The 288358-nt window shown below is 46.8% G+C and overlaps 4 protein-coding genes across 7 annotated transcripts; 1 reads left to right on the plus strand and 3 right to left on the minus strand.

Moving 5' to 3' along the window:
• Window positions 1–2048: 2048 nt before the first annotated feature.
• Window positions 2049–25702, minus strand: SPARC (secreted protein acidic and cysteine rich). Of its 2 annotated transcripts, none has more exons than XM_075009552.1 (10): window positions 25547–25702; window positions 13625–13694; window positions 12272–12319; window positions 10976–11060; window positions 10420–10541; window positions 9996–10116; window positions 6538–6671; window positions 5879–6027; window positions 4667–4815; window positions 2049–3274 (listed from the first exon to the last, which is right to left on the minus strand). In XM_075009552.1, the coding sequence occupies exons 2-10, from the start codon at window positions 13679–13681 to the stop codon at window positions 3246–3248; spliced, it is 894 nt and encodes a 297-aa protein (XP_074865653.1). In that variant the 5' UTR covers window positions 13682–13694; window positions 25547–25702; the 3' UTR covers window positions 2049–3245. The 2 variants fall into 2 exon arrangements, with proteins under 2 accessions (XP_074865653.1, XP_074865652.1); XM_075009551.1 differs by having other exon boundaries at window positions 12272–12322.
• Window positions 25703–58738: 33036 nt separating this feature from the next.
• ATOX1 (antioxidant 1 copper chaperone) lies at window positions 58739–68324 on the minus strand. Its single transcript, XM_075009713.1, has 4 exons — window positions 68140–68324; window positions 65719–65794; window positions 60246–60393; window positions 58739–58970 (listed from the first exon to the last, which is right to left on the minus strand). Exons 1-3 carry the CDS (start codon window positions 68143–68145, stop codon window positions 60269–60271), a joined length of 207 nt encoding a protein of 68 aa, XP_074865814.1. The 5' UTR covers window positions 68146–68324; the 3' UTR covers window positions 58739–58970; window positions 60246–60268.
• Window positions 68325–76676: 8352 nt separating this feature from the next.
• On the plus strand, window positions 76677–123068 carry G3BP1 (G3BP stress granule assembly factor 1). 3 transcript variants are annotated; one of them, XM_075009813.1, is made up of 12 exons: window positions 76677–76800; window positions 105330–105444; window positions 108910–108991; window positions 109776–109949; window positions 114426–114516; window positions 115813–115906; window positions 116263–116467; window positions 117765–117866; window positions 118473–118584; window positions 118960–119085; window positions 119183–119313; window positions 121997–123068. In XM_075009813.1, the coding sequence occupies exons 2-12, from the start codon at window positions 105350–105352 to the stop codon at window positions 122201–122203; spliced, it is 1419 nt and encodes a 472-aa protein (XP_074865914.1). In that variant the 5' UTR covers window positions 76677–76800; window positions 105330–105349; the 3' UTR covers window positions 122204–123068. The 3 variants fall into 3 exon arrangements, with proteins under 3 accessions (XP_074865914.1, XP_074865915.1, XP_074865916.1); XM_075009814.1 differs by having other exon boundaries at window positions 119204–119313; XM_075009815.1 differs by lacking the exon at window positions 76677–76800 and adding an exon at window positions 76998–77024.
• Window positions 123069–143058: 19990 nt separating this feature from the next.
• On the minus strand, window positions 143059–227324 carry GLRA1 (glycine receptor alpha 1). The gene is made up of 9 exons (XM_075009675.1): window positions 227246–227324; window positions 189458–189525; window positions 169480–169703; window positions 157533–157615; window positions 156036–156173; window positions 154653–154867; window positions 153098–153244; window positions 149811–149826; window positions 143059–143339 (listed from the first exon to the last, which is right to left on the minus strand). Exons 1-9 carry the CDS (start codon window positions 227322–227324, stop codon window positions 143059–143061), a joined length of 1251 nt encoding a protein of 416 aa, XP_074865776.1.
• Window positions 227325–288358: the final 61034 nt, after the last annotated feature.

Consider the following 288358-nt stretch of genomic DNA (forward strand, 5'->3'; position numbering starts at 1 on the left):
GATGTCTCCAAGCTTTGAACCGAAAACCTAGAGGGCTGATTCCTTTTTTTTAATATATATGTTTTAAATCCTTGGTTATTTGCAGCTGTGGGTACTCCAGGCTCAGTAATGACCTTGTTTTGATGATCCAGCCCAACAGATCATTGCCCATCCTATGAGACACTAGCTAGTGCAACCAGCAAGTGTGCAGAACAGTTCAGGGCAGCTTTCGGGGGTCAAAAGGAAGAGAGCACCTGGAGGTTTTTGCTTGACCTGTGGGTGCTGTAATGGTTTAGCCAAGGGACTAATACCCCGTTTAGGTTCAGATCTGTGCACAAATGCAGCTGGCCATGTTATCATGAAAATGATAGCCAAGTATACAGGGTGTGTGCGAATGGTAGGGCTGTGCTGTGCATTTACTTTAGGATTACCTAGATCTTGTCCTGTTGACAGATATCGTGCAAACAGTATAGCACGGGGTAGATGCTACTGCCTAATTTTGTTCTCAAGGGACTTTTCTTGCTGGTACACTCAGCAGCTGAACAGGTAGCACCAAAATAATCACCATGTAACTTTCCTGTAGATCTATTAATTTTGCATAGATAATCTTAGCATTAACTGAACAAGTCCTTACTGGCTGATATTGTCAGGGGTTTCCTAGTTCCTATCAGCTCTCTGCAGATGCGCCCTCCCTGCGAACAACACACGCCACTAGAGAAAGCTATCACATCCCATCTTGCTTACTTCCATCTCAACCAATCCAACCCTCATGTTTGGTAGGGCCCAGAATTTGACCTTCTGTGTTGGTTGGTAAAGCCTGTGGTCAAGATTTTCAAGAGAGGTGAGTGGCTATGACTCTAGCAAGAAGTCCTGCAGGACCTTATAGACTAACAGATATTTTGGAGCATAAGCTTTCACGGGCAAAGACCCGCTTTGTCAGATGCTAGTCTATAAGGTGCCACAGGACTTCCTGTTGTTTTTGAAGATACAGACTAACTTGGCTACCCCTCTGATATTTGACTCCAGTGGTAGCCATCCGAACCAGAAAGACACTCAGGACTGATCTCTTGAGAAGAACTTGGCACAGGTCACTCTCCAGGAAAATGTACATGAAAGCTTTCATTGTTCTCTTGTTCTAAAAGTGATTTCTAAAGTGTGGGGTGGGAGGGAGACTAAACCGAATAAGAGGTACTGCCGGATCTCCAGCTCTCTCCTCAAAAGAAATCCTCCAAAGACAAACCAGCCCAAGGCCAACTAATTTATGCACTGGGATCGAGGGTTTCATGAACGCTCTGTGTAGTATTTGAGAGGTGAAAAAGAACCAGTTTCTTCCAACATCAGCTGGTCCTTGCTCTAGATAAATGATGTGGCTGAGATGGCTCAGAACAGCATGGGCAACAGAGCTTTGCAAAAGGAAAGACCACAGAAGATCCTGACTCCCAAGGAGGAAAACTGGGCAGGGGGAGGGGGGGAGATTTTGGAATAAATGACTTGCAATTTAAAAATCAATTAACTCATTCAACGGGGGTTAGCCTTATACCTTCCTAGCATCCTAACAAATGTGCCTGTATGTTCATGTTAACACCTGCCTGGCAATCACTGTACTCTAACATTACAGCTCCGTTGCAGCAAACCCCTGCAGAGCAGCGGTACTAGTGGCGATGATTAATATGGATGACCTAACCAAGACCTAATTCCAAATTTACGGCAAACACCTGTGAACAGCAGAAAGGGGCACAACCTTCCAGTAGCAAAGCGTTGGGGGGAACCACATTGCAGCATTAATGTGTTTGGCACACCCATATCACAAGGAAAGGGGACTGGTGCTGGCAGATCCTGAGTACTTGGGCTGTTCTTTAACAAAGAGCTTTAAATGGGAGCAGACAGTGTTAGTCAGTGAGATTCACTGCACAGTGGGAATCTTAAGGTCCCAGGAATGCAAATGCACTTCATGGGAGAATTAGCTTGTAAGTGGCACTTGGCCTAACTAGTAGAAGTTAAACTGGGGTTCAGTTTTGACCTCCAAATGAAGATGACGAGAAACAGACAGGGAGACCGGAAACACAGTGTCAGGTCGGTTAGTGTCATGGTTTCAAATAACGATCTTTTATTACGAGAGGCTCGTCAGCTTGCTCACACTGTGGCAAGAATTTAACAAGACAAGACACGGGAACATTCAGAGGCAGAGTTATCATCCTGCAAGATCTAACCATCTTTTGTGTGTCTTTGGGGACCCGCTCTATTAAACCACCCCCTACAATGAAGCAAACTTGAAACACCTCAACAGAACAACGCAAACGCTCACTTGTCTATGTCACACTTCTCTCTCCAAGTAGGAGCTTCGCTTCCCCATTGAAGAGCACTTCCCTGGTAGAGCCAGGCTGGAATTTAACAGTGACAGTGGCAGTGATGGGTAGTGATGTGGGAGAACATGAAACATTGCAAAAGCCAGAGGGAGCATTACCTGGACTACAGCAGAATCGCAACAGCGAGGTCACGTAAAAATACAACCATCAAACACATTAGTCCCAAGATCTAACTTTAAAGCATGGAAAACACAAACACCAATACACTGAGGAGTAAGAAAGCATGCAGCATTTTCAAACCTTTATTTTAGAAGGGATTTTACATGATTTTTTTTAATTTGTGCATTTTTTAAAGCATTTGTGCCCAATTATTATTAAATTCAAGCCCTGGGAATTTAAATTTTGCCATTCTGGATCTTCAGTGTCTATCCCACTCCCTTCTCCACCTTTCCTACCAGGAACTAAAATCCAACGCCACAAACTTTCACCACCAATTGCTCTGCTAAATTTCAGAAAGCCCAATCTTCTATCATCCTTCAGATACACCTCCTCTCACTTGCCTTCTGGAAATCAGGGAGTTAACCCTCTGGGATGGCTTTGCTTTATGTTGTAAGATCAGAAGCCCACGTTAGTACAGCATTTGAGAAGAAAATCCAAGAGAGGATAAGAAGAGGGAGTAGCTATTTAGCGCAGGAACAGGGCTGGTTGTTGTAACATTGTTGTCAAAACAGACAGCAGAGAAGAACACACTGAAATTGATGAGTCAGCTGAGTATTCTAGTGGTATTTCATTAGGCTACTAACAGTAAGTTGTCATTTCTTTTAGCACCGTTAATATACGTTTAGATCTATATTAGCACCTTGTCCCCAGGGGAAAAAAACCAAAACAAAAAGATTTAAAAATAAAAGGAAACAGGAGTTTTTTTTAAAAAAGGCAGCAACAGAGAAGGAAGCTGCTGGCTTAGATCACAAGGTCCTTGTCGATGTCCTCTGCAAAAAGAGAGGGGGAAGGGTTACAAAAGTCATCACTGACACTTGGACTGGGCTACATGTAACCCAGGTTAATGCTGGTGGGTCTTTGCCTCTTCTAGTGGTTACACCATACAGAGATATTCATGGCTATCGCAGCTTGAACCTCTCTAATCTGGAACTCTCTCGTCTAGCAAGAGCTGTAATCCGGCATGATTTTAGTTAGCCAGATGACCACTTATCATGGGTGTGGCCAAGTTTCCTGTGGTCCCATAAAGTTTGTTTCCAGCCACCAATCCTGGCTCCCAGTGTTCTGTGCTGTTTAGCTGTAATTTCTCCCTAAGTGTCTTCTCAGAGCCCAGTAAGCAGTGGAAGAGTTGGTAATGCTGCCAGACTATATTGACCTCCTATAATCCGGCAAATAAGTTCATCTGGCACTGGTCATGTCCTGAGGGTGCCAGACTAGAGAGGGTCACCTGCACTGCCTTCAAGCTAACAGACTCATCCCTGTTCTGACTCCTTTCCTGTGGAATACAAAGGCTGGAAAAGCAGAAATGGGCTCTAAAGGAGTGGGGAAGATTCCCTCCAGTGCAGAAACTATGCAAGGAGCCCTATGCAAGCTGTGCAATCCCTGGGAACTTTGGGTCTAAAAGAGGAGCATCTGCCATGTGAGCTAAAGCTCCCATCAAGAGAGCCTTGTGCACACAGAGCTCACAGCTCAGGAGGCAAAGGGTGCAAAAGTGGCTTTAAATTAAGCACATTCTGTCTGCTGCATGATTCAGGAGCTACACATCAACCTCATTAAACAGGACTGGCATGAACGTGAGCTAGATCCCTTTCAGTTCACATCCACAGCATGCAGTTCCAGCGCAGCATCTTAACGGGCTGCAGCTCCGATCCCTGTGCACCGAACTGCAGGCCCAGGCAGACCAAAGCCCTAGTGCTGACTCCAGAGCTGAGCCAATGCTGGGCTCTTTCGAAAATCCCACCCGGGAGGAACCAATAGTTTTTTTTTTCCCTGCCCCCATTGCCTAAGCTCCTCGGATTTTATCCTGCCTGTCTGTGGCCAGGGCAGAAGTCACCTGCAGGGGAGACTGTTCGGACAAGCAAAGGCTTTAATTCTGTTCTTGCTGTTCTTTCTCTAGCGTCCAGAAGTGCCAGGTGCTTTCTGGGCAGACAGGGAAGGGGCTTCCCATCACAGATGAGCACCAGACTTTGTAAATGGTGCACAAATCTCCCCCTGCGGCCCTGGCCTTCATCTGCCTTTACCTGCTGCTGTGCCTCCTTTTCACCATCCTTGCCAGGCTGGGATCTCTGGGAGCTGTCTTCAGTCCTGTCTGACCCTTCCCTGCATGCTGCCCACCCCTTCTGCTGTTCCCTGCTGCCGCCAGGCCAGGGAGACCAGATACTTACTTTCCTTGATGCCGAAGCAGCTGGCCCATTCCTCCAGGGCGATGTACTTGTCCTTGTCCAGGTCGCACTCCTCAAAGAAGCGGGTGGTGCAGTGCTCCATGGGGATGAGAGGAGCTCGCAGCGGGGCCAGCTCAGTGTGGGACAGGTACCTGCCAGGAGAGCCGAGAAGCTGTGAGCCCAGGCCAGAGGCCTCACAACATGGCCTCTCTCTGCCTCTGGGGCAGGGAGTGGCACTGGGCCTGCTTCGCCCCTCTAGCTGGGAGTGGCTTGTGGCACAGAGAGAGCGTGGGAGAGGGGCTGATGGAGGGGCAAGTGGAAGCAGGCAAGCAGCCTGCACAGGAGCCATCCCATGGGGCTGCCATCCTCAGCTCCTGCTACTTCTCTCCCTCCCTGCATCTCCTTCCCTTGTCTCAGCAGCCTCCCACCCATGAAGGCTCTCCGGGCCCACTCCAGCCCAGCTGACAATGAGTCCCTCCCTTGGGTTCCCAGCTCCTGTCTCAGAGCAAGGTCTTCCCTTGGGAACCTATCATCCCGATGCCCATTCCCTGAGTGCTCTCAGGCCCCTGGCACCACCCACTGATATCCAGATAGCCCAACCCGGGGGCGCTTATCCTGTCAGAGCCTGTCCCGCCGGGATACAGCCCTGACTGTGGGCAAAGCAGGCCTGGAGCAGGGCTCAGAGGGTTAACACAGACTGACCAAGCTCCCCCTCTGCTCTGCATGTATATTGCCTGGTCACCCTCATCTTCACGGCAGGGCTGAGCATCCTTTTCCTGGCACAGCCCATTCCTTCCTGCTAGCGTGTCCTGCAGTGATCCACCACTGGCTGGATGGGAGCCAGGCAGAGTACAGACCCCTCCGCAGCAAAGCTCTGCTCATTGGGCCCTGAATGCCTCTGCCACCCAGTCACAGCCCCATGCCTCGGCTGGCTAATTCAGTGCAATCTGCACCTGCTTCACCACCTGCCAGGCCGGTGCTGATCTCCACACTGCTGCTTTGCCAGCACATCACAACCCTACCTATGTTCTTCCCGTTCCCAGGCATCCCCTGCAACCATGGGCAGTGGTGCTGTGCTGTGACCCAGCCCTCGGGGCCGGGACAGGACTCAGAAACTCATTGCACTTGTGGCCTGATCTGGGTGTGAACCCGGCCAGCTGAGAAGGGCCAGGGAGCAGGTCCCTCGCCCCAGTGGGGTGCATGTGTGTGCCGTACCCATCAACGGGGTGCTGGTCCAGCTGGCCAAACTGCCAGTGCACGGGGAATATGTACATGTTGTAGTTCTTCTCAAAGTCACGGGCCAGCAGCTCCACGGTGTGGTCACCAGCTTCCAGGCGTTTCTCGTTCTCATGGATCTTTTTCACCTAGCAAGCCAAAGAGCTTGTTAAACTGTCTGGTGACTGTGGATGGGGGGCGCTCCCTCCCTGGGCAGAGCCACTGGGGGGTCACCGTCAGAGGGGGATAAAGGGGCTGGCTGAGCAGGGGCTTGCCATGGAGAGCTGATGCACAAGGGTATGAGTAGTGACTGGGTGTGTGACCTGTGTGGTGTCGGGTGCAGTGATGGGGTTGGGTTGGTCACTAGGGTGGCCTGTCCGTGCACACCTCTGCCTGTTTTCTCATGAGTTGTCCCAAGGGCTCAGTTGGCCCCTGGCTCCAGCAGCCCCTCACACGAGGCTGGGGTAGGGGCCTTGGCAGTGGCCCAGCCTAGTGGGAGGAGCTACTGGACTTGGGGACTGTCTGGAATCTGCATTGGCACAGGCGTGCACCGAATGGGGCCACGTGTGTGCCGAACGGGACTCCCTGCAGGCCTAGGAGACGTGGGATTGGGTCACTGTGGTTGCCGGGGCCCATGCGTGGCCACAGTCTCCGCTTACCTTGAGCTTCTGCTTCTCGGTCAGCAGGTTGTTGTCCTCGTCACGCTCGTAGAGGGTGACCAGCACGTTCTTGAGCCAGTCACGCATGCGGAGGGGGAATTCGGTCAGCTCGGTGTCCAGGCAGGGAAGGATGTCTGAAACCCAAGTACAGAGCCATCAGCATGGTGGCTGGCCCAGGCCTCTCCCCAGTGGAGACGAACCTTCTCTCATCGATGCAGGAAGGGAGCCACTCCCCACCACCTCTTGGAGCGGGAAGCCCATTCAAGACAACACTTCACCTCCTCTGCCCTTGAAGGGTCAGACTGCAGCTGGAGGATCTTCCCCTCAGCTCGGCTCTTTGCTCCAGCCTGTCCCAACTCAGGGAGCCGGCATTCTTCTGCTGGGTCTGTGGGTGAATTTCTCCCCCCGGAGCAGCACACGGTGTCCTGGAGACGCCTCCCTCCCCCAGGCCTGCTAGGACCAAACGATTCAGCAGTGGTGGTGGTGATGGAAGGGAAAGTCTCCTCAAATTCCACCACAAGCCTCTGGGCAAAAACTGCCGGTGGGAAAGCCCCATGCAAGAGGTCACCCAAGATGATCTTAACAGTCCCCTTCGACCTCAGGAATCTGTGCTGTCCCCTCCTACGGTGTGGGCCTGCATCCTGTCTGATGTCACCAGGTTAAACCCCCTCCCTTTCCCCCCTTGCTTCCTGACCTGACACCAGAACAGTTGCCTAGGGCTTTGGTTTGTTCACAGGAGCTTTCTGCTACCACTACCCTGACAGGCTGCAAGGCAGCGGGCTGCCCACCCGGGATGGGCCCCTGCGAGGAGCGAAGCACGCCATCCCCTGTGGTGACCCAGCTTGTTCTGGAAAGAGCAAACCACCCATTTACTGGCAAGCAGTAGACACCTGGCAGGGGAAAGTAGAGGGATGGGAGAGGTGGCGGGAAAACCCTTTGTATTTAGAAACAATTCTACGGTTCTTCTGGATCAGACTTCCACACGCACAGGGATGCCTTCTGAATATCTTCTCCTGCTTGAGGGGATCTGTCTTCTCCTGCCATCCCGGCTACATCCACACCACAGAGTTATTTTGAAATAAGATATATTGCAAGAGCTATTTTGAAATAGCTTATTTCACAATAATGCTGCTCCACACAAAATGCATTTTGAAATAGCATTCTCAATAGTGCCATTGGTGCCATTATGGATTATTTCAAAATAGATGTTGTTCCTCCTGCAATGAGGTTTACCGATTTCAAAATAACGCACCTGTTTTGAAATAGCCTGTGCATAGCATAGATGCTCGTGACGTGATTTTGAAATAACTCTGTAGCGTTGACCTAGCTCCAGTGTCCAAACCATCAGTCTAGTTCCCTGCCAACAGACTGCTGTGGAAAGGATTCTGTTGCCCACAGAGGATTAAGGCTGATTGAGCGGAGGAAAAGCAGCAAAACAGAGGGTCCACAGATTCTGGTTTCCTGCAGTGGTCCCGCGTGGCGAAAGAACGTGCAGCGCAAGGTAGACAACTGATCATCTGACTCCTGAGTTTGTCCCAAAAGAGATTCAACATCCCTCCACCTGGTGTCAAGGGTCTGAGGTGGTTTACAATGTCCTTAAATGCCTGTGAGTTTAGCACCTGGCTCCTGTGTAAATTGGCAGGTCCCTATGTACAGCCCATGTGGGCTGCTGAAAGGGTGATATGGGGGGTGCACAGGGTGCAGAGCATGCACCCTCCAGCTTCCCTCCCCACACTCACCCAAGGCGGTGGGCAGGGGCAGAGCAGAAGGAGGGGCAGAGCAGGACTGGGAAGAAATGGGGAGCAGAGTTTCCTGTAAGCTGAGTGCTGAGATGCCACCCAGCTGATGAGCAGAACACCCGCAATGGGCAGCCTGTGTTTCTATCGGTGGTGCACATTCAAACATCCCTCGGTGCAGGTAACAAAAACAAGTTAGAGAGCACTGGGTGGGGGCGGGGAGCAGGGAGCAGGGCAGGGCACATGGGCTGGTTTGAAACACCCCCTCTCAGCGGGTGTCTGGTGCTGCCCACCCAATGCAAAGCAAGATGCTTCCCAGCACAGCTGCTACATGAAGGGGCTCTGTATGGCCTGTTGTTTGATGGGCAGCTGCCTGCAAGCCCCTCACCCCACCACCTAATGAACACCAGCTGGGAGACCTTGTGTGGCTTGAGTGAGGAAAGGCACAGTGGCCCCATTGTCACCTGGCATTCTCTGCTGACTCATGCTCCTCTGCTAGGTGCCGTCTAGCTCCAAGACAGCCCGACCACAATAGGGCCATTATGCCAGGGAGGTGGGCAGGTCTGGACACAGCCCGGCTTTGCGTGGGCAATGGGCGTTTTTGGATGAAACAATCTGTTCCTTTCAGGCCTGTCTGAAGTGCTGAGCCGTGGGGCTTGTCATGTTACTGCAGGTCCCTCAGCCCTGGCAGCTCGCAGGAGTCTGCAGGCTGCCTCCCCTTTGCATTGCATACAGTGCGGGAGGCCCTAGAGCTGCAGGCTGGAACTGGGCTTGGTTGGTGGTGCCAAAAGGGAGTCACCAGCACTCAGGGCTTAGCTGGTTAACTCGTGGGTTAGCACCTGTTGCATGTGCTGGGAGGAAGTGGTGCTGCCCCTTTCCAAGGACAGACCAGCGGCAGGAAACACACAAACCATATAGCCGAAGTCTGGTTGTTTCCCCGGGATGAGTAGGGGCCTCACTGAGCAGCCTTGTGCTCTTGTGCTTGTGCTGGATAGGGGCAGGCAGCTAGCTCCAGGGCACCAGTGCAAAGTCACATACTGATGCTTCAGAAATGAGGAGCAGCATCCTGGTCATGACCCCCAGCCTGGCTGCGGCTGCCCCTTGTGTCCAGGGAATGCCCCAGGCTGGCAGTGCTCCACCTGGGCCCAGTTCAGGTGGCTGGAGGACAAAGAGGTGTCCCACACAGGAGCAGCCAGATGGCTGGGCTGTCCCGCTGGCGGACCAGGGTGCAGGTCTCATTCAGCACCTGGAAATGCTGCAGGGATGTATGCGCTCCTGCAATCCCTGTCTGTATTTACACTAAGTGCATGAGTGTGGAGGATTTCCTGACTGCAGTCCATTCTATGGGGCAAGCTCTATGTGACCATGGGGGCCGGGGATGCGCTAGCTTATTAAAATGCAGGATGAGTCCTCTGACACAAACAGACTGACTGTGGGACTGCTCCCCTTAAATGGTTACCTCCTCCCACCATTCCTGTGTCCTAGCTGAGGCTCCTCCTGCAGCACCTTTGTGTTCTCAGGGCTTGATTTAAGGCAGCAGCTGCTTTCTGTCACATCCCCCTTCCCCCAGGACTCAATGCTCCAGCACCATGGAGGAGGGGCAGGGTTGCAAGCCAGCCACTGGGGTTAGCTGGCCGCTGAGCAGCAGGTGGATGCAAAGCCCGCCAGGAGATCTGGTGTGGGCTGGTTCGCTCCGTGGCCACCATGAAGGCACCAACTCACATTTGCAGGGGCCGATGTAGTCCAGGTGGAGCTTGTGTCCCTTCTTGGTGCCCTCCAGGGTGCACTTGGTAGCAAAGAAGTGGCAGGAGGAGTCATAAGTCTTGTTGTCAGTGCCACACACCTGCCAGGAAGGGGACAGAAAGTTAGAGACGCTCACTGGACGATCACTTGGCTCTGACAACTTCCCAACAGGAGCTGGGGCCAGGTAACTAATTTATTTTCAGACAGAGCCATCAGCTTGGGGATCACTGACCCCGGCTACACTCAAACCTGCAACTCAGAGGGAAGATTCCATTGCCTGTGTGCTGCCTCCAAAGCCATTCCAGGCTTCTGTGCTTGGCTGCTCTATGATACAGGCAGCAGCCCCTGTATCTAACTTCTCCCCTACCAATCCTCCTTGATGGTGCATCATTTCTCTGCTCACCTTCTCAAACATGCCAACGCTGGGGGGGCAGGTAGAGGGGTCTTGGCACACGCACATGGGGGTGTTGTTGTCATCCACCTCACAGATTTTGCCGTGCTTGCAGTGGTGGTTCTGGCAGGGATCTGCAAGAGGGCGGGAAAGCAAAGTTCGAGCCCCACCCCATTGTCTCGTGTCCACAGCAGGCTCCGTGAGCTTGGCTGGTGGGATGCGTGCATGTGAGGGAGAGCCCTGGCTGCTTATGGAAAGAAAATGGGAAGCCTTTCAGCGACAGCTGATGCAGCCCCTTTGCTCCAGCCACGTGCGACGGATGTGTCGTGGGCTAAGGCAGCTGCTGGGAAGAGGCCCTGGATGTCCCCAGTGTTTAAAACCCAGGACCACAGTGGGACCTGCTAACTCAGTGTTGTCCTTCCACTGTGCACTGTGTCCCTTCCCGCAAGCAGTCCCCGGCGCCAGGGCTTCCGCGGCATGTGAGCCCCATCAGGAAACAGGGATGGGCGTCTCTGGTCCCTGGGCTGGGAACAGGGTGGGCTGTGGCTGGGGGGTGGCAGTTGCTCACTTTCAGCGACAATCTCCTCCACGTCTTCGGTGGTCTCCTCGAACTCCCCAACCTCCACCTGGACAGGATTGACTCCGACGGGCTCCTGAAAGGCAGGAGAGCAGCTCAGCCACAGCTGTGTTTTGACTGGCCAAAGAGATACAGGGCCTGGGAACGATGGGCGGAACTAGCCCAAGAGCTCCGCCCCCAGGGAGAGGCCAGATTTGCAGTACTGGGTGCGTGCTGGGAGATGGGCATGTCGGGAAATCTGACCATGCACCAGTTAGCAGGTACCACTGAAAGGGGGTGGAGTTGCACACCAAAGCTTGGACAGGGGATTCCTGGCCCATGGTGGGACACTAGATGGAGAAGGCTCTGAGTTGCTCCAGAGAATTGTTCCGCAGGGATGTGGCTGCTGGGTCTTGCCCCCATGCTCAGGGGCTATCTGATCACCAGATTAAGGGTCAGGCAGGAATTTCCCCCCCGTTCCCACTGGTAGAGACACTAAGGAGTTTCCACTTTCCTCTGCAGCCTGGGGCACGGTCGCTTGTTGGTTGAAACTAGTGTAAACATCTTCAAGAACTCAGCCAGAGCTCCACATCTTCAATAACTCAGCCAGAGCTTGGGGTCTATGACAGGAGGGGTGGGTGAGTTTCTGTGTCCTGCAATGGGCAGGAAGTCTGACTAGATGGTCGTGATGTTTCCATCTGACCTTAAAGTCTAAAAGTCCATGAGCAACTGGAGAAGTTCTTTATGTGCTACTTGGGTGCTGCAAACCCAATGGGCACTCAGGGCATATCCCAGCACAAGAGAGGCAGAGCCAGTGCCCAGCACAAATGAAGCAAAAGAGCCAAAACATGGCCTGGGCTAGGTCTGGAATTCATAACCCAGTGCAGCTGCAGGCTCTCAGCAGGCCAGCATGGAAAGGACTGATTTCCTGCTGTCAGGAGATCGGGCTGCTTTGCCTATGCAGCTCAGTGGCCCTTCTGGATCAAGTGTGTCCAGAGGTGGAAAAGGTACCCCAAAAGTTACTTGAGTAAAAGTAAAAGCTTTCACTTCTGGATACTTGCGTGCAATAAAGATGTGACTGCTGTGCAGATGTGCACTTTTACTCAAGTAGATTTCCAGAGGGACCCTGGTGACTTGTACTTAAGTACATTCCCCACAAAGCAGCTGTGCTTTTACTCAAGTACTTCTCCCACCCCTGCTTATGTCCACTGGAATCCCCTCGTGCTCTCCCCACAGCAGTGGGATAGGATAGCAGGACAGCTGGCAGACAGGTTGACAAGAGAGCACGAATGCTGAGTCATTTCCTACCGTGGTTGCAGGATCCTCCACTACTTCAATCTCATCTGGCAGGGCTTCCTGCTGGAAAGGCAGGAGAGGGGGAGAAAGAGCTGTCAGAAACCTGAACACCCTGCCACCTCGCACCTCCTGCCTCACATCCCCCAAACCCAGGTCCTTGTGTGACCAGAGCAGCATCCTCAGGACAGGGGACCGGAGGACGCAGGCTTGTCTCCCTCCCAGTAGCCACCCAAGAGGGAGTGTTGTCCGGCGATCTGACACCTGGCTGTGCTGGGAGTTCAGCTGCCAGGCGTCTGATTCCTGAACTACCTCCCCCATTCTGGGTGGTTAACAGCACCCAAAGCGGCAGAGTTTGGAACAGCTCCTGCTGGAACATGTGTTGATCTCCTTGTTCCCCAACCCCTTCACTGATGTAGGCTTGTGTCTGCACTGCAGACGTCAGGTGGCCTGTCGCTATGCCTGGCTGTAGAGGAGGAGCACTTTCTCCTCCTTTCTCTGTCACAGGTGGTTATTTCAGTCAGCATCAAAGAAGTTAGGGCCTGGGCAGTCCTACTTTGTGGCCTAGGCCCTGGTTGGGGCTTCACCCCATGAACCCTTCTTGTGAACGTTCAGCTTCCGAGGGATTCTGCTGTGTCCTCTCACCAGCTCTGGCTTCCTGCCCTGGGCCAGGGTTTCCTGGGATACTGAGAAACATTTAATCGGAGCAGTAGGTATAGGTCAGGCCGTGACTCTGGCACCGCCAGGCTGTGGGTGACGGGAAGGAGGAGATTGGTGCCCAAAGGGGCTACAAGATTCACATTCGCACCTGCTGTGGGGAAGGGAGTTGAGGTGGGCACGGGCGGTGGGTATCAGAGGCAGGGGAAGGCATCACCTGGCTAGGCCTGCCTATACTCTGCCTCCTCACCCCCATTCTGTGCGACTCCCTCAGTCTCCTGGGGCTGCCCGGGCTTTGCTGGGGTTGGGCTGGGGAAGGCCTGGCCACAGGCCGTCTGTGATCGGGGTTGGAAGGGGGTGGGCCAGGCCGCAGGCTGGCTGTGTTGCCTGTGTTTGGGGAGTGGGGGCAGGATTGCAGCTGTCCCTACAGTGGGGAGGGGTTGGCTCCCCTGGGGGGTCATGGGCAGCAGGGGCAGGGTCTCAGGTGCAAAGGGGCAGCATCAGGGGTCTTGCCTCTCCCAGCTCTCGGTTCACCCCTGCCCACAAAGCTGGGGCAATTAGAGTTCAGGTTAATTCAGTCCTAGGATGCAGGACACAGAAGGGGAGCTATATAATCCCACCCAATTCAGGGTGCAGCCTGGCATTTACTGGGGAGGCCAGCCCATTCTGGCAAGGGAAGATGGTAGGATTTGGGTCAGGTTCAATACTTACAGGTGTCGCCAAGGCCTTGCCAGCCAGGCAGATAAGGAAGAAAATCCAGGCCCGCATCTTCCAAGGGAGCCTGGATAAACAGGAGAAAAAGGGCGAACACTCAGACAAACAAACCCAGCAGACTGATACTCCATTGATCCACAGACTGGTAGAACCGACTGCAGCCTACCTCATGCTGCCTGGACAACGTACCTCAAAACTGACCGAGAGAGACCTCCAGAGAACTCTGTGTTGTGTCCTGAGCAGGGGGGACAGCTGGACACCAGCTTTGCACCCTGCGGCTGCTGGGCTGCTCCAGGAACCAGAGTGGTATAAGTCAAAGCAGCCTGATCTGCTGATGGGCCTCCCCACAGCCTAGGATGTCCATAGTGTGCCAGTCTATGGCCGTCCCACCCTCTCCACTTACCCCTAACCAGTGTTCCCTGTAAGCGGAGCACTTGGGTGGGCACCCAGGAGAGATTCAGATGCCACCCAGCTGATTAGCAGAGCATCCATAGCTGGCAGCAGCCTGTTTTTCTACTCGTGGGGCACATCTGCACGTGCTTTGGTGCACATAACAAAATTTATTCCGCACATGGATGGAAAAATATTAGATCGCACAACCAGCCCATTTCTTCACTGGAACTTGGACTGGGACAAAGTAAGACAGTGGATTGCAATGCTTGCACTAGAGGGTGTCACCCCAGGCTGCTTGCACATGCTTTACAACACCTATCTGCCACTGGAATGGTGCACAGGGGGTGGGGAGAGTAGGCAGCAGAATGCTCACCCTTGTCTGCAGGGCTGAGAGGGGTGATCAGGGTGTCAGACTTGGCTCCTTAGCCTGGCCTGCCCATATGGGAGGAGTTAGTTCCAGCAGCAATGAGTCTTGTGTTTAAATCCATCCGAAGTAAAAGCAGTACTAGGGGAAAGCAATCAGTCCTTGTTTCCCTCATGATTGCAGGGCTTCACCTCCTATCCGTGTGAATGGGAGAGGGTGGAAAGCCTGGGCTGGGTGCTTAACATGCAGGCAGAGTCCCTGCCTCCGACCATGCACGAATGAGAGCAGCTGTTGTTGCTTCCTCCCTTTGTGAAAGCAAAATCCCAGTGTGTGTCTTACTTTCCTCCGGGCTTTCATACCCGCCTGACTCCCTCAGCACATGTGAGGCTGTGGCACTCTGAAGGGGAGCTCTCCCTGGGTAAAGGCCAGAAAGTTCCAGGAATCAATAAGGCCGTCTAACTTTTTCCACCCATGTGCAGAATAAGCTTTGTCATGTGCACTGAGGCATGTGCAGATGTGCACCACCCATAGAAACACAGGCTGCTGGCTGGGGGTACTCTGCTAATCAGCAGGGCAACACCTGAATCTCTCCTGGGTGGCTGCCCAAGCACTCCGCTTACAGGGAGCACAGCCCAGAACACTTCCCAAATGGGTCTGAGCCCTGGTCTACGCTAGAGCCATTAGTGGGTCTGCAATCTCTTTGGCACATTGGCTATTAGCCCCCAGTTCCACCGTGGCAGCCAAATCCAATGCAAATCCTGGCTGACAGGGGCTTTGCCTAATTAAACTGGAGGGAGAGGGGTTTGGGAGTGGAATGTCTACACCAGTGGCTATCAATGGCCATAACTGGAGCTAATCCCCAGGGAACCCAAGAGACAAAGAAGCCCTGGGCTTTACTGTCTGTCTATCTAGCAGCTGAGGGTGATGGTTTCTGCACAGCACCTCTCCACCAGAAACCTGACTGCAAAAGACCTATCTAAGCACGGCTGGCTTAGCTCAGACTCCATTGCTCTTTTCTTGCCCAAAATGGAGTTGGAGCATCGGCCTTCTGCAAGAAGGAGATGGGAACTCTCACAGTTACACTGGACTTTACTTTCCTGCCCACAATGCACTTCCTGCTATGGGTCATCACTTACTCAGTGTCCTGCAGGACTATTTCACTCCCCAGAGCCTTACTCCAGCCGGGATAATGTGACTGTTGCATTGGCCAAAGGATGCTTTATAAAATCCTCACTACACAAAATTATAGCTCCCCTCTCTCCAGACAGGTCTGTTTTCATGCTCTTTAAAATACAACCCAGTTTAGCTAGGAATCTAATCTAATTAATTTAAGCTATTTCCTCTATTTACAAGGGCACAGGGGCCTGTAACTTAAGTGGGAAGACAGACCATGCAAAATTTCGGTTTCCAGACTGTGACATGTTATACGCAGAGGTGAGGGACGTAGATCTCTACCCCCAACATGGGCTCCAGGAGGGCAACGGTGCTGTGGATTTTGGGGGGCTGGACAGTTCACTGCACAGCAGCTGCCACTCAGTTTCAGCGGCACTTGTGCTGAGAAGCAGTGGTTGGGGGCTGAGGGGGAAATATCCTTCCTGTGGCTTGGCTGCGGCTGAGAGCATGCAGGGTCCTCCCTCCACCCCCGTCCGCCTGTTCCGTACACCAAGTCCCTTCCTCTTGCCTTTATTTGCTCTGGAGGCTGCTGAAAGCTCTCCCGTTGTTGCCAAGACCTGAAGTTGAGGTCACTAGTTCTTCCCCCCTTGATGGGCATTTTGGGTGGAAAAGTACAGCCAATTCTGGCAGCTCCCTCTGTCGCCGCCATACCCTAGCCTGCGAGGGCTTCTCCTGTGCCTCCTGACAGAGGTTGTTTGGCTTGGAGGTTGTCTTTTGCATCCTTTCTGGCAGAGGAGTAGAGACCTCACCATGCTGAACAAAAAGGAAGGGGGAGTGGAATGGGGAGATTGGGCTTGGTTTAAAAACTGGAGCCCCCAGACCGATCCACCTTGCACGTAAGATCATCTCCTCATCTCTAAACCCATACAACATCAGGGGATTGTGCTGAGCCAGGGTCTCTGCCTCAGACACTCACTAGAAGCCAGCAGACATTCTGAGGTCTCACCGTTGTGTTTGGAGGAAGTCGGGGGGGAGGGAATTGAATAAACTCTCCAGGCAAACAAGCCCGGCATAGACGTCTCACGCCAGAGACAGGAAAACAAGTTTATTTTAAAAACAGAATTAAAATAACCCATCCCCAGGCCTTCCAGAGGATCTGCGCTGAAACTTTGTATGGAGAACTTTGCAGGCTCTGAAAGACTGGCCCTTCCTAACAGATGCCTGGGAGGGATCACTTGATGATTGCCTCTTCTGTTCATTCCCTCTGAAGCACCGGGCACTGGATCCTGGCTAGATGCACCGTTGGTCTGACCCACTCTGGCTATATTTAAAAGGCGAGATACAGCCCTCAGCAACAGCTCAGCAGCTCAGCACTCCATGGGGCTACTGCTGTCACTGAAGGTTTTCCATCCTGGTGTGAGTCATGGCGGATACTTGCCCGGTGTCTGTACCTAGCACATGGAGGACAGGAGTGGCACAATCTCTGCAGGCTGTCATGGCCTCTCTCATTCCACCACCTCCAGTGCTTGTTCGTGTCTCCCCTCAGTTCTCAGGCAGTGTCTGGGAGTCTGTAGTGGTTTGTGCTGGTTTCCACTGCACACCTAACGCCCTCCCAATCCTATGTCTTGCAAGTTGGTGCAGAGACTGTGACCAGACTCTGAGGGCGGATTAAGGTCAAGAAGACCTGAGAGCCCTCATGAGCTGAGAAAGGACCTTCTGAAGTGACCTGGGCTGTGAGGAGAGACCTAACAGAAACCCCTTGCTTGGAGCCAGCCTGGGCCCAGCATAGGAAGAGAGCCTTGCAGTGCTCAACATTCAGCTCTCTGACATATCTGAAAGTGGCACTGCTGCCCTCCAGACTTGAACTGGACTCTGCTCAGGCATCAGGACCCCGGTGCCAGCAGCAGAGCTGAGGGGATGTGGCCTGTGATACTTTGGATGGGATAAAATGAGGCTGGTGCAGAGATCTAGCATGTAGAAGGCTCTATCCCCTCCCAGCCTATGAGCAACAAGGGAAGAAAATGAAGCTGACCCAGCAGCATCACACCTAGGAACCACCTGGGTCAGACAGACCAGTGTCCTCTCTCTGACAGTGCCCTATACCAGAGCTTCAGGGGAGAACACAGACAGCCAGAGCCCCCAATCCTCTCTCCCCAGCATGGCCACTGAACTCCAGATGGGACTGGATCCAGTAGCAACTCCTGCAGATTTCAGTGGCTGGCCCACACACAAGGCTTGTCCAGGGTCTTGAAGCATCCAATCATCATGAGCAAGGCCAGCTTCCTGCCCACTGTGGGAGAAGGAGTGCAAATGTGATAGCAGCTTTCAGCTGTCTGAATAGGGGGTTCCAAAGAGAATGGAAGGAGGCTGCTCTCAGTGGTGGCAGATGACAGAACGAGGAGCAATGGTCTCTGGAGGAGGTCTGGGTTGGATATTTGGAAAAACTATTCCTCTCAGAGGGTGGGTTACACAGGGAGGTGCTGGAATCACCATCCTTAGAGGCTTCTAAGGCCAGTCTGGACAAATCCTTGACTGGGATGTGTTAGTTGGGGTTGGTCCTGCTGTGAGCAGGAGGCTGGACTCCATGACCTCCTGAGGTCCCTTCCAACCCTCATCTTCTACAAGTTCGTATTCATGACCTGCTGCGGATTGCTCCTCCAGCTGCATTCCCACTGCACCAGCCAGGTTCTGTTTGAATGTCACTGAAGTCTGGGTATAAGCAAGCCTGACTCTCCCTGTGGCTCATTGAGGAGGTGCTGGGGAAGCCAAAGCTCAAAAGGGCAGGAGCCCCGCATTAATTTATCCTCCAAATCTTCTCCCAAACCAGCAGTTTGTTGCTACTGCTTTTTATAGTCATCACGGCAGCAAACTGAGAACAGGGCCACATTGTGCTAGGCACAGTTCAGACCCAGAAAAGCTGAGATTCTGAGAGCCTGATTCTGTGTCCTGCCTCTCAGGAGCTGCAGCAGGGTGGAAGGGTGGGCGGAAGGAGGAGATGGTCACAGTTGCACATGCCTTACACTGGACTCTTTCTGGATCCAGCCGGGGCTGGTTTAATGCACAGCTGCCAAGCACAGCAGTCTAGGATTGTCTCTGCTGCTCTGAACAGCTAAGCTGTGAACATACTCCCACTGTCCTTCACACACTTCCTCTGATTCCTGACCGTGCCCCCATGGGAGCTGCACAGCAGGGCCACCTCTCTTGGCCTTATGCTGCCCCTGTGCTGGGGGAGCTACCCTAGTGTTTAAGTCCCCTGTACACTGCAAGGTGGCAGAAAGACTGAGGGAAGCTGGGATCCCGTTGTCTTTCAGTTTTGTCCGTGAATTTCTGCCCCTTCATGTTAGCGATCTGAAGTGTCGTTTCAGTGTCTGCCTTTCTCATGTGGCTGTTACTAGAAAATGCAGCTGCTCTGTTTTATAATGTGGGGCAGCCCCAGAGAGTCTCCCCCTTTGGCCTGGGTTCACTCTTCTGCTCAGCTGGTGCCACTGGACCATCCCTCGTCTGCACAGATCCTGTGGTTCTCCTGCCTTTATTGCTCTCCCACCCACTTGAACATCACCATCCATCTGCCACAATCCTGCATTTTCCAGACACTCCCCTTTCTTTATTCACAGGAAGGCAGCCTGGTCTAAGATCAGGACTCTGGACTGGACCCAGAGACCTACCTGCTCTTCCCAGCCCTGCCACTGACCTACTGCGTGATCCTGAGTGACTCACTTTACCTCTGTGCCTCAGTTTCCCCTCCCACCCTACTCTCTGTGGGTCAAACTGTTTTATTCTATGTCTGCACAATGCCTAGTAAAATGGTGTCCTGGATCTCACTTAGCATAATGTAAAGGCTGTCATTGTAACCCCAGAGGCTGAGAGCAAAGACTTCACTCTCCCTTGTCAGTGGTCTAAGTGCCTCTGGAGTTACATCATATTTGTACCATTGATAATGGATCATTTTTATTTTACCAGCCAGAACTGGCCATAAACCAGGAGTGTGCTAGTGAAATGTAAGAGTGAAATAATAACACTGTTCAAGCCTGAGTATGACTCCTAGCTCCTGCCCTTGGACACCTTGCACTAGAAAGGAGCTAGGCAGAGATCCCACATGTAACACACTCTTCCAGTTCCCTGGGAATGCTCCTTTAGGAACATGAGGGCATCAGACTCACCCTGCTACACTCAGGGAATGGTGACTGCTCCGTATCCGCTCAACAGAATCTCGCACTCATTGAGACAAGCCATGACCCTATGTCCTCACCTTTCCTAATGCTGAATCTCACACGGGCTCTTAAACACAGCTGCCACATTTCACTTTGCTGGCTGGGAGAGTGATTTCAGTAGACAGAGAGCATAAAATTGGGTAGTTAAATGTATCAAGCACTTTAAGCCAATTTACTCCTCTCTGCAGAGGGCTAGCACAAGGCCTAGACGACACCTGGGCCCCACTTAAAAAACATTTTGAGAATACCCATTTGAATAGGAGTCACCAGGAAAAAGTACAGTCGTTATCTTAGCTCCTGACCCCAGCACCTTTCACCTGGCTGCCATCACTGTTTGAAATATACCCAGACTGCAAATTGACTTACAAGCGCACAAGCATCAGATAGACCAGGCTTCAGCTAAGGCATCTTTGTCTCGGTGTGAGGTCACAGAATTCACAGCCAGATCCGGCAGCTCACTGGAGGCTGGCCTCTACCAGGTTGATGCATTTTTTTTGTTAGCTCATAACAGAGGCAAGAAGGGAAAGTGCCATTTTTAACATCTATTCTGGACCAGCAAAAGAGATTTGGTGATGGAAGGGGCTCCTGGGCAGGAATGGAAATAAATTTCCGAATCAATTCAAATGCTGTTCAAAATGCCAAACCCCCCACTGCTTTGAAGCTGCTCTGGTTCTTAATTCTATTGTAATTCTAATTTCATTGTCTTTTAATTCTATTTTATGCTTTAGTTTCTTGGGGTGGTTAATTTTAAAATAATCAAAAAGCTTTTCCTCCCCCCAGTTATCCCCTGAAATCCTGGGTAGATCCTACACTGCCTTTATGTTATTTTATTTTTTAGAACAAACTAATTTTGCACTGAGATCTCTTCACAAGCAAGTGACTCTGAAAAGAGCAAGCTCAGAAATCGCTGCTCCTCTCCCCTGCCCTCTGGATGTTCCCTGGAGGATGAGCAGGAACATCTGGGTACAGGACTGCTGGACAGCCTTGCCAGAGCAGGGAGTCATTTGGAAGCCAAGACACCGTCCATAGCAGCTACCCTAGACCAAGGTTACATAAGTCACATTGATGCCACGTTTAGTTCTGGGTGAAGGGAGGGAACCCAGCTCAGCCTAAGAGAGGGCTCCCCCTGGAGCTCAGTTCAAGATGTGCAGACATGACAGAAATCCCCGACCCTCCTCGAATCCCCTTCTTGTGGGCCTCCCACAGGTTGGGAAGAGGCAGCCAATTGCTGGGCCAAAAGGTGGGGCTGGACGTAAAAAGTTTGCTCATCCCTGCTCTAGGTCCCCACTTCTGCTCCATGTACAGTCCAGGGGAGCTCTGCCACGGAACGGGCACTTGGTGAGCCTGGAAATGATCATCTGGCTGGGCTTTTTTAGAAAAGATCCTTTGTTGCTTTTCCTTTAGAATCTAATCAGCAAGATGTGGGGCACTCCCTGTTCCTCCACTGACATAAGACAGAGGAGGCTACCTGCAGGCTGGTGTTACAAGAACAGCATTGCCATTCGTGTTCAGCTGGTAGCTCAGGATCCTCAGAGATCTTCCGTCTCACATCAAGCTGCTATGGACTAGGGAAGTTGCTGGTTAATGTATGGTTTGATGATACCCTTTTTTTTTTCCCCAGCTGGATGATCAATACATTTTAGAAGTAATGGCAGCTCATTTCCAAATGCTGAGCCAGCTAAGAAACAGAGGAATGCAAAAATACCTATATATATATATATATATATTTCCACTCTCTGCTACTGATGCCCTTAATACGTTAGACCAGTGGTTCCCAACCTGGGGTCTGTGGACCTCTGGGGGTTTGTGGGGTACTGCAGGGGGTCCATGAAAAAAATAAAAGATAAATTAAAAAGATAATAGAAAATAAGTTTAAAATAAATTGCAAAGTTACAATCAATTATTATTTTTTAAATAAAACAGCTTCCAACAATGTTATCAATTGCTGTCCAAAAATCTCTGTTGTGGTTTCCTTTTTCATGTAACGATGTACACATAGCATCTAGAATTGGCTTTGATGGGGGTCTGTGAATGGTTTTGTGGGGTGGTTGTGGGGTCCATGCTAGTGAAAATGCTGGGAACACTGGTCGAAGCAGAACCTGTTGCTGTTGAAGCTCATATTGCTGTTGCTGAGAGGAGAGCATGGTCCAGTGGTTGGATGTGTGCAGGTTTGTCAGGTGATATGGGTTTCATTTCTGACTGCTCCAGGTTAACATTGCGAATTTGGGCAAAATCACATATTAACGAATCTTTGACTCAGTTTCCCTTCTGCGAAATGGTAATAATAAGACCTCCCTTTCCCATACTTTCTAGGGTCAACCTACAAAAAATGCAGGACATCATTATGTGTTACTAATATTGCTTTAGAATTTATTAGTGATCAAATGCTCTGTGGACTCTAATAAATTGCAGCTCCCCAGAGCAAATAGAAGGGGTGGAGATACCAGCGAAAAAGGCCAATATAGAGAAGTAGAGCTATATACCAAACACTTGAAGACACAGGAGGAAAACTATTACATAAATGGAATGGGAGCAATGTGAACCCATCACAGGTGCCAAGCCTGAACCATGCAAACAAAGCCCTTTTCAATTTGATTTAGCAAGTCAGTTCTGAGATGAAAATCAGGTTTTAGCCTAAGGCTTTGCCTGCACTATTGCTGGCCATCAACCTCTTACGCAACTTCTGCTACACAAACAGTGTATCTGAACCAGACCTACTTAGGTCTGTTCACAGCCGTGGCTTCACGACCGTACATCAAGAGCTGACACTCTCCTGTTGACTCTGCCTACACTTCTCATTTTGGTGGAGTACTGGAGATGATGGGAGAGCACTTGGCAGTCAATTTATCATGTCTGTACAGACAGGATAAATCAACCCCCGATGGATAGACCACTGCCCATTGATCCAGCTGTTAATGGATGAAGCCATGTCCTGCCTCTCTTGTTTGCTTTATTTAATAAATGTGATGTTCCATGTTGAACTGTCTCTTGTTTGATGGTATTTTGATCAGGCACCTTAGTGATTCCAGGCCATCTCTGCCAGCTAACCCTGCACTTATGTGGGCAGGGGAGTGGAGAGAGCTGCCAACACTCAGCATCAAATCTCAAGAGAGAAGAAGCAAGAAATTGGGACTGGATGGACCCCTGGATGGTCCTCAGAACCTGCAGAAACTCCCTTGCACTTACTAACGCACCCCACATACGCTACACGTTAGAGCCTGGTGAAAACACAGCAGCCACTTCCTTAGATGAAGGCTGACAAAAGGCTTGTCCACATGCAACAATTGTACTGCACAGAGACCAGAAGAGTTAAAATGGTACAAACTCTCAAGTTTGGGTGCAGAAATACTGGTATAATGGTGCTTAAAAAGGCCTTGCTTATTTCTCTTTCCTTACAAAAATAAGGTATGAAAGTATTAGGCACCTTTACCTTGATGTAATTTTTGTCCACACTAGAAGTTGTGCAGATTGAATTAGTTCAGTGGAAAATTGCATCCTGTCATAGGAATATTTAAATTGAGCCCCAAACTCTGCAGCCCAGGCCTAGGCTATCAGCCAGACTAAATGAATGCCCCCTTGGTTTAGCCATGGAACTTGGCTTACGTGATAACTGATCGAATAGCCTAGCTGCCACGTGGACTTGTTAATTTCTCTCAGAATGCGATTTGGGAAGACAGTGTGCAAGCAGCCCAGATTAGAGAGAACTTTCCATGGACCTTGGCAGCCAGACAGCAGAGGGCTCTCAGGAGGTTCAGAGTGTCGTGAGCAACCTCTCTGACTTGGCTGCTTCGGGGAAGATGGAGCAATTGTCTATCGAGCTGTGATGCCTCTAGGGCTAGAAAAATGGGTTTAGCTTGGGAGAGGCAGAGCCGACATTGAAGGGAGAAGAAACGCAGAGTGCTGCACTGCAAATATTTATCACAAATCCATTTCTGTGGGCTGGCTTCCTCCACACCCTACTCATCAGGGCTCTGAGCAGGGTTCCCTCTAATTCTGAACATCCCGGGCAGAATAAATTTCATTATGTGTACCAAAGCATGTGGGGGCATGCACCACCAAGAGACAAACACCCTGCCAGCTGTGAGTGTTCTGCTAATCAGTTGTGCGGAACCTGAATCTCTCCTGGGCAGCTGCCCAAGCACTCAGCTTACAGGGAACGCTGTCCCAAGTGCTCCACTGTTCACTTCAGTAGTAAGCTCCATGGGACCACAAGGCCCTTGGAGGGGAATAAGCCAGGGGAAGACTACAAAAGAGGAAACGGGGAGATGAGAGGGCCCGGTGGAGCATTTTGGATGCTGCACAGAGACATTCTTGGACTTTGGTGCCTTTGCAGCCTGTTTGGAAGCAGCAAACATTCCCCCAAGTTCCTTCTGCGCATCCCCTCCCGGCTGGCCGCTTGTCTGAGCTATGCAGGCACTATCTGCCTCCCGGCTGCAAGAGAGGACCCTGCAAGGGTTTCCATGGGAGCCAGCATTCCATTGGGGGTGAGTCATGTCAGAGGAGAAGTTTTGCAGGAGGTGGGGCTTGGAAAAAAGTTTGAAAAGTTGGTCCTCCTCTTCCCCCCCCCATCTCCTGCCTCTGCCTATGTGGCAGACAATGCTTTGTTTTAACTGTTTCACAGAACACTGCAGCCATTTACTTCCATTTAAAGCTATTTCCCTTCCCCCCTCCCACCTCTACCCCCCTTCCAGGCAAATAATCTCGTGCAGTTTCCAGTTTGTTCCTTTAGGTTTGTTATCTTTTTCCCTGGGTATTTTAACTTGATAATAAAATACTCATATTCAGATTCACTTGAAGATCCTGCCTTTGAGCCTGAGTGTGACTTTAGCCACCCTCCAGCTGAACTCTCTTTTCTTTGTGCAAATACTGTGTCCATTCTGAGACAAAGTTTTTCTCCAGGGGGAGAATTTGTGGGGAGACAATTGGACTGCAAGGCAGCTGCTGCATTCAAAGGAATCAAGTGGTTTGTTCTTTTGGACAAACATAAATAATGGGAATGTCAGATCCTAATTTTTAATCCTTTCAACTGGGCTTTAAAAAAATAAACCAAAAATTCTGGTTTTTCTCCTGCAATCCCTACCCCTTAGAGTTTAGCTGAAATTAAACAAAGCAATTAGAGATAAGAAAAACCTCCTAAGGTCTCTTCCAGCCCCAGTATGCTATGATTCTATGAACCTGACATAATTCCAAAACCTGTTTTGGAAGAAAAGGAATGAACAAAATATGTTTCCTTGCAGGAAGAAGACAAGAAAGGAAAAAGAAGGGAATGTGCTAAAAATTGTTCTGGAGAACAAAATCAGCAAAGCTTTTTTGCTCCCATAGCATAGGACACTAACATATTAAATGACAGTATGCTGTTGCAGGACTTAATTAATTATGGATGATTTATAACTAAATTGGATTCACAGTGCAGTCAATGTGAGGTGCCTGCCAGCTGGTACTTCGCCTGTCACTAAAGAAATCAAGAACATATATCAATTTATGGCAACTGAAAAACAAAAGAAAGAACCAAGGATAAACTAAACCCGCTCAGCAAAGATTGTATTTCTGATCACCAAACAGTTACCATTGTTAATCTGCATCTACAACTAATATGATTTTCAGCTCTGCAGGGGAAAATTCACTGAGTTTGATAGATAGATAGGTTAGGGATGGCATTAGTTTTTCAATAAAACAAAGCATGACGCCTCTGCCAGGGAGTACCGGGCAGAATTTTCGGTACAGCTAACAGTTTGGATTGCGGTGTTAGACGCCTTGCAGGAGTTAATCAGGTTAGTAATAATCAAGTGATGAGAAATCATGTAGAGAAAGGAAAGGGAGAAGGGTTTGGTGCCATACCTCGCAGACAGGACAGAAGAGATGAGAAAACTTCAGGGTCTCTGAAAGTCTGAAGGAATCTGAGGATTTTAGAGCCAGGCAACAGGAAACAGTTGGGTGAGCTGGGCTGGGTTTCTGCCGCCCTCTCTCCTCCTCCTCTGTGTTTTCCAAATCTGCCTCTTGCTCTGCCTCACTAGCTCTCTGGTGGGCTGTCCAACTCCCCCTCTCTCCTGCTGCCTCCCAAAACCTATTTGGAGGCCACGACCTCATTCAAGTGATAAGCCCAGAGTGATCAGAGGAATTCCAGAGATGCCCATTTTAACCCCATTTTCAGCTGAGTGATCATAAGAACATAAGAATGGCCATACTGGGTCAGACCAAAGGTCCATCTAGCCCAGTACAGTAGCCAATGCCTGGTGCCCCAGAGGAGGTGAACCGAAGACAATGATCAAGCGATTTGTCTCCTGCCATCCATCTCCCGCCTTCGACAAAAGGCTAGGCACCATACCTTACCCCTTGCTAATAGCCATCTATGGACCTAACCTCCAAATATGTATTGAGCTCTTTTTTAAACTCAGAGTCCTGGCCTTCACACCGTCCTCTGGTAAGGAGTTCCACAGGTTGACGGTCCACTGTGTGAAGAAAAACTTTCTTTTATTAGTTTTGAACCTGCTACCCATTAATTTCATTTGGTGTCCTCTAGTTCTTATATTATGGGAACAAGTAAATAACTTTTCTGTATTCGCTGTGATTGTCCACACTGCTGCAATGAATGTGCCAGTACTCTGCAGCAAGCACTGTGTTTATGCCTGTTTGGGGAGTGCACAGCTAGTGGGGCTCTCATGCCCCTTCCTTCCGGTGCCTACATTCTCCCACCATGCAAATTTTCAGTACTGCTAGTAAAATCAATGCAATTTGGTGTTGTTGGATGGCTTAGTCCAGGGGCAAGCAAACTTTTTATGTCAGGCCCCACGTTTCGTCCCTGCAATTAGCAGCTCATGCCCTAAGTGTCTACTGTAATCCAGACTGATGGAAATTTAGGTTATGTAAGCATACGTAAGAAAATAAGTACGTAGAATGTAAAAACGTTATTAATTAGCACATCAATGTGAATACATGTCTATAAAACCAGTTACGTATTTCAACATTTTCAATGAGATGGAAGAGGCTTAGACTCAGCAGCCAATCGTGCTGTGCCCCTCCCTTTATGATCCCAGCCCTCAATGTTGCACAGCCGTGGCTTAGTCCATCCTTTGGGGGTACCTAACAGGGGTTCTGACCCTAAGGGTTCTGAATAATATAATATGGAGATACACATCTCATAGAGCTGGAAGGGACCTCAGGAGGTCATCAAGTTCAGTCCCCTGCCCTCTTGAATGCTCAGATGGTCTTGTCTTCTGTTGTTGTGAACAGTTCCCTGACATCGCCTCTTCAATTCAGAAATGCTAACTATGTTAGGAACCGCCAGGAAAGGGATAGCGAGCAAGGCCAAAAATATCATAATGCCACTATAGAACTCCTTGGTACGCCCAGCCCAGGAATAGCGTGTGCACTTCTGATCACCCCATCTCAAAAGAGCTATGTTAGAATGGAAAAAGCTCCAGAGAATGGCAGCATTAGGGTGATGAAAAGCCCCCGTAGGCAGAGGGATTAAAAAGACTGGCTGTTCAGCTTGGAAAAGAGGTGGTTGAATAGGAATACGCCAGAAGTCTCTAATGGTGTGGAGAAAGTGACTAAGGGAATGTTATTCACCTCCTCATGTAGCACATGAACCATGGGTCACCCGTGAAATTAACAGTCAGCAGGTTTAAAACAAACCTGAGGACATAGTTCTTCACACAACACACAGTCAGTCTGTGGAACTCCTTGCTGGGGGATGTCATGAAGGCCAAAAATATAACTGGCTTCAAAAAAGAGCTAGATAAGTTTGGGAGGATGGTTCCATCTCAGGCTATTAGCCAGCATGGTCAGGGAGGCAGCGCCAGGCTCTGTGTGTCCTTAAACCTCTGACTGCTAGAAACCAGGATTGGACAACAGGGAATGGATTACAGTACAAGCTTTATTATCTGACTTCCCCACGGATGGCCCCCCTCTGCCACCCACCCCCACCCCGACCAGGCAGTGGGCAGTAGGCTCTGGCTGGGACACAGGCTCATGCCCAGTGGCTTCAGCTAAGTTTGCCAGCAATCCGAATGCCGGAATACCAGGCTTTTACTGTACTTGATAAATTGCCTTATTCTGTTCCCTTTACCTGAAGCAGCTGGCACTGGCCATTGCTGGAAGACAGGACACACTGTACCATTAGATCGATACTTGGTAGGGACCATAGCTAGTGTCCCTGTAAGCTTAGTGCTTGGGCAGATGCCCAGAAGAGATTCAGGTGCCACCCAGACAATTAACAGAGTGCCTGCAGCTGCCCACCCTGGGCAGCATGTGTTTCTACTGGAGGTGTTCTGTCCCTAGATGGAAAAAAATAGAGGGAACATTAACCGTAGCCTGTAACAAGTAAATGCTAATTTCATCTACACTTTCCTTGGCCATGTCCCATGGGACCACCTGAGCCCGTGTTTATTGGACTAACCACACAGGTCTATATCCTCTAAATTACCAGGCCACTGAATTATATGACATCTCCTGGCTCCATCCAGTGTTTTAGCCCTTTAGATGGTAATTCAGCACCATCAATAAACTCACAAGCATGGGTAAACTGACCAAGGAAGAGTCCTTTGCGTCCTGTGTAAAGAGCGGCTTCTGCCTCCCCATGTCAGATTGTTAAGACTGCTGCAGGAGTGGGGTGGGGAGACTCCTTAGGTCAACGCCTGTTTCCCCAAGCATTGGTTCAACTCTGCTTGTGGCAGACCTTGTGGCCTCTTGGGTCAGCTGTGCCACACTGCAGGGAGAAGATAACAGACAAGTGGCACTGCAGTAATGGAGCTCAAGGGAAGTAGACTGGACTCTAATGGTACTGTTACCTTCTAATGGCTTTCCTGGGAGCTTTAGACCAGAAATCCAGGCTGGACATGTGTTTACTCAGCATGATCTCTGGTGCCCAGAAGGAGCCAATTTAACCTTCACAGTCCCACCATACAGGGATTTATGAATGCTAATGGGTGGTGAAGCCCAGCTGAGGGAGAAGCTGCGAAAGGATGGTGAAGTGAGGACATCTGCATCAGGAAGAGGCTGCTGTCACTGTCTGGGCCTGGCGAGGTTGGCAGGAAGAAATCCAAAGGGAGTTGAAGCCCCAGGGATCCTAGCCCTGTAGGAAGGGTTTACCCAGAGGAGTTTCAGGAAAGAAAGCCTGTGAAAGGAGCATAGGAAGATGCCTGGGTAGGGCTGAGGCTGTGCAGGCCTCATTTGATGATGGGAGGGTCCCAAACTGGGACACAGAGTAGCAAGAGAGCCCTTAGCAGCCAATGAGGAAGTGGCGAAGGTCTAGTGAAGGTTACAAACAGTCTGGTGAGATGTTGATTCCCTAGAAAGGGAAATCCACATGATGACTTGGAGGTGGGCTGGGTCATAAAGCAAGAGCACCCCGAGGCCTGGAGACAGAAGGGGCTGCACAGCAGGCCAATGACAGAAAATGGTGCTAGGCCAGAGGAGAGCTAATCCCCAGCCACAAGCAGGTGCCATGCAAAGAATGAACCCCATGGGAACTCAGTTAACAGTCCTCCATGTTAACGACTGGAATGTAAATGTAACCCTTCTGCTGGTAGAAGTCAGCAGCAGCCAGAGCTGGGTTCCATATCTAGGGGTTCCTTTTATACATTTCACACAGAACTGGCTCAAGTCCACACCACTATTCTGGGAAATTCACACACCATTGGGCACCTCAGAGGGCAATGCTTCCCCACTCACATGCACTTTTAATGAAAGAGGCAGAAAAGTCCCATAGCATTAGCTTGAGAAAATACCACGAACAGCATTCATGACCAGCCTGCAAGTAACTGTCCCAGCTCAAATGGATTGAACAATGTCCTTTGCCTCTCAGGCTCACCAGTCCAACAATCTAAGGGTCCCATTCACATACCCAAACTTTCTCCGTACCCAACTTCAAATGTCCCATTTACAGCTCTGTTCAGTCAGTGTAGACCCCGACACATCCCCACGATGCCTTCCCCCGTTGAGCCTGCAGCAAAACCACCTCTATGCTGGTCCTATGGTCTGCTTGCTCCTGCCAGCCACCCTGCTAGCCACCTGTCACTTCCCCTACCAGCCACTCACTGGTTGCTCTTGCCAGCCACCTTGCTGGCTGCCTGTCCACTGTGTTCTGTCAGCCACTTGCCCACTGCATTGTGGGTTTTGGCAAACACAAAAGAGGAAGACCTTGGACAACATACAGAAGGTCTACTGAGATTGAAGGACAACAACTGGAATGCTCCTGGAGCCAGCTAGAAGTTTTGTCCCAAGACAGAGTGAAGTGGAGGAGACATGTAGATGCTCTACTTAGAGTGCAAGGCTTAAGTAGTGGTAATTATTCCAGCTCTCTGTGGCTTCAGCCGCTGGTGATTTCAGCTCTCCAGGGCATCAGCTCTGAGCCTAGACACAAGTGATTTCAGCTCTCAATCTCAGGATCCACTAGGGTGGATTCTCACACAAAAAATACAGATTTGAGCATCCAGCTTTTAGTTCTATCTTTGAACAGTGGGGTGGGGTGGGGGACACTAGTGAAACTAGGCTTATGGCTATCTGATCAAAGGCTCCTAGCCAGCTGGTTCAACCAGTAACCCCTTCCCGCTGCTGCCTCACAATGTTCAGATGAGGGGAACCTTGTGCGATCCATATCTTACACAGCAATGTATCCCCACAACAACTTCAACCATTGGTGAGACTCCTCAATTCTTACACTGGGTGATAGTGTAAATTGTGACTTTACAACAGCATGTTGTTTACAATAGACAAAACTCCATTGCTTCATCTGCTACCAATCAGGCTTTGTTTACAAGGCATTCCATATGCATACCTTTTCACTTTCATACAAATGATTCCTAAAGGACACATTATTCAAATTCCTTCAGCAGGATTATACTCCATCCTTACATAAGCCCCTATAACTCTGTAACACCAAACATCCTCCTGTGAGTCTGAATGGGCTTCCGTCTCTTATGGATACCACACACATCTAGGGAGAGAGAGAACTGCTCTTCAAGGGAGCTTTTAGAATGAATATGGTAATATCAGCCACGGTGGTGACTAGGGTTGGACTTGGTAGAAGTGGCCCACCAGGTCAGTCGACACTAAGAGGGTTACAACAGACAGAGGGAAATGGGAACCTTATCTGGGCAATACAATGCATTATATGCATCCTCCTGGCCAGTCACAGTATCAGTGTAATACCCAATGGGGGACTATATGATCCTTGCATGGGACAGATGCCATGACAGTGGATTCTGATAGTCTTTTGTTATCTATAGTGCCCCTGATTCTGTGATCTGTAATCTTATAGTAGCCTGGTTCCGGTGCCCCATGCAACAAATGAAAGGCACCAACAGTTGAATAAGTGTTAAATGCACAGGCGGAGCGAGAGTGAATGGTGTGCTAGGTCACACCAAAGCTCAATAACATCTCCAAATCAGAAAGTTGAACTAGCTGGGATGAGAAAGGCAACAGCTCCCATGGCATGCCCAGAGGTTTAATAGGTACTGGAACCCATCATGGAGGAGGGGATCCCTGGCTGCAGAACATTTCGTTTGAAATAAAGGGACAAATCCAAGGGGGATGAGGTTCAGCTAGGAAAGGAGAAGGGCCTACAGTTTGAACCTCTCTAATCTAGCACTCGTGGGACCTGACCGGTGCTGGACAAGAGAATTTTCTGGACCATGGAAGATCAATATTATCTAGCAGCATTACCAACACTCCCACGGCTTACAGGGCTCGAAGAAGACATTTAGGGGTAAATTACAGCTAAATAAGACCACAGAACACTGAAAGCCAGGACTGGTGGCTGTAAACAAACCTTATGGGACCATGGGAAACCTGGCCACACCCATGGTAAGTGGTTGTTTGGCTAACTAAAATCATGCTGGATTACAGCTGTTGCCGGAAGAGAGACTTCCGGATTAGAGAGGTTCAATGTATAATGGAATTTTTCAAGCTCTAAGGCATCTAATGCCCACTGAAATCCCCACTAGGTACCACTCTACATCTTTACAGATGTAAGTACCTTTGAAAAATCTAGCTGACTTGCAGGTGATAGCATCAGCCAGCACCACTGGCAAGCAAACCAGACTGCCATTTTAGGATCTGTGAAGAGGAAACATTTCAGATACTTATTACCTGTGGAGGCAAGACTAGCATGGCCACCACCCCCAGAGAGTTGAATGTTTTACCCCAGCTATTACAGGGGGAACTGGGTGTGAGACACCACATGAAGATCTCATGTTGGATGTAGGAGACATTTTTTCTGAACCTGAAAATCATTATCTTGGGCTCTGCAGAGCTAAATCTTCTCTGTGGCAGATTGGTCATGCCTCTCCCTGAGCCCAGCCTTGAAATCCTGCAGCTGTTTGTACTTGTCCTGTTATGATAAAAACCATCTGGAAAAAATTTTACCAAAGAAAAAAGAGAAGGAAGGAAGGTACCACCCCTCTCTTCTTACTGACAACGTGGCAACTGCTCTGTGCTCACTCTGGCCTCAAGCTAAAGTCTACTCTAAGGAGAACCAAATGACAGAGGCAGTGAGATCATTGTAATAGGGATTTCTTCATATACGTGGCAGCTAAGTGCTGATCATGCACAAAAGCAAAAACTTGCTCTGTGCACTTACATCAGACAATATGACATGGGCTCATGGCTATAATAATCACATTGTTTGCAGTCTGAGTCTTAGTGCACATGGCCCGTTACATCTGATTGGGATTGTCTGATGCAGAAAAGAAGCCCCATTCTCTGTGTAAATTGGAAGAGCAGACTCCAGGCTATCTGGCAGCTATAATGCGTGGCTGACATGCGGCTAGCCTTGGATTGATTTTATTTTATTGGGTATGTGGGGAAGAGATTCATTGCTCAGAGCTTGGCAGAACTGACTAAACCCTCCAACCTAACCAGCTTTATGGAGACTTGTGGATAATTCAGAACTAGCAAAGTGTTCTTATGGAAAGTTCTCCTGGGTAGTGTAAGGCTTCCAAAGGCCATGGCATAATATTTTAGGTGCTGGAAGGATGTGTCTGGCTCCTGGCAGATGAATTAGATCTGGCACATGGGAGAAGTTACATCGCATGAGACAGCGGTTGAATGCTCAGAGAGTAAGATGGAAGAAATAGATGAAACTGGGAAGGATTCTTTAATGGCATGGGAAGAAAGGAAGGGATTATATCAATCCTTGGGTCTCTTAACAGCTCTGCCAGAGCAACTTATTCTGCTGTGTAATACCCCTGGCTGCTCCAGGCTCGAGTCCCTACCGACAGCACCGTCAGAGCATTTCACTTAGAACCTCAGCAGCTCTTCTGGGTCCCCACCCAGAGCTTTGAATGCACCATGATTCTGACTTGCATTCTTCTTTACTGTTGTAGACCCAGCTTCTTCTGACCAGAAGCTGTCAGTCATTTTGGGAGATTCATGATAAGCCCACGTCTACTAGGGGCTAAGACAAAAGACTCATTTAAACTCATTTTCACTCATAACCCTAGCTGGGATTTGAACACAGCTCTCCAGGCATGGTAGTAACCTAGGGTAGGCAAATTTCTTACATCAGGCCCCCTGTTTTGCCCCTGTAATTAGCAGGGCTCCCCCAACCCCGCAACCTGTCTAATGCAATCCAAACCAAGGGAAACTTCAGTTATGTTCTTAAGAAAAACAAAACCCTTTCAGTAGGTGGAAGAGAATGAGTCTGTGGAATGTAAAAACTTTATTCATTGGTATATAAATGTGAATACACAGACATAAAAACAGTAACGTGTCAACATTAGTAAGGAGATGGATGACCCTGAGACCCAGCAGCTGATCGAGCTGCACCCCCCCTTAGGAAATTTCATGGCCCCTCTGAGGGAGCCTGCCCCTCCTTTCATGCACACTGAGTTCTCACACCTCCATCTCTACAGCATAATGTTGCTGTCTTTACACGGTGGGTGAGGATAAGTCCTGCGTATGTGATAACACCACTCGCTGTTGCTGGCTGTGCTTTCCCACTGTCCTTCTTTTACCCCCAGATACAGGATTCAAAAATGCAGCGTATGCTATTCTGAAAGTTCCCCATCAGGCTGCGATCCTTCCAGTCTCCGAGGCTGGCTCAGAGCCCTCAGGGAGGCCAGGCACCCCCAGCAATAAATCATCATCTGGAACATGCGAAACAGCCTGTGGTTGTACCACAAAAGTGTTTGCTTTGTTGACAGACTATGTTATTAATTCCCTGGATGCAGAGGAACCTATGTGTGGATTCTTGGCTGGTGTAAAGTGGGTTATCTCCATAGCGACCAATGAAGCTGCGTCTATTCACCCAGCTCACAACCAAATCCTTAGTAAGAGCCCTGAGAGGGCTCCCCGTAGGTGCTAGAACTTGGGGTGCTGGGGGTGTGGCAGCATCCCTCTGCTTGAAGTGATTTCCCACACATAGGCTTAAAGCCACTGGTCTGGGGAACCTACAGCTTGTGGCACAAATCAGACCCATAATTTGCCTTGATCCAGCCTGTGGGCTCTGCCTGGCAGGAGGGAGGAAGAGGCCGTGCTTCCCTCCCAAAGAAATGTGCTGCTCTCGAGAACGGAAGCCACTCTCCATTAGGAGATCCAGCACAGTGGAGTCATGGGCCTTTTCATCGTAGCCCCACATCAGCTCTTCAGAGAGGCAGCCATGTGTCCCAGTGCTAACTAAGCATGAGGCAATTGTGGGAAGGGACACGGGATGGAGAATAACACAGACAGGCTCTCCCATTCCTAAATCCCTCCTTCGGCTTTGGACGGCTTTCCCTAGCACCGCAGTTCTAGAGTGAACAGAATAACTGTTTCAGTCTTAGAACCCTGGGGCTGGAAGGGACCTCAGGAGGTCATCTAGTCCAGTCCCCTGCTTCAAGCAGGATCAACCCCCACTAAGTCATCCCAGCCAGGACCTTGTCAAGCCGGGGCTTAAAAACCTCCAGGGATGGAGAATCCACCACCCAACCAGGTAACGCATTCCAGTGCTTCACCACCTCCTGGTGAAGTAGTTTTTCCCTAAAATCCAACCTACTCCTCTCCTTCCATAAGTTCAGACCATTGCTCCTTGTTCTGCCATCTGACACCACTGAGAACAGTTTCTCACCCTCCTCTTTAGAGCTCCCCTTCAGGAAGTTGAAGGCTGCTATTAAATCACCCCTCAGTCTTCTCTTCTGTAAACTAAACAAGCCCAAATCCCTCAGCCTCTCCTCATCGGTCTTGTGCTCCAGCCCCTTAATTGTCTTTGTTGCCCTCTGCTGAAGCTGCTCCAGCACATCCACATCCTTTTTCTGCTGGGGGCCCAGCAGCGCACAAGAGGGCGGTATGCAAATCAGGGCATACGTAAATAAATCCGATGCATAGGGGCCACTTTAGGAGTGTCACTAGCTCTTCCCACCTCTGAATGTTAAACATCTTGCATATCCCATGCAACTACCCAGAGGTAATTCATCCTGTAACCACCCACAGGCAGACTCCAATGTGGGACCGCTGGAGCTTAATGCAGGAGCTTCTACAGTTTGGTTTAGAAGCTAGCTGTGTCTCTGCTAAGCCTGTAGGGAAGACTCTGTCTCTCTGTGTACGTGGTCTTAGTGCAGCTCCAAGGGACAGTGCACCATACCCAGGAGGTGTGCAGGTTACACTCAGAGGGGCTTCTGCTTGTCTGCAGAGAACCCATTGCCCTGCTTGTAAGAAAGAGAATAGAAATAGTAAATGCAGGCCAGCCAGGGCTCTTGTTTAACCCAGGCAATGTATGCACAGCCCAGGGATCTCTGCACACCAAGAGTGTGTCAGCAGTGCCTGATGGAGGGTTGCTTTCCCCCCCTCATCATTTACAAAAAACTTAGTAGGCTGGGCAAGGGGATGGGCTAGACTCATGCTAAATCAGAGGACTGCCCAATGCACACATCACCAGGCTGTAGGAGCTGTCGTCAAGGGGACGGATAAACCCACGCTGCCCAGGCCATAGATCCTCCTCCAACACATACAGCTGCCGGCTAGTAAGCTCTGTGGCATAACCACAGCATTGAAGCCAGGGGCAGAACCGAGCTACCAGCCCGCTTAGCCCACAATATTTCCTAGTGCGCCTTCCAGTCTAATGTGAGCCCAGGGGAACCCATTGCTCTGCAGATAGCCTTGGGGGTGACACCCAGGGGGTATTAGGTGTTAAATTCTACTCAGACTCAGGGTTTGCCCTAGTCTTTTCCATCCAGGGTGGAATAAATTTTGTTTCATGCACCAAGGCATGTGCAGATGTGCACCACAAATAGAAGCACAAGCTGCCCACTGTGGGTGCTCTGTAAGTCAGCTGGGCAGCTCCTGAAGGTCTCCTGGGCAGCTGCCCAAGCGCTCAGCTTAGAGGGAACACTGGTCGGGGTGTGGCTGGTGAGTGAGCCTGCTGATTAGATAGAGAGAGATGCAGAAATGTGAGCAGATGTTGCCACAGCGCCATAGCTTTCCTGCAGTGTGCCAGAAGTGGGAGGGAGGGAGGAAGAGCTCCAGCTGTGCATGACTGTACGGTGAATCATGGTCTCTGGAGGACTTGTTGCAGCCGCTCAGACCCAGCTCCTCATGACTGTGGGATAGTTCACTTTTTCCACTGAGCGAGAGTCACGGCCCACATCCCGCACTGTGAATTCTACTGAGTGGCAGGTCTCACTCACCCAGCCTCTCCTCCCATGCATGAACGCAGGGGGGTGTTTGAATAAGGGCCAGGCTGTCTCTTCTCTCTCCCACTGTCTGTCTGTCTCTCTCTCTCTGTCGCGCGCACACACACACACACACACACATCCCCACTTCTCCGCCACCTCCTTCCTCTGCACCTCCTCTCCCAGCCAGGAGTTTTATGAAACGGTGGTTGGGGCAATATTTCTGTCCTCTGGCACACAGATCTCATGAGCTGCCCCCAGTGCCCACATGTTCAGCTTTAATTTCCCCTCAGTTTCATCCAGAGCTGGGTCCCAGACATAACCAGCCTCCTGCTGTTGGGTAGATCCTGAGGTATTAGCCTTCCTTCTCAGGCATTGATGGACCTGGTTGTTTGCTGACAGATGTGGCAAAGGGGATGTTAATTGCCTTGAAGGGATTTTAGGGGCTCTGTACCTCGGCATGTGATTTTTACTGCCCTGTTGTAATACTCATGTGCATGCCTCAGTTTCCCCAGGCACTGCACCAAATACCTAGATGGTGGATCCCAAACACTACTACCGGTTGGTGACTGACTGGCTAAGCAGCACGTCTGCAGAAAAGAACCTGGGCATTACAGTGGATGAGAAGCTGGACATGAGTCAACAGTGTGCCCTTTTATCCAAGATGGCTAACGGCACATTGGGCTGCATTAGTAGAGCATTGCCAGGAGATCTAGGGAAGTGATTATTCCCCTTTATTTGATACTGGTGAAGCCACATCTGGCACATTGTGTCCAATTCTGGGCCCCCCATTACAGAAAGGATGTGGACATATTGGAGAGAGTCCAGTGGAGGACAGCAAAATGATTGGGGGCTGGAGCACATGACTTCTGACAAGAGAGTGAGGGCTCTAGGCTTATTTAGTCTATAAAAGAGAAGAGTGAAGGGGGATTTGTTAGTAGCTTTCAACTACCTGAAAGGGGCGCTACAAAGAGGGTGGAGAGAGGCTGTTTTCAGTGGTGACACATGACAGAACAAGGAGCAATGGTCTCAAGTTGCAGAGGGAGAGGAGTAGGTTGGATATTAGGAACAACTAATTTCACCAGAAGGGTGGTGAAGCACTGGAATGTGTTACCTACAGGGGTGGTGGAAACTCCATCCCTGGAATCTTTTAAGTCCTGGCTTGACAAAGCCCTGGCTGGGATGATTTAGTTGGGATTGGTCCTCCTTTGAGCAGGGGTTTGGACTTGATGACTTTCAGAGGTCTCTTCCATCCCTATGCATCCATGATTCTATGACTACATCTGTAAGTTGTATAGCCCGATTCATCTGCACAGGCTAGCCAAATTGCAGACATTTTTGTGGGGTTGGGAGAACGTCCCTGGGAGATTTTCCATCTCTCACCCCTCTGTACCTCAGGCAAGGAATGGGTAATGTCTAGTTCCCACCCCCACCCGAACTGTGCTCATTCACCAACAGATAAGTGCTGTTGAACTCAGACCCTCTCAGAGGTCCAGAGTGGCCCACACCAACTTTCAGCTTTGGAGGCCAACCTTAATAAAGATAAAAAAACAATGACACATGAAACAAAATAAGGCACCAAAAAAGAGTGAGACATAATTTGAATTTTGGAGGATTAATAATCTGGGGTCTTTTTCGGTGCAGATGCACCCATTACTGAGGGATGTACATAAAAACAATTTGTAAACTTATTGAATGCCAAAAATTAACAAGTATCTACATGTGAGGCCCTGTTTGAACTTGAAGCTTGGCCAAATGGCCCTCCTATCCCCATGCTGATTGACCTTGGTTGAGCAGACATAGAGGTTGGGAAAGGAACTGGGTGTCATATTCTTCTTCCCAGCCCACTTCCAGGTGCTAATCTAGTAGTGTTCTCTTACCTCCAAACCCCTGGCCTTTAGTGGGTGGCCAAAGCTCCAAGAGAAGGACGCAACAAACAGGGCAATCCTGGGCAGCCCCCTCCCCTGGCCAGGAATGGCCTGAGAACCCTTCCTGACTTTTCTGTGGACACACGTACCACGCAACCAGCATTTGAAAGCTGGACCAAGGAGGAGATAAACAGGATACACCACTGAATGCCCTTGATATGCCTTCAGTGTGGGACAGTGATAGCTGTCGTGCCTGGATAAATAGGACCTGCCCATCTAAAAGGGAGGGTTATGGACACACCTGGATGGGGGCAGAGCCTCCTTAGAACACTCAGACACTGGCCATCTGTTCTCTGCAGGCCAAAGCAAAACCCTTTGAAACCACAGAGGGATGACATGGTCCCTTGTTCTTGTGCAGGGCGGGCATGTGACTGACCAGCAACTGCTTGTGTTAGAGACAGCAGGTGCACACTGCCCTGTGAACAAGCCTCCCAGGTCAGAAATGGCCCATGCTGTCTGTCTTAAGAGGAGATGCCCTGCAGGATGGGGAGAAAGGCAGGTGAGACTGAAGTAAGAACACAGAGAGAAATGTGTCCAGGAAGAAACAATGCAGTCAACTGCTCTGGGGCCTTGCATATTTTATGTTGGGAAAGGCAAGACTCTGGAAATACCAGCTGGGGAGAGAAGAAGCAGTATGCACCTGCTCCTGAGAAATGCTGCTTCCATGAGGTGTTGAGCTCTCCAGGAGCACTGAAGTCAATGGGCACTGAGGTTGCACAGCACCTTGGAGGACTGGTTCCTAAGGGAACCACAGCGCATAGAATTGTAGCACACTAGAACTGGGAGGGACCTCGGGGGATCATTGAGTCCAGTCCCCTGCCCTCATGGCAGGATCTAGAGTCTCTAGACCATCCCCAATAGGCATCTATCTAACTTGCTCTTAAATACCTCCAGTGATAGAGATTCTACAACCTCCCTAGGCAATTTATTCCATGTGTTGTGACTTCTTGCTGCTTTTCTTTAGGAGTCCAATAACCAGTCATGAGAAGGCAGCCAGAAGTGCCCCATGAGAACTCTCCTGCCTGGAGTGCAGTGTCCCAAAGGGAGAGCTGTAACTGCTTAGGGTAGAGCTGGTGAAAGAGTAGAGATCTCCAGATGAAGGGTGTTGGGCCCATAATGCCAACCCCCTTGATTCACTCAGGTCTCCGTGTGGTGGGTTCCACAGCAACCTTTCTAGCCAGAGGCCAAGATTTTCCAAAGTTTCTGTTGCACTCAGGTGCCTCCATTTTGGAGGTTTCCTACTTAACAGCCCTCAAGGGGGGCCGATTCTCAAAGGGCACATGCTCTGCACCTAGTGAAGATCAATCCCTATGAAAGGCATCTCAGTATGTACCCCTCAAAACAGGCGCAACCCCAAATCCCTAGACTTTTGGAAATCTTGGAAGTTCTGGTTTTCTTGAGGTGTCATTGGGGAAATTTGCTGCTTTGAACCAGAACAGTTTGGAAAAAAAAACCTTGGTTTTGGGCCTCAGAATTGTTGAAGACAAAGGAGGCTCAGAGGGAGAGGGTGAATTTTGGGAGAGTGATTTTATACAAAAATGAAACATGTCTGGAAAAGTAAAAACTCCCTTGTGGCATCTGGAAGATGGGATTTTATTGTCCTTTTACCATCACTCGGCTTCCAGGAATGCTTGTTAAATGCTCTCCCTCTCCTTAACCTCAACTTGCAAGTAGTTTTGTGAGTGGATTGCGTTGTCTCCTGTGTAAATCCCACCCCTACCTCCGCTCCTTCCTGTGTTGTTGCCAGCTGTACAAAATGGCTGCCCTGCAGCTGTGGACTGTACAGGGCCATGTAAATCCTGCCCAGAGGTTTGGTTCTGCAGCTGTGGTTGCATAAGCTGGGAACTATGGATTCAGGGATCCCAGAAGGCCATGTGCTCCCTGGCGTCACTCACAGTCAAGCTGTTTTTAGTGTGCTCGTAAGGGTAAGCAGCCAGTGCCTGAGCAGTACCTCTGAGGCCTCCCCAGATACGGGCGCTGCAGCCTGGCAGCCCAATTTGTGTGTGTGTGTGTTATTACAACAGATATACCACAGACAGACTGGCAGACTGGGTGTTTACATTCCTGCATTATGGAAGTGGCATTTATGTTCCTTTTGTTCACAAGTTGTCAAGGATGTGCTTAACCCTCTCTGTGGCTGAGCAGAATTTCCATCCGCCTGGCTGTCAAACCTACATCTTCTGCCAGTTAAAAGCACTTAAAAATGGCTCCCACCGCAGATGAATGGAACAAAACATCCTGCTTCCCAGCTCAGACAGCTCCATAAGTGGACAGCAATGGATGGATTTGGGTCAAACAAGCTCAGCAAACCTAGGAGGGCCACACATCTCTGTTTGGAAGAAAGAGACTGTACTCTGATAACAGAGCACACACTGATGCAAGGGAATGGTTATAAAGGACCCAGGCATCCTCGGGAATTCACCAACCCCTGGCTGAGTGCTTCCTAGGGTGAAGTTTAATGAGGACAAATGCAAAGTTCTCCTCTTTGAGAAGAAAAATGAGTGTCACACATGCAGAATGGGAAGTGACTGTCTAGGAAGGAGTACTGCAGAAAGGGATCTAGGGGTCATAGCGGACCACAAGCTAAATAGGAGTCAACAGTGTGACGCTGCTGCAAAGAAATCAAACATGATTCTGGGATGTATTAACAAGACTGTCATAAGCAAAACACGAGAAGTCATTCTTCTGCTCTGCTCAGTGCTGATTTAGGCCTCAACTGGAGTACTGTGTCCAGTTCTGGGTACCACATTTCAAGAAAGATGTGACAAAATTGGAGAAGATCCAGAGAAGAGCCACAAGAATGATCAAAGGTCTAGAGAACATGAGCTATGGGGGAAGAGTGAAAGAACTGGGCTTGTTTCGTTTAGAAAAGAGAAGACTTAGAGGGGACGTGATAGCAGTTACAAAGAGGAGGAAGAAAAATTGTTCTCCTTGGCCTCTGAGGATAGGTCAAGAAGCAATGGGTTTAAACTGCAGCAAGGGAGGTTTAGGCTGGACATTAGGAAAAAATTCCCAACTGTCAGGGTGGTTAAACATTGGAGTAAATTGCCTAGGGAAGTTGTAGAATCTCCAGCACTGGATATAAATAAAAGCAGGTTAGTTAGACACCTATCAAGGATGGTCTAGATGGTGCTCCACTGGCAGCTCCAGCCCCAGGGACCTGGCTGGGGTGCGACAGATGGCCGGCTGGACACCTCTCCTTTTATGATAGTAGAGAAGCATCAATATTTCATTCCATGCAGAGACTAATCAGCCAAGAGACTATTTGGTTTTAACCAAGCGGGTTTAATTTGACAGGATTCTTTGTTAGGAAAGAAACCAGAAAGCACAGAAACAAAGTTTGGTTAAAAATATAATAACCCAATTGAATGTATAAACACACATGAAATACTGCAGATCCTTTTTCCTGGAGGCAGCACCATGGGTTTGTGAGTCATTGATGGGGCAGAAAGGAGATTGTGGAGTATTGGGTTACAGCACCTGCTATTCACGGCTGCAGTGAAATGTGGTTGGGTAGGTCTCAGACTAGCTCCTCCAGCAGTTGTGTGCTCACATGGCAACCACCTTAGAGTCTGGGGCAATTTGGCAAGACTGGCGCTCTGTCCCTGGAGCAGCAATAGCAGAGGGTACCACCTGTCTCAGGACAGAGATGCATCGGCAAAGCTGAAAGTTCGTGAGGCCACAAGTGAAATACCAGGGGCGCTGCAGGAGTTGGCCTGGCAGTGCTGTGTGAGTGGCAGTTTGCACGATGACTGGCCAGCTTGTGCCTCTCTATTATCCTTTGCTTTTAAGATTACTAAAAATAACCAGCAAAACAAAGCAGCAGAAACATAGCACTTTAACAACTAACAAAATTATTTATTTGGTGATGAGCTTTCATGGGACAGACCCATTTCTTCAAACGATGATGACCTGTTGAAGTGGGTCTGTCCCAGTAAATCATTTTGTTAGTCTTTAAAGTGCTACATTTCTGTTGCTTTGTTTTGTTGGAGTACAGACTAACACAGCCACCAGGCTGCTGCTAAAATTAACCAGATTATACACTGAAATTAACCCTTTCCCGCTGGCAGTCTCTTCTTGCAGTTTCACTATGACCCATGACTCATGCCCTCTCCTCTGACCCTCCCTGAACTGATCACAGCAGCTGTTTAAATAAAGTGTGTGTGGAAGAAAATCCACTATGAAACCTGCAGATATTCGGCCCCCGTTGATCAGCTGGTTAAGCAGCACGTACCGTGAAGCTGGAATGAGTCAGTAGTGCAGATCTCAGGAGCCTGCCGAATTACCAACAGAAGGAAATGCCCAAAGATTAATAGCAGTGGCTTGCCATTCCCACCAAGAGGGACTGTCGCTGTGGCTTTACCCATCACCAGCTGTAGGTCTAGTGTGGAAAGATCAGAGGTGGGTCTGTACCAACCCACGGTGCCTCCAAAGAGCCCAGAGCTGTGGGGAAGTTTGGAGCTAAATCCAGACTTTGTGGCCCAGGTCCAGCTCACAGGTCACAGGACAAAGATTCCCCATTGTGAGCTCCCTTCCTGGCCCTGCAGGGATGGCTGCTCTCCCAATACGATTCGGTCTGGCAACTGTAAATACTCTGAAGACAAGGGCTGACTCTCCCAGCTGTCCGCCCCCCGGCTCCCCACCATAAGGAGCTGCCAGGTGGGAATACAGCTCTTGGGGACCACTAGCCAATGGTGTTTTTTTTTTCCTTTCTGTTTGAAATCAGATTCAAATGGCATTTTCGAAACACAGATTTAACATTTTGGTTTTGTAGCCTCAGGCTACAAAGCCTGATCTGTACAGGGGAAGTCTTCACTAGCCAGTCAGAATCCTCCCTTCCCAAGGCTTGTTCCTGGTCATTAGCATCAGCTGAAGAATTTGTTTTCTTCACTACAGAGGTAGAACATTTTGGAGGGGATGTAGGCAAAGCACCTTGGTGACGTTTCTCTGCTCACCTGATCCTCCCACCTCCAGCTCCCATAGAGCAGCACCTATGCTGTGCCTCTGGTCCAGCCCAGCCCAGCCCCAAGGAACTGGCCTGATCCTCTACCTTACATTAACCTGCCTGCCCTAGCCATGCTCTGAGCAGTGGAGAGAACCGATAACTGTGATTCAAGTCCCAGATCACTGTCGGTGTGTCACTGGAGAGAAGGCTGCTAGCTAGAGAAGTAAAATAGCATCTCAATCCCAGAGGCTGGACTCCTAACCTGCTGGTTTATGCCACTGTAAAACAGATGTAAGATCAGAATAAGGCCGTAGCTCTACAGAGAGCATGTGCTCAAGTCTTGGCAGCTTGCAACCCTCTTCTGTTATGATGTTTCTCTCTGTCACTTGCACACACACACACACACACACACACACACAAGCACTCACAAACCCATAGACCACTTGCTAGGAGTCCTTTTTCCTCCCATGCGAGCTGCGGGTTGCATAATTGTGGTGGTTGCCTTGCGCGTGCCACAAGCTACCTTGCCTTGGCCATCCTATTCCAAGTGAACTTTGCAGGTAGTGGGTCCCAGCCAGCCCAGCTCTCTGAAGCGAGTCCCTCTTTACTGTCACTTTACTGATCTCCAGGGTCTTGCTGCTCCAGCTTCTCCCCTTTCATAGGAATTAAAAACAGAGGGGGTTAATGATTGATCTAGGAAGGAGCTTGTTTTTCAGCTGGATGGCAAGCAAGCCAGGGAGAGATTAACCCCTTTTCTACTCTTGCCTGCCTTAAATCTCCCCCAGTTTAATGTAGTGCAGGGGCTATAGAAAGCACATCCCCATTTTTCCCCCAGCTCCTCGTTCTGAACGTTACCTTCCTGGCATGCACAGGAGAGGGAGCTTTCCCCTCTCTGTGGGCACCTAATGATTACTTGCATATGGAATGAGAGCAGGTATAGATAGATGTATGCCATAGAGCTGGAAGGGACCTTGAGAGGTCCTTGAGTTCAGTTCCCTGCACTCACAGCAGGACCTATCACCATCTGTGTCAGATTTTTTTCTTTGCCCCAGGATCCTAAATGGCCCCCTCAAGGGCTGAACTCACAGCCCTGGATTTATAGGGCTAGTGCCTGAACCACTGAGCTCTCCTTCCCTGTTCCTGTCCGCATAAGCCCCTATGATCACAGGCTGACATGTCAGGGCGATGGCTCCCAGCTTCCTTCCTCTCCCAAAGGCAAGTTCTGCCCTGCAAACTTTCTGACAACACATCAGTGGTGAGGAGGAGTCTCCAAAAGATCTCCGCAGGTCCTGGGGACCAAGTCTCCTGTCCATTCTGCTGGACTTTTTTCTGGCCTTAGTTTTTCCACTTATCAGCAGCTCCCAGCATGTTGCCCTCCCAGGGCTGGGAAGAAGTGCTGGAGGGTTTTTTGCAAAAGCTGCCTCTAGAGATATGCTTTAAAATCATGCACCTAATTCTTCTCTATCCATGGAAGACAGCTGATTCTGGACACTAGAGTCCATGGTCCCTCCTTCCAATAACCAACACGACTTGTTGCCAAGCATCTCTGCTGCTATTGTTTGCTGGGCTTTTTCCAAAGCCACCCTCTCGTGCTTGGTTCTCAGAGGGGCTGAGCACCCAACACGCCCATTGACACTGGCAGCCCCGGGGTAGACCTGCCACATTGTAAAGCTCATGTTGACATCTTGTTGTGCAGGAGATGCAGCTCTTGGTGGTGGGGCAGAGAAGGGAAGCAGCTACAGGGCAGGTGGGGTTGGCAGGACGTGGTGCCAGGGCAGACCCATAGGCAATCATTTCTAAGGTGTGTTTGTGCTTTTATTTTGCCAGTGTGGAGTGCAATTTTTTTTAAATGTAAAGGAGTTCAAAATAGTCATGCAACGAGCATTCACAAAAGAGGTTAATGAAAAATTTGAGTGGAAACCATGATTTGTAAAAAGATGTTGTTATAACATAACAAAAATGTATACAGTGATAAAGGTTTTATAGAAATTACCTTCTGGGATCTTACTGTAACATCGTAAGTGAAAAACAATATTCCCTCAGTATTTGCTTGTCCCCCTCCCTTTCCTGTTTCTAGTGTCCAAGAGCATACTGGGAAATGTAGTCCCCTCCCTGCTCAAGGACCAGCTCTCTAGGCAGGGAGCTGACCAAGGAACTACAGCTCTGAGGGTGCCTGGGGTTCCCCCACCATGCCCTGCAGGTTCCCTCTACACAGCGCAGCAGGGAGGAAGGGAGAGAGGCCGGACATGGGGGTGGGGGTGTTTGCTCTCTTCACACACCCCTGCGTACAGGCTTGCAGGGACTAGACATGTGAGGACAAGTGAGAGGAGGCAGGTCTTTGATGCAAGACAGCAGTGTGCAGCAGTGGACAGGTGTCCACATTGCCACTACCTAGCTGGACACAAAGATTCGCTGGGCCATGGAGCCTGAACTGTTCTCCTCTGGCCAGAGCTGAGGCCTGTTGACAGGATGGGGCAGCCCAGGATGGCACTGATCTTGCTTAATCTGCCCCATGCCCAGCTTCTCTCTCCAGGACCTTCGGTCCATCACCTCTCCTCTCCTCACTATGCATAGCCCAGGGAGGGCTCCTACCAAAACTCCTTCAAAAACCAGCATCTCTCCCAAAGGGACTCCACCCTTGGCTTCTAAAAGCTCCCTCAGCAGAAGACGCTGTGTCTGCTTTCCTTGGCTTCCCCGGCACAGCCACAGCTGAATTAGGAAACCAAATGGAGAGGAAACCGAGAGGTAATAACAGTGGGGCTGTGAAAAGAGCCCCAGGCTTGTCCAGGATGGGGCTGGCACAAGCATTCAACCCACTGAATAGGGCTCTGGAAATTCGCTGGGTCCCAGTGAGCTGCCTGCTTTGTTGTCTCCTGGCAGCAGTGTGGGGGACAGAGGCATTTTAACACCCGATCCAAAAACAAGGGGAAATTTCAAAGAGAAACTTCAGCCTCTTTTTTCACTTGTATGTGTAATGCCATGGTTGGGGGGGAATGGGAGGGTTAGATGACGAGGGAGAATTCAGTGCTCTGGAAGACAGGACTAAACCCCACTCCTCTGTGTACCAGTCTCTAATCATGCAGTGACCAAGCCAAAGGGTCTTACTCTGGCTCTCTGCCTTGGGAATGCGGCACTGCCCTGCAGCTACAGGCAGATGCCAGATAAGAGAGACCATTCCCTGCAGGGCACTGCCACAGACAAGGCCAATTAAGAGTTAGGGTATATGTTGATGAGCCCAGTTGCCATGAATAGTTCAGAGAAGGACTTTGGAAAGGCCACGGGGCCAGATCCTGGGCTAAATGGACCTCATGTTATCGCCCCCCACCACCACAAGGCAGATCCTTTTGTTGCCATAAAGCAGGGGGAGCCAGCTCAACACCCGCCCAGATCAGCTGAGTGTCGGGGGTGCGGAAGGGCATGATAGTCTTGCTGGATGAGTCCCATCCATTTGGATTACATGAGACAGGTTGCGTGGGGCCCCTGCTAATTGCAGGGGCAAAAAGTGGGGCCTGATGTAATAAGTTCGCTCACCTCTGCCCTAGTGTGCTCCACTACCCCAGAGATAGCAGGGCAGCCTCATGAAGCAGGGTAGACAGCTTGAAGGCAAAATTAGGCACCTCTGCCTCTTACAGGTTTTCAGGGGCTTTTAAAAAATCATTGACTAAGATCCAAATACAAGGCCCAGCTAGGATCCTGGAGCAGTCACCCAGCAGTGCCTGATGCTTCAGAGCATGGTGCAAAGTCCCATCGTGCCACTGGCCAGGACTACAGTGATGCTGGCATGAAACCTGAGATGTCACTATTCCCATCCTAGCACATATTGAAATGCACCTACTGCAAACAACCAATAGTCCTGTGGCACCTTAGAAACTAACACATTTATTAGGTCATGAGCTTCTGTGGGTTTTACCCACACAACTGCTGCCTGGTTGTGAATCTACAGTCTAACAGGGCTAACCCTCTGAGCATATATACTTGCCCCAGTGCCTGTGCTCAGAGCTCAGAGCAGGCCTGGCTGGAATGCAAAAGGAAGAAGCCGGACCCTGCCCTCCAAAAGCAAACAGAAGATAAGGAACTGATGAGGAGAGGCTGAGAGATTTGGGGTTGATTAGTTTGCAGAAGAAAAGACTGAGGGGTGATTTAATAGCAGCCTTCAACTTCCTGAAGGGGAGCTCTAAAAAGGATGGAGAGAAACTGTTCTCAGTGGTGGCAGATGGCAGAACAAGGAGGAATGGTCTGAAGTTACAGAGGGAGAGAAGTAGGTTGGATATTAGGAAAAACTACTTCACCAGGAGGGTGGTGAAGCACTGGAATGCACTGCTTAGGGATGTGGTGGAATCTCCATCCCTGGAGGTTTCAAAGTCCCAGCTGGGATTCTATGAATTGCTCACTCACAGAATTGTTTTCCTTCCCTTCTGTCCCAATGGGACTAATGGCAGAGCAGTGAAGCAGCCAGGCTTGTTACTCACTTTGGGAGCTCTTTGAAAGTACTGGTTTGCTGCAGCCTCCAAAAAGGGAAATATTAAGAGCCCAGTTTTTAATATGGGGAAAGCCAGGCCCAGGGAGTGTCTCTGACTTGCCCTAAATCACAGATGGAGTGAGAAAGTTGAGAAGAGAGCACAGATTTCCTGAGCCCCAGCCCAGTGCTCTCACTCAGAAGCTCCCTAGGATGGTTTAAATTCCTCAAAAAAGCCTTTATGTTCTTTAAGAAACTCCTCCCTTTATCTGGCCTTAAGCTTGGTGTACACTCAGCAGGTAAGTTGACCTCCCTTACTCATTTGACTAGGTTTAGCTTCAGCCATCTGCTCTGCATGCAGGTGCTGGTTTCACCCAGACTCTACCGTTTGGAAAAGTCTATTCATATTATCTCATGTCATGTTCTCATGCAAGAGATATAAAGGGAAACAATGCAACAAGGCCACATCAAGAAGCAAGGTCTATTTATTGATTTCTAGCTATTATCTTGAGCTACCAATCCTATTAGCCGTAACAATAACATACTTTGCAGTATGTCTCCAAGCTATCTGCATGGGGAGGGAGAACCTTGATCTTTCATTTAGGGAGCAGGAAATTTCCATCTCTTGGAGCTGCTTGGCACAGCACCACCCTGAGCAAACAGTGCTGTTAGCTTCCACTTTGCACTAGTCCTGGTTGTGGTCAGATCCCCCCAGGTTTTTAAACCCGTTTCTGGCCAAATCAATGGACTGGTTCTGACAATAGTGGCATATGTGGTTAGTGACGTCTGGGCAGATTGAACAAGCAACTCCTGTTCTGATTACCGGGCATTGTGTGCTTAATCCCAGCCTGCATGAGGCTGACATCATGATCTGTGGGCAAACTCTGTCCACAGAGGCCTGCAGAGGCAGAGCGGTAAGAGACACACAAGGGCAGCTGAGCAAGGAATTTAGCCTCTGGATCTAATAGGGACGGCCCGTAGTCAGAGCAATGGCTTCCATGTATTCCTCTTTCTCTTCTGGAGGGGAATGAGCTGTATTTTACATGCATTTGTCAACTACCAGCTTATTGTCTGTTGAAAATAAAATAAATGACTGCATCTCTAACTCTGAGATTGTATGGAACAGTTTGGATTGCACCAGGGATTATGGGAAGGTGGATGGTTTTGGAATGTTTTAAGCATTGCATTGCAATTGTCCACTTACCATCAGCTGAATTTTGTCCTCAACTATTGCATGCAGCTCCATTGACTTCTCTTAGGATTGCATGAGTAGAAGTCACAGTAAGAGTTTGCCCTGCTTATCTTATAATCATAGAACACTAGAACCGGAAGGGACCTCAAGAGACCTTTGAGTCTAGCCACCTGCCCTCTCAGCAGGACCAAATGCCATCTTGTAGTGTCAGAGATTGCTCTCAAGCACCTCTCCCCTCCCGCCCAGTGTTTCCTGTATGCTGTACGCGTGTGTGGCTCCACAGGAGAGATTCCAGTGCCACCCAGCCGATTAGCAGAGCGCACCAGCTAGGTTTTCTGTTTCAATGGATGGTGCACATTTGCATGTCTGGGTGCACATAAAGTTTATTCCGCACATGGATGGAAAAAATCTGCACATGGATGGAAAAGATTAGAGGGAACATTGCCACCCAAACCCACTGACAGGGAGAAGAGCAGGCAAAGGGGACTCTTGCATAGGAGCCTGGTGTTTCCAAAGGGTCTGGAACTCCAGAAACGCCAGTGCTACTTTTGCAGCAGCTAGAGCTCCGGGCTGCTCTGAAGTGCTGCGGCAGCACTGCTCTGCCACACATGGCTTGGCAGGAGATGCCCGGTGCTGCAGTCCAAGGGCTGACTGCCCTAAGCCACACCACTTCTGCCTTTGGCCCCACCCCTTCCAGGGGCATGCAGCCAGGCCCACCCTCCCACCTTGTGGTGGCTGTGGGTCCCACTTATCCACACAGGAAGGTACGACAGTCATGGAGCACAATGTGTGTGCCGCTAGGTGGTTATCACAGAAATTGCCAGCTGGGCTCGAACTTCTGGCCCATTGAGGCCATGCCCTGTCTCCAAGAAAAGACAGCTGTAGAGCCCCTGCCATAGGTAGCTATGGACCAATCCATCCACAGAGAAAGTTTCTTCCTAAGTCACATTAGATCGTGACAGTCCTGTGCCCTGAAACACAGCTAGTCGGTCTATGTATTGTTTGGGCTGCAGCCAGCGTTCCCTGTAAGCAGAGCACTTGGGTGGCCATGCAGGAGAGATTCAGGTGCTGCCCAGCAGACTGGCAGAGCACCCACAGCCAGCAGCATGCACATTGACTGGTGGTGCACATTTGCACATGCCTCTGTGCACATAATAAAATTTAATCTGCCCTGGTTGTGGTGGCAAACTGCCCTCCTAGCATAGCAGCGAAAGCTCTGCTTGTTCCTCGCAGCCTGCCCAAGAGCTGGAACTTCTCTCTGTGCGTCAGGACAAGCTTGCTGCTTGGCACAGTGGCTCAGCGAAGGGTCCAAGGCTTTAGCGCCATTCATTTGTATTGATCATTCATGAGCAACATCTTCCACCCTGCTCCCCACCTCCACCCTAAATGCCACTTCCTGCAGCAGCTGCTGGTTTGTTAGAGCAGCCATGCTAATCAGCGCCTCCGGAGTTAGATAGCCTGTATCCTGCCTCCCAAACTACACTGCTGCATTCCAGGCGACTTTGTTTTCTTTCCTGCCCAATCTGCTCCCAGCAAAATGGCTGAATAGCTTCAGTATCCTCAGTGGGAACCTAAAGCCAAGTCCTGAGCCAGCCCAGGCCAAATTGCCAGAGAAAAGAGAAGAAAAACAGCAGCATCTCGTGGTCCCTTTACATTCCACCGCAGCTGGGAGACGTGATTTCTGCTCTTTATTTTTAACTCGGTCCTGACCACCTTTCCTAAGCCTTTTATAGAGTCACACCGAAGCAAAATATTTGCACACTGGCTTCACTCACGTGTGTTTCCATATTCTGCCACCGTTAATTAGGTTCATTTAATAGACATTCTCATACTGATTTTAGCATCTGTTTGGGGCAGAGCCCATAACAGATGTTTCCAGAGCTGTGTCCTTTCCCCCGGCTAGTGCTACGGTTTGCAGCACAGAGAGCTGCCTGGAGTGGGCAGGGGACAGTGCTTGTGTGTACTGGCACGCTCAGCTCATCTCGGGCAGCCAGCAATCTCAGCTGGCACTTGTGTGACCGTCAGCTGCAGAGTGGTAATCCACCATGGCAGCACAATGGCAGGTAGGGAATATTCTGAGCCTGATCCTAACCAGTGTTCCCTGTAAGCTGAGCACTTGGGCAGCTGCCCAGGAGAGATTCAGGTGCTGCCCAGCTGATTAGCAGAGTGCCCACAGCCATCCACAGCTGGTAGTGTGAGGTTTCTATTGGTGGTGCACATAGAATCATTGGGCTGGAAGGGACCTCGGAAGGTCATCTAGTCCAGCCCCCTGCTTCAGGCAGGATCAGCCCCAACTAAGTCATCCCAACCAGAGCCTTGTTAAGCCAGGACTTGGTGCACATGCCATTTATTCCACCCACCAATGGGAAAAAACTACAGGGAACCCTGGCCCGGTCCTGCCCTGCCCTTGGAATGAGGAGTAGCTCATGGTGTGCTTCCAGCTCTTAAACCCTGAGTACCCCCTTGTAGGCATGGACCAACCTGAAGGCTGTGTAGCTCCATTTGTGCTCAGAAATTCTCTAGCCAGTTTCCTTGTTTGAACCTCTGGGTCTTCCCCCAAGGGAATCGGACACGTGTGTTTCACCATGTCGGCCTCCTCAACAGGAGGCCGTAGGACAAGCTGGACTGGTGTTTATAAATTATAATAGGCAGGGGGAAGACGCACGTGCCTCCAGCTGCACATCTGGCCTGGCTGACCATGGCTCAATGGCGACGTGCCAGAGTACTGCTATACATGGCAACATGAAGCCAAATGGGGGGTGGGAGTGGAGGGTTACATGGCTGCCTACATGTCAGGCTTCAGCTGATGGGCTTTTCTAGCTCCTGGCTGCTCCATAAGCAGTGGTGGAAAAAGTACCCCAAAAGTTACTTGAGTAAATGTGCAGCGGCTTTCACTCTGGGTAATTGAGTACAATAAAATGTGGTGTGTGCACGCACGTGTACTTTTACTCAAGTAGTTTTCCAGTGGGGACACCGGTGACTTGTACTTAAATATGATCTCCCCCTCCAAGCAGCTGCACTTTTACTCAAGTAACTTTTTTCACCTCCACTGGCAGCAGCACCGGGGGCGGAGGACACACTGGAAGGTGAGCGCCTGGCCTGTGGGGTGCACTGAGCTTTTTTTTTTCCACAGCACACATTTGCAAGTGAAATTGACTAAGCAAAGGCCAGAAAAGCCTTGTCTTGGTCTGATGAATCCCCCATTGTAAAAGGCCCCCACTCACTGTCCTTTGTACCATGTGGCCGCTGGATTGTTGCCAAAGGAGAGTGAGCCTGAGATTTCCAGAAGCCAAACCATCTCTCCCTTCTCAAATGGCTGATTCAGAGCCTTCTACTTCCTGCAAAGCTTCCCCTTCCAGACCGATCAGATGGCTCGCTTGTCTGCGTGCCACCCTTCCTTTGCTTTTTCTACACCATGGGCCGAGTTATTTTGGGAATTCTCTCATTTCCTGGCTGTTCCACGTGAACCAACATCTCCTTTGCCCTACACAAGACCCAGCGTATCACTTGTTGGTTACAAAGAGTGGCAAATGCAGCGATCCTTGAACTGCTGCAGCCTAGACGGCGAAGCTGCTATTTGCCAGCACAGATGGGGCACCTAACGATCACAAATTCTTCCTTTAGGGCTGAGCACTGAAAGGTTATCCACCTGCTAATGGCAGGCTGATCGCAGGGCATTTAGACTGGGCTTCTGGGAAAGGAGGGGGAGGGCACTGCACCAGGGCTCCTGACAGTAGCAGTTTATAAAGTACACTGGCTGATAGAGACAAGAAAAGTATGTTCCTATGAATGCCGCTTAGTTTATCAGAAAGGCAGCAGAGCAGCCAAGCAGAGCGTGGCCTTGGGACTGTTTGCGATGAAATGCTCTGTTCTTTTGATAAGCTGGCAAGATTGTGATGCTGGGCTACTGTCCCGCAAGGCCAAGGCTCTGTTCCACTCACACTGCTGTCCCTTAACATCAGTGCTGCCGGATTCTTGGGGATGGTCCATTAATCTGATCGGAACACCATGGTGGTGCAACATGAGTGAACAGCAGCCTGATCTGAGCAGCTCTGCATTCTGAGGGAACCCTGCCTGTCTGCATGCCCTCTCCGCTGCAGAAAGGAGCAGGTTAAGCCTTGCCTGAGCCTATCTTCACATAGGCCATTGGCTCATGCTATGCTCAAGGCCAGCAAAAGGCCCTCACACCTGGCAGGATCTGGGTCAATGAGTGACAGTGACATCACCCTGTCCAGTTCCTATCAGGCAGGAGTACAGACCACCATTGGCAGGCGCTGTGCTCGCTGGGCATGGGCCCCACCCTCCCCTCTTGGGCCCCCAGCAGGGCAGGAGGGTTACCCTGTCGCTGTTCACACTGCACGTACCCTGGCACAAGGAGGCTACGTCTACACGTGCCCCAAACTTCAAAATGGCCATGCAAATGGCCATTTCGAAGTTTACTAATGAAGCGCTGAAATGCATATTCAGTGCTTCATTAGCATGCGGGCTGCCGCGGTGCTTCAAAATTGATGCGCCTTGCTGCCGCGCGGCGCTTCCAGACGGGGCTCCTTTTCGACTTCGAAGTAGGTGGCGTCCTTTCGAAAAGAAGCCCCGTCTGGACGCGCCGCACGGCAGCAAGGCACATCAATTTCGAAGCGCCGCAGCAGCCCGCATGCTAATGAAGCACTGAATATGCATTTCAGCGCTTCATTAGTAAACTTCGCAATGGCCATTTGCATGGCCATTTCGAAGTTTGGGGCACGTGTAGAGACGGCCAAAGAGGCCACCTTCCCATGCCAGACAAGTTCAATACTAACAGCCCCCGAGCACGGGGCTGCCTGATGTGATCCCTTCCCTAAAGTTGGGACCTCGATGGGCTGGTCTCTCTCTGGCGAGCTGCAGTGACTGGAATCTGCCTTGGCCGTGCAGCCTGCTGCTGGAACCCACCAGGCTGAGCGCAGCAGGGAAATTACAGAGCCCATAATGAAAGGGTTCTGTTCTCATTAAGGGATAATTGCAGGAGGAAAAGAGCCGAGTCCTAGGATGACAACTGCCTGCTGCTAGAGGCGTTCAGGGGCATGTCTCAAACCTCAAGGCAGACTGGGGCTGGGAATGAGCATCGGTCTCTGGACAGGGGTTCACTATTGTGAATTTATGCCAGCTGCACTCATGACGTGTCCACCCGCCCTCCCTGGGGACGATGGCCCAATAGCACACTCACTGACCACCTGATCCCAGGTGAGATGTTTGCACAGTGCAGAAGTGATCTTAGCATCACCCACAGGAGTGATCTTAGCATCACCCACAAAGCCCCTTAATTCCAGTCCAGGCCTGATCTCCCACCTGAAACAGGTCTCGTGGAGCTGAAGGAGTAAACCTGGCTTCTGAAGGAGTAAACCTGGCTTCTGCTTTTCAGTTTGGAAAAGAGGCGATTGAGGGGCGATATGATAGAGGTATATAAAATCATGAATGGTGTAGAGAAAGTGAATATAGAAAAATTATTTACCTTTTCCCATAATACAAGAACTAGGGGACACCAAATGAAATTGATGGGTAGTAGGTTCAAAACTAATAAAAGGAAATTTTTCTTCACACAGAGCACAGTTAACCTGTGGAACTCCTTGCCCGAGGAGGCTGTGAAGGCCAGGACTCTATTAGGGTTTAAAAAAGAGCTTGATAAATTTTTGCAGGTTAGGTCCATAAATGGCTATTAGCCAGGGATAAAGTATGGTGCCCTGGCCTTCAGAACAAGGGCAGGAGATGGATGGCAGGAGATAAATCACTTGATCATTGTCTTCTGTTCTCCTTCTCTGGGGCACCTGGCATTGGCCACCGTCGGCAGATGGGATGCTGGGCTGGATGGACCTTTGGTCTGACCCAGTATGGCCATTCTTATGTTCTTATGTGCTTTTAGCAAATATGAGGCAGGCCAAAGGGGCAGGTGTGAATGGCATCTGGGGGGGTTGTGGAGTGCTGCAGAGAGCTGGGTAGTCTGGGGAGCCCTGTGCATACAGGCAGCCCCAGCAGCATTCACTGTAAGCTGGTAGCCCCACCACGAGAGAGTCAAATGTCACCCAGCTGATCAGCACCCACAGCCAGCGGCATGTTTGTCGAATGGTGGTGCACATCCACACATGCCTCAGTGCACCTAACAAAATGTACCCCACATATGGATGACAAAAATCAGAGTGAATGTTGCCCTCCAGCGCTTTGTAAGACAGGCCAACACTTGGGCTTGCCCATGGCACAGCCTTGCTGTGCTCACCCACCCCTTGTCTCCCAGATCCTGTTTTGCTCACAGGGGCAGGCTCCCACTTCAGTTCCACTTAACCAGCAGCACTCTGCATCTGGGTGTGCCTGAGAAGGGAGAGCCCAGGGGCTGCCTGCCTCTCCGTGGGCAGGAGCTCAGCACACAGTCATGCAGGTGCTGGGCTGAGTTACCAGCAATTGTAGCACATCAGAGGCATTCAGCAGCAGCATAACTGAGCTCCAGGGGAGGGAAAATTCTCTGGTTTATCATGAGACAGTCTGTGATTTTTCTCTGCAGGAGCTGCAAGGCCACAGTGCCTGCTGGTCTGGCAGGGAGGACTAGCTCCTTAAAGACTGCCATTTCCACTTAATGACCACAGCGACAGAGCTGGCAGCTATGCCTCTGGAAAATGCCAGTCCCCTTGCCTCCTTGCCAAGCTAATGCCAGACCTCCCTGCACCCTGCACAAACAAACTGCCAATGCAGGTACGTTAGGAATGGCGGCAGAATGAATGCCCGGTCATGTCTGCCCTGCCTCGGCAGGGAGGAACGCCAAAGCAAAGCTCATCCAGTCAATAAAGAAAGCGTGAACCTGATGGCGAGGTGAAGAAACTGGTGCGTAGCCGGCAGGAAATTCCAGAAAGCCAGGTTTCACTCACTCCGCTAACCTGGCTCCCTGACACGGCCTGGCTAGTTCTTAGTGCAGATTCTAGAAATACTAGCAGTGTTTGCATTTGAGGAGGGGGTTTGTTTACTAATACAGGTTGAACCTCTCTAATCCAGAATGCTCTCAGCTGGCAACAGCCATAATCCAGCTTGATTTTAGTTAGCTGGAGGACCACTTACCATGGGTGTGGTCAAGTTTCCCGTGGTCCCATACTAACTTTCCAGTCCAGCAAATTCTCTCGTCCAGCACTGGTTGGGTCCCGAAGGTGCCAGATGAGAGGTTCAACTTGTACAAGGTGTGTGCCATGCAGCCAAGGTAACATTCTGTATGGCACAGCAGGGCTGGGTGCTCAGGGTAAATCTACATAGCAGAAAACCCCCAAACCCAACTGACTCAGGCTCCCAGGACTGCAGTGGTGTAAGATGGTCATGCCTGAGCCTGGAGATCTCACCCCCTTGCTGGGTGTCAGAGCTCTGGCTGCTGCCTGAGTTGGAATGGCTACACTGTTGGCTTTAACCTTGTTACCAGCCCCAGCTGAGCACTGCCACTTGCTGCCCCTGTGATCATTTTGCTGTGTCAGTGGTAGCAAGTGCGGCAGCAGGTGGAAGTTCATTCATATGTATCACAGAACTGGAAGGAACCTCTAGAGATTTGAGTCCGGCCCCCTGCACTCACAGCAGGACTAACCACCACCCTGACAGACTTTTTTTTTTTTTTTAAAAGAAGAATCCAATCTTCCCCTGACCCTTGAAAGGCCCCTCAAGGGCTGAGCTCACACCCCTGGCTTTACAAGGCCTCTGCCCTAACCAGTGAGCTATCCCTCCCCACAAGTTAGAGTAGCCAAAGCAACTTTAACTTATCTCTGTATTTCCCCATTTCTGGGCCTGCTTTAAATTACCCTGGCCCCAAAGAAGTTGCCCCAATGCACCAATTGCTGGAGTAACCTGGTCGTGCCCACTTCCCCCTGGGAAGTTTGCCCTCACTGCGGACTGGGAGAGGGACACTGCAGCACTTAAGAGATTCTCATGCACTGGAATCCTCAGCAAGGCACATCAGCCAGGGTCTAGCTACTGGAGTAGCACAGAACAGGAGGGACAGGGGTAGGGCTCTAATTATCACTCACTCCTCAGACCCAGAGCTGCTTTATACCACAGCTTTAATGTTGCCTTAACATTCATGTTCAGCGAGGCAGCCATGTTAGTCTGTATTCTAATGAAACAAAACAGCAGTCATGTGGCACTTGAATAAATGCTTTAAAGACTAACAAAAGCATTTATTCAAGTGCTACATGCCTGCTGTTTTGATTCACTTTCAGCATTTACTTCCCATTATTTTTAAGAGGAAACTTGGCACCTGTAACAGAGACATGTTCCTTAACTGAGCTGAGTCACCTCCAATCTGTGTAGGGAATACAACATTTTAGCCACACTGTACAAACTCTCATATTGGAACCTGTGTGCATCAGAGAAAAGGCAGTGTTTTAAACCTGTCTGAGCTACACAAGGACATAACTCAGTGCACAATGATCCTGAGTGTGCATGCACAAAAGTGTCCATGGCTTAGCAAAGTATTTCAAACTTGAGCTGATTGTCCTTCTTCAAGGACGGCATCCAACAAGCCAAGTTTGAAGTTTCCAACTTCAGGCAATTGCCAGAGCCAAATATCAGCAACCCCTGGTGAGGGTGCCAAGAACAGCACGGCATGTGAGGCTGGTGCTCAGCCCCATCCCTCCTCCCGCATGCAGCCGGGAGCTTACTCAAAGCCATGCCACCTGGGATTAAGAAAAGACCAGCTAATGCTATCAATCACCCCCTAATTGGTACAGCTCTGCACCTTCATTTATTAATTAGGCCATTGTAAGTAGAACTATTAGTGACTTTAAAAAGCATCACCAGCACTTGGACTGTACAAAGAGGGCAAAAGGTTAAATTTCAGCCCTCTGCCTCGCAAAGATTGCTGACCCTGATCTATACCACTCCCCCACTGCACCACAATCATAGAACTCCAAAGCAGCAGAATTGACTGTGCTCAGAATTAGCTTTGGGTTGAAATGACTGGGGAAACGTCAGCCCCAGGAACGCCACTGGTATCTGAAAAGGGGCTCTTTGGACAGAAAACGGGGCTCAGCCTTAATTAGAGGTTCTGCTGCTATCAGAGATGCTCCCAGAGAAGCTGTTCTAAAACTCCATTCCCCTTGGGTAGTCTCATGCAGATGAATAAAATGGCACACAATGCAATAGGACCCAGTCATCAACACTATCCATGAGCTACTGTAGACACATGGTGACTTTCTAATGGGCTCTTGTGTCAGAAACTCAGCCACAGTGGCCGGAAGCTGGTGGGCAAGGGAGGTGTTAATTACCAATGCTGCTGAATGCAGCCAGGAGGTAGCAGATGGTGGTGCTGACACCAGAAACACAAAGGAAATTCTCATTTAAACAACAGAAGACACTGATGTGAGTTAAGGAGCCATGTGGGCTAGCAAACGGGACACTCGGCTAGCAATCAGGAGACCTACGTTCTGTTCCAGTCTCAGCCACTGACTTAGTGTGGCCTTGAACAGAGGCTGTGTCTCTAAGCAATATATGCCCAGCACAATGGGGCCCTGATCTCAGGTAGGATCTCTAGGTGCATCTGTAAAACAACTCTTTGATTGGGATAGGGGGCAAATGAGACCATTAGAAGGCAGGGACTGGGTTCTCTCTCCAAAGGATCCACTCAGCATATCTTGTTTTTCTCCCACAGTTTGTGGCTTTTCCTGCAAAATCTGAGTCTTCCATTACAGAAACCAACCTGCCCTGAGCCCCAAGCTCTGTGACTGATTACTTACTCAGCATTTGAGCACAAATCTCCAGAGATGACATCTCAAGCCATCTCTACAGCCAGCACACACGGTTCTATGCAACTTCCCTGGAGAACAAGTAGCTTGGAGATCCTCTCCTCAGCAACAAGTGATATGTTATTTCTAGGAGCCCTCCTTGTAGATCAGCCACCTCAACAGCTGAAGAAAACACCAGGCCCCAGAATGTGTATTTGAAAATAGAAGAATTTACTGCAAGGCCAGAAACAGAGCACGCAACCGAACTGCATTTCAAGAGGGGAGTTTTACAAACGATGGTTCAAGTAGGTCTGGTCCTTTACCCCTAGGGGTCCTTCCTCCTCCCAGCCTCTTCTTTCCAGCATCTGGCAGGATCACATGACAAAGGGTGTCAGCAGATGTGTATACAGGCCATCTTCTCCGGGAAGCCATGTTACCGCTCCTGCAAACACAAAGACAGCAGGTGGGGGAAAAGTTACTCAGGGGTGCCCTCTGCTGGTAAGACCTTCCAGGAAAGCCCGCAATCTGACATCTCCCTGTCCAAGCTCGAACTCGGTAGAGTTCATGCATTAACACCCCCTCCTGCCTCACATCTCCCAGTCAGCACACTTGATTTCACAACTAGCATCTTCATTTTAAAGAAAAAAATATCTGGTGGCTTGTTGCTGTGTTTAGAATATATAGGAAATAACTGGCTGCATCAGAAGCATTGTGTCAGCTATAAAGCACAGTCTGAAAATAGAGGAAGACATTTACTGGCCTTTCTAATCTTCCAGCTACACTTCTGTAAGAGTACATCTCAGCTATGCAGGAGATGGACCCAGTCAGGGTTGATCTTCCGGGGTTCAGTTTCACACACCTGGTAGAGACGTGTGAATTGAACTATCTGGAGTTGGCAGTCGACCCCTTTACTCCTTGATATCTCTTGTCCTTTGCTCCAGCTGCCAAAGGCATCCTCTCACAGGGGAGAGAGTCTGACCTGTGAGAAGTATCAGCCCAGGAGAAAGGCAGATTTCCCTGCCATACTCTACCACATCTCACAGGCTGGCCTGGAGGAGGGCATCTCTCAGAATGAGAGGCCATTTCTAACACTGGGGCAGAAGGGACCATGTGGGCAGAGAGCCCTGCTCAGCCTCCTCCCTCTTCCTGGCACGGGAAGCAGAGAGGTTTCCAAATGTAAATGTGTACAAGGTTCCCCCTAGGAAGCAGAAACTGTCCTGTAACATCTCTAACCCCAGCCTCACAAAGGCACCGCTGTAGGAGCATCAGTTCAGCATCCAGAGAGACCAGCCTGCAGGCTCTCTCCTCAGCCAGAGCAGAGACCATGTCCCAGCCAGAAACAGGGGCTGGAGCCTTTGGCTCAGGTGAGTTCTTAGTGTAGCTGCCCACGATAAGAAGGGCAGGGGAACGGGATGTTATGGTGGTCGTAGCTCCTGTGCCCCAAGTGAGCACAAGCCAAATCTTCCTCATGTTTCCATCTGGGCACCAGAGTTGTCCTCATCTTAGAGTCAGCACAGCTCTGCATGCTGGTCAGCTCCTCCCACTGCAATGTGCCCATACCCAGCTGGCACTGCTTGTTGGGGTTGCCCTGGCTCAATGTCACTTCACGTGGGACTGGGCAGAGCAGCTGGCTCAGGGTTTCCCCTCGTCCATTAGCTGTATAAGAAGAGCCCCTTGGCAGCAGACCACCCTTCTCTGGGGCGTGGAGAAAGCTGACCTGCTAGTCCATTGCCTCCAGTGTTATTTCTCCCCCATATAGGAGGCACTCTTCCCAGTTTTCTTCAGTGTAGCCAGCAAGGTGTCGACGCTGTGCTCTGAGTCGATGCACACCTTCTTGTTGGGCAGGTCAATCTCAAACTGGACACCTGGAGAAGGGGAAAGGATACCCCACAGGTGAGAGGAACCAATGGGAGCTCCCCCCATGGCTGCTGCCCATCCCCTCACCCTGCCTCCTCCCTTATGAATGGATGAGAGCTGAGGTTCTGAACATCCCATTCAGAACAAAGCTGGAAAAAATAAACAAGACTCAGGCACCAGGGGCCCAACCTTGCCAGTGATGAAAGCTCTGATGTTAACTCAGACACAGCCCAACTGCTGCTCCTGCTCAGACATCCCAGTTCTGACCCAGGGATGGTACAACCTCCCATCATGCAGCATCTCGTGCTGCTAACTTGCCCTTCACCGCAACAACAGGAGAAGGCATGAATAACCTTCTACTGCATTTCACAGGCACCTTTCTTCAGAAGGCTTTGTGGGGCTGCCTCCCCCCAACTCCAGCCCATGGGAGGAAGGCACCATTTGTCTTATCATCCTTCTTTCACAGCTAGGGAAACCGAGGCCCAGGGAACTTGTGGCAGTCCCCAGGGTCAAACAGCAGGTCAGGAGCTTCTCAGCCCATGCCTTCAGTTACCAGAGTCCTCATCCCCTTGATTTAAAGATAGACTGGTGAGGACCATGCTGAGAAGCTAATGACGGGAAAGAGTGTGGAATTTAGTTTCCATGCAATGATCGTCTTTGTCTAGCCGGGTCTTAGAACACAGTTAACGAGAACAAACTACCTCCCATGATACATGGAGTACAGGGCAGCATGGATGGTTAAAGGATATTCTGTTAACGCGTGGTTTGCGTGCCTCCTGCTAGCACTGCAGCATACAACCACCACCAGAAAAAAATAGTACACTGACCTATCCATAGGGCCCTACCAAAGTCACAGCCATGCAAAATACACCATGAGCCATGAAATCTGGCCTTTTGTGTGCTTTTGTCCTATACTATGCAGATTTCATGGGGGAAAGCCAGAACTAGGGGCCACCAAATGACACTAAGGGGAAGCACGTTTAAAACTAAGCAAAGGCAGTTTTCCTTCACCCAGTGCATGGGAGGCCTGTGGAACTCCTGGCCCAAGGAGGTTGTGAAGTCCAGGACTTTAACAGGGTTCAAAAAAAGAAGAACTAGATAAATCCATGGTGATTAGATCCAGTGGTGGCCATTAGCCAGGATAGGTGGGAATGGAGTCTCTAGCCTCTGTTTGTCAGAGGCTGGAAATGGATGACAGGAGAGGGATCACTTTGGTGATTCCCTGCTCTGTTCGCTCCCGCTGGGGCATCTGGCATTGGCCTCTCTCAGAAGACAGGACACTGGGCTAGATGGACCTTTTGTCTGACCCAGTGCGACCGTTCTTATGTTTCTCAGATTCGGGGGTCCTGACCCAAAAGCAAGTTGCAGGGGTATCACAAGCTTATTTTAGGAGGGTAATGGTACTGCCACCCTGACGTCTGCACAGCCTTCAGAGCTTGGCATATGGAGAGTGGTGATTGTAATGCTGACTGTGAGCCCAGCTCTGAAGGCACCGTCCCACCAGCACAGAAGTAAGGGTGACGATATCATGCCATGTCCACCTTTCTTCTGCACTGCTGCTGGCAGTAGCTCTGCCTTCAGAGCTGGATTCCTGGCCAGCAGGTACCCCCAGCTCTGAAGGCAATGCCGTTACCAGCAGCGTGCATAAATAAGAGAAGAAACACTACAACCGCCAGGCCATAATCTTGGGACCCCCACATAACTCCCCTTTGGATCAGGACCCCTACAATCACAACGATGTGACCTTTCAGATTGAAATACCCAGCATCATGAAATTTACCATTTTTAAAAATCTGATGACTGTAAAATTGACCAAAATGTATTGTAAATTTAGTAGGGCCCTACCAACTTCAGAGCCCACCCACTCTCTCCCTTATGATCTTGTTCAGGGCTTCCGAAGCAGCCCGCAGTGACTCCAGTGAGAGGTTAATCAGCAGGGCTGGACTGATCTAGGGCTAGCACTACCAGTCTGCAGGTAAATGCTATTTTCCTGATGCAGCAGGGCCACCCAGAGTGAGGGAGGGAGAGGCAGTCATCTAAAACCCAAACTGGCATGAGCCCCCAGTGCTGGGTGCATTTGCATTCATTCAGAGAGCTCTGGGGTTTCTTTACTCTGCAAGTTATTGTTCCACCTGCTATGTTGCTAGGAAGCAGCCATCTGGTTAGCTGGGATCCCCAGCATGGCATGCTTAGTAACTACTGCTCAGCAGACAGCAGCTTCAGTATTTTATTTCATTTTCAAAGTCAATAATAAATACAAGTTCAGCTCCAGCTTGCCAATTGGTGTGCCAGGAGGATCTCTGGTGGTCTCAGATCTTCGGCTAAAGATGGACTAGCCCACTCTAAGCCCAGCTGAACAAAGCTGGGCTTTCCCTGCAGTGTTGTTCCTCCAATGGGTGGGGAAGGCAGGCCACAGGCATGGCCTATTCAGCCTGGCAACTTACCCACACCAGGCCAACTCCACTCCCTTATAACATGGATGGAGCCTGGGCTTTATTGTTTGGAAAAGGTGCAGAACTGACCTTAGGAGATGGTGAGCAAGGCAACTGACTAGGGCCCCGCACTGCAACTGAATATAGCATCCACCTCCAACCGGCAAGGCCGTACCATCAGTGTGCTGCCTTGGGCCCTGATGAGGTGATAAAAGCATGTGGGCAGGAAGGAGCAGGCTTCATGAGCAGTGGCTGGGACAGACAGCCTGTTTCTCTGTAGCCATTGCAGCAACCAGCTTGCTGTGCTTAGTGGGAATAAAGCTAGCAAGATTCCTCAGGGGTCCTACCACAGATATCCCGCCGCCCGTCCCAGCCATCTAACCACAGTTATCCCACCGCCTGTCCTGGGCACACCACAGATATCCCACCGCCTGTCCCAGCCATCTCACCACAGCTATCCTGCCGCCCGTCCCAGCCATCTCACCACAGATATCCCGCCACCTGTCCCGGGCATCCTGCCATGTACATCACTGCACCCATATCCTGTCACCCGTCCTCGGCTGTCTCGCCACAGATGTCCCAGCAGTTGTCTCTACACAGATATCCCTAGCCTACCAGAGCAGCAGTGCGTGGACAGAAGCAGTGCTTTTTCTGTGCCAGTACTTAGCACTGGCACCTCAACAACCCCAGCTGTGGGTTGCGGTGGAGCCAGCTGAGTACCGCCTCCCCTTCTCTTTATTTTATTTATTTAACAGAACAAGCCCTGGGGAGGAGCATGCTAGATGCACCAGGCCTCTGCACCTTCTGCTCCCAGGGCCTGATCCAAAGCCCACCAGAATCAGTGGAAAGGCTCCCAGTGATGTCAGTGGGCTTTGGAGGAGGCCTTGCACTGAAAGGAGAATAGAAACTGCTGCAATCTGGTGACTGGAATTCCCTGTAGTCACAAGATCGCTCCAAGCAACTTCCCTCCCCAACCTCAGCAAAGGTCACAGATTCCAATTATCAGAGGGGTAGCCGTGTTAGTCTGGATCTGTAGCAGCAACGACCCTTCGTTGCTGCTACAGATTCCAATTAGACATCTTGCCGCTGCAGATCAATAATTAGTTACTGACTAACTAGCTGCAACAAGGGCTCCCATAGGAGCAGCGTAGGGGACTTTTAAGGAGTGGCTTTACCTCCCAGCCCCAGTTCATCTGCAGGGGAAGGACAGGACTAAGTTTGGAGATGGCACCACACCAGCCTCCAGCTGCTCCTCTGCAAGCATGGCGGGCAACACAGGGCTCAGCTGGCTAGGCTCAGCTGCAGCATCAGTCAGTCTTTTCTGCTTCTCTTTTGCAGAAATCTTTCCCCGGGCTGTCTGGGGTGGCAAGTGCACTGAGAATAGGCTGGAGAGAGCCCACGAGGCTCCACAGGGGCTCTGAAATAGCCGGTGTGCATTTTACAAAGGCATAGGACTTGTTTTAAATGTCACCACCTCTCTGCCAGGGATGCCCTGAGATGAGCTGCACAACCCCTCGGCAGGATCTCTGTCCTTGCTATTGATGCCACCCCCTGCCTGTGATTCGTGCCCCTTCTTGCTGCCTGGAATTGCTGCTTTGCCCAGTCAAATGTCTCTCAAGAAGATCAGCTGGCAGACACTTGTCTGGTGCCTGGAACATAACCGATCAGTGCCAGAAAGGGCCCACCTGGGCCAGAGGTGCCAGCCCCAAGATGTTCAGGTAGGGTTGCAGCAAGAGGAGCCTGAATGTTCTCCAGCACCAGTCCTGAAACAGCACCACATGGCAAAGAGCAAATATTATGCCCTGAACAAAAGTGGGTACCTCAGTCCAGCAAGCGGGCAGATGAAGGCTCCACGGGAGGACCCAGTTCTTTAGGGAAGCCATTTAAAAGATATGGAGTGAAATACTGGCACTATAAAAGTCAAAGACAAAACCCCCCTGGGTTTTGCAGACCCAGGATTTCACCCATGGCCTCCTAAACAGTGTCTCCTGTAAGCTGAGTGCTTGGGCAGCCACCCAGGAGAGATTCAGGTGCCGCCCAGCTGATTACAGAACATCCACTACTCCCACAGCTGGCAGCCTGTACTTCTACTGGTGGTGCACATCTACAGATGCCTTGGTGCACATAAAGTTTATTCTGCCCAGAGATGGACAAAATTAGAGGGAACAGTACTCCTAAGGCTCCCACTTCTTCCAGGCCAGCCAAGCCAGGCTCCTTCCCACTCTTCACCCTGGCAGGGGCTTATGCTGATTGTCACATGCCAACAAAGGAGCGCCCTGTTTGTGGAGATCATCATCTGGCATGACAGAGCCTCCAGGAAAAGCCTCCGACAAATGGCCCCCAGCTATGGGTGATTTTGCCAGGACACCGTAAGCCCCCAGTGATGCTACTTTCAGTGCCACACCTGGCACTCCCAGTGTTAGGCAAGCAACAGCTATGACCACAGAGATGTACGGAAGAAAAGATGCCTCGGCAAATAGCAGCCACCAGCCACATTTACTGGACATGGCAACGGGCCTGTTAATGTCCCAATACAGTTGTTATGACCCCACAGACTGTCCACGTTTGAGCCAGTGTGGTTCTTGTGATGCAAGGGCTTCCCGGTGCCAATCTGTAGCCTGAGACGGGGGCAAGTAAGAGCTGAGTCGGACACTTGGACAGAAATTTCCATTTCCGGGCCACAGCACCCATTGGTACCTTAAGGCTAGTATGGAAACCCCACTGAAAGGTATTTGTTGATCCCTGGGCAATTCTACACCTGGTTTCAAGAGCGGTAAGTAAAGCAAAAAGAGGAGCATTTCCACTGCTCTGTGAAAGGGGGCCGTCCTGGGCATGAGGCATGTAGCACATGTCACATTAGCCAGGCTGTTGAGATCCCAGGCTCAGAGTAGCACCACTCACCTCCCAGCTTGTTGAGCACCCGCGTGACCGCATTGGAGCACCCTTCGCAGGTCATGTCCACTGAGAACTCGTGTTTCTGAAATAAGGAGGAGAACAGATTGGAGACAACCCTGGAGACATTCTTGATTGGTCTACAATGATCCCTATAACACTGGCCTGGAACCACTGGAGACCAGCATTTGAAATGGGCAGTATGTCACATACAAAACATGCTCTCGCCCTAGTCCTACCGGGCACTGACCTAATCCAAACACAGCAAACCTATTCTTGGCATAAAACCAAGTTTTCTGCAAACCCCAGCGTATCTAGTTACAACATTGCCATTGTTTGCTTGGGCTCCACCATCGACAGGCATCCGCCCACTGTGTTGTCTTAGATTGTTAGCACTCTGAGGCAAGGACTGACTTTTTCTTACAGTTGCCTAGTGTAACAGGATCCTTCCCCATAACTAGGGCTCCTAAACATTCCACTGCAATGCAAACAACAGTACTGGACCTTTAAAAACGTAATTATAGGGACACAACCAGCAAAGAGCTGAAAAAATCTCCTGTCATTTTTAATGATGATCAGAGCTGCTACTCGGAGATACTTTACCAGTAACATAAAAATAGGTATTTCCCTGAGTTATTTAATCAACACATTTACTTATTACAACCAAAAGAATCTTAATTTTCTTGTCCCCTCTAACAGTTTATCTATCCTATTCAGATAATAAAACCGATCAGCTTCGTTTCACTTTTGCTTTATAGCTGTGGGATAACTGACCCCAGAAAATTGTCAACTCTGTTACATCATTCAGGGGCATGAAAAACTCACACCTCAGAGCAACTTCCTCTGGAAAAGGTGGCTTGTTTACCCTGACAGGAGATTGGCTCCTATGAGCAGAGCAGTGTCTACATTGAAGGACTGCAGCTGTGTTGCTGTAACATTTTAACTAAAGGCAAGCATTTAGGCAGTTTCTGTTTCCTCTCCCATTGTGTGTGAGCTCCCCAGGCTCCAAGGGGACATTTTCATCCAGAAAGACAACAGTTTTCTGTGACATTTTAAAAATTCACCAAGGTTTGGCTGGTTGCCTGGTTTGGGGAGAATTTTCCCAAATGAAAAGATCTTGGAAAATCTATTTGAGAATTAGTGGATGAGAACCCCACCCCGCGTCTGTTAGACTGGCTGCAAATGCCTGTTGCATCCAGTTGGCAGCGGCAAGTATAAATAAGGGGCATCCCAAGCCCCCACTGTGCCAGGTGTTGTATACACACAGTGCCTGCCCCAAGGAACTTCCAGTCTAAGCACAAGACAAAAAGACAACACGGGTTACAGACAGATGGGGGAGCAGAAGGAACCCAGAGATAATATCAGTACGATAAACTGTGGTCTTAATGCATCAGCAGCCTACAAGCATTTTGTAGGCTCTCCAGCCAGGGCAGGCATAATATGGCCCAGCACAGTCTGGCAGCTCCCATTGCCCAGATGCTGCCTGAGCCGCACTTGTGGGCAGGTAGTGCATGGAGGTGTCCCCAAAGGGAACGCAGAGAGCACATGGTCCCTGCAGCTGGCCCCTTTGAGTGACGTGGGGGGACCAGCTTGAGAAGCCACTTAGGCTACTAGGTGGGAGTTGTCTGGGGGGCTGTACCTGCCAGCCCACCACCTCGCAGACCCCAACTCCCTGCCTCAAGTCACCACTCAAACCCTCTGCAGCCCCTCCTACACCCTTCCTCCAGGTCAGAATCCTGGACTTTGCCCCCCTACCCCGAGCTCCCTTCTGCATCCAGCCTCCAACCCAGACACCGCACCTCCTTCATGAAAACTACAGCACAGCGCTGCCTTGGACCACTTACCACGTTCTTGGAGTGACCCCGCCCCATCAAAAGCCATTGCCCACTTCTGCCCTCCCGCCAAAGAGCCTTTAAGAGGGGACGTGGGGGAGAAGAAAGACCTCCTTTTGCAGGTGTTCGGCTTCTCCCAAGCCCGAGGGCCAAGATCCCCCTCAGGAAGGGCACCAGGAACTGATGCCACCTCCCAGAGGCCTCCACCACCAGGAGACCGGCCTGTTCTCACGGTAGCTACTGCTCAGGCTACCCGCCCCCTCGGCCCGAGAGCTGCTGCAGCTGCAGACACTGCCTCGCGCAGAGCGAGGCTGAACCCGGACCCCGCCCATCAGTTTGGGGGGCACCTGGATCAGCCCGGGACTTTGCAGCTGGACCGGTCCCCCCCGCAGCGGGCCAAGCCCTGCGAGCTTGGGGCGCTCTCGATCCGCCCCCCATCCCCCACCCCGGAGATCCCAGCGGACAAGGGGCCGCGCCGCCTCTCCGGCAGTGGGACCCGCCCCACTGCGCCCCCCCAGCGCCAGCTGCCTTCGCCCCAGCCCCCGGGGCAGCGCGGGAGAGCCCAATCCCGAGAGCAGCCGGCGGCGCCTCCACTCACCGGCATGGCAGCTGGCGGCTCCTCCGCCGGCGGAGCGAAGCAGAGGCCGCCCCCGCTACGTGCCCTGCCCACCGCTGCAGCGGCCGCCTGCTGCTCTGGGGCCAGCCAGTGCGCTGCTGCCTGGGGCCGCGGGAGGGCGGTGTGCAGGACCTGGCCGGGCCGTGCCGCTGGGCTTCCGGCGCTCCGGGCTGCAGCCCCTGCAAGCCACGGAGTTGCTAGGGGGCGTGAGGGGCAGGTGATTTCCCCGGAGCTGGGTGTGCCCCCGTTTCCAGGCTCGGCTCTATGTCGGCCACCCACCCCCGGCCTCCGCCTGTGCGGGTATTCTAGTCCGCTATGCTGCGCTCCGCAGGGTACAATCCTCCCCCCTGAAATGATGCCTTAGGACAGCGGCTCCCAACCTTTCACTGGGGCAGATCCCCAGTCACCCCCCAAACCGCTCACGGACCCCATCAAGGCCAGAGCTAGCCACTACATACACTTCTTTACATGTAAAAAGAAACCACAACAGAGATTATTGGACAGCAATTAATACAGGTTGAACCTCTCTAATCCAGCACTCTCTGACCCGGCAACACCCATGATCTGGCATGATTTTAATCAGCCGGACGACCACTTATCACGGGTGTGGCCGAGTTTCCTGTGGTCCCATAAAATTTGTTTCCAGCCACCAGTCCTGGCTCTGTTCTGTGCTGTTATTTAGCTGTAATTTACCACAATTGTATTCGAGCCCAGTAAACAGTGGAAGTGTTGGTAAAGCTGCTAGATAATATTGACCTCTTGTGGTCCAGCAAATTCATCCTGCATGGGTCAGGTCCTGCGGGTATCTGATTAGCTGTATTGGAAGATATTTAATATAACAATAATTGATTGTAACTTTGCAATTTATTTAAAACTTATTTTCTATTATCCTTTTTATGTATTCTTTATTTTTTTAATGGATCCATGCCCCTGCAATGCCCTTGCAGAGCCCAGGGGTCTGCAGACCCATGTTGGGAAGCACTGTCCTTGGCTGAACCCCACCAAGAGAGGCTCAGAGCTCAGGATGAGCCTCAGACACATAATCCAGTGACACTGAGCCATCCCCACTTAACCCCAGGCTTTTATGGGGGTGTCTAAGTCCTCAAGGGCAGGGTTTCCTTTATTTTTTTCCATCAATAGGTAGAATAAATTTTGTTCTCTGCACCAAGGCAAGTGCAGATGTGCACCACCAGTACAAACATGCTGGGGGCTGTGGGAGCTTTGGTAACTGGTTGGGTGGCACCTGAATCTCTCCTGGATGGCCATCCAAGTGTAAAGCTTACAGGGAATAAAGCTGGGTGTGTTCTCCCCTGCCCAGCACCTTAGACCATGCCAAAACTGCAAGCACCATGACCAGGAAGCATGATAGATGATGCCCTGTTAGCTGACATCCTGGGGCTAGGGCTGGTGAACCTGCACAGCTGAAAGCTGTTGGAGCTACAGAACTTCCCTACACCAGACTACAACAGATCCTACTAGCCTCTATGACTGAGCCCAGCTGGGGGATCTGTAACACTGACTGAGGTGCAAAATCACAGAGGAAGAATAGCTGGATCCCACCCATGCAGGCCCTAAAGAAGCTGGACCACCCCTGAGGTTTGGAGCCCTGCCAACGTACATTCTGCATGCTACTTTTCATTTTGGAACAGCTCAGAGAGACCCTGGGAAGGCCATTCGCAGGCTTGTCACTTTAAGGGGGCCTGATAATTGCTAGCATGCATCCATGCAAAGCATGGACTTTCCAGAACTATCCTGTCCCCCAAAAGATGCCTGCCTCACAGGTTGTACTCTGCGAAGCCAATTCAAGGGGCATTCAGCCTTTCTCTTTCCTAGGCTCTTCCAACATGCCATAAAACTCCCCTGGCCCGCCTGTGTCACAACAGCTGGTTTTCTGCCTATAAAAGCCAGAGGCAGCGCTGGAGACTAGCAATTAGGGCAATTGGCGTGGAGCTCTTTTGAAACTACAGGTTCAACCTTCCTGGTTCAGCACCCTCGGAACCTGAGCGTTCCCATTCCAGTGATTTTTGCTGGACCTGGGGTGGACAATTTTCCCCCCTGCTGGCCTCAGCCCCTGCTCCTGGTGTCCCCATCCGTTGCATCATGATCCCCTCTCACCCGCATATGCTCCTCAGCAGCCGGATCCCAGCCCCAGCCACCCCTTCCCAGCTGCAGGTTCCCCAGGTTGTAGTTTCCTGCTTGGCCTCTGCTGTGGCTTCCTGGGGCTGTGGCTTCCCTCCTGGCCCCAGGGATGAGCTGCCGTTCCCCAGCCAGGAGCTTTCTGGGCTGTCTTCCTGCCCAGCCCTGGCCAGTTTACCAGCCTGGGCTGTTGCTCTCTGCTGCTGCTCCTGGCCCAATCTTTCTGGCTGCTGCTGGCCCTCCCTTTGCCACCAGACCAGCTATGTCTGCCCTGCCCTAGGCTTCTGCCTCTGGTCTGGCTGGCCCCTCCTCCTTTCAGTCCCGGGACTCTCTGGTCCTGCAAGATCCGTGGTCCTGTCCAATGACAGATGTTGCCACTCAAAAGAATGCTGGATTTGGGAGTTTTAACCCGTACATTGCTCAGGCTTTGGCTTCAGCCCCAGCAGGTGGGGCTTAGGGCATTAAGCTTCAACCCCTTTCAGCTTTTTCTTCTGGGCCCCAGTGAGTCTAACACTAGCCCTGCGTGGTGGTCCCCCTGAAACCTGCATGCAGGCCCCCAGAAGGCCTCAGACCCCTGGTTGAGAGCCACTGCTCTTCAGGGATCCAGCTGGAGCTCCTCTAAGCACTCTGCCACCAGAGACTGTTTTCACCCAGCATCTTTCTGTGTCCAGGTGATGGGCAGGCTCAAGACTCACATTGATCCAGCATGTTATACAAAAGCTCTGTCTACACCAGAGAATAGAATTGTTACTAAGGGACTCTCTTGATGATGAACTAGTTTAAGCACAGCTGACTGGCCTGAATTGTGCATGGACCCAGCATACTCCCACTAGTGCTGTTCTAAACCATTGCAAGTTGCAGTGACTTCTGCATCCCTCCCCCACAGTTCCTCTTCCTGGTGCAGCTTCCAGAAGCAGTGGGTTCTGGGACATTTTGCAACCCCACCAGAGGGCAGTAGCCAGAAGGTTAATTGAATAAGGAGGACAAATCAAAGAGTGCTGGGCAAGGATTGAGATCCAAAGTTACTTGCTATTGAGAGAGGGAAAAGGTGATAGTGGAAGGACTGGTATTCTGGAGCCTTTGGGTCATGCTGGGATTAAGTTGTTTAAGAGTGAGCTGCCTTGTGTTTAGAGCTGCTGAAAGCAAGTTTAATCTAAGATATATTTGGCATGATGCATGGATGTTATTGGTAGCATTTTCCTGGGGGCCCACTGTTTCATTGACGTGTTACAGGGAAGCAACTGGTTTTAGGCTGGTAAATATCTCCATTGTAGCTGAGACCCAAATGGAACCTGACTCACTTTCCTTTTGCCCCCCTTTCCTACAGAGCTGTAATGAGAAAGTAAATCAGGGTTTGTCCAGTTTAGGCTGAAGGGTGATTTTTTTCTTTTAAATAGCGAGTGATTATTTTTTCCAATCCTCATTAGGAAATGGGTGAAAGCTGCTATCAGCTGTGCAGATACTGAGACTCTAGTTGGGTTTGGGGAAAGGAGTGTGTGTGTGTGAAAGAGAGAGTGAGAGCAAGAGAGCGGTCAATAGAAGCACCTGCTGTAGTCCACAGAAAAGAGATGTAAAAAGGGGGTTGTGAGTGTTAAAGAGTTGGTGGAACAGCTGTGAAAGTTCAATGCTTGGATATTTAACAGCAGATGGGGAATTCTACCCTCCTCAGCTCAGAAGGACATGCATATTGGAGTTGAAATGGTGGTAGTCAGCACTGAACTAAAAAGTCTGGTAGTGGCTGGGAGGAGGGAGTGGGTCCCAATGGTGGGGAGGTAACAAGATTAGATGCCTATTGGGCTGGAGGAAGCTTATTTGAGTTGGTTGCACCAGGAAATCCTCCTTTAGACAGTGCAAGAAGTTTTGAAGTACTGTAGTATATGTAGGAGCAAGAGAATCCTGACCTCTGAGGGATAGAGCATTGTGTGAGAGTCTGGTAGGTGTGCTGGTTGTTTTTTGCTCTAGAATAGGTCAGGTGAAATGACTGTTCCTAGCTGGAAGTTTGTCTACCTCTCAGCCTCTCTGGAATTACAAATGTCTTCCAAGGGAGGAGGTGATTCCTGTCTTTGCCTGCTGCCCCATCCCCATACACTGCACTCCACTAATCTTTAGAAGAAATGGGATGGAAGAAATATGCTTTGAAAATTTTAGAGTGGGGTGTGCTGTGAGGGAGGTGCCACAGGATGGGACCCAAAGACACAGGCTCCTGCATAGAGATTCCAGAACTGATGTACTAGGAGGGGTGACATCTCAGGACTGAGATGCATTGGTAGAACTGTTTGCGGAGCCCAGGTCTGGAACAGGAAGGGGATGCAGCAGGTCAGATTAAAAGAATTGGCTGAGCTGTGCATGGGGAACTGAGAACTGCAATAGCAGGCCTGCTGCAGGGCAGGAACAAGCTGCAGAACTGTGTGGGACAAGACAGGATCATGGGTAGTGTAGTTATCAGGACTGTGTAGGAGGGAATTATAGATAATAACTACCCACTATTGGCCTGGTTTATGCCCCTCTCTTTTAAGAGCACCAAGCTTCAACTGGATAAATAATGGATAGGGAATGCTGCCTGCAGGCCTTTGGCCACAGCAAGCTACATTGCTTCTTAAAGCAGTTGTTCTTTGAATCAAGCTTAACACCAGGTTCCAGTCCGGACGTTCACTCTCACTGAGTTATCTGGGCATGGGCCTGCCCCAGGGGAGGGAGGGTGGAAGATGATACCAACCTCAAGGCACAGCAGCCCCCAGGGGTCAGGGTGGGTGTCATTTCAATGCACATGCAAATGGTATCTTCTTTCACTGCTGTAAAAGTAGGTTCCTGATCCTTTCTCTAAGAATGGGGGGTTAGCTGAGAGAACACTCTGCTGTGGTGTGCCACCTGCCTTTCTGCTGTTGCTCAAGTCCGTGGCCCAGCTGTGGGGCAGGGAGAGAGGTCATTTTACATGGCTGTCCCTTGGCTCATAATAAACTCTGCAAAAGCCTTGCTACAGATTTATGAGCTGGCAGGTTGCAATGTGGCTCAGGATATAAATAGCAAAAAAAAAAAAAAAAGGGAGTAGGGGAGGGAAGGGTTGGGGGATATTAATGCTGAGGATGGCATAATGCCAGCCTAGTGCCTGTAAATGTCCATACAAGAGAAGGAAGGAGGCTTATACAGTGGCTGCCTTCTAGAGGAACAAGAGGCATGAAGTCCTTGCTCTAGGCCAGGTGTTACCCTTGCTCCCACTCCCAAGCAACACCATTGATTTAGTGGGGTTTGCACAGGATGTAGGTGAAAAGAAATTTTGTCCCTTTAATGGAAGAGTCAATTTGGTCAAAGCAAGAGCCCACCCCCTGACATATAGCAAAACCAAACACATGCCTTAGGAAACTGACCTCAGGCCTTATGGAGCTCTTTGATCCTTTCAGGTGATGAAATGCAACGCAACTTGGATTTTATCTGGTGGATGAGAAACTGGGCATCTCTTTCCATTTGCAGAGTGATATGTTTAGGACAGATAAGTGAAGAGGCAATGCGAAAAACTGAACCTCTGGCTCATTTTGGTGCTTCGTTTTTTATCCAAGCACTAAGAGCAAGTTTCAGTTGGCTTGATTTCTCTGTTTATTTCAGTAAGAAATTGTGAAAGAATGCTAATGCACAAACAGGTAAGCCAGGTGTGAGCAAACTGGCTTCAATTAGTTGGGACCCCCCAACATATGGTAGGACTGTGGGGGGAGGGGGTGTGTTTGGGAAGGGAATGCTGGGAAGCTCCAGGGGGGTGCCCCTAAGGGGGAAGGGTTTCTGGGGGAGGACCTCAGGAGGGTATCTTATCAAGCTGGGAACTTGCTAGCTGCCACTGCTGCTTGACTCAGGACTCTGCATGTTCTGATTTGCCCAGCAGCGGGTGGGGGGAGTGTTTCCCTGGTGACAGCAAGGGTGGAGGCCATGCTGGAGAAAGCAGAGGGCTGCTGGGGCAGCAGAAGCTGTGGGGGTGGGGGGAGAAGCTGATTGCACTGTGTCCCCCTTACAAAATGCCATGCCATGCCCCCCACTTTGCATACTCCTGAATTAAGCTATTTGTCATCTTATCCAGATGCTCCTGAGGGCACAGGTACCCAGTCTTGACTTTTCTCACGGAGTGTAGTGAGTGATCTGACACCCAAGTGGATTTGTCACTTGGGATGCTTACTCGGAAATTCCCAGAATGGAGTTTTGCATCGAGTGGGAATGGATTTGATCGTATTTCTGTGCTGAAAATTCTTAGGAGATGATCATTCATTTTCTCAATGGGTTAAGGGAGCAGTGAAGATCAAGCACACCTGCCTCACAAGCTACTATGCTGTAAACACAGGGGCTATGTCTACACTAGCCAAAAACTTCAAAATGGCCATGCAAATGGCCATTTTGAAGTTTACTAATGAAGCGCTGAAATACATATTCAGCGCCTCATTAGCATGCGGGTGGCCGTGGCACTTCAAAATTGACGCCGCTCACTGCCGCGTGGCTCGTCCAGACAGGGCTCCTTTTCGAAAGGACCCCGCCTACTTCGAAGTCCCCTTATTCCTATGAGCAGAGAGGAATAAGAGGACTTCGAAGTAGGCAGGATCCTTTCGAAAATGAGCCGCGTTTGGACCAGCCGTGCAGCAGCAAGCAGCGGCAATTTCGAAATGCCGCGGCTGCCTGCATGCTAATGAGGTGCTGAATATGTATTTCAGCGCTTCATTAGTAAACTTGGAAATGGTCATTTGCATGGCAATTTCTAAGTTTTTGGCTAGTGTAGACGTAGCCAGGGTGCTCTAGGTGAGATGAGAGCCTTTTTTGAGCAGGGGTCAGCAACCTTTCCGAGGTGGAGTGCTGAAATTTGACCTTTTGACTCTATGTACAATCCGAGTGTTGGTAATACTTTTCAAAGTCACTTAGGTTATGTCCGCATGAGAGTCTATACTCAAAATAAGCTACACAATTTGTGCATCCAGCTTGTGGTTTGGAGGCCAGCACCCGGTAGCAAGGCTGGACATGCTGGATCAGATCAGATGACTGGCCTGTACCATGGTACAGAAGTTGGATGAGCCCTTGGCCCTGCGGAAGGCCAGCTGCGTAGAGATCTGGATGTGGCGGTTTCAGCAGGGGCAGGGGCTGGACATTGCAAGTTCAGTGGGTGATTGGCTGTGTTGTATTTAGAGGTCGAGCAAGGCTGGGCCCCAGCAGGAAGCCATCCATGCTTGGGTCCAGAAGCTGGACATGGCCTAGTCACCTGCGGAACCCACCATACTGTGGTACCGAGGGCCCAGCCGGAGGCTGGCTTTGGCAGTTCAGAAGGTGACCAGTCCATGCCGTGATGCATAGGTCAGGTGAGATCAGGGCTGTGCAGGTGGCTGGCGGCCCAGTGGGAGGCTGGCTGTGGTGGCTTCAGTGGGTGGCTGGTCCATACTGTGGTATATAGGCCAGGCGGGGCTGTGCAGGTGGCTGGTGGCTCAATGGGAGGCTGGCTGTGGTGGGTTCAGTGGGTGGCTGGTCCATACTGTGGTATATAGGCCAGGCGGGGCTGTGCAGGTGGCTGGTGGCTCAATGGGAGGCTGGCTGTGGTGGGTTCAGTGGGTGGCTGGTCCATACTGTGGTATATAGGCCAGGCAGGGCCGTGCAGGTGGCTGGCGGCCCAGTAGGAGGCTGGCTGTGGTGGGTTCAGCCAGTGATGGTGCATACTGTGGTATATGGGCCTGGTGAGGCCAGGGCCATGCAGGTGTCTGGCAGTCCAGCAGGATCCGGCTGTGGCAGTTCAGTGGGTGCTGGGCTCTGTGCAGAACAGAGGCTCTGTAGGGCCGCACAGTGGTGCTGGAGGAACTGGGGATTCAGCCTCTGACCTGGGCTGCGGCAGGGACGGGACAGGGGAGAAGCAACCCGCTTCTCTCCAGCAGGGGGGGCGCTGTCTGCCGGCTCCGTAACGGCAGCCCCTCTCTTAGTGCTGCCTTTCTCTTTAACACCGTCTCGTCTCCGGCCTGTCGGTCACGACGTGCCGTGCTTTCTAATTGGTTACGGCGCTGAGCCCGGAGGGAGTATCACCCCTATCTAAAACGGGGTTTACCTTGCTAGATTTCAAGGGCGCCGCTCTACGGCGCAACCATCCTTCTAGGGCACTTAGTCCCCGCCTCGTCCATCTTTCACCTAACATCGAGATGTGCGTCGCCCTATTGGTCAGCTGGGGAGTCAGTTGAACTTTGTCCCACCCAAGAAGCTGGAACTACCAGGACTGTTGGCTGCTGCTCAAGTCCTTCACTTTAATGATCACCGGCTACAAGACAGAGGGATAGGGTAAGTTGGATGCCACTCAACAAGTACCGCCCTTTTTGCGTCGCACTGGCCAAACGGCGGGTGAGCAGGGAAGTGAGGCACTCAGTGATTGGCTGGCGGTTTGCGGCGGGGTTAGGCTGCGCGCCGGATATATGCAGCCGGCGGGTGAGCACGCCGTTGCGTGAGGTCTTCCTATTACCCGGCCGGCCTGTAGCGAAGCCTCCCGCTCCAGTCCCGCTCCGCCCGCAGGTAACGGGGGAGGGGCCCGGCCGCGGCCTCCCCTTCGGGCCGGTGGGAAGGGGGCGGCTTCTATCGGTGTGACGTCCTCCCCAGGCGGTTGCGCCACCACCCAGCGTCGGCGTCACAGACGCGCGCGGGCTGGGCTGAGCGGCGAGGCTCGGAGCCTCTCGGCGGGTCGGGCACCTCGTGGGGCGGGAGAGGAAAGGAAACAGCTCCCCATCAGTTCCGCGAAGGTGTGGGGGCGGGTCCAGAGTGGTCTGCCCCGTGGGGCGCTGCAGGGGGGGACGGGACGGTGATTCCTGGTGGGGCGTGGGAAAGCCTGAGGTGATGGCTTTGGGGTGGGAGGGGGAGTGATGTGGTGTCCCGGGGCCTTAATTGCCCGGAGAGGGCCGCAGTTCCCGGCGTGTGGGACGGTGGGATAGCCTGGGGTTGTGATTCTCTGGGCGGTGGGTATATGTGAAGCTCCTCTGGGGTGCCCCAAGGGCTGTAATTCTCGGGGTGTGGGAACGGTGGGATAGCCTGGGGTTGTGATTCATTGGGGAGGAGAAACGGGGCAGCGGTGCGGGGCTGCTGCTCCCGGGGTGTGTGTGGGGAGGAGGGTGTGAGTGGGGCTGAAGGACCAGGAGGGGTCCGGGGCTCTCTCAGCTTCCTCACCTGCAAGGATCAGAGTGCCCCGTGAATACAGGCCTGAGATTCTCTGCTTGCTCTCTGGGGGTGTGGAGCGGGGAAGGCGGGTGTAGTAAATGCCAGCCGCCTGGGTTAGAAAAACAATCTGTTTCATGAAGTGTTTCCTTGGCTTTGAAAAGCCCTGCTGTGTTTGGCACCATCGGTTTAAGAAGAACGTTTCTCCAGCCCCGCACAAAAGAACAATTCCTTAGAAACGAGTAAACGTTGATGGGGCTGTGGACAATAACCTTCCCTCTGAAAGCAAACATGGGGAGGGGGGAGTTCAGAGAAGGGACACAAACAAGAGAGGATGAAAGTTGCTTGTGTGAGGTTAAATACGAAGTGGCAACCTTTGCTCCTGCTCCGCATACCATGTGTGGTCTGTTGAACATGTAAAATGCCTACAAGTAGTAAAGGCTGCCGTTTTTTTGGGGATAATGGTGGCATGGAAAAATACCCACACCTTCAGACTTGGCATTCATGTAGTCATAGTGATCTGTAAATCTCTGCATTGTACAAAAGAAGGTAAATTTCTCCCCTGGGGTAATGCTTTCCTTTCTGTGGCATTGAATGATGTATGACGACAATGATGGAATGGGGCCTAATCCAAGAATTCTGCATAAAGAAAGTGTGTGTTAGAGAGGGAGAGTGCTCTGTCACTTGCCAGGCCTCAGGCCTACTTGCTTGTGAAAGCCCTACCTACCTGTATCTCTGTTTAGTTCATCACTTTGCATGATTTCCCTAGAGTTATTTTGTAAGGTAGATAGCATCCATGTTATATTTGTAATTAGTACTGTGTGGTGAGACACCTGCATCATGCATGGTGTATATAATGTATTCCATGTGGGCATAGTGGCACCTTTCTATTTAGATGTAAGAACGGTTTGTGGCAAACACCCATGTTTCCAGTCTGCTAGGTTTTTTTTGCCGGTCCTTACAGAAACAAATGATAGCTTCAGGAAATGTAGAGAGGCTACCAAGCCCTGAACACTGTAACTTCCAGTTGGTCTAAATAAAATTTCTTGGGGTGTATGTTAAGCCATTGTGTCTATCTTGTTACCAGTGTTTCATTTACAGAGACTTTCTTCCACAGAAAATGGCATCTTCTGTTTGCTATTTCAGTCATTTCATTGTTTATGGGCAAAAGGGTTTAAGAAAACTATGCCAAGTTTTCAAGTAGGATCTTGGGGAAAGAGTCCCATATGTACAGTAAACCCTTGAAATGCATGAGTTTGAGTTGCGCTTAACTCACATTGACATGAGTTAAGCACAATTCAAAATCTCGCTCCGCCTGGACCTGGCTCAACTGTCCGGGCCCTGTGTGGCTGGGTTGAAGCTCCAGGTGCCCCCTTCCTCACCCGGCCCAGTCCAGCTCACCACCTGGCTTCAGCACAACCCCCTTCCCAACCCTGCCCACAACCTGCACATGGCTCCGGCTCACTCTCCACCCCATATCTGGCTCTGGCTCACCACTCCTCACACGTGGCTCCAGCTCAATGTCCCCACCAGCCCTGGTCACCACCCATGCCTGGCTCTGGCTCACCACCCCCCATGAGTGGCTCTGGCTCAGTTGTGTTCCTTCACCACGCTTCCTCCCCACCCGCCCCCCCCCAGCATCTGCATCTGGCATACCACTACCACGTGCAGCTCTGGTTCAGCACCCCCCCATCTCCCAGTGCATGGCCCTGGACCACCACCTCCTGGCCCCACTGTTGTTGTAACCCACACCAGGCTTAATCCTCCTGCCCCTCTCCCGCAGCTGGAGCCCACCACCAGGCTTAACCTTCCCCAGCTGCCCCCTGCCCCAATCTCAGGACTCACCTTTTAAAAGGAGCTCCAAGTGCTGCTGCTTCCCCAGCTGCAGAATGTGTGTTCCACTGTGGGGGGGGAAGCTGCCACCAAATCTATGTGCAATTCCAGTTACAGGAGGCTGCGTGGTGCCTCGCGTAAATTGAGGCGCTACTGGATTTGCTCACTGACTTCTCAGATGTATGGAGCAATGTTATTTGACAGTGGTAGAATGAGCACACTCCTCCTCCTGTGCATTTCACTTCTGACTTAAAGTCGAGTCATGACTTGCAGCAAAATGACTAAATTGCAGCTGCTTGTTCAGGTGTGACTGGGTAGAATGTCCCATTAGGTTGCAAGTAGTTGGATAACTAGAGTTGCATGAAACAGTCAGACTATTGTGTGAGAGAAATTCATGCATTGAAGTTCCCGTCCTAGATATCAGAAGTGTACTTTAAACATTAATATACCTTAAGATAAATTTTTATCAAAATGGCTTATAAAATGTAAGCATGCAAAATATATCCTCTAAAATTGAAAAGCTGCATTGAAAATAAGCAATGGAAGCTCACCTTGGCAAAAAGCAGCAACAAAGCCCCTATTTTCTTGTTAGAAGTTGACTTGAAATGCACTACATTCATACTCTCGGTCAGTTATTTTAAGATCTTAATAAAGAGACATCTTCAGTATCTGATGTGGGGAATTAACATTAATACTGAATGTAACCATCTTGAAAGTTAGAAAATGGGAGTCAGAAAAGAACACTTGCAACATGAGGTCCTGTCCAAACTTCCTGGCAAAACACACAGCCTTTGGAAATCTCATAAGCCACCCTAAGAATAAATGATGTAGCAAAGAATCCTTTGCTTGCACCCTTTCATAATGTTGGACACCCACAAAAGCAGCAAAACTATTAAAAAGGTACAAAAATAGTATTCTTATGTCCATCAGTAATAAGACAATGCTTTTTGTACAATAGGATTTTAGTCCTCAATTAGATATCTGTCCATTCTGCTGCCACCATGGAGATTGCTAGGATGGTAGTGACAACAATTTTAACTTTTTAATCTGTTTTCAAAACTTTCAAAAAATTTTAAAGACGTTTTAGAACGTCCCTTATTTGCCTAGGGGTTGTAGTCATGATGTTCTTGTCTAATTGTTAAAGAACAAAACCAGGCTAGAAATGCTATCATGGAAATACAGGTTGCTCCTCCCTTATCTGGCATGCTTGAGACCTCACGAGTCTGGAACAAGAGAATTTGCTGGTTGAGGGGCGGTCCATGGCTTCTGCAATCAGACAGTCCTGTGCTTTCTGGCTGGTGCTGCTCCAGCTTCCCTCCCTCGGACTTACCCCAGCACAGGCTCCCTGGGGCTTCAGCCAACCCCTGGCGTGCAATGGGGCAGGCAGGGGCTCTGGCTCCTAGGCCTACACACCTGTAGGGCAAGCAGGAGCTCTGACACCCAGCCCCATGCTGCTGTGGGGCAAGCAGGGGCTTTAGTTCCCAGCCTGGGCAGCCTCCTGGCCCCGCTCTGTCGCAGGCCTCCTACTCCTACACTATCTGCTATTCTCTCTTCTGGCAACATCTGTGATCCAGCAGGACCACAGATGTTGCCAGAGGAGAGAGTACCAGATTTTAGAGTTGCAGCCCATAGCTAAATTCACTTTAGTATCAAACTTCCAAAGAAGTTGCTAGAAATAATGTGAATTAATTTAAAGAGTAATTTGAGTCTCCTTCCTTTAGCTCAGGTTTCCAAAAGCATTCTTAGGGCTGAAATTTAGATCAAAAACATTTTTTTTCATATAAATCTTTCAGTTCATGCTGCTAGAAAAAAGCACCTCACAGGATGGCTTTAGCATGTTACCTGCTGAACATGTTGAGAACTCTGCTGAAAATAGATGCTAATTAGGGTTGTGCTTTTCCTTTGTACATTGTGTATACCACATTATATGCACAGAGGAATACTGGTGAAAGAAAAAGTTAAAAATCCCAACAACCTGAGGGCTAGTTTCTCACTGTTTTGAGCAGTTGCTTGGTTTTTGGCCCATAACTCTCCCTTAGTCATTAAGGTTGAAATTGACATGACAGCCTCTGTTGGATGAGTTATGCACACTTGTGAACTAATGGCTGCAGCTTTCCAATGATATAACCCAAGCCGTCTTTGCTGAGTATTTTTAAGTGACATGGCAGGTGGGAAGTTGAAGTGGGGAAGTTGGAAGGTGGTTTAAAATTGGGCAGGCCTCAGATCTTATGACGAATTATGCTGCTTTTGTACGTACATTGACAGCTATTGAGTTCATTGCATTGCATCTTTGGATTCATTTATGTGAAGAGACTTTTCTTCCAAAGCGTGGGTATATGTATACAACTATTGGCATTCATTTTAATCAACTGACTAGTATTCAAGGTCTTTAGCATTGTCGAATTATTTCAACTATAGTAAACCCTTGATTTTAATGGACTAACAGGGGGGAGGGGTGTCTTTTTAAATCCCAAAGTCCATTAAATTGGTGGGCTTACTACCCACCCTCTCCCACCAGGCTCCCCCAGCCTTATTCACCTCTATTGGAGTTTCTGAAGACTGCTGCCGTGGCTGGGGGGGCCTGCAGCTTGCGGCAATGCGGGCCCTGCCAGAGCTGCCACGCGTACCTCCCACCAGTGTCAGGGCATGTATGCGAGTGCTGTCTGCCTGTGTACATGCTGCACCCCTGGTGGGAGGACTGGCAGCTCCGGGGGAGCAGGCATTGGCTCCTTCAGGCCATGGCAGTAGCCTAACTTTTTTTTTGGGGGGGGGGGCATCGGGGGAGAATTTACAATTTTATGAGCCCTGGTTAAGCGGAGTTCAGGAACGGTGCGGTGGGGGGCTGGCGGACATCCATTGTTCCCAAAGTCTGCTAAATCAGAGTCTGTAAAATGGAGGGTTTACTGTATAGCTACTGTGTTGGAAATGTCTCCAGCTGCTTTGACTTGGGGAGGGGGGCGGGCGGCGGAGGAAAGAGGTCAAATAAGAAACATGAAATGTTAAGTGAATGGAGTTAATGTTACAGCACAGGTTCTCCTATTTTTCTGAATCACGTCTCCCAACTTTCTAAAAATTTCTGGAGCCACCCCTAATATCCCACATTTGGAGTGATATAATTTAAAATTGTCCTCTTGACTTTTATCAGTACCGTGCATCTTCTATCATATCCTATGCCGCTTTGCTTCTGATTTAATTTATTAATGCTGTGGTGCTGACTATTAGATGGAGAAAAATGTGTTACATACTGTGACATTACCCATGGTGCAATCTAAACTGGTGAACAGCTGTGTCTCCCCAGTTTTTTAACCTGAAGTCCCTTTTACATTGTTTTGTTGTGAGCTGCCACTGCTGGTCTTCTCTCACACATTGCGTTCCCTAGAAGCTGAGCGCTTGGGCACCCACCAAGAGAGATTCAAATGCCGCCCAGCTGATTAGCACAGTGCCCCCAGTTGGTACTATATATGTGTACATACTGATATTTCATATATTCACATGTCTTGCTGCACATTAAATTTGTTTGGCATGTGGATGAAAAAAATTAGAGAGAACATCATCCAGGGTGTTGTTCAGAGCGCTCTAGTATGCATGCTATAGCTAGCCATTCATGAATTACATTACATAACACCACTAGGAAATTCCAAGTCCCAGACTTTTTCAGGAAATGTCTTATACAGTCTAGCATTCTCCTGAACAATGCAGACACACACAATCTGTTTTATTGATAAAACATATTACAAATCCAGTTACCCAAATGGAGTTTCTAAATATTTTTAGATCAGATTTAATTACAAAAGGGTAAATTTTAAGGGACCACAAGGAAGAAGGATCCAGTCAAGATTGGTTACAATAAAACAAAAGTAAAATGCAATTGAGGCCTAATTTAGTAGGCTAAGTGACTTCAAAGCATCAGTGTCTCTTGGTACATGTTTTGGCAGCTCTACTGGGTGAATGTTTCATTAAGAAGCCATTTTCCAGTCCATTGCTGCTTCCTTGTTCCTCAGGTCTTGTTGATGCTATGACTAGAGAAAAAGGGAGAGAGAATTTGGTGATCTGATCTCCCTTTGTAGTTTTTTCTGGTCTTTGAGAATCATTCCCAGCTGAGGTTCAGGAGTCTTGAGTCTGTGTGGTTGGGAGTCCCAGTCTGTTTTTGTTGAAATCTCAAGATTTTTTTCCCTTCCAATTCAAGACTTTCTGCCTACCTGAGAAAAGCCACTCGACCATGTGATGGTCCACTGGACTCCCTTTGACACCTGACTGCAGTGCTGGCTAGCCGCATGTCTGGAGCTGGCCCGTGACTACTCTCCAGTTCTGGAGCACATCCCAGCAATATCACAGTAGAATTCCCTACTCTACACACAATGCTGCTGTACACATCCCACTACAACGACAACGATCAGCAGGCTATGAACTCTCAAATGACCTCTCACAAGGCACGTCCTGCACAAAATTTATCTTCTAAAAAGAGTGAATGTGGGATAAAGAGTATCTCGCAGCTTCTGAAATCCTGTTTTCAAATGGCAGAAATGTTTTTTCTCATGTCTAAGGTTACGGCCGGATTGATGTGAGGAGGGAAGTAAGATGGTCAGGGTAGCATGCTTTTTTGAAATGTGTATGTTACTGAAAATCCTAAAACCATTTTTTCCACATTCTTGTTCTGTGCTTATTCTGTCAATCCATCGTAGCTTTATTTACTTGACTGCAATACTTATATTGCTATTTATTTTCCTCTGAAAGTGGAATGAGGGGGTTATTTCAGTCCTATTTAACACAAGACCTGTGTCCATAATTAGAAGACACTTCAGTGGTCCAGTGAATCTAGATGGAAAAACTGGGGACCAAATGATAAATTATTTTTTCTGCTCTTCACTGAGCCATGGCAATAACCTAGCAACAGCCACTCTCACTTTTAGCTGTGGGAGGGAACTGCAGAAAAGGTACAAGTACTGAAAAAAAGTTGAGTACTGAAGTATTTCAGTTAATACCTGGTACCCAGAAAATACTTTCTTGATAAATTGACACCTTGTGCTTTTAGGCTCAGCTATCTTCATTGTCAGACTTAGAAACATTAGAGGACCAATACAAATGATGTTTACCGATCCTAAAATGGTAGAGACTGGACAGTACCATAGATCAGTTTTCCTATGCCTGCACTCAGATCAGCATTGCGGAGGCTGGATGGGGGCCTTTGTGTCATAGGATTTTACAAAACTTAATGATTGAAATTTCTATGAATTTTCTGAAGCTGTTTTACTTTGTTTGGGAATTTAGAAGGCAAGTGGAGTTGGAGAAGTGCTTTCATGTTCAGCTTCCAGGCAGCTGTGATAGTAAAAAAACCTGAACGTCACTGAGGCCGTGTCTGCACTAGCCCCAAACTTCGAAATGGCCACGCAAATGGCCATTTTGAAGTTTACTAATGAAGCGCTGAAATGCATATTCAGCGCTTCATTAGCATGCGGGCGGCCGCGGCACTTCGAAATTGACGCGCCTTGCTGCTGCGCGGTTCGTCCCAACGGGGCTACTTTTCGAAAGGACTCCGCCTACTTCGAAGTCCCCTTATTATTGCCATGAGCTGATGGGAATAAGGGGACTTCGAAGTAGGCGGAGTGCTTTCGAAAAGGAGCCCTGTCGGGATGAGCCGCATGGCGGCGAGGCGCGTCAATTTCGAAGTGCCACGGCCGCCCGCATGCTAATGAAGCGCTGAATATGCATTTCAGCGCTTCATTAGTAAACTTCGAAATGGCCATTTGCGTGGCCATTTTGACGTTTGGGGCTAGTGTAGACGTAGCCTGAGTAATGTTTGCAACACCCACTGCAACATTGTGCTCTAGTACCTGTAGCAGGAGAAGCTGAAAGTGAAACTGCTTAGTCTGTGGCATGTCCCATTTTGGACAAAAAGTACTCTCCAGGGGAATTTGCCAAAAAATTAAAATTCTGCACACCATGTTTTAAAATATTGCAAATTTATTTTCTCAAAATAAGCTAGAATAATGGAGCTCTTGCAATCAGCTTTAGGGGTTGTGGGGGTGGGAAGAAAATAGAATTCTGCATGGACTGTTAAATCTGTGCAAATTGTCTTGCACAGTGGTGCAGGCTGCCAGCAGTTTTTTAAAAGATTAAATAAATTGGGTCTGTACTATTTTGGTTTAGAATACAAGTAAAACCAAAACCAACTTTTACAATCCAAACTCTCAGTTTTTAACTGTCTCTTTGGAGCCAGGCATTTTAAAACTTAACATCCTCTGGTGGGGCAGGAAATACTAAATATATTAGTCCTTTTTGAGAAAGGTGCTTGCATTCACCTGCTGACAGATACATGTTGATTTCAGCAATATGTAGAAGAGTCTGTTTAGTATAGTAGGTTAGATACGAGTTCACTGTGTAAATATAGCTCTGAAAATGCAAAGAACTTTGTGTTGGTTAGTCCTTGTTTTTTAATTGAAATATTATTACTGTCAATACCACAAGTGTGTCCCAGCAGCACTATATAGCAATGTAGTGTTTGTGCCAGTTCATGATCAACTTAACTCTTTTTGCCTGTTAGACATCTAGTATGAAATGTGGCTCCAAGGGCAGCCTCTGAATGAGAAACCTCAAACCCTGCTATCCTCAGTTGCTGATAAAGTTGGGAGCTTTGCCAGTTTGTTTCCTTGTGCGTCTTTAATGTCTGCCTTTAGTTAGTAGGTGTGGTGAGAGAATGGAAGCTGCACCTTCTCATGCCCTTAGTTTCAGGTGGTAGGTTTTGTTTTTTGTTTTTCTTTTTGTTTTTGTTATTTACTGAGCAGCTCGTGGCAGGAAAACAATTGATATCTACATCTGGGCATGTAAAGTGGCTATCTACAAATTTGCAGAGTTTGTTTTTTTTCTTTTTTTTTAATCGAGGTAGCTGCCAGTTTTGTATCTGAAAATTTAGCCATGATTGTTATCCACATCCACATCTTTGAATGCAGATATCTATGTATATGTGTAGCTCTGCTTGACTTCACTGAGGTGGAGCAGGTCTCTATTGCTCTATCTTATCCTTCATATTGGGGAGGGGGGTGGTTCTTCCTCCTGCATCTACTTGTGTGGCATGAAATGAACATATTTGGTTCAGGGCTGCTCTCAGATTCTAAATAGCAACAATGGAAATCACTAGTTTAGCTCTTGCTGCTTGGCAAAACTCTGAGCAGCAGCAGAAGCACTCTACTTTATAATCTACTAACTGGCAGGAAGTGCCAGATTATTTACTCTTGGTTCATGTTTGAAAAGGTTTATTAGCAACAATGACATCTAGAATTGTAACTTCTGCAGGTTATAAGTCCATTAGGAAGATTCTCTTCTATTGTATAGAACCCTGTCTGTTAGTTTCCTTTCTGCCATTGGGAGGTGGTGATGTAATCCTTTCTCTCCTGCAAGTGTTAATCTGGGCAATTCTGATTTCAAACTTAATTTTGAGCTGTTTTATGTAACTTTTAGCATGTCATTGAACAAAAATGTTGTTTCTCTCTCTAAAAATGTTCTGTGCATAATTCAAAGAAATTTTCAAGGGTGGTACTTTAAATTTAGATCCCCCCCCCCCAGTTGTGACAACTTGGATATTTACTTGAATTAGAAAATATGCCTCTGGTTCACAGCACTGTCTCCTCCCTTCCTGTTTCTCCCAGCTACTCTAGATAGTAACTTATAATGTTTTTCACCTGGTTTCATCTCTACCGAGGTCAGTTATCCCCATGCTACAGAGGGGGAAACAAGCAGTGAAGTAGTTTGCCAGAAATAACCCACCAGTCAATATTAAAGCATGGACTAGAATTCAGATCACCCAAATCCCATTTGATTGCTTTGTCCCCTAAATTGTGCTACCCTTCCTTTAGAAGTCACGTGGCCTTCCTTTTACAGCTGTAACCAGAATTGTTTTGAAATCCTAGTGAAAGGCTGACTAAAATGAGTGATGATCCAGTCCAACTGTTTGGTGCAGTTATAGTATGAGTTAAAATGTTTAGTAATCATGAGCCGCTTAATTGTGTTGATGTACATCATTGGTGGGCAGCCTACAAACCCCCGGCCGCCTCCCTCTCCTGGGGTGCTCTTGCATACTGGGGCACCAGAGCCTGCCCTGGCGAGCACACGGGGCCCATTGGTGGAACCCCAGTGGGCTGCAGGCTGCAGTGACCAGTAGAAGTGAAGGAGGCTACCCATGCATCCCAGCCAGTATTTGTGGTTGCTCATCCCTGCTTATAAGCTGTGTATTTTAAATTTCTCCTGTGTTTTGAGGTTTGCTTGCTCCTGTTCTTACTGGACAGTCACTTTTGTTGCATTGGTAATATGTCAAAGGAGAAGGTAATGCAATAGTTAAAATACCAGCCAGTGTAACTTGTTATAAATTCCATTATTCATGGATATAAGACCTTGTGTTGGACATTGCATGACTTAGCTTTGGGCACCTACTTTCAGAGACAAGGCTTTTGATTTATTATGTCTTTAATAGAGCAGTTTGTGCCCGTTCAGCGGCTGTGGTCTGGCTTTAGTGTAAACTAGCTGTGCTTGGAAGGCCAGCATGTAAGACATTCTCCCATGAGGTCTGTCAAGGGACAAAACACAGCTAATGTCTTTGAACAGGTAACTTCCTATGTTTTCTGCTTTCCATCTGGCTTAATATAAAGGCTTTTGAAATATAATGCCTAGATGATTCACTTAAGGAAAAAAGGAGATGATTTTTTTTCTCTCTAGCTATGTAAGTACCTTAGAACTTCAGTTATGAACACCAGACTTATCAACTGATCAGTCAGCTATACATCTCGTTTGGAATTAGTGATCAGGAGCAGCTAATGGGAGTTCTGCAAGGGAATCTTTGGGGTGAAGGAAGAGGGATTACATGACCCTTGGGGTAAGTTTCTGTCCTGTTTCATGTGCTTGCTGCTTAACTGAAATATACTGTGTGGTCTGTTTGGGCAACTGTGTGCTGAGCTTAGTGGCCTGAAAGTTCAGGCTGAGAGCAGCTTAATGAGGCACTGATCTGTAAGCTTTTAGCACCCATCTGCTTTTAACCAGGGTAGGGGGTTACTCGGGAAGGCCAGAGCTTTAAAAACACTGCTCTGAAGGAACCAGGAGCAGCTAATGAAGAATTTTGTGAGGGAGTTTAAAGGGGTGAGGTGTGGGGCTAGATACACTTTAAACAACACCCAAACCACCCCAGTAAAAACAGAACATTAACAAAGGAACAAGTTTCAGGAGTAAAAAGAGAATGCAGGCAGGAGTCTAGTAAGGGTGGGGAACTGTCCAGTTACTGCATCCCATGCAGCATGTAGGATTGCCTGCCCTGTGTACTGGTGGGGAATTTTTGTGTCTGTGTGTGTCCAGTGCAAGGAGTTCCTGGCTCTGAGATCCATATAAGGGCTTTGGAGACTAGAAGAGTACCTAGATGAGACTTTTGAGGAGACAGAATGGTACCACCGCTGCTTTGACAACCTCTGCTGTTGAGGATGAGGAGCGTTGAAACAAAAACATTGAACAGGCATCAAGGGAAGCATCCTTCTAGATGATGATGTATCGTTATGCACTCAGGATATCTCTCCAGGGAAGGGAACTGACATTAAGGAGATGCAAGTAATAGTTACAGGGGATTTGGTCATTAGAAATGTACGTAGCTGGCTTTCGAATGTCCAGGAGAACCCCATGGTGACTTGCCTACCTGGTGTGAAGGATGTGGATCTTTCAAGATACATTGATGTGTGTAGTTCTGGGGAGGAGTTGGTGGTTGTGGTACGTATAGATACCAATGAGATAAGGAGGGATAGAGAAAAAGCCTTGGAGACCAAATTTAGTTTGTTATAAGGTTGAAGTCCATGACCTCTATGGTAGCATTCTCTGAAGGGCTTCCAGTTCCACATGCAGGGCCAATAAGGCAGAACTGCAGGGTCTCAATGCACGGATGAGATGACAGTATAGGAAGGAGGGATTTAAATTTATTAGGAACATGGGGAAACTTTCGGAAAGGGCATACCTATGCAGGAAGGGTGTACTCCACCTAAATCAAAATGGGCTTAGGTTTCTGGCACTTAAAAAGGTCTTAAAGCAGTTTTTAAACTAAATGCCAGGGGGAAAGCTGGCTGTTGTGTAGGAGTCAGTGGTGGTTGGGACAGAGACAGCTCTTGGGGAGACTCTGTTATTGGAGGTTCTCTGTTTATAGTAAGGAGAAGAGGATGAAATGTAAAATATGGCCAATGCAAATAAATTAATTCTGTGCATAGTTCTTCACAGTTGGATGTGAAGAAAGTACCCAAACACGGAACTATCTCAGGTTTGAGATGTCATTAGAGGAGGTTTTGGGACCAATTGGTAACCCAACAGTAACAGTCAGCAGGACTAGATGATATTTTCCTAAGACTTCTGAAGGACCTCAGATTTGTAATTACAGAACTACTAATTGTAGCCTATTGTTCACATCAGTGTTTCCCGAAGTGTGCTACATGGAAAGGATTTCAAGGGGTACATGGCAGAAAATAAATTACTAAAAATCAGGAGATGAGTACGGGGATGGCCCTGGGAGAAGGGGTATGCTGACAAAAGCTGAAGTTTCAAAAGGGGTATGTGGATGTTTTAAGTGTGAAAACACTAATTTAAATGTACCAGATGACTGGAGGGTAGCTGATGTGATGCCAGTTCTTATAAACAGCTCCAGAAGTGTTCGTTCCTGGCAGTTACAGGCCAGTAAGCCTGACTTCAGGACTGGGCAGATTGTTCTTTACTGTAATTTCAGCCAGAATTGATAGACACATAGATGAGCAAAATTTGTTGGACTGGAGTTTACATAGTTTTTGTGAAGAGAGATGATTCTTTGCCAATCTACTAGCATATGGACAAGGGGGATCCCATGGATATAGTGTACTTAGAGATTTTTCAGGAAGCCTTTGATGAGGTCCCTCACCAAAGGCTCTTAAGCAAAGTAAGCTGACCAGATCAGAGAGAGAGTCCTCTTGTGGACTCCTGACTGGTTAAAAGAACAGGAATAAATGGAATGTTTCCAGAATGGAAAGACGTAAACAGTGGTGTTCCTTCATGATCTCTCCTGGGACAAGTCCTAGTGAACGTTCGTAAGTGATCTGGAAAAAGGAGTAAATGAGGTGGCAAAATCCACAGATCATACAGAACTATTCAACGTAGTTCCAATCTCAAAGAGACACGGCGGAGCTATAGGAAGATCTCAGAAATGGGTGACTGGGCAACAAAATGCCAAATGAAATTCGGTGTTGATAAAAGCTAAATAATGTACATTGGAAAATATAATCCCAATTCATATAAAATGATTCTAAATTATCTGTTACCACGTAGCTCTTGAAATCATGTGGATAGTTCTTTGGAATTATCAACTTAGTGTGCAGAGTCAGTCAAAAATCATTAAGAAAGGTCCATAAACTAGAATATAAATAGTCATAGTACATCTACATCTTGAATACTGATGCACGTAAGATCATCCCATCTCAAAGGTATACTGGAAAAGGTTCAGAAATACCCAATGGAAATACCTTTGGGTATGGAATGGCTTCCATATGATTAGGAATTAATAATGCTGGGATTTTCCAGCTTAGACAACAAAGATGGGGGTATAATAGAAGTCTATGCAATCCTGATGGGTGTAGAAAAGTAAATAGTGTTTACTCAAATACAGGCAGTATGTTTAAAACATGCAGCTGTGAGTCTGCTGATGGGGCTCTGTGACCCAGCTAGCTTCCTGCCACAGGGCTGCCGGGGTTACGCTGGCTGGGGTCCCATCGCTACTCTTGTCCAGCAACATTCATTGTCCTTCTGTTTGAGGGATGGTGCTGGATAATAGAGTTTTAACTTGTACTATGTTAAATGTGACCCCTAAAAATAAAGGAAAAACAGCATGTTTTTCATAGTAAAATTACAATGCTGTGTTAAGTCAACATTCAGTTAGAAATGTTTGAAAGAACAATCAGACCGTTTTGTTCAATGTTGCGAATATTTCAGAGTTAACAAACAGCCTCCATGATCAGGGTTTCAGAAACTGAAATTCCGTTGCAGTTCTTTTCCATCGCCTGAAAGACAGAGCTCTGACATTCATTGCCCACGTTACTGGGCGTAACTAATGCTTCAGTATTTCTGTACCCGAACTTCAGTGGTTGCTGGCCCCTCATGAGAGCTTGGCATTAACAAAAACTGTTCTTCTGATATTCTCTTTCCTCAAGTGGTTGAAGGGAAGTTCAGTGGCCGGCCCATTCTTTCTGGTCTTCGAGCTCAGTATTCATTACCCTTTTAGTGTTTTGAATATACATTTCCTTGAAAAGTTCAAATTACTCATTCTACTTTAGAACAAATTGTTCTGCAGAGATGCTTTCTCAGCTAAGAGACTAGTGCTCTGGAATTCAGAGGTGAAGTCTATATTAGGGAAATAAGTATTTCAGGTATGTCAATTCTTGTTACATAAATGCCATAGCTAGAATCACCTTATTTCCATAGTGGAAAACCTAGCCTCTGTACTCTTGTGTTGACCTCCCTTACTCCAGTCAGTAACATGGAGTGCGGGGGTCAAATGCTGACCCCAGAGAGAGTTTTTTGTTTGTTTGTTTGTTTGTTTTTTTTTCCTGTATCTTGACCTGACCAGGTTGATTTCCGCTTAATGTAGACAAGTCCGTAGAGATGAAAGTTTATCCTACTTCTACCACCAGGTCAGCTATCTGAACTGTAGGGTTTGTAACACTAGTTTTCTACAGGTACCACTTTCTACTTTCTCATTTGAATAAACAAGCCAGAGAATGGGTCCATCCAAAAAATGTTGAGCAGAAGTGAGCAGAATAGAATACTTATGCTTTCATTAAGAGTTTACATAGGTTTATTTTGCTGTTTAGTCCCTTTTTGGGGAGATGGGGATTCTCTGTGTTGCATTTGCTCTCTTCTTTTCACTTGTCCCATGATGGACCCATTTTGAACTATGTATGCTACTCTAGTCACATTGACAAATGACTGTTTATACTAAGTATTCTCACCTGTTACTAAGCAACCCTGAAAAATCTGAAACTGGTGCCTATCACTGCAATTGTGATTACTAATGACTTTATCTTAAATATTCCCCATCCTGTTGGATTCAGTATTTATTGAGTGTGCAATAGAATGTGCAATGTCTATAAATCCCAGTTACCGAACAGGCTTTTCTGAGCAATTCTTCAGCTTTCAAAAAGTAGCAGTTCATGGAGGTTAAGGAACTTCTCCACTACCAACATATTCAAGAGTTACCCTGTGTAGTAAATGTAGTCAGACTCCCTGAAGTTTGCAAAAATCATCACTTGGAGAACAGAGTGAGTGTGTGGTGTCCTTTTTATAGGAAGATAAGGTTGTGGAGGTGGAAAAGCTAAAACATGTATTGTATTTCCTGGAGGTTATTGTGGGTGTTACCTAAGTGATATGCTAGGATAGTGGGAATCTTTGAGTACATTTAGCTGTTGCCTTTTGAGTACAAAGTTTCTTCAGAATTCTGTAAATTTACAAGAAGCCATACAAATCTGATGGATGTTAAGGACCCATCTGATACCTCCATGTTATAAAATGTAGCAATAGCTGAAAAGATTGGGATCAGACTGCTGCAGGATTATTCACTTCATTATACCGCACAATCTTCCCATCAATAGAAACTAATCCGTGAGTGATGTGGTATTTTGTCAGGTATTCTTACATTTAATGTGTTGGCAAAAAGAGCGAGGTATGTGAATGATAAAAGTATGGGGGTTGAAGACAGGCTATTCAAAGAAACAAGCGGTGTCCTGAGGCTTCTAGAAATGCATCTTTTCCCCTCTGTCGTCAATTCAACTGTGTTAAACGCATTTGTGGTAGCACACCTAGTAGTAATAAACAAAAAACAGCAATCTCCTGAGCAGGGATGACTTGAATCTTTTTTTAAAATTCATCTGAACTACCCCCACTGCGATCATTGTCAGATTAAATAGCTTTAGTGATCGCTAGCTGGCCTCAGTGTTGAACCTTAGCTTCTGCATACAGAGTACAGAAATTAAAGAAGTCTGAGGGAAATGGGACACAACTAGGCCTTGCATTGAATTTTATAACTTCAGTCTTGGGTTGATGGAAAACTGAGTGTTTATTTTGATTGCATAGCAATTAGGGTGAATGCTTTAGAAAATGCTTATCATCTTTTGCTCTAACTAACCCGAAAGAACATTCTGTCATGGTCCAAATATGGTAATCAGTTTTTGTGACTCTAAATCTTTGAATGTGCTGTTTGCATGTCAGTTTTTAATTTGCATAATGGTAGTTGGGCAAACTAAGCAACTAGCACTGAAAATTTTCTGTGGAGTTGTAGCATAACAGATGATGGAATTTTCCACCAACCTAGTGAAGACCAGTGTAGATGAGGCATTTGTCTAAATGTAATCTTTTGCTTTAATAATGGCTAGGATTTAAACCTTTAACAGTATACAAAATGTAGTTAACCCAGTTGGTTTTATGTTGCAGTAGAATAACCTCATGAGAATTGTTCCGTATACTTGGGAGTAAGTTGAAAGGATACTAGGAAATCACTCAGTCTTCAGCTGTTTTATTAAGCAAACCCTCTGCGCTCCCCCTCCATCACCTCTGCCAAAAAATATAGATGTGTGATAACCTGGACACTTGGATGCTACTGTGCGCATAGTACAAATATTTTACATTAACCTGTTTCTGGTCCATAGAATAGTGCTAGCAATATATTCCTGAGTGGGGTGCAGCAAACTTTTTTTTTTTCCTCTTTTCTGGAGAGATGAGGTTTATATCATTCTGGTTGTTGGCTGGAGAATGTGAGCAGATGGTTGCTGGTAGAAAAGCAGCAGGTGGAAGTGGAGTTAAAACAGATTGCTCTCTCCTGATTAGATCCTGTTGGTTTTTCACTTTTTTTAAAAATTGCATAATCAGTAGTACATCCTCTTATTGTTCTTTGCATGTTACCAGTAAATAGGAGAAGCCTATATGATAAGTAAGCATTAAATATTGAGCTAAATTAGCACAGGGCAATTCTAATCTGATATTTGTATGGCAAAATCCATCTTTGATTAGCAGAGGTGGAAATTTTTGTCTTCAAAATAGTAGCAGCGTGGTTTAACGCAGTTGCGTGCAAACTGTGTACCATAGTAGCTGAATGTAGCTAGGAAACTTTCATCTGTGAAAGGAAAAAGATATAGATCAAAAGGAGGAGGACTTGTGTGAAATTCCTTTTTTTTTTTTTTTGTACATTGTATTCTGTTGCATTTCAATTAATGTTGAGAGAAGTTGTTTAGTATTAGTTCTTGCTTAAACACCATTTCTGCGAGACCGTGATGAAAGGATGCATGGCTTCTTTTGTTTCTAGAAACAACAGCCTTTTTTCTGTGAAAGCAGCCAGTGCTCACAACTGCATATCTTCTGGAGTCTGTCAAATGTCATGCTTTGTGGTGTTAATATTTTAAAGGATAAAAACTTTTTATTAAGTCTCAAATGAGAACTCTTGATATACATTTTGTGGAGGGGGAGAGGGAGAAGTGCACAAATCTTTTAATCCCTTGTAGGTCATCTTTAAATAGCCCTTTACAACTTAACCCTGCTTTACCTCGCTGATCTAGTAACACCGCAGCATTGACCCATGTTCTTCCTTCAGTCTAAAAGTGTTCAACATTTGCTATGTGTCAGTAAGGCTGTCAGGTGATTTAAAAAATTGTGGTGTTAATAGAATGATTTATTTTAAATACATTGGGTGTGTTCTACATTTTCAAATACATTGACTTCAAGTAACACAATACAAAGTGCTTACTTTATAATTTTCATTACAAATATTTGTACGAGTGCAAGTTCTTCATGAAAAGTTGAATTTACAATGTTAAATTATGTTAAACAAAAAACCCTGCATTCAAAAATAAATCAAAGCAAAACTTGAGCGCTTAAAGTTTTCTACTTGCTCAGACAGCAGGTTTGGTTACAGTTTGTAGTTAGTGTTGAAAGATATTTACCTGCTAAATAAGAGAGTCCTGTGTCTTGTTTTTCAACCACTATTCCAAAATATGCATCCACGCTGATGAGCAGTTCTACCTGTTGATAATCCGAAGCAGAATGGGACTGAGGCATGTTCATTTTCATGATCTGAGTCAGAGGCCACCAGCAGATGGTTTATTTTTATATGTTGGTGGTTCAGATTTCTGTAGTTTCTACATTGGAATGCTGCTGTTCAAAGATTTGTGAAAGCATGCTCCACGCCTCATCCCTGTCTGTTTTTGGACATCATGTCTGACTTTTAAACTGTAGGTAGAGTGCTGTAGCTATTTTTAGAACTCTCATTTTGGTACTTTCTTTGCATTTTTGTCAAATTGCTGTGAAAGTGCTCTTATAACAAACTTTTGCTGGGTGCTTGTCAGACTGTTATAGCATGATATATATGACAGAATGTAGGTAATAGAGCAGGAGACACACATTCTCCCCCAGGCAGTTCAGATAACTTTTAATTAACCCATTGTATTTTTATCAAGCGTTGTCAGCATGGGAGCATGTCCACTGGAATGGTAGCCAAAGCATGATGTATGTTCAGCATATTTTGGCATGTAAATACTTTGCAACGCTGGCTATGTAAGTGACATGCGAACACCTGTTCTCACTTTCAGGTGACATTGTAAATAAGAAGCAAGCTGCAGTATGTCCCATATATGTAAATGAATTAGTCTTGATTGACTGAAAAAGAAGTAGGACTGAGTGGACTTGCAGCCTTTAAAGTTTTACATTGGTTTGCTTAGAATTCAGTTGTTTTAATGCTTTCATGATAGCGATTGCACTACAGTAACCGAGGTAAATTGAAAAATACCACTAATCATTTTTATAGTGCTAATATTTATAAAATGAGCACTATACCTTTTGTATTGTTAGAAATCAATGTATTTGAAAAAAGTAGAAAAATATCTAAATGTAATTTCAGTTGTTCTATTTATCAGTGTGATTGTGGTTTTTATTTTTTAAAGAGTTTTTTTGAGTTAATGGTGTAAGTTTACTGCAATTAGTGGACAGCCCTATTTTAAACATTCTTTGCAGTCTATCCTGCTCTGCTGCTTATGCATACCTGATACCCGTTCAGCAATTATCTTAATCTATGAATCCCTTGCTGCTAGGCATGGCTTTCCATGTTTTTCTTTTTCTACTCTCATATACTTCTTCAATTACTTGTCACTGTCTACCATTCTCCATCCCAATTAAACAACAAAATGTGTAACTTAATACAGTTTTGTAAACCTCCTTATATTAGTTTGTTGTATTCCTGTCCCCCTAACCTTTTGTTTTTTGCCTTTTAGACTATGTGCATTCTAAGACAAGGATTATCTCCTACGCTTTCATACTGTGCAGCTCAGTAGTGACTGGGTCACAACGGAGGTTTTTGGACACTGCCATAATAATTAAATGTATTATTATAAGTCCTGAAAAACATAAAAGAAGCCTCATCTGCCTGGTCTGGTTACTTTAGAGAAAGAGGTATCTTGTCGACTATCAGATGTACAAAGCTGAAATATATGCAGAATCTGTGACTATTCAGAATTCCTCTTTTTTTCATTTTGGAATTTGTCTCTGGGCTGCCTGCCCCTCTCCTTTTTCTCCCCCTAGGAGAGGGGGAAACTGACCAGCATCACTGTCAGTTTTGCCACCCAGAACAGGAGTGGGGAGAGTCAGTTTTCTGGCTTCCCTGAGTGGCAGGCAGACCAGAGCCAGGTGTCAGCTCTCCTCCACTCAGTCCAGTTAACCTTGAGTTGCGCTTATCTCTGGGTTCTACTGTACTATTGGATATTTGCTACATCATCAGCTGTGGCCATAATTACCTCTCCATGCTGATTGTGGCTACTTTTAACCATTAGTATTTGTCTCTTACTAAATTATTCTGCTATTTAGTTGTGAACCATTAGACTTCCGCACATCAGCTTGATGGGGCCTCTTGCCTATAATCTGGTCTAAAACAGTCTTGTGCTTTTCAGTGTACTGGAACTGGGCATGGGTCATTAGTCATTTTCCCCCCCCCCCCCCCATTCTCAAATTCTGAAGGTGATTTGGGGCAGTTCTGCTGACTCAAGTGTCAAGGTTTTGATTGTTTTGTGAGAGTCAAGCAACTTCCGTTCAGGGATATCCATCAGAAACCCATCTCTCAAGACCATCTTTTGCTGCTTCTTTTTCCCCACTAGCTCATTATAGGAGTCATGTGCATAATTTATGCTTGACTGTCATCAAGATATCTAGATATTAATTTGTCCTGTTGCGAATGGGACCATTATGATCCCCAAATTTTGTGTGTCTGTGAATGGCTTGCTTCCTTTCACATAAGCTGGTATAAAACATGCAACTCGGGCAGATTTTAGGATTCATTGTGTCCTTCAAGTCAAATACCGAAACTATTGACTTTTTTGCTTTCAGAATGTTTGTTTCTGATGAATTGTTTTATGAGGTCTCCAAAAGGCTGATAGCTTCTTCTTTATTAAGATGGAAATGCTGTCCTGTACTACTTCAGAGGTGCAGCGTAAAAGGCATAACTAGGAAAGAGGGCAAAGGTGGCTATGTTCCAGTTGATTTCTGGGCTACCTCTTGAGCCAGTGTAGCTTCCAGAATAAGTTAAAGCAGTTCCAGAGGCTCTTCCAATTTAGGGCAGCCTTTGCTGATCATCTACAGGCTGCTGTGTAGCATAGAATGTTTAGAAGGGTTATTCTTTCTCTGTGTACCTTCACTATGCCAAAGGGCAGAGTAGTGCTCCTTTTGTTCATTCTATCCTGCTTTAGTGCTGGAGAAATTCTTCAGGAGGTTGTTATGGCCTCTTCAACTGGTAAAAGAGACCAGATTCCAGCCCTGAAGCTATTTTTAGTAGAGCAAATTTAGTTTCATTCTTTTAATCTAAAATTTCATTGACCTATGTGATTCAGACGTAACAGGAGGGCAGGTAGGTAATGTTTCTTAAACGCTGACCGGGAGTCAGGGAGAAGGGATCATGGTGCCAAACATTTAGAGGTGTCTGTCAGGTGTCCTGCTGCTCCTTATGTGATTTTTTTTTTTTTTTTTTGTAATTAGCAAAAGTTTGGGTAACGTCTTTGCTTGCTTTCTATGACTGCCAGTTCTTTAGAGTCAACTGAGCAGGAATCCTGGTACCCTTCTCTGTAATGCTAATGTGTAAAGCAACAATTCTTCTTCGAGTGTCCCCGTGGGTGCTCCACAATAGGTGTCGGGCTCGCCCGGCGCCGCAGATTGGATCTTCCAAGCAGTTTCTGCTGGACCGCGCATGTGCTGGCGCGCGCCGCTCCCTTGTGCGCTCCTGGCCACGTGCGCGATTTGGTCCCCGCCAGTTCCTCTTAACCGCCGTCGGCTGCAGACGGAATCCGAACTAGGCTAAGGCCAAGTTAGCGTATTCAATGGTTTTAGCTGTTTTTTCTTTAAAGTTTTCAAGTTCTTAGGCTACTGCAAGTTAGCCAGTTGTTATTTTTCCAAAAAAAAACAAACAACAAGCGGGACGGCATTCAGTCCAGTCCCAGTAAGAAGCGGAACACCGGAGGCCAGGAGCCTAGGGCCATCAGCCCTCCTGCCATGGCAGGCCATCGGAGAAGGGGAAAAACAGCACAGAGAAGGTGCTAAGTACCCGTTAACAACTGAAAGACTCACCAACAATGTCCTCATGTGAGTCCTGCCGAGAGGCAATGCCAGCGTCTGATGGGCACAGTCTATGCATAAGGTGCCTGGGGGAGTCCCATGTCACGCAGAAATGCTCCTTCTGTGCAAAACTAACAGCCAGAGCAAGGAAGGACAGGGAGATGCGGCTTAAAATGCTGCTCTTCGACAAGGCCCTCCAGCCAGACGTGCCGGAGCGGCCGCAGCAGGAGGGACCCTCCGGGGCCCATAAAAGGAAAGCCGCCTCCCTCACCCCATCAGCGCAAAAACGGAGGAAAGCCTCCCGAGCCCGATCCCTGCCGGCAGCAACAGCGAGCGGGACGGGAGGAGCGCGCAGCCCCCAGCCGCAGCAACAGCTGATCGGCGGCGGCACGGAGAGCCATGTGGAAGCGGCTCAGCCTCCGATAATCAAACAGCCGCCCCGCACCACAAGCAGGGCAGCGGCTAAACAAGCGCCGTTACCGGCGGAACTGCAAGCAGCGGCACCGACCCCCGGGGAACCGGCGGTGCAGAGCGCGCAGGCACGCAGCCTGCAGGCACCGGAGGACACCACCCGTGCGGCACCGCCCATGAGCGTGCCGAGCACGGCGCGGACGGGGCAGAGATCCCCTACACGCCAGGGGGCAGAGTTACCTCCTCAAGGGAGGGGGAAGGCTGCACACAAAACGAGGCACCGCAGCCCCTCTCCAGACAGGGCTCCGGAGTTGCTTTCTTTCAGCCCTCTGCTTATGCTGCAGACTCCAACCAGAAGGCAGGGGTCCCCCCTAGCCTACCCGGAGCCCCCGTCTCCATTTTTACAAGCAGCCTCACCCTGGCTGGGACCACCTTCACCCTTCCTGGGGTTTGAGCCGCTGGAATACTATCCAAAGTCGCTCTCTCCAGTGTCCCAGATCTCTCGACGATCTCGCTCCCCCAGACGCAGAGGGTATGCACCAAGGGAGTGGTCTAGGTCACCTTCCCAAGAACAGTGCCTATACTGCCATGGTCGCCCCTATCACGCGGGGCATAGACACCACCGGCAATCTACCAGGGAAAGATCCCCACAGACGATCTCGTATCCCCGAGGGCAATCGTGAATGGGGACAGAGACTCAAGTATCTCAGGGGGGACTGGTTATGGAACCCCAAGATTTTCCCTCGCAAGCCTCTAGCGAGAGGGTGTACCATCACCAACAGGAACCGGAAGGGTCCAGAGAGGCGTACCCCAGTGGTTCCTCGCTCTCCTCCCCGGACGAGGCTACGGCCCCGGGGGACGTCCATCCTCCGGATGATCTCAAACAGTTTCAAGAGCTGTTTAAGAGGGTGGCCTTCACGCAAGGCATCCAGACAGCAGAGGTGCAAGAGAAACACCATAAGCTCCTCAAAAGTCTGAGACCTCCGGCCTCCTCCAAAATAGCAATACCGCTTGATGAAGCAATCTTGGAGTCCGCCACTACGATATGGCAGACCCCTGCGACTATTCCGCCTGTCCACAAGAGAGCGGATAAGAAATACTTCGTGCCGGCGAAGGGCATGGAGTTTCTGTTCAGCCACCCACAACCAAATTCCTTGGTGGTGGAGTCGTCGCAACAAAGATCAAAGACATCTCAATTCAGGACAGGGGGAACAGACAAAGATGCCAAGAAGCTAGAGCTGTTCGGCAGAAAGGTCTACTCCTCCTCCACTCTACTGTTGAGAATGGCAGATTACGCAGCGCACTTAGCGAACCATAATTTCGACAACTACACTAGGTTAACCTCCCTCATGGACTTGCTTCCAGAGGACAAGAAACCGGTGCTCAAGGCCATCGTGCAAGAAGGCTACGCGGCCTCGAGGACGGGAGTTCAGATCGCCCTGGATGTTGCGGACACAGCAGCACGTTCCACAGCTACGGCAGTGGTGATGCGAAGGGAGTCCTGGCTCCAGACTTTGGGTATACCAAGGGATCTGCAGGCAAAGATCGTCGATCTTCCCTTCGACTCACAGAAGCTGTTCGCTGAATCAACTGACTCGGTCCTTCATTCCAGTAAAGATTCAAGAGCCACACTTAGGACCCTGGGGATTTACACCCCTCCATACAGAAAGAAAAAGTACTACCCTCAACAAAGACGGTACCAGTACCAGCAACAGCATCCCCGGTACCACAGGGGTTACGAGCAAGGGCGATATCAACAGCACCAGCAGTACAGAACTCCCAGGCAACGTTCCCAACAGAGCCGTGCGTCCTTGGGGCAGGGCCAAAGGCCACAAGTTTGACACACAGATCCAGGGCTGCGCCATCACAATCATTGCACAAGGTCATCTGAAGCGGCTATTCCACCATCACCTCCGACCGTTCTACGACCAGTGGCAAAGGATCACCACAGACAAATGGGTGCTGGAGATCATAGCCACGGGGTACGCCATCCCCTTCCAGTCGCTCCCACCGCCACGACCTCCACCCAGGCCCCACCTCCAGGAGGCCTCCCATGTAGCGAGGCTCAAGCAGGAGGTAGACCATCTCATGGTCATAGGGGCAGTGGAAAGAGTGCCGGAGCAACTGCAAGGAAAAGGGTTCTACTCGAGGTACTTCCTCACGGAGAAAAAGACAGGAGGCTGGAGGCCCATCTTAGATCTTCGAGGCCTCAACCGGTACCTGCACAAGCAACGCTTTCGGATGATCACAATCGCCTCCATCCTTACGGCACTAGACGATGGAGATTGGTTCGCAGCCCTCGATTTACAAGACGTGTATTTTCACATAACTATCCATCCGGCTCACCGGCGATTCCTCCGGTTCATGGTAGGCAAAGAAGATTTTCAATACAAGGTCCTACCGTTTGGCCTCTCCTCGGCCCCCAGAGTCTTCACCAAGACCTTGGCAATGGTGTCAGCCTACCTGCACAGACGGGGTATTTATATTCCTGTATCTGGACGACTGCCTACTCAAAGGGGCCTCGAAGGAGGAGGTACTACGCATGATACGCGTCACAGCAGGCACGTTCTCTTCGCTTGGCCTGGTTATCAGTCTGGCAAAATCAAAGATAGACCCCACACAGGACATAGAGTTCATAGGGGCACGCATAAATTCTATTACAGCGAGAGTATATCTACCAGAGACTCGCTTTCGGGCCATCGGCTCCCTCGTGCAGGTCATCACCTTCAGCCCTACGGTGCCGGTCCTGACATGCTTACAGCTGCTGGGCCACATGGCAGCAGCGACGTTTGTAGTACAGAACGCCAGGTTACACATGCGCAGCATGCAGCACTGGCTGGCGAGTGTCTACAAACCGGCAGCACACACCGTTCACAGGGTGGTGTCGCCCACAGCAGAGGTGCGCAAATTCCTGCAATGGTGGGTAAACTCCAAGAACTTGCTAACAGGGGTACCCTTCCACCAACCACAAATATCGGTTTTTCTTACTACAGATGCCTCCCTCATAGGGTGGGGAGCACACATGGGCAAAGAAGTGACTCAAGGGCTGTGGTCCTCCACGGAGCAGTCACTGCACATAAATATACTGTAGGTCAGAGCAGTGTTCAACGCCTGCAGACACTTTCGAGACCATATACAAGGCAAAGTCGTCGGGATCAGTACAGACAATACCTCCACCATGTGTTATATAAACCGGCAAGGAGGAGCTCGGTCCCGTGCCTTATGTGCGGAAGCAGTCCGGTTATGGAACTGGTGCATCGCCAACAATATAATCTTGAAAGCCTCGTACTTACCAGGCGCTCACAATGTGAAGGCAGACCAGCTAAGCAAGCGTTTTGCACTCACGCACGAGTGGCAGATCCGTCCCGATCTGCTACGACCGATTTTCCACGCATGGGGTTTTCCCCAGATAGACCTGTTTGCCACTCAACACAACAAGAAGTGCCCACGATTCTGCTCCAGGGCAGGACTGGGATGGGGGTCCCTGGAGGACGTGTTTGCGATCTCGTGGAGGGGCCCCCTGCTTTACGCTTTTCCTCCCACAGTGCTGATCCACAAAGTCTTGCAGAAAGCCAGGAGCGAAGGAGCCCGAATGATCCTGATAGTCCCAACGTGGGATCGACAGCAATGGTTCCCCCTACTCCTGTGCATGTCGGACCGTCCACCGATGCCTCTTCCGGTGGCGCCGGATCTGCTCACACAAGCCCAGGGGTCCATAGTGCATCCGCACCCCCAAGGCCTGCGACTACAAGCGTGGTTAATCCAAGGCTCAGCTCCCTAGAGAGCACATGCACAGAGGAAGTGCAGCAAGTCCTAGAAAGTAGCAGGAGAACTTCCACCAGGAAGACCTACAAGCAGAAATGGACTCGCTTCACGGCTTGGTGTTCTACCAAACAGCTGGCCCCCCTTTCAGTGCCTATACCTGTAATATTAGAGTATTTACTGGACCTCAAGAGAGGAGGACTCTCACTATCCTCGTTAAAGGTCCACCTTGCCGCCATTTCGGCGTTCAGACACGAGGAGGAAGGGCACACGGTGTTCGCCCATCCCATGGTTACCAGGTTCCTCAAAGGGTTGGTAAACCTATACCCCCCTCGGAAACCGCTTCCACCTTCGTGGAACTTGGACCTGGTGCTTAACGCGCTAACGGGACCACCGTTCGAGCCCTTGGCCACGGTTTCCCTCCGCCTCCTTACGATAAAGACAACCTTTCTTCTTGCAATTACGTCAGCTCGCAGGGTGAGTGAGCTTGCAGCAGTTATGGCAACGCCACCCTGCACTGTTTTTTCCAAGGAGGCGGTAACCATACGGCTGCATCCAGCCTTTGTTCCCAAGGTTTCTTCTGAGTTTCACATTAACGAACCTATTGTTTTACACTCGTTTTATCCAAAGCCTCATAATTCTAACAAAGAGGCGCGCCTACACCTCCTGGACGTGAGGAGGGCGCTAGCCTTCTATGTAAACAGGACCAAGTCCTTCCGGAAAACGGATAGACTCCTAGTCTCTCTCGCTCCGAAATCGAAAGGAGAAGGTCTCTCTTCGCAGAGAATCTCGAAGCACATCGTGTCCTACATAAAAATGTGCTACGAACTCAAAAAGACTCCTTTATTGGCCACTCCCAAGGCTCATTCCACTAGGGCAGTGGCGGCATCAACAGCCTTTTTCAAGGGCGTTGCACTAAAAGACATTTGCAGAGCAGCGACCTGGTCATCCTTCGCCAAACATTACGCCCTTCACAGGGTATTCCAAGAGGATACACGTCTCTCAACAGCGGTCCTCTCGGGGACAAGCTGCACATAATCCGATTACCCACCTCCTATCTTGGGTTACTGCTGGGTAGTTACCTATTGTGGAGCACCCACGGGGACACTTGAAGAAGAAAGACAGGTTACTCACTGTAGTAACGGTGGTTCTTCGAGATGTGTCCCCGTGGGTGCTCCACTACCCGCCCATCCTCCCCGCTTCGGATCTCTGTTAGTGTTTTGCAGAAGCATCCGAGGCGGTTGGTCAAGGAACTGGCGGGGACCGGATCGCACACGTGGCCAGGAGCGTGCAAGGGAGCAGCGCGCGCCGGCGCATGCGCGGTCCGGCAGAAACTGCTTGGAAGATCCGATCTGCGGCGCCGGGCGAGCCCGACACCTATTGTGGAGCACCCACAGGGACACATCTCGAAGAACCACCGTTACTACGGTGAGTAACCTGTCTTTTCCTAGCCTTGTTTTAATATTTGCTTTCAGTACTGCAAGCAAGAAAACTACTGGTATTGATTTGTACTCTGCGCCATTTTTTTTCGGAGCACATAGGACTGTGTGTTCTTGAGTTCCTTTTTAGACTGACTTGGACATTAAGAGTTAGAGGCTAGATGTTTTGTGAATCTGAGAAGCCAAGATTTTCTTTAATTATTTATCCAGTAATATTAGATAAAAGGTAAATAGACTATATCATAGGCTGGGAAGCTGTAACTCACTTGATTTATTGGTATGATTTAGCTGACATGTGATCACCTAAGAGGGAAGGGGAGGAAGAGATGGATGGGAAGGAAGGATCTGCTTTTGTTAGGCTACATTAATTAATATAGTCTTGTATTCCTGTCAAATATGAAATGGACTGAATTAGAGCTTAGTAGGTGTTGTGTGCTATTCACAAATCGGACTTATACTGACCTTTTAAAAATGGTTTTAATACAGTAGCATCGAGCATTTTTATTTTTTATTGTGAAGTCACGTAAGGTAAATAGAACTTGGATCTACTGTGAATGACTTAACCACTTAATCCTCTTGAAGAACCTTACTTGTATGCTTTCTATTAGGATATTTGGGAACTTGTTACACTTGGATTATTTCCTGTTAAAAAGAAATAGACCAAAATAACCTGTTGTTCTAAAGAAAGTTGATGAAAGTACAACCTTATCACTTAAGTGGATTAAGTGGATTGTTTGTGTTAAAGCTATTCATAGAGGTCAGTGGTTTTTTTCCATCTTGCCTTGTGTCTCAATATATACTATAAAATAGCGAGCTAATTTTCATGAAGCTTTGGTTCTTCAGTTTTTCAGTTGACCAAAGAAATGGTGATGGAGAAGCCCAGTCCCCTGCTGGTCGGGCGGGAATTCGTGAGGCAGTATTATACTCTGCTGAATCAGGCACCAGACTATCTGCACAGGTAATGTTGCTCTTAATGTTTCACTTTGCTTTTCATGTATTTAACAATACTTTTATGTTTTGAAACAAACCTAAGCCCTCCTTTTGGTTTGCCAGATCCAAGATTTGGATACTTTTTTTAAATGTATTAACAAGGGCCTGATGGACTCTAAGTGAATTCTCTCCTAGCTTGTGACGAAATGGAACAAAAGATAGTTTTAATCTAAGGTGTTGCTAATTGTCAGTGCTTAAATTTTGAAAACTGTTCTGTTTTGATAGCCTGAAGCTTCTTTACTAAATTTAGCTCTCAAGTATGAGTTTCATAATGTGGTTGAGTAAAAAAGATTTTACAATTAAAATTAAACCTTTTTCCAGTTAAATTTGAAATTATGCAACATTTTAAGGTCTAGATTTAATCTTAAACTATTTTCAAAAAGGTACATTAATTCCTTACACTTCTTGGGGTAGCTCAATGATGTAAAGTGTTCTGGAATTTTAAATTGTTTGCAGAATCAGAGGAAAACATCTCTTTAACTTCTGAGATGAGCATAAGGTTTATAACTGAAAGTGTCTCGTACTGTATTTTCAGTCTGTACTATGAAGTGAATGTTGATATTTACATTTAGGAAAATGTCTACTTCCAGTTTCTGTTTTGCAGAAAAGCTTCTGTCTTGATCAGTTCAGGTTTCAGGTTAGCTAACAGGCGCAGAGAGCGTGTTTTCGTTTGGGCAAGCTCCATAAAGATAGACTTTGGATTTTGTGCACTTGGAAATTAAAGCTCACTTACATCCAAATGCTGCTTCACACAAATCCTCAGGAAAACATCACGGAAATAGGAAATAAATCCATCAATTTCCTAAGATAATAAAGAAGTAAAAATTTAAGGATCTGATTTTATTGTGTATCTATATACCTGTTGAAGCAATATAATTGCTTATCCTGGATATTCCTAGATTATAAAGCTGGAAGAGTCAGCTGTGTGGGCTTCTAATCTGACTTGCTGCATATAATGTGTGTCACAGAATTTTCCTGAATTAAGTCCTCTTTGAGCTTTGAAAAAATCTTTAGAGATTTAATCTAGCTCGTTACTGGTAATGAGTCCACCATAATCCTTTAAATTATTTTGGTGGCTAATTGCCTTTACTGATTTTTTTTTTTTTTTTTAAAAAAAACAAACTTTTTTTCTTGTCTGAACTGGTGTAGGTTCAGCCTCCACTCATTGGATTTCGTTACACTTTGAGAACAATAGGCTGTTCAGTTTAGTAGACAATCACATTTGTTTTTCATGTAGTTAGCAGTAAACTGTGGTAGTCACCCCAGTACCATCTTTTTTTGATAATGTAAAAGGCAAGTTAAGAACAAAGGGTATAATTTGATTTGCAAACCAACATATTTCAGTGGCTGCACCAATCAGTGAGAATTTAACCATTCTTTAGGACAACAAGAAAAATGCTAAATAATGTTTGTCAATTTATTTAAATAATCTATTGATTTAAATAGGTTTACTCTGATAAATGTTCCAGTGAATAACATATTTATGATTATTTGGGGTTATGCTTGGCCACATTAGATAAGCTAGGATCACACACAATCCAGACACCTCTTTTACTTCCTAAATGTAACTAGGTGTTTAGTGAAGATGATTTATAATTGTTTACAAGTATACAGAGCAGCTAAACTACTCATGTGGCCCAGCCACAGTTTGCTACCTATGTACAGGTTTTATTCTAATGTAACTTTACCGGTTGGAAAAGTTCTTAGGGAGCTCTGTGAAACTGTGTGGTTTGCTGCTGTTTTATAAGACTGTGTTGCATTGGCTCACACTTGAAAAGTTTTTATTTTGCAATTATCAGTGTTCAGAACACATTTAAAAGCTGAATTTTTGCAGGAATTCAGCTATGTTCTTCACTTAACTGACTGGAATGGCAAGTCATGAAATGTCTAGAAAGTATTACTTTTATTGCTTTGAAATCAGCTTGGTAAATTGTACAGAGAGCAACAGGCAAAGGTTTGTGTTATGGCATGTAGTTTATGGCACCAATTAGCAGCACTTTGAATGGGATGTGTTTAAGGTACTTTTGACAAAGTTCTTTTTTGTCTGTCCCTCTAATTTCTTAAAGATGACATTGTTCTGTCTATAAATTACTGCATTCTCACTCTTCTGATGTTTCTCCTGTATACTAAGTTGCTAACTTCAGAAGGAAAATTTAAAAAGAACTAAGGTGATGAAGTCAAAATTCAAATAATGTTGCCACTAGGGGATGTCTGGCATGGAAGTCTCATTTTTGAAAGGATTTCAAAACTGTAATTTGTAAACTTTTGGGGGGGCACTTTTAAATTGTTTTGGGTTGATTTTTTTTTTTAAATCTTTTTTATGGCTTTATTTTTTTAATTTCAAAACAAAGTTGCTTTCAAAATACAAAATCAAAATGTTCTGAACATCTCAAAATGGGTATTACGAGAACTCTCTTCTGCCAGAACAAAGTTCTGGCAAAATCACCCAAATTTCACAAAGGATTTCAACTTTGATGGAACTGCATATTCCAGCCGAATATGGTCCTGTTGAAGCTTTTGCAAACAGCTGGAGTACTTGCTTGGCTGTGGATGAGGTTCAGCATGTAAATATACTTATACCTTTAAACCATATAGGTTTTCTACAGTCCTGTAGTCTCCTCTAGGATCACTGGGGCTATTGGGTAAATCTCGGTACTGAAGCTGACATGGCTTGCTCAGTGCTCTTTTTAAATAAAGATAATTCTATTTCCTCATTTTAAGAATTTTTAATAAAACCAATATAGAGTAATTATGGTCAGGAAAGTTCAGTAAAGTTGACGGTCAAAAGAGCCAAGTTCCACTTACAGATTCTTAGTGCGTAGAAGTCAAGTAGCATGCCTTTGACAGTGTTTGTTTGAGCCAAGAAAGTGTGTGTAAGGTTAGCAGTTAACTGGGGCAAAGAGTTTTAACTGAGCAAATTTTGATCTCGAAATCACTCTCGAAAGCATGAACACTGCTGTTAATAGAGACCACTTCCCAGAGTATAGTTACATGTCAAAACTGGTGTCTTGGGCTCCTACCAGTGCAACTGATTCCTGTTGGGAGTGTGAACAATTTCAAGTATTTTTTCTAAAACCTATCCAAAGAACTTGGAACTGGCCGGGTGCCCTCAACAGACACCTCTTAAATTCTTTTTAAAAGATGCGTAAACTCAGTGGCATGTTCAGTGAGTATTTATTTCTGTGCTGATCTCTGCACCTAGCAGTATGAAAACTAAAGAATTTTGGTTTTGGGGAAAAAAAAATACTTCCAAGCAGGAATTTGGTTTTGAATGCAGTGAAATTTTGGACTGAGCACTTTTGACTGTTTGTCTTCAATATGACTTAATTCAAATATAGTATTTTTGTAGTAAAATACTGTCTGCTGAAGCCCTGTAAAATGACTGCTTTTAATGCAACAAGGCTTAAAGTATAAATTGTTCCCTCTTTTACAGGTTTTATGGAAAGAATTCTTCCTATGTCCATGGTGGCTTGGATTCAAATGGAAAACCAGCTGATGCAGTCTATGGGCAATCTGTATGTATTTGTAAAATTGAGGGAAATACTTTTACATGGAATCAAATATTTATAATTTTTTCTGGTCAATTATCTAGTTTTAGTGTTTGAGGCAGATTTGTCTGTTAGATGATACAGAGGGAGTGCATGTGTTCAGATTTTCAGAGTTGGTCGTAATTTTTGCTGCAGTTTGAATATCTGAGACAAGCCTGTGCTGGGGCTTAAATATAATTTGAAATAAGAGCCATTCTTCTGGGCTTGAAATGGAAATGATCACATGTTCCCAAAACTATGAACCACTACCAACTTTGAAGATGAAATCCTGACAGTAACACCACATACCGAGTGCCCTGGGCCATGCTGTCACAACAGTGAAACATCTAATGGTAGTCACCTGCTGCAAACAAAAGCAAAATTAAGGGTCCTCTCTGACCCTGGAGAGCAAGCACATGGCCTGGCTCCCGGGATTTGTGTTTGTCTGGGTGCTGCTTTGATATAAATTCAGTTATGATCAAATTTGCTAGTGTCCCCAAATTTGGGGCCTGTGGAGGAGTGAGAGGGGAGCCAAACAGCAGCATGTCTGGAGAGATTAAAGCAGTGAAGGCTTCAAGGTATTGAGGGAAAAATTTAAAGAACTACACCGGGGGTGTGGTTTTTGGAACTATGGTCTCTAGGGCTTTGAGGGCAAACGTAGGCTGCAAACCTCACACTGAACTGAATATTCTCTACCCACCAATCTACGCTATAGAAGCTCTTCCGATACACGTTTTCTGAATGAGAGTTTAACGGATTCTGTCTTTTGCAGGACATCCACAAGAAGGTGCTGTCGTTGAACTTTAAGGACTGTCACACAAAGATCCGTCACGTGGATGCCCATGCTACTCTTAATGATGGTGTTGTAGTCCAGGTGATGGGAGAACTCTCCAATAACATGCAGCCAGTGCGCAGATTCATGCAGACATTTGTACTTGCGCCTGAGGTATGGGTTAAAGAATGCAGCTGTTACTTTTACCTTGTGCTAGTACTGACAAAAAAAAAATTTGTACTATTTCACATTCCAGTGCTGAGCTGAAGATTCCAGTTGGGAAGTGTTTTGCACAAGAGTTCATCAGTGATTTGCTGCAAATGCTTTAAGAAATGAAAGTTATATAATCTGTTTGTTAACCTGAGACACTTAAGTTGTGGTTAAGAAGTGTCATTAAAATGGTGCTTAGCTAGGTATGTGGGGGTCGGCAGTATTTTCAGATTAACAGTTGAACCTCTCTCATCCGGTACCTTTGGGACCCGACCGGTGCTGGATGAGAGAATTTACTGGATGACCAGAGGTCAATATTTTCTAGCACATTACCAACACTTGCACTGCTTACTGGGCTCTTAGAAGACATTTAGGAGGTAAATTACTGGTAAATAACCTCACAAAACACGGAGAGCCAGGACTGTTGGCTGTAAACAAACTTTATGGGACCATGGGAAACCTGGCCACACCCATAAGTGGTCTTCTGGTTAACTAAAATAATGCCAAATTAAAGTTTGAACCTCTCTAATCTGGCAGTCTGTATCTTGCTTGCTCACTTGGTGCTGAAGAGCAGTGTTCATGATGCTTTGAAGACGTGCATTCCAAACTTTCTGATTGTTTTTGATGTCTCGCTGCTGTTTTGAAAATCCTTAAGAGGATTGAAGGTGGGAGTGCAGAAACAGATGGTAGTTGAATGACAATCTTTAACTTGGCAGTTTATTTTGGAAGCTGTAGCTCTTGGTCTTCTCAACTTTGCTAGTTCACAAATATTACCTTTACTGAGCCTTTCTGATAAACACCTAGAAAGATAGCAATGAATAACTTCATTGCAGATCGCTCATCTTGTTTACAAGTGTCTTGAGTGCATGCTTTTACTTCTGCACCTCATGGAGTTAAACAGGCACAACGCTTCTAGAAAATTGGCTATATAGCTTCTAATTTCTGTTTCTCTGGCATTTTCTAACTGGACTTGATATGACCTAAAATCTCTCTTTGCATTTGTTGTCTTTTCAGCTTTCTATATTTCGCATCCTTCAAATACCACTTGCTAAACAGAGAACCATTAGAGAAACCACTATACAGCATCTCCGCAAAGAGTTAATCTCTGAGATTTATTAATTCCCCCATGTTTTCACAGACAGTGTAATTCTAGAACTTATCCATAAAGTTAGGATGCTTTCGGGGGATTTCCTTTTGGATTACTCTTTCTGTTGGTATTCATAAACAGCTGGCTGTTTTGTATTTTAGGGATTTTTCAAACTTCATTTCACTGTGGCAACCGCCTGTCCCCAGTCTCATACTAATACTATGAGGACCCCATTAAAATGGGGTGACAGTCTACTTAGAGGTCCAGACCCATAATTTGAGAACCACTGCTTATAATGGACCACCTTTTCTTTGAAGTCTAGTCAGACACATGAGCTAGCCAAATATAGATCGATTACCAAGTGTGAACTACTCTTACAGGCTGGAATGAATTTCTTTTGACCCTTTTTTATTTGCAATAGAACTTATTTGCATCTAAAATAGAAAATCACACTGACAAAGTGCAGCAAAGTAATTGGTGTACACGTGTCTGATACAAATAAACTTACCAGTTTGCAGGATAACGAAGGCAGGCCTGTATTCCAATGCCCCAGTGTATCCTAGTGTGGGGTCTGCTTTCCCTGAACAACTGCCTTGCCCCTCTTCAGTCCCATTTTAAACTTCTGTCGTCTTTTTGACTCTTTGATTCCCAGGCTTGTAGCATTGTGTGTTAATACCTCTTTGTGTTTATCAAGAAGTAGCTTATCTTGGGCTATTCTGTTTCATTCTTGCTTGTATTTGTTACGCACTTGAACCTTTTTAATCTAGCAATTTTGGGAAATTAGCCTGTGCTGGCTTATGGAATTTTCCAGACTATAGGCATTTGCCCTAATGATGGGTAAACAAAGTCTAGTACTAAAGCTTTTGTATGTACAAACCATTATAGAATATGGGACATTTTTATAACCAGTTGTCCCGTGTTAAGGATATATTTTTAAACTCTTATTCGGGGTGAGTCTTGAAGGAGGTAGGGTGCAGGAGTGCACTGAGGGTGGAGGAATTGTGCAGCCTGGGAAGCCCTGAGGGTGTCTGAAGCACAGGTGTTCTTGGATCACAGGAACCCGGATTAAGGGGATTCTAGTGTATGCTAACATAATAAGCATCCCAGTTTATTAAGTTAACATACGGTATTCGTAAATTATAGAGCAGCTCCAAGCCTGTATATTGGTTTCTAGTTATGATTTTGTTCTTCTCAAGGTGTTAGTGAGAGTGCCTCCAGAAATCTCTTCTCTAGATGCAGGCGCTAACCTTTTGTTCAGCTTTAATTTGGCCTTATTGATCCCCTCAGCCCTAGTGAAGTTAGGTATAGCAGCTTTATTGGACTGAATTGCATTTTTTTTTTTGCCTTTTAGCATCAAGAATCCTTTTAAAAGCTGTACAATGTCTCACTGCTTTCTGCAGAGTGTTACAGGTTATGTCATTGTCCTCTGTCTCCACCATAATAGCAAGCACACAGCTGTAGGAGTGACTGTTATGGTTGCAACAGCTTTTCCATTCTGACAAGCAAGTTAAACCTCAATTTAAAAAAAAAAAAATGCGAAGTAAGCACAACTCAAAATCTCTCTCTCCCTGGCCCTGGTTCAACTGCCCTGCTCACCACCTGCACATGGATCCAGCTGATCCCCCATCTCCACTCTCGGCTCTGGCTTTCCACCTTTTACATCCCCTCATCTCCCCCCCCCGCCAATGTGGGGCTCCAATTCTAACCCACCACAAGTTTGACACCTGCCTGCCCCGCCCCCAGCCCCAACCCACTGCCAGGCCTAACCCTCCCCAACTGCCCCCTGCCCAACCCAAGGACTTAACTTTCAAAAGGTGCTCAGGTGCTCCTGTTGCTTCCCCGGCTACAAAACACGCGTTCATCTGGGGAGACACCCCACACCCCGTGCTTACATGAAATGTAAGTTATGTGAGGGTGCATGGGAACACATTGCTGAGGGCCTTAACTCAATTTTCTTTTTTTTTTAAGAAAATGAAAAAGTATATGCATTGTTTAAACCATAGCTTTGGGGGTGGGGCTGGGGATGAGGTGTTCAGTATGTAGGCTGGCTCCAGGCCTTTCTCCACACAGCAGCTTGGGCCCAGAAGAGGATCACTTTGCCAGAGCCGCTGTGGCTCCAGTGGGCGCAGCCAGGGGTGGGTGGGGATGTGCATGTTCCCAGCTGGGTAAGGTCCAGGTTCATGTGCCGCTGTGCTTCCCAGCCAGAGTGAGGAAATGCAGCAAACTGTACGTTCCCCTTGATCTCTCAGATATAGAGTTCTTGGTCCCATATCTGGCCCCCTGCTGCCACCCTGTGGTCATTCTATAGCAGAGCCCTCCCTTTCCATTTTAGGAGAAGCAGTCCCAGTCCAGGCACATCCCATTGTCCTGGTACAACCAAACTCTGACCCTGCTAAAGGTTCCAAGAGGAGGAAGCTGCAGACTGAATTTGATCCTAGCTCTTACCTTAGAGGAGGAGTTCTTGAACAGACAGACTCACAGATAATCTCTCAAATATACAATAAAGGAAATATGAACCTAGTACTTGTATTTTCCACACTGGAGATAAGTTTATAGGCTTATTCCTCGGAGTGGCCAATATTGTCTGATCATGGTGCCCCAGATTCTTACGTTTGGCCAAACAGTTTAATGCAGTACATGGAATAGCCGGTTGGGGGCTGGGGGGGAGAGTGATACAAAACAACCTTTACATTCCCTTGATCCCCTTCTTGACTGGAAGTCAATCCAGCCATCTCATAGGTCTGGCCTACACAAGGGCAGAAAATTGATCCCAAATGTGCAGTTCTAGCTACGCCATTAGCATAGCTAGAATCGACATATCAATCGCCTGTCTGCCCGTGTGTGGGTTGGGGCTCTTCAAACTCACGCTGATATCCCTTACGCAATGCAGCGTGAAGTAAGAGGGTTGATGGCCGAACCTAGAGGCAGCGATTTCTTTTTTCCTGTGTCTTTTCAGATGCAGCAAAATCAAATTCCTGAGGCTCGATTGCAGCGCGTCGAATGTACAGTTAGTGTAGACATAATCCTAGTTTAGGGCAGCCTCAACTACAGATTTGCTGTTTTACATCGCCTAGTGTGGTGACGTTCTTGGGGAGCTGCACATAATCATATTCTCCCCTCCTGGCCTGCCCAAGAACATCCCTACTCCTTGGGAAGTGAGTGTAGAAGCAAGTTTGCTAGTTTCCTTTGTTGGGGCAGTTGCTACTTCCATATTGCCAGTGTCCGTAGGAGGGGCAGAGATGTGACCGGGGTCTGACACTATTGCTGTAAATTCTTTTCTTCATAATCGTGTCATGGTTTGGTCTGGGACTGAATATATTGTAGCCAACTTCTTGTTCCTGTTTTGCCACCAGGGTTCTGTTGCAAATAAGTTTTATGTCCATAACGACATTTTCCGTTACCAAGATGAGGTTTTTGGTGATTCGGACACTGAGCCTCCAGAGGGTAAGTTATGTACCACATTTCTCCTCCTCCCTCCCCACCCCACCCCCCGATGCCACCGGATGTACTGGAGTTCCACTGAGCCTACCCATTCCACCAGCTTGGGCTCCCTTACTCTCTCCTATTGAAGCAGGCCCTCAAGCCTCCCTTAACTCACAGGTTGGGACACATCCAGCTGCAGAGGGACACAGAGTAGAGCAGGCTGGGGCCAGGCTGTTCCCCTTCTCCCTGCTACCAGTGGTGAGTGCAGGGACAGGCCTGATCTCTGCTGCTGGCACCAGGTCCCCTGTAGTTATTCCAGGCCACATGGCTTGGTGGAAGTGATGTGGGGCAGGAAGAGGTGGAATGGGGTTGGGGCCTATCCTGGGTCCCACATCTCCTTAGGAATGGCTCTTGATACAGCAGCTATCTTGGGCTGGTATTCTGTGTCAGGAAGTAGCCCTGGTTCACTTGCAGGCCTTAAATATGATTGACATGGCAGGAATCCTTTGTTTGCAAGTTTGATTTACTACCCCCTACTAGAGAGCGGAAAACAACTAGCAGTCCGAGATGGTGCACAGAACCAGGTGATCTGATCACATGATCCTGCAGTGTCAAAGCAGTCCTGAGTCAATATTAGCAGCATCCCAGGAAACTTTTTCAGAAATATGGGAGATTAGCATCTTCAGAGTGCTGTAGTTTTCCCCATATTGGCTCAGTGACTAAACAGCCAGACTGATTGCATTCCCTGGATGCAAGCACTTTTGTAATCGTTAGTCAATATTCCTAGCTTCAGATATGGAAAAGATATGTGCACACAAATAGGGTAAAATTACATTCAGTAAATCATAACTTTCCAGTGACTCCCCTCGCAGGCCATGACATTCATAAAATGCATCTTAGCTATGCCACATTCATAGCACTACCATATCTCCTGTAGAGAATGTGGGCATAATGCCACAATGGGAGCCTGGAGAATTCTACTGGTAGATGCTTTTGTGGCATTAGTAGGCACAGTTAGCAATTCTTAATTCTCAGACCCAAGGAGATTCTTTGTTACAAGAAGGCATATTTGCAATAAGTTCAAATTCTCTCCTGTATGTTTTTTTTCCCCTTGTTCATTCTCTACTGCTGGCACTTCATTCTGGGCTGGTGGCATACAGATTATTGCAGTTGTCAGCACTGGTCCTTCTTGCACTCATGCTAACTAAAATAAAACTTACAAAATGTGTATTTTGTGAAAAAAATTCCTTTGATCTTGGGTGGCATGCTAGGTGCAAGTTTTTTTTTTTATTTCCCTCCTTCCTTAATCTATTCTAGAATCTGAGGAGGAGGTGGAGGAACCTGAGGAAAGGCAGCAGACTCCTGAGACAGTTGCTGATGATCCTGGCACTTATTACGAGCAGTCTGTCAGGTAAAGGATTATATACTTACTATCAAGTTTGTCTGTAATCAAATGCAAAGAGAAATATGAAATGAAACATCCCTAGAAGTCAGGCTTCTGGTGTGGTATTGGTGGCATAAACTTGGCTAAATGATACCTTATTAGCTGTGAGGCTGAGAACATTTTTAGCTGATACATGTTAACATTCTGCAGAATAACATGTAACTCTCACTCCTGTGAATTACATGCCTAGTGAAGTGAATTTTACTGTGCTATTTATCATGGTTACGTTGTGCTTTGCATACCTGGGTGAAAAGCATGCCTCCAGAACTGTCCTTTATCACAATTGTGAATGGATTGTTCCCATTTGTGATGTTCTCCAATAGCAATGACTTGGAGGAACAGCTGGAGGAGCCAGTAGCAGAACCAGAACCTGAGCCTGAACCAGAGCCCGAACAGGAGCCAGAACCAGAAGTGCAGGAAGAGAAACCTGAGCCGGTATTGGAGGAAACTGTTCCTGAGGAGACAGTGGAAAAGAGTCCTTCTCCAGTCCCTGCAGACCCTGCTCCAGTGGTGCAAGAGGACTCCAGGGTAATGAATCAAGTAACTTTCAACATACTGTTCAATATGTTCACCTCTTCTTCAGTATGCATCATATTAGCTCTGGGGCTAGCTGGATGAGAAGTATCCAAATTATTTTGTGTAAGACTTCTGTCATGCTCCTTAATTGTCTTTTTCACCTCAAATTGAGTTTATCTACAGAAAACTGATTAGCCAGTCAGCTGATTGCTGGTACCGCAATATAATGACACATTATTTGGGCCCTCTGTATTTTTGTATTTGTTCAGTTTGCTCCAGAAACGGGCTTGAATTTGTCCTTGAGGTGTGTGGCTTTTATTATTATTATTTAATGCTTATGGGGTGACTTAGAAGGATTAGATTTAGCAGATTACTAGAACAGGAAGAAACCTCAAGAGGTCAAGTCCAGTTGCCTGCACTCGTAGCAGGAACAAGCATTGCCTTCATCTAACCTGTTAAATCTCCAGTGATGGAGGTTTCACAACCCTAAAGCAGTTTATTCCAGTGCTTAACCACCCTGGCAATTAGGAAATTTTTCCTAATGTCAAACCTAAACCAGCCTGGCAGCAATTTAAGCCCCTTGCTTCTTGTCCTGTCATCAGAAGTTAAGGAGAACAATGTATTTGGTTAATAACCAACATTTAGACAAAGAAAAATATTGCTTAATTTAACTCCCTGAATCTCAAGACCTATGCTTTGTGTCTTCCCCTTTTTTAGTTTCCCACAAGAGTGAAAATTTTAAATGGAAGTCTTTAAAATGCATTTTACAGAGTTGAGAAAATTTAATCAAGCATCAGTAACTATTGAAATTAAAGTCAAACTCTGTCAAGCCAGCCTAAGGTTGTGAAAGTATTTTTCCATATGTGGATATGGTGTAACCACTGGTATGGGGTGTCACTCTGCTACATCCCTGCTTATTTGTGCATTAAGGGATTCAGAGCAGCCTGATTCTACAATTGCAGTTTGGGTGAAGGATCATTAGGTGTCACAGATCTAGTATAATGCCCTTAGGCTACTGTTGTGCTGGATTTCTCTCCTGTTGCATAGCGGTATGCTGGCAATGAGGCAGCGTGTGGCAGCAGTGCTCTGCACTCTGACTCTTCTGCATTGGGATGGTTCACAGGCAGCTGTGGGGGAACTGCTGAGGGCTGGATCCAGAACACAGAAGGCTCAAAGATGGTTTTAAATGTGTCATTACCGTGGCCTCAGTTGCTTCTCCCAAGAGGCACAGCTCAACGTCTGGACCTGTTACTCAGAAGAAGTAGAACTGCAAGCCTTGAACTATTAGTAACATTGTTCATTCCTCTAGACATTTTCGTGGGCGTCCGTAACCAGCAAGAACCTCCCACCCAGTGGAGCTGTTCCAGTATCAGGAATACCACCTCATGTTGTGAAAGTACCAGCTTCGCAAGTAGGAATTCTGCACTAATCACAAAATATTTGGTGACATGGGGGAAAAACACATGCAGTAGAAATTCCCGGCTTAATTTTTTAGGACTTTTCACAGGGGTTTTGGAATTAGCAGGGGGTTTGTCGATAACTTTTTTTTTTTTTTTCAAACGGGAAGAAAAAACAAATCACACTCACGACCCTTTTAGCTGTAAAGAAGAAGCATCAATGTGTACCATGTGTTCCATGTGTATCCACTTTGGATCAACATGCAAAAGTCTAGTGCGGGCAGTTCCATAGAGCTTGGGCAAACTTGCCAAGTTAGAGGTAATAAAATCTTTCAGCCATCAGTAGTCAAGATGAACTGAATCTCTTTCCAGTATTTATCTAGACCCAGAGTACATTTTATTGAATGAGGGATGACTGTAAAAAATCTAGCACTGCACAGTTTAAAAAAATTCATTTTTAATTTAGAGGAAATGTTTTCTATAGCCACTGATCGAGCAATCTTTTGCACATCAGAAATTCTTAATGTAGTATCTAGTCATGTAGTAAGCACTGAAGAATGAACATCGCTATTAAGTGTGCCTGTTTTTACACATCACTTATTGCTTATTTGTTTCTGCAGCCCCGTCCTGAGTCTAAACCTGAATCTCAGACTCCACCACAGAGGCCTCAGAGGGATCAGAGAGTGAGGGAGCAGCGAACAAGCATCCCACCACAGAGAGGGCCTAGACCAAGTAAGAAATGCTAGAAGGGAGAAAGAGTACTCGTGTGCGCTCTCACCTTTTAATTGCCTGAGGAGCCCTAAAGCACTCATGATACCATATGTTGATTACTGATGGTTTTTTAGGTCCTAATGATAGTCCAAGTTACTATTGCTACTTTTGCTATTTTAAATGATCTGGTCATGAACCTCTCTCTGATACAGACTTTCACAAATACCAAAAAAGTCTAATGCCTATCAGTTGTGAAAATGATTGGTTGATTTGAAATTCCACTAGAGCTTGAGAGACTGAATCTTATTGCATTCCAGTTACACTGGTGATTGGCACTGTTCAGGTATATTGCATGATGTTTGACCCTAAGCAAGTACTTTTTTTTTTTTTTTAAAGTTCGTGAAGGTGAGCAGGGTGATATGGAAACAAGACGGATTGTTAGGTACCCAGACAGTCACCAGCTCTTTGTTGGGAACCTTCCTCACGATGTGGATAAAACTGAACTGAAGGATTTCTTCCAAAGTAAGTTGCTTATTTTACTATGTTCACCGCAGGGATTTGGAGTTGCATCCAGAAGCGCATGTCTGTTTCTGCAGAGCATTCTAATGTGTGACCGAAGAACTTGGCTCCTCTCTTGCAGATTATGGGAACGTTGTGGAGCTCCGCATCAACAGTGGTGGGAAGCTCCCTAACTTTGGGTTTGTGGTATTTGATGATCCTGAGCCAGTTCAGAAGATCCTGAGCAACAGGGTAAGAGGGTGATATTTGGATGAGCAGTGATTTGATTGCACAAAATATTGTATTTGAATCTGTTTGTCTGTTAATGGTGGGCATAGTCTGTCTGACCAATGAGGAGAAGGGCTATTTTTCTAGTGAGATGATTTTTTTTCAGACCCTCTGCCTGCAGTTTTCTTCCCTATGTGAAGCACTCTGAGTAAATGTTTTACATTTTCATGCTGTTCTGGTAATTAACACATACAGTCGGCCAAATTTTAGTGCTGGAGCAAACCAAACGAGAAAGCTGATGTGGAAAACCAAACTAGCCAACTACATGGGCTGATAGACAGTGCAGTGTAAGCTCCAAACAACAATCCTGTAAGCAAAGACCCTTTGCCAGCACTGTCATGTGGGAATTCTGGGCTGTATGAGACAAATGAATCCTGTCCATCACAGGCTCTGCTTCATTGTCTTCAAGTCTTACCAAATTGCATGTATGTGTGTGAGAGAGAAGCTATGTGTACACAGCTTGTGGCAGGTGGTAGTGAGGAGGGAAACACAGGGAGATAGCCTCTGGATTCCAAACTGAAAAACTGCCCATTCACAGAGCCCAAATAAAGTACTGGAAAAGTGACTGACTTCAAATATAATTAACTGCGACACTCACTGCCTTGGCAATAGGACACAGTAATGGAGTTTTGTGTAGATTTACCATAAGTTATCTTCTAGTAGTTCAGAATACTGTGTTTCCATCTGTAATTGACTACAGTGAACACCCGACTTACCTGTAGGTTGTGTTTCTGGGTAACCACTTGAAAGTCGAATTTCATGCAAGTTGGGACTGGGTGGGGGAGGAGCCCCCAGTACTGGTGTCACCTGGCTCCCCCCTGCTTGTGGGAGCTGAGAAACTGACCAATATTACTGCACTGGACAGTTTTCTGGCTCCTGGGGGTAGTGGGGAGTCAGGCTGCCTGCCATTCATGATTTCAACTCATCATTGCAAGTCCAAAATCATGCGAGTTGGAGTTCTATTGTAGTTGACTATCAATCTTTAAGGATCATTCACAGTGTGCTAGAGACAAGCACACTTCCTTTACTTCTAGACCAGTTCTTGTAACAATGTTGTGTCTGCTAGATTGCAAATACTGCATATCAGGGCTTAAAATTACTAGTTAACTATCAAAGCAGAGGGCTAAAATTGTTTGCCAGTAGTTTGTGTGAAAGGGAGGTCCTGCCGGTCGAGTCTGTGGGCAACATGATGGTGATACTTAGCCGTATTCCCATATCTGGTTGGTGCAATTTAGAGGGAACTGGTAGCCAAGATTCTCAAAAGCTTTTTTGCTCATCCCTGGCAAATGTCACCATGTCCAGAACATGTCATCTCTCTCTGATAAGATATAATTGATATGTGTGATGCTACCTTCATCCTTGAATTCCTTAGCGTTTTTGTGTGTGTGTGTGTGTGTGGGGCGGGGGGGAGACAGGATAGACTCAGTCATATGTGGCAATAAGTTAATTTCCCTTTTTAATACTAAAGGAGTGTATATGCTGGCTGCTCATCAGTCTTGCTGTTGATCCCTTCTCAGCTTCAGTGCAATTTACCAATTCATGGTTTGGTTTGTCCACACCAGTGAGTTACTGCATGGCAAGCCAGAGGGTGAATCTGCAGCACACTGTGCTAACTTACCATATGGACACTGCTGCTACTCATTTAAAGTCCTGTTACGTGGCTTCATGTACTGTGGTGGTAGCAACCATATAGACAAGCTCTCAGTAACTCTTCATCACAGCAATGCAAAACATCACTTTAATTAAAGTGAAGGATTTTACCACAATGCACATAGCGTGCAGCATAACCTTCTGAGCTGCTTCAAATCAGAAGAGCTAAAAACAGGTGTTTTGTCTAATATTAGTCCTGCTGTGATTGTAAGGGATGGACTAGATCTGTCAGGTACCCTTCTAGTCCTATGATGCTGTGAAAAGTCAACCGGACTGTTACATTGGTTACTGAACGACTTCTTCGTTGTCTTAAACTGAGCTTTTTTCACTGTTTTATTTAACCTCTTGTTAGGAAAGGTAGAGCCTGTGTAATATTCACTTGTCACTATTCAGACAATGGGAAGGATGGATTTTTCTTTTTGATAAGCTTTTCCTGGTAGCCCAACATAATATCTGGGGCTACATCTACACTAGAGGTTTTTGAAATAAGGGCTCTTACTTTAAAATAACTTTGCTAGCGTCCACACTGTGGACACGCTATTTTGAAATTTAGTTTAGTGGGTACAGTATTTTGAAATCAGTAAACCTTTTTGCAGGAGGAATAACAGTTATTTCAAGATTGCTATTTTGAAATAGGTACTGTAAAGACCTGGAACAGCACTATTTCAAAATAAGCAATAATGGCATCCAGTAGCGCTATTTGAAAATAGTGCTGTGTGTCTTGACGTTGTTGTTTCCAAATACTTTTTGTGTATAGTTTGAAACAGCTACTTCAAAATGTCTGCAGTGTAGACAAAGCCTGAGTACACAACTGATAACTTAAAAACCCTGTAAATAGGTAGCGATCATTAACTTTATTTTCTTCTTTCTTGTCTTGTTCCCATTCCTAATACTAATCTCATTGGTAAATTCATGCAGTTCTCTTTGATGTGAAAGGCTTTGTTGGAAAGTTACAGCTGCATTGCTAATGCTGGTAAATGTTGTCTTTCTCTTACAGCCCATCATGTTCCGGGGAGAGGTGCGTTTGAATGTGGAGGAGAAGAAAACGAGAGCTGCCAGGGAGGGTGACCGCAGAGACAACAGGCCACGTGGACCTGGAGGCACTCGGGGCGGGCTGGGAGGTGGGATTCGAGGGCCTCCCCGTGGAGGAATGTCTCAGAAACCAGGATTTGGAGCTGGAAGGGGCATCGGGCAACGCCAGTGAACACATCAAGGATGTTGGCACAGTGGCACTAACCCTTGTTCCTGCAGATTTGTGAATTTCAGCCTTGGGTATCTTGGAATGTGGCCCTAGCCAGTTATAGACTGCTGCGTTTGATACTATTTTGGCCCCTTTTTGTTTTTGTTATGGTTTTGTGATATTTTTTTTCCCCCCTCCTCTCCCCAGTCCTTGTCCCAGATTCCAGCTTTGTGGAACAATATTTTAGGAAAAGTGGATTTTACAAAGAAACGAACTGAAGTTCCTTGCTCACTGCAAACTTATGGACTGGATTTTTTTTTTTTTTTTTTTTTGTATGAGTGGTCTGTCCTAAAGGAATGTAGGTTTTTTTGCTCTATACTGAAATTGAGTGCATTTCCATCAGTGGAATAATCTTTCACCTGCATGTGTTCAAGAGCCTGTAGGAAAACCTAGCACTTGGCAAGCATTTCAAGGCAGGAGAAACTATTGTTTATCCCTTGAGGGTCATGTGAACATCCTCTGGTCTGGCCATGTTGCCACTTGAAAAATTGACATTCACTCTTCTCTCTGTGGCGCTGTAAAAGTGGAGTAAAGGCTGTCCATAGAATCTTTTTTTCTTTTGATACATGATCACGAAAAGGAATTCTAACTACTGTTTTACCACTTGCAAATTTTGGATTGTGGGGTAGGTTTTAAATGTCTAGAACTTGACTCTTAAAACACTTTCCTGAACTTGTGAAATTTTTTATTGAAATAGGGAGTTTTTTCATGTTTTAGTTTGTATTTGTATAAAAAAAAAAAAGCAAAATTGTTGTGCCTTCTATTTATCTCTCATTCCAGTCTTGGCAAATTGTTAAAAAAATAAAAAAAAAAGTCTAGATTTGCTTTATCAAGTGGAGTATGTTGGAATTCTTGCAAAGGGGTGTGATCTACCCTGCCATTTGTTCCAGCACCACCTTTTGTCTGAGATCATGACAAAAGGTACTTCAGAAATTGAAAGAAGTCCTGCTGTGGCAGTAGGTGGCTGCCAGGTATTATAAAGCAGGTTGGCTATAGGCCAAATGTGTGCTTTATTCAGCTGACTGGAAAATTTACATGATATTTGTAATCCCTTTCATTGTGACTAGGAAACTTTAGTGATCGATCTTGGTTTTTTAAAAAAAAGAAGAGGTGAAATGTAAATGTGTTCTGTCTGATCCTGTATGCTTATTTCTTTTCTTAATTATAGGGGCTTTTTTGCAGTTTAGAAACTCCATCTGCCAGAGATGAGGCTGCTTAGAGCAGATGCATCTCTGACAACCATGCTAGAGGTGTGTACTGATGCCCTATTGGTTGCTGGGACATACTTCTAGGCTTGAATAAATATCTTATTCTTAGACTCCACTAAAATTGAAAATCAAAGACAAGACTATAAATTTTATTGCGACAGCCTTAAAGGATTACAGTGCACAGCGCACTGCTTGTGTTTTGGGAACATATGATGATCACGCTCCATTGTATGGAAAAATGTCTGGAAGAAAATTGCAGTCTTGCTTCTAGATTGACCCCAATGGCTTCCTCTATTAGAAGTGCCTCCCAAGCACCACCACTTTGTTAATATGAAGTGGTGACTGGATGGTTCATTATTTGTATGCCCCTTGCAGTGTCTGTATCACAGTGGGCACTTAGTGGCTTATCAGTAATTTATCATACATGTGAACTAGAATTCATAATGTCTTGAGTTCTGAGTTTTCTAAAGCTGTACCTGTGGCCCAGCTTGTGGGTGGTGGTCCCTGTTAGCTGAGTATTTGGGCAGCCACCCAGAAGAGAGTCAAATGCTGCCCAGCTGGTTAGCAGAAGGCCAACAGACAGCTACATGTTTCTGCTAGTGCTGCACATCCACTTGTGGCTTGGTGCACATAACAAACTTTATTCTGCACGTGGATAAAAAAATTAGAACACTGCTTGTGGCCTCTAATGCATTCAGCTGTACAAACTAGAACAGGGCAAGTGTGTGTGTGTGTGTGTGTGGTGGGGGGAATTGCTAGAAACAATACCACAAAAATAACTTCTTGTGGTTAGTCTGTACCTTACTAAAATTGTTGGAAACTTTGTCATGGACTTCAGTGTTTTGTTTAAAAACTGTTGTTCAGTTTGTAAAATATTTGAGGAGAGGCGGGTTGAATTGACTTCTAACATTCACCCAAAAGTATGAAGGCCTCTCCTAACACTTGAGCAGAGCTGTCTGTGGTGGCCATCCTCAGTGTGCCGCCTTAATGCGTGGGCAGAGAGGAAATGTACGCTTTTTTCCCTTGCGGTAATGTGTCTGAAGTTGGGAAAAGAAATTAGAACAGACAAGGATGGTTTTGTACTGTTACCAAGGGGTCAAGTCCCAAGTGTTTCTGTTCAGTCCTCCTTACTGGTGTTCTTCCATTGCGTTTCACACCTATGTCTCCATAATATATTCCAGTCTGGAGGAAGAAAATACTCTAGCTGCAGATACTGTGCTTTTGACCATCAAAGCACTTCATGGAGCAGCTTCAGTAAATAGCCCCTAAACCCTGCAAATGCCAGAGCTGGGAACAATTCTCCATTGTCAAAGGAGCACTTCCTTAAAGGGACTCTGTCCTGGTTTTTGGTTTAAAAGACAGTTTCAGGAGGGTAGGTTTCTTGAGCTTTCTCCACTAAGGGGTTGAAATGGGTTTTGTGGCTGAGCTCTGTTTAGACATTAGGCTTCTGTGGTGTAAACCACAGCGTCATTGTTACAGTGCCAGAAGGAAGCCAGGAGGCAAAACTGACCAGGTTCTCTCCAGAGACAAAGGTGAGTGAAATGTGAAAATTTAAAACGGGGTAAGACTTTTTTTATATAATTTTTGTTACAGGAGCAACATGGCTTTTAAAACTCTTCTTTTGGCCCAGAGGTCGCAATGTTCACAATACATGAACCAAGTCTGTGATGAGCCCACACTGGTGGGTTCTCTCCTGTGGCTGTAGCCCTGGCTACTCCCTCTAGGTATCGTGTAGTACTGCAGTCGCATCACGTCTTCGGCATGTCTGCTCATCTGTAGAGAGGTGGATATGCCAAACCTAAGTGATACCGTAGACTGCCCACCTGCACCTCTTCCTATGTCTGCTCACAATGCCAGGAGCAGGGAATTGAGTCCAGTCCAACAAGATGGGGGAGGTGAATGCGGGGTATGCTTTTTCACCAACACTCCTTTTCTCTGACATGGTGGTTTTCCCTTTATTGTAAAACATACTGAAGACTGCCATGGTGAAATCATAGCCAAAGGCATTATTAATAGAAAATAATGCCGTGTCTCCAAGCTGTGTTTTTGGAGAAGCTTCAAATAGGCAAATTTATTATCCAACTCTTCAGGAAAAGATTAGCTGAAGAGTGCTCTTATGTTGGCTCAGTCTGTCAAACTTTGGCCAAAGCCTTACTGAGTTGTTGCCCTACTGGGTGCAATGAAATGGACAATCGAGTCATGCTCATGTTGAGCACTGAGTCTAGAAGGGCCTGGAGATATGGTTTGCAAGCTCAAATGAAGTTTAATTAAAACAGATGTGTGGCAGCGTGAAAGCCTCATTTTGTAAACCTAAAGAGAATTTTGTTCAGCCATCCAAGTGTGCCTTAATTTTGGAAGGAGCATGCCGTCCTGGAGGAGAGGAAGTTCCTGTTTGAAGTGAACCAGCCCTATTTGTTAGCAAGGCAGCAGCAGGCCTAACTCCTGCTCTGTAAGTTTGACTTTTACAAAAATGCAGTGGGGTGTTAAAACTTGATCCCTCCTCTCTCAAAGTTGGAGGTAAAAAGTGCAGAGCCACTTTCCCAGCGAGTGGGCACTTGCATAGCATTACGGGAACTAACCCTAGTGCCAAGAGTATAAACACAACTATTTCACCTTCCACCTGCTGACGTGGTCCATGAACTTTGAGAACTTCATTATGAAGTCCACTTTGTAAGGAATGGAGCACACGTTTCCATGCTTCAGTTCTCATCTACATGTGTCTACTTACCTGAAACCTTCCCTATTCTTAGATTTTATTTTTTTAAAAATGAACATAAAAAAAATTCATTCCAAAATGTTTTACCCAGTGGCATGCTCCAGTGTTTCTTTAATGTAAATAGCTCTACAGCAGTGACCTGAGCCTGCGTTGGGGAAGTAACAGTGCATCACAGAAGTATAAATAGTTGTCTGTAACCCTGTCTTCTACAGTTATTTCTCTTGGCTTAAGCACAGTGCTACGATTGATAGAAATTCAACACTTAGCGGAGGCACAATATTTTTCCTTTAATTTCCCAGTCTTGAGTTTGAGGAAATTGCTTGAATAAGATCATGAAAGATCGTAACAATGAGGCCTAGTCTACACTAACCCCTGCCCTTGATCCAATTCAGCTGCACAAGTAGCATAGATGATGTCGACATACTGCGGCATCTTGCACACAGTAAGGTCGGCAGTAGCGTCCTTCCCCTTGATGCTTGCTACTCGTCTCATTTTGGTGGAGTAATGGTGTTGACAGGAGAGCACTCGGCAATAGATTTAGCATGTCTAAGCAGGTGCAATACATGGGCCAGTGGAACAATTGCTGCAGCATCAGTCCCTGGCATAGTGTAGACGTACCACATAATGCCGTGTGATTGTACAAGCTATGTATCAATAGTTCTCAAAGGATAGCTAATGGGTTTCACACCCCTGCCCCCACTAGGTGGACTGTCGTGCCCTTGTGCGAGCATAGTTCTCTAGAGCAATTGGATAATGTACCTCAATGCCAGGGACCATACAATTCTCTTGAACTTAGAGGGTAGGGCAGTGCAAAAGAAGCAAGGTTAGTAAAATGCTTCTCAGCTATTAGCACTGGCTGTAAAATGACATCTGGAGTACTAAAACCCAGAGAGCAAATTTCAGAAAATGTTTATTTTTTGTTTTTAATTGGAATCAGCATGAATGTATGGTTCAATAAATATATATATATAATATACACTTACAACAGAAATCTTACATTCCATCTTCAATCTGCTGAAATAGAACTTTTTTCTTAAATTATTTTTACAAGCCAAAAAAATAATCTGCCATTTGTTCTGTGTTCATGCAAATTTTACTTGTCTAAGTTACAGGTTTGTTTCTCCTGATGTAAAAATGGTACTCGTAAGGAAGCAGTCACTTTGCACTCTGTGCCCTGAAGAGCAACACATCCTTAAATAAAGCATTAAGGCCATACCAACTGTAAAGATATATGCAAAAAAATTCACAAAAAAAAATCAGTGAGGTCATTTTTAAGAGGTGGACAGGGAGAAAAAGTTTGGAAAGTATTTTTTTTCCTGACTAAACCAGTTAGCACTTCTTGGAAAATGAACTCATTGAAAGTCAGTACCTCTTGCAGTGCCTGTTTTCTGTATTTCTCTAGTCCTGGTTTTGTGTTCTTGAGGAAAGTACCATGAAAACTAGTTCCTGCTCCTGCTGCTTATTTCCTACCTGCTCTCCCACTTCTGTGCATTTTGGCTTTGTGGCAACAGCTCAGAGGAGGATTTCAGCTGATGGAGCCATATAAGCACATGTGCTGCTAAGTGCTATTGCAGCAGGATGCTCAAGTGCAAACCCTTCCTTTTGTAGGGCTGGGAGTAGTTCGAGATGGATTGGTGGCTACCCAATTTTCTTTCCCTGCTTACCAGCGTTCCAGAGAGAGACCTGCTTCTTTAAATTCCTGTGCAAAATCCCTTGCCATGAGATTGATGGTATTTTCCCACCCAAGTTGCATCAGAGCAGATATCATCACTCAGGCTGATAGGTGACGTGAACTACTTTTGTATCTGTTAAAAATGTTTGCATTAAAAATATCTGATTAAAATCCCTATACTTAAGATCAGTCCTTTTATGTCTTATAGTAACGCCTCAGACCATTAGAACAGAAAGGGTTTTAAAAATCTTCAGTGCTTTGTCATTGCTTGTATTCAATACTCCACTCATTAAGGAATGAAAGAAATTGCATGGCTTTGTTGTACGTGCTGTTCTCTTCCTTACCTTTTCTGGGGGCATATGTTGTCCCAAAGCTGTTCTGTAAAGTCTTGAAAATGTTGCAGGTGAATGTTTACAAGCTAGTTGGAATAATCTGCCACACATTTTAAAATAGAGGATTTAAGATGGCGGAAAGAGACCAAATCAAGAAGCAGCACCTCTGCTTCTGTGTATGAAAAATAGTACTAATAAGCTCTGCTAATGAGCATGGGTACGCCAAATGAGATTTTAAACACAGATTATCTTTTCATTTGACTTTTACGGGAGAGAGAGAGACAGAAAATATGAGAACATTGCTACAAATGTTTCAGAGGTGTGTTTTCCATAGGCACAAAGTCTTAAAATACCTCTAGATCAGACTTAACATGGTTGATGCTTCTGGGGAACTGTGAGCTGTCCTGTTCCAAATATATATTGAGAAGCCAGCACTCTGCATGGTGCCATTCACTTCTTGAATGAATTAATTCTTCGTATGACTTCTCCCCTCCAGAGCAGAACCACACATGCATTATTTATCCCGGGTGTGTTTTGTTTAGAGGGGAGATCTTTTGTTTTTTTTGATGTGTATGTCATCTGCACTACTGTGGTTTTTAATAAGTTAGATGTAATACAGAATACATTGTGGTAGAAAGGGAGGAGACACCATAGCTAATGAGATAGCATATCTAATGATACTGTTCCTTTTGTATGGCCATTGTTTGGTCATAGGCATATGATTACAAACAGACTTCTCCAGGTCCAGGATACAAAGGCTGCTTCCGTAATGGTAGTCACCTGATGTTCAGGAGATAATATACAGCAATGGACTTCTTTTCATGTAAGTGCTTTTCAGGCAAATTCCACAGTATGTTGGTCCACCTTTTCACAAGCTGGTGTTGCCTTAGGTGTTCTGCATTTCAAACCCATGTCTAAACTGCTTTCAGCAAGCGCCTTCAACTCCATTCCCACTGCTGTGCACAGTTGTGTTGCTCCCAGTGGTTCAATTAGTTCATGAAACAGATGGAGAGTTCTGGCCATGGTGGGAGCTATCAGTCATATCACATCCGGCTCGGTGCCCACCCAAGGTCTCTCTTTTTTCATGTCTGAGTTCAGTTTTGCAGTAGGAATGGGATGCTCCAGGCTTGTGCATTTCAGAGTAATCAGTGCAAGTCTCAGGTGGATAGAGCCACAGGGCCTTCAGCCTTGTGCCAGCTGCCACCATTCATTCCCGGACTTGGCCTTTCTCTTATGTCTGACTGCTTTACGCAGCAGGAAATGCAGGATTGGCATTCAGAGAGAGAGCTGCTACAGTGAAGAGCAGTATGGCACTGCAGCTCGTTCCAGCTCAGCTGCTTGTTCATCCTGCCTGCAGGCCGGCTATAGGAGTGCTATGGAAGACCATAACTCGGGATGTTTCTCAACCCCAAATTTAACCTGCCTTCTGTTCACCTAGCAGGGAGGTGAGGTTTACTGTGCAAAGATGAGTGTAGGCCCCCTGCTGGCCAGTCTGGAGCCAGTCCTATTTTTCAATTGTCCCAACACCTTCCCGGACCTAGACAAAAAGCCACACCAACCTGTGTGACAATGTGCAATGAAGTTTTCAGTAGGAGGTGACCAGTTGCTTCAGTTTTTCTAGTGTAGATTAGTTTAGGAGCTTGTCAGCCTGAAAAGCATCCTTACAACACCTCCTGTCCTGCTAACTACCCATGTGGTCCCTGTGTCGCAACAGTGCACCCACTTCAAGGTTAAACCCATGTAGAGTCCTACAACAGAAGGCATCAAACCTCAAAGTCGTCACTCTTTCTCCTGCAAAAACTGGGCTGCGGGGAGAGGGTCACTTGAGTCCCTGTTCTGTTCATTCCTTCTGAAGCACTTTGCTGTCAGGCACTGTTTGGAAGACAGGAGCCTGGGCTTGCAGGGACCTTTGGTCTGGTCTGACACGGGCTGTTTTTATGAGTCCCCCTTCAATTCAGCAGGTCAAGTTCTGCTGTGGTTTAAACAGGCACAAGTCCAGCACAGAGAATGTGGTCACGTGTGCTTAAACCAGGGCAGCATTTGGCCCTTTGGGAGGTAAGGACCCTGGTGAGCTAGGAAGAACGAGCTTTTCCAGAGCTGGGAAGGCCTCCATTGCTTAGTTCCCAGCAGAGGTTGATTGCATGATCACAGCTACTTTAACAAGGACTTGGGGGTGGGGGGGGGCTTGGCAAATGACAAAGTTAACTTGCTGCCTGGTCAACAAGAAGCACCACTTGGAGTGAAGCTGCCTCCCCTGGGGGTGCAGAATCCTAACAAAACCAAGGTAGAAGCAGCAAAGAGAGTTGGCAGGCCTGTCGGTGGTTCTATAATATATAGCTATGTACCAGGCATGGAGCTTGTGCGAGAGAAAGGAAGGGGTAGTAGCTTTATGGGCTTCTCCTTTATTGTCTATGTTTTGGGGGTTAGGGAAGAGCTGAAGAACCTTCTTCCCTGTATCTTTCATCACCAGCCGTAGCTGTGTAACCTCTACAATGACGGCTGATTGCCTGTCTTGCCAGACCGCCTACCCTGGGAGGTGTATATCCCTGCCCCCGTTGCTCCAGGGGTAGTACTGTGGCAAAGTTCTATCCTTGCCATTCCTGCCTTGTGCCTGTTGCCTTTTTTGTGACTGTGTCATGAGCTTGGGTTTCTGAGCTGTTGCAAAGGCTGGTCTGGGACTTGAACCCTTCCCTTCTTGCTGTTCACCTTTCCTATCACAAAGTTCCAACTCCTGCAGTCTCTGTTACAGGGAGATTGAACCAACTCTTGCCCACCTTCCCAAGCAAGCTTGCAATGGTGCTTCAGTCCTTGGGTGGGTTGGATGTTGGAAATGACAGATGTGTTCTGGGCTAGTGCATCTTCTGACTCCTCCCCTCTGCCAGCAATCATGGACTGTGGTAGCAGGGAACTGAAACGGAGGGGCAGATTGGCCTACAGTGTCAGAGGTCCTGGACCATTGGTCTATAACACACACCCTTCCTGGAGTTGTTTGGGGACTGGCCCCCAACTTCTGGAGCAGCCTCTACTCTCCAGTACTCAAAAGTTTGCTGGTTTCAGCTGGGACCTCTTAAATTGTTTAAGTGCATATCTAGGACCACTGTCAAATGCATCACTCTTGACAAACCCTTTAATAGTGCATAGCTTTAGTGCAGCAAAGATGTGCCTGTGTGATCAGAGATGTAGCCAGAAGTGTCATGTCTGACTCCTATCATCCACTTGTATTATTTGTATAACACCCCTTGAACTCACTGGAGTTGCAGAAGTGCACAACTGGTGAAAATGAGATCAGGCCCCAGCTTGAGTGGAAGGAAAATTAGTGCCATCAGGGTCTGTCTTCACTGCAGAGGTAACCCAGGCTCCTACTTGGGTGATGCCCTATTCTGGTTCTAGTACACCATGAAATCAGGAGTGTTACTGCAGAAAAATTCTGAGAGGGGGAGCGAAGTGGTGATATTACAGCCAGCCAGTTTGGGGCACAGGGAGTACACAGAGTCAGAGGGACCTATAAAATGGGCAGGGGGCAACTGCCTCCTTTTCCTCATAGCAAATGATACCCTTGACTAACATTACTGACCTGAGGTTACTGGTGCTTCTGCTGCTTTGATGAGTGTCCCTGGGGGTGCTCTACATTTGGTGCTTCAGCTAAGGTGGGGCACCCCCAGGGACACCCCTCTCGAAGAACATCAGTTACAGAAAATGAGGAACCCTCTCTTTCAGCCCCATCCTCTCTGGGCTGGTGCCTAAAATCTAACCACTACTTTCCTTTGGGCTGTGAACTTGCCCGCTTTGCAGTAAGGTGCTGGCTAATCCAATGTCTTGCCCCTTGAGCAGACAGACAGGTATGTTCTCCCACCCTTCCCTGAGGGAGAACTCCGGAAAGGCTCCTCTTGTGTCCTACTGTACAAGTCATGGCAATGATTCCCTTGAGCGGGTTCAAGAACCCACATAGAAGCTGTGCTGAACAAGCAGCTCCCCTACCTCCCAAAATAAAAGAAGCCAGGATGTTCCACTGCAAAGGCTGACTTTTTATCCTTAACTGAACCCCACGCTGCCTGAGCAGGGTGGACTGTGTCATTCTATCCCTCCCCACCAGCTCCAGAAACAGCAGAAACTATTCCTTAACTAAAAGGAAGTGGAATTTAAGTACTCAAACACAACAGCTGAGGATGGTTCCATGTTAAGATAGCTTTAGCCAGATTAAAAGAAGTCCTGTGGCACCTTATAGACTAACAGATGTTTTGGAGCATAAGCTTTTGTGGGCAAAGACTTGCTTCGTGCATCTGCCGCAGCAGGTCTTTGCCCAGGAAAGCTTATGCTCCAAAACCTGTTCGTTTATAAGATGTCCCAGGACTTCTTGTTGTTTTGAAGATATAGACTAACTTGGCTCCCCTCTGGTACTTTAGCCAGATTAACATCCCAGAGTATAGGCAGGGTCAAAATCCTCCATTCATTTACATATTTTAAGAGACTCATTTTGCACACATCTCCTTTCACCTCATTGTAATAGGTGATCCCTCCTTGCTTTTCGGTCTGTGTTCACAGCCACCAGAACCCCTGTAGAATATATGGGTGATCTACAGCAGTAAGAGTGGAGGTAAGAAACAGGCAGAGGAGAAATGCACAAGCGCTATTTGTAGGCACAGCAAAGCCTACGGGGCCTTAGCTGTTTAGTGGTTGGCTGACCGTGTGAAAAAGACTAAGTCAACACCACAGGCCAAGATCCTGCCAAACTTCACTGAAATGTCAAATTAGAAAAGCTCTTTTGAAATTTGGTGATGCAAAAGTGCGTGTGCATAGGAGTGTCTATACAATACGCAGGGGAGCATGCAAGCTGGTAGAATAGCTAAAAATGAAATGGGAAATGTTCAGACCAGCGTGGTTTCCAGGGCTGTGTTCTAAGTCCCCTGGAGTTGGTTTTACAATGGAAACACCAGCAGACCCTGATGTTTCAGGGAAGAAACAGGCACCGGTATGTCCTGCCCATCGCTGCTGTTAGTAGGACTTACAGCCCAGCTGGAGTAGGTCCAGAGTCGTGCTCTTTGTAGCCAGCAGCTCCCTAGTATGAGGAGAGCAGACAGCGTCACAAAGTTTACACACTGTGGGCATAGTTCAGCTCAGACACATTAATTGTTAAGTGCTCAGAAGGGGGTTAGAGAATCCCTGCCCAAAGGAGCTAGCAACGTCCTCCTGTCTGTTAAGTTTGTACCAGCTCTCTACCTGCCGCCTCTATGTTTGTATACACTAGAGAAACATCACACCTCAGATATGCCCCAGCTTCATCTACATCGCATGGGCACCCAAGACTAGTGAGTGGGCTGCACAGGTAAACTGCATCCCTGTCATCAGACCCTGTGTCCCTTGACTGCTCCTGTGGCTCCTCCCATCCAGACCCCCACTGTCCCACTTCCTGTCCCCTGCCACCCACTCGACTCCCTAGCCCTACTCTGCTTCTGCTCCAGCCCTCTTGCGCCTAGACCCCTCACCTGCACCATAACTCCTTCCTCTCAGCCCCCATAGCCCAAACCCTCCACCTCCTCCTGTCCAGCCACCACACCCCAAACCCTCCTGCACCCTTCCTTCCCCTACACCCAGCCTGCTCCTCCACCCCCTCCTGCCCAGATCTGCTCATTCCCAGCTTGTTCCTCCAACCTCCCCACCCCCAGACCTCATAGCCCAGTTAGGGACCACATCACTGCATTTTTTTTTTTTTGTTTTTGTTTTTGTTTTTTTGCTTCTTACTTCTGTGGCCCCCTGACCCCCAAAAGGTTCCCCACCCCTGGACTAGACCCATCTCAACTGCATCACTAACCACCTAAACACTATGTATGCTGGGGCAGAATATGACCACTAACGTGCAGACAGAAGAGGGGAAGAGCATAGGATCTCAGTGCAGGCTAGAGCCCTGGAGGTAAAGTACACAATGTCTGTGTTTGAGCCACAGAGCGGCAGAAGCCCGACTATACAGATGAGAGAAACCAGCAGCATTGCACCCGGAACATTGTATCACCACCTTTTGATCAGGCAGTGGCCAATGTGGCCACTTTATGTGGAATGAAAAGGTCTCTGTCATTTATCAGCTGTTAATACGTCTTCCCCTCTTGCCACATAAAAGGATGCTTGCACTGGTACATTCTCCAGGGAACTGGACGACTCCTTATAGGATCCTAGACCTCTCTAGTATGAGTCCCACTGCTGGTTCACATTACAATAGCCAACATTTGTGGGGCAAATTGGGGTTACCTTCACATTGGTGCAATGCTGTAATGATGTCATGGGGTGAGGGCAGGATATGGGGAATCAAGTTGCCAGGTGTCTTTTTAACTAATGCCTGTAGCATCAATAAATGATAATAAAATATCAGGCTTCTGTTCCAAACTCTCGGACAAGCCTGGACCTGCAAGTAAAAGGTGATTGCATGGCAAAAAGCGCATGGAAGAAAAAAGTCTAGATTTACCTTTTGCCTTTGCTGTAGCAAAAAATGTTTACCTTGTATGTAGCTATGAACCCCTGCAGGCGATAAGGCTCAGGTAGTTTTTAACCTTGTAGCTAGTTGTGGTTAACATTATACCTTCCACCTGGGTATTAGCTTGACTACATACATCAAAATAAAAGCTCAAATGCATTGTCTCTCCTAGGATTTTACCTCTGGATAACCAGCACAATATGGAAACACTCCATGATTGCAGGGAAGATAAAGCTCTTGCAGAAAATAAGGCCTCAGCACCCTGTTCCAAGAGTCCCAGTCCAAAAGGAGAGTAAGTGTGACTGGGTGGTGGGTCATGGGGAAGGGGTATTCAGAGGAGATGGGTAACAAAGCTTTGTGCCCAGTTTAAGACAGGAAGTGGTTCATGAAATTTTAAAATATAATTACTGGGATGGTCCGAGCTAACCATGAGGCCTGACTTGGTTTGTTGCCCTAGAGGATGTAGGGCCTAGCAGATCCAATAGTTGAAGTTACAACACTTTTGCAAAGCTAGGTTGTCTTTGGGATTGTACTGTACATACAGTGTTAGTCGCCAAACCATGTTTCTTGCTCAAATGAGCTGATGATTAGTATGGAGCAGAAGGGTAAGGAACTGATTTGTATTGTTCTGTAGAACACGAAGCAGGGATCCCCTGAAAGAACTGGAATGCCATATTCTATTGGAAGACCATGTGCTATTCCCTATTTTGAGAGGTCATGAAGAGTGAGAAAGGGTGACATCAAGGGACCTCTGTCCTTTTGAATGGTCCTCTTGATCTTGCAAAGGCCTGGGAGTTCTCAATTCCCCATAACTTGAGGGCATGCATAACATCCTAGAGGATGACAGGATTGAGGCCTTGGTTTGGTCTGTGAAAGGTTCTGGAAGTGGAGGCCCACGGCATGTGTGAGGGCAAGCTTGGGCTTAGATGTGTCTCCTCCAGCCCATCACACGCTTTAATTGAAGCCAGCACAGCTACATACAATCAGAAACTCAAATCTTAGCCAACCAATTAGAGTGAAAGAATTGCTCAAGCTTGCATTAACCAGGCTGAAGGAGTCCTGCTTATTTAGATGCCCCTAACAAGTATTATGCAGGAGAAATATCATGGTGGACCCATCGCTAATTATCAGCCAGCATGAAACAGAAGGACCAAGGCTACATTCAACCTGGGAGCCACACTCTGAAGGCAATGGGGTCACAGCAGGAATAAATTTGACCCTACATGTCTCACAGCAGACAAGGTTCCACTGGAGCCTGAACTTGATACTGGGCTTTCATATAACATAACACCAGAGCCCGTCTGAACTTTCACAACCTGCTGGCTCTCCAGCAATGGAACACAAAACCTGGTGAGTTCAGTCACTCTTGTGGGTGAAGGAGCTCCCATCATCAGGCTTCCCTTTCACTTTTTTCATCCCTGGGCAGAATAAATTTTGTTAGGTGCAGCAAGGCATGTGTAGATACACACCACCAACAGAGAGAGACACTGCCAGCTGTATGCCCTCTACTAATCAACTGGGCAGCACCTGAATCTCTGTTGTGTGGCTCCCCAGGCACTTGGCTTGCAGATTACAACAACGATATGAGACCATGGTAGCAATATAGATTTTCATTGGACCTTACGATTTTTAAGTGTAATTGACAATCCAAGTCAATTTTGGATCTTGATCCCGCTGTCATGGAAATCAAGGAGAAATGTAGCTGTAAGACACTGAGCATTTCAGTCAACATGCTTGATCCTGAAAGAATTGAGCATTCTGACCTTGGATCCAGCAAATGACACGCAGGGTTAGTGAGGGCCCAGCCGAAGACAGAGGCTTAAAGATGGTGGCAGCTGGAGTTCAAATGTTCAGGTGGGACATGATAACTCTCCTTAACTTCCACAAGGGTCCTTAACTTAAAGAGCCTGTGCCCTTCCTAGCCTGCCCACGTGCTGACCCTTTAGCTGGAAGAGCTGTTTCAGATCCAGAGCTCCTGCTGGGGGATGGAAGACCCATTATGTTTTGTCACGTTCCTGTGCTGGGCCCTGGCTCTGGGGCAGCATCTCTGTTGTGGGGGGACTGTTTGTCTTCTGGATGGAGCTGATGTGCCTTTGTGGGGTTCAATTACTTAATTGCTGAACAAATCAGTGGGCTGGCTGGTAGAAGAATAGGAGTTTGGATCCTGCATGGGCTCCTAAGGGGTGGGAGGGCCGTTATGTGGCATCATGAACGGTTTATGACCCATGAAAGGGGTCTTCTTGCGGGGCTGATGTGAGTCTTCTGTCTCCAGCCATTCACCTTAGGCAAGGACAGGGTGGGGATGGGCAAAAGCAAGATCTGCTTCATTAGTCAGAGATCGGGCCTGGCCCTGTGTGCATCTAGGGTCTGAGGCAGGTGGGGACCGGGGGAGAGGGAGAGGAGATGATTCCTGAGAGATAACAGTGCCTTTGAATGTGGCCCCCAGCACAACCAGCGACTGAGCTGGAGAAAGGCGATCCTGTGTTGATGAGCTCTATTTTCTCCGCTGTCTTGTTTAATTGCATTCTAAAATGTAAAGCTCCAAGCCTGTGGTGCACAGACCTGCACTGAAGCCCTTTGGTGAGAAGGGTCAATGAAAGCAATGCCATGAAAAAGACACTCTCAAAAAAGTCATTATGCTATGAATCTGAATGCACTAGCCAAATGCTTTTCATTCCCATGTTAGTTATCCAGAACAAGTTGTTATTTTTTACAAGCAGTGTAATTTTTTTGGCTGTGCTTTGCGTTTATTATTGACTTTTTGGGAGCTACTGTTCTGATGGAAATTTCAAATTGGAGAGAGTCTTGGGGAAAAGCCCATGGAAAAATTGTAGCAGCAACACAGAGGAACCAAAGTCACTTTGCAGCCCCCTGCTTGGAATAAGTAACAGCCTCTTGGTTTAGAAAAAATGAGATGCATAACCCTGAGCAATGAAGGTGGTGCTGATCATTAGTGAGAGAAAGGGAGAGGGGTAATGGCCCTGGCTGGGATCAGAGGAAGCCTTAATGATCCTAAAATTATATCATGCTAATTTCCTCTTTGGTGCTAATGCTAATACCCTCAAGAATGATCAAGTACCTTAATTATCTCTTTAACTAATGAAGCATCTATTTTTTAAAAAAAAAAGAAAAAAGAGAGAGAGTTGGAAATCTATTCAGAGAGAGAAGCCACATGAGAGCTTCTTTCCACTGACAAGCATGGCTTGAAAAGCTTCCTGTAAGGCACGCGAGCCTAATTTTTCTCCCGTAGAATAGAGTGGGTGTCGGGCAATGGACTAACATGGGAGCAGGACTGAGCCCTCGGAGAGGAAAGGGTCTGCATTCGGAAAGGCACGATGAAAACGCTGCCTCCCAGCCACCTTGGAGCACTTTCGAAAAAGTGGCACTGGGAAGAGGTACTATTCTGTGGATGGAGAGATTATGTCCCATAACTGCCTACTATAGCGCATCTTGCACCTTGCTCCGAAGCAACTGGCACCGCCCCCATCAGGCTCAGAGTACTGCACTAGATGGAGCACTAACAGTTTGTTCGTTCTTTCTTTCTTTCTTAATGATAATTTTGTAACATCTGGAATCTTTGCCACCAAGACCCTGCAGACTATAAATAAGATACAGCACAATGACCATTCTGATTGGAACCACTCTGCTCTGCCTTGAAACTGACAAGGCCCAAGCAGCTGCAGCAGCCTTTGCTCTGTATGTGAGAGTATGTGGGGCAGAGGGTGTTTGAAATATAAATTGCCTGTTTTTTATTGGCAAGAACTTTAAGAGTTCTCAGAGGTCTCCAGCTTCGAACCTGCAGGCAGGTGAATGTGCTGGCCCCAATTCAGCAAAAGAATTCGAGCACAAGCTTAACTTAAAGCATATGAGTACTTCTATTGAGTTCAATAGATCTGCTCATTGGGTTAAAGCTCAGCACTTAGACATTTGCTGGAGCCAAGGTCAGAATGCTCAATTCTTTCAGGATCAAGCATGTTGACTGAAATGCTCAGTGTCTTACAGCTATATTTCTCCTTGATTTCCATGACAGCAGGATCAAGATCCAAAATTGACTTGGATTGTCAATTACGCTTAAAAATCGTAAGATCCAATGAAAATCTATATTGCTACCATGGTCTTATATAGTTGTTGTTGTTGTTATTGCCCTTCAATGGTCATATTTACATGTGGGAAAATTAATTCCTGATCATTGCTTCAGCCACATGGCTGGAAAGAGTAAAAAAATTTAGTGATTTGGCAGTCTAAGTCCCATTTTCAAACTGGATTCAAGGGGCTAAATCTCTTTCAAAAATTTTACATCCAAATCACTATTGGCTTTTGCCATTAATTAATGTTATTATGTGACTTTAAAAACACCTTCTGAGCCCAGATTTCATAAAGGGTTAACGGCTATAGAGATGATATAATTAAGTTATGGCAGGAACCTACAGTGCAAGCAGAAACACCTGTAAGCTGTTACTAATAAATGTTTATTGCTGGCAATAATAAAGCCATAGACTTTGGAGAATTGGTTGGTTGTGAATGTAGTTTCTTTAGTATACACACAGTGAAATACAGGATGTGGAAAATGACTGTGAAACCTTCCACAGTTGTCAATGTTTAGATACTGTACTACAAAGATGAGAAATTAAGGGCTTTTCTATATGGGCAACATGAGCAACCAAAATATCTTCAGTGGTTTTGATTGTCTGTCTGTATTTCTGCTGGTCATTTTCCCATGCAGATAGACATGCCCTTAGATTAAGAGATCACCTGAATATTATCTGGCTATCTGACTTTGGCACCATAGTATTGGATCTAGAATTCTGTTACCTATTTCTCCCACTTTGCCCCCCAGCCTACAAGGTGCACCATGGGAGCAGATCTACCTGGAGACTTATTGAAGTCAGTGGGGCTCCAGGCAGGTACAGCCATCTGTCTGCAGTCAGAATGTTTCAGGGTCAGGACCAATGTCTCCTATTCTCTTCCAACATTCCAAACTACACAGGACTGGAGATGACAAGTGAATTTGAATGGAAACTTTGGCCAGGGATTCAGATCTGGATCTGAACTTCTCAAACATTTCCAGGTTGGTTTTACTCAGAGCCCTTCTCTAAGCTGGATCAAGATTCAGTTACTCAGAAACACATTTTCCTGGCTCTTGTCTGACCTGGGTCTGATTTTGGTTCCAGCCCCAACCCACCTCCAATCATGGCCTGTCCATGGAATGAAGTGAAAAAGGCAAAGTAGGATGTGACAAAGTCCCAGCAAAAGATACGACAAAGTAAGCTGGAGATTCCATAGGCCTGTATATGGAGCCATGTGATTTATTAACCATAGTGCTTTTTTGTTTTTAAAAAAAGAAAAGGAGATGGTACTCAGCTGGCTCCCCTCTCCCACACCAGCCAATCCCGTAGCTGGGGCTGCCAAGATGCCAATACTCAGTACCAGCAAGTACCCTTCAAAAAAGCACTGGTTAACCATTTAATGACCACTACTTATAAGCGCTCAGCTGTCACAATTTATCAGGAGAAAGAAATCTTCCTGTGGAAGGTTAATAACTGACCTCTACAGGAGTTCCCTTGAACTCAGAGTAGTTGAAACTGAGATGAGCATAGCCCAGGCCAGGGCCGTGAATAGAATTTAGAACGGGCAGGTAGAAATCATTATTTCATGGTCAGGATCTATTTTTCTCTCTGTTCCTCAAAGGGAGGAAGTAGGGACCTGGGCAGGGTTAGCTGCAGAGTCTGGCCTGGTGTCAGACAGGTAGGAAATTCCCTCAATCTGCTCAGTCACGTTAGGTCAACTCCTGACAAGCTGTTGGGAGCAATCCCCCAGCGCAATGGGTGATTTATGTCACAGAGGGTTCAATCATTCAACATGTGAACTCCAGCCAGGAGCTTGCTAGGTCCCCTGTCAAGCCTCAAAGTCCTCTTCGGCTTCATCATCAGCTGTGCCTGACTGTTTTGTATTTCAGTGGCTTCTCCCTGCCTGCTTGGGAACACTCTGTTACCCAGCAACAGCAGAACAGAATCCTCCAGGTACCAGATTTCTGCTGCCAGAGTGCCAGGAGGAAGGGGCTGAGTGGGTGGTGTTTCACTCCTCATCCCCACCCCAGAAGTGACAACCAGCCAAGTGGCACCTCTTGCCTAGCTACTGCATTTTGCCCTATTCTGTGCAACGGATGCCCTTTTTTGGCCTTTTGGCCTTCTATTTTTAAATAAAGTGCCTTCAGTGCTGGTGAAAGGAACTGGCCCAGGCAGCCCTGCAGACTCGTCTGCCTGCAGAGCAGACAGCCATGTGCAGCTTTCCCCACCCTCATCCCTCTACTTCCTTGCCAATGTGCACCTGGCCTGCGCTAGCCTGGCATTCAGCCTCTGCTGTCTGCTCTAAGGCTGGCAGTTGTGATGCTGGCTTGTGGCCTGGGAGCTGAATGGATGTCACCTGGTCCTCTTTCCCACTCTCCCATCAGATGACGGGCTGCGACTGGCCTGGGTCAGATCTGAGCCGGTATCCAAGGCGACAATCTCTCTGATCCATCCCCAGTCCTATAGGCCTCTCTTAGAGGAGCTGGAGTTTTGCGCTGAATTGCCTTGTATCACATGCACAGCTGCCCCTCCTGAAATGAAATGCCTCCCTCCTGCTTGAATAAAAGTGGATCAGTCCTGCCTCAGGCTAGTTGCTACCAGCTGCCAACAGGCAACTCCTCAGCATGTGTGTTGGGAGGTAGCCAAGGCATCACTCATAATGGCTCATTGATCTAGTGGTATGTTTATTGTTTAGGGTGCAAAAGGGGCCTGGGTTCGATTCCTAGATAGCAAGCAAGACCTGGGCCATGTGCTTCAGTGTCAACTGATTGTCTCTTGCTTGCTGCTTCTCTTGTCATGGAACTCACTAAAGTGGACAAATAATAATAAAGCTAACAAAAAAATCCAGCCATGGCTGCTTGGTGGGCTGACTGCCGGATCAAAGAGGGCCCTGAAGACAGGGAGAGGGGACAGCATCTGCATGGGTGCCCCAAGACTGTCTTGGAGATGCCAGCAGCAGACCAGTATAAAGTGCCCGGCCCTAACACTGACATTGCACCAGCTGGTCTGCAGGGCAGCCCGAATCTGCTAGCGTTCCCATCCCCTCTTTGGATGCCTGCCACCCCCACCACACAGAAACATTCATGTGTTTTCTCCTTATCAGCTTGGCTTCCTCAGGGCAGGGACTAGCTCCTGCCACAATGTGCCAAGCGACAGAGAGAAAATAAACCTACTTACTCTTTCCCAAGAGGTCAAAGCTAAACTCAGCACTAAAAAATTACAAAAATATAGTTGGGCCATCAACCCAGCTTCAAAATTATTACAGCTATGCAATGCCAAAAAATAACGACCATACTCTGTGTATAGTCACCACATCCTCCAGCCCCGCCTTCACCAATACCAATTGATTGCACTTCTTTCTCAGTCTTCTTCCTCACTAGGAGGTGTGCCGCACTAGAGTGCCTGTTTTTTTTTTTAAAGCTCTATTGAAACACAATTGCTCTTTGTTTTTCCCCATCCTCCCCACCCTCCCTCCCAAACAAAAAGGGCACAAATATGTTGAATCACAAATGCTGATGAAAAACAATCATCTCGTTACTAGTGCAATGGGTAATATTCAGCCTCATGAGACTGACATCCTTTTGGTTGGCCCAAAAGGGAAGCATATCCTTGACCCTCTCTAAAGTTCTCGTGCTTTTAGATTTTTCATTGGGTCAGTCTTTGAAGAGGATGGGAACTCTATTGGCTTTAGCTGAAAGACACAACATATTTGATTTTTTTTTTTTTCAAATCCTTGGCCAAAAGAATAACCCAGAGCCTCTTCCTTAAAGTTTCCCTGTTCCAGCTCACCTTGAAAATGCAGGTACCAAACCTAGGGAAGCATTAATGACATTTTTGAGTGCATATGTGTGTGTGGGGGGGGTGTCGGCGAGGGTGGTGATATTTTTGCGTGCTTGGCTAGAAACTGGTATGGCCTTCATATAGCAAAAGTCGGGTTTAAGCATAATTGCAATCTCTTCTGCACATGGAATCATGAATCATTCCAGTGGCTTTAGAATTTAAGCTGTTAATAGGCTAAAAAACGAATTTTTTTTTGCATTATAAGTAAGCATGAATATATATTTAATATATTACACTGCTTGGATTGCAGCTGTTGCAATCTGACCCTTCCTATGCTGTAAAACACCTAGCCCCTGGCAATCCCCCACTTCAAGTTTTGGAAACTTCCTTCTCCCCCAACCCTCCCCGGTAATCCTCAGTTTGTATATTTAAAAGACCTCCCCCCTTCCCCATTTATTTTTAAAGTAGATATTGCCACATTCTTAAATTCATGCATCGCTGCATTGCTATTGCACATGTGTATAGAGGATTTCTTTCTCCCCTTCTCATCCCATTTGGCTCTCCTCTCTGGACAGCCCTGCTCACTGGTTGTGCACATCCTCCCGGCGGACGATCTTGTAGATAATCCAGTAGAAAATGTTGAAGATGAGGAAAGCCATGGGGAAGCCGATGCGCGAGATCTTGTCGATCTTCTTAGCTCGCTGGATGAAGAGCTTGCGCATCTCCTCGGGAGACCTGCATGGAGCTGGGACCGGGTTGGCTGTGTTGTTGTTGTTGGCGCCTTTGACCGCGAGGCCATCTTTGGCTTGCAGGCAGGCGGGGCCCATCCCATAGGCAGAGAAGTTGAACCTGCCTTCTCCAGCTTCGTCCTCCTGAAACAGATTCATCATAGGGCTCTACTTAAAATAAGATAGAGACATTGCACCCTTGCTATAAGGCTCTCCACTGGTGGACACGGCTCCCTGGATGCATTGGACAAGCCTTTGCCTTAGAAGATCAGCCTTATAGAGGGGTGCGCACCATACAATGCACAGATGCAAAGCAGGGGATCCAGCTGTGGTTGGAAAGTGGGATTGCCATCTCTTTCTGTATGGCCAGTTACTGGGTTTTTGGTGCGTGGTTCCCCTCCCCACTCATCCCCTGTTTTGCTTCTGCCCATCCTCCCTCCCAGCTCAGACCTTCTTTTTTGGCTTGCCCAGAAGGAGTGGGCTCCATGTAACTCCGCTAGTGAGAGCTGCAGCATGAGAGTGCGTATGGAGTTACATGGACTTGGCAGTGTTAAGGGCCGCCCATGAAAAGATCTCTGCAGGTGTTGTGGAGTTAGCAAGGACCCACCTTCCCTTTCCTTATCTGGTCACTTGAGCCTCATCACGGCCCAGATTCATTCTCTCTCAGGAAATATTTCAACATTGTTCCAGCTCCTTCCCATGTAAGGAAGCATCCATCTCACCTGCATTCAGTAGTGCACTAACACTTAGATCTAGGTGACTTCCTCACTCAAGAATCTGGGCCAACCAGGCCAACACCTAAATAACACTACAGTAAACCTAAAAGTTACGGGGAGAGATTGTGTTCTTGCAACCCCAGCATAACTCAAATTTTCATGCAAACTGGGGGGAAGAAGGAGCCAGGCTGCCGCTTAGTTCCCAGCTCCCCTCCTCTTGCAGGACGAGGAAACTGACCAGCCCTGGTGGGCTGGTTAGCTTCTTGGCTGCTTCTCCCTGACTTCGTCCAGTGGTGCGACTGTCATCCTGAGAGCCACGCCACTGGAGGAAGGCAAGGGGAAGGGGCCACAGAGCAGCTTCAAGCTGCGTGTAACTTGCGTTAAACTGAGTTATGTGCAACTTGAAGCTGCATGTTTGGAGGGTTTATTGTAATGAATCCTTTCAGATCAGTCCTTTTTCCTGAGCATCTCAGAGTACTTTACATTGGAAGATATTGACCCCCATGTTACAGGTGGGGAAATTGAGGCCCCAAGAAGAACAATGACTTCCCTAAGGTAATACAGTGAATCAGTTAATGAGTTAAGAATAGAAATCTAAGTCTCTTGAGGTCTGGTGGCGCACTAACCACTAGACAAAACTGCTAATTAAGTGCTGTCATGCTCAAAATCCCAAATCAGCCTGCAAATCTCAGTAACCGCTGCTCTAAATCTCTGAACAAATGTGGCCGTTCCTGCGAGAGTTTTTGAGGGGTTTAATCTATGAAAGTGCAGTGATGTGGCGCCAGTTCCTCCCTCCCTCTTCCTGACCCATCATTCCTTCTTTGCAGAGTGTCTTTTATGGCTGGCCCCTCACTGGGGCATGTAGCTGCATAGCATGGGTGAATTACACTCTGACAGCTGGGAAACTACAAAGTAGAGCCAAGCGCGCATTAGCCAATCTGAGTCACAAGTCAAACAAAGCCTAGCTTTTGTTTTTCAGACAAGCTTAGCAAGCTGGCAAGATGTCCCATGTCCTCACAGGCTGCACCTATGCCTGGTCCCTAGCTGGGTTACTTCTGTTGGCCCTTGCCAACATCTCTGCTTCTCGTCCTGGTGGTGTGTATTTATATGGCTTCACTTGTGGTAGTATTGGAATGTCTCACACCTAGTTATCACAGATGGGGAATGTAGACACGCAGCAGCTTGCGCAAAGCATTAACCCCTCTCCACCAAGTCCTGGGCTTGCACTGTAACCACTGGCCCACCCTTCCTGTTTGGTCTCCAGGCTATGTTCTCTGCAGCATGCCTGGATACTCAAGGCCAAGAGACCTGGATAGTGTCTGTCGTGCTATCCCAATGGGCCCTTCTCTAACTCTGTATTGCTCTCTGCGGTGGTACTAGAGATTTCTCAGAGGCTCCAAAGCTCCTGAATGTCTGGCACTGAGAGGAGCAGAGAAACTACCTCAGTCTATACATGTTGTTCCCAGCCTGAGGAGTCAAAGGAAGAAAACTTTCCTACTGCCTGCCCCCAGTATTGATTCAAATTGCTGTGGGCTGGAGGTGGAAGAATAGCAAGGCAACACAAGGAAGGACTGAATCTGGGAGACAGCAGCAGCAATTTGCCCAAGGCAGAGCTGTTGCAGGGGTAACCCTCCATGAAACAGTCCAACTATAAGCAGAGCCCTCTAAAATCCCCATGTGCTACCCTTTTGAGCACTGCCAGGCCTGCCTAACATTAACCCTAATTAGACCCGAGTGAAAAGGAAGTTAATAGATCATGGAATTATTATTTCTACCATTATAGTATCAAACAAACTCTAATCGGTTTACTCAGCAGATTTAGATTACGGAGACACTGGGAAACTGGTTTGTTAGCCCCTAAGTGGGTTTTGCTCTTTGAATTTGTGTGAGAGATAAGGCCTCAGCAGCTGGCTTTGAGCAGAAGCAGGAGTGACTGACTTCCACTGTGTTGAGGCCACTTTTAACCTCTGCGTGACCTGGTGCCTCTCAAGTCAGAGGCTGCATCTCCACTCTGAGATAAATTTTAATTTTTTAATATTAATTTTTGTAATTCTGGAATGTATAAGTTTGAATTTGACCATCCTCACCTCTGCACGTGCTCCTCACAAAGTCGCCTTATTGCTCCCGCACTCAACTGGCAAACATTGACTGTTGCAGTAGTGCATTGTGGGAACCTAGCCTACAGTTCCCTCATCCCCGTAACATTCTGGGTATGCTCACTGGTCTTTGACACCATCTTCCCACACTACATTTTCCTCATCCTCCTCCCATGGTAAGCAAACATCCATTTTTCCCATTGGAAGGAAGGACAAGTAGGGCGGCCACAGAGATGGCAAAAAAGTTTACAGAAATGTCTTTGTTCTGTAGCTGAATTCTCAACCGGCCAGCCACTACGTGTCCCCCCTCCTGTGATTGCACTCGATCCCTGAAAATAATACAGGGACCCTGACTGTATTCTCAAAGTTAGAAGAAAGAGGATAAAAAAATGAGGAAAAATTTCTATTTTTCTTCCCTCTTCATTACACAGACATTACCAACATGGCTGATGGCAGTGAAAGATCCCTGAAGAGCTTGAAAAATGAGAAGACAGGAAAGTTTTTCAAAAAAGAGAGTTACTGAGGGGAGACTCTTTAGCCTTCTGGTGCACTCGGAGGCTTCCGTGCAATGGCTGTGTTCTCAACTGGCCATCCATTGAGCGTCCCCCTTCCCATTACTGCATGTGGTCCCTGACAATAATACAGGGGCCTGGACTGTATTCTCAAAGTTAGAAGAAAGGGGATAGAAATGTCTAGGAAAAAAGATTTTCAACTTTCCCCTTCACGACACAGATATTGCCAACACAGGTAATGGCAGTGACATTTCATATACTGAACTTAAAATGCAAACAGGAATCTCAACTGGCACCCCACTCATTTTTCTGAGGGGGTCAAAACATGAAGACAGATCAGAGCTGTTAGCAAAAAGATTTTATAACCTAAATATCAAATGGGCAGGTGTCTGCCATGGACAGCAAGCTCCTGGAAATATTTTTGGGGGAGTTTGACGGGGGGGCTGCTGTGGTCTGCAGCTGCAGAGCCGCTTGGAATGCTGAAGTAGCTGAAGTGGACCCCCGACTACATTAGCCACCAGGGGAGACTTCCTCCTGGTGACAGCAATCCCCGGAGTATCTTTCCCACCCTTAGAGCCCTAAACGTGCGCAGGCTAAGACATGGTGCTTCCTGGCAGCATGGTCAGCACTGAATGGCAGGGACATCCTTTTATTGGGTTGGGGGCTACTCATGTGAGTGGCTGAACAAGGGAAAGACCCCCGACTGCGTGGCACCTGTGGGGGACAAACGTAAACCACTGAGAAGAACCTTCTCAGCGTCTTATGCAAGAATGACCCCCACAATATCCTTGTTGCTGCATGGTGCAGCGGGGCAGAAGCTAGTGCCAGGCAGCGCAAAAAAATACCAAGTGTAGAGACAAAACCACGAACTCTATGCTGGGGCTATTTGAATGGGTAGATGTGCTCACAGCGCTAATAGCAAAGAAATAGACATTTGTCATGTTCTCATACAAAGATGACCCCACAGCCACAGGCTTCTGGGTCCCCATTTGAAAGTCACGGTCTTCCCATTACCTACTTTTGGTGCATCTGGAGAGGAGCGGCCAGAGCAGAGCACTGATGGGCATTGTGGGATATATACAGGACACCTCTGGAGGCTAATAAATTTGAATTTAAGATGTGGCACTTCCACACTGGCCTTTAATTTAACTTCTGAATTCGAGCTTGACGCTACATCCGTCAGGTAACGGTGATAGTGTAATCTCAATATTAGTGCTCCCAAAATGGATCTAATGGTATTTACAGTGAAGACAATCTCGTGGTAATATCGCGCTACCTGCCTTAAATTCAAATTCATCTTGTAGTGTAGATGCAGAGAGTTTCTCTGAGCCAGCCCCTTTGTGTTCTCCTTTGCTGCAGAGGGGCGATTGACTCCTATTGTCGCCAGCAGGTGGCAGGGTACCAAAGCAAGCTTCTAGTTGGATTTGCAGGTGAGGCAGCTATCAGGTACCTGGTGAGCTAAAGGTGTGGGCCCCATGCTACATCATCTCAGTGAGGAGTGAATTGGAAATCTCAGTACAATTAGCACACAGTAGGAGCACTGTGTGCCTGACTTTCAGAGGTGCTGAGAACGCAGAGCCAGTCTTCATTTTGGATTCCTGACTGCCACCAGCATTAAAGGTGTATCAGGCAGGTATATAGACTCTCTCTCTCTCTCTCTCTCTCTCAAACAATTTTGAACAGCATTCACTGGAGCTTTAACACTTTTTTTCTCCTTATGAATCCTTCATGGGCCAGTCTTGATTATCTGTGAATTGATTCTTGATGTGTGAGCACCATGTTTCCAAGTCCAGCTCAAACAAATGTGCTGTTTTCATTCACTACAATGACTTTCCCAGAATGAGAATGGCAACAGCCGGAATCCAACCCCCAAAATGACCGAGCTGCCATTAGTCAGTTCAGTCTCCAACCCATCTTCGAAGGCAAATGATGGGCTGCTCTGCGAGACCAGGCTGTCCTAGACCATGAAGTGGGCACTAACTAGGCATGGTCATCACAGTTTTAAAAGTTGCATAGCCCATAGTGTATATTTACCAGTAGGGGCTCAGTCTGTGGCAGTGGCCGCAAACTTTTCAGAGTTGAGTCTCCACCCCGGAGTGGGGGTAGAGGTACGGCTGGGGGTAGGGGTAGGGCTAGGGCTGGGAAGAGAGTCTCAGCCAAGGGCTGAGGTGGGGGTGGGACAGCGGCTGAGGGCAGTGCTGGGACCAGGGCTGAACCAAGGTCGGGGGGCCAAGGGCTGAGGTCGCAGGGCTGGAGCAGAGCTGGGAGTGGGCGGGGACTGGGTGGCACCCTCTCCCAGCCTCTTGTGGGGTTTGGCTCTGGTCTATGTGTTCATGAGTTGTTGCCTTTGGCTATTTGCTGTTCTTTATTTGTGTGGTGATATTGGTTCTGCGCCGTGATTGGGATTTAAAAACAAGGGTATTGGAACTGGCAAATAATGAACTAGAAACATTGTGAATTCCTGTGGGAATAACCATTTGTCACCTTTTGACTCCTGAATAAAGAATACTATGGATCCATAACTCGGAGGAAAGCAACAGCAGTCTGTTAATTCTGAAGGATATTTAACAGCAGCGAAGGGTCCTGTGGCACCTTATAGACTAACAGAAAAGTTCTGAACATGAGCTTTCGTGAGCACAGACTCACTTCATCAGATGCTCATCTGATGAAGTGAGTCTGTGCTCATGAAAGCTCATTCTCAAAACTTTTCTGTTAGTCTATAAGGTGCCACAGGACCCTTCGTTGCTGTTAACAGGTCCAGACTAACATGGCTACCCCTCCAATACTTGAAGGATATTTGTGACTTGGTTTTCACTGTATTTGGCTGATGCAAGCACCTGCATTCTCTCCCTCCCTCCCTCACACACACACACACACACGCTCACTGAATTTTACAAAGTGCATCCCTATGTAAAGTGTGAAATTGCAAATAGTAATGGAACAAATGTGTCCTTTATACATTGATTGAGCCAACTTCTCTATCTGCTGCTGGCCTTGATTTACACTTGTGCAAATGCACAGATGACTGCTTACACAGTTAGAAACCTCCCTCCATCCAATTTGCACACACTCTTTAGAGAAGGAGGGCTTGACAACTCGATTTGCAGGCAGAGATGCTTTTCTGCAGGTACAAAACAATGGACTAGGCATTTTTCGTGACGGAACATCACGACTGAAAACTTAGACTGTTTACTCATTAATTTTATATGTAATGGACTAGATATTCAACCCTTTGTGCGGTGAATTTTGCCTTTTAGCTCCTGTGCAAGGACTCTGCAGACTTACGTCTTCCCTCTCCTTGTACGGCGAACAGCTTTATAGGACTAGTTGAGCCTCACACACTTGTGCAAGCATCTGCATGTATTCTGACTTGAGGGGTACAAATGAAATTTGGAGAGAAATTTTTGGTGGGCAAGTGCCCTTACAGCGGGGGAAGTCTAGCCAAGTTAGGTCTGCCACTAAGTAAAATGAAAGTCAACATGAATAGAATATAGCCTGTGTGTCTAGAGTCCCCTATGTTCGTACATCATTGAAGCACCTTGAAGTATGTTGTCCTCCTGTGAGGGGCACAGGGATCTGAAGGGGAAGTAAGGGGGCTGGCAAATTTTGACAGGCTGCAGTCCCCATCAGCCCATCTAATTGCTGCTTCAGTGCTGCCCTTTTTAAACACATTTCATTCAGCCTGACGTTGTCAGTGCTAAGACGCGAGAGATGAGAACATTCTGGGACGCCGGGATAGAGCAGTCATATTCTCCAGCAGCTGTACAAGGTGATCTGAATATATGCAATCACCTGTGAGTTTTAATGAGCGTGCCACCCTCGCTTACTGGGAGTGGTTTTCTCTTATGCTTGGTTCCAATTAAAGTTGTAGTGAGAAGATGCAGGGTGCAGATGATGCAGAGCAGCCTCGTGTTTGGCTGAATATCTCTGGCAAATGGATATTTTAAAATGATTTAACTGGAGTTCTTATTATTAGTTTGTGCAGAGGACGGTAAAGTGAGCTGCATTGCAGTGGCAGGGCTCAGTAGCAAGGGATGCTTGAATCTGGTCTAGGAGGTAAAAGCACCATCAGGCTTTCATATTGGATGGCTGCAGCTCAGGCATATTATGCAGGCAGTTCTCGCTCTCAGAACTGGAATGTGCCTGTTTTGTCTAAATGACATGGCCAGATGACGCACAGAGTTAATGGGAGTTCTGCCGCTGGTTTCCATGGCCCATAGAACGGTTGTCTTTGTGCATTTATTCGGCATTTTTCATCCAGAGATCTGAAAATGCTTTACAAAAGGGACCAAGTATTTTCACCTCTTTCTGCAGATGGTGCAATAGAACCACAGGGAGGGAAACTGCTTGTCTAGAAGTTACAGAGCTGTGAGCAGAGCCCAGGTCTCCTGACATTTTATCCACTAGCTCATGCTGCCTCTTGCAGCTGGGGAAATTTCTCTGGCATGCGTGGAACCATTGTGCAGCTAGCAGTCCAATTTCTTTATGGTTTGATTATCTGGGGATGATTCTTAGTAATAAATTAACTCTGTTGGTCTAAGCCAGTGATTTAGGTGCGGTGCTAAAAATCCACTGCTGCTCAGTGGGTCATCCTTGCTAATTAAGTTGACAGTGGTGGTGCAGCCTTGTGAATCCCAGGGAATGAGAGAGACAAAGTTGGTGAGGTCATGTCTTTGGTAAGAAGCAACCTACACAAAGCTGCACCTGAAGAAGAGCTCTGTGTAGCTCAACAGCTTGTCCACCACCAGCAGAAGTTGGTCCAATGAAAGCCATCACCTCACCCATCTTTTCTTTCAGTATAATTGAGGGCACTTTTACAAGGGCCTCTTAGAGGGGAATCCCTGAGTGATGGTCTCCACTCCTTCCACTTAGCAGAGTGGGAAAGCCCTAACATGCAGCTGGGAATTCCCTTTGTAGAGGGGAATCCCTGGGTGATGTCAACCTCCTACAGTCAGCTGACTGCCATGCTGTCCTCCTCCCTGGTGGGGGCTGTACAGTGAGTGCTGAGTGGGTGGTTGCAGAAAATGATGCACTCTGCAGATACTGGCCTGCCTGAGTGGCCCCTAGGGAGCTTGTTCCAGGCAAAACAAATTAGAGCAGCCCTGAGCCAAATCATCCCCCAGCCCAGTGGAGATGGAAAGTGGTAGAAAGGCAGATTTGCCTTACTTTTTCCTAGCAGGCCTATAACTGTGCAAAATCCCAGCTGTTTCCAAACTAGGGATTAGCATGTGTTATGGAATGGAGTTACCAACCAACCAATAATAAACCACTAGGCACCAACCCTTACAGCAGTCCTGGGGCATGGAAACAGCTGCCCTTCCCAGAAAGTTCATATGGAAAAGAGAAGGTGAACACTGTTATGCTGACTGCTAGGGATGATGCATGTAAAGTTCTTTGACATATTTCTTGAATGAGATGGGTCACCAATGGCACAATAGCCACTATGCTTTTCTCATGCACTTGTGAAGTTCATCACCATGAAATCCTACAGGTTACATGAATACACCGATCTGGGGAGAGATTGATGCTCACCCATAATGTGAGAGCTGGCTTTGATGGGCATTGCTTGCTTATTAATGGCCATAGTGAGTCAAGCAATCAATTATTACAGTCCACATTGTTCTCGACACTGACATACACTGGGCCGAGTCACAGAGGTGAGAGCTGGCTTGATTTTTGTCTCTTTCATTTGCGCACCTGTAATCAATTTTCTCTGCAAATACTCACTTCCTCCCTAGGACCTTATAACCTACTGTTGAGATGTTCTCTCTCAAGAGAAGCCAGACACCTGCTATGTAGGAGATGACTGTCATCTGCTTATTGAGCTCAGCTTCTTTAGCATCTATTTATCTCTGCAGCTAGAACCAGCCTGAGATAACTATTGATATTCCTCCACCTCTAATTATATCTACTTTTATGGCTCTCTGTCTAGTTCATTCTGTGGTGTAGCATCACTGATGCTACCAATGTCCATGTGCAGACTGCAGATTTCTACCCAATGCATGCATGCTTTGGTGGGTTTCAATCATGGGCAACATGCATGAAGCTGAGCTAAGGACATTTTGAGGGGTTTTTTTAAAAGGCTATTTTAGAGAGAAGCATCACAGAAAATGCAAGCAGCAGATGCTTTGGAACATAGTAAGGTGGCAGATACAAGGAATGTGTCACTTACCTCCAGGCTATGGTGAACTGCCTCACTAGGTTATGCTTTTCCCATATAGAACCCCTCTACCCCCATGCCAAATGTGAAAATAAGCAGCATTCCCAATCTCTGTGGAAGTCATTGTTGGGAAAACTGTCTTTTCATCCACAAATCTCTGAACAGGCATCATAAAAATATAAAGGAATTTGGTACACCCAGGGGGAAAGCTGAGTGTTGGAGGAGAACCCAGAAGCAGCTGAGCTGTCCGTGTGTTCTGACACTTGCCCCTCTTACTGTCTCACCCTATAGAAAGGACTTCATCAAGTTCCACATGCTAGCTCCAGCTGGCCATGTGAGTGACCCTTGGGGGTTCTAAAGGGTGGAAACTCCTTGGTCCAGCTGTGTTCTGCAGGATTTGTGCATTACCTTATGGTGCCTCCTCTTCCTTCTGAATCTGAGCAGCTCCTTGTGCTGCCGGGACACAAAATTGACAGCGGCATACTCCAGAAGAGCTGAGAACACAAACAGCAAGCACACAGCCATCCAGATGTCTATGGCCTTAACGTAGGACACCTGTGGGTTAGAGAAGGAGAATGTGAAACCTTGTTCCTGGGCCCGCCATTTTTCTTGCTATTCCTCCAAACTCTTGGGAAAGTGATGATGAAACAATCAAGGCAACCATGACATACTCAGCACACGCTCGTAGATATTAAAACCTCTTTTACCAAGTGCGGGAATGTGATCCAGCACCCTGATGTTAATCCTTGTTCCCGTTTGAAAGCAATCCCTCATGTGAAGTTCTCCAAAATATAAACACTAAGGGTTGTATAGGAGAAAGAGAGCACATATGGAACAGGAAGAAACTTGAATTTCAATTGTTCTCCATGTCCATTGAATGAATGGGCTTAATCTTCAGCAAAAGATGTGGAGAAATTGGAAAGGGTCCAGAAAAGAGCAACAAGAATCTAGAGAACATGACCTATGAAGAAAGGCTGAAAGAACTGGGCTTGTTTAGTTTGGAAAAAAGAAGATCAAGTGGGGACATGATAGTGGTTTTCAGGTATCTAAAAGGGTGTCATAAGGAGGAGGGAGAAAACTTGTTCTTTTTGGCCTCTGAGGATAGAACAAGAACAAGGATAGCATGTGGACTTAAACTGCAGCAAGGGAGGTTTAGGTTGGACATTAGGAAGAAGTTCCTAACTGTCAGGGTGGTCAAACACTGGAATAAATTGCCTAGGGAGATTGTGGAATCTCCATCTCTGGAGATATTTAAGAACAGGTTAGATAAATGTCTGTCAGGGATGGACTAGACAGTACTTGGTCCTGCCATGAGGGCAGGGGGCTGGACTCGATGACCTCTCAAGGTTCCTTCCAGTCCTAGTATTCTATGATTCTATAAAAATAGATTTAGGTTAGCTATCAGGAAAAGCTTTCTAATTATAGCATTAGTTAGGCACTGGAATCCCATCTTTGGAGGCTTTTCAGGACAGATTGGACAAACATTCTTCAGGGATGGTATAAATTGTCTTGGTCCCCACCTCTGTCCAGAGAGCTGGACTGGATGACCTATGAGGTCCCTTCCAGCCCCACAGTGCTGTGATTCTGTGACTGTAGCTTAGTGAGCTGGTCTGAGCATTAGTATTGAACGTTGGAGATACAGTGAGTCTATGGATTAAGATACCATGCAGATTAAGCATTTTGCGGCACTTGGGGTCTGGTTGCAGAACGCATGTCTCTGGCTTAGAATGCTGCCCTCAACTGGAGAGTTATTGCTAGTGTAACTCAGTGCAGCTCAGCTTCAACTTGTGTTGAAGGCCGGACTGGCTCTGGGTCACCCACAGAATGGGGAGCACACACAGGGAGTGAAAAGCCCTCCTGCAAGTTTGTGGATTGGATTTCTGGACATATTAGAAGCTCTAAGCCTAATTGTGCAATACACTGGTTTGAAGGAGTTTCTTCCAAGGGCCGGGGGGCTCCACACCTTGGGCAGTGATGCTCGGGAACCAGAGCTCTGGGTGGTCATAGTGAGCACAGTGGTGATGCCCAAGCCAACCCGGGCCGGCGCAGCGTCCATGTTGATCCAGAAGGAGATCCAAGACAGAATGACAATCAGAAGGCTGGGAATGTACATCTGGATCAGATAGTAGCCCATCTGTCGCTCCAGGTGGAAACGTGCTTCTATGCAGGTGAACTTGCCTAAGAATAATGTAAGTTAAATTAGAGGGTTACTGACTGGAGCGTGATAATCTCAAAGCATCCAACCTCATTGAACAATGGCTTCCTGCAGAGGGGGAATGTAGTAGGGCATTGCTGAGGATCACTGGTGCTCAAGGTGGGGTGGCGACAGAATTGAGAGCTTCTGGGCAAGGGGGAGACCCTGGCTCCACAATCCCAGAAGGGGCAGGGCTTCAGACAGAAGGGGCGGGGCTGGGGGTTAGTTTTGCCCTGCCAGTCTTTCTGCACTGCCCAGAGCATGCTACCCAGGGCTCGTGCAGCAATTTAAAGAGCACAGGGCTCTGTCCACCGCTGCACCTGCACTAGTGGTGGCAGCAGCCAGAGCCCTGCACCCTTCTGAATCACTGGGTCACTGCCCTCTTACATCATCCCTTCAGGGGGCCTGTGAGTGCTGGCACATGCATTAATAACATCAGCACGATTACATGACGAGACTCCCCTCTAACCGTTTTTTTAACTAAATGAAAGTGAAGTTCTGCTAATGAATGGTACCAGAGAAATAGCCCTGTAGGCTGAAGTTTCCTGTCAATGGCTGCACTAGACACAGCCTAGAAAGGAGCTTGGGGAGACAGCATGCATTAAATACCCCAGCAGATGTAGAAATCTCTGCTGGGTACAAGAAGGGTACACAGAAAACATAAGGCTTGTTAGCTTCTTCCTAGAAATACATCTGAGTGAAAATTATACAGGTTGAACCTCTCTAAACCAGCACTCACTGGTCTGGCAACATCCATTATCTGGCATGATTTTAGTGAGCCAGATGACCACTTATGGGTGTGGCCAAGTTTCCCGTGGTTCCATAAAGTTTGTTTCCAGCCACCCATCCTGGATTTCAGTGTTCTGTGCTGTTATTTAGCTCCAATATACCTTCTAAGAGCCCAGTAGCAGTGGAAGTGTTGGTAATGCTGCTCAACAATGTTGACCTCCCAAGGGTGCCAAACTAGAGAAGTTCAACCTGTATCTTCAGTAAGCCTTCAGACAATTTGTTCCCAAGCACATAATTGTTGTGCAATGCCACAGATGATGTGTGGCAAATATATAGGGACCACATCCCTACTGCGAGGAACTTGCAGACTAGAGGTGAATGGTACTGAGGATGGGTGACTGGTGGTGAGGCCCTGTTACTGACCTGTGTTGTAATGCTTGGTGCAGTATCGCAAATCTTTTTCTTCCTTCAGGATAAACTGAGGCAAGGTTAATCCTTCAGCAACCTGCACTGCTCCTTTCTCTTGCCATTCAAATATCAGATCATTCATTGTGTAGCCAACTACAGACAGGAGGGAATGCACAGGACACATGAGCAAGAAACCAATCTGAGCTGGATGCCAGCGGGGTGTGGTTATGGAGAAAGGAGAGGAGTCTTGCAGTAATGCAGGAAGTTAGATTGAATCTCCCAGGACAGGCTGGATTGCAGGGCTCTCCACTGGATTGCATAATGTTTTTGCTAAGGCATACCTGGTGATGAAAGCTGATATACGTGTTGTAGGGGGGCAGTGATGGTTATAATGTCACACGTTATTGGTTACAGTGGATTCCTGTACAGCAGGTCAGATTGCTGGCTTGGGCTAGTCTTTTAGCCACTTAGCTTGTCAGCCCCAGGCTCTTCTGCTGCATTAAGCTAATCATTGGCTTTCTTTCCTTTTAATTAAGGAAGCTCATAGGGCTTCCTGTAGGTGCAGGCACACATTGTAAGGGGTGAAAAGCCTTACTTGCAGCTTGGAGAACCTTCACGTCAATCCTGCAAAGCAAGAGTACAATACAAAGGGAGGGAACCAAGAGCTCCCCATTGAGGAGTACAGTAACACCTCACTTAAAATCATCCCTGTTAGCATTGCTTTGTTCTTCGTTTGCTGATCCATTAGAGAACATACTCGTTTAAAGTCATGCAATGCACCGTTAAAATGTTATTTGTTTCATGCTGCTCTGTCCACCCAGTGTTCCAGACTCATTGTTTCTGCAAATACAGACTAACACAGCTACCCCTCTGAGACATGTACATACTGTCTTTTGTCTGGAAAAGAAATTCCCTGGAACTTGACCCCTCCCCCCCATTGCATTAATTCTTATTGGGAAATGGGATTTGCTTAACATCATTTTGCTGACAGTAGGATTTTTCAGGAACATCACATTGTAGTTAAGTTACAGTACAGCTACTGCTTGAACCTGGCTCAAGCGAAGATTTGTCAGGTCATTTCACAGAGAGCAGAGAGCGTTCCCTGAGTGAGCACTAGCAGCAGAGATGAAAATGATACTGGCAAAACAAGCAGGATATCAGGGATTATGGTGACAGACAGGCTCACATTAGTGCAACATCTGGGCTCTAGGGTGAAAGATGCATGGAGGGGAGGCATGTGGATCCCAGATCTGGCCTCTGATCCCAGATTTAAGAGCAGCTGCAAATGGCCTTTGCCTTCACCAGAGGCTTCAGTAGTGTTTGGCAGAACCTAGTGCTGGGCAGGGAAAAGAGAGTGAGGAGAGGAGCCTGGAGACAAACACATGCCAGGCTGTGCTGTCCATCCTGGCTTTTACCTTGTTTTGTCTATCATAGTCAGAACCAGCAGAGAATTGCCAAGGCACAGAAGGAATATGGTGGTTATCTCTGGAGGGGAAACCCCTCCGGACTCACAGCTCTCCAGTTGCATGATGCACGTCTGCACGTCCATGGGGAAGTTCTTCAGATCCATGGGGCAAGCCAGGGTGAGTGTAATCCTGGGACAAAAAGACAGACAAGGGAATTCCAGACTCATTTTGAACACTGACAAGGAGTTGCATTACACCCGAACTGTTTGAGTGCCCCCTGTTGTGCACAGATAAGCCAGTCAGGTACCTGGGCAATGCCATCCCGACCAGTTTGACAGCATGGCCTGGATTATTTGCATCTCCTTAAATGTAATGTCAACTGTGATGCTGCAGTGCATCAGAAATATGGAGCACTTAGCTGGGAATGAAATCACAGGCCCGCCTTTTGCAAGTAACCTGCAGTGACAATGCCACTTCTTGGGTTGCATAGAGCAGAAGAATCCTACTCAAAACTGTCTTGCTGCATCAATATTTGTCATGCCCCAGGCTCTTCAGAACCATCTGGACCAGCCTGATTTAAGGGATCCACCAAACAGGAAAGCAATGCAGGGGTAGCCAACCAGTTAGAGACTAAGAGTCATGGAGACAGTACAAACAGCCACAGGTCTTGTCTGTCTGTCTCTATCTAACCATAAATATCTAGATAGATAAATAAAAATAAATATTTTAACATGGCTCGATGCCCTCCCCGCCCCAGAGCCAGGCACGTTCAGCCTCCCTGTTCTAACACAATTCCCCTTCCCTCCCTTCCCCCAGAGCCAGGCACCTCCAGCCTCCTTGTTCTAACACAATTCCCCTCCCCACCCTTCCCCCAGAGCCAGGCACCCCCAGTCCCCTGCTCTAACCCAGCTCTGTGCACCTCCACAATAACCAGGCATCCCCAGTCCCCCCACACTCCAATTTGATGCCAGCAACTAACCAGAGCCACAGTTGCAGCTGCCACCACACGCTTCTCTAACCAAGCACAGGGGCACATGGCTAGAGCAGCGGACAGCACTCCCGGTGTTCAGCTCCTAGGAGGAGTGGTATTTAGTGGCTCAGAGAGCTGTGGGTTGGCTAAGCCTCGTCTAGTACTAGCTGGAAAATGTCAGACAAAACATTTTCCTGTTGGAAAGAGCAGCTTTGTCCATATTGTTCTCTTTGGGGGAGGGGGAAATGATAGATCTCAGCGAAATTTTCTGTTGGGAAAATTGAAGCAAAATATTTTGGGTTGATTTTGACAGTGTCGCTTTTTATGTCTTCCTGAGACTTTGCAGTGCCTCCCTAGAATTGTAGTTTCAGGTCCCTCGTGCCCCATTCTCTCCTATAACCAGTGCCTACTGGTTGGACTCCATGTCCCATGGTGCACCAGCATGTTTCTCTGCCTTATGGTTCATGCTCATAAGGCTGGCCGCACTGGATCAGGCCAAAGGCTCATCAAGCCTGGTATCCTGAGTTCCAACAGTGCTCAATGGCAGGCTCCCCAGCGCAAATGAACAGAACAGGCAATCATCAAATGATCCATTGCCCACTCACAGCTTCCAAGAACCAGAGGCTAGGAACACTTCAGAGCATGGTTTTCAGACCCTGTCCTTCCTGGATAATAACCATTTTAGACCTATCCTCCATGAATGTCTCTACTTCTATTATTTTTTAACCCTGTCATAGTCTTGACCTTCACAACATCTTTTGGCCAGGAGTTCCACAGGTTGACTGTACGTTGTGTGAAGAACGTGCAAGAGGTAGTGCAATCGTTACCCACATTCTCCATGCCCCACTGCCTTGTGGGTTATCCTGGGAAGGAGCAAGGCTAATGGAGTAAACCATGACAGAAAATCTGGAGGGGAGTCCTAAGGCGGTTCTGTGCCAACTTCTGGCATTGACCCGGCAACTACTGCAGCTGAGCTGGTACCAGACGTAGAGGTTATCCTCTCCTTTGGACTATATCAGTAAAGCCGAGAGGGGGACACTGGCATCTGGGCAGCCCAGGGTCCCAAAAAAAAAAAATTGCCCAGGCTCACGCCTGGAGAGGTACTACAGCATTGCTTAACAGCGTTCAACCAACACAGGAGCTAACAGATACCGGTTATAAGCTCTTGCTTGATTGGCGTAGAGAACGAGCGCCAGGGGTTGCCTTCGATGGTGGGAGAGATCATCGCAGCTCACTGGAGAGGCACCGCCCACCTCAAGCTGGGCAGCCCCCAGCCAGTAGGGTATTGTCCTGCCACAGTTCACCTGCCTCACTGGGTGCGTGAGGCTTAAGGTTCCCAAACCTGACAAGTGACTGAAATTTAAGCACCAGGCAAACCAATAAGAAAATCAACAAGAAAAGGAAACCATCAAAGTTTTAAGCTTGCTTGCTGGAATGTGTGGACCATGCTGACAGGTTTTACTGAAGATCTTCAGGACATCAGCGACACCCGAAAGACCGTTGTCATCAAAGAGGAATTAAGAGGCTCCAAGTTGACACTGCTGCTCTGGAACAGACGCGACTCGCAGATTCGGGATCTCTAAAGGAAAAGGACTACACCTTTTTCTGGCAGGGTAAAGCCCAAGAAGAACCCAGGTGTAGTAAGTACAGGCCCAGTATGAGGCCTTAGGCCTGAACCGAAGTAATGGTCAAGACTTTGCTAACAGAAAGCAAAGTGCAGCTGTGAGCTAAAGGAATGCATTACTCACAGAAGTTGGCAAGAAGAGAGTTGCTGGTGCATAAACATATCTACCTAGCATATTGAAGTAGCTACATGGTACCAGAAAGTCCTACCCCAGAACATTCCACAGATAAGAAAGAATAGGCCAATACATCCCAATGACAGGGGCAAAAGGATAATATGATGGATAGAGTTGTTTTGTTCAAACCAACATGTACAAGGTGAGAGGCGGCACCTAGAAGGGTTGTACCTCAATACGTCAGGCATTATGTGTAAATTGTTTGTACCTGTGCATAAGAATGTACTTCTGGGATGTGGTCTGGGTCCGGCCGAGGGGGCAGTGGAAAGTCCCGCCACTGACTGAGCTGAGTCCATTGACCGTGGGTGCATATTTGTAGTATGCACTGACTTAGACTGAGGAGTCTACAGGGAACTACTATTGTGTCCAATACGGCAATAAACCTAGCCGACGTGCCTTTGCACCTTACTAGACTCTGTGGTCATTGGGGGTTCTCCTCGGGTCTGCTGTGTCAGCAATCTGCAGAGCTGGGGCAGCACACAGAGGGAACACACGCACGCAGCCGAGTGATACATTGGAGAGAGCAGAGCACCACACTGGTGGCATCTGACAACACCAGGGAGCATGGTGTTGGCTTTGCCATCAGAAACACCCTTCTACAAATGGTGGAATTAGTCATGGGCGGATCAGAAAGACTCCTTCAGGTCATACTTCAAACTTGCGCCGGTCCTGTCCACCTGATCAGTGCTTACGCTCCAACCCTGTACGCCACACCAGAAGTACAATACAAGTTCTATGACATGCTTAGTGCTGCCATAGCGCAAATATCTGCTCATGAACAACTGTACATTTTGGGTGACTTCAACGCAAGGGTTGGAGCCGATCGTGACGCATGGCCTTCCTGCTTAGGCCACTTTGGTGTGGGAAAAATGAATGAAAACGGGCAGCTTCTTCTTGAACGTTGCACATGCCACAATCTGTCCATCACAAACACATTTTTCCAAACCAAGCCACAGCACAGAGTGTCATGGAGAGACCCACGCTTGAAACACTGGCATCAACTAGATGTGGTCATCACTGGACGTGATAACCTCAAAAACGTCCTTATGACATACAGCTATCATAGTGCCGACTGCGATACAGCTCACTCGCTAGTTTGCTCCAAACTCAAGGTGAGACCCAAGAAGCTGTACCACTCTAAACCGACTGGAAGGCCCCGCATTGATGCCAGAAAGACAGCAAACTCAGAGAGATCCAAAAAGTTCAGAGACCCTCGAGGAGAATCTGCGCAGCAGCCCTGGGGGTGCCGATGTGACATCCAGATGGCAGCATCTGAGGCATACAATTTACAACACGGCCTTGTCGATGTTTGGAAGAAGAGCTAGAAACACAAATGACTGGTTCAAAGCTAACTCCGAAGAGATAATTCCAGCCATCAAAAAGACGCGGACTACACTCCTGGAGCACAAACGCTCACCGAGCCAGAGTACCCTGCAAGCACTCAGAGCAGCCAGAAAAACAGTACAGCAGACAGCCAGGCGCTGTGCCAACAACTACTGGCTCGAGCTATGCAGCAGCATCCAGACCAGTGCTGACTCTGGTAATCTCAGGGGAATGTACGAGGGCATCAAGAAGGCATTAGGACCCACCCAGAACAAGATGGCACCTCTGAAATCCAAATCTAGTGAAGTCATCATTGACAAAGCCACACAGATGGAGCGCTGGGTCGAGCACTACTCCAAGCTGTACTCACGCAAGAACATTGTGGTTGATACAGTCCTCAATCCCGTCGAGCTCCTACCAGTAATGGACAAACTGGATCAGGAACCAACTGCAGATGAACTGAAGAAAGCCATCGACAGCATTGCAGTAGGAAAGGCTCCAGGCCAGGATGGTATACCACCAGAAGTAATCAAGTGTACCACAGACACCCTCCTGGAACCCCTACATGAGCTTCTGTGCCTGTGCTGGAGAGAGGGAGAGGTTCCACATGATATGTGCAACCCTAACATTGTAACCTTGTATAAGAACAAAGGAGACAGAAGCGACTGCAACAATTACCGTGGAATCTCCTTCCTAAGCATCACTGGTAAACTGTTCGCTTGCATCATCCTCGGCAGACTCCAGAAGATTGCTGAGAGGGTGTATCCGAATCACAGTGCGGATTCCGCGCAGAGAGATCTACCATTGACATGGTCTTCTCTCTGAGGCAGCTGCAGGAGAAACGCAGGGAGCAGAGGAAGCCACTCTATATTGCCTTCATCGACCTGACCAAGGCCTTTGACTTGGTCAGCAGGGATGGACTGTTCAAACTGCTCCACAAGATAGGCTGTCCACCACCGTTACTCAAGATGATCCAGTCTTTCCACGAAGATATGAGAGGAACCATCCAATATGATGGCACATTATTGGACGTTTTCAGCATCAGGAGCGGCATCAAACAAGGAAGCGTCCTTGCTCCGACATTGTTCGGGATCTTCTTCGCACTCCTCCTGAAGCATGCCTTTGGATCTTCAACAGAGGGCATCTTTTTGCACACAAGAGCTGATGGGAAACTGTTTAATCTTGCAAGGCTGAAAGCTAAATCTAAGGTCCGGGAAGTCCTCATCAGAGATATGCTGTTCGCAGATGACGCTGCTGTAGTGTCACACACAGAAGACCAGCTTCAGAAACTGCTGGATCAGTTCTCCAAAGCATACAAGGACTTCGGGCTTTCCATCAGCCTAAAGAAGACAAACGTACTGGGTCAGGACGTTGCTGAACCTCCATCAATCAGCATTGACAACTATACGTTAGAGGTCGTCCACGAGTTCGTTCGCCTCGAGTCTACCATCACTGACACCCTGTCATTGGAGACTGAGCTAAATAGGAGGATCAGAAAAGCAGCCACAACTCTGTCCAGACTCAGCAAGAGAGTGTGGAATAACATCAAGTTGTACACCCACACCAAAATGCAAGTCTACAGAGCCTGCATCCTCAGCACCCTCCTTTATGGCAGCGAGTTTTGGACCCTGTACGCCCACCAGGAAAAGAGGCGGAACGTCTTCCACTTGCGCTGCTTCAGGCGCTTCCTTGGAATATCATGGAAGGACAGAGTGTCCAACACCACCATCCTTGAGCAAGCTGGAATCCCAACCATGCACACCCTCCTCAGGCAGCGTCGGCTCCGCTGGCTTGGCCACGTCCACAGGATGAATGATGGAAGCATCCCAAAAGACATCCTGTATGGTGAGCTAGCCTGTGGCAAAAGACCTCCCAGACGCCCCCAGTTGTGCTACAAAGATGTTTGCAAGAGGGGTGTCAGGGAGGTAGACATTCAGCCAGACAGCTGGAAGGAGCTGGCAGACGATTGCAGCAGATAGAGGCAGGAACTACACAAGGACCTTCAGAAGGGTGAGATGAGGATCAGACAGCTAGCAGAGGAGAAGCGAGCCCACAGAAAGCACAGTAAGGACCTGCCAGACACCCATTACACATGCAACAGATGCAGCAAGGACTGTCACTGTCATGTGGGCCTTCACAGTCACAGTTGATGCTGCAAATGATGATCCCAAATGGAACTATGAAGGGCACGATCTATAGTCTACATAGACTGAAGGATGCCTACTACTAAACCTGCTGCCTATTAAAACATCCTGCTGGGGGAGGAGGCCTGGGGGGAACAGTTGCAGACCTCAGTGTTATTCCTCAACCAGTCAGCAAGGTCAGACCTTATGCCAGAGCAAAGCCTGGTTTCCAGGGAATGCAGGGTTGATGCTGGTTCAGATTGTCCTTGTTTGTAGGAGTATTTGTTTGGAAGGCACATTGGTGTGACAGGATACTACTGAGAAAGTTGGTTGCTGCACCCAGGAGTTGTAAGACTGAACTGATTGGGGATGGACTTATTTGTGTTGTGTTAACATATTTTTCCTTGTTCTGGCAAAAAGAAAGCAGGGGTACCAACCTTGATTGGCTATTCCTTGTGTTTCTTCTGCTCAGGGGGCTGACAGCCACCACAGGCCCTGGGGCAAGTTGGGAGAGGGGCCTGTCTCTGAGCTCCCACAAGGGGCAGGGCCAAGGGCAGAAGGAGCGTGGCCTAGAGCAGTCAGCTCTTAGTACCGCCCAGACCACGGTGCTGGCCCTCCCCACCCAGAACCACGTGGAGCAGCACTGTTGAGGCACTTCAAGTGGGCCTGGAGCTCCATCTGCCACTGCCACCAAAGTAATAGCTGCAGCGGCTGGAGTCCTGGGCCCCTTTGAAATGCCGGGTCCTAGGGCAACTGCCCCCTTTGCCCTCCCCTCCACCACTGTCAGCAGGCCAGGGTCTGCTGAGTCATCCCACCATCTTACAGAATAACTCCAGCTCTGAGCGACTCAGCAGTCCACCTGTGGAACTCCTCCCAGCCCCACCAGAGGGACCACAATGAGGCCTCAAACATGTCACTTACCCATCAGCATGCAACACTAATGCATCTGGTCTGTGAAGGTCTCCAAACTCTGCCTGCATGCTGGGCGGTTTTGATTACTGCTTTGGCTTGCTCTTTGGTAGCTGCTTTCTATTCTGAACCCATCCCCCGTTTTGGATAGCAGTTTTCTGCCTTACAGCACCCTTGCCTGTTCATTTCCCATTCAACAGCACCACACTGCCACCAGAAACATGAGGTAGTATAATGGGATGCCACTGTTGCCTGCCTTTTGGGATTGTAATGTGAGGGTTGAGTGACATGGCATTCATAATGTAACACAAATCCACAATACGGAGAAGGTAAAATGTCTTTGGGATGTGTTTTGGCTTCTGTTTCCACTGGCATTTTTAATTAAATGGCTTGATTTTAAATGGATTGCGTTTTTAAATAAAAAGGGAGAGGGGGTGAGTGGATGTCCTTCACAGGTGAATCAGTGCACGTATTACAGTTCCACTGAAGTATTCTGGCTTCCTGTGGCATGTGAATGACCCCGAGGAGTAATCTGTGAGGTTCTCTTGAAGAAAACTAACCCCCAGCTTGTTCTCCCAGCACTCCTGAATGAAAACTGCATAAGAGAATGAAACAAAGAGGTTAGGAAGCCAGGTGATATCCAAAGCTATGGAAGGCGAGAGACAGTGTTCCCTCTAATGTTTTCCTTCCGTTGGTGGAATAAGTTTTGCTATGTGCCCCAAGGCATGTGTGGATGTGCACCACCGATAAACACATGCTGCCAGCTGGGCAGCACCTGAATCTCTCCTGGGCATCCATCCAAACTCTCAGTCTATAGGGATCACTGTTCAGGGATTTTCAGTATAAACTCTTCACTCACACTAGGTTTCTTGCTGCAGTGACCAAGTTGTGTAGCTGACCTGGGCCTGGTTTGGAGCTTCTAGGCTTCCAAACCATGCAAGTTAGTAACTTCACTTGGTTTCAGCGCAGTGTCAGAGGAAAATGGTCCCACTCAGCCATGGGCTTATCTGTGGCAGGAGTTTGCTTTCATTCAGCAATCAGTGGTCATCCACAAGGGTAGCAAACCCCTAGCCGAGACAACAAAATGAGGGCTGGATATTGTAGGTCTACAAGGTAAGTAGGGAAGGTCAATACACTGGCGGTCGGTCTTCTGGGGGTCGATTTTATCATGCTGAGGAGGGATGCGCTCAGATGAACGCTGGTGGTGCCACCGTTGACCCTGGGATTCCTGGAAGTCATGAGGAGTAAGGGAAGCCAATGGGAGAGTTTCTCCCTTCAACCTCCTGCTGTGTAGATGGTGGCAAAAATCAATTTTAGATACCTCGACTGCAGCTATGCAAGTCTTTGCACATCTAAAATCAATTTTACCTCCCAGTGTAGACCCGATCCCAGGGATTGTGAAGGGAGTAGCAGAAATCTGAGGACTGCAGAATCTGGCTCATATTTAATTTAAATGTGGGCTAATTGAAGTGCTTGAACTGGGGAAGGAAGGATTATCTAGGAACACCTATCATATTGCTTTCCCTTCCCAGCCCCATCCAGGGTGGTTAAGTACTGGACTAAATTGCGTAGGGTGGTTGTGGACTCTCCATCACTGGAGATATTTAAGAACAGGTTTGATAATTATCTAACAGGGATGATCCAGATGGTGCTTGTGAGGGCAGGGAATGGGACTCAATGACCTCGTGAGGTCCCTTCCAGTTCTAGTGTTCTGTGATTCTATCCCCTCCTCTGTCCCAAGGAGCAGCTCTAACAATAGGTAGGAACTACATTGCAGAAGCCTCCTCACCATCCTAGTTTGACTATTAAGTGAGCAGCTTTTCTCCACTTCCCTTGTCTTATCTGATTTCCCTCTGCACCCCAAATGCAACCTTGTTTCTCAAAGCACTAATCTCAGCTTTGGTATAGACCAAGGGGATTGAGCCCTCTGTGATTATGGGGGGACCATGCCATACCAAGAAGTGTTTTCTTTGCCCGCCACTGCAGCTGCCCTGTGTGTTCCCCATTCATTTCCAACAGACTGTCTGCTTCAGAGCTTCCAAACGCTGTGTGTGTCCTATCTCAGTAGCAACTGTTACATGGGATGAACCTCTCTAGTCCTCAGGACCTGACTGGGGCCAAACAAGAGAACTTGCTGGACCACGGGAGGTCAATATTGTCCAGCACATTACCAACACTGCCACTGCTTACTGGGCTCTCAGAGACATTGAGGGGTAAATTACAGCTAAATAACAGCACAGAACACTGGGAGCCAGGACTGGTGGCTGTAAACAAACTTTATGGGAGTGTGGGAAACTTGGCCTCACCCATGATAAGTGGTTGTCCGGCTAACTAAAAATCACACCAGATTACAGATGTTGCTGGACAAGAGAGTGCCAGATTAGAGAGGTTCTACCTGTACTTTAAAATAGAATCACTTAGCATTATTCATAGCTATTCCTGCCTAAACGCCTTTCTCTTTAACACTGCAGGTAGGGTTGCCAGACATCACACAATGTGTGGGACAGTCCTGAATTTTTCTGACAAGTCCCACATCCTGCATTTATGCAAAAAAATTTCCCACCAGACATTTTTATATAAACGGGGAATGCAGGACTTGTCAGGGAAATTCCCCACCCTGGCTGGGGTTCTTGCAGCTGGGACTGCCGGAGGGGCAAGCTGCCCCAGGTGGCTCCCAGACATGGGGCTGCAGGGTCCCCTCCACCCCCCGCCAGGATTCCTGTGACTGGGGGTGCCTGTCCCATGTAAGTTCTCCAAACATCCGGCAATCCTAGCTGCAAGGAATATTAGAATGTAGTTATTTTAATTGTCAGGGTGCCTATAACTTTTAGATAGATATCTGACTACATACACCTAAAGAAAAATGATTTTATTCACTTGCTTTTTAAAGGGACCTTATTAATACGAGTAGGCCTTGAAGCTCCAGTGTTCTGCTAGGTTGCCCTGTTTGGTTGCTTTCCCCTTAGGAATTTCATTACTCTTAGTTTTCAGATGACTACTGCTCCAGCAAGCATATGTGTGCAGTTCTCCTGTGCCAAAGCAGGCAGTTCACATGCTGGCTTGTTCATGGGTCACTGGAATGTTCTTTTTTAAGTACGCCACGCCTGCTCTTCAGATGTGAACATCTCAGTGGCATGTGTTTAGGCAGCGTCAGAAGTGCATATGGGGCAGGTGTGCACCTAAAAGGCTCTGTATACGTGTAAACGTTGGATTTATGTGCTCAGGTTAGGGGGCTGCTTTGTGAAAACTGGGCTGATTGTCGCTGGCGCTGTAGAAAGGATGGAACTATCAACCCCCACCCCCGCAGACTAAGGGTAGTGTTGTCCTTAAAATAGAATCCACCTCAGGAGACAAACGCCATGTTAATTTAATGTTGTGACTGAACAATGCTGGCAATACGCCGCTAAGCTTCACGTCACACGGGAAATCTTTGATTTAATGGACCAAAGGGGGTCAGGGGGTTTCTGTTAATGCCAAAACTCCATTATATTCGAAAGGTTATTCTGTATGATGATGCACTAACCTTCCCAGCCCATCACTCACTCCTGTCCTCTGCCCCCTCTTCCCTCCCCCCCCTCCTGCCCCATTCTTCCCCTCACACCTCCATCTCCCAATTACTGGGAGAGGAGCTGCACACCAGCCTGTCTCCTTCCACCTCCTACTCCAGCAGTCCTTCAGCCCTGGCAGCCCTAGCTGCTCCCGCAGCTCCTCTGGTCCTGGCAGCTCCAATGGTGGTGGCTACTCCGGTGGCTCTGGTGAGTCACTGGCATTTATTTGGCAGGGGGAGGGGATTGGCGGACAGCGTCTGTTATTTCCAAAGTCCATTAATTTGGGTTCCATTAAATCAAGGGTTTGCTGTATGAGCACTAGATGTGTCTGTAGTAGAAATTAGTGTGTGTCTATCTATGAGCGTACCTAAAATAGGACCAGTTTTGAGTATAGCTGGTTACCGTTTTTTTGTGGTTGTGAACGTACAATTCATTTGCAACCTTACATGTGAAATAGCTGTAACTTGGAGATGGTTACAGAGCTTCACTCCAAGGAGGTAGAACCCAGGGTAATGCTAGTCCATGTAGGAGCAGGCACTGCCAGCAAGATCAGTTTTATACTCTGTACAAATCCTTGGCAATTCCTTCAGTGTGACCTCTTAATTTCCTCTTCCCTCCAGACCTGGAGAGCTGGGGTTTCCAAGGTTTCTTTGACATTCAAAACCACGTTTGGTTTATAGCAAAAGAGTGTAATGAATCTGTGGCTTTTTAGGAACATTACCGCTGCAGATCACAGCTGTGTGGCTTGTAGCAGCAGTGAGGACTGAACCATCCCCTTCTTCAAAAAGCACATTTCTTGGCCTAATAGAGAATCTCCTTTTTCGGTAGGAATGGGGCCTCTAGCTTCCATTTGTCGGAAGCGGGAAATGGGTGACAGGGGAGAGATCATTCAATGACTATCTGTTCTGTTCATTCTTCTGGGGCATCTGGCACTGGCCACTGTCGACAGGATGCTGGGCTAGATGGACCTTTGGTCTGCCCCAGGATGGCCATTCTTATGTTAGGGATGGAAGGCCTATGGCATACAGTTGAGAACTTCTTATGTTCTCCAGCGGAAGGCCTATCCTCGCCATTTTGCTAGTGTCGTGTGATTGTAAAATGAAACTTGACTACCAGACCTGAGGTAAAGAGTGAAACACCAGTGTCTGCTGCTGCCCCCTTGCCATGGCAGGGCTGCCATCTTGGATTTTACCTCAGAACTGTAAGGCTAGAACCAAGTCAGTCTGCTGGGATTTGAACCCCTGGAGCTCAGCAGTTTCCATTCTACCCTTAGTGCTCTATTTATTTGCCAGCTTCTCAGCCCAGCCTCAAGCCTGCTTAGGCCCTTAGTTCCATCAGAATCCCCCTCTCCCACCACAAACTGTCTGTTTAGCTGTCTGACCTGATACTGTAGAGGACGTTGCCATTTCTGGAGATACGCAAAAGTTTGTTGTCTGTGGTGATCTCGTGAAAATGGGCCCCCTTCTCATTGGCGAAGAACAAGTCAGGCTTCCAGATGGAGTCCAACATAGAGGGGTCCAAATCCAGGGAGTCATCAGGGTACTCATTGTATGCCAGCCGTGGGTCATTCCACTGCTGCCGCAAGAAGATGTTCACCCTATAGTCCTGCAGGGAGGGTACAAGAGTTAGTGGTGCTCACAAAATTTACAGGGCCTCAAAGATATTCGAAGTGGCCAGAAATTCTTAAAATGCAGAAGAAAGAGGCAGTGAAGCCAACTGGGTTGGGATAAACAATCTTCCGCATGACTGAGATCACAATGGTAATCTGCAACATTCCCTGCTGGCATTATTCCTCACGGAAGAACTGTCTCTTATTTTTACCTCTGTAGCCAAGAGCTACATTGATGCGCAAACCAGCTGCTGTCCATGACACCAGCTCCATTGCAATCACCCCTAAATCCACAGCTCTTCAGACTTCAGCTCACCAGTGCTACAGGGCAGTGAGTTTCAACCTCTTTTTCCTTTGCGGACCCCTAAAATATTTGTAATGGAAATGTGGATCCCTTTGGAATCTTAGACACAGTCTGTGAACCCTCAGAAAGGCACTGCTATCGTGCATTTAGCTTAAAAAGGCAAATTCCACTCAAAGGTCTACCACTGAAACTGCCTTCTCTCCCAGCCTCCAGGTGTGCTAAAACAGTGTTTTTCAACTAGGGGTACGTGTCCTCTTGGGGGTACACTGAGATCTTCCCAGGTGAACGTCTCTAGATATTTACCTAGTTTTACAACAGGATGCATAAAAACACTAGTAAGTCAGTACAAGCTAAAAGTTCATTCACACAATGACTTGTTTCTACTGCTTCATCAGGCTTATGCTGAAATGCAAGTACAATAGTTCTATTCCAATCCATTTATTTGATAATAAGATGGTAGAAAGTCATAGCTGAACGTGATAGTTTTGTACGTTTTTGTAAGTAAGTAAGTGGTTTTTTTTAAGTGAGGCGCAAGTTGGTGGTATGCAAAACAAATCTGACTCCTGAAAAGGGCACAGAAATCTGGAAAGGTTGAATGGCACTTCTTTTGAGACCTCAGATTACCTTAGGACCAAGTTTCTCAACCAGAGGTACATGTACACTGAAGGGTATGCAAGAGAAGTTTGGAGGTACTTATAACTGTTTTTGAAGACTACTATTGACAACTTGCTGACTTTCTACCTTCTAATTATCAAATAAATGAATTTGAATAGAAATATTGTGGCATATATTAAAGTGTATGAAGCAGTAGAAAGAAGTCATCATCTGAATGAACTTTTAGATTGAACTGACTTTGCTAGTGCTTTTTATGTAGTCTGTTGTAAAACTAGGCAAATATCTAGGTGAGTTGATGTACCCCCCTGGAAGACCTTGGTGTACCCCAAGGGGACACATACACCGGTTGAGAAATACTGCTATAGAAAATACTATTCATCTCATTAGTCTCATGTCTTACAACTTTCCTGAGCTCCCCACACCAAACTGGGTGTTGATCTCCAGCTCAGGTCCATGAAGCATTCTCCTGGATGATAATGCTGTAGCAGTTGTTCTGTGTGTCTGACCCAGTGGCTTTCCAGTGCCCGTCAATCCCTCATAAGGAAGGAAACAAACAGATTAAGAGGCTTGGGAGCCAATTCTCAGTTGGGCAATAAAAGCTCCATATACCTTGGCCAACTGAACTGGAGGAAAGGCAGGCCATAGACCAATTTCACTGCCTTTGGGCAAACTAATTGTTGGGATCAGGGTTATGGTTTATTTAAGGCCTTTCTTACTTGAAGCAGCTGGAAGCATTTTGCAAAGCTAGGCATCAGACATCGCATACGAAGTGACTGTGTGTGTGTGCAGTGATCATTATAAGCTGATGGGTGTTCAATGCACAGGTTGAATCTTTGAAGCAACTTTGGTTTGTGGCGAGGCAGTGGTTGCCAGGGCTGTGGGGTTAGCCAGTAGAAGAGACTCCAGTGAAAGATCATGTAGAGGAGAGTATCTCTGATAATGCCACAGCTTAACTTGCAGTGTGGTGCCTAAGATGGAGTACAAAACAGGAATCTGAACCTCTTGTGTCCCAGGGATAAGGATGGTACCGAATGAGCTGGCTCAGTCTGAGGGATCAACTCCTGTTAGTGTGTAAACGTGACATGCAATCAGTGGCGTGGGAAGAGTTTTTGCGGGGATGCTGATGAAAGCCAAGTCTGTGCCCCCCCAATTTTATCTCCCCTTCCCCCCCACTGTCTGCATAATGTTCCCTAGACTCCGAGAGCTGGGGCTGGGACCAGGGCTGTAGATGGCATGGGGGTCGGGTGGGTAGGTGAAGTAACAGGGCTGAGGCTGGGACCTTGATCCAGAAGCAGAACCCTGTGCTCTGAGCTTGGGCCAGTCACTAGCAGCAGCCAGGACCCTGGATATGAAGCCCTGGATGTGGAACCAGAGGAACTGAGAGTTGCCATGAGCTAGGGCGGATGGCAGCTGGAAGCCCGGGCAAGGAGCTGCGACAGATCCCCTGCTCTCCTAGTGCCCATGCTTGCAGTTTGATTACAGTGGGGCAAGGTTAGAAGATGACACAGTGGGTATGCCCTATAGTTTTGACTAGGGCAGTCAATGACCAAAGCTCTGGAAAAGGAGAAGTGGCTAGAACATAGCTCTGCGTTCCTTGTACTCTGCAGCTATCTGAACAAGTTGCATACATTGATTGTTTGTAAAGATCAGTGGTGGTTGCAGTCAGGGAAAATCAATGTAATTGGTCTAATAGGCAGAAAGGCAGAAAGCAAAAGGCTGTTTTGCTTATTCAGCTGCAAACCAGCAGAATGCAAGCAAGTCAGCTCCATCTTGGCATCTATTTTATGTACAACATGAATCAAATCTACATTTGGAAGGAGCAGTGGCATCAGCTGCCCTGAGCGTGCTCAACCTTGTGGAAAACGAACCAAACCCCACAACAAGGCTTTGTGTTACTCAGGGTTAGTGCTACTGTAAAGTCATAGCTTGACCTACAGAAGTCCCCTGGAAGAAAGGAAACCAAACAAAGAATGGCTTTGGACAAACTGTCCAGTGGATGCTACAGGGTGGGAGGAGGCTGGAAGCAGACAGACCTGGTATTCCTCAGATGACAGGTGAGATGGTTTTGTAGGCAAGCTTGACCAGGAGCCAAAGGAAAATGAACGTCCTTTTATGGAACATAGTCTGGATTGGAGAGGTCTTGGCAGTGCAATGGAGAAACCTCATCAGAGAACAAAAAATCCTGTGATGCCCTAGTTGTATTCTGGATAGGTTCATAGGTCATGCTCATTGCTGGACTTGGTGCAGTGCATTCAGCGACATGACTGACAGCTGTTTCCTGCCCCTTCTCATTGGCTTCACCTATCCAAGCAAGACTCAGCTCCCTGCTGTGGGTTTGTGCCATGTGAGAGAGCAGTGGCTCAGCAGTGTTGATTGATGCAGAGAAGTTGAGGGGGATGAGAAGGGATGTCTGTGCTTCTAATTATTGATAGCAGGAGATAGCACATCAGTGTCACTAAAGCTGCAGCTTTCCTATGTCCTGGTATAAATCCAGGTTATGCTGAGTCTAGGTACTGGCTTCAGTTAGATAACCTTGTGGCCTTTGGCTAATTTGTCCCTGAGCTTACTTTGGGATGGGAGGTTTGACACTGGGTGCTAGTTGGCTGGAACTGATGTATCTAGGGTTGGAGATTGGAGGTAACCAACAGCAACCAGCTGGCTAAACCTTCCAAGCAATGACTGTGGGTCTACAGCTTCAGACATCCTTATTGAAATACAATGGCTTGGATGCTGCTGTCAAATAAAGCAGTGATGTATGAGTGGTTCTGTTGTCATTTTGGGGTTCCAGGAGACCTGCCCAGGTTTGGAACCAGACAGAACAGTGTTCCATAACTGATGAGAAGGCTCTGCTGGGGCTCATGAAGCCCTGCTGACGTGTATCAGTGGAGGGGAAGGAAAGAAGTGGCCCAGCATGGAAGGGTAGCCTCAACTGATGGGACACATGATGTTGTCATGCTTGGGCTGCTGAGTGGGGAGGGATTATTTATTCTGGGCCATGTTTATATCCCCCAAAGGGAAGGAGCTAGGGCTGTTTCTGGTTTGGAAATGGGCTTTTTACACTACTAGGCAGGGGGTACCACACCCAGATTGCTCCAAGGGCAGTGCATTACCTTACAGCTGGGTCTACACGTGCCCTCTCCTTTTGAAAGGGGTATGTTAATGAGGAGGTTTGAACTATGCTAATGAGGCACTGCAATGAATATGCAGTGCCTCATTAGCATGATGGCGGCCGCAGTGATTCGAAAGTGCAGCTTTTCGAATTGCGCGCCGCCCGTGCAGACGGGACCTGCCAAAAGGACCCCCCCCAGTTTTTGAAAGCCTTTCTTCTGATTACCAGATAGGAAGAACGGCTTTCGAAAATGGAGGGGGGTATTTTCGAAAGGTCCCATCTCCACTGGTGGCGCGCAATTTGAAAAGCCGCACTTTCGAATCACTGCGGCCACCATTATGCTAATGAGGTGCTGCGTATTCATTGTAGCACCTCATTAGCATATTTCAAACCTGCTCATTAACATGCCCCTTTCGAAAAGAAGGGGCACTTGTAGACCCAGCCTACACGTCTTACTAGGTGTTGTGACAGGCGAGTATTTGTAATGCCACTAATTTGTTATATGTTGCAACATTTAGTCCAAAAAGTGATGGAAGTTTGCGGCCAGAGAACAGCCAACAGGGCTGATAAAATTCTGCTCCCCAGGGTCTGAAGAAGAGAGCTTCATGGAGCCGGAAGCTGCTTAAAGCAGTGGCTGGCTGCTCTGTGCCTGAGGCAGTCTGTGGACCAAATTCAGCAGCTTGGTGGGCCAGATCTGGTTCATGGGCTGTATCTTGCCTACCCTTGAACTAAACCATTCGTGATGGGGATCGTCTAACCTGTTGTTAAACCACTGTTGTGACAGAAGTGGGTCTTTGCCAACGAGAGCCTATGCTCCAAAATATCTATTAGTCTATAAGGTGCCACAGGACTTCTTGTTGGTTTTTGAAGATACTAACACAGCTACTTCTCAGATCCTAGTGACAGCGATTCCACCGAGAGCAATAGCAGTCAATTCAGCATGTTACAATAAAACCTGGTAGCCTCTCTCCCCTGCCCCTCAAAAAGCTCAAAGACAAGCAACAACCCTGCAGTGCATCAGCCATTTTCTGCAGAAGCAGAAGGGAAAATGTGAGGCCACGCTGGCTTCTATTACTTGGATTTCATAAAAGAGAATGCAGTCACGACAGATTTGTCTGATGCCAAGTACAATGGGACCCATTAGAGCAAATTAATCAACACAGGCCGTCAACTCTGCATCACTGTTTGAGACACGGCTGCTTATTCTTGGAATGCAGCAGTGTTGAAGCTGTGGCAGGCCCAGCACATTACAGAAACAAGCTTTGGAGCTTACACAGCACCTTCCCCAGACCTGAGCTCTGCCTGTGCTTGAAAGCATGTTTCTCTCGCCAACAGAAGCTGGTCCAGTAAAAGCTATTCCCCACCTTGCCTCTCCATTAGCGGAATAGCATTTTATACTGCAGCAGCACAGGGTTTCCATGATAGCTGCATGTGGCTGCAAAGAGCATGCTACTGTACCTAGATTCCCCAGATTGCCTAGCATTGGCATTGGATCCCTTTCCTGTGAATTTCAAGAAGTGTGACCCCTCTGAACAATACCCTCAAGCCCAGCACCACTGCACCAATCATCCCAGGGTCCTTACTGCAAGCTATTGGGTGTGTCTACACTTGCATTCCTCTTTCGAAAGGGGTATGCAAATGAGGTAAATGGAAATGCAAATGAGGTACAAATTTGCATATTTGACACCATTTGCATACTCTAATTTCAAAAGAACTTCTTTTGAAAGAAGAAAGCCAGTGTAGATTCTGCTCTTTCAAAAGTAAACCCATATTCAAAAGAATCCTTCTTCCCTTTATTTAATGGGAAGGAAGATTCTTTCGAAGATGGGGTTTACTTTTGAAAGAGCAGCATCTCTTTTTTCAAAAGAAGCGCTTTTGAAATTAGAATATGCAAACGAGGTGCCAAATGTGCAAATGTATACCTCATTTGCATTTTTGATTTACCTTATTTGCATACCTCTTTCGAAAGAGGAATGCAAGTGTAGACGCGCCCATTGGCCGTTTCTACACAGGCCACTTCCTTTGGAAGTGGTCTGCTAATATACGAAGCAAAAGATGCTAATGAGGTGCAGATGCAAATTCCCCATGCCTCATGAGCATAACGTCACACGATTTGGAGTCTGGAAGATCGTTCTTCCAGACTCCAAAACACTGTGTAGAAGCGTGGCCCCCGGGGGGGGAGGGAGGGGACTTCCGGAAGGAAGTCCTCCTTCCGGAGGCCCCTTCTTCCCAAAATTTTTTGGGAAGAAGGGGCGTCCGGAAGAAAGACTTCCTTCCTGAGGCCCACCCCCTGGGGCCATGCTTCTACACTGCATTTTGGAGTCCGGAAGAACGGTCTTCCAGACTCCAAATCACGTGACATTATGCTAATGAGGAATTTGCATCCACACCTCATTAGCATCTTTCACTCCGTGTATTAGCATGCCACTTCCTTCGGAGTGCCTGTGTAGAAACTGCCATTGTGTTTTCATTCATTGCTGTAGATGCTATAGTGTTTTCTTTTCAATGTATGGAAGACAAGGGCAGCTTGATGCTGTCTAACAGGTGCTCACAGAGTGGCAAACCTGATCCCTACTTCCTATGGGCATGGAGAAGTCTGTGCCTGCGGTGAAATAGAGGAACTGCATGGGAGGAAAAAGGATGGAGGGAAAAAATGCCTGCAGTACACATAAGGCATGAAACCCACATAGTGCAAAATCTAAGTCTGACTGGTCTCATTTTGGGACAATGCAGAGGTTGTGGGTGAATGCTGGAGCTTAGGTAAAGACCCACAGGCTATTCCTCATGCCAAATGGGGGTGCAAGAGCCCCAGAAGTGGCCCTGCATAGATTTCTCCCCTGGTTACTCAGACTATGAGCTAGGTGCAGATTATGTCTTTCAAAGCACTCTTCTCACTCACAAGAGGTTCTTCCTAACACGGTTTTTACATTAGCAAATTATTTTTTCCCAGTAAAATCCCAGGTGCAAATCAGTGTGGTACTTTGCTGTAAAGAAACTTCAAATTCAAAGCTGAAGAAGATGTTACTGATGTGAAAAATGGAACCTGAACTCCTTTTGGTGTAAAATGTGGAGGTGTAGCCGAAAGCTCTCTCTGCTCCGGTAATTCCCTAAGCTTGTAACTCCCAACTATTAATCTCACTGTGCAAAACACTCAAGGAAAATCCACAGGTGGCCTGGCTTTGAGCAAACTCCTGGCTGCATGGGGGAGAAGTGGTGGGCCTGAGCTTCTGTCTCATGTGCGAATGAAAATCAGCTTGCATGCCACTCTTGAAACCTGTATCGGGGGTTGTTGACCCCTGGTCTACACCTTCTCCTAACCACCCCACACTTCTTGCCTGTCTTGTTTTTTGAGCTCCCCACTAAGAGAGATCATGGAAAGCAGATTGCTGTTGAAATGGTCTGAACCTTTATCACCTCCCTTTGTGCCACCCACTTTTCTAATACCGTGAAACCCAAGTTTCAGAACCTATTCACCTAGCCAAGCCCTGGCTCTGAATCTTCTCTTCTTTCTTGCCCTTTTCCAGACTTTGCTTATTCACCTGCCATGGTGCCCCAAATGGTGACCTTGTGATTTCATTAGCCATATGCATATTGACAATAATGATCTCCATTAATCTGTGCAGATGTGCTGGAACTAGGGGGGCCTGCAGCACTCCCTGGATTGAAGTAGTTTCTGTTATATAGAGCAGTGGTTCTCAACCTAGGTAGATGCACCTCTGGGGGTAGTCAGAGGTCTTCTAGGGAGTACTCAATTCATCTAGGTCAGTGTTTCTTAACCCAGGGCTGGTCACAGGATGGGTTATGGGGAGTCTCAAGAGCAGGGCTTGCATTAGGCGATGGCAGGCAGATAAATGGTCTGGAGCTCCACGAAGCTAAGTTACATGCTTCAGCCCTTTCTCCTCTATATGGAGATACACAACTCATAGAGCTGGAAGGGACCTCGGGAGGTCATCAAATCCAGTTCTGTGCCCTCTCAGTGGGACCAAGCACCACCCCTTTTTTCCCCCCGCTTTCTTTTTCCTCCTTCTATTTGCCCCAGATCCCTAAAGCCACGTCTACATGTGCCGGTGACTTCGAAGTAGCCGTGCCAACTACAAAATAGCACCCATCACGGCTACACATGGCGGGCGCTATTTCGAAGTTGACATCGACGTAAGGTGGCGAGATGTCGAAGTCGCTATCCCCATCAGGAGATGGGAATAGCGCCCTACTTCGACGTTGAACGTCGAAGTAGGGAACGTGTAGCCGTTGCGCGTCCCGCAACATCGAAATAGCGGGATCCGCCATGGCAGCCATCAGCTGAGGGGTTGAGTGACGCTCTCTCCAGCCCCTGAGCTCGATGGTCGCCGCGTGCAGCGGCCCCTTAAAGGTCCCCGCCCCCTGCCTTCTTGTGCAGGAAGCTGAGAGAGCATGCAGGCGGCAGCCCAGCCACGCGGCCAGCCTGCACGCCCCTCTGCAGCCACAACCCCCCCACCGCTGCAATGGCCGCCCGCCAGCCCCCCAAGCGCCCCCAGGGCACCCCCCCAAGTGGAGCCAGGGCTCCCAGCCTGGCAGGCAGGCTGGGAAGTGGCAGCGGGGCCCCTCCTGGACAGAGGCCGAGCTTCAGGACGTGTTGGGGCTCTGGAGTGAGGAGGAGGTGCTCCAGGTAATGGGGAGCAAGAGGCAGAACGCGGATGCGTTTGCTCGGCTGGCCGAGGGCCTGGCCGCCCCGGGTCACCCTGCCCGCACTCCTAACCACGTCAGGAGTAAGGTAAAGGAGCTGCGGCACAGTTATGCCCGGGCCCGGGATGCGGCCGGCCGATCTGGGGCCGCCCCCGTCACTTGCCCCTTTTACAGGGAGCTCAGGGACATCCTGGGCCCCCAGCACACCTCCTCCCCTCCGGCCACTCTTGATACCTCGGCCAACGAGCCCCAGCAGGCCCCGGAGGCGGAGTCCGTCCCGGAGGTAAGCCCCGCACCCCAGGGGCCCCCCCAGGAGCCCACCCCTGGGGCACCGGAGGAGAAGGAGGAGGGGGAGTCCTCCTCCAGCGACGGGGGGGCTCCAAATAATCCTGCCATCACGGAGCTCCAGCAGGGCATCCGCCCACCGGGTGTCCCCCGACCGTGGGAGTGGACCATCAGGTATGTACCCCCCCTGGTGCACACCCCCGGGGTTGAGGGGCGGGGGTAACAGACATGACCAGGGCCCTCCAAATGCCCAGATGACCATGGCCCCAAGGACAGCAGTGGCATGTCCCTCACAGGAGTGCATCAGCCCCTGCCCCTCCCCCCAGCATGACAGTGCCATGCCCCATCCCTGGGGATGGGGGGAGTGGAACCTAGGGTCCCCTGGGGGCGGGGGGTGGGACACCCATCAGCAGCAGCAGCATCTCCCGGGGACGGGGATGGGGAACCAGCAGCAGAGGGGTTGGGGGACAAGGGCCAGGGCTCGGGACCCACACTAACGGCTATCTCCACTCTTCTTACCCCCCCGTGTTCCACAGCTGCACCATTGGAAGGACCGGAGAGCACCGGCAAGGTGTCAGTGGTCCCGGAGAGCCCACCGGGGCCATCAGTCCAGGCCAGCCCCTCGGCGGAGGACCGACCAGCCCCAGGGCGGGGACAACGGGGGAGCCAGCACTCCAGGACGGCGACGGCCCCCCAGCTGCTGGCAATCCTCCGTCGGCAGCTGGTGGTCTCCGAGCAGCGCCTGCGGGTGGAGGAGTGGCACCTCGACCTCCAGGAGCGTGTGCTGGCCTGGCGCCAGGAGGCATGAGGGGCCTTTATGCTCATGTTTGAATGTGTCGCGGACTACCTGGCCCCCCCATGCCTTGCTGGCCACCGCTATGCCCACCCTGCCTGCTCCACCCGCTGCTCCACCCCCCATCTCACCGCCATCTGCCACCGAGGGCCCCTCCGCCGAGGGGGACCTTGGGCCAGGTGACACCCGCCGGCCTTATCTCCCGGTCTGCCCGGCCCCCAGCCAGCCCCGGCCAGGGCTGAGGCCGAGGCGCGGGTCGCAGCAGCCCACCCCCAGCGCTGGACATTAGGGGGTGTGGGGCCCAGGACTTGCCCCCCCCCTTTGTATATATCCCCCTCACTTATCATCTTTTGTAAATAGTTTGTATTAGACCCCTGTTATGTTGTTATGCTGATACCTGCCCCCGCATGTAAATATTTCTCCCCTTCCTTGTCTTCCCCTTTTTTTCTTTCATCTTATCTTATTTATAATACATATATATATAATATTTATTTTGCCTGTAAATAATTAGTTATGATAATAATAATAAGAGTTCAACATATATATTCTGGTTTGACGAACAAATGTCTGTTTTTATTTGCAAGAAAAGTGGGGGGGGTGTGCTCTTGGGTGCTCTGTGGTGTGGGCGTAGGGCCAGGGAGTGTTGTGGAGGATGGGGGGGGGTGCAGTGGGGGGGCCTGCCAGCGTTCGCCCTGCGGCCTCGTCGAACTGGGCCCGCAGGACCTCCCGGAACCAGGCCCTTTCGGGGTCCACCTGGCGACTGGGGGCAGCGGGTGGCTGCACATCGGCCCTGCCAGCCTCCACAGCCCAGCCCTGAAAGAAGGCCTCCCCCTTGCTCTCGACGAGGTTGTGGAGGACGCTGCACGTGCCCACAATCTGGGGGATGTTGGTGGTGCCCACATCAAGGTGGGTGAGGAGACACCTCCAGTGCCCTTTGAGGCAGCCAAATGTGCGCTCCACCACCTGGCGTGCGTGTTTCAGGCGCATGTTGAAGCGCTCCTGGCTGTCTGACAGGTGGCCCGTGTAAGGGTGCATGAGCCAGGACCGGAGGGGGTATGCCGCATCTGCGATGATGCAGAGGGGCATGGTGGTGTCCCCCACAGGGATCTCCTGCTGGGGGATGAAGGTCCCCGCCTCCAGCCGGCGGCACAGGCCCGAATTCCGGAATACCCGGGCGTCATGGGTGCTGCCAGGCCAGCCCACATATATGTCCAGGAAGCGGCCCCAGCTGTCCACCAAGGCCTGGAGGACCACTGAGTGGTAGCACTTCCTGTTTAAGTAGCGTCCTCCACTGTGATGCGGGGCGCGGATGGGGATGTGGGTCCCATCCAGAACCCCGAAGCAACTGGGGAAGCCCAGAGTGGCAAACCCCGCGATGGCGGCATCCGGGTCCCCAAGCCGCAAGAGCCTGTGGAGGAGCAGGGCATTGATGGCGCGGACGACCTGCAGGGAAGCACATGGGAGACCACCAATGAGGGGTGTGCAGGGTGTGTGTGACCCTCCCCTGCCAGGGCTCTCCTCCCCTCCCCTGCCAGGGCTGCCTCCCCCTCCCCCCGTGGGTCCTCTTACCTCCATGAGGACAGCCCCGACGGTGGCCTGGCCGACGCCAAACTGCTGGCCCACGGATCGGTAGCTGTCTGGAGTGGCCAGCTTCCAGACAGCGATGCTGACCCGTTTCTCAACGCTGAGGGCATGCCACTTGAAGGTGTCCTGGTGCCTGAGTGCGGGGGTGAGCCACTGGCATAGCTCCAGAAATGTCTGCCGGCTCATGCGAAAGTTCTGGAGCCAGCGGTCGTTGTCCCACTCTCCAAGCACCAGCCGTTCCCACCAGTCAGTGCTCATGGGGTAGCTCCACAGCCGGCGGCGTGTGCGGCGGGGGTGAGGGGGGCTGCAGAGTTTGGGGTTGCTTCCTCCTCCCCTGCGGGCAGCTCCTCCTCTGTGGCTAGGATGTAATCAGCTGCCTCCTGCATGGCATCGAGCAGGGTGAGCACTGCTCCTGCAGGGGCGGCTGGGTGGACCTCTGGCTGCTGCTGCTGGCAGTCCATGACTGTGTCACCGGAGGTGTGCGTGCCTATGGCTCTGCAGACCACGTGCTGTGCATGCTGAGTGTGTCTGGGAGGGGCCCTTTAAGGGAGCAGCTAGCTGTTGCCCCGGAAGTGCTAGTCCGCCCTGTGACCCTGTCTGCAGGTGTTCCTGGCACCCTTATTTCGATGTGTGTTACTTTGGCGTGTAGACGTTCCCCTGAAGCGCCTACTTCGATGCGGTCCTGCCCAAAGTCAATGTTCAACGTCGACGGCACCAGCCCTGGAGGACGTGTAGACGTTATTAATCGAAATAGCTTATTTAGATGTCGCTACATCAAAGTAAGCTATTTCGATGTAGTGTTCATGTGTAGACATAGCCCAAATGTCTCCCTCAAGGATAGAGCTCACAACCCTGGGTTTAGCAGGCTGATATTCAAACCACTGAGATATGCTGTCCCTGGGGCTTAGGCTTCTCACAAGTGAAAAACAGGCTCAGGTGTCACACTGAAATGTAAATACCATGCATATATTCCAAGAGTTTATTCTAGAATTACATGGTAAAATGAGAAAGAGTGAGTCATTTGGCAGTAACTGTGTGTGAGTTTTGGTAAGCAGGTAGTTTGAACTGGGGTATGACACAAATCCTGAAAAGGGGTGCAATAGTCCAGAAAGGTTAAGAACTATGGCTTTAAGCAATTTCTTCCCATCAACCAGTTACAATTAAGTTGTTTAAAAAATTGTATTGCAATGGTAGCAAAAAAAATGTGTGTCTGAAAATTATCAGTACTGGGAGTGCTTCAATTTTTTTTTAAAGGGGAACATTATAAAAAAGTCTGAAAAACACTGATCTGGAGAGTTCATAGTTTGGTTCAATAGTTCTCAGCACACCTGCCACACAAATTGTCGCAGCCCCCTGGATTTGTGTGCTATGGGTCTTATTCCTAGAGTCTTCAAATGTCAGCTGTAATGGCTTAGGTGTGAACTAAAAGTCCCCAAACCTATTTTGAAAATTTCTGTGACTCATTGGCCGTGTCTACACTAGCCCCAAACTTTGAAATGGCCATGCAAATGGCCATTTCGAAGTTTACTAATGAAGAGCTGAAGTACATATTCAGCGCTTCATTAGCATGCGGGCAGCCGCGGCACTTCGAAATTGACGCACCTCGCCGCCGCACAGCTCATCCCGACGGGGCTCCTTTTCAAAAGGACCCCGCCTACTTCAAAGTCCCCTTATTCCCATCTGCTCATGGGAATAAGGGGACTTTGAAGTAGGCGGCATCCTTCTGAAAAGGAGCCCCGTCAGGATGAGCTGCGCGGCGGCGAGGTGCGTCAATTTCAAAGTGCCGCAGCCGCCCGCATGCTAATGAAGCGCTGAATATGTATTTCAGCGCTTCATTAGTAAACTTCGAAATGGCCATTTGCATGGCCATTTCGAAGTTTGGGGCTAGTGTAGACACGGCCATTGGGTCCCAACCTTTTCACTATGTACGGAATGTGTCAGAAGGAACGCAATGCTGCTGAAGGCTGGGAGGAATGTGTCTCCCAGAGGTCATCTGCATGAGAATGCAAAGGGCTGCAGGTGTGATACTGAGGCTGGGAGGAATGTGTCTCCCAGAGATCATTTGCATGAGAATGCAAAGTTGTGCATGTGTGATACCTTTTCAGGCAAAGCCTAATGGGTAGCAAGTAAGCCATGAGATTTGGTCTATTGTAAACACGTAGTTGTAAAATCACAATTTAAGCTGACACTTAGTGCGGGAGTTGTGAGATCTCACCAATGCTCTGGGTTGTTGTGGCGGACAGGGCAGTCGCCATACCTTATAAGACATTGATTACACAGGGCTCCCTGGTTTAAAGCATTGTAAAGGAAGAGGGGAGGGATACTGGTTGAGTCAGCTTGCTGAGTGCCTTGGCCCTGCCTATGCTTTGGCCGTATAGCTGTAAGACTGGCTTGACTAATCCTCCCTGCTTGTTGAAAGATAGAGCTGGGTACTAAGGTGTTTGTGAAGCCTCAAGCTAGAGATATCAAGAGCTGCAATCACAGGGTTTTGCCTGAGGGCAATCCCAAGTAGTGGGGTTGGGAGTGATGATGGGGGCTGGTAGGAGGAGTGGTGGTAGGCAGCAAGGGGAGGATGCAGACAAGTGGACAACTAGTACTGCCCTGGTGATGTATCTGTGGGCTTTGGGTTTGGGACTGCACCGCAGAAGGTTCACCCTGTAACTGTGTGTGGGGTAAAGGGCCAAGAGCCCCAGCGAGAGACTTGGTTCTACTCCATATGGGGGTGGTATCTTGGTAAAGGGGTTTGTCTCTTCTTTGCTTAGATATACTGCATCTGTCACTGTAAACTTGGGGTAGGTTATGGTCATTAAACAAGCCATTTCTATCTCAGACTCTGTGCTTGCGAGGGGGGGAGAACCGCCTTATAGCCATCCAGCATGGGGGTGAAATTGTCCCAGGCCACGGGGTGGGGGCTCGAGCCGGTTTGTTGTATCCTTGACAGGAAAACCCCACAGGAGTTGAACCCGGCCCTTCTGGCAGGCATCTGGCATTAATAGAAGGGTTACAACTAACACGGCACACTGAAGTGAGACAAACAATTCCATGGCACACCCACTTTTTTCAGCTGAATGGATGGCTCATAAACATCACATTTACTTACATGAGGGATGTTGAAGATGAAAATTTCAGCAGTTACTCGATTATTTGTGTGCGTGGGGGAGAAAGGAGGTGGCTCCCTGCCAGCCCATTGGCGCTAGGGCATGGCATTTAAACTGTGTCCCAGCTCCAAGAGGTTCTTCCCTTCCCTTCCTCTCCCCTTGCACAGCGGGGAGGTGGGAAGGGCTCCCTGCCAGCTCAGTCGATCTGGGAAGAACCATTTCAGCTGCCTGCTGCCATGAACAGGCTCCTGCAGGGTTGGCATTTCCCCTTGCAGCAGCTGTGCTTCTTGACCCCCCAGCTGGCATGGGGTCATCTGTTCCCCTCATAACCATTCTTCAAAGAGCCCCTGTGAGGGGAAATTGACAAAGTTTCACGGCACGCTTGGAGAATTCTCATGGCATGCCAGTGTGCCACAGTGCACAGGTTGAAAACCACTGCTCTAATTAAATGTATTGATAGATCTCTGTGGTTCTGATCCTTGGGTACCAGCACTGCAGATACTTCTAAGCCAGCCAGCCAGGAGACATTACCTATAGTGTCTCTTGAACATTGAATTATCTTGTCTTGTTTGACCAGTGATTCTACAATGTTGCTATAACTAGGCCTGTACGGGTTAACAGTGGGATTTGAACCTGTGACCTTCCAGGCTAAAAGTGTTGGGCCTCCACCACTCCAGCAAAAGAATTCAATGCCTTAGCTGGGAGCTGGAGGTAGGGCCGGTCAACTTGTTTTCATTAAAATATTGGGCGGAGTCAGAAATAGAATGGTTTTCATGGAAAAAAAGCATACCAAACTTGGTGTTTTGGAGAAAAAAATCAACATGAATAATGTGGAATTTATAAAGATATCTTTTGTTTCAACACCGACAAGGAGGAAGTGCTTTTCATGATTATTTAATATTTCCCATTGGCAAAACTTTATAAAGCTGTGAATGGATACTTTCTACCGCTTTTAAAACACCTACCCTGACACCTTTGCCTATCTCCACGCTTTTCTAGTGTGAGAAAGGAAGTAAAAAGAAATTAGAAGAAGAGACATTAGAAAAATGTTTGTGTTTAGTTCTTTCTTTCTGTGGGGAAAAAAGTGAAATGTTTTAAATTAAATTAAAACAATATGCTTTTGCATTTTTTTCATGGAAAAACATGTCCATCAGCTCTAACCTCATTCTCCACATGTTATTTGCATTGTCACTTTAAAAGGCAACTAGAACTTGAGTTGCGGGTCTGGCAAAATCCCTTCCATGTTCATGTGTCAGACATCTTAGGCTTCTCTCAGTGATGAGCAGCTCTCTATAGTTGGTTTGACTAGAGCTGGCTGGAGAAGTTTTGACAGAACCATACGCTGTGGGAATACACAATTCTCTCCAAATTGAAATGTTTCATCATTGGGCTCATTTTGACAGAATCTAGTTTAAGAAGAAAATTAGGGAGCATAAAATTCAGATAGCACCAAAATGTCCCGTTTCAACCTTTTCAGACCAAAACATTTTGATTTTCTTGTTTTGAAGTGACTTTTCATTTCAAAGGGATATTTTGTTGTTCTGGATTAGATTATGCAAAGTACAAAATCTGAAATCCAAACATTTTGGCTGGTGTGAAATGAAACATTTTGGCTGTCCAGAAGCAACGTTTTGAGTGGCTTTTTCCTATGCGGAAACATATGAAATGTCTGGTTTCATTCCAATTCCAAATGAAGCTGCATTTTGAAATCTCAACTTCCTTTGAAAAGAAATCTCCGCCCTCACAGTTCCAGAAAGCTGTTCATGTCATCTGCTGTAGGGGTGGGGGCCAGTTTACCAGCAGGGCAATAGCCATTGCTAATGGCTGCTCTCCAGTGCTACAGTTCCATTTTATGACTCCTGCTTGAGAAGGGTGAGCAAGCCTATGCTTTCCAGGAGATAGTGTGGATTTTTCTTTTGGACGAATGGATTGCTAAAAGGTGGATCTTACAGAACAGAGCAGACCTCACATTGTAGTCAAGGGGTCTGCTGTGTTTCTCCTCGTTGGGCTAAGGTTAAGACACACTCATTTTACAGCATATCCAGTTCACCGGGGTGCCACAGGATTACTTCAATGGATTTTGAAATGCCTTGAGGAGCAATATATAACAGATGCATTACACGAGCAGGCTGCATTGCAGGATGCCTTTCTGTACATTGCACTGAGATGTCCACTGAGGTCTCACCTCAGCTCCCATGACAATCAGTGGGACAGGTCTACCAGATTTCATGGAAACTGGGTCCATCCTGATTCGCTTATTGCACATTACACCCAGTGACATTATCCATTAAAACAACACATTAGTAAAAGCTCCATTCTCCAAGTAATGAACAAATTGAGGAGTCTAGGCATTTGCCATTAATTCTGCTTTATATGCTAATGAAGCTGCAAATAAATGTCGTGAGTTTAGGCACAGTACACTGCAATGTGAGCTTCTAGGGGTTGAGATGTTATTGACAAGCACTGTCCTCCATCTGAGAATTTTATTTCCTTAAGAGTTCAGAGCAAATATCAATGTCAACTTACGTCTATTACTGACCACGTCTACACAAACATGTCTACAAGAAGTCCTGTGGCACCTTATCAACTAACATATTTTGGAGCATTAGCTCTCGTGGGCAAAGACCCACTTTGTCAGATGCCCTCACTCACACATCTGATGAAGTGGGTCTTTGCCCACGAAAGCTTATGCTCCAAATTATGTTACTCTGTAAGGTGTCACAGGACTTCTTGTTGTCTTTGAAGATACAGCCTCAGTCGGCTGTCTCTCTGATACACGTCTGCACAGGCAGACTCTGTTGACAGCGAAACCTCAGCAGTACCTCTGTTAACAGCTAGTGTCTACACACAAAAGCAGATCAAAAGAGACAGCTGCTCTGTCAACAGAGAGCCCAGACTGGCCTGCCCTCTCTGGACAGAATAGCTGCCCGGAAGCTCTGCAAACAGGGCTACGGAGGGAACCGGAAGCTTCTCTGTGTGGGCACTCTGTCAACAAAACACTATTGACAGAGGCATTATACGTGGTTGGGAACAGAGATAACGCTGCCGACTGAACTACTGAGTTTTGCTGACAAGATCTCAACAGGGCGCTTTAACTGTGTAGATGCTCGGCGAGTTTTATCAACAAATGCCCAGTATTTGCGACAGAAGCCGCCCATGTAGATGCAGCCGCTGTGACTATTACATTGCATTTGAAAGAATACTAACATACCACCTCTGCTATACTGTAACTAAGCATAGATAGCGCCTGATTCTCCTCTGATATCTCGTGTAAACCTACAGTAACTCCTCTGAAGTCAATGAAAGTCAAACCAGTGAAAGATGGTAACAGAGAGTAAGCCGTGCTAGTCTATACACTATCAAAACAAAAAGCAGTCAAGTAGCACTTTAAAGACTAGCAAAATAGTTTATTAGGTGAGCTTTCGTGGGACAGACCCACTTCTTCAGACCATATCCAGACCAGAACAGACTCAATATTTAAGACACAGAGAACCAAAAACAGTAAGCAAGGAGGACAAATCAGAGAAAGATAATCAAGGTGAGCAAATCAGAGAGTGGAGGGGTGGGGGGAAAGATCAAGAATTAGATTGAGTTAAGTATGCAGATGAGCCCCTATAGTGAGTCAGAAAGTTCACATCCCGATTTAAACCATGTGTTAATGTTCCGAATTTGAATATAAATGTCAATTCATCCGTTTCCCTTTCTACAAAGGAGAGATAATTTCTTTTCAGTAACACACATACCTTGAGGTCATTGACAGAATGGCCCATTCCATTAACATGTTGACTAACTGGTTTGTGGATCTGGAGTATTTTAATGTCTGTTTTGTGCCCCTTGACCTTTTCTCTAAGGGAGTTAGAAGTCTGTCCAATATACAAAGCATCTGGGCATTGTTGACACATGATGGTGTAAGATGCTGTCTGTGAGACCTACAAAATCCTATTCTAAATGCACAAGTCAATTGGAATTGGAACGTTTTACATACTTCAATCAACATCCTCCTATAGAGAGGACTTACAAAAAGTAATTGAACATCATATTTCTGGATTATCTTTAATTAGTACATTAATTAGGTACATTGTACCTCTAGAGCTTTGGTTTGCTGTTCACTGATTATGTCACAACTGATCTTTAATTGCTCCATCTGAAGACTATTATCTCCTTTCCTCATGATTGTCTCTTGCTAGTGCCTTACAAATTGGATTCAGCTATTAGCATTGTTCGTTAATTTTCACTAAAGATGGTCTGAGCTTGCAAATGTTGATTTTGATTAAATGCATTATAAGTTTTTTTCCATACAGACACTGGCTCCAAAGCAAGTCCAGATATGAAAGCCCTCTCTAGTTCTGGGGAATGTGAAGTTTGGTTCAGACAGGATTTGATTTGGGATGCTGCCCCTTAGCGCTACAATAGGCTAATTCAAAATCCCAGATCTAAATACCCTTGGACTTTGAGAAATTTGGGTGGCTCTGAACTGTGTAGATTGGCCAAGCCTAGAGTGGCAAACCATCCAGTATTAGGTGGGATGGCCCCATATTTGGGATGTGAAAAAGCACCCCTACTTATTTTTCTAAAGTGACAAATTGTCCCGTATTTAGGCTGTTGGGGGTGGGGATGGGGGCAGGAGTGCCTGTGGCTGCTGTTTTCCCAGAGTTCTGGGCTGGGAGCTCCCACAGCCACTACTTCCCTGGGTCTCTGGGCCGGGAGCACCCATGGCTGCTGCTTCCCTGGGGCTGGGCGAAGCAGGGAGCTCTGGCTCCCCAGGGCTTCGTGCAGCCGGGAGGAGCTGCCCCTCTCCACCATAGCTCCCTGTCCTGTATCTGGGACAGGGAAATATGGTTGCCCTAGCCAAGCTTTTTGCAAATGGTACTTGGGACAATTTTTTCTTGTCTCAGAAGGATAGCCATGTCAACCTGTAGCTTCACAAATAACAAGCAGTCGTGTAGCACCTACAGACTAACAAATTTATTCATTAGGTTATGAACTTTCACGGGTAAGATCCACTTCCTGAGATATTTTCTCTTGTTTCCTTATTTCTATATACTCTTCTGAGAACTTTAGCCGCTGCCTGTCACCCGTTTAAATATGTTATATTTATCTGCAGAGGCACACAGAAGTACAAGATCTTAGTCTCTGAAGACCAAAATGCTACTGGTCTTGTACACTCAAACACAACCCGGGAACAGAGTAACAACATCCTGTAGCAGAACAGCAGCAAAGCCCTGGATGGAAACCGGCCACATGCACTGGAAGTAGAATGTGGCTGAACAAGTTGAACAGCAATACTTAATTTTACTTACCATAGTTGTTTCTGCAATAGAACCAAAGCTGTTGATGAAAATGTTGCAACTGACATTTACTGGAGGACCTGCAAAACAAATTAAGAGCAGATCAGTAATCCACCGTATGTTCACTGGCAAATATATTTCCACACTGCCATGCTAAAACTCGGTGGCGTGGCAGTTTAGTTTCTCTATGGCACTAGACCTTCAAGTCTGCTCCATGGATGTCTGAAACTTGAAGTGGGTAATACATGTGTCTGATGGGTCATATTCCACACTCTTCCATGTCCTATAGGGCCAAATCCAGCAGTCCTTCATGTTTTATTCTGTCAATATGCAGGAAAATTCTGCTTGATGCTGTCTGGAATTTGCCTGATCCAATATGGTAGGATAAACAGTAAAGATCTAAATCGCCTTAAGCCTTGGTTTTTTGGGGACAGTGTCATAGAACCTAGTCATACCACCATAATGGAAACATGCATGAGTGTAAGCAGTTGACAGGGATGGCTTCTGAGTGGTCCTGGATTCTGGAATGCTTTTCTGTTTGGTCCACCAGAGCATGCATCTGTTAACTTTCTGTGCAGACTGTGACGCATACCTTAACTTGAGAGCAGGACTGTGGGAAGAAATAGATGGAGGGGGCTGGAGATGAAGGATGAACTGTTAGGGCCTTGTGATAGTGCTAGATAGAAGGGCTTTTGGGGATTTTCATGTGACATGAGCTATAAACCACAGCTGGAATTGTGAATCAAAATATCGCACTAGTCAACCTGAGAATATGTGATGTGGATGATGTATTTGAAATCTGGGAGTTGCAAAAACCTGCAGATTGGCATCAGGCAAAATAAACTTAAATATAAACCAGGAGTAAGAACATAGTTTGGGACTGCACATTTGTGACTTGAATTGCCTGGCACCTTCTGTTTTTTACTACCACCAGAAAATTCCAGGCCTTTGTGTGGGCTCTGGGGGGGAATAAACTGGATTTTGATTCTTTGAGCTTGGACATGTTGTTAACTAGATGGTGAGTAGGAAATTGTGGAATGCTTTGTTTGACAGGAAACCTTTTTCCATTCGGTGTTGGGACAGGATTGGGGAGGTTTGGGAGAAGTTTTGGTTGTTTGTCCTAACTGTTAGGGTGGTTAAGCACTGGAATAGATTGCCTGGGGAGGTTGTGGAATCTCCATCACTGGAGATATTTAAGAGCAGATTAGAAAGACACTTTTCAGGGATGATCTAGATCTGCAGTGTCCAATACGCTTCCTGTTCACCATATGTGGTGGACTAGACACTGCCATGTGGCAAAGCAGCTCATTAGACCCACACACATGGAGCGTGCTCTGTCGGCTCCAATCACATACCCCACTAATAGGTGGGACAAACGCATGGCTCTGTCGGTCCCACATGGCTTACAGTGGTGGCTTGCATGGTGGCAGCTCAACTCCACTGTAGGGGCAGGTCATGTGGGGTGGGTCCAGCTGTGGGGCAGCTTGTGTGGCATGCTTGGCTCCAGCTGCAGGCTGCATGATGCAGCTCAGCTCCAGCTGTAGGACGGCTTGTGTGGCGTGGCTTGGCTACAGCCACAGGACAGCATGCACATGGTGGCTCTGGTGAGTCACTGGCAGTTTGTGCAGGGGGAGGGCACATGGCTGGAGAGGGCATGCCTAACTTGGTGCAGGGGGGCACATCTGGCTCTGGAGGGGGTGGCAATCAGTACAATTTCTGTTGGACACCACTGGTTTATATGGTACTCATCCCCTGCCCTCATGGACCTCCTCTTGAGGTCCCTTCCAGTTCTAGTATTCTATGATTCTACGAAGTAGGTGTGGGGCACTGGAGATGAAGGATGAACTGAGAAGACCGAGACCCTCCCCAGTGGTGGAGATCACTCTTCAGGCAGAACTTCATTCTCCCACAGTGTGGATGAACGCCCTAAACACAGGGTGATTGGTTCATCTCAACCTCTGGCTTATTCTGATTGTTCCACTTTGTCTAACTAATTACATATTCACTAGGCCACAGGGAGACGTGGATACTGTAGCCAGAACTGGGCTTATTGGCTTGCCTCCCCTTTCCCATTTTGACTGAACAGAACTTTCCATTCTGGACCCAAGAAACTTCTCCAGACAAAACTTTCACTGAAAACAATATGTTCCCACTGAAACATTTGGTTTCAGCAAATCCCAACATTTGTGATCAAAAAACTTCCTAACTGGCACTGCTGGGGAAACACCTTTCACCCTGCACGGCACCCTCCATATCCCACTTCTGTTCAGCCTATGCCAGGTTCTGTCTCTGGACAGACTCTTTTTAGAACAGAGCAGAGGTTGGGCATTCACCCAATGCAAACTAAAAGATCTCCAGCCACTTCCACCAGCTTGAGGCTCTGGCCCCTCCTACAGCCTTTGGATAACAGCCTTGGAACTGCAGGCTAGGAAGGTTAGCCTGCCCCTTTAAAATAAGACAGTGGCAATGTCCACTTAGCCTGAAACAGCTGGAAAGAGGGTGTTGTTAAATGGGAAAGAGGGATTAGAGGTTGAACCCAGAATATCTAATGCTCCATTGAAGTTGTCCATAATGAATGGTCCAGGGCACATGTCCCCACTGCTTAATGCCTATTTTTACTTACAGTTTTACAGTTGTGAGATTATGGGATTAAATAATTCAGGCAACAAATTCCAAATAAGCAGGTCTTTATGGCTAGCAAAAGCAGGGCTGCAAAATTCAATAGGGATCGTATGTAACCAGAGCCGAGCTACATCGGAAGCAATATGTTTGTGGTGGTGAGGTGATAGTTCTTTTTTCTTCTAGTACTCCCCTGAACAGGACACAGGCACAAATAGTTGCCAGAGGTCTGCTCACAAAACACTGGGCTGGGGACAACATCTGGACAGCTGCAGTTGTTGGAGAAGGCTGTAGCAGGATCTGCTGCTTGTGGCTATCCCACTCTATGTCTCTGGAGGCATTACACCTTTCAAAGTCTTTACAACTTGTATTTTGTTCCTTCTCCACCTGTCAAATTTACTATCTCTGCAGGAGCCTAAGAGCCCAATTCTTCATCCCATCAGCTTCAATGGGAGCAGAATCAGCCCTTCTATTGGCCATCACCATTCCGTAATGTCCAAAATGGGTTGACTGAATCTCGTGATATTTTGTGTTTATTTTTTTGAAGCTTTTAATGTCTGGAGTCAGGCGACTGTGTCAGAATCTCCACTGTAATTGCAAATGAATCATTTCTAGTCCTTGTGGCCAGGAAGAAAAGCTTGCGAACATATCCCTGAAAGACTCCAAATACTGGGAGCATATAAAAAGAACTACATTTATTTATATTTATTTTAAAGCTGATGTTTTTGGAATGCCTGAGGTGGATAATGCATGTGCATTTGTGATTTGGCCTTGAAATAAGAAGAAAAAAATCTCACTTATTGTTCAAATACTACTTAAAATATATATTAAAACGATGTGCAAAGTCACGCATGAAAAAAAGCCTCCAACTTGAACCTCCCAAACACAGCAGAAATGGGAGCATAAGGAAAAATCAAGCAAAAGGAAAATTCCCCTGAAAATGCAGTGATTTTCTGTGCTGGTACTTGCTGGTACTGAGTACCAGCACCCCAGCAGCTCCAGCCATGGGATTGGCTTGGTGGAGGAGCTGGCTGAAGAGAAGGGGAGCAGGCTGAGTATTGGCACCTCTTTTTTTTTTTTTTTTCAAAAAAGGCACTTTGGAAAATTTATGACATATTTGCATGCATTTTTAGAGACAAGACCGACTCAGATTCTGCAGCTTGTAGGTCCTGCTACAATCTTTTCCAACAACTGCAACTGTCCAGATGTCCCCAGCCCAGTGCTTTGTGAGTAGAGCTCTGGTAGCTATTTCTACCTGTGTTCTGTGCGAGGGAGCACTACAAGACAAAAGAACTATCATCCATCCACCGCAAACATACTGCTTCTGCTGTATCTTGGCCCTGGATATATATGATCCCTATTGAATTTTGCATCCCTTCAATTGTTATTTGCCCAGTAATTAGATGGAAGACAGCTTATTTCACACATTGGGCTCAGTTCTGCTGTCTGTGATACTCCTGAAGTTCCATACATCAGGCAGTCCCACCAGCTGTGAGTATGGAAATTGGCCCTCAGATATCACTTATGTTTTGAAGTGGCATGTGGTTTGCTTATATTACAGTGGCATTTAGAGACCTTGGCTGCGTCTACACGTGCACGCTACTTCGAAGTAGCGGCAGTAACTTCGAAATAGCGCCCGTCACGTCTACACGTGTTGGGCGCTATTTCGAAGTTGAAATCGACGTTAGGCGGTGAGACGTCGAAGTCACTAACCCCATGAGCGGATGGGAATAGCGCCCTACTTCGACGTTCAACATCGAAGTAGGGACGTGTAGACGATCCGCGTCCCGCAACATCGAAATAGCGGGGTCCTCCATGGCGGCCATCAGCTGGGGGGTTGAGAGATACTCTCTCTCCAGCCCTTGCGGGGCTCTGTGGTCACCGTGGGCAGCAGCCCTTAGCCCAGGGCTTCTGGCTGCTGCTGCTGCAGCTGGGGGTCCGTGCTGCATATACAGGGTCTGCAACTAGTTGTTGGCTCTGTGTATCTTGCACTGTTTAATGAAAGTGTGTCTGGGAGGGGCCCTTTAAGGGAGCGGCTTGCTGTTGAGTCCGCCCCGTGACCCTGTCTGCAGCTGTGCCTGGCTCCCTTATTTCGATGTGTGCTACTTTGCCGTGTAGACGTTCCCTCGCTGTGCCTATTTCGATGTTGGGCTGAGCAACGTCGAAGTTGAACATCGACGTTGCCAGCCCTGGAGGACGTGTAGACGTTATTCATCGAAATAGCCTATTTCGATGTCGCAACATCGAAATAAGCTATTTCGAAGTTGGGTGCACGTGTAGACGTAGCCATAGTGTGCTAGGAGCTGTACAAATACAATAAAACGAGCTCTCCCTCAGTTAGTTTACAGCCTTAGGCTTGGTCTACGCTAGACCTCACAGTCAACTGCAGATACACAGTTCTAGCTATGGCAATTGCGTATCTAGAATCAACATATCTTCAGTTGACTGTAAGGTCTGTGCTCACTGAGGGGGGTTGACAGATGCATTTCTCCCATTGACCTCCCTTATGCCTCGTGAGAACAGGAGGACAGTGGGGGTCAATGGTGGACCTCAGAGAGATCGATTTTGCACATCTTTGCCAGACCTGCAAAGTCAAATTCCTGGAAGATCAACCCATCTCCCGGTAAATGTAGACATACCCTCAGTAGGCAAGTGAGAAAAGGGGTGTCATGATCATGAGGAAGGACATGCCTAACAGAAAAGTTTTGAGCATGAGCTTTCATGAGCAAAGACTCAGATACATGATCATGAGGGTTAGCCAGCAGCCTGGAAGTAAAAGGGTTAACCTCCTTAGCCAGGTGGGATTGGCCTATAGGAATGTAGGTAAGAATTGAATTTTTTGGCTCCTCCCTTTTTCTGATCTCTTTGCTTCTTTTTCTTTCCAGCCATGAGGGAGACAGACACAGAATATCTCACTCCAAGAACAGGCCCTCCAATCTTCTGTAAGTAGGATAAAGTTTAGATAAGTCCATTAGGCTTTGTTGTTTTATGGTTTGGGAAGTGGGATCTGATGTCTGTGCACTTTTTAGAAATGTTCTTTTACTCTCCCTGTAACTAAGTGCTAGGCCCCTGGTGGAGACTCCCCATGTGTTTTACTTTGTGACTCTTCCATGTAGTCATGAGGCTTGCAATATGAATATTGTTGTAATAATAAAAGTTCTCTCTTTTTCTTTTTCTTAACCTAGTATTGGTTAATGTTTGTGTCCTGGTTTTTTTACTTTTGGGGCTGAGATTTCCCAAGTAGTCTCTCCCTGGTTTCCTTATTATTACTTGGGTGGTGGCAGCGAATTTTATCCTCAAAATCTAAGTTTTTTAGGATTTTGGGGGGGGGGGTGGAAGTTTATACCAAAACCTGGTAAATAAGGTTTTGGAGGTACTGCTGCTGGCTCCCACTTCTGCATTTGTCTTGCTAGAGTGGGGAAGGAGCCATGACATGGATGGCATAGTGGTGGGATCATGTTGAGTACCCAGGATTTTTAAAAGGACACAGGTTTTTATTTTGTGCTGCAAGCTTTGCAATTTTTTTCCTTCTTTTTTCCCCTTTGTTTTGTTCTTTTGTTTTTGTGCTGTCTCAGGGAGAGGCAGACAGAAGGTTAGGTTTTTCTGTGCTACCTCAGGGAGGGGCAGACAGAAGGTTAGGTTTTACTTTTGTGTTGCAAGCTTTGACTTTTTTTTCTTTTCCCTTGGTTTTTTTCTTTTGTTTCTGTGCTGCCTCAGGGAGGGGCAGACAGAAAATTAACTTTTAGCCAGACACAGACCATCCCAAACAGTTTGTTTTTTTCTAGCTTTCAGGACAACTGGATGGTTAAGCCAGAATAGGGCAGGGAAGGAGCCCAGTACATGCTTTTGCAATCTGGTGAAGTAGCCCTAGAGAAACCAACCCTTCCTAAGCAACACCCTGAGGTAGAGCAGCCTCAGAGCAAGGCAAGATGTCCAGCTCCAGGGAAGATTCACACCCTGGAGAGGGGAAACAGGAGCATGTTCTGATGAGCCCAAGGGGAAGTGACCTTGAGGAGGCAGGAGGGGTTGGCAGCTGCCCTACTTCCCCCTCCCCAGCACTCTCTATGTATGATTATGCCTCAAAGACAGGCCGACCTCTAACTGACAAATAGATAGAGTTTCTCATGCAGATGGAGGACAGGCGTGCACAAGTAAAGCTGGCCGAGATAGTGGCAGAGACGAGGAGAGCAGAACTAGAGGCCCAAGTTGCACTGGAAAAAGCTAAGTGGATGGATGTTCAGGTACTCTGCCTAACAACCCCACCACCATCACTATTCAGCCCCTCAGGAGACTCCCCATGTACCAAGTAGGGGATGATGTCAAAGACCTTTTCCTCAACTTTGAGAGGGCCTGCCAAGGGTACAACATTCCTCCTGGTCAGTACATGATGGAGTTAAGATCACAAATCACTGGTCCTCTACTAGCGGTGGCAGCTGACCTGCCAGGGGACATGGTGAATGATTATGAACTGTTTAAGCAAGAGGCCAGACTCAGGATGGGACTCACTCCTGAACAGGCTTCAGGGCCTCCAAGTGGACCCCAGCCACACCCTTCCCTGAACATGCCAGTTGTGTACTAAAAAACTGGGAAACATGGCTCTCTGGAGAGAAAGCCCACACCTGGGAAGAAATATCCCTCCTGATGCAGATGGAACGGTTCCTTGAGGGGGTTCCGGGAGAAATTAGAGGGTACATCCTGGATGGAAAACCGAAAAACCTAAGAGAGGCAGGAGTACTCGGAGCCCAATGGATGGAGCTGAGGGGGAAGAACAGCCAGGAGAGCAGTCCGAGAGGTCCTTCGACAACTGGGGACCCCCCAGATCCTCGTCTCGCAGGGCAGGGCCCTACACACCTCCAGCAAGACCCCAGGGTTCCCCCTGTCCTTCCATTCCATCCCCTGGGAACCTTCCCCGCTCCAGTGGTGCACCCATGGTGCGATGCTTTAAATGTAATAAAATGGGGCATGTCAAGGCCAGCTGTCCCAAGAGTACCAATAGGCTGCAGCTCATCACTCTGGGGTTGCCCCCAGAAGCCTCAGGCCCCGATGTCTCACAGATCCCCCCAGAGCAGCGGGAGACTGTGAGTGTGGGAGGGCGGCAGATTGTTGCACGGAGGGACACCGGAGCACAGGTGTCAGCGATCCACCAATCTCGAGTAGACCCCAAGGCCATTGACTCGGAGACTGTGGTCACTATTCATCCCTTTAAGGCTAATCCCTTTGACCTGCCTACTGCCCAGTTGCCAGTGCAGTACAAGAGCTGGTCAGGGACTTGGACTTTTGCAGTCTATGATGAGTACCCTGTTTCTATGCTGCTGGGGGAAGATTTGACCAACCATGTGAACCAGGTTAAGAGGGTGGGAGTGGTCACGTGTAGCAAGGCTAACCAAACATGCACACCTAAAACCTCTCCTGAGCCTCCCAGGGATCAGGCTGTATACCCAGACACCCCGGACCCTGCAGTGATGGTGCCTGAACTCAGACCAGTAGCTGCAAACATGGCCTGTGACCCAGTTCCTGAGCCCCAGGCAAGGCTGGCTGCAGAGCCAGAGGGGGTGGGACAACTAGTGCCAGGGTCAGAGTTGGCCATGGGGGACACCATGGAGTCGTCAGTGACAGCTTGTTGAAGCACAAGACTTCTCTGTGTGTAGGCGGCTAACATTCAGCTTTATTGAATTCAATAAGGCAACAGATGAGCCAAACAGGACACTAGTAAAACCAGGTCCAGCAAGGTTGCTTGATGCACCTAACTCTAGTATTTTATACCCTTACACAAACAAAACCCAGTGTCAGAGGCAATTAGTTAGAGAATCGTAAATCACTTCTCCAAGAGAAACCGTTATCATCAAAGAGAAACAGGTACCGGGGAGCTGGAGCCTTCACTCCAAACAGTCCATTAATGCATTCCATAGAGTTCATCCTCCCTGCCATTCCCAAACAGGTCAAGGAAAGTACAGGCTCCTGTATGCGTGCAGAAGTAAGGGATGTGATATGGCTTCTTATACAAGATGGTTTCCACAAGCTGAATCTACAACACTTCCCTATACCCCGGAAGAAAGTGATCCCTCCCCTGTACAGGTGCCCTCCACTCCTACATTGCCTCTTGTGGGACCTGATCTGACATCACCAGCTCTCAGAGACCAGTTCCAGGCAGAACAAGAAGGAGATGAGAGCCTCCAAGGAGCTTGGACGGCGGCCAGAAATGAACCACTGCCTCTCAGCCCTTCGCACAGAACCAGGTTTGTGGAAGAGGACTTTTATGCTGGGAGTCCGTTTCCCATGGACACCAAGAGGACTGGCATCCTCAGAGACAGTTGGTAGTCCCTACTAAGTACTGGGAAAAGCACTTAAGCTTATATGTGTGAGCAGCACTTGGTTAACTATGCTACTATAGATCTATGGGCCTGATTCTGATCAGTGTTATACCAGTTTAGCCCATGATCACCCTAGTGGCCATGCTGGGATGAGCCAAACCAAAGCCTGGTTGAGAAGGTCATTCTACTGGGAGGGGATGGGCCAGGAGGCCACTGGCTATGTCCGTACTTGTAAGGTATGCCAGCAGGTGGGGAAGCCCCAAGACTGGATTAAGGCACCTCTCCAAACCCTTCCCATCATAGAGGTCCCATTCCAGTGGGTAGCTGTGGATATTATGGGTCCATTCTCTAAGAAGACCTCCAGAGGGAAACAGTTCATATTGACCCTAGTGGACTTTGTCACCCAATGGCCGGAAGCTGTGGCCCTAGGCAGCACGACAGCTAGGAATGTGGCCCAGGCACTGACAGATATCTTTGCCAGGGTAGGTTGGCCCTCAGAGATCCTCACCGATTCTGGGACCAATTTCCTGGCAGGGGCAATGAAACGCCTCTGGGAAGCTCATGAAGTAGAACACCTAGTTGCTACCCCCTACCACCATCAAACAAATGGCCTGGTGGAAAGATTGAATGGGACGTTGCGAGCCATGATATGCAAGTTCATTAGTGAATGCTGCAATGACTGGGACCTGGCCTTACAATTACTGTTCGCCTATAGAGATGTTCCCCATCCCAGTTTGGGATTCTCACCTTTTGAACTGATGTATGGCCATGAAGTAAAGGGTCCCTTACAGCTGGTAAAGCAGCACTGGGAAGGGACTAACCCTTCCCCAGGATCTAACATTTTGGATTTTGTTCACAGCCTCCAAAATACTATTAGAGACTCTCTAACTCTTGCCCAAGAGAACTTGCGGAATGCTCAACAAGAGCAAAAGGCCTGGTACGATAAACATGCTGGAGACCGGCCCTTCAAAGCAGGGACACAAATCATGGTACTGAAGGTGCCCCAGGCAAATAAGATGGAAGCATCCTGGGAAGGGCCATTCACGGTCCAGAAACATCTAGGGGCCGTTAATTACCTCATAGCGTTCCCTGACCTTAAACCTAACGTATATCATGTCATCTCTCTAAAGCCCTTTTTATCCTTGAGAACTCAAGATTCTTCAGTTCACAGCCCAGAAGGAGGAGGGGACACAATGGCCAGAGGGAGCCTACCACAACGGAAAAGGCAAGAGTGGAGTAGAAGAGGTGAGCCTCTCCATGAACCTCAGCCATGAACAGCGCCGACAGATTGTGCAGCTGTGTACCCAGTTCACCCCAATGTTCTCAGCCACCCCGAGACAGACCGAACAGGCATCTCACTCCATTGACACAGGCGATGCTCGCCCTGTCAGGGTCCAAACCTACAGAATGGCTTCTTCAGCCAAAGCAGCCACAGAGAGGGAAATCAAGGACATGTTACAGATGGGTGTAATTCATCCTTTGGAAAGTGCGTGGGCTTCTCCAGTAGTCCTAGTTCCCAGACCAGATGGGGAAATCTGTTTTTGTGTGGACTACCTTAAGCTAAATGCTGTAACTCGCCCAGACAACTACCCCATGCCACGCACAGATGAGCTATTGGGGAAACTGGGGTGTGCCCAGTTCATCTCCACTCTAAACTTAAGGGGTACTAGCAGGTACCTCTGGAGGAAGCGGCAAGGGAAAAATCTGCCTTTGTTACACACATCGGCCTATATGAGTTTAATGTTCTACCTTTTGGGCTGCGCAACGCACCTGCGACCTTCCAAAGGCTCGAGGATACTCTATCAGCTGGATTTGGAGACTTTGCAGTGGCCTATCTCAACGATGTGGCTGTATTTTCTGATTCATGGGCAGAGCACCTAGAACATCTCCAAGCTGTCTTCCAACGCATAAGGGAGGCAGGGCTAACAGTTAAGGCAAAAAAATGTCAAATTGGCTTGAACGGGGTGACCTACCTTGGACACCAGGTGGGTCAAGGCACTATCAACCCTCTGCAGGCCAAGGTAGAAGCTATAATAAACTGGCCTGTCCCAAAGTCAAAAAAACAGGTTCAGTACTTCTTAGGGTTGCCCGGGTATTACAGGCAATTTGTACCACATTACAGTGAGGTTGCCGCACCTCTAACAGATATAACCAAGAAAAACCAACCCAACAGGGTCAAGTGGACTGACCAGTGCCAGGAAGCTTTAAACCAACTCAAGATGGCTCTTATATCTGAGCCAGTGCTGAGGACCGCAGGATATGACAAGCCTTTCGTCGTCACCACAGATGCTTCTGAGCGGGGCGTAGGAGCAGTTCTGATGCAGGAAAGACCACATCAACAACTTCACCCTGTTGTATTTCTCAGCAAAAAATTGTCTGAAAGAGAAAGCCACTGGTCTGTCTCAGAGAGAGAGAGTGCTATGCTATTGTATATGCTCTAGAGAAGCTAAGACCATATGTGTGGGGGCGATGCTTCCATCTTCAGACTGACCACTCTTCTCTTCAATGGCTTCATTCAGTCAAAAGAACCAACAAGAAACTCCTTCGGTGGAGTTTGGCACTCCAAGACTTTGACTTTGATGTCCAGCACATTTCAGGAGCCTCTAACAAGGCAGCTGACGCCCTCTCCTGAAAGGAGTTTATGGACTCAATTACGTAGGACATTCTCTGTATCTGTGTTGGTACTCTATGGATGTGGAAGCATTTTGTTATTTCTCATGTACTTGCTAAGAATGTAATGTGTGCATGTACTTATTTTCTCTGTCTTATCTCAGACCTCCAGGTAGGGTTCACAGCCAGTGTGGCCAGAGGCTGTCCAGCACCATCTGTGATTAGGGGGGCGCGTCATGATCATGAGGGTTAGCCAGCAGCCTGGAAGTAAAAGGGTTAACCTCCTTAGCCAGGTGGGGTTGGCCTATAGGAATGTAGGTAAGAATTGAATTTTTTGGCTCCTCCCTTTTTCTGGTCTCTGTTGCTTCTTTTTCTTTCTAGCCATGAGGGAGACAGACACAGAATATCTCCCTCCAAGAACAGGCCCTCCAATCTTCTGTAAGTAGGGTAAAGTTTAGATAAGTCCATTAGGCTTTGTTGTTTTATGGTTTGGGAAGTGGGCTCTGATGTCTGTGCACTTTTTAGAAATGTTCTTTTACTCTCCCTGTAACTAAGTGCTAGGCCCCTGGTGGAGACTCCCCATGTGTTTTACTTTGTGACTCTTCCATGTAGTCATGAGGCTTGCCATATGAATATTGTTGTAATAATAAAAGTTCTCTTTTTTTCTTTTTCTTAACCTGGTATTGGTTAATGTTTGTGTCCTGGTTTTTTTTACTTTTGGGGCTGAGATTTCCCAAGTAGTCTCTCCCTGGTTTCCTTATTATTACTTGGGTGGTGGCAGCGAATTTTATCCTCAAAATCTAAGTTTTTTAGGATTTTTTTTGGGGGGGGGTTTATACCAAAACCTGGTAAATAAGGTTTTGGAGGTACTTTTGGTGGCCTTCACTTCTGCATTTGTCTTGATAGAGTGGGGAAGGTGCCATGACAAGGGGTTTGAGAAAGCAAGTATTTTTAGCCCTATTTCACAGATGAGCAACTGAGGCACAGAGAGATTGTGACCAGTCTAAGGTCAGATGGGAAGAGTCACAAACTAACTCCAGATTTTTGGATACTTGGTCTAGTGCCTTAACCATGAAAGGATGTCAGCCATCTATGGCTCTTTACTAGTACCTCAGGCTGAAGAACTAATATTCCCCTAAGATGCGCTTGATCACATGAAGGGGACTTTGGGAGGCAACTGCAGGGAGACCAGTAGAGATGCAGAGTGTGTGTGTTTATGTGTGTGTGTGTGGACATCTCAGTGCAGAAGCTGTTAAGCAAAGGATTGGGGGTCCCAACATAGCAGAGCTGGACCAGCATCTGAAGAAGTGAGTTAACTCACGAAAGCTCATGCTCTAAACTTTTCTGTTAGTCTATAAGGTGCCACAGGACGCTTCGTTGCTGCTACAGATCCAGACTAACACGGCTACCCCTCTGATACTTGACAACATAGCAGAGTGATTCTTCTCCTTCTTTTCCTTCTATTGCCTCCTAATACATGGACAAAGTAGCCTGCTGACCTGCAATGGCATAGGTTAGAAAGCAAAGTGACTGAGTAGATTTGACACCAGTGTAAGGTGTGTACGTATGTGACCACTCAAGAGAGATTCCATTGCTGCCCACCTGACTAGCAGAGCACCCACAGCCAGGTTTTGTTTCTATTGGTGGTGCACATTCACACATGCCTTGGTGCACACAAAAATTATTCTGCACATTGATGGAAAAAATCCAGATGGAAAAGACTAGGGGGAATGTTGTTTGCACCCTTTTTCTTTAAGTGCCTTAGATGTGAACTGAGCCCTAACATCTTATATTGCTTTGGCTGGTTGTCCCTGAGCAGCAAATAAACTCTTCTGCACTTCTGTGGTTTTAGAAAGTGGATATATTGAAAGCTCTAACCTCAGGCAGCCAGAAGGGAAGGCAACTCATTAAAGCTAGTCAGCAAAAAGATTCCCCAGTCTCTGAGCATTCTTTAAGTTCAAAACTTTTTCTCTTCCAGAACTGGGATGAAAGAAAAAACATCTTAAATTTTTACAAACTGTAAAGTAAACAAAATTGTTTGAGTCAGTTGAAGTTTATCAGTTCTGAATTGTTTTGGGTCTGACCTTTTGAAGGTATGTGATGTTTCTAAACAAAGTCTGAAATGTTTGAAATAACTGAAAGTTTGAAATAACTGAAAGTAACTGAAAGTTTGAAATAACTGAAAAAAAAACAAAACTTCTTGTTTCAAAAATGTTGCAAGGCCTCATTTTTATTATTTCAAAATGTTTTTCAACCTTTTTTCAGCTTGGAAAACTTGTTGAGACTGCCCTGTCATGTGGACAGTTTGTTTCCATAAATTGATGTTTTTGCTGAAAAATATGGTGTCAAAAATTCCAGACCAACTCTAGTTATTATAAAGAATATTTTGGTGTTCCCCCCAGAAAACTGGCCCTACATTCCTATAAGTTTGTGACTCTCTTTTCTGAACTCTGTGCTTCAGTGGCAGACATGTCAAGGTCTTGTTGACCTGATTCACCCAACTCTGTACGCTCCCTAAATACAGTGAGAGGAGAAAATCCCTTCCTGACCCTTTCATATTGCAAGAAGAAACTCGGAAGAATGAGCTTTTAGTAACACACAGGCGCACTGATGCGGGGGAGGTGCAGTTGCCCCCAGCCCTGCATTTCAAAGGGGCCCAGAGCTCCAGTGGCTGGAGCTTTGGGCCATTTTGAAATGCCCAGAGCGCTGGGCTACAACTCTGCATGCAACACTGAGCTTGCATGGGGTGGGGGCCAGGGCTTATTGCCCCAAGCCCCGCCCCTTCTGCCATTGGCCCCACCCCTTACAGGGGCAGGGAGATGGCCCCCTACAGCACTGCAAACAACCCTGTTTTGGGAGCAGGAGTAAAATCACTGCTCTGTGCCTTGGCAGCACTTAAGTCATTCACAGAAATCTAACAAATGCATTTCTGGTTCCTTGAAGTTGGGCATATTTACAGTCTCCACTGTAACTGCTTGGTTTGGGACAGAAGAAGAAAGAAAATGACATATGGTGGTTGTGGTTTCTAAAGAAATGCCTATTGTATCACAGGATGATGTATGAGGGCTGCAGCTGGTACACGACGGCTTCCACTTGATGATAAGGGACGGAGACGTGCACCAGCAGAAGCCACATCTGCAATCTAACAGCCTCTAAAAAGATGAAATGCTCTTTTTCGGCCCAGTGATTTTTAACAAGATGTCTGTGGTCTGTAATCAATGCAAACTTCCTCCTGTGCAGAAATGAATGGAATTTCCTGAGCATGCAGCCTGCTCTTTTCCATCCTGGCCCATTTTTAAGCTTTCTACGTGTTACTGAGCAAGGACGGTTTTGCAGAGATGCAGCAACCTTGCTTTGCATAGCAGCATTTGGAGTTTCTTCTTACAAATTCCCAGAAACCTGAAGGGTTGGCTTGCTAGCTTCCCAACAGCTCACTGTCAACTCAACAGTATCTCTCAGTCTGCACAAGTCCCTGTCCAGACTAGACAATGTGGTACAGGCTAGAATATTGCCGGCAAAAATGTATCCTTTTCCTGTTACCGTACCCCTCCCAACCAATAGAAATGCGGCCGGCATCTCAGGGTCTGAATGAGCCCATTTGAAATTGAGCTGGACCTAATCTTAGAGGCTGGGTGAACTCAGTATTGCAAAGCACAATTTTTAGTATATTCCTCCTGCTGCTTGCTCCCTCTTAAAATGTCCTGATTGGATTAGGAAGTGAGGGACTGGTTTCTCTGAATCAAACTCAAGGGCATCCATAAAAGAGTTGGGGGGCAGGGGAAGGTGGGCGAGGGGAAAATGCTGTTTAAAGGACTAAATTCAAATGTGTAGGGGATGATATTCGCAAATAATCCATAATACCTTGCTTGTGCAAGGAGCTGTTCAGCCCAAAGTGGGTTGTGAGCAAAATGCTAAATGAATATGGCAAACTATTGTATGGGTCTCAAATAAAAAGCACTCCTGTGGCACCTTAGAGATGAACAAATTTATTAGATCACGTGCTTTCTGAAGAAGTGGGTTTTATCCACAAAACTCATGACCTAATAAATTTTTTGGCCTCTAAGGTACTTCAGGACTGCTTGTTGTTTGTGAAGCTACAGACTAACATGGTTGCCCAGCAGACACTATTGTATGGACACCTTACGCTTCTGAGGCAAGTGAAGGATTTTTGTTCTGCTTTTTCACTCTTGCCAGTCCATGTGGAACTCCTCACTGACACAGGTTCATGTAACCAAATGTCAGGCAATGTCTACCCACAGATCGGAGAGAGAGATTTTGCTTTCTCTGGGTTTGGCTTTCAGAGATGCTAAGTACCTGTGACTCTTGTTGAAGTGAATGAGAACTATGAGGACTGAGGAGCTCTGACAACCAAGACCTATATGGATAGCTGGGAATCTCTTCACTCACCACTAAAATGCAGCCACCTCTAGGGTGGAGTGTAGCTGTGCTGGAATCCAGACCTGGAACAGCTGGGAAAGATACTGGATGACAGAGGGAAGGCTATGAGGAAGAGAGGGTAACGGAAACTTCCACAACACCAGCCAGGATCTAACTAGTTCTGTCAGATTTGAACCATCCTGGGTACTAAATTTGTTCCCCAAATTCATACAAAACTCATGCTACTTTCAATTCTCAAGAAGGAAGTGTGGCTTCAAGGAGAAGTCAGAATTTTATGTAGCTCTTCCATAGTCATCTTTTTTTTTTTTTAATCTTGGCCTCCCCAAAAATCAATCTGGCACAGTCTTCGTATAATTTTCAGTTGAAACCATTAAAGTGTCCTCATGAGTTACTGCCAGTTAATTTAAATGGCATGATCAGAGAGCTACAACCCCAAGCTCTGCAAAGTCGCCTCTGTGACTTCCATATCAATTGGATACTGACTTATGTGTGGGAGACTAAGCTAGTAAACTGCCCCCATGGGAAGGTGTAGTTCATTGAAATAAATCTGATATTAAATTATCCTGAATAAAATTACAATGCAGCAGCCTTCAGCAGAAAGATAATGTACATATTTCATTAAATATTGAAGTTTAATTTCTTTTATGCGTGCATGTATATGCAGCAGGGGGGAGCGCTAAAAAGTGCCAGTGATGCATTTTTTTAACCCTGCACTGCTTCACTAGCATTACAGGAGGTTGCCTTTTGGTGGTCACCTCTGGGATGCTCTCAACATGAGTGTCTGAATGTAAAAACCTGGGACAGAACCTAGTGCTTTTGACTGGAGTGTAGGAGTTATTGCAGTGATTAATTGCTTGTCGGAGTTTTGCATGATCATAGGCCAAATTATTCCTGGAGGGGAAAAAAGACTGGTGATAAGGAACAAAAACAACCAATAGAAGTGAAAATCTAACAGCAACTGTGGCTTTGTGACTATGAGTTCTGGTTTATCTCGGGGAGCAGTCAAGGACAAAGCACTTGAAATAGAGAGTTTAGACGTGAAAAACATCTGGTGCACGGGGAACTATTCAAGAATATTTATTGGGATGAGCAAACTTTCTAGTCTGGCTTTCTCTGGTAAAGCAATGTCAGCAGTCCGGCATGAGTTTAGTTAGTGGGTGTGGCCAAGTTTCTCATGGTCCCATATAGTTTGTTTCCAGCCCCGCCCCCGGCGCTCAGTGTTCTTTGCTGTTATTTCACTGTAATTCACTCCTAAATGTCTTCTAAGAGCCTAGTAATCAGTGAAAGTGCTGGTAGTGTTGCTAAGCAGGAGCACAGGTTTCTTTAATGTTTTGTCTACTTATATTCTTGTGCCAATTAAGTGAAATAGTGTAAAAACATTAACATTTTGTTATGAAGAGAGCTGATAAGCAGTGGCTATGGGTATGGTTATACAGTATTAAGCAGCGTTGCAAGTGTTCTTCCGTTTATCCTTCTTGGCAAAATAAAAATAATAAGAGACTCACTCCCTATAATATTAACATCTTGTGGTTTAGCAAATTCCCTGGTTTGGCACTGGCCCCGTCATGAGTGATTAGAGAAATTCACCTGTAACTGGTTTGCTTTTGGTTTGGGAGCCAAACAGGAAAAAAAAATCATGAAAAATTTTTGGCTTTGTGGAAAAAGAAACTTTTTGTTTTTGTTTTTTCCCTCCAATCAAATTGGGTTAGAAAATCACACATTTCATTGTGAGTTGAAGGAAATATTTTGGTGAATCCAAACAGAAGGGCTTTTTATGTGAAATGATTTTTTCCCCAGTCTGTTTTTGTTTTCTTTTTCTACTTTTATATGATTTTTTGGGGAGTGGTTTCACCCCTCCCCCGCAAATTGTGGAACAATAAAGCCTTTTAAAATAAAAAGCTAACAATTGGCTGTAAATTTTCCTCATCTCTAAGAATGTCTTATTCCGAGTTCATTTGTGGGCTAAGCTATTTCATAATGGCCGTATTTTGGAATGAGAGCTTCTACACAGGGGCTGCGTCTACATTACAGCTTCATTCTGAAAGGACGGCTTTCGAACTCAATGTCGACAGACGGCCTTTTGAAACGGAGCATCCACACAGGCAAACGGGGACTGCAGGTTTGACCCGTCCTTTCGAAAGGCCCCCGCTGTACTTTCAAAAGAGACCGTCGGCACACCTCAGGCCGCTTTTTCAAAAGAACAGGGGCAGGAAGTGCCATGGGCAGGGTCACATGGCAGATGGCCCCTTCCAGAGTCACCGCCTGCCAGCTGATTGCCACTGTGGAGGACTCCTTCTTTCAAAACAGCAGGCCACGCAGTGTCTACACTTACACTCTTTTGAAATAATCTTTCAAAAGGGGTGCTCTTCCCACCATGGGAACGGAGGATCAACTTCAGCGGAACAACCCCATTCTTTTGAACTTACTTTCAAAAGTTTGCAGTGTGTGTAGACACTCCGTGGGTTATTTAGAAAGAAGGCTGTCTTTTGACCGCACTTGCTAGTGTAGACACACCCAGGGAGTTAAGTAGGAATAATTATTCTGCTTTGAATTCATACTGTACTTTAACCCGAATGAACTTTCATGTCTAGACAAATCCTTAGAAGAGATACTAACAGAGAGAAAGCTGTGCTAGTCTATATGCTATCAACACAAAAAAGCAGTAAAGTATTACTTTAAAGGCTAACAAAATAATTTATTAGGTGATGAGCTTTCGTGGGACAGACCCACTTCTTGAGACCATAGGCATATCAGAACAGACTCAATATTTAAGTCACAGAGAACCAAAAATAGTAATCAAGGTTGACAAATCAGAAAAAAAATTGCCAAGGTGAGCAAATCAGAGAGTAGAGGGATGGGCAAGGGGCGGGGGAGGACGGGAGTCAAAAATTAAATTAAGCCAAGTATGCAAAAAAGCCCCTATAATGACCCAGAAAATTCACATCCCAGTTCAAACCATGTGTTAATGTGTCGAATTTGAATATAAAAGAGAGTTCGGCAGCCTCTCTTTCAAGATCGTTGTGAAAATTCCTCTTCAGTAAGATGCAGACTTTTAAGTCATCAACAGAATGGCCCACTCCATTAAAATGTTGGCTGACTGGTTTGTGGATCAGGAGTGGTTTTATGTCTGTTTTGTGCCCATTAACTCTGTCTCAGAGAGTTTGAAGTCTGTTCAATATACAAAGCATCTGGGCATTGCTGGCACATGATGGCATATATGATGTTAGTCAAGGAACTGTGAATAACCGGGTTAGGTCCCATGATGGTATCTCCAGAATAGATATGTGGATAAAGCTGGCAGCAGGCTTTGTTGCAAGGAAAAGTCCCAGGACTGGTGTTCCTGCGGTATACACTGTGGCTGTTGGTGAGACTCCTCATAAGGTTGGGAGGTTGTCTGTAGGAGAGAACAGGCCTGTCACTTAGGGCCTTCTGGGGTGTGGCATCCTGATTAAGGATAGGTTATAGGTCTTTAATAATGTGTTGCAGTGGTTTGAGTTGGGTGCTGTAGGTAATGACCAGTGGTGTTCTGGTCTTGGCTTTTTTGGGCCTATCTTGGAGTAGCTGGTCTCTGGGTATTTATCTGGCCCTGTCAATTTGTTTTTTTTTCAGAAGAGATGTTTAGAAAAAACATCTATCAAATCCCACAATTTGTGGACAAATTCATAGTTCCTAGCATGTTGAGGGGGCAGAGGAGGTACTTAACGCCAGTGCAATGTCATTGCAAAATTCTACCATTCAGAACTGGAGCATTTTGTTCTGGTGTAAATGACTTCACAGTGCTCAGGCAGTGGTGAAGTGGGTCGCTTGGTATCTAACACTGTTTCACCTTAAGTCTATGAGAAAAGCTCTCCTCTTCTTTTAATGAAGGTAGAAAAGTGGCTCTTCCTCAGCGTATGGAAAATGGAGCCAGTAGCCTGAGGGAAAGGGTTGGAAGCAGGGCCTCAGATGAGGGGCTCTGTTTTTATCATACAGGAAGCTTGGAGCCGAGGCAGTGTACCCGGTAAGCTGAGCCCTTGGATGGCTGCCCAGGAGAGATTCAGGCACTGGCATGTACTCCCAGATGCTCATGACCAATAGAAACACTGTTGCCAGCAGAACACCCCCAGCCAGCATCATGTGTTTCCACATCCACACATGGCTCGGCACACACAAAATTTATTCCACCTGTAGTACCCAGAGGCACTGAGACCTCATCTGGGGTGAGTGAAGTCCCTGCTCTACAGCCTCAGCTGAGAGCCAGCTGGCCTTTAGCTCATGTGGTAGAGTGCAGGGCTTTAGACCTATACTCACAGGTTCTATCCCTGGGGTCGGCAACCTGGGTCTGTTGGTGTTACCCACCCATGGTTGGAAAACATTAGAGGGAATATTTGTCACAGGCTCTCACCCGCTGGGCTGGTGGCATCCATCTCTCTAGCCATTTATCCTGCATTCCCCACCTTCGTGACCAAGCGCCTGACTTCTGAGGCAGCTCTGCTGAATTATTCCTGAGAATTCATTGGTCCCTTAAGATGATAATGAAGATTTGAGGAACCTGTTGCTGGGAGACCACTGGTCCTGAATCCTGTTGTTGTACTTTATTATGGTGGTGGGGAGAGTGTTGTTTTTCCAAGGCTCATTCAAGGAAAGGAGGTGATTATTTATTGTTTTCTGGGCATCTGTAGTCTGCTTGACACTGAATGCAATGAAGAGAGGACAAAATCCTGCTCTCAAGGAACATAGTGGAATAGCAGTGGCAGTGTGCATTTCCCACGCCTCTCAGACTGAGGCAGGGTCCATGAGATTCAGGCCTTGCAGTCACAGGGGGCTCCAAAAAAGCAGGGAGGAGAAGGTGCTACACAGGCCTGGCCACAGGGCAAGGTCCCTTCAGGATCCTGGGCTCCAACTGACTATAGCATCCACCAGCTGACCCCTGCTGTCAGCATGCCACCGTGGACTCTGCCTTCTGGCCAGCCTCCACTGGGCCAGCTCTGATGTAACAGTATACGGCAGTTTGCTTTTGAATAGCCACCTGAGTTCCCAGAGGATGCGCAGAACAGCTCGTTCCCTTAGCTGATGATGTCTCTTCACAACCTCTCCAGTAGTGTGACAAACAGGCTTGAGGGAAGCAGCAGCTGTGAATTCATAGATGCCAAGGGCAGGAGGGACTGTTGTGATCATCTAGTTCAGTGGTTCCCAAACTTTTTGGCAGTACGCCCCCTTTTTGATTTTTTGAAAAACCTTCATGCACCCCCACTTCTTCTTTAACACCATCCAACCCCCCTTTTAGCAAAAAATTCAATTTGTAATGTAAAATTTAAAAAGGTGTAAACATTTTATTTAAAATTAAAAAAGTAAGCACAAATCATTTTCTTGGCCCAAATATTTAATAAAAATGTAATTTAACACCAGGAATAGCAGAAACAAAACAAATTTGATCTGAAGGATGATGCTGCATTTTTTGAAGAGTTTGGAAATCCTCGTTTGAAAGATGAAAGTGCTCAACAAAAATCATTTTCGACATCCAGCTGATTTCTTAGTTTCGTTTTTAATGTGACTATATTTGAAAAGCTTTTTTCACAGAGATACGCTGATGAGAATGGAAGAATAATACAGGTGCTTCTCCAACTTTCCACTACATTGGGAAATATTTTATCCAAAATTCCTCCAAGCTTGAGTTGTTGAAATCATCTTTTGCACTTCAATCATATTTTATTTTGAGTACTTGTTCTTGCAATACTTCTGGCAATGAATTGACATTACAGTTGAATGGATTGTGTACTAATTTATGAATAGGGTTGCCAGAAAAGTTGTCTGGAAAATAACAGATGAATTCATCAGCAAAGCAGTACAGATGAAAAACAATTTTGTTCTTCACCTCCTCTTTACACAGGTCTTGGAAACCTTCACTTTCAGTGAGTGATGAAAATATCTTAAAAGATGAAATGTTTGGCATCTGAGCTTGTGTTCAATGTTTCCAAAGCTAGATTTTTTTCATAAACACTTTATAGCACACCGCAATGCCATCAAAGTTAGCAGCATTGTTTCCTTGCAGCTTCAAACTGAGGTTGTTCAGATTCCAAAATGTTCATGAGGAATGCCAGTAAAAGTTGAAATGTTTGGTCCACAAACACACAATATAACTCTTCTTTTTTCTATTGCTTGAGGAAAATTTCCACTTCATCTTTCAGTCTGAATAATTTCAGAAGTATGGTACCTTTGGAAAGCCATTGCACCTCCATGTGAAACAAGAGTTTTATGATCCACTCCTAAATCCATGCAAAAAGCAGCAAAAAGTCTCATATTTAAAGTACTGTTCTTCACAAAATTGACATCTTTGATGGCCCAATTCAATGAGTCACACAGGTCATCTGGAAGGTTTTAGCAGCCAACACAAGTCTGTGTATGACGCAGTGAGTTGTGGTTACATCTGCTTTCTTTCTTTCACCAATGTCACAAATCCAGAGCAAGAGCCGAGTATCGCTGGAGCACCATTTGTGCATACACCAACCAGTTTTCCTCATGAAAGTCTATTTTCGTCAAAAAAGTCGGAAATGGTTTTCATTACTGCAGAAGCCTTTGATGTGGTCGTTAATTTCTTCGAAAAAAGATGGTCCTCTTTCACAGTTCCATTGTTAATGAATCGAAAGTAGACAAGCAAGTGACAGCATTGTGCTACATCAGTGGTATTGTCACACTGAATTGTAAAAAAGGGAAAAGCCAACACTGCCTCCACAACTTCAAGTTTAAGATCTTTTACCGGGTCATCGATGCAACATTTCACATAATTGTCAGAAAGCAAAATTTCCAATGTTTTTTCTTGTTTTCAACACCAAGCACAATATCAGCTGCTTTCAACAAGCAAGGCTTTACAAGAGTTTTTCTGATTATGTGCACTTCCTTGGCTTTAGCGTTGAGCAATGACAATTCATAAGATGCTTCTACTGCTTTGGCCGATGCTTGTCCCAGGCAGTCACCGACTGGGGTGTCCAGCTTCATGCCTTTCAAATTTTGAAGTTTATCCGCAAAACACTCTTTTGGTTTGTCGATCAAAGCGCTGTGATTCTTTGTCAAATGTCACTCAAGATGACTAGGTCTCAAGGGCCGTGTCTACACGAGTACCAAACTTCGAAATGGCCACGCAAATGGCCATTTCGAAGTTTACTAATGAAGCGCTGAAATGCATATTCAGCGCTTCATTAGCATAGGGGCAGCAGCCGCACTTCGAAATTGACACGCCTTGCCGCCGCGTGTCTCGTCCCAACGGGGCTCCTTTTCGAAAGGACCCCGCCTACTTCGAAGTCCCCTTATTCCCATCAGCTCACGGGAATAAGGGGAATTCGAAGCAGGTGGGGTCCTTTCGAAAAGGAGCCCCGTCGGGACGAGACGCGTGGCGGCGAGGCGTGTCAATTTCAAAGTGCGGCTGCCGCCCCTATGCTAATGAAGCGCTGAATATGCATTTCAGCGCTTCATTAGTAAACTTCGAAATGGCCATTTGCGTGGCCATTTCGAAGTTTGGGGCACGTGTAGACGTAGCCAAGGTGTCATTGCTGAGAACTGTGGCATACTATGCATTGAAGATGATTGATCCCATCGTTTTCCATAACAGTGAAGCCATACTTAATGTAGTCTTCATGACACTTCCTTTTCTTAATTGCAGCCATAAGATATTAATTAAAAAAATCTATACAGATAATTTTCCTGATTAGAATAAAATTTAATGGATGCAAGATACTTTGATAAGTTATTGCGAACATTTATTTACTACTACTATTATGTAGGGACATGTGCTGGCTTTTGCATACCCCACCACCAGTAACTGAGCAAGACCAGCTACCTACTACTGTGATAGAACAGTCCCAAAAACTCCTACAGGTGTGCTAGAAAGTTAAAAAAGTTCCATTGCCTTCTACATCATTCTTCAGCCTCTCCACTAACTGAACTGGTACCACTACACTTCGAAAGGCCAATATATATAGTTGTACTTTGTAGTATAAAATTTAAAAATTTAATTTTTTTACAGCAGTAGTCTCCAATTGTTTTTATAGCCAAGATCACCTTTTAACCCTATCCCCAAGACCCCACCCCTTTCTTGAAGCCCCTCCTTCTCCGTTCCCCTCCCCTCCATTATTTGCTGTCCACAGCCCTTACTTACTCTCACTGGGTTGAGATCGGGGTCTGGGCTCTAGGGTGGGAATGAGGGATTTGGGTATGGGAAGGGGTGAAAGGGGCAAGCTCTGGGAGGGAATCTGGGTGCAGGAGGAGGTGGAGAAGGGGCTGCTGGCTCAGGGAGGGGGCTCCAGGCTGGAGAGTGTTGGGGTGCTGAGCAAACCAGGAGTTGAGGTTGGGGTGTATGATGGCTTCAGGACACAAGTTTGCAGTGTGTGAATTGTGCAGCAGTTTTGTGGCAGAAGACTGGCGATGTGAGAGGCTCAGGACAGGGGTTCTGGTGTATGACAGTCTCAGAATTGAGCTGTGTGTAGGAATGCAGGGGTGTTATGATGCTGTGCCCAGATGGGGGCTTGGCCGTCATTGGGGGCTTGTTGGCCAGGCTTCATTTTAAAATAGCATATGTCCAACACAAACATTTCATCATTGTCTTTATTTACGGGAGGGGCTGGGAACCTATTTAGGGTCAGGGGTCACGGACCCACAGAAAAATAATCCAGGGACCACACAAGTGAGATGGAAAAAAAAAAGCCCTCCAAGCCTCAATGGAGACACCTCCCTTCAGGAGAACACCAGCCCCATGGTGGGGAGGTTAGGTAGATTATTTCTTCTGGGGTTCCAGGGTGAGTGAAATTTGTGGGTCCCTCTGCACTCTGAGGTGGGGCCAAAAATGAGGGATCCAGTGTGCTGGACAGGGCTGCCAGTGAGTGGAATATTGGGTGCAGAATCTGGGTGGAAAATGGTACAGGAGTAAGCTGGGGATAAGCATTTGGTGAGGAGTTAGGGGGTAGGTGGGGCCCTGAGCAGGGTACTTGTGGGGGGAAGGGTACTCATGGAGGTTTGAGCAGGGGGCCAGGGTACTCATAGGGGACTGGGCAAGGGAAGGGGACAGCTTGGCTCGTACCTGGGGGGTCCTGCAGCTGCTCCAGGGTCCCAGGAAGCTTTCCCTCCCCAAACACCCAGTGCTTTTCTTGAAAAGCCGGGTCTGTTGCCCACCAGCAATTTCCTTCCACCTGCTGCCTTCCTGCATGGGAGTGGGAGGGGAATGGGAATCCCAGCTCTGTGCCAGCTCAACTGCTCAGGCAGCGCACAGCTGCCATGGGGAGTGAGAAGCAAGATGCGCGCTGCCTGAGCAGTTGGAGCTGGCATGGAGCCAGGGCTCCTCTTCCCCCCTCCCCCACCCCATGCAGGAAGGTGGCAGGTGGAAGGAAGTCGCAGGTGGGCTACAGACTTGGCTTTTCAGAAAACAAACCAGCTGTTTGGGGAGAGGAAGCAGCACACACACTTCTTGAGGCACTGGCTCTGGTGTGCAGCTGTGGGACTTCCCCCCACGCCGCAGGATACCAGTGCTACCTCCATTTTTGCAGGAGGCAAGACCAGCTCAGGTTAAGGGTCTGGGTTGCCTTGTACCCCCCTGGGAATTTTTTCACACCCCCCAGTGTGGGTGTGCCCCCAATCTTGGTTAGCTATGGTCTAGTCTGACCCTCTGGGTAACATAGGCCCCAGAATAATTCCTAGAGCAGAGCTTTGATAAAAATATGCAAGCTTGATTTCAACATTGTCAGTGGAGGAGAATCTGCCCAGCCATTGTAAATTGTTTCAATGGTTTAGTCCGCTCTCCCTTAAAAATGTACATCTTATTTCCAGACTAAATTTGGCTAGCTTTAACTTTCAGCCATTGGATCGTGTCTGACCTTTCTTGGCTAGTCTGAACAGCTTATTATTACATATGTGTTCTCCTGGTTGACTAGATAGAATCGTAGACTACGAGAACTGGAAGGAACATTGAGAGGTCAGCAAGTTTAATCCCCTGTCCTCACAGCAGGACCAAGTACCAGCTAGAGCACCCCTGACAGGTTTTTGTCTAACCAGCTCTTAAATATCTCCAATGATGGAGATTCTACAACCTCCCTTGGCAATTTATTTCAGGGCTTAACCACCCTGACAGGAAAATTTTTCCTAATGTCCAACCTAAGCCTCGCTTGTGGCAATTTAAGCCCATTGCTGCTTGTCCAATCCTCAGATGTTAAGGAGAACAATTTTTCTCCCTCCACCTTGTAACAACTTTTTAGATACTTACAAGCTGTTATTGTGTCCCCTTTCAGTCTTCTATTTTCCAGACTTAATTATAGCCTATGATCAAATCACTCCTTCCCTTTGTTAAACTAAATTGGTTGAGCTTCTCAAGTCTGTCATTATTGGGCATGTTCTCTAATCCTTTAATCATTCTTGTGGCCCTTCTCTGAATCCTCTCCAATTTATCAGCATCCTTTGGAACTGTGGATACCGGAGCTGGACACAATATTCTGGTAGTTGTGTCAGAGCCCAGTATACTGTCTGTTCCTGTTTGAGAGTCCCCTGTTCATGCATCTAAGGATTGCATTAACTCTTTGGGCCACTGCATCACACTGGGAGTTCATGTTCAGCTGATTATCTACCCAGAACCCGAAGTCCTTTTCAGGGTCACTGCATCCCAGGCTATAATCTCCCATTCTATAAGTACAGCTAAACTTCTTTGTTCCTAGATGCATAGGCTTACGTTTGGCTATATTAAAATGCATATTGTTGCTAGTGGCCTGTTCACCCCGCAATCCAGATTGCTTTATTCAGTGACCTGACCTCTTCATCATTTACCACTCCCCCAATTTTTCTGTCATCTGCAAACTTTATCAGGGATGATTTTATGTTTTCTTTCAGATCATTGATAAAAATGTTAAATAATACAAGGATGAGACCTGCTTCTTGCAAGACCCCACTGAAATATTGCCACTCAGTGACAATTCCCTGCTTACAGTTACATTGTGAGACCTGTTAGATAGCCAGTTTTTAATCCATTTAACATTTGCCTGGTTAATTTTACCTTGTCCTAAATTTTTATCATAATGTCTTGGGTGTACCAATCAAATGCCTTACAGAATTCTCAATATGTTATGCCAACATTGTCACCTTTATCAGCCAAACTTGTAATCTCATTATAAAAAACGTCTCTCATTTGTTTGACAAGATCTATTTCCCATAAACCCATGCTGATTTGCATTAATTGCATTTACCCCCCTTTGATTCTTTATTGAATCCTATATCAGCTGCTTCTTTACCTTGCCCAGGAATTATGTTATGTCCGCAAGCCTATGATTACTCCAGTTATCTTGTTTACTCTTTTAAAAATCGGCACAGTATTAACTTTCTTCCAGTTTTCTGGAACTTTCTCAGTGCTCCAAGACTTGTTGAAAATGAACATTAGCTGTCCAGCCTGTTCCTCAGACAGATCTTTTTAAAAATCTTGGAGATAAATTGAATGGCATGGATTAGCTAATTTAAAAATATTTAACTATAGCTGCTTCTATTTAACAGCTTCTAGAGCTATCAAGTGGAATGGAAAGAATGTTATCACTGGATGATGAGACTACATTATCTGTTTTTGTCCCCGAACAAAGTATTATGGAATACTTCTGGCTTTTTGGCATTATTATTGGTAATTCTAACATTTCCATTCAGCAATGAACCAAATCCATTATCAGTATTCTTTTTGTCCCTGAGACACTTTAAAAAACTCTTAATTGTTAACTTTGTTGCCCATAGGCTGTTCCTTGGCTTCCCCGATGGATTTTCTAAAATTCCTATTTCTGATTTATATGCATTACTATCAACTTCTCCTTTCTTCCTTTTGTTACATATTTTTAAAAAAATTTTAGAGCTGCTTTTGCTTCCCTTTTAATCCAGGTTTGTTTTTAAATTCTTGTTTGATTATGGCTTTTTAGGCATCTAGTAAGGTATACTTAAATGGTTCCTAATTATCATTCTTTTTTTTCTGATTCAATTCTTCCTCACAGCTCATTTGACTCATAATAGGTTTGTGAATTGGCCCTATTAAGGCATCAACTGCATCTGTATTACTGGTACGGACTCCATTCTGCTTGCACGTTACAAATGCGATCAAGTCATGTTTGCTTGTGCTTAAGCTGACATTAATTTGAGTTCTCTGATAAGTCCCTCTGTATCTATTAGGACAAGGCCTAATAAAGAATTCCCTTGTATTGACAGCCCATTTCAGCTGGCATCTGGGGAACCGTAATTTGCATGGATTGATGCCCACAGTTTTAATGGCTCTGTGCTCAGTATAACATTGATCCATTCTGTAAGGTTGTGAGGAAACAAGATCTTTCTTATATCAGAGGGGTGGCTGTGTTAGTCTGTAGCTTCGAGAATACCAAGAACCCTTGTGACACCTTATAGACTAACAGATATTTTGAAGCATAAGCTTTCGTGGGATGAAGCGGGTCTTTGCCCACGAAAGCTTATGCTCCAAAAGATCTTTCTTTACCAGTTCAGGCCTGATTCTTATTTACATTAAGGTTTCTACACCACTTTCACAGTGTAAATTGTATTTACATTTGCACTGCCAGAGCAGGGTAAATGGGCCCTTGTTTAAATGAGAATCAGGTCCTTAATTTATTCAAGCTGTTGATTCTCCACTTGAAATCCCACCGCTTGTGCCGTGGCAATGCATTTCCACAGCCATAATGCTGTAACCAGAGCAGTGTGATTCCAGAGCCTGGAACTGATGGTAACATACATTGCAAAGAACTTGTTTGTGTCTGAATATCGCAAATAACTAGGAAGGAAGGGAGTAATTAAAATAAACCAACCCCACAGGCAGATGTGAGATGAAATCAAATGCAACATGCCCATGTGATTGCCTCAGCCTCTCAGAGGGAATACCCTGTCCTGCATTTACCAGCTCTAAACCTCAGTGCTTATCACAAACAGTAAGTGGCACCCCTCCCTATAGCTCAGTACTGAACTGAGAGCTGTGTGTATACTGCGTTAGTGGGGCCAATGGCTTCACCAGAGCACTGGGAAAAATGGGATGGGGCCTGGCTCTGCACCCCTGGGTGGGGAGGGTTCCTTGGCAGAAGGGGGCAGGACTTTGGCAGGAGAGGCAGAGCTGGGGCTGGCCCTCCCCTGGCAGCTTTAATGCTACTCGGAACACATCCCACCTACCCCAGGCAGCCTTTAGTGCTGCCCGGAATGCACCACGTGGTGCTCTGGCAGCAATTTAAAGGGCCAGGGCTCCATCTGCAGTCACTGCTGCTACTGTGGCTAGGAGCACTGAGCCCCTTTGAATCTCTGCCCCTGGGGCAGTTGCCCCCTTTGCCCTCCCCTGTCAGCTGGGGGCTTATACGAATGCAATGGCTATGCTGCTGGTGCCACCGTTTAGATAAGCTGCTCCTGACCACTCTGAGCCTTTAGGAAAGTCCACAGCACCCTTCGCAATTCCTTTGTAACCCCCTTTGATCCCTCCCTCAGCCCCACATTGCACATGTGGAGCTGCGGCCACCCACGCAATATACAGTGGAGCCCTGTGGTCAATCTATATTTTCTGCCCCGTTTGCCTGTCCACTAACCCAAATGCCCAGGGATTTCATAGCATTGTAGGGCTGAAAGGAACCTCAAGAGGTCATCTAGTCCAGTCGCCTGCCCTCACGGCAGGGCCAAGCACCGTGTAGACCAGTGTTTCTTAAACTGTGGTCCACAGAACGGTGGTGTTCTATGAACAGCTCATTGGTGTGCTGTGAGCGTTGGGAAAAATTATTCAAAGTTTTACAATAAGTAACCATTTTACAATTATAACAATCATGGAAAATACTGAAACATAACTTTATTTCTACATCTCACAAGAGCGATAGTAGTCTGGCAACGCAGCAAAGCTGACTAACATTGAACTAGCCTCCCCTCTCCTGTAATCTTCTTCTCCTCTCTATATGGTGCTGTAGCAACGGCAGGTGGCGCGCATATATATTTTCTGTTATTAAAACAAGATACAACTTTACTCCTTCATTACTGTGATACCTGATTCAATTACTTCATTTTTTTTTTGCTGCACATTTTTTTAAAGAAAATTTTCATATTATTGTTTGAGGTTCTGTGGTCTCAAAAAGCTTAAGAAACACTGATCTAGACCATCTGTGAAAGATTTAGGCTAAGTTGCCAAGACTGCTTGTGTCTTCAAACAGCTCCATTTCAAAAAACATCCTGTCACACACAGCATGTCTGTAGAATTACCCCTTCCTCACCAAAACAATAAAAAAATCACAAGATATTAAGGCAGGAGAGACAAAGTCTTATATCACTAATGGCTTTTGTCTTCTGAAAAACATCATGGCTACATCTACACTAGAGAGTTTTGTTGACAAAACCGGGAGTGTCTACACACAAAGTTCATTTTGTCAACAGCCTGTCACCAATCTGGGCACTTGCGCCGACCAGTGTTCTGCTTCTATCCGATGAGGAATAATGCCTTTGTTGACAGTTTCTGTCAACAAAAAAGCCATGTATATGCTCCAGGGGCCCTCTGTTGACAGACAGGGTTTCTGATTCACCAGGCAGACCTGTTTGCTGAGCTTCCGGTTGAGTTTTCTGTAGAAAAAGCAGCCAGGCAGTCTGGCCTTTCTCTGTCAATAGAGCAGATTGCTCTTTTGAGCTGCTTTTGTGCGTGGACGTGATCACAGAATCATAGAATTCTAGGGCTGGAAGGGAACTCAGGAGGTCATCTAGTCTATCCCCCTTCCTAAAGCAGGATCAACCCCATCTAAATCATCCCAGCCAGGACTATGTCAAGCCAGGACTTAAAAACCATCTAGGGATGGAGATTCCACCACCTCTCTTGGTAATGCATATCAATGCTTCTCCACCCTCCTGGTGAAATAGATTTTCCTAATATCCAACCTATACCTCCTCCTCTGTAACCTCAGACCATTGCTCCTTGTTCTGTCATTTGTCACCATAGAGAACATCCACGCTCTTTAGAGCCCCCTTTCAGAAAGTTGAAGACTGCTTTCAAATCACCCCTCACTCTTCTCTTCTGCAAACTAAATAAGCCCAGATCTCTCAGCCTCTCCTCATAGGTCATGTGCTCCAGACCCCGAATGATTTTTGCTGCCCTCTGCTAAACCCTTTCCAATGCATCCACATCCTTTCTATACTGACCCAACACATCAGATGAGGTCTCACCAGAGCCAAGTAGAGGGGAATAATAACTTCTCTAGCTCTGCTGGAAATGCTTCTCCTACTGTACCGCCAATATGCCATTAGCCTTCTTGGCTACAAGGGCACACTGTTGACTCACATCTTTTGACAGATCACTGTAGTGTAGATGTAGCCCAGGACTTTAATGGCTGTAATCTTGTATCCTACAGCAGGGGTGAACAAACTTTTTATGCTGAGCTCCACTTTTTGTCCCTGAAATTAACAGCACCCCGCCTACCACCAACCTGTCTAATGTATTCCGAACTGATGAAAATTTCAGTTCTGTTCATATTTAAAAAAAAAACCCTTTTGGAGTGCATCAGAAAATAAATCTGTAGAATGTAAATTTTTTATTAATTGGTATATAAATGTGAATACACAGACATAAAAAACAGTGATTCCAGAGACTGGAACCAATGGCATCTTACACTGCAAAGAACTTTTTTGTGTCTGAATATCCCAAACAAGTAGGAAGGAAGGCAGTAAGATGAGATGGATGAGCCTGAGATCCAGCAACTGATCGTGCTGCACCCTATGATGAAATTTCATGCCGCCTCATGGGAGTCCACCCCCCTTTGTGCACCTCTCTCCTAAGCCATGTCTACACGTGCACGCTACTTCGAAGTAGCGGCACTAACTTCGAAATAGCACCCGTCACGGCTACACGTGTCGGGCGCTATTTCGAAGTTAACATCAATGTTAGGCGGTGAGACGTCGAAGCCGCTAACCCCATGAGGGGATAGGAATAGCGCCCTACTTCGACGTTCAAGTAGCCTGCAGGCACCAGAGGACACTGCCCGTGCGGCACCGCCCAAGAGCGTGCCGAGCGCGGCGCGGACGGGGCTCAGATCCTCCGCACGTCAGGGGGCGGAGCCACCCCCTCAAGGGAGGGGGAAGGCTGCACACGAAACAAGGCACCGCAGCCCCTCTCCAGACAGGGCTGCAGAGTTGCTTTCTCTCAGCCCTCCGCTCATGCTGCAGACTCCAACTAGAAGGCGGGGTCCCCCCTAGCCTACCCGGAGCCCCCGTCTCCATTTTTACGACCAGCCTCACCCTGGCTGGAACCACCTTCACCCTTGTTGGGGTTTGAGCCGCTGGAGTACTATCACAAATCGCTCTCTCCAGTGTCCCAGGTCTCTTGATGATCTCGCTCCCCCAGACGCAGGGGGTATGCACCAAGGGAGTAGTCCAGGTCACCTTCCCAAGAACAGTGCCCATGCTGCCATGGTCGCCCCATCACACGGGGCATAGACACCACCGGCAGTCTACCAGGGAAAGATCCCCACAGACGGTCCCATATCCCCGAGGGCAATCGCAAACAGGGACAGAGACTCAAGTATCTCAGGGGGAACTGGTTATGGAACCCCGAGATTTTCCCTTGCAAGCTTCCAGCAAGCGGATGTACCATCACCAACAGGAACCGGAAGGGTCCAGAGAGGCGTATGCTAGTGGTTCCTCGCTCTCCTCCCCGGACGAGGCTACGGCCCCGGGGGGTGTCCATCCTCCGGACGATCTCAAACAGTTTCAAGAGCTGTTTAAAAGGGTGGCCTTCACGCAAGGCATCCAGACAGCAGAGGTGCAAGAGAAACACCATAAGCTCCTCAAAAATCTGAGACCTCCGGCCTCCGCCAAAATAGCAATACCGCTTGATGAAGCAATCTTGGAGTCTGCCACTATGATATGGCAGACCCCCGCGACTATTCCGCCTGTCCACAAGAGAGCGGATAAGAAATACTTCGTGCCAGCAAAGGGCATGGAGTTCCTGTTTAGCCACCCACAACCAAATTACTTGGTGGTGGAGTCGTCACAACAAAGATCAAAGACATCTCAATTCAAGACAGGGGGAACAGACAAAGATGCCAAGAAGCTAGAGCTGTTCGGCAGAAAGGTCTACTCCTCCTCCACTCTACTGTTGTGAATGGCAAATTACGCAGCGCATCTAGCGAACCATAATTTCGACAACTACACTAGGTTAACCTCCCTCATGGACTCTCTTCCAGAGGACAAGAAACCGGTGCTCAAGGCCATCGTGCAAGAAGGCTACGCGGCCTCGAGGACGAGAGTTCAGATCGCTCTGGATGTTGCGGACACAGCAGCACGCTCCACAGCTACGGCAGTGGTGATGCGAAGGGAGTCCTGGCTCCAGACTTCGGGTATACCGATTCGCAGAAGCTGTTTGCTGAATCAACTGACTCGGTCCTTCATTCCAGTAAAGATTCAAGAGCCACACTTAGGACCCTGGGGATTTACACCCCTCCATATAGAAAGAAAAAGTACTACCCTCAACAAAGACGGTACCAGTACCAGCAACAGCGTCCCCAGTACCACAGGGGTTACAAGCAAGGGCGACATCAACAGCACCAGCACCACAGAACTCCCAGGCGACGTTCCCAACAGAGCCGTGCATCCTTGGGGCAGGGCCAAAGGCCACAAGTTTGACACACAGATCCAGGGCTGCGCCATCACTACCATCGCACAAGGTCATCCGAAGCGGTTATTCCACCATCGCCTCCGACCATTCTACGACCAGTGGCAAAGGATCACCACAGACAAATGGGTGCTGGAGATCATAGCCACGGGGTACGCCATCCCCTTCCAGTCGCTCCCACCGCCACGACCTCCACCCAGGCCCCACCTCCAGGAGGCCTCCCACATAGCGAGGCTCAAGCAGGAGGTAGACCATCTTATGCTCATAGGGGCAGTGGAAAGAGTGCCGGAGCAACTGCAAGGGAGAGGGTCCTACTCGAGGTACTTCCTCATGGAGAAAAAGACAGGAGGCTGGAGGCCCATCTTAGATCTTCGAGGCCTCAACCGGTACCTGCGCAAGCAACGCTTTCGGATGATCACAATCGCCTCCATCCTTACGGCACTAGACAATGGAGATTGGTTCGCAGCCCTCGACTTACAAGACGTGTATTTTCACATAACTATCCATCCGGCTCACCGACGATTCCTCCGGTTCATGGCAGGCAAAGAACATTTTCAATACAAGGTCGTACCGTTTGGCCTCTCCTCGGCCCCCAGAGTCTTCACCAAGACCTTGGCAGTGGTGTCAGCCTACCTGCACAGACAGGGGGTATTTATATTCCCGTATCTGGACGACTGCCTACTCAAAGGGGCCTCGAAGGAGGAGGTACTACGCATGATACGCGTCACAGCAGGCACGTTCTCTTCGCTCGGCCTGGTTATCAATCTTGCAAAATCAAAGATAGACCCCACACAGGACATAGAGTTCATAGGGGCACGCATAAATTCTATTACAGCGACAGTGTATCTACCAGAGACTCGCTTTCGGGCCATCGGCTCCCTCGTGCAAGTCATCACCTTCAGCCCTACGGTGCCGGTTCTGATGTGCTTACAGCTGCTGGGCCACATGGCAGCAGCAACGTTCGTAGTACAGAACGCCAGGTTACACACGCGCAGCATGCAGCACTGGCTGGCGAGCGTATACAAACCGGCAGCACACACTGTTCACAAGGTGGTGTCGCCCACAACAGAGGTGCACAAATCCCTGCAATTGTGGGTAAGCCCCAAGAACTTGCTAACAGGGGTACCCTTCCACCAACCACAAGTATCGGTTTTTCTTACTACAGATGCCTCCCTCATAGGGTGGGGAGCACACATGGGGCGAAGAGGTGACGCAAGGGCTGTGGTCCTCCATGGAGCAGTCACTGCACATAAATATACTGGAGCTCAGAGCAGTGTTCAACGCCTGCAGACACTTTCGAGACCATATACAAGGCAAAGTAGTCGGGATCAGTATAGACAATACCTCCACCATGTTTTATATAAATCGGCAAGGAGGAGCTCGGTCCCGTGCCTTATGTGTGGAAGCAGTCTGGTTATGGAACTGGTGCATCGCCAACAATATAACCTTGAAAGCCTCGTACTTACCAGGCGCTCACAATGTGAAGGCAGACCAGCTGAGCAGGCGTTTCGCACTCACGCACGAGTGGCAGATCCGTCCCGATCTGCTACGACCGATTTTTCATGCATGGGGTTTCCCCAGATAGACCTGTTTGCTACTCAACACAACAAGAAGTGCCCACGATTCTGCTCCAGGGCAGGACTGGGATGGGGGTCCCTGGGGGACTCATTCGCGATCTCCTGGAGGGGCCCCCTGCTTTACGCTTTCCCTCCCACAGTGCTGATCCAGAAAGTCTTGCAGAAAGCCAGGAGGGAAGGAGCCCAAATGATCCTGGTAGTCCCAACGTGGGATCGACAGCAATGGTTCCCCCTACTCCTGCGCATGTCGGACCGTCCACCGATGCCCCTTCCGGTGGCGCCAGATCTGCTCACGCAAGCCCAGGGGTCCATAGTGCATCCGCATCCCCAAGGCCTGCGACTACAAGTGTGGTTAATCCATGGCTCAGCTCCCTAGAGAGCACATGTACAGAGGAAGTGCAGCAAATCCTAGAAAGTAGCAGGAGGACTTCCACCAGGAAGACCTACAAGCAGAAATGGACTCGCTTCACGGCATGGTGTTCTACCAAACAGCTAGCCCCCCTTTCGGTGCTTATACTTGTGATATTAGAGTATTTACTGGACCTCAAGAGAGGAGGACTCTCACTATCCTCGTTAAAGGTCCACCTTGCTGCCATTTCGGCGTTCAGACACGAAGAGGAAGGGCACATGGTGTTCGCCCATCCCATGGTTACCAGGTTCCTCAAAGGGTTGGTAAACCTATACCTGCCTCGGAAACCGCTTCCACCTTCGTGGAACTTGGACCTGGTGCTTAATGCGATAACGGGACCACCGTTCAAGCCTTTGGCCACGGTTTCCCTCCGCCTCCTTACGATAAAGACTACCTTTCTTCTCGCAATCACGTCAGCTCGCAGGGTGAGCGAGCTTGCGGCAGTTATGGCAACGCCACCCTGCACTGTTTTTTCCAAGGAGGCAGTAACCATATGGCTGCATCCACCCTTTGTTCCTAAAGTTTCTTCTGAGTTTCATATTAACGAACCTATCGTTTTACCCTCGTTTTATCCAAAGCCTCATAGCTCTAACAAAGAGGCGCGCCTACACCTCCTGGACGTGAGGAGGGCGCTAGCCTTCTATATAGACAGGACCAAGTCCTTCCGGAAAACGGATAGACTCCTAGTCTCTCTCGCTCCCAAATCGAAAGGAGAAGGTCTCTCTTCACAGAGAATCTCGAAGCACATCGTATCCTGCATAAAAATGTTGTACGAACTCAAAGAGACTCCTTTACTGGCCACGCCCAGGGCTCACTCCACTAGGACAGTGGCGGCATCAACAGCCTTTTTCAAGGGCATTGCGCTACAAGACATTTGCAGAGCAGCGACCTGGTCATCCTATGACACCTTCGCCAAACATTACGCCCTTCACAGGGTATTCCAAGAGGATACCTGTCTCTCGACAGCGGTCCTCTCGGGGACAAGCTGCACATAATCCGATTACCCACCTCCTATCCTGGGTTACTGCTGGGTAGTCACCTAATGTGGAGCACCCACGGGGACACTCGAAGAAGAAAGAAAGGTTACTCACCGGTAACGGTGGTTCTTCGAGATGTGTCCCTGTGGGTGCTCCACTACCCGCCCATCCTCCCCGCTTCGGATCTCTGTTTAGTGTTTTGCAGGAGCATCCGAGGCGGTTGGTCAAGGAACTGGCGGGGACCGGATCGCGCACGTGGCCAGGAGCGCGCAAGGGAGCGGCGCGCACCGGCGCATGCGCGGTCCGGCAGAAACTGCTTGGAAGATCCAATCTGCGGCGCCGGGCGAGCCCGACACCTAATGTGGAGCACCCACGGGGACACATCTCGAAGAACCACCGTTACTACGGTGAGTAACCTTTCTTTCCAGTTCTTTTTTTTTTTAAAAAAAAGTAAAGGTGCTGAAACTCATATCTGATGATTCTTCGTAGGGGTTAGGGTGTTCAGTTTTAATGTCCTGGTCCCTGCACTGCTGCAGACTGGCGGGGGCTCCTGCCCTGGTCCCCATGCTGCTGTGGATCCTGTGGCGGCACCTGTCTTGGTCCCTGTGCTGCAGGGGGAGCTCCTGCCCTGGTCCCTACGCTGCTGCAGGATCAGCAGGGGCTCCTCCCCTGGTCCCTGCGCTGCTGTGGGGCAGTGAGGGCTCCTGCCCAGTCCGTGAACTGCTGCAGAACCAGCAGTGAAAATTTTTCTGGTGTTCTAATGGAAAAGAGGTGCCAGAACTCTGTTCTGGCGCGTTCCACCAGGAAACCGCCCCCCCACTTCTTTCAGTCTGCCCCCTGAAAGCTCATCACCTAATAAATAATATTGTTAGTCTTTAAAGTGCTACAGGACTGCTTGCTTTGTTTTGTGAAGGTGTAAACTAAGACTGCTACCTCTGCAATGATTCAACCATCCAGGATATTTATATTTTGCCCACCAAGATCTCTGCAGTTACAATTGGATGTAATTTTCACCTTTGTGCTCTGCCTTTCCATAATGTTCAGTGTTGTGGGGTATAGCTCTCTCAAGCCATTATGTTCTGCTCCACAGATAGCTGCATTTCAGTTGCAGATGAACTGATTCCTTTCTATACAGTGTTATAACAAAGGAGTAAACAGTTTTTGGGTGTCCTGAAGAATGGAAGGTGCTGCATCCGGATGAAGTATTAACAGTTCATTTTCAATCAGACAGACACTCATGGGGCTGCATGTAACACATTATCCTGAAACAAGCAACGTGAAATGTCCGGGTGGTGCTTACCTTTAAAATTTGGTCTGATTCTGGCATCATAGCCTGAGGTCCTGCCCATCAACTTATCCAGGAAATCTGAGGGGGACATAGGTTTAGGAGCAGACCGTGCAGCTGCTTCAGCTTCTTTGGACGCTGCCAGGCTGAGTGATTGAAAAGAAAGGAAAGGGTTAGGTAGCAGCAGTTTCAAAGACTGTGTCCCTTGCTGTGCAGGGCTGCGGATCTAGAGGGAGAGCGCTCAGTGCTTCACTCCCATTGCAAGAGGGACTAGATATTAGCAGAGGACAGTCTCATTAAGATATGTTTGCAAAGCCAAACATCACTGAGTATAGAATCCTAAGTACCGGAAAGATGATGAATGAACAAAATCCTTAGCTAATGTAGGTATAGACCCCTGGCATCTGAGTAAATTGGAAGTACCAAACCCCAATGGGAAAACACTCAGAGATTAGCCTAGATTTATTACTGGCTGCCAATTACCCCGTAATTACATAGCAAATAGGAAAGGACCAAAACCTACAGTGCTCTGACATTGTTATTTTCAAAGTAGTGGGGGAATACTGGAGCAGCAAGAATCTCATTGGTTTCAGAGGTGTCACATGGCTTCATAGGTCATGCAGGACTCCAGGACAGTAGCAAAAAGAACTGTGTTGTCCTCCACACTTTCTGGCCAATATAGATGACGTTATCTGCAATGCAGGGATATAAGGCTGAGGCAGCCCCGTGGCCTTTCATTGCCCGGGGCCTGGAACGCAGCAGAGTCGAACGCTTGAATAATGCTTCTCAGAAGACAGGGCTTTGAGGAGGTGGGGAGACAAGGATCACAGTCATATTGGAATTTAAGTGGTGGGCTGGTCTTGAAGGTTTAGGTGGAGTTAACTGTTGTGTAGGCCTTGGGTGAGGCCACTAAGTCTAAGCTGCATTATTCCTGAATAAGCTATTCTGGAAGAGGCATCCAGGAATAGCTTATTCGAAAATAGCACAGCTACACACAAAATGCATTTTGAAATAGCACTCAGCTATTTTTCAGTGGAGTGCCCACATACATAGAGCCTGTTTTGAAATAGAGCCTTTGGACACACTATGGCTTATTTAGAAATAGGTTCTATTCATTCCAGCTACGTCTACACTATCCCCTTCCTTTCATTAGAGGCATGCTAATGAGCCACTTCAGCAGATTCTAATAAGGCCCTGCCATGAATATACAGCACCTCATTAGCATAATGGCAGCCGCACACATTTCAAAAGTGCTGCTTTCGAAATGCATGCTGTCTGTGTAGGCAGGGGCCTTTCGAAACAACCCCCTAATTTTGAAAATCCCTTCTTCCCATTTGGTTTTGGGAAGAAGGGGCTTTCAAAGTTCAGGGAGTTGTTTTGAAAGGCCCCTGGCTACAAAGGTGATGTGCGTTTCGAAAGCGGCACTTTCTAAATGTGTGTGACTGCTATTATGCTAATGAGGCACTGTATATTCATGGCAGCACCTCGTTAGCATCTGCTGAAGTGGCTCATTAGCAGGCCCCTTCCGAAAGGTGGAGGCTAGTGTAGCCACGACCATAGACAAACTGATGACTTTCTAGGGTGGAGTAACTGAAGTAATCAGTTGTCACATAAGGGGTGAAATTCAGCCTTGAGAAGAGGCTGGTAACCCACTGAAATCTTACTGAAGCCCAAAGGGTAGGGATTATGTGGTGCATAGCCCTTATTGCTTTGCATGCAGGGATGACTTTCTCCTAGAGAGAAAAAAAACATAGAATCTGAATTTTCAGTGTGGCAATAAGATGTAATTTCCAAGGCAGAAATAAGCTAATATAGCATCCTAAATGTGGCTGTGTGGGACCTGTGTTCCCATGCACAGCATGCCCATGAGTTCTTCCTTTTGGGTGGTGGGGAGGGATCTGTTTTCCTAGCATCAGAGAGGGAATGTGGTGCACCAGGCAGCTCGTGAGGTGGGAAGTGCTGGTTGTCCGTTAGAGAATCTGGCTTCCATGGCTTGTGGGAACCTAATGCTTTCCAAAGGAGGATGCAGGTTTGGCTTCTTAGAGTAATGAATTAAATTCACCCCTGTGCAGAAGGCCAGCACCAGACCAATGTACAACATAAAGGTCCCCAAGTACACCTCAGCTAGGGCTGACCCTCTGCCCAGGGCTGAATTTGACTTCTTAACAAGGCAAATGTAGAGGCAAGGCACCTCCTACTGGCTTATTCCTGAGAGAAGCACCCTGCTGGGAGGCAGTCAGGACTGGTCTGGTGAAAGGAAAGGCTCATGCTAGTAGCAGCGTCCTGTGCAAATTGGACTGTTTTCCAGGCTCTGGCTGTAGACAGGGTGGAAGTTGCTGTTATTTATTTGATATTTTTTCCCAGAGGGAGCGTGGTTTCTCTCTATGACCAGGAGGACTCCTCAACATTTACTCAAGCTGAGCCAGGGTAATTCACCAGGAGAACAATTGCCCATGGGTCACAGTGGCTTCTCCAGGCAATTTTTGAAATCAAGCTGGGGCATTTTTTAGAAAGCTCTGCTCTAGGTCAAACAGAATTATATCAGAGATGTGCTAAGGACTGTGTTCTTGCAGGAGGTCACACTAGATGGTTACTTCTGACCCAAGACTCTTTGTAGTACAGGTTGAACCTCTCTAGTCTGGCACACGTGTCCAGCAACATCTGAATCCAGCATGATTTTAGTTAGCCAGACAACCACTTATCATAGGTGTGGACAAGTTTCCTATTGTCCCATAATTTGTTTATAGCCACCAGTCCTGGCTGTAAGTGTTCTGTGCTCTTATTTTGCCCCTAAATGTCTTCTACAAGCCCAGTTAGCAGTGGAAGTGTTGGTAATGCTGCTGGACAATATTGACCTGCCACGGTCTGTCAAATTCTCTCATTTGGCACCACTCAGGTCCCAAGGACAACGGACTAGAGTGGTTCAGCCTGTACTAGTTAGGGCACTTAGGCTGATGTTTGATCACCACTTGGAAGAGTGTTTAGAAGATTCTGTGACCATCATGTCCCCCACTTTCTCCTGCTTGGTCACTGACATTAGCAGATGCTAATGCTGATGGTATTTAGGCTACCATCTTCAGTGTTCCACCAGAGATTAGATCCAGAATCTCCTGAGCTGAAGTATGAGTCTGTACAGCCTGAGCTAATGAGCCTCAGGCTGAGTTGACCAGGGCTGTATCAGACTCAAATCCTCTCAGGACCAAATCCACCACTGTGCAATGATTACACCCAATGGTCCCTGACAGCTGAGTGCTTGGGCTGCCCCCCAGAAGAGATCCAGGTGCCTCCCAACTGATTAGCAGAGCGCCTATAGCTGGCAGCATGTGTTTCTGTTGGTGGTGCACATCTGCACATACCAGGGTACACAACAAAATTTATTCCACACCCAAATACTGTAATAAAAAATTGAAGGAACATTGGTTTCAGCCAAACTAATCTTTAGACCAAAACTAAAACTCCTAGATTAGCATGGTGCCAGGTTCATTTACTATCATTACCCAGAAAAAAAATAGAAGTTTGCTGGCATCTAAAACAAGGTGATATGTATTCCGATGGGTCAGAGGTACTGGTGATTTAAGGTACATGTAATATGCCTGTATATAAGGGGACATAGCATTTCAATGACTCACATATCTAACGCATGGCAAATAATTAAAACCGGTGGTTCAGTTGTTAGGCTCTTAACCCTCATGAATACAAAGTTTGATGTCCAGAAGATTATTAATGGAATAATTTTCTGCAAGTTGCAACGGCTGAGGTGTTTTTACCCCTTTAAATTTGCTTTTGTTCTGTTCCAGCAGTAAAGATGTTGGTCTGCTGACGCAGGAGAGAATTTATGACCAGAAAATGATCTGGAATATGAAATTAGGAGGTCAGTTTACGCACCTCTGCTCCTTTTACATCTTCAGTACTTGAATCTTCTTAGTCTACGTCTAACCTGGGCTAATCTGCGCACACACATTTTATGACAGAATGGGTCTAGTTTTTATATATTGCAGACTATATGGTCTGACCCTGGTTCCCATGTCTGAGCTAGCAAACTGCTCCATGCCAAACCAATGTGTGAGATGAGACTGGATAAAAGGATGGGTGGCTTTAAAAAAATAGCCCTGTCTCCTTGATTTGCAAACTCAGTAGAAAATCTGTTTTTTGGAGGGGTTGATCAATTCTGGACTACACATCAGCATTCACAGAGAGCTTCTGCATGGAAATTAGTTTGGAGAAAAAAATTTCAATTAAGCAGCAAATGGCTTAGTAACCAAAGAATCCTGCCATTTCAGCACAGAGGTGCCAGCTAGTGCAATAAACTGATTTCTTCTCATTAACCGTGGGCTTTGGGGAGAATACAGGGAGAAAAATGCAATACAAATTTAATAGGTTTTTCTTAAGTATAATAAGATTATTAAAAAAAAAATTTCTAGTGCCATTGGAATTTACTTTAAAAATGAGAGGATGGAACAGAGATTGAATCCAAAGTACAGGAAAACCCAATGCTCCCAACACAGTCTTGGTTGTGTATATGTAGAGAAGGAAGCTTTAATCTATTGAAAATGAAGGACGATGACAGCTTTTAATAGCTGCAATTATTCAGATCCTTTTGCTTTAAGCCACAAATGAAACAAGTTTGTCTGGCCTCATCTCACATGCAAAATCTTTTTTCTACTCTGTTGCCTGCTCACTGCAATCATTCCTGTGCAAAATCTTTTAACACTTTGCTTAATCTAATAATAGTACTAAGAAATAACTAAATTTAACTAGATGCCTGGATGGGCCTGATCCCCCTTCACGTCTGAACTCTTTCCTTCTGGCACAATTTGCAGACATTAATTCTCAAAGTGGCTCTGGGCAGGGAGGATACATGCAAACTGGGGGAAGGGTTATCTTTTATGGGACCAACTTCTGGTGGTGAACAAGACAAGCTTTTGCCCATACAGACCCCCTCTTCACCTCTTTCATTTGCAAACAATATCCTGTCTGGTATTTCAAAGGGGATTTAAGGGCATTAAGTCCATTCATTTTCAATAGGAGTTGGACATTTAGAATATGTTTGTACTTACCAGAAGATCGACATGGTCAGGGTCAATCTTTTGGGGTTCGATTTAGCATGCCTACGGGGATGCACAATAGCAAACCATCAGGGCCTGACAGTCAACCTGGGCACTCCTCATTCTCGAGAGGAGTAAGGGAGGTTGATGGGAGACTTTCTCCCACAACCTCCCTTTGTGTGGACAGCATGATAATCGATCTTAGATAAATTGATTCCACCTATGTAATTGTTGTAGCTAGAATTATGTATGTAAAGTAAACTTGCAGGTCTAGTGTAGGCCTGCCTTTAGTCTCATTAGGCTCTTTTAAACCTTCCCAACCTCTCCAGATAAGGAAATTGAAGCAGAGGAACTTTAATGATTTGATTAAGGTCAAACAGTGGGTCACTGACAGAGGCAGGGAGAGACCCGAGAAATGTAATTCTCAATCCCTTAGTCTATCCACTGGGAAATGTTTAAAACATGTTGAAACAGACCACTTTGCATGAGATCTGAAATATACGCCATGGCCTAATCAATTGGAAATGCAGTTACAGGAAACAAACTGTTTGGCTTCTGCACAAGTGAGGCGTCAGGGTGAAAATGATGAAAAATGGACATTGTGTTCTTCTGCCTTGTAACAACTGATGGTGTATTGTGGTAAAGAGGTTCAAGAAAGGAGTCTGGATAACATACTGGGCCCAGACAGCAGAAGATAAACCTTGCTTGGTCTCCAGCTACCGGAACAATAAACAAAATGGTGTGTTTTGGCATGTAGACAGACAAGTCTGGTGCAATCAGGTAGGTGGAGGCAGGTGCTCCAAAATGAGAAAGTGTCTACATATCTAAACATGCATCCTGATAATGGACATGAGACTGAAGATAGGATGACCACATTGCCCTGTGGCAAGTACAGGACACTGGCCTCCAGGGATGGAAGGGCTGGTGTTCCATATGAGGGCTCCTCAGCGAGGGGGGTGGCTGCCCCACAGTGAGGCACCAAGAATGGGACCTCCACAGACTCCTGATGAGGGGGAGTGGAGGATGGGGACTCAACCTCCCATCGGGGGATGCCAGGGAATGAAAAGGCTGCCCCATGGCAGAGCTCACCAACAGTGGGGTGCCAGGGAATGAGGCAGCCACCCAGCAGAGGAGCTCCCTGGAAGTGGGAGCTGCTGCCTCAAGACACCAGGTGCCAGGGAACAAAGGCCCCATAACATGAGACAATTTGCCCATTTTCTTAAAAAAGTCAGGAAGCATGTGAGACAGCTTAAACACGTGTCAGAGGGGTAGCTGAGTTAGTCTGTATCTTCAAAAATAGCAAGAAGTCCTGTGGCACCGTATAGACAAACGGATATTTTGGAGCATAAGGTTTTGTGGTCAAAGACCCACTTGGCCAGATGCAAGAGTGGGAGCGTTTCTGAGGAGGATTTAAAGAGGGAGTCTCAGTCAAGAGGAAGGCCAGAGATGACTAGGTCTGTTCAGTCAGGGAGAACGTGGCCCATTATCAGCAGTTAATGTAGAGTTGTGAACATCAAGAGAGGTGGTGATGATGTTCACAACTCCACATTAACTGTTGATAATGGGCCACATCCTCCCTGACTGAACAGACCGTGTCAGCTCTGGCCTTCCTGTTGACTGAGACTCCCTCTTTAAATCCTCTTCAGAAACGCCCCCACTCATGCAGCATAAATAAGGGACTCTTCCAGGAAAACCGGGATGGATGATCACCCTACTGGAGAGAAATGGTATTGGGCCAGATCCTCAGATGCTATAAATTGGGATGGCACCATTGACTTCAGTTGGGGTGCTGGCCCTGTATTTTTTAAAGCTGGCTACACCAGGAAGGTGGGGGGAGGGGAGGGAAGGGAAGGCTTTAATTGTTTCCCTGACCTCTGGAGCTTTCGCATGCATTCCAAAAAGTAGCTTCTTCCTGTCCCTTTGGCCACATGTCAAAAATGCTAGTGATGTTTTGTGCAGGCTGGTGGACACCTAAGGAGACCGCACGGCCCTCCTGTGTTTGCTGCATGTGGTAGTTAGGAGTCTAAAGAACACTTGAGTGGGCTTCTGAGTGTTGTTATGTTAACCAGTGGGCTGCTGTGCCCTCAAGGAGATAGCCATTGCTAGCACAGGCTATGCTAATAGATGCTTCCTATAGGGTTGCTATGGGCAAGCATGTTGGGGGTTCAGATAAGACAACTCCTCAGAAAACCAACCAGGCTTGTGAACTCTGCCTCTTGTGGCTAGAGCTGGAAATCTCTTGAGGAGAAGCTTTCTTGTGCGATATCCAGCAATTCTGCCATCCCTTTGGGCTTGGAGATGTTACCGTAAGGCTATGTCTACGCTTGCCCAGAAGATTGACATATCCAGGGTCAATTTTCTGGGGTTCAGTTTCCTGCACCTAGTATGGATGCACAGAATCAACCTTTCAGGGGTCACAGTCAACCCGTGTACTCCTTGTGAGATGTGAGGAGTAAGGGAGGTCAATGGGAGAAACCGCGCCTCAACCTAGCCCAGGATGGACAGCCAAGTAAGCTGAGCACAGACAGGCTATATCTACACTAGACAAAGTAAGTTGACTGCAGATACTCAATTCTAGCTACGGCAGTTGTGTGGCTAGAATAGACCTAAGTGACCCTTTCATGTGTTGTTTCAGAACCTCCACATGGACGGCACTGGGTCCTACAGACATAAATGAAGGAAAATTATCCTGTTAATGTAAAGTTAAGATCAAAAAAGTAGATTTCAGCTGGTTGCTGGGTTATCCAAAACAACTTAATTTACTCCTAGAAAATAGAACTTTAACACTGCTTCAGTTTCATCAGCACCATCACACAGGACCTACATCATTTATTTATTTTAATAAATTACATTAACAACCAGAGGCCCTACAAATGCCGAGTTTACACTGTGCTGGGTGCTTCAGTAAGACTGGCATTCTCCCAAAGAGCTTATAAGCCAAACAGGCACAGGGTCTAAGAGAAAGCATGAAGAATGTACTGTGCATAACCACTGGTTGGTTTGCAGGAAGACAAAATCCTGCTGTGTTTTAATACCAGTCCAGGGCAAGAGACCAAAGGAATTCTCCTTTTATTTACAGTGCTGCAAACCCAGGTTAGTCGGGCCCAGGAATGCTGTCAAACAATTCTAACAAGGAAAAGGGGCATGTTGCGGGGTCAGTGAACCAGCATTATCATTTGGGAGATGAAATGCTGTTCCAGAGGGCAGATGTAGGCTCTGAGTCTTACGAAGTCTAATCAGCATTCATCTGAAGAGGAACTGGACTAGTTGGGAATCTGAGGCATCATATTTCTAATATGGATTATCCAGGCTTTCTGAAGCACCAGTTTGTGGAACCCCTCAGCATAAGCTGGCATTTGGGCCGATCTTGCTCCTGTGTTCCTAGATTGTTTTGCTAACAAACAGAGGGGAGATTCTTACAAAGGGGCATGTGGTTTAGCAAGCAGCTCTCCACCAAAGCTTAGCTGTCCCCAGTTCAGCTGTTTATGATGCACGGTTTGGAATGAGGTGCCATGCAAAGAAAGAAAGATTAAAAAGACTGGGACTTTTCAGCTTAGAAAAAGGAGACTGAAGGGGGATATGATAGAGGTCTATACAATCATGACTGGTGTGGAAAAAGTGGATGAGGAAAAGTTATTTATTTGTTCCCAGAATGTTCGAGCTAGGGGTCACAAAATGAAGTTAATGGGTAACTGGTTTAAAACTAACAAAAGGAAGTGTGTGTGTGTGTGTGTGTGTGTGTGTGTGTACATGCAGTGCACAGTGTGGAACTCCTCAAGGAAGTGTGTGTGTGTGTGTGTATGTACATGCGGTGCACAGTGTGGAACTCCTCACCAGAGGATGTTGTGAAGACCAGGACTTTAACAGGATTCAAAAAAGAGCTAGATAAATTCATGGAGATTAGGGCCATCAGTGGCTATTAGCCAGGCTGGCTAGGAATGGGGTCTCTAGCCTCTGTTTTCCAGCAGGTGGAAATGGATGACTTGAGAGGAATCACTTTGATGATTACCTGTTCCATTCACTCCTTCTGGGGCATCTGGCATTGACACTGTCAGAAGACAGGATACTTGGATAGGTGGATCTTTGGTCTGATCCAGTAGGTCCATTCTTGTGTTCTTAAGTTTCTGTCCTTCTCATTTATTTGGCTTCAGTGGCATATTTTGATGCTTATTTGTGATTGAGGCTGGGGCTACCCACCGTCTTGAAGCCAACATCCCAAAATCTCCAGCTCTGGCCGAATGCTTGTGCAGAAAGCTCTTCCCCACAAAGAATGAAAGCTGAGTGATGTAGTTAGCACTCAGCTTCTAGTACCCCATAAAAAGCAGGAAGGTAATTGTTAACCCTTAATACCAAGAGCAGCAAGAAGAGTTGGTGGCAGCTGCACAAATGAGTTTTTGTGGAGGGAAAAGCCCAAGGAAAGTAGTATTTGTTAGACACACAGGGCCAGGATCCTAATCTTTACAAATCAGCATAATTCCATTAACTTCACTAGAACAACTTTTGATTTACACCAGCTAGAAAGTGGCCCTCAAGATAGCTGGACAATTTAGATCCATAGTACAATGTGCATTGAATGTGTGCTGCATGTTTATTCCTCACAGTCCGATGCCACATGGGAACAATGTCTTGGATTTTGTTAAACAGGAAACAGCTGCTCAGAGGGTGTGTGTGAAGGCCTGAATGAGAGACAGACATTGGGGGGTTACTTTCAACTGAGGCCATTCATGTTCCCCCCATTCTTTAGTTTGTGTTGATAGAGAGAAACAGAGGACCACATCCTCAGGACTGGCCATTTGGTGACCAGCATGCAGCTTAGAGGAGGGTGTTAAACCAGGCCTGAGAAACAGCTATGTGCAGCAGCCTCGCACTTGTGGAACATTGGAGCAAAAGGTCAATCCAGTCATATTTCTGCCCCAGGGTCTCTGGAAAGGGCAGAGTGAGCCTGGCAGGGCCCAAGGCATTAACCTTGACAGCGGGACCCATCCAGTGAGTGGTGGGTGCTATAGTTAATTGGGGCACAGGGCTCAAGGTAACCACTTTTCTCACCTTGTTGTGAGGCCAGGCCTGGGGAAGGGAAGTGATGCAGATCTATACCAGCTTTTTCTTGCTGGAGGATTTCCCTTCACAAGGGGGAATCCTTAGCTAGCCACTCAGGCTGACTTTGACGCTGATATGTGCCACTGGAGCAATGCAGAACAGACATGAAGGGATCAGGGTTTTGGCTCCTAATATTTATTTGCAATCAAATCTGCATTTTGAAGCAAATCTTGTTTCTCTTGTGTCCATGCAAATAGGGGATCTGGGATGCAACAAAACCAGCATGGGCGTGCTGGTGACCTGCAATGAGAATCAGGAGCTCAGGTGCTTTCTCTAAAGTTACCCTCTGTCCTCCCGAGATGCAGAGTGATTGTGGTCACCTAATGTAATGGCAATTCACGGGCTGAACTGAATGACCTCCCAAAATCTCTTCCAACCTTATGATTCTATGATTTGACATTGTGTGATTTTAACCATGATGTGTAGCAATATGACTAGCTTACAAGAATTAGATTTTTATCAGCAAATGTCAGTAAACATCAATTTCACTGTGCACGCATGCGCGCACACACACACACACACAAGTGGATGAAAAAATATTTCCATCAATGATAATTTATGGATAGGCACAGTAAGAAAGACATTGCTCGAGATCTTATTAGCATTTGATTTGAGGATATTTACTCAACTACAAGCTTTATGTGTGATGTTGTCAATTTGTATTTTATTGGTGGTAAAGCTTTAATGTTTTGAATCTCAACATTCATTTTAGTTATATAATCGTTCTGACGTCTCTGCAATTTTCTGCAATTGTGAACATTTGAAATGGACAAAAATAGACAAAAACCCAATATAATCTGTCAAAATAACAAAAAAATCAAATTCTGCCAACCCTAGCTATGACTAACAGCAAAGAAGCCTCAGAGGATTATTTCTTCCATGCAGGAATAAGCTATATTATAGGTATTCCTTCTAGGGCAGTGTTTCCCAAAGTATGGTCCATGGCCCAGTACCAGTCTTTGGAAAAAAAATACCGGTCCTTAGAAAACGTACAAATTATCATGCATGATCATATTAGTTTGGTACATTCCGTATTTTCCCATGTAATTAAGGTAAGAACAATAAGTTAGGCACTTAAGTATTTTATGTCAAGATTTTTATTATAATGTATTATTATTGTGCATAAATAATAAACAGTGAAAATTTATTCATTTTTCATTCTTTTTTTTTATATGTGCTTATATTTTTGGGCCAGAAAAAAAAGGTACTGAAAATACCTGCTTCCAGCCACATATGTGCAACCCCACTATTGAAAAGCACAAGCATTAACTGAGAGCAGAATTTGGCCAATTATGTGCATGTGAGCAAATGAACCACTCAGCTAAGGCTGCCACCCATTTTAAAGTGAGGAAGACAGGAGGGTGTAAATGATGGGGAAGTACCTAATGAAATCAGGCGGCATTACTTTGTATCAGAATTAATATTACTTCTATCCTGGCACTACTAAGGAGACATCACTTCCTCTTCTGATGTGAAGGCATAGGCTATTGATGGATTTCATTGGAACTCAGTCTTAATTAATGTATAATTTTTAAAAAAGTGCAACAATACTTTTTCTACTTGCTGCAAACCAGAGCTGGCCAGCTGCTTATTTTCTGAAGCTCCCAAGAGCTAAGCCTGAGTTTATTATCCTCTTCACCTTCATAAGCAGTAGCTATTTGAGAGATGTGTGGTGGGGAGGAGAAAATCTCAGTGCAGGTTGGACCTCACTGGTCTGGCACCCTTAGAACCTGACTATTCCTGAACAAAGGAGTTTGCCAGACTAGGAAGGTCCATTCCAGCCCCTGTGTTGCTGGCCTCTGGGCTCTCCCTGGGGGCTACCAGCCTTCCAAACAGGCTTCCCTCATGGTCACTGAGCTCTGCTTCCAGCTCTGGCCATGCTCCCTGCAAGACTGGTGAGGCTCCATGAAGCTGGGCCTCCAGTCACCAGACCTGCTCTGCTCCCAAACCCCGGCACTCAGGCCACAGGATCAGCTCTGCTCCTGGCCTCAGTGGCTGGTTTCCAGGACACCAGCCCTTCAGCAACAGGATCAGCTGTCCTCCTGGCCTGGGATGCCAGAGTCCCAGCTGTGGGACAAGCTCCACTCCCAGCTCCACCCCCAACCTCCCGCTGCTTTTCTAGCATAGGGCTCCCAGCCCTTCCCCACTCCCAGGCATTGGGGATCTCTGGTCCAGAGAGTCACAGACCAGAGTGGTTCAGCCTGTACTTTCTGATATTATTTTTTGACTGGGGAGACTGGGAAATGGGCCAAGATGCTAAACTCATTTCTTGCAGACTGGTGAATAGTTGTGGAAAGAGCTTTCAGGCACTATCGACCACTGCTGGATTTCAAGCAGTGACCTGGATGTGTGAGACTATTTAGCCCCCTAAAAAGCCCTGGAGTCATTGGCTGGTGCCTCACTACCCTCCTGCAGTATTCTCTGTGTAGAAAGCGATGAACTCTTTCCCAAAACTCTGCATTTGCTCTTGGGTTATGTGTGATAATAATGGAAAAGCCCATTAGCCCAGAGGAGCTAGGCTGTTTCCCCCAGAGTGGGCCTGAACGTGATAGCAGATGTGCAATTAACTGAGCCAGTAGCTCCTGGTCCCATGGCTAGGTCTGCTGTGTGTGCCCTTCCCTTCCTGGTAGGGCACCTGGTCCATAGACAGCAGCTCTCCCCCATGAGCCAGTGCCTATCTGAGCTGGTGCGTGCTCTGCTACGTATTTCGCATTAAAGTCCCCTTGTATGTCTCTTTCACAACAGAAGCAAAAATTCCATTGCAGGGGATTCCACTGTGTGCTCAGTCCATACCTGGGCTGCTGAAGGCTGGGTCTCCTTTGACAGACTCACAAGACATGACAGCTATTCTGGGCCGCTGTTCTGTCCTGTCCTTAAGGTGGAACTCACCAGGAAATACACGGTCGCACGGAATTCAATGCAACACCATCATTGGAAGTTTAGTGTTCCAGCCCTTGTCACACACTGTGCCATATATGTGTGCCTCAAGCCCATAGCACATCCAGATCTTGGAGAGCAGTTGTTGAAATGTGCCAGGTTGAATTTCTTTCCCTGCTGGCTGAACAGGGTTTGAAATCACTTAGGCAAATGAGATGTTCTACAGTGGCAGCTCCATCTGGTATATTTTGCTTGGCTAACATCTCTGGGCTGAATGAGGAAAACTTTTAGAGTGTCAACCCAGGGAAGAGGGTTTTTGCCCACGAAAGCTTATGCTCCAAAATATGTCAGTCTGTAAGGTGCCACAGGACTTCTCGTTGTTTTGGCAGATAGACTAACATTGCTATTCCTGACAACTCAGGAATGGTTACTCAAGATTGGACAGTGTGTGTCTCCCTTGTCCTCTCACCTGAACATATACACACATAAGTGAAACACTTGAGATTGTCCTTCCTGCCTCATCTTCATATATGCTTATTAACTGTCAGCTCTTTTCTTTCTTTCTTTCTTTCTTTCTTTGCTGATTACCATATTTGTGACTTAAACGCTTCCTCCTGTTCTGGCTACCAGATTTACTGAGGACTGTCATAACAACATTACAGTGTATCTGACTCTACGCACTGTTCTCGGGCAGTGGGAGGAGGGAGTTGTTCACTTGGATTTCTCCATAGACCATGTTAGTCTTGTTTCAAAACTCTTAAAAGCTCCATCTCACAGTGATCCTCCCTGGGACCCCCAAGAAAGCTTGGCAAGGAAGCCAACAGCACTTTCTGGACCACCAGACAGGGTATGAGTTACTCAAAATTGGCCTGAGTTTGTCTCCAAAGTCCTGGGGGACCTCCATCCTCCAGGTGGCAGTACACTATGTCACCAACAGTTGGCTGGCCAGGGCAAACACAGTGAGTAGCTAATGTCACGGGGACCTTCCTAATGAATTCCAGGCAGACAAGCAGGAAGTTCTGAAGGAGGAGGTGGCTATTTGCATTCTCTCTTGATGGGAAAAGAAGCACAGGAAATGACACGGTGGCTTTACGAGTATGCAGATTGATTTTTTTTATGTGCTCAGAGGTGTGAGGGCCCTTCAGAGATCACTTGGCTTATTCTTTGACCACTGTAAGATAAGAATCACGGATCCCTCTGAAGTGACAGGGCTATTAACCTTTATAGCCTGGAGCCAGGACATGAAATAAACAACTGTCTCTTCCCAGCACCCATAAGTGTCACCTTCTGATCACGCTGGACACTTACAGGAGGTATAAATAATATAAACAGAGCCTTGGTGTCCAAAATACTTCTGAAAATCAGGCCTGATCTTAGCTGCACTGATTTGTGCCACCTTTAGCTAAAGTAGCACTGGACTTGAACAACAGGGATGGACCATAGGCTCTTCCGTTGGCCTCCATTTTGTGCTCCTGACTGGCCTCCATTTTGTGCTCTTGCCTGCCTGGCTCTTCCACACAAAAAGGGCATGAAATTATTTCTAGAAGAGGCAAGTTTGCCACCTCGGCCCTGACATGACGCTTTTCAGGGGCCTTAGCTTCTGAGTAGGGACTTGAATCTGGTAGGCTGGCGTCTCCTTACTCTCAATATTAAGAAGAGTCCAGCCATGATTTGATGATGGTCTCCCTGGAATCTTTCTGAGTGGCTTTGCACGTCCAATTCCCATCTCTTTCGCCACTGCTTGCCTCCCCTCCTGTTCCCACCTCCCATCTTTCTCTCTGGTCCAAAATCTGCCTGCTGCCAATCTCCGACCTGACCTCTCCTTGAAATATATGGTTTGCTCACCAGGTCTTATTTTCCTCCATGCCTCTTCAGCAGTCTGGTCACACTTCATCCCACTCTTTCCTTCTCAAATCTCTCTCACCAGTTATTATCTCATCTTCTTCCCTCATGTCTGTGGCATCTGCTATGCTCCTCCTTAGCGTGCAGAACAAGAAAGGCCTGGTGTCTTAAAGAAGGTGAGGGATTCTAGATTCTGCATCAGGTCTTCCCTGATTAATTGTGACACACCAGCACTAGCTCCTGTATCAAACCCTCAGACAGACTGCTGCCTGGAAAAACCCTCCACAAGCAGAGGTTGTTATTAGAATAAATATTTAAATGAAAAGCACAATCAATATTGACATAGAATTCAATTAAAAAGAGCCATGCTCATTTTCAGAATGTGTGTGTCTCTGCCACTCACATTGCAGGAATAGTAGAATCATAGGGCTGGGAGGGACCTCAGGTGGTCATCTAGTTCAGCCCCCTGCTTCAAGCAGAATCAACCCCACCTAAGTCGTCCCAGCCAGAACCTTGTCAAGCCAGGATTTAAAAACCTCTAGGGATGGGCCTCTGATGCCGAAAGCTTGAGCAAGTGTGCTGAAGAAGGCACAGAGCTTGGAATATCTCTATTTTACCTCATGCAGAGTCATATAATGCTTTACAGCTGATTGTGGCCCACACAATGCAATTAACGGGTTATAATATACTAGCAGATTTACCTGGCATTGCTCAGTTCTTTTACTCAATTTTTTTAAATAAAAGGAAAACGTACATGTTTCATTTAAAATGATTAAGTTCGTTTTCAAAAATACAGTGCTATTTTTATGAAGTTTATGTTTATTTTGGATTTCTTTAAATAAAAGAGATTGTTAAAATTTCTCCATTTCATCTTTAGTAATTTTTTTAAAATTGGAATTGCATCAAGTGTATTTTTTCCTTTGTCTCTATAAACTCTTATCATTCACCATGTTTTAACAAAAAAAAAAATAAAAAGTATAGTCAATTTGTTCTCCGATAGCATTTTGTTCTAGTTTTCAAATCTTAAGCATTGATTTAGCTGTGGCAAAAACAGAGCACCAGTGCAGATTTCTCCATTTTATCTCTTTCCTGTAGGTTTTATTGAGAAGCAATCTTGTTCCAGTTTCATCCTGTTTTTCCAGCTCATGTTGGTTCAGTCTCTCTCAACATTCACTCAGTTATGTCTATTCTGAGGACTGTACTTGATTTGGTCTCTTTTCTGTTTTATGAGAAGCAATGCCATTACAGGAACATCCCATTTTTCTAGTACAATTAAGCCCTTACATTGCGTTAAGTAAGTTATGATAAGAGGAAGCTGTACATTGGATTTGGTGGTCTTAGCTCTTAGCGTGTAGGAGGAGTTCTTGATCAAACAGAAACAACAAGAAGTCCTGTGGCACCTTATAGACTAATAGATATTTTGGAGCATAAGCTTTCGTGGGCAAAGACCCACTTCGTCAGATGCATGAGTGGGGGTTCCAGAGGCGGGTCTATAGGCTTATGAAAAGGAGGGAGTCCCAGTTAAGAGGAGGGCCAAAGCTGACAAGGTCAGTTCAGTCATGGAGGATGTGGCCCATTATCAGCAGCTAATGTGGAGGTGTGACCACAAAGAGAGGAGAAACTGCTTTTGTAACTGGCCAGCCACTCCCAATCTCTGTTCAATCCTTGGTTGATGGTGTCAAATTTGCGAATGCATTGCAGCTCTACAGTTTCTCTTTGGAGTCTGTTTTTGAAGTTTTTTGATGCAGGACGGCTACTTTTACATCTGTTACTGAGTGTCCAGGGTGCTGGAAGTGTTCTTCTACAGATTTTTGTATGTAACTATTCCTGATATCTGATTTGTGTCCATTTATTCTTCTGTGTAGAGACTGTCCAGTTTGGCCAATGTATATCGCAGAAGGGCATTGCTGACACATAATGTCCTCTTGATTTTCACACCTCCACATTAGCTGCTGATAATGGGCCACATCTTCCATGACTGAACTGACCTTGTCAATTCTGGCCCTCTTGACTGGGACTCCCTCCTTTTCATGAGCCTATACATTTAGACCCTGCTCTGGAACCCACACTCATACATCTCATAAAGTGGGTCTTTTCCCACAAAAGCTTATGCTCCAAAATATCTGTTAGTCTATAAGGTGCCACAGGACTTCTTGTTGTTTTTGAAGATACAGACTAACTCGGCTACCCCTCTGGTACTTGATCAAACAGATCATGTCTGTAGCAGCTGTGGAAGTGATGGGGCAATGGAATGGACTTGCAAAGCGAAAATTCAAAGAGCATCCAGATTTAATATTTTTAATAAAGCACTGGGTAAGAATCTTAGGAATTGGCCTAGAGAGAAGACAAGAAGATAATCAAGTACAGAAAAGCCTAGAGGATGTTGTAGGCAATAAGGACTGCAGAGGAGATGAACACATTAGAGGCTACCAGGGGTTCTGCATCCATCTCTTAGTCATGCAAAAATATTTCACATAGTCTAATCTCTATCTATAAGCTGTTGTGCAGTGTTGCTGTGATTTGTATAGGCAGTTTCTTCCTTTAATCCCAGAAGTGGCTGCATGGCATGTGTGGCCGAGTTTTTAAATCACATTAGGATTCTTCAAGATGAAAACTGATATAGAAATGTAAATTATTATTGAGCATTTTCATGGAGACACTTTCGTACTTGGCACCAGTAAATTAATCCTCCATAGAATGTTAATGTCCACTGGAGAGCCAAAGACCCTCTAGATATAGTAGAGAAAATTGCTTTCAGGCTGCTGCATGAAGGTGTCTATGGGTGTTAGTAGCACATCCTTGCAACCACATCTCTTATTTCTTCCTGCAAAGAGCCCTGTCTAGGCCTATAAAGCATCCCAGTGAAGTAGCCTGAAGACGAGAGGGCTGCTACTGCCTGGAACAACCAGAGCAATTTGAGAGCAGATCCAGGTGGTCAGAGCAGTATTAAAAAATTCCAGGGCAAAAAGAAATCCTTAGAAATAAATGACGTCAAAAGGAAAGGCCCAAGCAAAGAGGCAGAAAGATTGTATGGGACAGGTGCTTTGTTGCTATGTCAGTCCCCACTCCTGAGATTAATGACATTGTCCAAGCTGCTTTATATTTATGGTTTTAATTCACTGTTGCCAGTTATAGTTTCTCTCTCACTAACAACATGTAAGACTTGTCTACACTTGCCCCCAACTTCGAAGGGGGGCATGTTAATCAGGGCAATGGGAGATTACTAATGAAGTGCTGTGGTGAATATGCAGCACGTCATTAGGCTAATCCCCCCCCCTTGGCAACTTCAAAGCTTCAAACCTGAAGTGCTGGCATGCAGGTAGCTGTGCCCATGCTACTTGGAAGTCCCTTTACTCCTCAGAATTTTGAGGCTACACGCATGCTGGCATTTCATTAGTAATCTCTTGTCGCCCTGATTAACATGCTCCCTTCAAAGCTGGGGGCAAGTGTAGATCCAGCCATAATGTCAAAGTGCAAGAAGCAACATAGCATTGCTGGAGGACCCAGGCACACCACAATGAACCAGGAAGTACCTCTCTGTTTCTAGTTATGTGTCTCACAGGTATACCTTTTAACTGGTGTCCTCACATTGACAGTACAGCAAACTCCTTCATATTTGGCAGCCTCTGGACCAGGAGGTTGCTGGACATTCAAATATTGTGGATAATAGAGAGATATACCTAGCAATTTTTTTTGAGGTATACCTATCTCACAGAATTGGAAGGGACCTTGAGATGTCATTGAGTCCACTCCCCTGTACTCACAGCAGGACCTATCACCATCCCTGGCAGATTTTTTTTTTCTAAATCTGTTTGCCCCAGATCACTAAATGGCTTCCTCAAGGACTGGGCTCACAACCCTGGGTTTACAAGGCCACTGCTCAGACCACTGAGCTATCCCTCATTGTATGTTGTAATTTACTTTGAGCATAACACTAAAGAAAAACAAGATTAGATCTTACACATTGAACACTGTAAGCTTATACAGTGTTTGCTGTCTTTATTTGTATTTACTTTCACTATACTGTTCTTATGGAAAATGTAACTAAAATTTAATGATGGTTAAAATGTTGGTTGTATGAGAGTTCTTGATAATAGAATGCCAGATATGGAAGAGTTTACTGTACTATACTTTTCACTTTAATTTGAGATATTTCTTTCTATTTGAGATTCTCTTAAATATATTGTCATGAAGCTACAAACTTTCCTTACAGCCTGGCTGATGACATTCAGACTTCTGTATTGTCAGTTTATCAGGACAGGGATAAAAGTCATTTGATTATGTCTTGTGAAGGAGCTGAAATACAGTTGTTGACTTTCAGTGGGATTTACAATTGACTCTGCATTTTCTGAGAGTCCCTCTCTTTCAAAAAATGGATAATTCAGAACTTTGACTAATGTTGTTTTTAATTAGCTGTGCATGAGGAAGCAAATCAGGTAAATACATGTCCAAGTACACACTCACAGATTTTTAGAAGGCTTAAGATGACTTCAAAGCAAAGGCTTTGTTGTACGTGCTTAAAATCAATGGAACCATTCACATGCTGAAAGTTAGGCATGTGCTTAAACACCTAAGTAAGGGCTACAGTGAATAGACTTAAGCACATGCATAAACTTTTGCAAAGGCAGGGCCTCAGAGCTTGCATAAGTATGTCCTTATCATTTATAGGCACTTTCTAGACATGGAATTTATGCATCTATAAAGTCCATTTATCTCACAAATAAGGAATATGGGGCTTTCCCTTTGATTTCAGTGGAATTTGGATCAGGCCTCTGATTTCTAACAGCACCATAAGGGTGTGGCTACACAGCAAAGTTATTTTGAAATAGCAGCCGCTATTCCGAAAGAACTATGCGTGCATTTACACAATGCAACCTCTATTTCGAAATGATTTCATAAGAGTGGATGCCTGATTTCGAAATTGGTAAATCTCATTGTATGTGGAATAGTGCCTATTCTGAAGGCGCTATTTCAAAATAGGGGCTGTGCAGACAGGGAATAGAGCATATTTAGAAGAAAGCTATACTGGCTGGGTGCGTCTGCACTTACATTCCTCTTTTGAAAGAGGCATGCAAATGAGAGAAATTGAAAATACAAATGAGGTGCATATTTGGTACCTCATTTGCATATTCTTATTTCAAAAAGAGCTTCTTTTGAGAGAAGAAAACCAGTGCAGTCACTGCTCTTTTGAAAGTAAAGCCCATCTTCAAAAGAATCCTTCTTCCCTTTATTTAATGGGAAGAAGGATTCTTTCAAAGATGGGGTTTACTTTTGAAAGAGAAGTGTCTACATGCATTTTCTTCTTTTTAAGGACGCTCTTTCAAAATAAGAATATGCAAATGAGCTGCCAAATATGCAAATATGAACCTCATTTCCATTTTCAATTTCCCTGATTTGCATACAATTGTAGATGCACCCACAGTGTGTACATGAACTCCCCCCTTTTGAAAGGGGGATGCTAATGAGGTGATGCATATTCATTGCAGCGCCTCGTTAGCATAATGGTGGCTGTGGCACTTTGAAAGTGCCACTTTTGATCACTAGTGGCTCAGCTACATGGACTCCTTTTCGAAAGGACCAGCACTCTTCAAAATCCCCTTATTCCTGTAACCAAATAGGAATAAGGGGATTTTGAAATGTGTGGGGTCCTTTCGGAAAGAACCCTGTGTAGATGAGCTGTGCGTGATCGAAAGCAGCACTTTATAAGTGCCACGGCCACCATTATGCTAATGAGGCTCTGCATATTCATTGCAGTGCCTCATTAGCATATCCCGAAGTGTCTCATTAGCATCCCCCTTTCGAAAGGGGAGGGCTAGTGAAGACACAGCCAGTATGTCCAATGGCTCTATTTCAAAATAGGCTCTATTATATGTAGACACTCTATTTTGGAATAGCTAAGCACTATTTCAAACTGCATTTTGTGTGTGGCTGCACTGTTTCAGAATAAGTTATTCTGGAATATCTCTTCCAGAATAGCTTATTCAGGAATAATGCTGTGGTGTAGACATAGCCTAAGACTCATTTGCTAACCTGTCTGTAGTTCTACAGTTCTGGTACCATTCACATGCACGTGGGAACAGCATACGTAGAGAACAAAGATGCTTTTTAAAAATAAAAACTCTGTTTAGGGATGATTAAGATTTGTTAAGACTGGATAAGGCTAATCCAAGTGCTGTTTGTGATGAATCATAGATTAGATCAATAGAATTTCTTTTCTCTAACAGAAATGTAGCACACACACACACACACACACACACACACACACAAAAGAGTCTCATGTTGTCTTTTAGTCTGTGAAATTGCATCAGAAATGCTTTGAAAGGGCATTCTGATACTGGACACAATCCATTGCTTATCTGTGGAATTACGCAGTCAGTCTTGTAACACCAGCCCGCCATTTGAAAATTACATTGTATTTGGGGTATCGTGAGTCAACTGAGAAATAAATTCAATTCTATCAAAAATAATCCCAGTCATTTAGAGCTGTTTGGAGCCCTGTAAAGCCCAGGTGAATTAGCACAGGTCTGGAAAGCTAGATGAGAGAAAATACCCACCCCTGAAAGGAGGAACTGAAGGTAAATGTTTCCTCTGCTGTTTCTGACTCCTGACGTAATTAACTAGTTCAGTCATGATTGTTAATGTAATGTAACTTTTAAATGAATGATGAGGCTTTGGGACACATCTGTGGGAGCTCTCGTGCTCCCCACACCCGTTCCCTATGCTCACTCTAACTTAGCTCTGTGCAGTTTCCTGACCAAAATCATGTATTCACTGCAGAAGTAAAGCTACCGTGCATGAACAAGGTGTATTTGACTCAGCTTCATGCTTCACCAGTGCAATTACCCACTAATTTCCAATCCTACAGTCATAATGGCAGCAGGTGATGGACAAAGAGGAAAGCATGGGAATGGCTCTGGTGGCTGGAGGACAGGCTGAGCTTGTGGGGATGATGACTAGGGGAAGTAAGGCCTTGTTTTGATTTGATGGAAATTATGGGCTTGCTGTAGTGGAGTAAATCAAGAGTAATTGCATTACTGCTGGCAGTTACCCTGGTCTAGAAGTGGTGGAACTGCATTGAGCCATGTGCAAGATATCATTGTCAGACTCCCTATCCTGGCCACAGTCTTTCCAAGTAGACTTTGTTACAGGAAAGGAGCCTCATTCCAGGAACTTGACATTTGTGTCCCATTCCCTCTGCTTCTGCTTCAGTTATACGTTTCTCCAAGGGGTACCTCTTTGAAGCTCTCTTTTGCACATCTCAGGGTGGGTCTCCACAGCCGTCTTATTTCTAAATAAGGTCTTCCGGAAGATGTTATTTTGAAATAATGCTGTTGCACACAAAAATGCAGTTGGCTATTTTGACATACAGCATCTAAACACAGAGAACCTATATTGAAATAGAGACATTGGACGCACAATGGCTTATTTCAAAATAGGCTCTATTCCCTGTGGCCGTTTCTACACAGGTCACTTCCTTCGGAAGTGGCATGCTAATACAGGGAGCGAAAGTTGCTAATGAAGTGCGGATGCAAATTCCCCGCGCCTCATGAGCATAACATCATGTGATTTGGAGTCCGGAAGAAAAATTTTCGGGAAGAAGGGGCCTCTGGAAGAAGGACTTCCTTCTGGAAGTCCCCCCAGTGGCCGCACTTCTAAACGGTGTTTTGGAGTCCGAAAGAACGGCCTGTCTTTATAGCACCTATTTTGAAACATCTGTTTCAAAATAGGTGCTGTTCTTCATACAAGGAGGTTTACCAATTTCAGAATAAGTCTTGCGCTGTCTAGAGGCTAGGACAGTTATTCTGAAATAACTTGGCTGTGTAGACCTACCCTCACATGCTTCTTTAGCTACACTTACAAGACCCAATCTTTGTAGGAGCTGAACGCCCTACCAGAGTTGTTGCATGCAGTCAGCTTCCATTGCCTTTCTCTTTTTATTGCCTCCAAGGGGCTGATAGCTTTTCCCATTGTGCTGGCTTCTGAAGAGTTGCAGGTGTTTGGTGCCTTTCAGGGGATTGCTCGGTACCTTTTCCCTCAAGGCTACAGCCCAAACAATAAACAAGAGAGGCTAGCTGGGCGGCAGTGGAAGGTGTTTGCATGCTGATGTAGCTTTCTAGCTGTGCTGCACTTCATTGCTGAAATGGGCCAATGTTCTAGGCAGCCTGACAGCCATTGATTTGTGTTCCCATCGTATGCAGTATTGTCAGATCTGCATTGTTAATGAGAACAAGCACTGGGGGCCATTGTCTAGGGAGAAAAAATATCTTGGATTTTGGTCGATCTCAGTTTGCGGCTGCTGGCTGTCCTCTGAAGGCAACGCATGCAGTGATTGATTGCACTGCAAGAACCGTTCTTCCACATGTCGTTCTTCGGCTTGGCAACCTCGGGGTTATTTTTCCCCCTGCCTGCAATGAGGCACTGATAAATGCAATGGAGCCCACTGTAGGCTGTCCGATGAGGCATTTTATTGATGGGCTTTCCGTTTTCGAGTGGGCAGCAAGCCAGGGAAGGAATTGAAGGTGGGCAGGAGGAAAACGGGTGCAGGAATAGACGAGCATTGCCTATTTCTTTGCTTTTAAATTCCGTGTTGGTAAATTAAGGCTTCCCAGGCTTTTCTCATCTGGAACTGGCTCTGATAGAGATATCTATATGATGCTGGTAATGTCCACGGTTCCACCAGTTATGGTGCTGGTGTGAAATCGGCGGCTTACCACGGCGCAATATAGGGAATGAATAATTGTCTGCATCATGGGTTGTGTTCAGTAGGTATCACTGAAGAGTGCATCTGTCATGATCTGTCTTTGTTTTCTGCAGGGTTTTTGTGTGTGTGTGTGTGTGTGTATGTGCTTTTTTTTTAAAAAAAAAATGGCTTTCAGATTCCTCCAAATCTGTGTTGGTCAATTGCTGCATCAGTAGAGCTTTAGGAGCTGTTTGTGAGTAATCTGGAGGGTGCAGAACGTCAGGTTTGTGTGTAATCTATGGGCGCAGAACATCAGCATGTGTAAATCAGTGTAGCTCCGCTGAAGTCAACAGAGCTAAGCCAGTTTGCATCAGCAGAGGAGCGGGGCCATGAGCTCCGTGAATAAAATACCGGGGTCATGCTTGCAAGCTTTTTTCTGTCACAAAAATGACTTTTCTACCCGCGGGGTGTGTAGACACCAGTGTATTTTTTTAAGGTTTGATTTGTTACAGGAAATGAACCATTGAGCTCAGCCACACAACCTTTTACTCTGCACGGCTTGATGAAATACTTGTGTTTCTGCCTCTGAAGACAGGCACGGGAGACTAGCTTTTAGAAAACATGGCGACAGGGTCTCTGCAAACATGATGGATGGTAGTTTCTGTCACATATAGCAGGACACAGCTGGCCATTTCTCTGTAGCAGATTCACCTCCTCTGATACCTCAAGCTTTTTGCTAATTCACCATGGAATGACAGTGTTAGCAGTTTTTTGTACAAAGCTAATTTCCACAAGTCAGTGGAGGTGAGTTGGTCTGGTCACAGCTGTTGAGGGAAGTCATTGTGAGGATGGGAGAGTGGCTTAGAAAAATGTAAAAAAAAGAGAGAGAAAAGCTATGCTTGCTTAGATATGATGAGAGCACAAGTAACCTTAATAACTAGGTGAAGAATAGATATGATTATGCCCACAGCCAAAGCCTCTGAGTCAGTAGAGAGAATGAAAGTCAAACTGGCTAAGATAACAACAGAAAATTAAAAGGATAGCTACTGCAAATAAGACAAAAAAGGTAATTTAGTGTGCCTTTCTGAAGTCTATGGCTATAGCTACACTACCCAGTTATTCTGAAATATCACGAGTTCTTTAAAAGAACTGAGCTGTCATCTAGACTATGCAGAGGCTATTTCAAAATAACTTCAGTTACCGAAACTGGTACCTCTCAAAGTGAGAGGAATAATGCCTATTTCGCAATTGCCATTTCAAAATAGGGGCTGCTGAGACATGGAAAAGCGCTATTTTGAAATAAGCCATAATGGGTTCTAGTGGCACTATTTGAAATATTGCCATGGATCCAGAAATGCTATTCTGAAATAGCTGGGCACTGGTTCAAAATGCATTTTGTGTGTGGTTTTGGTATTTCAAAATAAGATATTTCAGAATAGCTGTTTCAAAATATCTTTTTTCTGCAATAGGGCTGCAGTATAGCTATAGCCTATGGCTACGTCTACACGTGCACCCAACTTCGAAATAGATTATTTCGATATTGCGACATCGAAATCGACTATTTCGATGAATAACGTCTACACGTCCTCCAGGGCCGGCAACGTCGATGTTCAACTTCGACGTTGCTCAGCCCAACATCGAAATAGGCACAGCGAGGGAACGTCTACACGGCAAAGTAGCACACATCGAAATAAGGGAGCCAGGCACAGCTGCAGACAGGGTCACGGGGCGGACTCAACAGCAAGTCGCTCCCTTAAAGGGCCCCTCCCAGACACACTTTCATTAAACAGTGCAAGATACACAGAGCCAACAACTAGTTGCAGACCCTGTATATGCAGCACGGACCCCCAGCTGCAGCAGCAGCAGCCAGAAGCCCTGGGCTAAGGGCTGCTGCCCACGGTGACCACAGAGCCCCGCAAGGGCTGGAGAGAGAGTATCTCTCAACCCCCCAGCTGATGGCCGCCATGGAGGACCCCGCTATTTCGATGTTGCGGGACGCGGATCGTCTACACGTCCCTACTTCGATGTTGAACGTCGAAGTAGGGCGCTATTCCCATCCCCTCATGGGGTTAGCGACTTCGACGTCTCGCCGCCTAACGTCGATTTCAACTTCGAAATAGCGCCCGACGCGTGTAGACGTGACGGGCGCTATTTCGAAGTTACTGCCGCTACTTCGAAGTAGCGTGCACGTGTAGACGCAGCTTATGAGAGCTGATACAAACAAAGAAAGATCAAAGCTCCGTATCAGCCTATCTATCCTTTAAGTATTAATTACTTGGGGTTTTAATAGTATGTTAAAATTTTCATGAATGAATAACTCAGACCTCGTGAGTGGACATACTCTGACGTGATCAAATATAGCTACAGGGTGCTTTTTTAAGTGTGTAAATAACAGGCATGTAAACTAGAAGGTTTGATATTATGCTTTCAGGTTACTATTAACAATGGAGTTTGCAGAGCCCTGTTAAGCTGCACTCTAGGTGGAAATGAAGTCCAACTTCTCAGCTGGTTTTACATCTTGATGAATGGCCATCAGTCATCATTAGGAAATTAGGTAATTTCAGTCTGCACATTGACTAACATCTAGTTCAGATGCTGAGAGCATTCATTTTATTCTACCAGATTAACCCTGTGAGTCTGGTAATATGAATTTCATAAGGCAACGCAGCGGTACAGAAACTGCAGCATGCTGCTTCTGAAGGGATTGAATAGCTTTGTGGATAAAGTAACAAATGACCTACTCTCCAGGATGCTTATTTAAATCCTATGTGGTTTTAAAAATGAACTGGGGGGCTGTTCTCCTCTTACGCCTTAGTTGCAAAGTTAACTCAAATGTGAGGCGTTCTCTGATAGAGACACCTTTGGGAGCAGATTTGAGAACAGCCTGGTCATTGACTAAAAAGGCTGACCTTGAATAAGGTCTTGTTTTCAGCTGATCCCTGGGACCACAAAAGAGCTTACATACTCTTCACATGGAAGGGCCAGATTCTGCCGCATAGACTCACAATGAACACTACCTTATTTTGCAGGAAGCCCCATTGAGGTATCTGAACATGGCTATGGACTGATGCCAATTAGACAGCTTGGAGAATGACAGCATAATGGTGGCAAAAACTAGCCCTTAGTGGACTGTGACTAAACTTCACAAACAGGCATTTTTGCGGGGGCATAGGTGCTGGCTTTTCTGCAGCATTCATTTCAGCTAGTCTGGTTAAAATGTCCCTCTCTTCCATTTAGACTGTTAAAACATTGTTTCAGTTTGAATATAGATAGACCCATTGATTTTTCTTTTTTTTTGTCTGCTTTATCCTTCCTTTGGATTTCATCGCTAATCAATGAGAGTACCAATAACCCAAACAGTTGCCACCCTAAGGAAGTGATGCTAGTGATTAGCTGAGAGAAACCAGTATGTAACCTGCTATATATTATAAAGCATTCAGTGTATTTTTAAAATTACATTTTCTTTCCCCATCAATACCATAACAAATTTCTATTAGACCACATACAAAAGTGCCTCATGCTTCTAGCAGAGATGATTCCAAATAGTCTGGTCTAGAGGAATGATTTGTAAAGGTTTCATTGGAGGAACTATGCACCTTATCAAATTTTTAAGCAATGAAGATGTAACATTTTCAATGGTCTTTAATGGAGCTATTATAGGTCCTAGACCAAGAAAGTTAATTTACAGCTAGTCATTTTAAGACTTTGCTAAATATTCTTCTTTAGCGAAAACATGAAAGATCTCAGAAGAGAGGCACAACAGGTCATGATGCAAAATTCTCAGGAGGTTGTTTTCTTTAGTTGTGGAAATTGTTCCTAAAGGAAGCAAGCTAATCTGTTCAGCCTAAGACTCTAGGAGACCTGCTGAGTGCCCTACTCAAAGATTTCACTGCAATGCTATCCAGCATTGCAGAGGTGTGGCAGAAGTTTGGACGTAGACCCACCTCAGCTGGTTTTGTTTTGGTTAGCCAGAATAAGGACCTCAAAGTGCTTATTGCTTACTGAAGTCCATACAGACAGAGCTGGAAGAAAATTTTGGGTACTGTGGTCTCCTATGAGGTTAAAGTCAATTTCATATTCCATACGGCAACTTCTCATTGTTTAAAGTACATTGCTTGAAGGAATTTTGTTATTTTCAGATGAGTAGGATGTGCAGGTGAGAAAATATTGGATAAACAATCTGACAGGCTATTCACATAGGCAGCAATTTTCAGAGTGCAGATCACCCAGAACAGTAATCTGGCATCAACCTTGTTAGAGCAAAGAACTCCCTTTTCAGGCTATCTAGCAGAACTATCCCATTAAGGATAATTGTCAGGAAAATTTTAAAATATTTTATATGACACCTAAAACTAAAGTAGTCTTTCTGTCTGAGTGACACAGCATTATATATAAATATGTTATTAACATCAGGAGTCTGGTTTTCAGAAGTACTGTGTACCCAGAAGTCCAGTTGTAATCAACAGGGCCTGAATCATATCTTGTCCACATCGGTGTAATTCTGTTGACTTCACTAGAGTTATTCCTGATTTACAGCAGCATAAGTGAGGTAAGAATCAGGCTAATGCTACTTCAGTGGATCATTTCAAAGCAATGTCTATCTCAGTAAAAATATATTCTAAGTTACCCTTATTTTCTACCCCCTCCTAATACAGGCTAGGTGCACATACACTCCCTGTTGACAGCTAGAATGATCTTTCTGTATCACTAGGTTCAGTGTAGTGATACAACAGTCAGGATGGGTCAAACCTGAAATATAGCCTCTACAGTTGTGTTTTGCATGACAGAATTTGCAGCATGTGTGCCTGCAGTTTAGATAGTTTGGCTCCTAAACACATTATTTTAATGTCTGCATAAAGGTAAGCACAGATATAGAGATGTATTTGAAAACACACACCCAACCATTACCAATTCAAGAAATATTATTCTCCCTTACCGAGTTCAGTTTAGAGAAATGTTAGAAAATGAGCCCAACAATCCATCAGCCATAAACACCCCTCCATTCTTGCTTCCCTAGAGATACCATAATTGTCTTAGTCACAGTAAAGTGACTGCAGTGTGTGAAGGCAGGCAGAAAAATAAAACATCATCTTCTTCTGTAAAAAGACAGATAATTTGGATTAATCTGTGTAAGGCAAATCTTACTAAAACACCCCGACTGTAACAGAAACAAATATTATATTGGCAATATCTTAATGTTTGCAATCAAACACCAGATGTTATTTTTACCACAAGATGTTTTTCTTTATGTGTGTGTAAGGCTGGCAGAAGCCTTTTGGCGAAACAGCCGATCTAATTTTATTTTCTGTATTTGTTGTGTTGACTCCCCCACATGTCTTTGTTTGTTTTTTTTTATTATTTTGCAGTTGTAGTGCTGAGACCTCCCAGGTCCTCTTTCCATAATATTTTTGACAGACTGGCAGTAAAGGTGGGCCAACCATATAATTTATTGTAGTGCGTACTTCTGTGCTGGATGATTGGATTACCAAATTGGTTTTTGTTGGATTACACTGTGCATGACTTCTGGGTGGCCTTTGGCATATTAAGTTTGTAAATGGCAGTTAATGGAAGTTATTTTGTTAAACCTATTACTCTTAAGTTGTCTTATAAAAGCTGAGATAGCAAACTTATTCCCCTGCCTTCTAGGGGTGGTAGATTTTAGCCTATAATAAAGTGAAAAATAAAGAAGATATGCAGGACCTACTCTGTACAGGAATTATTTATTTGCTTCTTATTTGGAAAATAATTGCAGGCCATAAATTGGTTAAGGATAATTATCAGGAATATTTTAAAATATATTACACCTAAAACTAACAGCCTCTTTCTGTATGAATGACACAGGCACAATTATGTACATAAAGCACAACATTCTATATTAATAGATATTAACAGCAAGAGCCTGCTTTTCAGAGGTACTGCATACCCAGAAGTCCAGTTGTATTCAATAGGATCTGCAAATATTCAGTAACTCTGGCTATAGCCCCTTCCCCCAACACAGTTTGATACATATCGATCATCCCATGCACAGGATTTGTTTTTAGAATAAGATAGATGAGATAATATGGGTGTACACAGTTATGCTCCCTCTTACCCTGAGATAGCTTAGAGAAGAAGCTGTCATTGTCCATAATATTAGGAACATACCCAAACTTTGGGATAGGTATTTTCTCTCCCCCCACCTCCCACCAAGAGTATTCAGCATTCCAGAAACTTTAGGGCAAAGTGGGAAGATGTGTTAATGTTTAAGTAATCTCTTTCATCTTGTCAGCTGCTTCCAAAAGGAAGGATTTAATTTGCACAGGTGTTACCTATTTGCTCATCTTTGCAGTGCTGCCACAGACTAGCTGCAGAGACACATCTTAAAAGTCCTGAAGGGCTGGTGTTTTGAGTCCCTGAGAAGTTGTTTCCACAGTCCTTCCTTGAGCTCAGCATCCCATTATTAAGCATGCCATGCTTATGCTGCAAAATTGTGGTCCATCTGCTGCATCTTATTAGCAGGTGCAGTGTGGTTTCTTACCAGGGGTTCTTAATCTTTAATTCTGATTGCAGAGGAATTGGAAAAGGTTTCAAGTTTTGGGTTTGGGAAAGCATTGGCATTCGAAGGGAAAGGCAATCAGTGAGCAAAATCTGGGGGATAATAATTGTCCCTCTACCACTAGCAATAATATAACTAATAATGATTCTGACAGTATACATTATAAACATGGAGAGTCCTATTCCTGTTCCTGAAGAAAATACAAGACTGGGCATTATTGTGCTTAAAACACATGGCGGTTGCCACATGAGAGTCATGCGACTTGAATGACGTGTTGAGATGTGTGAGCCCTGCAGGTTATAAAAAAAGAAAGATTTTCCAAATGCATGTTTGTGACATGTATACTTAGCACCAGAACAGATTGCCCTGTTTGTTCCTGTCCAGCAGTGTTATGTGGCAACTGTGGGTTTAATGGAATCATTCATCAGAGGAAACAGTCTCTTCAGAAACAAGAAGTCCTGTGGCACTTTATAGACTAACAGATATTTGGGAGCTTAAGCTTTTGTGAGCAAAGACCCACCCACGCGCATCTGACCAAACGGGTCTTTGCCCACAAAAGCTTATGCTCCCAAATCTCTAATAGTCTATAAGGTGCCACAGGACTTCTTGTCGTTTTTGAAGATACAGACTAACTGGGATACCTCTCTCTCTTCAGCCAGCTAGAGAGCTTATCCTCCTACCTTATTCTTTAAAGGAGAAACAGCTGGTCAAACTCAAGATTTCAAGTGCAGCCTATTGCAAAATGCCCTCATCCATCCCTTGAACTATTTTCTTTCTAATTTTAGGATTTAAAAAGTGCTTTGTAGAAAGTTTAGGCAAAGAAACGAATGAACGCCTGTGTGTTCAGGTGGGGGTATGACTCACAAGCGGAAGACCAGAAGGTAGAGCATCAGTTTCACTAGCAGCAAGCCAGTCACGCCTAATGATAAGGGGATCAATGACCGCTGCAACAGATCCCACGCCAGCGTGCAGTTTTAGGAAGAAAACGGACTGTTCAGTCGCGCAATTTCACATGCAATGCGCCCGGCCGCCGCTAGTTGTCGCTTTCCTCCCGGGCTGAGGCCGGGGGGGTTTTCAGCACTGCGGTTGGAGAAGGAGAATGCGGTGCTAATTAAACGGAGTAACCCATCAAGCTGCCGCCAGTCTTTAGCCCTGGGATGTTAACTCGCTCGACCCGGGGCCTAATTAGAGGGGGAAAGGGAGGGAGGGGGGCATCTCCCGGATGGAGATGGTGCTTAACCCCAGGAAAACACAAGCACGCCGAACCCGGGCGCAGCAGCAACCAGCCTACCTGAAGAATACTACCGTTTCCCACACGTAGACGCCAAGTGCATTGACGTTCCACATTGTTTCCGAGCGGGTGAGTTGTAGTCCGCGAGTTAGAAAAAAACAAAATCAACCAGTGGCTGGATTTGCACGTACAAATCACCACCCCGGTTGCAAAACCCCGAAGCAGACGGAATAAAGTGCAGGCGCTTCCTATTTTGTCATTGTCACACAAGCCTCGTGTCGGCGAGTTGCGGGAGATCCGGAGGAAGCCGCTGCGTGGCGGGGGTTGGGGATGCAGGACCCTGGACAGGGGCGCCCGTTTCAGCACGTTGGAGAGCGCCCTGGCGTTTAAACACCGCCGCCTCCTCACACTGCAGCGTGGTTCGGATCTGGATGGCCAAGCGGGGCACAGAAATCTCCTTTCCCTTCAGGGGGATGCTAGTCCTGGTATCGAGTTGCTGGACCAGACAAGACGCAACGAGAGTATGTTTGCCATAGGGGAGGGAGGGAAAGGGGGAAACAGCCCACAAGCCCGGCCCCCCCCAAACAACCTCCCACCCAGCGCTCTGATCTCCTCGGCTGGCGGCGGAGTCGTCTTGTCTCAGCTCCCAGGGAACTGCTCAGTGCTGTGCATTTGCAGACGGGTTCGGGGACTGTGGCTTTCCTGCCGCACGCTTGGCTGCCGTCGGATCCTGCTCCCTGGGATATGGCCCCCCAAGCCAGCGGTGATGGCTGCAGGGCAGGTGTCCCATTGCTCGAGGCTCCAGCGGAGGGGCAGCGGAAGGCAAGTTTCACGGGGCTGGGGCTCGCACGACGTTCAGCTAGACAGCAAGGCAGAGAGGTACCTCACCGGCCTCCTAAGCCATCGCAGCGGCCGCCGGGCCGGAGAGGAGCCTTCGTATCTTGGGACTTTCTTGCTGCATTAATTTACTAAACAACACAAACACAGAAATGGGGAGGGGGGGGGAAGCGAAGTGCGGGGGGGAACCCAACCTACCCAGCGCCTAAGCCCTGCCCACTGGCTGCCCTCATTGGTCAGTGTGCTGGGGATGCGGCGGGGCGCTCCGCGGAGGCGTTAACCATTAAAGCGATGCCCGATATATATATATATATATATATATATATATATATATATATATATATATATATATTTGCGAGGGGGGCTTATTCCCAAGCCCTGCCTTTGAAAGAAGCCCCCATGGTAGGACAAGGGAGGCGGGTGACGGGGCGCTCCATGGCGAGCCCTCGCTTCCCCCCGCCGCTTCTGCGTGTTGAGAAGGGGTTCGGCCCACATCAGCTCCCCGGGCACGTAAGGAACCCGGGTCAGTTTCAAATCCGAGCTCAGCAGGGAGGGTGGCGGAGGAGGGGTCTCGCGGCTCGCCCCGGGCGAGCTGATTGGCTGCCGGCTGCCGGGGGTCTCCGAGTGAAACTGACAACTCCGTGGAGTCGCTGGAGAGCAAGGAAGGAGCCCGCGTGGGGCTGGGGGAGCCGCTTTGTTTTCTTCTTTGCTCCGGACAGTGGCGCAGACCGAAACTGGCCTCCACCTTCTGACTCGGGATTTGGTCCGGTTGCTCCCGGCCGCATCAGCCTCTCCTTCGAGCGGCTGTCCCCTGCTGGCACCCACCGAAGAGGTTTTTAAGTCGTGGCTTGACCAAGCCCTGGCTGGGAAGATGGTTAGTCCTGCTTTGGGCAGGGGGCTGGACTCCATGATCTCCCGAGATCTCTTCCAGCCCTAGGATTCTACTATTTTAAATGAGGAATACAGACACTTCTAATTTGTCTTTCCAGTCTGTGAAATAAGCCTCCCTTTTCCCTTGCGAAGACCCCTCTCTGGCAGGAGGCATCCTTTCCCACACTACCTCCCTACAAGCTTTCAGCCCTGGTTTTTTAAGGAGACTTGTGCTTTTTAGACAAGAGCAGGATCAAAATATCCCCTTGTATGGGTGAGTCAAAATACTGAACTCTGGCAGGGATTCCAGCAGCTGTAGGGGGAAAGGGGTTAGTCACACTGGCTCCGACTATTGCGTTTCAGTAGCTAGGCTTGATGAATAAGGAACTGGCAAGGACTCCTGGGGGGTGCAGCTCTGTGCAGGGGCCTGGAGCGGGCAGCTTGTTGTCTCATGAATGCGCTTTTACTCCTGTTATTCTTCTGGGATGGGTCAGTCTGCATCAGGGAGCAAACTTTTTTTTAATCCCTGAGTCCATGGTGTCCAATATGCTGACCACTAGCCACATGTGGCTATTTGGCCCAGTGAGTGTGGCTAGTTGGCTTGAACAATAAATATATATTTTAGAATAACGTAGCTAGTTCTTTATACCATGACCCTGAGTAATCAGAAGGCAATAAGGTGGCGCTCTGGGAGGTGAATGTTAAGTAAAGCCCCTGTTAACAGTTAAATCATCAGTATGTTGGCATTTGCAAAAACAGTGAGAAGTCCTGTGGCACCTTATAGACTAATAGATTTATTGGAGCATAAGCTTTCGTGGGCAAAGACCCACTGCATCAGATGCATGTTGGTTTTTGGTTGTTGCAAAGGGACAACAAAGGCAGAAGGGGGAATGGTGACATTGGATTTATGGGCTAAGGACCAAGAAGTCCCATTGAGTCTAGTGGAGATCAGACTCCCCAGTAGGACTGAGAATCTCTTGGGATTTCTCTCAATATCCATGGATTCACAGTGCTACTTCCTAGCTTCATCTATTTTCATTCAGTCTGATCTCCCACGTAATGAAAGTCCAATGGCTTGACTGAGTTAATTCCCCTTTGAACTTTTAGGAAAAAAAATCCAGTTGTGGTTTACAATTTAAGATCAGGTTCAAGCAGCAAATAAGTGGTAGAGCCAGGATTAGAACCAGGGGGACAAATTCAGTAGTTGTGTCACAGAGGGGTGTAAATGACCTCTCTGTTCATTAACGAGGCCCTCAACCACCCAGAAAGGGAAGGCATTGACACCAAGAGATTGCTTGTGGCACGTACCTCCACTGTCCCTTCTGCCTTGGGTGGGTCAGGAGAGGGAGTGGGTTTAGTTTAGGCTCCTTAGCAGTCCTTTTGTTGAAGGGTTGCCTTTATTGGTGTTTTCTTTACTTGCCCTTTAACTACCCAGAGCCACTCACTTTTTGGACTGTTTTATCTTCCTGCAGCACCCCTGTTGCAAGGGACATTTCTGCCTGTTCCTATCAGTGCAACCTTCTTCATCCTCCACTGGAAGGCTTTCCATTTCAGGGCCCTGTGCCTGAGTTTTCTCTGGTATAAGTTGATTTAATCATGGGTGAATTTGGCCCCAGGTCACTTGACTTCCCTCCTGTGCTTTAACCCAGATGCATCCCCAGTGATTGTGAAAACAGCTCTCAGGGAAAAAGGGTGCACCCATCATTCAATTATGCAAATGATTTTTGGACACATTTTTGTTTTGCTCTTGCTCAAGGCAAGGGCAGAGAGACTGGAAACCACGTTACATAAGGGAGCTAGAGGCTGGGAGAACATCTAATCCTGACTGCAAGCCAGTTCATCTCACCTTAGAATAAGTTACCTTTGCATCAGGTATTGCTGCCAGGACATTTCCCCCCATGTTTATCCTTTGTGACTCTTCCAAAGATGTTCAGAATTATGCTCCATTTTTGGGTGGTCACTACAGCATTTGGAGAGATTCAGTTGTTGTATTTTATTATTTGATTCAGCTGCTCAAACCCTTTGTGAAAGGTGTCACAAAAATCAGCCATTGAGGGCACATGTATGAAAACCAGGGGAGCTGCAAAGGGCAAGAAATATACATAAGAACTTAAAAGCCACCCTATTGAGTGAGACTGATTCTCCAGCTAGCCCAGGATTCTAGTTAGTGCCAGCTCCTTCATTGGGAATGAACAGTCAGGGCAGATTTAGGTGTTTTATCCTTTTCCTCCAGTCTCAGCATCTGGTAGCTGAAGGTTTAGGGGTATCCAGGGCATTACGTCTATAACCATCTTGGCTAGTAGTTCTTGGTGGAGCTATTCTCCATGAACTTATTGAATTCTCTTTTAAACCCAGGAGTAATTTTGTCCCTTCACAACATCTCCCAGCAAAGAGTTCCACAGATTGACTATCCATTGTGTGAAGCAGTACTTCCATGTGTTTGTTTTAACGTGTTAAAACTGAGCAGTTCACATTGAAGGCAAGAAAAACAACACACATAAGTTGTGATTTTATAGCCCTTCATCATAACTCCTTTTCATCCTCTCTTTTCCAAGCTGAAAAGTCCCAGTCTTATTACAAATCTTGCCATATACATCAGTCATTCCATACTCTTAATAATTTTTATTGTCCTTTTCCAAGTCTTTATCTATCTATCTATCAAGATGAGGTGATCACATCTGCACACAGTATACAAGATGTGGGTGTACCATGAATTCATATAGTGGCAATATGATATTTTCTGTCTTATTGTCTTAACTGGTACCTATGCTTTATACTTTGTGTATGGGAATTCATTTAACCCTTTGGGACTAAAACAAAATGTGATTTGGGGTGATGGGGTTGCTATTTAATAATAGCTTAAACTTCTCTAGGGCCTTTCATGTATGAATTTCACAGAGCTTTACCAACACCTTTGAGCTAAGTACTGCTATTTCCATATTATAGATGAGCAAAATGGAAGGCAAAGTGATTTGTCCAAAATCACAGTCTGAGTCAGTGGAACAGCCAGAATAAAAGCTAGAAGCCCCGGGCTGTGGTAGTTCTCTGTTCCCTGTTCAGGCAGAAACACTCCCTTCCTATAGTGAGGTAGAAGGTACATTGATGAAAAAGGTGAGAAGAGGAAAGCCAAAAACATGACAAAAGCTTTAGGAATTCTGAGAGTTGAGGAGAGGTTAAAGATTGGCCTGTTTAGCATTGAGAACAGAAGACTGGAGGGACACTGGTAATTGTCTGCAAAGATGTAAAGGGCTGTTACAAATAGATTGGTTGTTTTGCATGTTCACCGCAGGTTGAACAAGAAGAAATGGGATTAAACTCCCGCAAGGAAAATTTCAGTTAGATTTTTAGGGAAAACTAACTAGCGCTGGAACCAGCTTCCTAGCAGGGCTGTGAACTCCTGCTCACTGAAAGAACAAGTTGGACAAACACCTGTCATGTATGGTCTACCACTCAAGTTTCCTTCCAGCCTGACATCACTATGATTCTATAGAAGGAGGGAGTGGGACTGGAAGGGAGCAGGAAAGCAATGAAACAGGTAAGTGATTATAACAAAGGAACAGAGACAAAGTGAGAGGGTGAAGAGGGGAGGAAGTGGAGGGCAGGACAGAGGTACATGATTATATAATACAGGTGGAACTTCTCTTGTCTGGCACCCTTGGAATTGGACTGGTGCTGTACCAGACAATTTGCCAGACCACAGGAGAACAATATAGTCTAGCAGTATTACCAACACTTCCACTGCTTACTGGGCTCTGAGAAGACATTTAGTGGTAAATTAGAGCTGAGTAACAGCACACAACACTGAGAGCCAGGACTGTTGGCTGGAAACAAACTTTATGGGACTAAAGGCCAGACCCATAATAAGTGGACATCCAGTAACCGAACTTATGATGGACCATGGATGTTGCTGGACCAAAGAGTGTTGGATTAGAGAGGTTCAACTTGTACCTAGTCTTCTTGTTGACACAATTACAGTGCTAAGCCACTTCTTGTGATGACATTCAGAGGGGGAAGAAAGGAGTGCCCAGTACCTAGGCAGTGATCTGACAGGCTTCAGTGATTATCTTTACAGAGAGATGGACATCACATGCATCTATTTAGGGTTGGTTTGACCAGCCTAGATATTATATGAAGTGTTCTGATTTTTGTGAAGGTACATGAAGGTCAGTTTAAGGGCTTCTTTGTGGTGCTGTGGTCAGAGATCATTCCTGGCTTTCTCATAGTATTAGGATGGCTTCCTTGGTTTGTAAAAGGTATATGTTACTTTTGTAAGCCACCTAATAGCTTACGGAGGAGGAGGTATTTGGTGGTGTGCCCAGTGGTAAGAAGTATGGAGCTTGAGCAGGTTTTCACATTTGGTAATTTAAGAGGTGAAATTATAAACAGGATTGGAAGGATGCTGTACTATGTAGTCTGGGCTGGTGGAATTAGGTTTCTTCCTTCAACTTCCTTTTATAACCAAGGCTGTATTTGATTTTCCATTGTTCTTCTTTACAGCTATAGTAGCTAACATTTTTCTTGCATGCTCCGTCTCTACCTCCCAAAACCATCTTTGCTTCTTTACACTTTATCTGGACAAAACTAAGGGGCCTGATGCAAATCCCACTGGGATAGTACTAGAAAAGAGAGCCTACCGATAGGACACTGGGTTGTGACTCCAGAGAGCTGCATTCAAATACTGACTGAGTACGACATGACCTTGGGCATGTCACCAGATCTACTTTCATTCTGCACTGGTAAAATGGGGATAATATTTCTGTACCACGCTGGGGTATTATGAAGATAAAATCTATGCTGTAGATATTCTTATACTGCTCTTTCCCTGTAGCATCTAGGAGTCCGGTAGCACCTTAAAGACAAAAAAAATTATTATGACAGAAGCTTTTGTGAGTTGCAGCTCACTTCGTCTGATGCATGAAGGGAAAGAAAAAGAAACAGAAAGTTGAGATACAACAATGGGAATGCTACATTGGAGCTAATTCAGTCAGGGTGGATGTGGATAAGAAGGTGAGATTACTGAAAATGGAACATTGCTGATCGTAATGAGCAAGCCATTCCCAGTTTCTATTCATACCCATTCTGATGGTGCCAAATTTGCTTAAGAATTCCAGCTCAGCAGTTTCACTTGGAAGTCCTTTTGCTTGAGGATGGCAATTTTCAAGTCTTTAATTGTGAATCCAGGGAGGTTCTAATATACTCCCACAGGTTTTTGTATGTTACCAATCTTGATGTCTGATTTGTGTCCATTGATTCTGCTGCATAGGAACAGTCCCATTTGTCTAAAGTGCATGACAGAAGGTCATACCCAGCACATGATACCATATGTTACATTACTAGATGTGCAGGTGAATGAACCTTTGATGGTGTTGCTGTTGTGGTTGAGTCCTACAATGGTGTCATTGGGATAGATGTGTGGACACAGTTGGCAACACACAGTCCCACAACCTGAAATATGTATCACTGACCAGGCACCCAACGGAAGTGCTAACCCAGAAACGAGTCCCCATAACAAATCCCATTCATATATAGGGAATATATGTACATAGCCATCAGCATTGTCGTGTATGAACACCTCACAACCATTAACAAATTGCAACATAGTTTCCATGTTGGTCACAGGGTTTGAAAGAGACAAGGTGGGTGAGTAATAACTTCTATTGGATCAACTTCTGTCAGTGGAAGGAGACAAGTTTTGAGCCCCACAGAGCTCTTCTTCTGGTCTGGAGAAGGTAAATACAGGGTGAGACAGATTGTTAAGCATAAGGAATTCATACTTGCTTTAGGAGAGCAACTCAAGTTAAGCGAACAGTTAAGGATTAGCAGGCAATAGAGGCAATAAATTGTTGTAATAAGCCACAAAAGCAGTCTCTTTATATGCTTATATTTATATTTTGTACGTAGAGTAAACATTCTAGTTCAGGTGTGAACAATAAGTGACCCATGGGCTGTATATAATTCTCCAGGGTCAGTTCCTGGTGGGCTGCTGGTGTGTTATTTGCCTGTGTGTCTGCAGGTATGGTAGCCAATGGAAGCATGGGAGCTGATGTGGACCGCAACACTTCCCACAGTTCCCATTGGCTGGGAGTGGTGATCCACAGCCAATGGCAGCTGCAAGTGGTCATACCTGTGGATACAATGGTAAATAAAGTGCTGGTGGCCTACCAGGGGCTAACCCTGGCAAACATGTCTATGCTTATTGCCCACCCCTGCTCTAGTTACTTTATCCAAACATGAGGTAGAGGTCTGTGAAGCCTGAGGGCTTGAGAGCTTCTCTTCCATCAACAGAAGTTGGTCCAGTAAAAGATATTACCTCACCCACTTTGTCTCAGACATGAAAGGGGAAAAAATATGCATGTTGCTACTCTATTCCTGTTAGGGTATCAACAGGCACTTAGATTAAAAGTCTTGAAGGTTTGTGATGGTCCTTTGTTCTTGGGATTTTCTTCTACAGTCTTGGGACAGCCCCTAATTAAGCTCTGGTCATGAGATGCTCGGATATGACACGAGGGTCGTGTAAGTAAATAATGAGTGTGATTTTAATGAACTTTGGATTGGTCTCTACATCCTTTCAAAAGAGAGAAAGTAACAAAACCGATAGTAATAAAGCCAAAATGTGTGCACTATGGCCTTCTGCTCTTCGTTGATTTGGCTCATGAAATGAGAGTATAAATGGGACTGGTCAGAAATTTTCCATCAAAATAATTTTTGACAGAAAATTAGTCTGTTGACAGGAGTATTTTATCAGAGGTCCTGTTTTCCTAGGACTAAATTGTAAAAAAAACCTTTTTTGCTTTGGACAGTTTGAAACCAAAACCTACACAACCAAAACCAAATTCATTGCATTTAGCTTTTCTGCAGAGGGTGAGGGAACCCATTTTCCAACCACTTCCTTCTGTGCTTGTGTTGTGGCCACTGTGGTACTGAAATGAATAATGTAGTATGGAATCAAAAGGCTGAGTTCTTGCATAACTCTTAAGGGCATATTTGCATACACCTTCCCTTGAGGTTTCTTGTGAAACCCAGCCACCTTTGTCCAATAAATTCCTTCCTGTCTGGCACCTTGTTTCAAGTAGTCCCTTGAAACTCATAATGCTTCTCTGGGTTTCAAAGAATCACAGAATTATAGAACTAGAAGGAAATTTGAGAGGTCAGCGAGTCTCATCCTCTACACTCATGTTAGGACCAAGCACCATCTAGACCTTCCATGATAGGTATTTTTCTAACCTGCTCTTAAAAATCTCCGATGATGGAGATTCCACACCTGTCTAGGTAATTTATTTCAATGTTTAACCACCCTGACAGTTAGAAAGTTTTCCTAAGTCCAACCTAAATCGCCCTGGCAGCAGTCTAAGTTCATTGACCTTCTCCTGTCATCAGAGATTAAAAAGAATAATTTTTATCCCTTCTCCTTTTAATAATCTTTTACATACTTACATTGGTCATGTTTCCCAAGTTACAGACAAATCCATAGCTTTACATTTTTAGTACAAAGAACACCAAATCTCCTTGAACTCAGTTCAATGTGAACAGTAACAGAGGTAGCCGTGTTAGTCTATATTCTATCAAAACAAAAAGGCAATCCGGTATCACTTTAAAGACTAACAAAATAATTTATTAGGTGGTGAGCTGTCGTGGGCCAGACCCACTTCTTCAGACCATAGCCATACCACAACAGACTCAATATTTAAGGCACAGAGAATCAAAAGTTGTTATCAAGGTTGACAAATCAGCAAGAGTATAATCAAGGTGGGCAAATCAGAAGAACAGAGGAGCAGAAGGAGCCGGGGGAAAATCAAGAGTCAGATAAAGCAAAGTATGTAAAAGAGTCCTTATAACGGTCCAGGTAATTGCCATTCCAGTTCAAATCACGTGTATCTGGGTCAAATTTGAATATAAAAGAGAGCTCTGCATTGTCTCTCTGCAGGTGATCGTTAAAGTTCGTTTTCAGTAAAACATAGACTTTCAGGTCATTAACAGAATGGCCCACTCCATTAAAGTGGTGGTTGACAGGCTTGTGAATTAAGAGTTTTCTGATGTCTGTTTTGTGTCCATTTATTCTTTGTTGAAAGAGTGTTTACCATTTGCCCTACGTACGCAGTATGTGGGCATTGTTGGCACATGATAGCATGTATGACGTTAGTTGAGGAAAATGAGAATGTGCCTGTGATTCTGTGAGTAACCTGGTTGGGTCCAGTGATGGTATCTCCAGAATAGATATGTGGACAAAGTTGGCAATGGGGCTTTTTGCACAAACATATTGCAGAAAATGGCCATATCTGTCATGACCACTGTGTATTCCCCACCTGATGTCACCATACTCTAGGGCTACGTCTACACAACAGCCCTATTTTGACAGGACAGCCATTTTGAAATATCTTATTTTGAAATAACCTCAAAGAGACACAAAATGCATTTCGAAATAGCATTTCCAGGTCCATAGCACTATTTTGAAATAGTGTCATGAGAGCCCATTCCGGCCTATTTCAAAACAGGCATTATTCCTGAGGGAATGAGGTTTACCACAATTGAAATAACACATCTGTTATTTCGACTTCGTTTTGAAATAGAGTGTGCATCGCTGAGATGCTGCCAAAGTTATTTCGAAATAATGGCTGTTATTTGAGACAGTCCTGCAGACATCTCCAGTGACATCACACTTAACTTCTCTGCTAATGATTGCTGGAATAAACAGAGGGTTGTGACTTAAAATGTTGGTTATTGCCCAATTCCTGGGGCACCTGCCACCTTTTCCTTCTGCAGACCAAGGTATTCCTTAGGCACATGCAGCACATGCAGCTGCATAGGCCACATGAAAACTTGGGGCACCTTTCCCCTTGCTGACCTTAGCAGAAATTCTTTCTCCTCCAGCTCCTTCTCTGCCCTGGGCTGGCAGGCTGCTCTCCTATCCCAGCCCTGGCCACTCCCTCACTCTCTCCTTTGTTGGCCTCCAGCTATGAGCTGGGAAGCCAGAGGGTCACTGGTGGTGCATCAGTCTGGTTCGGCCCTCTGCCTTCTTAGAACCAAGTCCCTCCCTGGATTCTGACTGTGTCACTTGGTCTAGTGGGGGAGTGCAGGGCTGGGCCGCCGTCAGGGCAGGAGGACTTAAACTTTCATGTGAGTGAATGAGGGGGGGCAGCTGAGTTGAGTGGGGAGGGGGGTTTGAAAGTGACAGTGAGTTCGCTCTCTCTCACGCTTCCCTAACACACACACACACACACACATTGTCTCTGATGGGTCACACTCACAGTTCCTCAGCACAAATTGTTACACAAACATAAACACAATCTCGCACTTGCCAACACATGCCCGGTCACACTTTATCACACACACACAGTCTCTCTCTCTCTCTCTCTCTCTCCCCCTCTCTCTGTCTGTCTCACACACACACACACACACACAAACACACACACAGTCTTTCTCACATAGAGACTGGCTCTCACACCACATACTCTCTGCCTTTGAGTCACAGTTTCCCAACACAGTCTCCCTCTCCCTCTCTCTCTCTCTCTCTCTCTCTCACACACACACAAAATCTCCTACTTGCTGACACACACTCTGTCACCCATATTCACACATGGGCTCTCTCTCTCTCACTCACACACATCCTGTCAAGCACATACATGAATGCTCACAAACTTGAATTATTTTTTGCTGTTATTTTCTGCTTGGTGCATCCTGTCAAAATGCTCCTGGCAACCCAGGAGTGGCTTGGGGCTTCAGGAAGGCCATGGGCTCTGGCAAGATGGAGCCCTCATATGACATGCAAAACCTGCTTTGAGCCTCTGCTGCAGCATCTCCTGTGTACAAAGCTTTGTGTGTGTCTGCAGTGGGGGGGGAGTTTTGGAGGTCTGTGGGTGGTGACTTGACCCTTGACACACTGGGTTCAGTGGCACTTGCTGGGGATGAATAATAATTCATAAAGCCCCATAAAGCCTAAGGACTGGCCTGCTGCAGACTATGACGTAAGAGAGAGCCTCTGGCATGCTCACCTTGTCTCCCAATCCCAACTCCTTGGTGCCACTAGAAGGGGTGACACAGAGTGCTGGGCAGTGTGGTGGACAGACCACAATTTAACCCCACTGACTAGGGACTTGGGTTGAAATTCCCAGTAAACAGTCCAGTTCATTTCAGCTACCTCTCATGTCCTCTACCAGAAAATATCCTTTCCCTGTGGCATAGACATAGTCAAGGACATAGGAGTAGGCCATAGTATTCACAGCCTCTCATTTAGCAAACCCAGAAGCCTGTAGACATTCCAAAGGGTTGCTCTCCACTGAGATATTTGAATTACACCAAGTAACCTTAAAAAGGAATCCACCTACAAACCAACATATATGTTTCATGACTGCAGTATATCTGTACAAGCCAGAAAAACTGATCTGAGGCTTAATTTTGCCCTAAATGAACAACTGAACAAGTGAGTGTGGGGAAAGTGAATCTGCCTCCTTGCAGGAGCAGCTGTGGGAGGGTTGATACTTTTTTATAATTATTGCTTATTACCACAAAAAAGCTATGTTAGAAGTCAAATAAAATCAAGCACCCACATTAGGAAGATCCAGAATTATGGTTGCCTATGTAACATTAATTCAGCCTCCTTAGGCTTGTATAGTATGATAGTCTTTAATTACATGATCACATGCTATTTTTATTCCTGTTCCCTCATCCGGTGTACAGGATGGACCTGCCCCAGGGATAATTCAGTGTTGACTGGTGACATAGACTGTCATCTGTAGGATCCCTGCTTCATTTGTTGCAGTGTTTGGAGGTGTGTAGAGAAGATTCACCATAAGCTTCAAAGAAAAGGTCATTGGCATAAGTTAGTAACAGAGAGATAGCCGTGTTAGTCTGTATACTATCAAAACAAAAAAGCAGTTCAGTAGCACTTTAAAGACTAACAAAATATCTAATAAAATATTTTGTTAGTCTTTAAAGTGCTACTGGATTGCTTTTTTGTTTTGACAGCACGTATTAATCTGGGCAAAACAATGTATTTTTCCCTTGCTTCATTCTGGGAAATGGCTAGATAATTTTGGCTTCCTTTTTTAAGCAAATATCCAGCCTGAGGCAAACACTAGGTCTGGAAAATTTCATTTCGAGTGGTTAAAGTTTGGCAAAGTTATGAGCAATTGAAAACTCATAACTGGAGGTGTCAGGAGTCTTTAATAAGAGGCAATAATGCCACTAGCCATGTCTGTAATATCACAGTAGCACTTAAGGGAGTCCCAGCCAGGACTGGTGCTGCGTTTTGCTAGATGGTGTACAAAATCAGAGGAAGATGCAGTCCCTGCCTCAAAGAGCTTGCTGGCTAATTAGACCAGTGTGTTAAAGGAAGGATTATTATCCACATGGGCAAATGAGGCATGGGTCAAGTTAGTGATTTTCCCAGCCACACACAATGAGTCGATGGCACAGACAAACTTTGAATACTGATCTTCTGAGTCTTAGTTGGTAACTTCATCTCAAGAGTGGTGCAGAGAATGGACCAGCTGGGTACATGCACTGTGATGCCAGAGAGGTTGTGGATGTAGTCCCAGCTGCCTGCCCAGAACAGTGCTTAAATAACAGTAACTGATGGGGACTTTGGGTAACAAGCATCCAAGGATGTCATTGAGAGGATGCTTGTCTCATGAATGCTTAGGGCCATGAAGCATTTCCCTTCCTTTCCCAACATGGATGCCTCGAGTGCTACCTTTCACTTCAGTGAGTCCAGCTAGGTATGGTCCTCTTGCAACACCTGTCCTGGTCCAGGAGACCTGTTTGTTCTCCAGCTGAATGAGCAGAAATGAGTCCTATTTGCAATCGCATCCAGGGAAGAGCTCATGGGCACAGGATGAGGGTCGCCTGGCACTGCAGGAAGACTAAAGCAGTGATATTTTAAATAAGTACCATGGATCTTGTAACTAATGTCCTATTTTAATGACTTAATTGATGTCACACCCAGGGACAGTTGTACATGTAATCACTGCACTGATGGTGATTACACAGTGTTGCAGTGACAGTTGCTTACTGGGTAGCATTCTGAATAGCTAAGGGAATGGGGTGATTGGGTTAAATTCATGCCTGCTGTATATAAAGAAAGGTCCTAGTGGTTCCAGCTGGAGTGGTATCAACTGACTTCATTGCTAAAATTACCTCCCTTTACCTCCGTGAGTAGCAGACAGTCAGAGAGCAGGTTTTACATAAGCAAACTGCTTTGTAAAATTGCATGCTCTGGGTGCTTATGAAGAAGCTGGTTTGTAACTTATCTTTTTTTAAGGAAAACAAAACTTCAGACATATTGTTGAGTAGTAGTCAGCTCAGCAATCTGGTCCAAACAGATCCCATTTGGGGTAATTAAAGGAGAATCAGAATAAACCGCCAATTAAAATCCTGAAATTAAATTAATGTAAAAAAGGAAGCAATCTCCTGAGTTTAAAATACATCCCTCCCCTCTCCCCCACCCACAGAGAAAACCCACTCTCCCCAAATGAATTATACGATTTTTAAAGGACAAGTGGTTACTGGTACAGCAAAGTATATTCAGTGTCCTGGGAATACTAAATCCATTATTGTCATTTTGTTGTTTAGAGAAGAGCTAATGAAGAAATAATGCTGGAAGAACTCTGACTGCGTTTCCCAAGATAGAGATTCAAATAGCTAGTGCTGCAATTCTCTCTGTTTAGATAAAGTACAGAATAAATAAAGCTTTTAAATGAAGTTAAGTTGGGGACCTTCCAAAGGCTTCTGTACATTTCTATGTAATTCATCTCTTTCTTTAATAAACTACTGCCATGTGAAACAGCCATGAATTTCATTCAGTTGAATTCATGGAAAATCAGTTGTCCAGGACTGGGATTTCCCCCTATATACTGGTAAAGTCGATCCAGTGAATGTCTCCATAATGCTGTATCCAGTAACCCCTAGGTAAAGACATTTTAGTGAAAACCATACAAACGATGAATATGCCATTGGCACATATATAAAGATTTTGATTGGCATATTCTGAAAAAATGTGCTGAAATTCTGAGCCCTGAGTGAAATCTGTGAAATGTGCTGGTTCTGTGTCATAGAACGCTAGGGTTAGAAGAGATCTCAGGAGGTCATCAAGTCCAGCCCCCTGCCCAAAGCAGGACCAATCCCAACTAAATCATCCCAGTCAGAGCTTTGTCAAGCCAGAACTTAAAAACCTATAGCTGGTCCAGAGTTACACAGACCCAGCAAGTAGATACTTTAACTTAAGTAGCGCTCAGAGGTCACTCACAAGAATGGAATTCTGAACTAAGGCAGTGATTGAGAGGTATAGAACAGCAGAGTAACATCACTGTCATATGGAAATCTGAGTGCTTATCTACATTTGGAAATTTACCAGAATAGCTATTCTGGAATTACTCAACATGTGGTTTACAGCAAAATTACGGGAGTAGCTATTCTGGTGAATTTTCAAGTGTCAACAAGCCCTAACTCTTAGCAGCATCATTTCAGGAAAAAATAGCATTTGGAGGTGAAAAGTTGTGTCAATCTAAAGAATGCTATATGTGATTATATCCTGTAAAGTTGTGTGGAAGGGAAGTGGAGCATGTTCACCTGAGGGAAGGAGGGACCAAGGTTGTGGGGGGGGGGGTGCTACTGCTCCCATTACATTGTAGCAAATGACACCTCTACCTAAGACCACACCCTCCCCATGCTGTGCTAGGCCTCTCTTCTCTGGCCCTGTCACACATGGCCTCTCACCAAAGATTTCTTTTAGGTCTGAGTTGCAATTCCTTCATTCACATCGATCAGTACCATAGAGGCTACATCTACACGAGCCCCAAACTTCGAAATGGCCACGCAAATGGCCATTTCAAAGTTTACTAATGAAGCACTGAAATGCATATTCAGCGCTTCCTTAGCATGCAGGCAGCCGTGGCACTTCGAAATTGACACGCCTTACCGCCGCTGTCTCGTCCCCACGGGGCTTCTTTTCGAAAGGACCCCGCCTACTTCGAAGTCCCCTTATTCCCATGAACTGTAAACCACATGTTGGCCGTGTCTACACGTGCCCCAAACTTCAAAATGGCCATGCAAATGGCCATTTCGAAGTTTACTAATGAAGCGCTGAAATGCATATTCAGCGCTTCATTAGCATGCGGGCGGCAGCGGCGCTTCGAAATTGACGCGTCTTGCCGCTGCGTGGCGCGTCCAGACGGGGCTCCTTTTCGAAAGGACGCCACCTTCTTCGAAGTCCCCTTATTCCCATGAGCTCATGGGAATAAGGGGACTTCGAAGTAGGCGGGGCCCTTTCGAAAAGGAGCCCCGTCTGGACACAGCGCGCAGCGGCAAGGCGCGTCAATTTCGAAGCGCTGCTGCCGCCCGCATGCTAATGAAGCGCTGAATATGCATTTCAGCGCTTCATTAGTAAACTTCGAAATGGCCATTTGCATGGCCATTTCGAAGTTTGGGGCATGTGTAGACGTAGCCATTGAGTAAATGAGCTGATGGGAATAAGGGAACTTCGAAGTAGGCGGGGTCCTTTCGAAAAGGAGCCCCGTGGGGACAAGACGCGCGGCGGCAAGGCGCGTCAATTTCGAAGTGCCGCGGCCGCCCACATGCTAATGAAGCGCTGAATATGCATTTCAGCGCTTCATTAGTAAACTTCGAAATGGCCATTTGCATGGCCATTTCGAAGTTTGGGGCTTATGTAGACATGGCCAGAAAGATCTAAACTGTTTTCTTCAACACATTTCCCACAGATTGCATCCCATTTAATGATTGTCCCCTTTATAAATTATAAAAGGCTACATCTGCAATATATACTGCTCTGCTTAGTTTCTCAGCTCTGCAAGGTAGGGAAGCCAGGAGCTAGCTCCCTGCCACTCCAGGGCCTGGGAAAACGAAAAGCAGTTTTGCTTTTTCTTTCTGATAGAATATAGAGTAACATGGCTATCTCTCTGTTACAGGGACTGGGAAACCACTCCTGTCAGGGGTGCAGCTGAGAGTTAGGCTGCTGCCCTTGACAGGAGTAGTTTCCCCGCTCATGTCGGGGCCGGTAGCCTGACTCGCAGCTACTGCCCCTGATGTGTGTGTGTGTGTGTGTGTGTGTACAATCTATAGTCCTATATATAAACTATATGTATTTTATCGGTAGTACCCAACCTGGGGTTCGCAGACCCCAAGGGTCCTTAAGGGTATTGTAGGGGGTCCATGAAATAAAAAGATAAATCAAAATGATCATAGAAAATGAGTTTTAAATAAATTGCAAAGTTACAGTCTATTATTATTTTTAAATTAAATATCTTCCAATAATGTTATTGATTGTCCAAAAATCTATGCTATGGTTTCCCTTTTTCATTTAATGAATTGACTTTGATGGGGTTCCATGAACAGTTTGGGGGGCGACTGGGGTTCCACACAAGCGAAAAGATTGGGAATCACTTTTTTATATCCCTTTTATGTGAACATATTAAGGTCTAAATGTCCTTTGGAACTCAAATTTTTGCACAAGTCGAGGGGAGATAGGAACCAGGCTGCCACCTGGTTCCCGGCTCCCCTGGGCTTGCAGGAGCTAGGAAGCAAGGAACAGCCTGGTTCCCAGCTCCTTGCCACTTAGGGGCCCAAGGAAATGACCAGCCATGATCTGGTCAGTTTTCCAGGTCCTGCAAGTGGTGGGGGGCTGGGAATCAGGCAGCAGCCTGGTTCCTGGATCCCCTCTCCTTACAGAGCTGGTCAATTTCCCAAGTCTTCAAGGAGAGGGGAGCCAGGAGCTAGCTCTCTGCCACTCCAGTTACTGGGAAACCGCTCCTGTCAGGGGTGCAGCTCACAGTCAGGCTGCTGTCCCTGTCAGGAGCAGTTTTTCCACTCCTATCAGGGACGGCAGCCTGATTCACAGGTGCTACCCCCGATAGGAGCAGTTTCGAGTGTGTGTGTGTGTGTGTGTGTGAGATAGGGATTTTCTCTCTCTCTCTCAGACATGTACACAGCCCCAAGGACTATAGTAGCAGTAATCTCTTAGTAGTTAATCTTTTCACACATGATGTGAAATCTGGTGCCCTGGAGAAGTTCAGGACTGAATGCCTGTTTGCTGAAGGCAAGGTGAATGGTTCACTGAAGATCTCTGTTTGGGTTCTTGCTTGATTGGGTACATAGAATCAGGTCAGAAACAATGGAACGGATACTACTTTTTTGATTTATTGGCATTTTTTCTATATCTCATACTTCATGTAATGACTCTTGACTTGCTCTCTGAAGAGTACTGTGGTATTATGTACTTACTGTTGTAATTTATGTGGTGATGGAAGGGTAACTAGCAAAGAAAGCACAGTACAGAACATGTAGCTATAGAGAAAATACACCATTATTTCTGTTAGAAACCAGAGGTGCAGGTCATAAGCTAATTACACTCAAACTTGCAAGTGTAATTACTCAGCAATTTGCAGAAACCTAGAATTGCTGTTTAGTTCCAGGGTCTTGGCCAAATAAAACGTCTATGCTTCCAATATCGCCTGCAGTAAAAAGGCCTGTGTCTAGCTATCTCTCTTTATATATCGTACCCACTTAGGTTACTTGTAGTGCTCTGACATCTGGGCTACGGGGTAAAGATTCAATCACTGTAATGACTCGAGGACTTACACCAAATACTAGAGCTGGGCAGGTACAGGATTTACTGTTTCAGGGGAAACTTTGTGATTCCAAGCATATTTCTGCTATGAAATCGAACAAAAGCAAAATATTTTGGCCATGAAACAGAGAGCCTGTGAAATGAAATTGTGAAAAACTGTCATTTTGGAACAATCAAAACTGTTAATTTTGATAAAATAAAAACATTCCTTTCCGATTTTGAATCAGGTCAGTGCATGAATCCTTGCTTTTAAAAATGTTATTTATACATTTTAAAATGCTTTGGAAAGAAAAATAACAACATTCCATTCTGATAACATCAAAGTGACTGAATTAGTCAAAATTAACACATTTTAAAAACATGTTGATTTTGACAAAAATGGCATTTTTCATCAAAAAATTATTGAAGACAAAAGTTTTCATATTTGATCTACCAAATGTTGCTAGTGCAACACTAAACAGGTGTAGGAATGAACAAAAGGCCCCCGTACTTGTGACCAGAAAGGATGAGCTCATGAGATAGAAGAGATGGGTTAAATTTGTAGTGGCCTTTGAAATACCAGGGTTATCTAATGTAAGGTTTGAGTAAAAGTAATAGACAATGTGGTTAATTGGTTACCAGGCATAGTGAATAATTGGGTTTATCTGGCCCTAGCTAAAGTCCAACAATTGGCAATGATATCTCTTGTTTGGTAAAATCGTATAAAAAAGTAAACTTATAAAGATAACTTATTTACCTGTTCCCATTACACAAGAACTAGAGCTCACCTAATTAAATTAATAGGTAGCAGGTTTTAAACAAAGGAAGTATTTCTTCACACAACACCAAGTCAACCTGTGGAACTCCTTGCTAGAGGATGTTGTGAAGATGAGGATTTTAACAGGGTTCAAAAAAGAACTAGATAAATTCATGGAGGTTAGGTCTATCAATGGCTATTTGTTAGGATGGGCAGGGATGGTGTGTGTAAGGCAATATGTAGCAGTACGGTGAATTGTTTGTTTTATGTTGCAGAATTTCAGCTTTTGCTGAGATATGTAGATACTAAGTTTTCAGCTGTTAAGATTATGAAAAAAACCTGGAAAATCAGCCTGATGCAGAGATCTTTAAGTCTGCGAAGAACCTGAAATGGTTGCTCAATGAGCAATGAAGTTCCCCAATCTCAACCAGCTATTAATACAGAGGATGATTTAAATGTCAGCATTGTTACCTATTTCATTATTTATGCAAGCCAGCAGACAGAGGTGCACAGATCTTCACCAATCTCAGTGAGTGAGACTTCACTTTGGTGTCACAAAGAGGCAATATTTTAGAGGTACCATCCGTTATTCCCCTTTATCAATAGGGATCTGAGCCCAGTAATCCCAGAAGAGTCCAAGGGTACTAAACAAACCCTCACTGGGAGGGCATCAGTCTGTTGGAGCTGCAGCATCGTGTTTTGAACACGATGTTTTGAACACGTGTTTTGAATTCATAGTGAGTGACTTCTCCTTTTGGTGACTTTTGGACAGAAACAATTTTGCAGATGGATCTTGGAGGGCTAACACCTAATTTTTTTCCCTCTCCTGCAGTTTAACCCCTTCATGCATAGTATCCTGTAAGATTAATCCAGATTTTTTGTTGTGACATAAATGAGATCTGAATTTTACCTACCAACATGGCTAATGGACAGATACACCAGTAATTCACATTGCTCTCTGAGAGGTTGTAGAAAATCTAGATCTTCTGAGGTGGATGGACCTTGCCTATTGATTTGAAATTTAGAATCATAGTATCATAGAAAACCAAAACTGGAAGGGATCTCAAGAGGTCATCAAGCCCAGTTCCCTCCCCTCATGGCAGGACCAAACACCATCCAGATAATCTCTGTTAGCTATTTTTATCTAATCGGTTCTTAAATATCTCCAGTGATGGAAATTCTACAATCACCCTGGGCAATTTATTCCAGTAATTAACCACCCTGACAGTTAGGAATTTTTTTCTTAATGCCCAATCTAAATGTTCTTTGGTGCAATGTAAACACATTGCTTCTTGTCCTATCATCAGAGGCTAAGGAGAATATTTTTTGTCCCCCCTTCTTGTAACATCCTTTTAAGTACCTGAAAGCTGCTATCATTTTCCCACTCAGCCTTCTTTTTTCCAAACTAAACAACCCAGTTCTTTTAATCTTCTCTCATAGGTCATATTTCCTAGACCTTTAATAATTTTAGTTGCTCTTCTCTGTACCCTTTCCAGTTTCTCCACATCTTTCCTAAAATGTGGGGCCCAGAACTGGATACAATATTCAACATCACCAGGGTACCTGGGTGACTGGGTCTTCTGCAGGGATATAGAGAAAGGAATGTCTCAGGACCACACATTATCCAAATAAGGACCATTGCTTCCTCACTCACTTCACCCTGTTCCCTCTGTAGCAGTCTGCATTGCTAAAATCTAACATGAAAGCTACTAAATGAAAGAAGCCATCACACACTGTCCACCAGTCACTTCAGGGCTAAGGCCAATCTTGCATGGAGAACACCTAAAGAGAAACTGTTTGTAGAGGAAATGTGACTGCATACAGCCGATGGTTAACATGTATTGGGAGGACCTCAGCAAGGCAGTGACCTCTCTAGCATTGAATGTTTTCTTACGGTACAATGTCTCTCAGGGCCCAGTTCCCTGACAAGACAAACTAGTTTCAATTTACTTTCTGGTGTGAAAGTAGCAAAGAGTAGCTTGTGGTGGCTTCTGACCAGTGAAGTATCTTCACGTCAGACACTTGAAGCAGGACTTTTACGAACACCCTCATTTTAGCAAACACAATTGGTTTGCACCATCCTCCATTCAGAGATCCTTCCTGAATCTGAAGAAGCTGGATATGTGTCAACAGTGTGCTCTTGTAGCCAAGAAGGTTAATGGCATATTGGGGAGCATTAGGAGGAACATTTCCAGCAGATCTAGAGAAGTGATTATTCCCCTTTATTCGACACTGGTGAGGCCACATCTGGAGTAATGTGTCCAGTTCTGGGCCTCCCGTTATAGGAAGGATGTGGATGCATTGGAGAGGATCCAGCAGAGGACAACCAAAATAATCATGAGGCTGGAGCACGTGAGAGGGAAGGCTGAGGGATTTGGGGTTATTTGGTTTGCAGAAGAGAAGAGTGAGAGGTGATTTGATAGCAGCCTTCAACTTCCTGAAAAGGGGCTCTAAAGAGGATGAAGAGAGACTGTTCTCTGTGGTGATGACAGAACAAGGAGCAATGGTTTCGAGTTAAAGTGGGAGAGGTGTAGGCTGGATATTAGGAAAAACTATTTCACTAGTCGGGTGGTGAAGCACTGGAATACATTACCCAGAGAAGTGGTGGAATCTCCATCCCTAGAGGTTTTTGACTTCAGGCTTGACAAAGTCCTGGCTGAGATGATGTAGCTAAGGTTGGTCCTGATTTGGGCAGTAGGCTGTACTTGATGACCTCCTGAGGTCTCTTTCAGCCCTAGGATTCTATGATTCATGATTCTGCCCTCCCTAACGTGGCTTTGAAATCACATTCATGCCCATTTCCACCTGGTGCAATGGAGAATGCAACTCTTGTTACAAACCAATGCAAACTCAGGGCTGCACATCTTGTTAGTGGAGGGGCTGTGTTTTTCCAGCTGAGCTACTGCAGGGTTGTGCCAGTGCTATCAAGACTGAACTTATGGTTGTGGTGATCTCTGTAGTAGTTGGCTTGGGTGAATGTGTTCTGGGTTATGTCACTGGTCCCGAGTGGGCATTGTGAATGCTGTGCTGTAGGTGACAGCTGTGTAAAGTACTTATATGGTCCCCCTCATTACCTTAGCACCCTGGTGAAAGAGGGCAAGTGTTATCTGCATTTTACAGATGGGAAAATTGAGGCATACAGCACAGGTGGGAGCTGAATGGGATTTTCTAAAGCATCTGGGAGATTGATTCCACTGGTGATATTGTAGAAAGTTAAAATTCTTTAAAAAAGTCTGTCTCTAAGCATTTTGTTCCTAGATAAACAAGAAGTTGGTGGCACCGTAGGGACTAAAACTGGGTCTTCTAAATCCTGCTAACCACTGCAGAATCCCTCCTCTTAATTATAGCTACCTTTGCTGGTTAAAATCGATAAAAGAGATAAATCCTTTTGTTTCAGGCTCTACACCAACTACTGTCTCCCTGGGGCTGGGACAAACTTTCTGCTTTGGGGAGGTTGTAAATTTGTTCTATATGTCCTTTAGACGCCTTTCTGTGACTATTGGACTCTGCTTGCTGGACAAAGGAGGTCAGCCGATGTGCACATGATGAATGCTTCAGTGGCACTGCTATGATACGGTAGTATTATAATGCAGAGCAGTGTTTCTCAACCTTTTTTTTTAATCAAGTACACTTTTAAAAAAAATGTACTCTCAATACCTACAATTTTCAGAAACACAATTTTTTTTCTACCATTGCAGCATATTTGTTAAAACAACTTAATCATAACTGGTTGATTGAAAGAAATTGCTTATGGGCAACAAACCTGCCATCACAGTCATAATTGTGCAAACAGGATAAATAAAAAATTAGATAAACATAAAATAAGTTCAGTTTTTTTATTCATAAAAAAGGTTGAGAAACACTCAGTCAATATACCCTCTGGAAGAGCTCTGAGTACCCCCAGGAGTACACGGACTCCTGGTTGAAAACCTCTGATATAGAGGTTTCCTACATTGATGGAAGGGCTTTTTCCATTGGTGTATGTAGGCTGAGTGATGGTAGGTAGGTTAATGGAAGAATCCTTCCATTGCCCTACCAGATCTACCATCGGGGGTGGCGGGAGGTGGTAAGTCAGCACAGCACCTTTGCTAATGGGGTGGGAGTTTCTGATTCTGTATTGGCACTTCATGCGTGGGTATGTCTTTTCCCAATCGATTCCATTTCAACCTGAAATGTCAGACTGTTACTTTTAAATGAATCATGGGCACACTTGTATCTTGATAAAAGTATTTGGAAAGGCTTATCGTGACGGTACTGAGGGCCTTGCCTGTATTCATGAGTGGAATCTCATACCAGCCAACATATGAAGACTTAGTCTTCCCTGTCAGATGAGAAAGAATTCAAAGGGTGCACGCTGCTGGAAAGGGACGCCAGTTCTTCTGAGTCTGAGGGTATGTCGTCACTAGGTACACAATCGACACAGTCTCCTGCAGCTCGATTTAGTGTGCCTAATAAGGATGTGTGAAATCCAACTGTCTGGGGTCGACAGTTGACCTCAGTGTCACGAGGAATATGAGAGGATGATGGGAGAATTTTTCCTGTCAACCTCCCTCTGTGAGGATGTCCATGTAAGTCGATTCTAGATAAGTTGATTCTAGTTATGCTATTGCTGTAGCTAGAAATATATATCTACAGTCGACTTTAATGTCTAGCGTAGACCTGGCCTGAGCCTTTGTCCTGTGTCTTAGCCACACAGTGACTCTTCCTCCCAGAAGCAATACCTCTTTACACAAATAATGGCTGGTTCTAATGAATCTTGGAATATTTAGACCTCTGCAGTTGCTCTAATGCCATGGTGGCGTAAGGGCCATAGGCTACAAGTTTCCAGGTTAGTTTTGTAACGGTCTGTTCCTGCTCCACTTCTTGTGAAGCACGAAGTTGCAAAGCTTGTGAGAATTCCTATTCATCATCAGTGCCCCACATTTCATGGAAAGGAAAAGAAGGGTAGAAAATGGCATGAAAATTGAATGTTTATGTGTCATATCCACAATACAATGAGCTAAAGGAAACAGTCAAGCTTTGATTTTCCAAGCACAAATATAACTTCTCTGGGCAAAAGTGGATCATTGTAATGCATTTCGTGGAGGCAGAAAAAAACAATGCAGCCTACTCTTGACTTTGTGTGGTGCCAACATTTCCCTTTTACATAGTTTTCCCCAGCCAAGGAAGCAATTAATTACTGAGCAGATTGAAGTAAGCAGAGGGGATTTATTTGGGCTGTGTGTGGGCTAAAGGCTTTTGTTAGATTAGAGGGAAGCTTTGGGATCCCAGAGACTTGAAAACAGCCTGCTTGAAATATAGGGAACTCCCATTCAACCCTCTCATTAAATCTCTGTGCATATGACCAAGAGTGGCTTCTCTCGCATTTGCTGCTTGCTTATTTAAGCTATGAAGCTGCTGGGAGGAACTAACAGACAGGAATGTGTGTTTAGAATGGGATCCAAAGGAGGCTGTGACATGAAGATCCCCCTGGCCTTTGGATATTTGCCTGTGTGTAACAGATGCTAAAGCTCTTATCTTGATGCCTGGAGATTATCCATACCCATTTCTGTCTACACACTGAAGTGAGAACACAGCCATAAGCCTCTTAACTTTTAATGCAACATGACACAGCTTGAGGCTTATTTTCACTTGGAGAAACACAAAATACCCACTCCCAACTGCTGTCTTTGAAAACAAATCCCCAAGGAAAGCCAAAAGCAAGCCAGGAGTTGGGCTGGTTCTGGCTGGACTGTATTTCTTTGTGCACCACTGCCTTTGCCTGAACTCCGAAGCCTGAGGGAGCTGGGGCTTGTCTCCATGGGAAAGCTTTGCCCATTAAACCAGCAGCTCTGTTTACACTGCTTCGAAAAATGAGTTATTTCTGAAAAGACCATTCACACTGCAAGAGCATTTTGAAATTGAGCGTTCACACTAGAAAGCCCAGTTTTGAAATAAGAGTAATGATGGAGTGCCTCTCTGTCTTCATTTTGAACATGCCTGCTGAATCTCATTGCTAGAGGGAGATGGTGGCTCTATGTCTGTGCTGGAACTTCTGGCTGGGGAACTGCTTCAGCACTAGTCTGTCTCCCACCTCAAGGATGTGAGACAGCTGCATGCTGCTCCAGAGGCTTTCAGGAGCCCTACATGGGGAGGAGTAGCTTCTGAGGAGGAATTTCCGAGCTCAGAGGCAGCATGAGGCCAGTGTATGGGCCCTACTCTGCCCCTTCATTACGATGGCTCATGTAGGCACATGCTGGAGCAGAAGGGAGCATGTGGCTAGAGGGGTCTGGGCAGGAAAGCAGTCGCTGGACTTTGGGTTAAGGCTACTAGGCTGGGGATTAGGATACATTTTCCCAAAGTGAGCACCCCAGCACAGCATCCCTAGCCAGCTGATGGAGATTCTGCCCTGGATGACTCCTGACGCAGAAACAGCTGGCTGATTCCAGGGGTACATCCTCCATGACCATAGAGCCACAGGGGAATTGCTGTGGCAGAGAATCACTCTACTTCCTTCTGCCCCAGTCCACCACGTCCCTCCTCTGACTTGCCTTGTCCTCGAATGCCCACAACAGATGCCCTTTGCATGGGCTATTGGAGAAGGGGCAAAGAGGCCTCCTGGGTCAGAGCTGTTCTTGAGGTGGTGCGGGTCTTATATCTGTCCTGTGACACAGCCTAGCTGGCCTAACTGGCCATAGGCGGGTAGCTATAAGTCTGGCTCATGCCCTGTCTACGTTACCTGGACGAGCTATGTGCTCAGGGTTGATCTTCCAGGGTTCGATTTTGCACGTCTGGTAGGGATGGGTGAAATCAACCTATTGGGGTCGGCAGAGTAAAGAAGGTTGATGGGAGAAACTCTCCCATCATCCTTCTTCAGTGAGGAGGGCCAGGCAAGTCGACTGCAGAGAAGTCGATTCTAGCCATGCAATTGCGGGAGATAGAATTGCTTATCTGAAATCGACTTACTTCCCTGCATTTAGTGGTGCTTCCCTGCTTTACACCAGATGAGGACCTGGCTCATAGACTTCACTGGAAGTCATGGAGGCTCAGCAACTCCTTCCAAGGGGCTCAGTATTTCCCCAGAGCATGAGGCTGCTCACCTCTTGCCCCCTCTGCTAGGGTGGCAGAAATACTCTCACTTTGCCCCAAAAGGGGCTGAGGTGGCGTGATTCCATTCTCCTCCCAGTTGCTGTGGGCCATGTGGCCACTGCCTGGGGCTCAGGGCTGGTAAATGCTGAACCACCTTTACCTTTAAGGAAACATCCACCTAAAAAGAAAAAAAATCTGAAATGTCATTTCGCTTCCAGCTCTTCCCACTTCCCACTTCCTACCTCACCTTCCATGAAACCCTCTGTAGAAAATCCTTCTCTCCACTAATTATGCAAAATACTTTTCCCTTTGTTAGCAATGGCATTCTTCAAATAGACATGTTCAAAGGGGAGGGGGAACTCCTTCTGTACTGGCTAACTCTTCTTGGTTAATTATCCCCCGGCTCCCGAGGCAGCAGTGTGAGAAAAGTCCATCATCAGTGAGAAAAGACGCATTTGGAGCTAAAGTGCTGGCTGGAGTTTGTTTGTTTTTATTTCAGAAGGGGCAAATTTGAGAAAAGATGGGCTCATGCAGTGCTTTCCAGCTTCCCAACACCGTCTGCAGTGCTAACTAACTAGTCCTTGCAGGTAGATAAATAAATACGATTATGCCCATTTTTTGGATGGGAGGAGAGTGAGAAAGGTAGGCAAGGCTGAGTTCCCTTTTCTGTCTCAAAACAAAAAGCAGTCAAGTAGCACTTTAAAGACTAGCAAAATAGTTTATTAGGTGAGCTTTCGTGGGACAGACCCACTTCTTCAGACCATATCCAGACCAGAACAGACTCAATATTTAAGACACAGAGAACCAAAAACAGTAAGCAAGGAGGACAAATCAGAAAAAGATAATCAAGGTGAGCAAATCAGAGAGTGGAGGGGTGCGGGGGGGGAGATCAAGAATTAGATTGAGTCAAGTATGTCTAATTGAGTCTAATTCTTGATCTTCCCCCACACCCCTCCACTCTCTGATTGAGTCTGGTCCGTTCACAGGGTTGTGTCGCCCACAACAGAGGTGTGCAAATCCCTGCAATGGTGGGTAAACCCCAAGAACTTGCTAACAGGGGTACCCTTCCACCAACCACAAATATCGGTTTTTCTTACTACAGATGCCTCCCTCATAGGGTGGGGAGCACACATGGGCAAAGAGGTGACGCAAGGGCTGTGGTCCTCCACGGAGCAGTCACTGCACATAAATATACTGGAGCTCAGAGCAGTGTTCAACGCCTGCAGACACTTTTGAGACCATATACAAGACAAAGTAGTCGGGATCAGTACAGACAATACCTCCACCATGTTTTATATAAATCGGCAAGGAGGAGCTCGGTCCTGTGCCTTATGTGCGGAAGCAGTCCGGTTGTGGAACTGGTGCATCGCCAACAATATGACCTTGAAAGCCTCGTACTTACCAGGCGCGCACAATGTGAAGGCAGACCAGCTGAGCAGGCGTTTCGCACTCACGCACAAGTGGCAGATCTGTCCCGATCTGCTACGACCGATTTTTCACGCATGGGGTTTTCCCCAGATAGAGCTGTTTGCTACTCAACACAACAAGAAGTGCCCACGATTCTGCTCCAGGGCAGAACGGGGACGGGGGTCACTGGGGGATGCATTCGCGATCTCCTGGAGGGGCCCCCTGCTTTACGCTTTTCCTCCCACAGTACTGATCCACAAAGTCTTGCACAAAGCCAGGAGGGAAGGAGCCCGAATGATCCTGATAGTCCCAACGTGGGATCGACAGCAATGGTTCCCCCTACTCCTGCGCATGTCGGACCGTCCACCGATGCCCCTTCCGGTGGCGCCGGATCTGCTCACACAAGCCCAGGGGTCCATAGTGCATCCACACCCCCTAGGCCTGCGACTACAAGCGTGGTTAATCCATGGCTCAGCTCCCTAGAGAGCACATGTACGGAGGAAGTGCAACAAGTCCTAGAAAGTAGCAGGAGGACTTCCACCAGGAAGACCTACAAGCAGAAATGGACTCGCTTCACAGCATGGTGTTCTACCAAACAGCTAGCCCCCCTTTTTTGTGCCTATACCTGTAATATTAGAGTATTTACTGGACCTCAAGAGAGGAGGACTCTCACTATCCTTGTTAAAGGTCCACCTTGCTGCCATTTCGGCGTTCAGACACGAAGAGGAAGGGCACACGGTGTTCGCCCATCCCATGGTTACCAGGTTCCTCAAAGGGTTGGAAAACCTATACCCCCCTCGGAAACCGCTTCCACCTTCGTGGAACTTGGACCTGGTGCTTAATGCGCTAACAGGGCCACCGTTCGAGCCTTTGGCCATGGTTTCCCTCCGCCTCCTTACGATAAAGACGACCTTTCTTCTCGCAATCACGTCAGCTCACAGTGTGAGCGAGCTTGCGGCAGTTATGGCAACGCCACCCTGCACTGTTTTTTCCAAGGAGGTGGTAACCATATGGCTGCATGCAGCCTTTGTTCCTAAAGTTTCTTCTGAGTTTCATATTAACAAACCTATTGTTTTACTCTCGTTTTATCCAAAGCCTCATAACTCTAACAAAAAGGCGCGCCCACACCTCCTGGACGTGAGGAGGGCACTAGCCTTCTATGTAGACAGGACCAAGTCCTTCCGGAAAACGGATAGACTCCTAGTCTCTCTCGCTCCCAAATCAAAAGGAGAAGGTCTCTCTTCACAGAGAATCTCGAAGCACGTTGTATCCTGCATAAAAATGTGCTACGAACTCAAAAAGACTCCTTTACTGGCCACGCCCAGGGCTCATTCCACTAGGGCGGTGGCGGCATCAACAGCCTTTTTCAAGGGCCTTGCGCTAAAAGACATTTGCAGAGCGGTGACCTGGTCATCCTATGACACCTTCGCCAAACATTACGCCCTTCACAGGGTATTCCAAGAGGATACCTGTCTCTCGACAGCGGTCCTCTCGGGGACAAGCTGCACATGATCCGATTACCCACCTCCTATCTTGGGTTACTGCTGGGTAGTCACCTAATGTGGAGCACCCATGGGGACACTCAAAGAAGAAAGGAAGTTTACTCACCGTAGTAACGGTGGTTCTTCGAGATGTGTCCCCGTGGGTGCTCCACTACCCGCCCATCCTCCCCGCTTCGGATCTCTGTTTAGTGTTTTGCAGGAGCATCCGAGGCGGTTGGTCAAGGAACTGTCGGGGACTGGATCGCGCACGTGGCCAGGAGCGCGCAAGGGAGCGGCGCGCACCGGCGCATGCGCGGTCCGGCAGAAACTGCTTGGAAGATCTGATCTGCGGCGCCGGGCGAGCCCGACACCTAATGTGGAGCACCCACGGGGACACATCTCGAAGAACCACCATTACTACGGTGAGTAACCTTTCTTTCTTTCAGCCTTTCTTCCCAGGTCATGTTCTCTAGACCTTTGTCATTCTTGTTGTTCTTTTCCAGACCCTTTCTAATTTCTCCACATCTTTCTTGAAATGCGGTGCCCAGAACGGCACACAATACTCCAACTGAGGCCTACCCAGCGCAGAGTAGAGAGGAAGAATGACTTCTCGTGTATTCTTCACAACACACCTGTTAGTGTATCCCAGAATCCTGTTTGCTTTTTTTGCAACACCATCACACTGTTGACTCATATCATAAGAGTCAGGCTGTGCAGGATCGGGACCCAAAATTATTTGTCCAAGGCCAATTTCGACATGTAGAGTCACATGGACATGCACATCCCCTAGCCTGTGCGTCGTCAGTGAGTGTGGGATCCTTAGCTGCGCAGTGCAGACCTCTAACC

This window comes from Carettochelys insculpta, chromosome 15 (assembly GCF_033958435.1).
Source record: "Carettochelys insculpta isolate YL-2023 chromosome 15, ASM3395843v1, whole genome shotgun sequence".
Taxonomy (NCBI): Eukaryota; Metazoa; Chordata; order Testudines; family Carettochelyidae; genus Carettochelys; species Carettochelys insculpta.

Excerpts from the sequence above, each read along its gene's own strand:
- GLRA1 (XM_075009675.1), bottom strand. The coding sequence starts at position 227,324 with ATGTCCCCCTCAGATTTCCTGGATAAGTTGATGGGCAGGACCTCAGGC. Across the intron at positions 169,704-189,457 it reads CTATTGCAGAAACAACTATG|GACTATAGGGTGAACATCTT; the intron begins GTAAGTAAAATT and ends CCCTCCCTGCAG. Across the intron at positions 156,174-157,532 it reads CATCATGCAACTGGAGAGCT|TTGGCTACACAATGAATGAT; the intron begins GTGAGTCCGGAG and ends TCCTGTCTGTAG.
- G3BP1 (XM_075009813.1), top strand. The coding sequence starts at position 105,350 with ATGGTGATGGAGAAGCCCAGTCCCCTGCTGGTCGGGCGGGAATTCGTG. Across the intron at positions 115,907-116,262 it reads TATTACGAGCAGTCTGTCAG|CAATGACTTGGAGGAACAGC; the intron begins GTAAAGGATTAT and ends GTTCTCCAATAG. Across the intron at positions 116,468-117,764 it reads TGGTGCAAGAGGACTCCAGG|ACATTTTCGTGGGCGTCCGT; the intron begins GTAATGAATCAA and ends TCATTCCTCTAG.
- SPARC (XM_075009551.1), bottom strand. The coding sequence starts at position 13,681 with ATGCGGGCCTGGATTTTCTTCCTTATCTGCCTGGCTGGCAAGGCCTTG. Across the intron at positions 10,117-10,419 it reads GCGTTGGCATGTTTGAGAAG|GTGTGTGGCACTGACAACAA; the intron begins GTGAGCAGAGAA and ends CCTTCCTGGCAG. Across the intron at positions 4,816-5,878 it reads GACCAGCACCCCGTTGATGG|GTACCTGTCCCACACTGAGC; the intron begins GTACGGCACACA and ends CTCTCCTGGCAG.
- ATOX1 (XM_075009713.1), bottom strand. Across the intron at positions 60,394-65,718 it reads GGTGCTCAACAAGCTGGGAG|GTGTCCAGTTTGAGATTGAC; the intron begins GTGAGTGGTGCT and ends CCCCTTCTCCAG.